This window comes from Heterodontus francisci, chromosome 3 (genome assembly GCF_036365525.1).
Source record: "Heterodontus francisci isolate sHetFra1 chromosome 3, sHetFra1.hap1, whole genome shotgun sequence".
Taxonomy (NCBI): Eukaryota; Metazoa; Chordata; class Chondrichthyes; order Heterodontiformes; family Heterodontidae; genus Heterodontus; species Heterodontus francisci.
Genome location: NC_090373.1, coordinates 56,746,437 through 57,034,794, shown reverse-complemented (window position 1 = coordinate 57,034,794; position 288,358 = coordinate 56,746,437). Strand labels below are relative to the sequence as shown.

Sequence of the window (288,358 nt, the reverse complement as noted above, 5' to 3'; positions counted from 1 at the left end):
TTGTACCCAATTCATGTCTGCTAATCTTTCTCATAGCAATTGTGCTGATTTGTGGAGGAGAGGTATGGATGGGAAATGCTACAGAGGGAGAGCACAGGTCCCTCGAGCAACCAAGGCCTGAACTACCAGGCTCCAACAACAACTTGCATTTGTATTGCATCTTTGGCATGGTAAAACATCGCAACAATTTGTACTTGTTAAAAAACTAAGGAAGCATTTCCATCATCTCCAAATGGTGAGCGGGGAGAGGCAGCTGTGCTTGCCACAGCAGACATGAGCTGGGAAGCAGGCCACCGAAGGCTAGGTAAACAAATTTTGAAACTCAATCATTACCAAACTATAAGCAAAAACTGACCAGACCAGGCTGGGAAAGCCCAAGCCAAACACTGAGATCAGAAGAGTCTACAAGAGACTGGGATGCTCAATGATTTCATCTGCCATCAGGTGCACTGCAATAATAGGTTTAATGTGGGCGGCAAAAACTGAAGTAGAAAGCTTTCTTAACAATAGAATGTATTGCTTACTAGTAGGGAATTAGGGAATGCATCATGACAAACATTCAGACAGTAAGATCCAGACTCCAAATAAAGTAGCCTGTTTATATTGATTCAGGAGAACAGTCTGTAGACAAAGTTTTGATCCGGTAAGCTGTTCTATGGATTTTATGATTTTACAAAATATTGTTTTTTGGAGACACTTAAGCATTGAGAGGGACAGATCCATATACAGTCAGGCTGAAGCTAAAAATAGAACAGTTCCAAGAACCTTCTTAAAATCTGTCTCTTTGGCCAAGCTATTAGTGACGTCAGTACACAAGATCAACACTTTAAAAAGAAAATTCTATACTAATTTCCCCACCGACCTCCCCCCCCCCACCCCCACCCCCCACCCATGGTTTCCCCTCCTCCTTTCGTAAAGGTATTGATTCTGTCCTGAACATGATTCAACAAGTGTTGGCAATCAACCCATGCTGTTTCTAAGTGGTATTCTTGATAATGAGGATGAGACAGAGGGGAACACACTGGAAAATACACAAAGCATGACTGAGTAGCTTAACGTGGTTGTGAGGAGGAGGGCATTGTTGGCCAGAGGGTTAGGTTGCCTAGGACTTGACTAAAGAGCCTGGGGTTCTGAATTTGACAGATCTTGTTTTTTAAAGAATGACCCATACAGAGCATCAACCATTGGTGCTGGCATTGAGGGCCATGTCAAACAGTGTATTGCAAATGGTGAAGAGTCCCCTAATAGCAGGCTGGCTTTTATGGGCCCCCCAAGATGGGGTCAGAGGCCTATAGAATCGCGACGGGTGGTGGGAGACAGAGGGCCTGTCACCACCCCATCGCCAAGCAATTTTGCTGTGCGTGGAATAGGCCAACAAAGGTTTTCCTGCCCAGAGGCCAATTAAGGGCCACTTAAGGTCCTGGCTTTGGGGCGGGGGAAGAGGACACCCGTCAGCAAAACGTACAACTCCATGGACCCCCTCACCCTGGACTTCACGCCTATCATTGCCCCCCCACCTCCCCCCACTCCACGGGGCCTTCCTGACTGGCCTCGGCGACCGCACCTCACTTACCTGAGATCCAGGGTTTCAGTGCTCAGCCTGGGTCGAAGGCCTCTGCAGTACCGGCAGTGACCATCGGTTGGCCGGCAGCTCTTCAAGGCAGAATCCAGTCTTTAAAGGAACAGAGATCCCAGTGTGGGACACTTAGGCTTGAAAACACCAGAGGATCGCTCAGGGGGCACAACAAGGCCACAATGCGGATTCTCCCTGCCTTTTCAGCCTGGCGCCGGGAGCCCCGCCTCCTGCACAAAATTTGTTCTTGAAAGTTGATCTAATCTAATGGTATGAATGGGAGTTTTGTGAGTTGTTGCACATGCGAAAGACAGTGTTATATTACCAGTGGAAAGAAAAAGCTAAGATAGGAGTGTCAATGTATTGGCCAGATCTCAAAATTAAGAAGTCTCTGTAAGAGAATGGCATGAACGTTTCTTGTAGAAAGAAACTGGCTGCCCTTCACATCCTCTTTAGGCTGCTCCTCCTCCAAAGCTTCCGTGTTGAAGTCTGTTTGCAAGGAGAGTTGTCCTGCAGCACACTGCCATGATCATTTAGCCCCTTCCTGTATTATATCGCAGGACATCCTGAGGTTGCTTCAACATGCCAATGGTGTGCTTACTCTGGTGATTACTTTGGTGGACGATCGCAGCCCATTATGCATCTATTCAGCTTGTGTCCTAGATACTGCACAGGTGCCTTGAACCATATCTCCAAAGGATAACCATGATAACCCAGGAGCTAAGCCAGGACTAGACCTTCTGGGTGAGAGTGCTGGCATAGATAGCTGTAACACTACGTTAGGAAAGTGAGTATTGACTTACATAATGCAGTGCTCCTGACTGCACGAGTTGCTCATTATAAGAGTGAAATTCTTTTCTGTTCAAGTAGGTGGTAGCTTTGGCTTAGGGCCACACGGGTTTGGACCTTGGGAATTCTGCCACTCTGTTAAATTGCAGTAACCTCTCATGTTGCTGGCAGTTGTCCACGAAGAAAAAAATGAAATGCTTACTCCAACAAATAAAGCAGCCGTGATTTGCTTAATGCATCTGTGCACACTGATTAGTTAATGTTAGTGATGCCTCCAGTGGCGTTCCATTTTACAAAACTAAGGACAATTGTGACCTTGGCAGCCACCAACAGTGTAATGCCTATGGTGGAGCTGAGCTGCCAGTAAGGTTACAGCATGTTGTTTAATGGCTTCCTTTGTAAAGCAGAGCATCTGCAAGCACTGTTCTCTATGCCCCACATTGATATGGCAATAACAGTGGGTGAGTGCCATGTTTTTCCAGTGAAGCTTGATCAGCCCGGCATCCCTCTGTTGCTTTTCATCTTCTTCTAAAAAGCAAAATGTACAAGGGAGTTCCCAATTGGAAAAAATGTTTCACCAGATGAACTAGTCTGGGTGGTAGATTGGGAGGGTGAATAGCAAATAACATAAAATCAAATAATAAAGTACTTGTTTACAGGGGGAAAAAAATGGGTCAATAAATTACACGTAAACCACTGCTATGAATGCAGGTGTTGAGCTCTTTAAATGCCCTTCTGCCTTCAACAGTTTCATTTGGGCGAGAAGAGAAAACAATGCAAATGAGATAGAAATGACAAAATATGTTGCATGATATGTCATGTTCACTCCATTTGTATGGAATCACCCAAAAGTGAGCAGCCACTGCCTACATCTGCAGGAAATAACCTTGCCAGCGGTCTATTAGACTTGATGTTATCGCGCGCCTTTCACTCCCCCGCACCCCCCCCCCACCACCACTTTTCAATGGGAATAGCCCAATTGACACTCATAGATCAAGTAATACAGATCAGTATATCTAGGCTCAAGTATTCACAGGATCTTCAACCAATTTCTAGGACATTTTGTCTCTCACCCTGTTTTGCCACCAACCCTGCATTTCCTCCCCACCCCCTACCCCCAACCCCTACCCTGTCACCAGCTTTCTCGGCCCTTTTCCTCTCTCCTCAGGTTACTGCACTTTCTGAAGTTTATAGAATACAAAGCAAAAGCTACAACAGGGTGAGTAATCTTGGTCATTTTTTTGTTTAATTCTCTGAGGTACACACTGATACGAGCTCTTTAAAAGGACATTAAAATAAAGCTCAAAGTAAATTTTACCTCAATTTTACAATTTTCAGAATTATTTGGCAGAGTTACTGGGCGGCAAGTGCTAGAAGCTGAAGATAACAATTGGATCAGGACAGCTGACTGGACTGCATTGATTTATCCTGAAAAATTACTGTGCATACTTACTACACAATCCAAATTCAGCCCACAGAGTCACATGTCAGGCAAAGATCAGCTAACTCAACACAGACTTGGAATCTAGACTTTGGACCTTCTGGTGTACATTTACTAAGTGAACCATCAGAGGAGCTTAGAGTTCTATTTTATACCAAAACTGAAAACTGCTGTGAATCTGCAATGGAGACATTCAGTGAAATCAATGTGAATGATGTGGGAACTTTTACTTTAATCACATAAACTCCCATCTGGTGACCTTGGTGCCGATTTGAACTCTGAAGTTAAAAGATTCGCATCAGTTTGTTGCATTGCTAGGGTTGCCATCCATCTGGTTTTGAATGGACTGTCTGGGAATTTCTAAAATGTAAACCACCACAAAAAGCTGTTTTTAAAAACAGAATTCCATTTCTTCCACTTCATTCTGTATCTTATAATGCAAAGACTTTAGTTATTAAGGTTTTCAATGAACTTTCATCACCATCAAAGCAACTCAGATCTCAAGCAAGGATCATTTGTCCTCTCACAAACCTCCTGCCTCACCTGTAATCTACTCCCTATCCAATTTTGCTCTTGGTAAAGGTACCAGCCTTAATAACTGTCGGAGCACATGCCTGGCAGATCATTTATTACCTCTTGCTCTAGAAGTGACTCAGGACCACCACATAATATAAATCCTGATGGATTTAATCCTGATAGAGTCCCATCCATTTTACAACGATGAACAAGGCCAAATTGAGCACTTGCTCTTTACAGTCTGCTGAATTCTGCATTTTAAGACCTGTTATTTTCACCCAATCCGAATGCATGCAGACACATATCCATACAAACAGGGAACAACAGCTGGCACATGCTGCATCCCTACGCCTCTCTCAATCTAGTACCTCCCCCACCTTATAGGCCACAAATTCCCTCCCCGAGTACTTTGCTGACTTTTACCACTATGCTTCTAACAAAAATACAGTATTGTTTTCCAGTGTTGTCTTTGGTAGCACTTTAAAGCTCAGTCATCAAAGCGAATTCAGCAGCTAAAGCTGAATGTACAGCTCAGAAACAGGCCATTCGGCCCACTATTCTTTGTCGGTGTTTGCTCCACATGGGCCTCCTCCCAACCTATTTCATCTAACTTTAACTGGCATAACTTTGTATTCCTTTCTCCCTTAAGTGTTTCGCCAGCTTTCCCTTCAATGTATCTATGCTATTCACTTTAACTGCTCCTTATGGTAGGTAACAAGTTTCACATTCTAGCCGCTCTCAGAGTAAAGAATTTCCTCCTAAATTCCCTATATGGATTTATAGTGACTATCTTTATATTTTTGGCCACTAGCTTTGGACTTTCCCAAAGATGTCTACTCTATCAAACCCTTTCATAATCTTTCAAAGACTTCAATCGGGTCACTTCTCAACCTTCTGTTTTCCAGAGCCCATACCCAATACATTACTGTCTGATTTGTGATTGTGGTGTCCCCAGTAATAAGTTTAAGTGGAAATTTAACACAGTCTTTAACTATATAGAAATGTTCAGTTTTGTATCTAGCTTTAGAGTTCTCTTTTTGAATTCCAGAGATTGCTGTTGTTGTTTTTGTATCTTCGTCCACTTCCCTTGGAGGATAGTGTGAAGTAATGGATATTTTACAGTGGGATTAAATGTCTGACATGAACACTCTTTCCATGAGCGCAACCATTTTTACAGCAGTCAATCAGGTAGTTAGTTATTCTTATACAGCAGGAGGATTTCATGGACTCCCACCATCCCATACAATGAGGAGTGAGTAGGGGGCGCACCCACCGAATGTGAGAATCCTACTGGATGTCAACCCGGAAATCAGAGCCGGATCAGTGCTCGCCACTCACTGGGACTGTCTGGAGTCGGGTTCACATCCTGCACCTTCTGACTCAAGAGGTGGAAATGCTGCTACTAAGCCAGTATCCAGGATCCAGGATGTCTAGGAATCTTTTCCCTGGATAATAAAGAGGTGATTTTATTTGAAACAGTGGGAGAATCACATGGGCGGCTGAGAATCTCCTGAGGAAAGATAGCCTGAAAATCTCAGACGAGCAGCCAGCAAACCATCTGAAAAGAACCAACAAGGATAATCTGAAAGAGAAATGGAGAAATTATGTATATTTAGAGGTTAGTTATACAAGATGTCATTAAGAAAAGATACATTTCAAGTGCTTTCATTTTTTTACACCAGGGAGCAGATTATGTGTGAGACGGGAAGATTGAGGGAGATGAGGTAATCCTGGTTCGGGATCTTAGTTGCTTTGACGATGATGACAGTTCACTGAAAACCGGGGAGACAGACAGAAGAGGGATGACGTGACCAACTCAATTTCATTTTGTTCAAACTAAAAATTCAAAACTAAATGATTGGTCGCCATGAGCAAGAACTACAAATAAAAATGTAGAAACTGAACAATTGAATGGCTCAAAATAGTCCTGAAAGGACAAATCAGAAGTCTGCAACTATGAGTAACCAGGGAAATCTGCCAATAAATAAACAGAAACTGAATCAAACTATTTCTTCAAATATTTTGGCTGTCATTTTTTCTTCAATCAATTGTACATTGACAAACAAAATCTTAAAATAGAGTTTATGACATAATGAAAGCATAAAAGAAAATTCACAATCGCCCAATTAAACTTAACTATAAAATTGTCTGTTTCGACTAGCGTCATTTACATTTCTACTTGAAGGCCTCCACCACTCTCAAGGGATAATTTTAGTTGATATACTTCTCAGGGCTATCATTTTGTCAGCTGCAGGGAGTTACCAACTACAACTAGGCCAGCTATGCCCACCTTGCCACAGTCTGAATGCTTGGAATCTGCTTGAACAAATCAGTACTTTCCAGGTGTAACAACAGAAAACATGTCTTTCCTCCAGTTAGAACAGTACTTAAGCTTATTATTCTTCCAAATTATTATTTTTAAATGCTGGAGCATGAATTTTAAAAACTTTTTTTGAGACAACCTTTCATAGAAAAACAATTTTCATGTGCTTATTTTTCCTTCAGAGAGACAGAAAGAAACAGATAGGAGGGAAAGGTAAAAGTAGTTGCGTTTCATTGTGTTTTGTACCAAGAATTCAAAAACAATGGGCGAACTGTTCACCTTCACCACTTGGATAGTAAACAGGCAGAGCTAACTGCCTGCCCACTATAGAACCCGTCCCATTTTCATTTCCATTGGTTTCAATGAGTATTTACCCAGACTTATTTATTTTTCTCAGTCCAGTAGATGAAATTTAATGCAGATAAGTGCTACACAAAGGAAGGAAAAGTAGAGAACATGCATCCTTCATGAATGACCTACCAGACGAAGCTGAAAGAGACTTGGTAAACTCAACAAGAAGAGCAAAAACAACAACAATCTGCATTTATATAGCACCTTTAAAGTAGCAAAACATCCCACAGTGCCGGAAAAGGAGATATTAGGACAGGTAACCAAAAGCTGTATCAAAGATGTTAAGGAACGTCTCAAAGGAGGAGAGAAAAGTGAAGAGTTTTAGGGAGGGAATTCCAGAGCTTATAACCAATGGTGGGGCGAAGGAAAAGGGGAATGCCCCAGGGGTCAGAATCGGAGGAATTTCATTCGAGCACGGTGGAGCGTTACAGATACAAATATACAGGCATGACCATATTTTAGCATGGCACTCTGTGGGCTGAATTTAGTGCAGCCATTTGGAGTGGGAATGGAGGTGTGGGGGGCTGGAGAATAGCGTCAGTTGAGTACACCTGGAAATCCAACGTTGTGACGTCGGTTCCAGATTTAGGCAGTGGCGGGAAAGCAGTATCATTGTCCTGACGCGACGGGAGTGTAATATAAATTGTAGAACAGTTAGGCCAACAGCGGCGGAGAGCATCAGCACCAGACGGGCTTGACAGGGGGGCGAGGGGTGACAGTCCAGGGCCTGGGGCCTGGGGCGAGGGCCCAGGGTATGAGCCCAGGGCGGGTCGGGGAGGCGAGGGCCAGGGAGCGACTGGGGTTGGGGGAGGCGGGGGGAGACCAGGGCCAGTGGGGATCCAGGGGGTTTAACAGGTAAAGTTTAAAAAACAGAAAATGCTGGAATTACTCAGCAGGTCAGGCAGCATCTGTGGAGAGAGAAACAGTTAATGTTTCAGGTCTGTGACCTTTCATCAGAATTGGGAAAAGTTAGTGATGTAACAGAGGCAGTTCGATAGAATAAATAAGGAGAAACTGTTTCCAGTAGCGGGGGGGTCGGTAACCAGAGGACAGGGATGTAAGATAATTGGCAAAAGAACCAGAGGCGAGATAAAAAGAAATTGTTTTATGCAGTGAGTTGTTATGATCTGGAATGCACAGCCTGAAAGAGCAGTGGAAGCAAATTCAATAATAACTTTCAAAAGGGAATTGGATAAATACTTGAAAAGGAAAAAAAATTCAGGACTATGAGGACAAATCAGGAAAGTGGGACTAATTGAATTGCTCTTGCAAAGGGCCGGCACAGGCACGATGGGCCGAATGGCCTCCTTCTGTGCTCTATGATTCTCTGCATTTGCATGTAATTATAAGAGATTCAATGGGGGGCTTGGAATTAAGTGGCTGATGGGCAGCCCTCAAGTGCCTTCAGAACCCTGGCCATTGAAAGCTGGCAGCACCAAGATGAGGCCTCAGTATTGCGACGGGTAGGTAGCCTTGACAAACACTGCATAAGGGAAGAGGAGAGAGCGGAGGCCATTGTTTGGATTGCAATGCTGTACTTTGCATGGGTTGGCTGGGTCTTGGGTGGCAGTACCGGGTGAGCAGGATCTCGGGTGGCAGTACCGGGTGAGCAGGGTGTCGGGTGTTATGCCAGGGGTTGCTTAGCTTTGGGTAGCAGTATCAGGTGCCCATATGGTTGGCTGGCAGTATCGGGTGTTAATCTGTTAATTGTGTATCAAATGTTTGATTATATGCAGCTGGAGGGTATTAATTTGTATCTTACTTGAGCGCTTATAAGCAGACACTTACTGATACTGGTGGAGGTTTTGAATGAGGAACTACATGTTTGCAATCCTTTTGCTCTGTAAAATAAATGTGAAACTGAGTGAAGATAGACTCAGCATTATCTTTCCGTAATAAGCTTTCTGGAGTTGATCATCGGATTCCATACTGCTGGGTGACAGACTCGACTCAGGATGGGCAGTGAGGGCAATTAGCAAGTCTGCCGGGAGAAGTAGCAAAGGGAAAGCTGCCAAGACAGGTTCCTATCTACAAGGACAGCGCTCTGGAGGCCTGCTAATCACCTGATATGGGTCTCATACACCCTGGCTTTGTGGACCTCCAGTGTGTTGCAGCACCTCCGTCAGAGGGAGGGCCAGGAGGCAGCTGCACCTGCCTGTGAAACTCCATGACAAGAGCAACAGCATACGGCCATGCCAAGAGGGGCCCACCTGTGCCACAGAGCGTACCAGCTCAAATCAGCTACCTCCAAATGCGCAAGCAGCATTGTCAGCGAAGACTGTGGCTCTCCAGGGAGGCCGTCACCGACTTATACGCCCTGCTGCAGAACAAGTTGCGACCTATGGGAATTGGTGATCACCCTATGCCAGTGGCCTTGAAATCACCATGGCGCTTAACTTTTACATGTCTGGATGATTCCAAGGATCCACTGGGGACATGTGTGGGGTCTCCCAGGCAGCAGTCCACTGCTGCATCAATGAGGTGATCAGTGCCCTGTTCAAGAAGGCCGGTGACTATGTGCGCATCATACTGACCTTGACAGTCAGTCCAAGAGGGCCACTGGATTCGGGGCCATCTCTGGATTCCCCCAGGTGCAAGACATGATAATTGCACACATATGGCCATTAAGGCTCCCAGGGACCAGCCAGCCACCTTCATCAACAGGAAGGGCTTCCATTCTATCAACATTCAATGTTTCCTGCAGGTGTGTGCCCACTTCCCGTGAAGCAGCCATGATGCCTACATACTTTGACAGTCCCAGGTGCCGCAGCTTTATAGACACCCCACTCGCCTTCAGGGATGGATTCTCGGGGACGAGGGTTACCCAATGAAGATTTGACTGCTTATGCCTGTGAGGAATCCTCGCAATGCAGTGGAGGAGAGGTACAACAATTGCCATGGCTCTATCCAAGTGACCATCGAGCAGGCCATTGGGCTGCTGAAGATGAGAATCCGGTGCCTAGATCGATCTTGTGGAGCCTGCAGAATGCCCCAGCGAGGGTCTCGCATATCACAGTGGCCTGCTGTGCTCTGCACAATCTAGCACCACAGAGGGGGGAGGCCCTGCATGACGAGAACATGATTAAACGGCACTCCTCCTCTGATGAGGAGGACGTGGAGGAGGGTGATGACCAAACGGCACTGGCTGTTGAAGCCCTTGCACTGGAGGCCAGGCAGATTGAGCGATGGTCCAAGTAGGCAAGAGACAATCTCATACTTGCCTGCTTCCAGACACCCTAGTGGCCTCTCAGAGTAAAATCAATAAAGACTCACCTCAATGCGCATAGTTGGTTGCCTCCTTTCTATTTGTGTTCTGTGCCTAGCGCCCAGCTGTACCATGCGCTGTGGCCCATGGGAGACACTAATCAAATGAGGGCTGTGCCTACATTGACATCCACAATGGGGTAAGGGTGAAGTCAGCAGCTCACAGTTAAGGCATGATAGAATAATCACTTTTACACAATGAAAGTTAATTTCAAAAACAAAAGGACTTTATATGAGAAAACAAATGTCAAATGTCAAACACCCCAAATGTCTCTAGGTGGTTTTCTTTGTACGTTTAGGAGTCTTATATGAGGTGTAACCCTCGCACTAGCAGCTGGGCTGAAGACATGGTTGCTGATCAGGCTGCCCCTTGGCCTATGATGACTTCAGTGGCCATTCACTGGCTGCCTGAAACCTGTAAGGCCCCGGCTGTCTGAGGGTTTCCTGCACTGGGTGCAGAACTCTCCTCAGGCGTTACGGCTACTGGAGCTGAGCTCACTGAGGAGCCAGTGTCCACCCTCACAGCGCCCTGAGGGGAGCCTCCAGCTGTGGAGGTCAGCCTCTCCACCTCCCTTTCAAGGCTCACTTGAACCTCCCTGCTGACCAGAGAAGGACGAGGATCGGGAGAAGGCTCCAGGAGCCTTGTCCTTCTCTTGCCTTGCCACTGCTGCATTGAGTTCATGGCCAAGGCGTGCAGGTCTGCGAGCATCTGTGGGATCTGGCTCTCCATGAGGGTTGCCAACCTCGCGATGGAAAATGCCATATGCTCACATGCCTGAGACATGGCAGCACTCATGGCATGGATGGACTCCTCCATTGTCTGCTCATGGCTGCGCATAGTCTCTGGCAGCTCCGCCAGAGAGCCTTACTTCTCTCTCTATGCCCTGTGCTGTCGACACCAGACTCTGTCATCATCAGCCTGGGGCTCAGCATGGGCCTGGCCACCCACAATTCTCCGACTGTCAGTGGCCTCTGCTGTCACAGCCTCAATCAACTGCTCGGGCACGTGTGCGGTGCTCTCACCAGCTTGTGACCCTGATTCTACAGCCGAGCTGAAACCCACCTAGGTGAAAGTATCTGCACTGGCGGAAGGTGCAGGAGAGTCATGTGACGGTGCATCCTCTGACTGCTGATTCTCCTCAGAGGTGGAATTATGTCCACCTTCTGCTAGAATGTCCGGTCGACGCCAGCCTGCTTGAGAGAGCACAAACATGTGTGGGTTAGGATGTGCAGATTCCGTCTTGCCAACCATGCGTGATGTGGGTCTCCATAAGTGATTTGTATGCCGATGGAAGGCAATCCTCATTTTCTTACAGCCTCACTATCCGCCACTGAGTACCCACCCTGGGTCCCATCAAGTTCAAATGCTTTCTTGTTATGAACGCTGGACTTTGTAACTTGATTACGTTTTACAAAATCGTGATTTTTAAAAGTGTAAGATGGAATCCAGAAGGTCAGGTGACCTCACATCTACTCTGCTAAAGGACAATTCAGAGCAAAAACTTTCTTTGAAAAAAAGAGACTGCAGGGGTAACACCTGAAGAACAATGGGTTTCACCCTCCCAGACTTTTGGGTCGTAAAACAGGGAGTCAGTAATTCTGAAGATGCATATGTACCAGGCAGCTGTTAACACCTGGGAACAATGGAAGGCTCAGGTGGCTCTGTAAAACCAGATTCTGGACTCTGCATATTGGAACAGGCCAGTAAGCCATTGATTTTTGAGTCCAGATAAATCTAACAGATTTTCTGAAGGCAGGCAGGCTGTAAGAGAGGAAACCAGCAGTTGTCACCTCAGAGCAGGTTGTAAGAAGGGAACCTAGCAATTGCAGCCTGAGATTAGACTGTAAGGAGGACAAGAGAGAGGAGACACCTGCTCTCAGAAGCCTGATACAGCAAAGGGCTGCGAAGACTCGAACCTATTTTGAAAGTTGAAGCAGAGTAGAAGACCAGCAGGATCACCAGGAATTGCCTTATTCACGAATGTCTAGTTCGAAAGTGCTCGGAGAAGTGTACAAGGAGGACATTGATTTTTGAACAGGTCTGGGAGATCCAACCCATTGCAACTGCGAGGAGTTTAGGACTTTTAACCACAAAGATTTTGCCATCAAAGAGGACTGTATAATGCATAAGTGTGGTGTGAGGTTTTCAAGTATTTTAATAAGTAAAGAAAATACCTTTCTTTGTAATTTGGGGTATCAGCTACTTACAAAGTACTATTTAGTTAATCGGGATTTCTTTTAGTTTAGTTGTTATAATAAGTCTTAAAACTTGAAATCTTGCCATGTAATTCTTTAAATTGGTCTGGGGTTCATATCACATATTTTTCACACTAACAATCTCACTGAGGTCCTAATACCCCTCCTTGGCCATGGAGAGAGACCTGATGTCTGGGATGTCTCCGCCAGTTGGTGATGTCTCCCTGCTGTTATGGGCACTCATCTCCTGCAAGTGGAAAGAGGGAGACAGTCATATTTCGCAGAGAGATCAACATGACAGTTCTGCTAGTGGCAGCCCCTCATCCCCGATTGGGGCATATTATATAGCTCATCCTCCTGTCAGCTCTCAGGGGAGTTACAGGGGATGAGCTGTGAAAGAAGGTAGCATGTGGCCGAGTTGCAGTCATGCACCTGTCAGGATGAGGTGATGCTTAACCCCCTTTGCCAGTGCCATTATGGTGCCTCCCTCCCCATGTCCCACTTCCTCTTGCATAGCCACTTGCAATCGCTAAAAAGGAGAGAAATATGCAGCAGTCACCTTAGCAGAACGAAGCAGGTCGTTGGCCCTATTGCGGCACTGGATCCATGTGGGTAGTGAGCCCACGGCTGCTGACCTCCTCTGCGATCTCCATCCAGGCTTGCTTGGTCAGGTGGGAGGCCCTCTTCTTGCCATCACTGGGGAAGAGGACCTCCCGCCTTTCCCTTGCAGCCTGGAGGAGAATCTCGAGGGAGGCATCGCTAAACCATGGGGCCACCCGGTGTCTTCCTTCAGCCATGGTCGCTGCAGGCCCACATTCAGTTCCTCGCCTATCAGGCAGCAGAGGCAGAAGAGGTCCTGGGGCAGCAGAAGGAGTCCTGGGGTAGCAGAGGCAGCAGGAGAGGTCCTGGGGCAGCAGAAGGAGTCCTGGGGTAGCAGAGGCAGCAGGAGAGGTCCTGGGGCAGCAGAGGCAGCAGAACGGATCCTGGGGCAGCAGAGGACACACTCAGGAAGGTAGTCTTTTAAACCAGGCAGGAGTGAATGCAGGACTGCCAGGTCTTTAAATATGGCAAAAGCACCTGCTCTGGAGTCATCTGACACCTTATTCGGTGCCTCGAATCCCACCCCCATCACGTAATTGTCTGGGCCCTTGCCTCCATAGTGATAACTGGACGCCTGCCGCTGACTGCAGTGAGCCAGCTGCACACGTGACCAGCGGGGACAGCACCCTCTTTCGGGTCCGTCATTGGGATCCATGACGGGCTCACTAAATCCAGCCCTGTATTCCTGTACACCTTATTCATAGAATTATCTGGCCAGTGTCTTCATCTGCTACTGGTTGTGTCATGTTCAGTAGGCACAGTGGAAGTGATTCTTAGATTTGATGGACCTATTGGTAGCCATATACACAAGGGGTTAAATTTACTGAGCCTGTCGCGTGTCCCGGCAGCAGACCCGGAAATGTGCGCCATTCCCGCTAGTCACGTGGGCGGCTTGCCCACCGCGATCACGCGCCAAGCGACCAATTGTAATTTGCACATTTGCAGTGCTGTCTGGTGAAGCCGTTGCAGCTATGACTCCTCGTTCCCCCCACACCCCAGGGAGACGGACCCTGCAGGATGGCAGAGGCAAGACAAAGGGTGGCCCCCTGCTTTAGTGATGCCTCCTTCGAGAATCTCCTCCAGGCTGCAAGGGAAAGGCTGAAGGTCCTCTTCCCCAGTGATGGTAAGAGGCCCTCCTGACTGACCAAGCAAGCCTGGTTGGAGATCGCTAAGGAGGTCATGCCATGGGGTCACCCACCCTGAACATGGGTGCAGTGCCGCAAGAGGGTCAATGACCTTGTTTGTTCTGCTAACGTGACTGCTGCACACCTCTCTCCTTTTTAGTGATTGCAAGTGGCTATGCAGGAGGAAGGGGGACCTGGGGAGGGAGGCACCACCAAGCAATGGCAGAGGGGGTTAGGCATCACCTCATTGTGACAGATGTATGACTGCATCTCGGCCACCTTTTTTCACAGTTCAACCCCACTAACTCCCCTGACAGCAGACTGGAGAATGAGCTACATAGGCTACCCCAGTAGGGGACAAGGGGCTGCCACTAGCAGAATTGTCATATTGATCACTCTGCGAAATATGACTACCTCCTTTTTTGCACTTGCAGGACAAGAATGCCCATAACAAGAGGGAGACATCCCAGACCTTTGTCCTCTCTTAGCAGCTGCAGAGGAGGCACTTGAATTAACGGGGACCCAGGGCAGCCACTCAGTAGCTGGTGGAGAGGCTGGAAGCTCCATGTAAGAGAGTGAGGATTGTCTTGCATCGACAGGGGGGCCATAGAATCACAACGGGAGGCCAAGCAATTTTGCAGGGAGTGGGATAGGCTAACAACGGCCTTCCTGTCCAGAGGCCACTCGAGGCGCTTAAGTGGAAGGTTGCATCATCGGAACAGATGCAATGGAGACAGTGAAACTGGGAGAATGGAATAGAGTCCTTACAGGATGCAGGGTGTGAGGAAGTGTAGTCGAGGTAACTGTGGAAGCCGGTGGGCTTATAATGAATATCAGTAGACAACCTATCCCCAGAGAAGTCGAGGAAGGGAAGGGAAGTGTTGGAGATGGGCCATGTGAAGGTGAGAGAAGGGTGGAAATTGAAAGCGCAGTTGATGAAGTTTACCAGTCCGGGAAAGGAGCAGTAACAGCACGGATACAGCCATCAATGTACCGGAAAAAGAGCTGAGGGAGCAGGCCTGAGTAGGACTGGAAAAAGGAATGTTCGACACACCCCACGAAAAGACAGACAAAACTATGCGAGTAACCAGAGCAACACCTTATATTTGGAGGAACCTTCCACAACAGTGTTTCTGATATGTCTTCTTTTCTCTTCAACCCACACCACCTCCCCCCCATTGTGATTGACAGGGCTCTTGACCACGTCCAACTAATTTCCTGCACTTCTGTCCTCACCCCATTCCCCTCCCTCCCAGAACCACGACAGGGTTCCCCTTATCCTCGCTATTCACTCCAGCAGCCTGCACATCCAAAGGATCATCATCCTCTGCCATTTCTGTCATCTCCAGCACGATGCCACCACCAAACACATCTTCCCCTCCCCTCCCCTGTCAGCATTCCAAAGGAACCGCACAGCACCCTGGTCCACTCCTCCATCACCCCCGATACCTCGTCCCCTTCCCACGGCACCTTCCCATGCAATCGCAGGAGGTGCACTTTTACCTGCCCTTTTTCCCATTCTCTCCTCACCGTTCAAGGCCCCAAACACTCCTTTCAGGTGAAGCAGCCATTTACTTGTACTTCTTTCAATTTAGTATACTGTATTCACTGCTCACAATGTGGTCATCTATACTGTTATGACCAGGTGAGAAGGGGTCTAGAGGTTCCTTCTCAGCCTTTGTCTGTTTTAACCATAACAGGGTTTAATTTTAAAACACTGTGTTTTTAGTTCCCTCTTAGTGAATCCTTGTTCACTGCTCCAATTGTAAGGCAAAGAAATCAAACAGATTTTCTTAGATTTAAACAAGAAAGGTGGGTTTATTAATCTTAATTTCTAATCCGGTTAACGATTACGAATATGCGACGCGACCACGCTAGCATGCATACGTGATGAACACACACGTGCATATAGAGACAGAAAAAGTAGAAGGAATAAAGGGGAAAAGTTTGAGTAGTTACAGTCTGGTAGTTACAGTCCTTTAAGTTCAATGTGGAGTCTTTGGTTGCCGGTAAGCCTTGCAATTCGTTGGAGCCCAGTTCACGCTTCAAATTGTTCCAGTGTAGGAGTCTTTTCTCTCTTGGGGTTTACATGTCATCCATGGGTCTGGTGGCCTGGGAGAAAGTGAGAGAGAGAGAGAGAGAGGCTTCCAGCTTCAATTGCACACTCCTTCTGTTCCTTTCTCTGTGGCACAATTTAAAAAAAAACCCAGGTTGCCCAGCAGGTTAGTCATGTGACTAGCTCCTTATTTGGGAACAGTCTCTCCTGCGAGATTTGTAAATTTCAAAGCTCTCGGTGAGGGGGGCAGGGGAGGGGGTGCAATGCTATCTCTTACCGACAAGTTGTGGAACCATTGTCAGACCAATCTCTGTTAATTGTTTCAGTGATCAATTCCTTTGTCTCTCCAAGCACTGTCTCTTATATGCAAATGTTCTTCCAGCCAAGTGTGTTGTGATCTTCAAACCAATCATTTCTTCACTCCAGCCACAGTTTAAAATCAATGTTCATATGATGAAATTAATATTCCTCATTCTTGGCAGGTGGGGGTCTGCATGACACTACATTGGGGAGACCAAACGAAGATTGGGTGACCGCTTTGCAGAACACCTCCACTCAGCCTGGAGGTATGGCCCCGAGCTTTCAGTTGCTTGCCATTTTAATTCATCACCCACCCTGCTCTCATGCCCACATTTCTGTTCTCAGCCTGCTGCAGTGTTCCAGTGACGCTCAATGCAATCTCGAAGAACAGCACCTCATCTTCCGATTGGGCACTTTACAGATTTCTGGGCTCAACATTGAGTTCAACAACTTCACTTTGATTGTTCTTTTACCATGTTCCAGTCTTAAACTTGTTTTTCATGTTTTTGCTTTCGGACAGAGCTGTTCATTATTCTGCCATTAACACTCTCTCTGGACAAATGCTTTGTCTTTTACGATGGCTAATACTACTCATTTTGCCATATGTTCCATGACATATTTGTCATGTAATCTCTCCCGTCCTCTGCCCTATCACAGACCTTCCCTTTGTTCTTCTTCCCCCCCTTCCCCTTTCACTTGATCAATGCCTATTACATTTCTAACCTTTGCCAGTTCTGATGAAAGATCACTGACCTGAAATTTTTAACTGTATTTCTCTCTTGACAGATGCTGCCAGACCTGCTGAGTACTTCCAGCCCTTTGTTTTTATTTCTGGAATGCATTACCTGAGAGTGTGGTGGAGGCAGATTCAATTGAGGCCTTCACTGGGGCCTGGTGCACAATTCCAGACTTGTTTCTCTGGTACCAGAATGCTGAAGAGGTGCTTTGTCTGTAGTCTTGAAGTCTAAGCTGCCACCATGGGTTCCCTGGGACTTTGCTGAAGAGAGAGAGACTTTTCTTCTGCCAGTCCAGTTGCAGTCTGTTCCCTTTCTGTGAGGCATAATTCAAAAAACCCCAGTCTGGTCAGCAGGTAGGTCACGTGACCATCTCTTTGTTTGAAACAGCAGCTTCTTGGAGAGTTGTTGGATTTCAAAGCTTTCCAGACACACTCGGTGGGGGGTGGAGTTCTGGCTCTTACAGAGTCAAAGGATGTTGACCACCACTATTGACAAAACGCATCTTGCTAATTGAATCAGTGAGCACTCCTATTGTCTCTCTCTATTCAGCTTCCTCTCTGCTGTTCCTTGTCTTCTCAGAATGCAAATATGCAACCATATTTTCAGCCGCTCTGTTCTGCTTTTTTAAACATGTTTTTTGCAATGTCCAGTAAAAAAGTTTCAAGCAGTGTCCCATATGACGAAATTAATATGTTTCCATTTGGCAGGTGTGATTTCCATCACAAATGTGATTGGCTGGTCTATCATTGGGTGCCCTATCTTCCTCTTCCTCCTTCTCTTCTCCAATGGAATCCTCATCGCATGAGGAATGCTGTGCTGCTTGTTCCTCCTGCACAGTTAGTCCTCACTCCTGTACTATGTTGAGCAGAATGCAGCACACCATGACTATCCTGGACAGCCTTGCTGGTGAGGACTGAAGGACACCTCCAGACCTGTCAAGGCACCTGAAACTCAATTTCAGTATGCTGATGGCTTGCTCCATGATGTATCAGGTTGTCTAATGGCTGGAGTTGTAGCACTCCTGGTGTTCATTGGTTGAGTTCCTCAAAGCTATTATCAGCCAGGTTTGAAGGGGGTATCCTTTGTTGCCTAGCAGACACTCTTTAAGGCTGGTTCCTAGTCTGAACATGTTGGGGATGTTGGGACAGTCGAGGTATTAAAGTATTATGGCCCATCCCCGCAAGAAGAAGACTCCTGCCAGAATACCATCTTTAAACTACCTAGAGGCAGAAACAGAAAGGTGATCTTTGAAACTCCCTACCTGAGAAATTGTAACAGGATTTTCACCATTGAACTGTGACTGAGATTTCAGCAAAGTCTGCAGCAGAGCATCTGTCCACCTGAAACTTTCCAAAGATTGAAGCCAGTGAACCAGAATAAAGGAGAAACAGGCCTGCACTGTTTTTAAATGTTCCGCCCGGGGAAACAAACAAGGCTTCACAACAAACTCATTTCAAAGTCATCAGATCTAAATGCATGCTATCTTTTAATCTCTATCTTTTCTTGTGTGTATGTGTGTGTGTGTGAGTTGGTGAAATGGCAAATATTTTCAGGTATTGTTTAATAAACATTCATCTTTCTTTAAACCTATGAGCAAGCCTGTCATTTGTCTGTTTATTGATCATTAAAATGCTCAAGGGTTAAACATAATTCTAATAAAAAAACACTGTCTTTGGTCAGTTGAAAGGTGAAATAGGAGAAACATCTCTATCATTTCCCACCTGTCTGTAACAAACTGCTCTGGAGAAGGTATTACCGTGAACACCATCCCACTGATGGATTTTCAATTAGTATTTCAAACCAAACGTCCTGAATCTTACACATCATGTCTAGCCAGGCTGTAATCTTGGGCTTCAGACTGCATTTATACTGTCAACCTTTGTGTTAATCTAAGGTGGTTTTGGCTGCCATCAATGCAAAAATGGGAATATAACTCAGCAGATTAAAGTCTGCACAAGACCCCTCCAGAAGGCCATGGTATACTGGCTTAAAATCTCAAAGATCCAAAGAAGGCATGATTTCACTTTTATTATATTATATTATAAAAATGTACAAAACCGTAAAAGACCACCATTTCAATGATTACACCTGACATAAGTCACAGAAATGACTGACTTCCATGCATCCTACATAGTTGATTAACACATCAAATTAGTTCCTGATCTTCCAATGCAAAGAGTTGTCCACGATCAAGTGTTGCAGACTGGCACAGGTCCAGGACTACGTGCTGAGGGATGCACTAAAGCTTGGAGCGCCAGCTGCAAAGGCTCAATGGGGAAAGACCACTTTGTAAGGTCCTCCCGCCATAGTGAACCAAGGGGCTGGTCCCATGGAAAACCCCTCGGGCTGAACACACCAAATATAGTTTTGCTGTAAAATGTACATTGTATGTAAAATGGAATGGAAGGGTTGTGAGACAACTCACTTCTGTATTGAAGAAAACGGAGTTCCTTTGCACTTTCTAGAATGTCAACTTGGTGCTGTTTTGAACTGTTTTGTAATGTATTATTTTTTACAGAATTTTATGAATAAAGTATATTTTTGAGAAAAAAATCAAATTAGTTACTTTAACTGAGCTCTGCAAATCTGCAAACAGAATGTGTTGATATATCTTGTTGAATCAAATAAAATATAGGGCTATTTGCTTAATATATGTATCGAATGAAAAATGAATAAAAACACAGCAATGGCAAGAAGCGTACTTAAACAGTCAACAAATGGAAAAGTGAAAGTACTGCCATCCAACTGGGAAACATTATTGTAACGTCAAATCCGCATCAAACACCAACACCGGACACGATTAAGTCACAGTGGCGATGACGAGCACGAAAAGCATTTTTATCTCCCTGAGTGCAGCTGAAAGAAGTGAGGGGGGGTTTTGGCTCGAGATGCCGAACTGAATTGAGCCACCAACCTAGTTTTGTGGAACTGAAGATTTTGTGCGCGTTATCCTGTGACTATTTTGCGACATTGAAAAGTTTACATTAGGGGGTGAAGTCAGCTGGTGATAAACTCTTCACTGCAAGGGTCATCTATCTCGGTACCTGGTGTGATAGTGACGAGACGGGGGTGGGAGGGGAGAGAGAGAGGGTTTTGGGGGGGGTGGTTGCAGTCTCGCTTTGTGCTGTGACGCTCCCTCCACCCAGCTGATAACAGAGCAAAGCGGCTGTTGCTGCAACTTGTGCAGAACCCCTGGACTGCCCTGTGCCGAGGCCCCGCCCCCGGGGCCGATACTGCTACAAGAGTCGCGCGACAGTGCTCGATCCGGACAGAAGGGCACGCGACAGGCGCGTGGTGGTGGCGCTCGGCTCCTCGCGCTGCAAACTCACTAAGTTGCTGCAGCCGCTCCGCCAGCAAAGCATCTCCCCAAAATGTGACTTGACAGAGCAGCGGGAGGACCAGCTTTATAAGTGAAGGGTAATGTGCACAGCAGCAGGGCTGTTGCTTAGTGGTGATGTCGGGCTGTCTGTTTTATTATTTGGAAATTCATCTTGCAATCATATTCCATCTGTTTCAAAAATGGAAAGCAGTGGAAGTATTCTGGATAAGATCAAAAAGTATTTTACTAAGATTACACCCCCCCCCCCCCCCATCCCTCCAGAGTTGTTGAGTCATCTTTGAGTAATCGTTTGAAACTGTTGCTCCAGCTGCCTTTAGTCACACTGGAAATGATTTTCTCGCAGATGGTCGGCATATAGTGGGGAGCTTGTGATGCGATTTTAGCTTTCACATAGGGCGCTTTATGTGAGAAACGTGTAAAAAAGCACTTTTGAGGAGGTTGCCTGCAGCATTCTTCACGGCTCTTTCTGATGCCTGCTTGTCTGTGCAGCTGGACAAAGGCAGGACAACAGCAAAAGAAAGGCGGGCCAGACTTCCTGACGCCAGCCCAGAGAGCTCCTACCAATTCTGTGGCCGGCCAAGATTGTTTTCAGAACCTTATCTCGCCAACTAATTTTTCCCTTCTCTTCCCCACCCACCCCCCCCCCCCCCCCCCATCTTGTGACCGGAATAAAGTACAGGGAAAGCTTTTGAGGTCGGGTTTGGCAATTATTTGCTAATGGTTTTGATCTAAGACGTTTAGGGAAAAAATATGAATCACAACGTTGTAAGGAGTAAAGAAATAGTGATGTTCCACGTAAATTTTGTTCGATTGTGTTTTGTTCTAAATTGAGATTTACTTCCATCTTATTGTTTGAAGCCAAAATCTGTGCTTATATTTAAATCATAGGAAAAGCATTTATTTTCTCAAAAGTTTGGTTGAACTGATTATTCTAGTGGCTTTTGTAGTCCTGCAGCTGAAATCGGTATGCATCCTATTTGTGAATAGATAACTCTGCCGAGACGACCTACCCCTAAACGTAACTTTAGAAATGCAAATATTGCAGGTGTGCGGACCCTAAAAGCCCGTCTGGGCCAAGGTGGCGAATTCAGTGACAATTTTTCAGCTCGTAATGGGCGGTGAGTAATAGTTCGCAGCCGCTGCCCTTGTGTAGCGTGCTGATTGACAGCGCCCGTTACCATGGCAGCCGCCTGAGCGGCGCCGCGCTGACTGGCTCGAGGGCCGCTGTGAATGGGTGACGTCATCGGGCTGGCGCCAGCGAGTCGGCGCGGGTTGGAGGGAGCTGTTCGCAGCCGCTTGTTCCTGCCAATTAATCAGCTGTCAACGATCAGTCAGGGAGGCAATGGCAGGGCCAATGGACACAGCTGGGACAAGAACACAAAAGGACACAATGCAAGAAAGCCTCCTGCACCAGATGTGGACAAGACCTTGAGAATCTGGAAGTCTTACATTTCTTACATTTGCATCGCATTACTCCAAAAAAAAAACCGGAATAGTACTGCAGACTATAGGAACACAAAGAAAAAAAATCTGCAGCATTGCCTGTTAAATTAAGAAATGAAATAGATGTGACCGCTCTTGCTTTTTTAATTCATCCCGCGGGGCCTTCGGGATCTGGGGACGATGGCTTTTTTATGTATTGTGTCAGATTTTTTTTAAAATGCTGTTGCAGATAAAAGGTAACTGCACTAAATTTTTGTCGTTTTAAAATCGTTATTTGGCAATCCTACGTGAAATAGTGTCAAAATCAAGATTGCATTTTATTCTGTACAAGAGGGGGAAAAAAATACAAATTCCGTTACTTCCAGAGAAAAATCACAACTGCAAAAAAGCTTACCTCTGCAAACAAAAGTGAATTGTTGCAGTATATTAAAAGGCAAATAATTATTTTATAAAACCATCAAATATGGTTACTATGCATCAAATTTTGACCGGCCATGACAATCTCAGACCAATTGCTTTATTATATTACATCACAAATTAAAATGTACTGCAAATGATACAAGCAATGAAGCTGCAACATTTATCACACATCAATACAATGCAGCAAGATGGGTGAAGACCATGAAACATGCAGCAATTGGTAGATTGCAGTGTTTTATATTACTATAGTGCCAAGCCATTACAATGAATGGGGACAATGAACCTACCATGCTTTACATTAAGAGCTAAAACAAATCTATTGCACTAGTTATAATCAGATTTAAGCAAATAGTGTAGTTTGCATCATGCTTTTTATATATAACAAAATAAAGCTGACAACATGTATTTGGGATGGGGGAATTGCTTTAGATTAAAACAATTTCAAATGCAGACATGACCCCCCCCCCCCCAAAAAAAAGCATAGGCGGTGTTTACTGTATTTGTGAATTCTAAAGACAATTCCAGTAATATTTTAGCAAAAATGTATACTGTAACACATTCCAAAACCTGAATCCCTGGATTTATATGCTTACAAAGATTAAACTCACGAAAAATCATAAGACAACATTAAAAAAATAGGCATGTCATACAGATAAGTTTTGCCCCAACAGCAAATACTAATCACTGCATCGCTTTACATGAGAAGCTAATTCTAGACAGCAGATGTGGAAAGCCCTTGGTAATTCTGGAGTGGTTAGTAAAATTACTTAACATCAATAAAACAGTATCGTATTCATTTGGTTAATGGTATTATTACTGTGAAGCAATTTAAACTTCAAATTATAATGTCCAAAACCTCTTAATTTATTGTTAGGCCTGGACAATGTGGATCGGTAGCATTATTTAGAAGAAAACTTAAAATATTGGCAGATTTTTAGATAGCCAGCAAATAGGCTTGTTTTAATTGTTTACCCTTTGTGATCAGTAAACTGCTTCATAAAAATTGATTTAACCTATTGGTAATGTTTTCAATATCAATATTGCAATCTTGAAGAAAACTAAAGAATGATTTTGAAACCACAGAACAGGGTTCATGCCAAGCACTATCTCTAACCATGTGCTGCTGATTGGAACTGGAAAATAGTTCCATTTAACAAGGAGACGCCAACTACTATGCTTGGGGCAAAGGAATTCACAGGAATACTTCTGGTTAATTATCTGAGTGTTTATTAAAAAGTACTTTCTTGTTACATTTCATGCTATTTCCAGAGCAATTGACAAAACCTTTTGCTTCTTGTGAGCAGTGTATTAGTGCTACCATCTCCTGGGAAAATACAAATGATAATCATTCAAACAATACAAAATACACCCCCATATCATTTTATATAAACTTATTGTGTGTGTATTATATATATGTGTGTGTGTGTGTGTGTGTGTTTCCATACCCAGCTGAAAGTTTTACTTACATAAATCACTAATAATAACACTTTAAAATATTCAGTGTTGTCACCAAGAACATGTTAGCTTGATCCTTGGATATTTTACTGAGCATTGAAGAAACACCTGAGAAACTTTCACAATGACACCTGAAAAAGCTGAAATTCTATATTCATTGTATTGAATAAATGCTAATTCTAGATCTTAATTGTTTGTGTATGACACACTGAATTTTCAAAGGAAAATAAAATATACCCACTGTTATTTGCTACCCTTAACCAGATGTGTTGAACATATATATTTGGACACACAAATACTGAATGCAAAAACAGCATTCCAGTTTTGTGAAACACATTGTGCAGACACGTTTTAAAAAAAAAATTACATTAGGTGATTAATGCATATTATTCAGTCAGATTTATGTGAGATATCAAATCTCATTGATATTTTAGGGGCAGAGCCACAAAAAGTAAATTCTTTCCTACACCCCCATGATTTTATTGACTGGGTAGGAGGTCACCTATAAATCATGCGCCTTTTCAAAATCCAGCAATCCAACATAGTCTTCTTTGGCCTCCTTGTCTCGAGAGACAATGGGTAAGCACCTGGAGGTGGTCAGTGGTTCCAACATATGGTATCCAACATAGTAAAGGTAAATTAATTCCTAAAATTGTTTTTTTTAAAGCTCTGGCTCTAAAATAGGATAATGTTTTTTTTAATTTCCAAAATATACTTTATTCATAAAAATCTGTAAAAATTACATTCCCAAACAGTTTAAAACAGCATCAAGTCAAAAAATACAAACAGTGCAAAGGTGATCAGTTTCCTTCTATACAATCATGAGTTGCCTCACAACCCTTCCATTTCATTGTCATGCCATATACATTTTTACATTTACAGCACACAAAATTTCTCCGATACAGTTCGAGGGGTTTCCCATGGATCCAGCCCCTCAGTTCAGCTTGGTGGGGGACCTTACACAGTGGTCTTTCCCCATTGAGCCTTTGCTGCGGCTGCCCCAAGCTCTAGTGCGTCCCTCAGCACGTAGTCCTGGACCTTGGAATGTGCCAGTCTGCAACATTCGGTCGTGGACAACTCTTTTCGCTGGAAGACCAGCAAGTTTCGGGCAGACCAAAGGGCGTCTTTCACCGAATTGATCGTCCTCCAGCAGCAGTTGATGTTTGTCTCGGTATGCGTCCCTGGGAACAGCCCGTAGAGCACAGACTCCTGTGTTACAGAGCTGCTTGGGATGAACCTCGACAAAAACCACTGCATCTCTTTCCACACCTGCTTTGCGAAGACACATTCCAGGAGGAGGTGAGCAACTGTCTCTTCCCCACCACAGTCACCGCGGGGGCATTGTGGCGGAGGGGGCGAGACTTTGGGCGTGCATGAAGGATCTGATGGGGAGGGCCCTTCTCACCACCAGCCAAGCTACGTCTTGGTGCTTGTTTGAAAGTTCTGGTGATGAGGCATGTATTATGGGGTCGCACGTCAGTCCCTTTGAATGTCGCCTGGTTCAGATATTTTTTTAAATATTAGAGCTTCCAGGTTCCTTCCTTGTTGCAAACATTCAGACCCGCCTCTCGTGGAATACAATTGGAACATAAAACATGAACGGGAGGAGCTGTTGAAGGAGGTGGACCACTGACAATGCGGATCTAAGCAACTGATATTACTCATGCAGCCAATGAGTTGCGGTAGGGGTGGAACATATTAAAGCTTGGAGTTCTGGTATAAATAAGCGAACTGGCAACGGACAGAGACACAGAAAACAACGGCTGGACATTAGTAGGTAGAAGCTGGAGTAATAGAGCCAACTCTTTTCAGTTTTTATTTTAAAAAATTTCTGAGGAAAGCTAAGTCTTAACGATTCGAGATGAAAGCTGTCAGCCCGATCCGATCAGCCAGAAAACAAAGCAGCAGCGACGTTGTGCGGGGCCTGTCAGAGCAGAGCCTTGGCATCTCCAGAAGCAAAACGCCGGTCGAGGAGCCCCTCGGCCTCCTCTACAACATGAACGACTGTTACTCGAAATTGAAAGAGCTCGTCCCCAGCATTCCGCAAAACAAGAAAGTGAGCAAAATTGAAATCCTACAGCATGTCATCGATTACATTCTGGATCTGCAGATTGCTTTGGACACACATCCTTCCATCGTTCTGCATCAGGGCCAGAGTTCTCCCTCCAGAACACCTCTGTCAACACTCAACACAGACGTTGCGATCTTATCGTTACAGGTATTGTCTCCTATTCAATCACGTACTCAAAGCATATTAATGCTGAATCAATTGACATGTTTATAATCCTGCGGTCAAACTGCTTTTTAACCCAAAAATCCTCCCTTATCATTAGTTATTTTTCTGCGTGTTTTAAATGTTAATTTGTCCTCCTTTTTGACTACTTTTTTGCCTTTATGATGGGAGATTATAATTTCTTATTTTCAGGCATCTGAATTCCCCAAACAATTATTGACAGACGACAGTAAGGCATTTTGCCGTTGATGAACTGGTAAGTACAAATACCCATTTTGTATGTGCACATTTATTTTTGGTTTTACACCCGCTCTAGCCTTGATTTAGGTCAGCCTGATTATGGAGACACTACCTAAATTATTCAATTATTATGTTAGGAAGCGACACGTGAGACTAGTCTTAGAAATCAAACTGGATGCTGTGGTAAAGAAAGCCTTGATGCTTTACTGAAATTTCTACATATAAGGTTATGAGCGGATCTCTTTAGGCGAATTTTACTATTTCATTCTGTAAACAAAATCTGAAAACGTCTTTTTAAAAAAAAAATCCTTTTATAACTTTCTCAATCTTGTGCTAAACCGAAGTGGTCGTGAAACTTACTCAAAATGGAAGCTTAGTGAGTTTTTAAAAAAATCCAATCAAAGAAACAAATTGACTTGTAGTGCGGGGAGAAATTGAGTTGGATGCACGTGAGTGAGTTTTAAGAGGCGCTTTGTACAGTTACGGAGTGCAGGCTTGGTTGGGAACGGCTAGAGTCTTGCAAAATGCTGTTTTGTGAAGCTTCCTCTGTGGCGCCAGTCTGTCCGAAGGCCCGAGCTGTGTGTTTTACTAACACGCCCCTCTTTCTATTCAATGTTTTGCAGGTGTTCATACATCACGAGGCCTGAGCTGATACAGCCCCTGGAGCGATCACAGCCAAGTGACCCAACAACAATCATTGACTGACTTTCTATACGATCCTCCAGCTCCTTTTCACCCGGACTAATCGGTTATTTATAAACGGAATTAATGCCCTTTCTGCATTTGGAAGGCTTGCAGTTGTTGTCTTTCTAGTTTTATTATTAATATATCCCAGATGTGGGAAGCGCAAAAAATATACACACAAGGAAAATCATGTTGGAGGAAGACTTTACCTTCTGAAGGTGGAGCGTGGCCGAAGAAAGAAATCTGTTTTTTTTAATTGTCAGAAATGTTATCTGGCAAACGCAGGAGTGGCGCGAAGTTTGTGTGATAGACAACCTTGTGAACTCTAAATCAAGAGTATTGTGTATAGTAGCAGAGATGTACATTTCTGCAACGTTGTAATGCTGTACTTAATTATGCTGAAACTTTTTATAAAAGTTAATATTGTAAATCGTACATTTTTATACAAAATAAATCGTCGCTTACTGAATACGGAGTGACTCCATTGCCCTTAGAGGTGGGTGAGACTTTTAACACATAAACAGGCGTACATTATAAACGGTTCAACAGAGCAAAATTCCTGAGTTCTGCTACATATATATAAATGCTTATGACGAGTGTGTAGGCTGTTCCGAGAAACAGTGGAAATGTTACTATCCAAGGCAGCTGCTTCAATACGTGTGAAATGTCTAACCCAGAACATGTTGCAAACTACGTCAGTTCAGAAGGCAAACATCTTTACGACTGGCTCCCTAGTGTGCGTTACTTTTAATGTTGTGACAGAGCAATGGACCTGCATCTTAATCGCTTGCATTGCGTTTACAATTCGTTGTTAAAACATTTGCGCTGATTTTTAAGATACTGATATTTAGTGGCTACAGTTGCAAACATTTCTAAACTTTAATATTGCCTTTTGCTTTTAAACTTGTATCCAGCTTGATACTGCAAACCAGCTCATAAAGTTTTCAAGAGAACATTTTAAAACACTGACTTGTCAAGGTTCCATATACACCACACTTCTCAGAGTAAATGGGAACGAGATAAAGTATCGCGTACAGGCTTTAATCTTGATGCGCAAAAGTTTCAAAAATGCTTCGAAATAAAGGCATTTGTTCATAAATCCAAAATCACCACAGTTGGAAAGTCGTATGAAGGCCTCCAAAAGTATGTTGGCACTGTTACCAGTGACAATCATAACCATATTAACAGCACAACGTTAGTGTTTCGTAACGTTGTGTATAATTTAATTAGTTATTACGCCCTCATAGAATTATAATTGTAAAGGTCGGCCGTGTGTTGAACTAACCCGTGCTAATCTTAACCACATTTCTTTTGCGAGTATACACATATAGAACTGCTATTAACGTATCGCGCAGCTCTCCAGTTAGCTGGGTCACCAGTTGTCAGCTTGTTCCCCCTTCCCCCAGTGCTGGGAGCTCTTGTTCTGAAAGAAGGAATCTTCTTGCGAAATCTCCTCTCACCTGTGTGCAGTAAGACATTAACCTGAGTTTAACAGGTGTTTGGGAGGCGCCAGCGAGTCTGGAACTGTTGCCCTTCCCTGCCCTTGACATAGTGCCACACACATACAGCCTGGGGACCCTCACCATTCATTCCTGAGCATGCTTCGAGAAAGTCAGACCTATTATACTGTACAATACTGCACCAGAATAGAAATCGATTCATTAACTGTTCTTACAGTATATCGACACGAGGAAGTCTGAATCCACGACATCCTGCACTCTTATGCAGACTGGAAAAAGTCCACAATTCTGATCTTCATCTTACGCCGGTTGTGGCAAAGTTCTCTGTCAGCGCCTCCCCCCACTCCTTCTAACACAGTGTATACCCAGTTTGGTGAACCTGTGCCGCACTGTTGATAGTGTGCAAGTGACAGCTGCGAGCACAGTCTTTCACATTAATCCGGTGCTAATCACATAGTAATACACACCGAGAAGAGACTTCACTTTTATATCATTCATACATGTAAAATGCAGAATACTCAACGTGGGATCCGACTTTAACAGGTTGGCCATGCGCAGCACACAAGCCGTATTCGCATAAACATCAGCAAGGGTTATGCTTAATATAACACAGCACCACCCAGCAACATTCATACGGCCTGAGTATATTAAGTTCCATAAGTTCCATAATTTTGCTTTTATATTAAGTTCCATGCTACCCACTTTACATATGTATTACTGCGTCTATCATTGATAAATCAGGGAGGAGCGGAGATTTAGTCAAATACCATCTATGATTTATGTCTGTCATCACACCCAAAGGGCCGTGAATAAGTCTGATTATTTTTACGACAATGTGCGGTCACCAGGATGTATGTCTTTTCGCTTTTACGCATTTATATATTACGGTGGATTGTCCCCGTTTTCGATGCCTTCGGATTAACAAACTAATGTAATAAAGTGCTCTGTAACTAACCTGTGCAAATGGATACTGACAGTTCTGCTCTTCTCATTACAACTATACTGGAACCCCAGGGAAATCACTCTTCGGGGAAAGTTGAAACCTAGGATCATTTCCTTATTCCAATAAATCCTGTCCTTGAGTTTTACGTTCTTGATGAGACTGATGTTCGTGCAATGAAGTTTTTTTTTAATGAGCTTTTTTCTACTCTGGGAGGCAGCCCAGAAATTAATGTAGAACTTGGGGGCTGCTTGCGCCTGATTGGTTTGTGGGAGCACCCCGCCATCTGCCGGCCACGTACCGCAGGGCGCCTGCACACCAACCCATCCAGAGTAACAACAATTTTCATGATAACTTAGAAAAACGTCCTCAGGCACTTCACAGAGGAGAAAAGCAGCACGGGGTTTGGGGGAGGGGCTTTACAGGAGGTTTAAGAGATAAGACCAAACGTTTGCTGGAAGACATGTTTTCAGTAGGGAGGTAGGAAGGTGGAGAGATTGGGAAGAAGTTCCAACGAGTTGTGCCAAGGCCATGAAGGCCCTGATACCAAAGGTGGGTGCGGTGAGGGAGTTGGGGGTAGGAAGGGGAGGCATGTAAGAGAGGCCAGAGCTGGGACGGGGACATTGGGAGAGCGCAGGGGTGTAAGGTTGGAGAAAATTGCAGAAATAGGGTGAGGCAAGACCATGGAGAGATTTGTAGATGAGGATTTCAAATTTGATCCATTGAAGTATATGGAGCTAATGGAGCTCAAGGAGAATGAATGTGATGAGCAAGTGGGACTTGGGCAGTGTGCAGCAGAGTTTTGAATGGTTTGAAGTTTGTAGGGATTGCAGTTTGGGAGATTGGTTTAGGTTGCATATGGTTCAATCTTAGTGAGCAGCCAAAGAGGTGCTGGGAGTCAGGGACAAGAGGACAAAGTTTTTGGCAGGGGCAGAAAGAAAGGCATAAGTATCTGAAATCTCCAATTGTTGAAAATTCTGGACACATCCTTTGACAGGCAGTCTGGCAGCACAGACATGGGGTGGGGTGAAGTGGTGTAAAGTTGAGTGTTGACAACATACACGTTGAAGATGACACAGTGCCTGAATTATGTCACTAAGGGGTAACATTATGCATGAGCCAGCAAGGAAAATTAAGGTTGAGGCCACTAAGCATGAATAATTGGCTTGCTGAATGACCACCAAAGGACTAGAAGGGAGGACATTTTAGCAAGGAAATTGCTAAGGAGGATGATAGATGGGATGACTTTAAATGGATAGTGGAGGAAGGTGAGATGTTTGAATGAGTAAAAGATGCCAAGGAGTTGGGGAGATTCTGAGCTGGGACCTGGTGATCAGAACCATGCCACTGCTATTGCAGTTTGTATGGAGTACATGATGAAACATGCAGCATGTCAGGGAGGCTTCACTGAGAGGAATCACAGGCCATAAGCCATGCTTCTGTCAGTGCCAGGATGTCAATCGAGTCATCCACAAGGATATAAACTTTAATTCATGTTCTTTTACATTTGGAAATTCACTTTTGAAGTAAGTTCCATTTGTTTGGGTAGATTTTGAAATTTAAACTGTCACTACACAGATTTAATAGATTTTATTTTTCCTCTGCATAGCGTATTCTATTTTCATGTGATTATTACCTTTGAAATGTTAAACATAGTGATTCGCGCTGTGCTGTTTGACTTGAATGAATCTGTGGGGTGATGCTGCCCACTGCTGGTCAGAGGTTGAGAGCCAGCTACAACAGCTTGAAAGCAGTCTCTTGCTCATCCATATTCAGGACATTCAGTTAAAATTTAAAGAGCTGTGATTTCTCAAAGGGTAAGTTGTATGTGTGGTGTGAAGCTGAGCCATACATCATAGGAAGCTCCTGGGTTAGGGGAGCTGAGTAGCCACAGTGAAAGATGTTGAATTATAGCCTCCTCTTAACCAGAGAGCATTGTGAAGGGTTAGTTGTACAAGTGTTTCTTTAAGACGAAGAGAGTGCTGATGCCCAGAGTGGGAATGAAGAAATGGGACAATGCCAGTGTGTTACCTTGCCTGTCCTGGTGAGGTTGTTGAACCTTTGTGGCACTGTCAATAGTCCTGTGGATGAGAGAGTTGGCATTCAGTGATATTCCTGACTGGCTTTCTTGCATAGACATCCAGGGGTCTGGGACTTCTTAAATTCAATTTTCTTGTGGAGGGCTTGGAGTACTGTGCCTTAGTGCCATGCTTTACTGCCTTGTTTGTCTACTTGCTCCAGAGAGTCATAGAATCATACAGCACAGAAGATGGCTACTCAGTCCATTGTGTCTGTACCAGTTCTTTGAAAGAGCTATCCAATTAGTCCCACTTCCCTGGTCGTTCCCCATAGCTCTGCAAATTTTTCTTTTTCAAGTATTCATCAATTTCTACATACGTATGTATATATGAACATATGAATTAGGAGCAGGAGTAGGGCATTCAGCCCTTTGAGCCTGCTCTGCCATTTGATAAGATCATGGCTGATTTGATTGTGACCTCATCTCTACTTTCCTGTCTACCCCCTATACCCTTTGACTCCCTTGTTAATCAAGAATCTACCTAACTCAGCCTTTAAAAATATTCAATGACATTGCCTCCACTGCTCTCTGGGGAAGAGAATTCCACAGACTAACAACCCTCATAGAAAAAAATTCTCCTAATCTCCGTCTTAAATGGGAGACCACTAATTTTTAAATTGCGTCCCCTGGTTCTAGTCTCTCCCATAAAGGGAAACATCCTTTCAGCATCCACCCTGTCTAGTCCCTTCAGGATCTTTATATGTTTCAATAAGATCACCTCTCATCCTTCTAAACTCCAATGGATACAGGCCCAACCTGTCCAAGCTTTCATCATAAGGTAACCCCCTCATCCCAGGAATCAGTCAAGTGAACCTTATCTGGACTGCTTCTAATACAATTATATCCTTTCCTAAGTAAGGAGACCAAAACATTCATCCAAGTCATTGATATAAATTGTAAATAGTTGAGGCCCCGGCACTGATCCCTCTGGCACTCCACTAGTTACAGCTTGCCAACCTGAAAATATGCAATTTATCTCTACTCTCTGCTTCCTGTTATCTAACCAATCCTCTATCCATGCTAGTATGTTAACCCCTACACCATGAGCTCATATTTTGTATAGTAACCTTTGATGTGGCACTTTATCAAATGCCTTTTGGAAATCCAAATACACCACATCTACAGGTTTGCCTTTATTCAACTTGCTTGTTACTTCCTCAAAGAACTCAAATTAGTCAAACACAATTTCCCTTTCACAAAACCATGTTGACTCTGCCTGATTGCATTAAGAGTTTCTAAGTGCCCTGCTATAACCTCCTTAATAAAAGATTCTAGTATTTTCCCTATGAAAGATGTTAGGCTAACTGGTCTGTAGTTTCCTGCTTTCTGTCTTTCTCCTTTCTTGAATTATTGAGTTACATTTGCTATTTTCCAATCTGATGGGGCGTAGAAACATAGAAAATAGGAGCAGGAGTAGGCCATTTGGCCCTTTGGGCCTGCTCCGCCATTCAAAAAAGATCATGGCTGATCGTCTAATTCAGTACCCTGTTCCCACTTTATCCCTTGAATCCTTTGTCATTAAGAAATATATCTATCTCCTTCTTGAATATATTTAATGACTTGGCCTCCACTGCCTTCTGCAGTAGAGAATTCCATAGGTTCACCACCCTCTGAGTGAAGAAAGTTCTCCTCATCTCGGTTCTAAATGGCATACTCTGTATCCTGACACTGTGATCCCTTGTTCTGGACTCCCCAGCCATCGGGAACATCCTCCCTGCATCTAGCCTGTCTAGTCCTGTTAGAATTTTATAGGTTTCTGTGAGATCCACTTTCATTCTTCTAAACTCTAGTGAATATAGGCCTAGTCGATCCAATCTCTCCCCATACATCAATCCTGCCATCCCAGGAATCAGCCTAGTAAATCTTCTTTGCACTCCCTCCATGGCAAGAATATCCTTCCTCAGACCTTTCCAAAATCTAGGGAATTTTGGAAAATTACAGCCAATGCATCTACTCTCTCAGCAGCTAATTCTTTTAAGACCCTAGGATGCAGGCCATCAGGTCCTAGGCACTTGTTAGCCTTTAGTTCTAATAGTTTTCTCAGTACCCTTTCCCTGGTAATTGCAATTGTTTTAAGTTCCTCCCTCCCTTTCAGCTCTTGATTTACAAGTATTTCTGGGATGTTTACAAGTATTTCTGGGATGTTATTTGTATCCTCTACAGTGAAGACAGACACAAAATATCTGTTCAACACTTCCATCATTTCCTTATTTCCCATTATTAATTCCCCAGACTCACTCTCCAGAGGACCCACACTCACTTTAGTTACTCTTTTCCTTTTCAAATACTTGTAGAAACTCTTACTATCTGTTTTCATATTTCTAACTAGCTTTCTCTCATATTCAAATTTCTTCCTCCTTATTTTTTTCATCAGTCTTTGTTGGTTTTTATATTCTGTGCAATCTTCTGACCTACCACTAATCTTCGCAGAATTGTACGCTTTTTCTTTCAATTTGATACTATCCTTAATTTCCTTAGTTAGCCACGGATGCTGCATCCTTCTCCTCGAGTCTTTCTCCCTGGAATATATCTTTGCTGAGTGTTATGAAATATCTCCTTAAATGTTGTCACTGCATCTCTACTGTCCTACCCTTTAACCTAATTTCCCAGTTCACTTTAGCCAGCTCTGCCTTCAAAACCTTGTAATTGCCTTTATTTAAGTTTAAATCACTCATGTTATGATCAGGGTACCTCTTTTTGAATGTTACTTTTGAATCTACTTCTACCGTCCTTTCAGTCAGTGCATTCCAGATAATAACCAGGTCCTGCTGTATACATTCTTGAAAAATATCATAAAATAATTGATGAAAACTTGCAGTAAAGTTATACAAGAGTCATATGGCTCAGCTGAGAATTGCTCCTTCCTTAGCTGGTTGTCCTCCCAGACTGCTGCTGGAGTGTACAGGTGGAATTGTATTTAAAGGTTGCACTCTAGTTTCTCTGCAACTTACCCAGAATTTATGCCAATCAATAGTCCAATGGTATGCAAATGAACTTAACTGGGAAATGCTCATGTTAATACCTCTCAGAGCCACCTGCAGGTGCAAATTCCACTGGTTTAACAGCAATATAACAGCGATAAACTGTCTATGCATAAAGTTGATAAAGCACCAGGACCAGATGAGATGCATTCAAGGATACTGAGGGAAGTGAGAGCGGAAATTGCAGAGGCACTGGCCATAATATCCCAGTCTTCCTTTGACTCAGGGGTGGTGCCAGAGGACTGGAGAATTGCAAATGTTACACCCTTGTTCAAAAAAGGATGCAAAGATAAGCCCAACAACTACAGGCCAGTCAATTTAACTTTGGTGGTGGAAACTTCCGGAAATAATAATGCGGGACAAAATTAATAGTCATATGGACAAATGCGGGTTAATTAAGGAAAGCCAGCATGGATCGGTTAAGGGAAAATCGTATTTAACTAACTTGCTGGAGTTTTTTGAAGGGGAAACTGAGAGGGTTGATGAGGGCAATGCAGTTGATGTGGTGTACATGGACTTCTAAAAGGCATTTGATACAGTGCCACACAACAGACTTGTAAGTTATAGCTCATGAAATAAAAGGGACAGAAGCAAAATCGATACGAATTTGCAGAGTGACAGAAAACAGAAAGTAGTGGTTGACGGATGTTTTTCGGGCTGGAGGACGGTTTGTAGTGGAGTTCCCCAGGGCTCAGTGTTGGGATCCTTTCTGGTCCTGATATATAATAATGACCTAGACCTTGGTGTATCGGGCACAATTTCAAAATTTGCAGATGATATGAAACTTCGAAGCATTGTGAACTGTGAGGACGATTGTATAGAACTTCAAAAGGACATAGACAAGTTGGTGGAATGGACAGGTTGAGCGATCGGTTAATAAAGGCTTTATTAATAGGAGCATGGAGTACAACAGCAAGGAGGCTATTTTAAACTTGTATAAGATTCTAGTTCAGCTTCAGCTGGAGTATTGTGCCCAGTTCTGGGCGCTGTATATAAGGAAAGATATGAAGGCATGGGAGAGAGTGCAGAAAAGATTCATGAGAATGGCTCCAGGGATGAGGAACTTCATTTACGAAGATAGATTGGAGAAGTTGGGACTGTTTTCCTTGGAGAAGAGAAGACTGGGAGGAGATTTTGTAGAGGTATTCAAAAGCTTGAGGGGTCTGGACAATTGCGAAAGGATCGAGAACAAGAGGGCACAGATTTAAGGTAATTGGCAAAAGAAGCAATGCTGACATGAGGAAAAACTGTTTCACGCAATATAAATTGATCTTTCCCCTCTCCCAGCCCCCAAAACAAAAGATTTAATTACTTGTCCTCTCTCCCGCCCCAAAACACTTACCTTGTGCAGCTGACCGTCCCCCTGCAAAAGTACATCAACTTTACACTTTACCCCTTCCTACCATCCCCTACATCAATGAGATTACTGTGACCCCACTCCCTCCACCCTGCACAGAGAAACTTACCTGCTCCCCCCTCCCCACCAGTGTTCCATCTCGGATCCCGAATGGACGGGAGTGCCGGCCACCGCAGGAATATCGCACCAGGACAGAGAGCAGGAGCATAAAGTTAATTTATTTGTTTATTTAAATTAATTTACATATTTAAATAGGGCTCCCCTCGCCGAGTGCCGGGGGGTGGTGGGGGGGGGGTGGTGGGGTGGAGCGGGCCGCCATGAGGCCTCGCAACCACCAATATCAGGCTGGGCCTTCCTGGCATCGAGGCCTGTGGCGGGCCTCTCCCGGAGGCATTTTCTGGCCCCCCCCTCCCCCCCCCACCTCTGCTACAACTCCCGACATCAGGGGGTCTGTAAAATTCAGCCCATAGTGTGTTGTAAATTATTATTTCTGCCTCATTGTTTTGTTACTGTGTACAGTGACTGCATTCTTCTACCTCATCTAATTCTTCTTCAAGGGGCTATTTTAATTGGAGAAGGAAGTGAGATGGCCGGATGACGGACATTTCTGAGGGTTTTCTTGGTTATATAATGGCCCTGTAACTGCTGGAACCTTGCATGGAATGTCTGGGCAGCATGGATGCAGATTTTCCCTGAGACACAGCATCCTGATTTATGCCTACTCTTTCCAGGCCTCTGTTCCTGGTCCTCAAAGGCCAGGCTGCAATGACGCTGTTGAAACCCATCACCAGGATACTGTGCAAGAGATGCCCTGCTATGGATTCCTGTGAGAATGTATGAAATGGTGATATGTTAAACTGGTATGGGACCCTGGTCATGCCGCACTTAGAGTACCATGCACTGCCTCCATCCTGTAAAAAGAACATAGAAGCATAAGATAACATGCAAGAAAGATTTACAAGGATGGTACCAGAACTGAGAGATTACAGTAATCATGAAAGATTGAACAGGCTAGGACTCTCCTTTAAGAAAAGAGAGGACTTGATTGAGGTATATAGTCTGGGACTGGCTTCGTACATTGCCAAATCAGGTAGGGATGGTAGATTCACTTCCATAAAAGGTATGAATGAATCTGTTGCATTTTTACAATAATCCAGCAGCTTTTATCATCATTTTTAATGGTCAGATATTCAGATTTATTAAATTCAATTTCACAACTTTGCATAGTACAATTTGAACTCTCAACCTTGACAATACTAGTCAAGTATTCTAACTGCTATACTATCATGCTCAATGACTCAATCCAGGCTGGGAACATTGAATAAATATTTAAATAGGTGAATCTCACACGGTCTGCACTATGTACATCCTACATGAAATGCATTGCACACTTTCGCAATTGGAATGTCAGCAGAAAATCAATCCAGTCTTTGTGGCCTTCCATTTTGAATTTTGTTGAAAGAAAACAGTTGCATTTTAACACCAGCTATTTTCAAACAGACCAAATGAAACCTGGCAGGCATCTTCCTGTTTGTCTTGGAGAAACTTTGCAGGACCTTCCCTCAGGGGATGGAACAAATTGGTTAGAGTCCACCAAGAGTCAAACAGTATGTGATTTATGGTAATAACTGGCTTGATAGGCACAGGAAAAGGTTTTTTGCCTTTTCTTTACAAATTTAGAGTTTAGATATTTAAACTCTTACAACTAATACCGCTGTGACTTAGGGTTGCAATCTCTGTTCGGGTGCATTTCTGTAGGTTTCATCACATGACCTCCGACTCAATCCATCCAGATCCCACACTCCCACCACTGGTCCATCATCCAGACGCACTGCCTTCCCACACCAAGTGGAAAGGGAACAGAATCTTTGGGCAGAATCGTACGAGAACCATTGGCGGCGGGAGGAAATAGGACAGGTCATTGTCGGGTCAGCAGCCCAATCTGTTCCCACCTCGGAGCAGTCTTCCGGAGGCAGATGAGCAACAGAAGAAGCTACCCACCTGGCAGCTCAGTGGAGGCAACCTCCCAGCGGCAGGTCAGGCAGCTATCGGAGTCAAAGGCTGCATGCCCTAATGATGGGGTCGCAGCAGGAATGTCTGCACCCACGGCCCAAATTAATTCACCAGAGGCATTTCCCCTCTACTCTAAGGGGCCGACTGGCTTCAGCCCTCAACATTTTTAATTTTGTTGCATGTCTCCAAGGATGCCTCCATTTTGATTCACTCATGTTCTCCTTGCTGCCTGAGCAATGCCCACCTCTCTCAGTAGGGCTATCCGCTTTTCACCGTCCTTAATTGGCTACCTCTAGGAAGATCTCGCAGACAATCTGGGGCCCACATTTGTCCCCCTTGAAAGAATATTTTCAAAGGCGGGAAGATTCCGCCCTTAGTTCCCCAATTGAATTAATCTTGACTATTAGTGAAACAACTTGTTTTTCCAATCTCCATTATTTTTGTAACTAGTAAATGAAAGTGTTCAAAGAAAAAGAAAAACATGTTCCTATGATTTTTCTGCTGGATTGCTCGCATAGTGTCATGGAGATGACCTCAATCCCTGGCGACTCCAGGACAAACGTGAAAGATTGGCAACCCTGCTCTGACTGTATAATGAAGTTAGATATCTACCCATAACTACACTGCAACAATTTACTTAAATTCATGTATTAGATTTACAGTAGTATTTGAAATGATACTATATATGGAATTGTATTCTAAACATTGATGGAATGCATATCATAATATATATGATTTAAACTTAGTTAAAATAGGGGTATCACAGGGCATACTTATCTCCTGAAATGTTTTGAAAAGGTAGAATTGGGTTCAGTGCTTGGGGAAAGACTGGTTTTCTGTAGAATTTCCAAATGGGAAGATTTTGCTGACTTCATGGCTTTGCACACCACTATTGCGTTTCTTGGCAGTGCTACTTGATGTTGGGATGGCTTGATCAAAAATGGATAGTCAAGAGCTGCATTACGAGACCACATCTTACAACAGTTACATTTGTTCCACTCATGATCTCACCAGATACATGCATATTCCAAACTTTTTTCTTTGATGCTGTTGGTATAATCCTATTGTAGCCTCGTCCACCTGTTAATCATATTGAAAATCAATTGATTATCGAACAACCGTTTCCCAGTGGCTAGAAAACAATAACAAATAGCTCACTCTAAAAGAAAACCAAATTACTTTTATTTGGTGTCAGTCCTGGCTCAGTTAGCAGCACCTTAGTCGCTGATTCAGAAGGTTGTAGATTCAAGTCTCACCCCAGAGATTTAGGCTGACACTCCAGTGCAGTACTGAGGGAGCATTGCACTGTTTCTGATGAGATGTTAAAGTGAGTTCCTGTTTTCCTCCCTCAGATGGATGTAAAAAAAAATCCAATGGCGCTATTACAAAGAGCAGTGGAGTTACCCTTGATGTCCTGGGCAATATTTATTCTTCAATCAACATCACTAAAACAGATTATTTGGTCATTATCACATTTCTTTTGTAGAACTTTGCTGTGCATAATTTAATTCTGCATTTCCTACATTACAACAGTGACTACGCCTCAAAAGTACTTTATTGTTTGTAAAGTTTTTTGTGACATCCTGAGGTTGTGAAAGGTGCTAAATAAATGCAAATCAATCTTTATTTGCTTAATCTCAATATTACAATTATGTCTGCAACATCGAAAATAACTGCAAAATATTTATGTTGGAGTGGTTCACTGTACCAAATACTGGTCTTTCTCATCTGGGCACCTGGATTTCAATCCAGCACAGATAGGTGGATTAGAAGTCCCCTCTGTTATTTCTCAATGTGCCGTACCCGACCCCAGAATGCTTGATACTGCCATTGAATGCATAAAATGGGAAAGTCCTAGCTGTATCATTGCTGATGTTAGTAAAAACTCCCTCAAAAACATTGCAGAAACATAAACTAGGGCACTTGTTCTTAAAAATTAATTACAAAACAGATGCAACCCTGAACTGAGGAGTAGGAATAAATGGGTCATTCTCGCATTGGCAGGCTGTGACTAGTGGGGTGGCGCAATGATCAGTACTTGGGCCCCAGCTGTTCACAATATATATCAATGATTTGGATGTGGGGAGCAAATGTAATATTTCCAAGTTGGCAGATAACACAAAACTAGGTGGGAATGTGTGTTGTGAGGAAACTGCAAAGCGCTTCAAGGGGATTTGGACAGACTTAGTGAGTGGGCAAGAACATGGCAGATGGAATATAATGTGGAAAAATGTGAGGTTATCTATTTTGGTAGGAGGAATAGATGTGCAGAGTATTTCTTAAATGGTAAGAGATTAGAAAGTGTAGATGTACAAAGGGACCTGGGTGTCCTTGTCAATAAGTCACAAAGCGAACATGCAGGTGCAGCAAGCAATTAAGAAGGCTAATGGTACATTGGGCTTTATTGCAAGAGGATTTGAGTACAGGAATAGTGAAGTCTTACTTCAATTGTATAGAATCTTGGTTAGATCGCACCTGGAGTACTGTGTGCAGTTTTGGTCCCCTTACCTTAGGAAGGATTTTTTGCCGTAGAGGGAGTGCAATGAGGGTTCACCAGACTTGTTCCCGGGATGGCGGGCCTGTCCTATGAAGAGAGATTGGGGAAACTGGGCCTGTATTCTCTAGAGTTTCAAACAATGAGAGGTGATCTCATTGAAACCTGTAAAATACTTAAAGGAATAGACAGGGTGGATGCAGCTAAGATGTTTCCCCTGGTTGAGGAGTCTAGAACCAGGGCACACAATTTAAGGGGGAAGCCACTTTGGACTGAGATGAGGAGAAGTTTCTTTACTCAGAGGGTTGTGAATCTTTGGAATTCTCTACCCCAGAGGACTGTGGAAGCTCAGTCATTGAGTATGTTTAAAGCAGAGATTGACAGATTTCTAAATACCAGTGACATAAGGGACATGAGGATAGTGTGGGGGAAAAGGCATTGGAGTGGCTGATCAGCCATGATCGTATTGAATGGTGGAACAGGCTCGATGGGCTGAATGGCCTACTCCTGCTCCTATGTTCCTAATTCAAAATTGGAAAGACTGTGTAATATTAATTGGCCATTAATGACTGTTCTGTATTGTGTACTATATTTTTTTTCAAGAATCATGTTCCCAAATTGTTCTGGAAGATAATCAGCTAAAAGTTCTGATTTAATCAAGTGTTAGATGCCTTACACAGCGAGCAATTACTGCAATGAAACCCTAACTTTATCTCACATTTTATGGCTTTAAAAAACATAAACATTGCAAAACAAATCAAATATGATCATTTTAAATTGCAATCCTTGAAGCTTGAAAGAAAAAAACTAATTTCCTGAACTGTCGTAGCATGCATTGCCCATTAGAGAATAGATGGATTTTTCCACTGTAATGTGCAATGCATCCTCAACTCTAACTCCTTTCGATTATAAGGAATGTCATTCATTAAACTCAGTATGCACACACTTTACCAGATTCAGCACCCAAGGTAATCTATATCTTCCCATTGTAAAAACAGACTTTGATAGAGCAGCCTTTGTGCTTTCAGGCTCCCAAATTATATATGATAAAACGTTAGTGACATTGAAGTAAAGAATTCAAAATGTAGACTGTGCAATGTTAATCAACATTTTACCCATTTCTTTCTTCAACTGTATATCTTGGTCAGATGACATTTGGCAAGAATGCGTTCTGAGCAAGGTTTCGGGCTTAACTGAATAATCTGTATAAATCTTATGGATATAACATGAATGTTAAATTTAATAATTCCTGATCCTCCATATTAGTTTCCCAACTCTGTTTCTCAACTAATTCCACCTGAGCACAGAATGAAGTATTATTTAAAGGGGAGGAAATGTGTAAATGTTACTCAGAAATATTTTGTGCTGTAGGGAAATTCTAAATTGTCTGCAGTATCAAACCTTCAGTAACAGTTAGGGTATATCTCCAACACAGAAGTCCTCGAGGCGGCCAACACCCCCAGCATATACACCCCACTGAGCCAGCAGCGCTTGAGATGGCTTGGCCATGTGAGCTGCATGGAAGATGGCAGGATCCCCAAGGACATTATACAGCGAGCTCGTCACAGGTATCAGACCCACCGGCCGTCCATGTCTCCGCTTTAAAGACGTCTGCAAACGCAACATGAAGTCCTGTGACATTGATCACAAGTCGTGGGAGTCAGTTGCCAGCGATCGCCAGAGCTGGCGGGCAGCCATAAAGCGCTAAAGCGTGGCGAGTCAGAGACTTAGCAGTTGGCAGGAAAAAAGACAGAAGCGCAAGGGGAGAGCCAACTGTGTAACAGCCCTGACAACCAATTTTATCTGTAGCACCTGTGGAAGAGTCTGTCACTCTAGAATTGGCCTTTATAGCCACTCCAGGCGCTGCTTCACAAACCACTCACCACCTTGAGGCGCTTACCCATTGTCTCCTGAGACAAGGAGACCAAAGAAGAAGAAGAGTTATTACGGACCACCCTCCAAACTATAATACTATATAATGCTAGTAATATGAAACTGTTGCATGTATGTTTTAATATTGTTTTTAAGAAAAAAGGTAATTACTTATAGTAGTAATTTGCAGATTATTTCACTGATGTAGATGGTGATGTGACAGACCAGACAAACCAGAGTTAAAGGTTAAGTGTGATTCCACTAACATTCTAGTGCTTGCCAACTGAACTGTTTTTAATGTGGTTAAAGATTGGATATGTATGTCTATAACAGGCAATCAGTTCACAGATCACATCCAATACAAACAGCTATTGGCCAAATCACTCTCACCATATTTAGATGCTTAACAGACTCAAAGCAGGTTGGTATTTTAAATCTAAAAAAAATTCCCACAAACATATGAGTTTCCTTCCCTCCAATTCTATTACAGAGTATACATTGAACATGACATTCTCGGGAATATTTTACAGACCTGTGCAAATACAGCCCATTTTCTCGAGTGTTTATTTAATCATGCAAGGAATTTACATTATTGGAACATAGTGGAAGATTTAAGTCAAACTGACCGCTTTTCCAATGAGTGCAAGAATCAGACCAACAAGAAATTAATATAAACAGAAAATGCTGGAAATACTCTGCAGCATTATAATGGCACTTGCTCACTACATGCGTCCGAATTTGAATGCACCCTAGATTCACAGCTGGCCTCCCAGTGAAAGTAAATGTGAAAGTCACTGCTGAAAACCATGGCAGCCGAGGCACCGATCACCACAAAGAAAGGCGAGTATTCAAGAGTTTCAGGGCAGACATCTTGTCAGCTATTTGTGCGGGACTAACTACGACTACAGTTAATTTTATACAAAGGGAGCTTGCCTTTGTTCCCTATTTCCACTGTTGTGCTTTTCTTTCTCTCGCCCTCAAGAGAGATTATTTCACGGATCCCCCGGAATGTCTGTGGACTTTGAAGAGGTGATGTGCCCATGACATTATTGATCGTGTTCTCTTTGGTAGTAAAGATTGCAATACTGGGAGGTGCTGCCAAAGTAATCTTAGACACAGAGAGAACTTGCAAACTCCACACAGGCAGTACCCGGAATCGAACCCGGGTCCCTGGAGCTGTGAGGCTGCGGTGCTAACCACTGCGCCACTGTGCCGCCCTAGATGCAGTAGATGATAAAGAACACATTCCCAGAAAAATCAATTAATACTGTGTTGATCAGCTCTTTTCAAAGGGATAAATACCTGGTTGGGAATGGGACTGGAAATTTTATGTACATGGGTATAGATTGAGGTGAACAAATATTCCATGGGACAAGATGGATTTTGTGCTGCTAGAGAGTGGAGGCAGTAGGCCAGGATTGATTAACAGGGATGGGTGAATCTTCAGGACCTCGGGCATGAGCGAGTATTTATGCATAACTTAAACATGTCACACCAGCTCAGAGCAACAATCAGAAAAGTCAATAAGACGATGAACAACGTTTTTCGGGGTTCGCTGACCGGACAGTAGGGGTTTTCATCTAGGACTCCTCCCAGACTTCCTTTAACCTGCCCTCAGTCACTTTTTCCCCTTCCCTGTCTCACCTTTTGGCAGCCTTGTGACCGTCTGTCCCCTTTTGTTCTCGGCAGGGGTCCCTTACAGTTCTCGGCCCACTGCTGGAGGGTCCTCCTAACACCGGCACAGGACTTAGGGGATCAGGTTTCACTGTAGGTTGGGGTTTCCCCTCAAACTGGCACTTGTGGTAACTCCTGCAGTACTCCACCACATCTTTATGGAGTTTTGGCCAGTCAAACTGCTGTCTTATGCGGGCTTTGGTCTTTAGTATACCAACATGTACAGCCACTGTAGTCTCATAGGTCCTTCTTAATATTTCTCTCCGGTACCTCTGTGGCATCACTAACTGGTGAACTACTGTCCACTCCTGGCTCTCAGGTCTATGAGGAGAACTGCATTTCCTCATCAGTACCTCATTCTTTAAATAGTAGCAATCAAGGACTCCCTCTGCTTCACTTTCAGACTGGGCAGCCTGTGCTAACTCTTACAATACTGGGTCGGCTCGCTGAGCCTCAGCTAGGGAAAATCCATTTAATTCATTCCCTGGGTCTCCCAACTTTCCAAAGAAAGTCTCAGACAGACTGGCCTGATCATCTGCCTGCAGTGCCAATTCAGTCTCCTCTGGAGGAGCTGGTTTGATCATGGCCTGATCCAGGACACATTCAGGGAAACTGCAGGGGTCCATCTCCTGCCACTGCCCTGTCTCTCTGACCTCCTGCGGTCTTTCTTTCACTACTGGGGGTGCTACCACCTTCACCCCCACCAGATCATTACCTAGGAGCAGGTCAACCCTGTCCACAGGCAAACTAGAGACAATCCCTACAGCCACTGGTCCCGAAACTAGGTCACACTCCAGGTGCACCCGGTGTACAGGTTTAGGCATACACTACCCTCCAATACCATTCACCACAATTCTGGTGTTTACTGCACTCTCTGGGGGAAAGGTCAGGCCTTGTCCCAGTAAAAGGGATCTAGTGGCCCCTGTGTCCCTGAGAATTACTATGGGCTTGCTTGCCCAACTCGAGGAGTATGGGGTTACTTTCCCTTCAGACACAAAACCTTGATAACCCTCAGGAATCGTATTAAATTTTCCTGCACTTGCAGCCGTAAGCTTCCTGGGTCTCACTCTTACTGCAGTTAAAGCCACAGCTTGTTCTGCTGTGCTTTCCATTAGGGTCCCTTCTTCACTGAGCGGGTGTGCCCTGATTAACCCTACAGGTTTTCCCTTTAGTTTCCAGCAATCAGCTTTTAAATGCCCTGCTTTATTACAATGGAAGCACACAGGTCTCTGGGTCTCACTCTTGCTCACAACACCTTCCTTTTTGGCTAAAGGAGGGGTCCCTGTGTCTCCTGCTTTTCTTTCTCTCCCAGGATTGCTTGGGCTCCTATCACCTTCCCACCCTTTATCCCTTTTGGATTTGTGGGGGACTAGGAAAGGTTCTCCCCTGGGAGACCGACTTATGAATTAAAGCAAACTCATCAGCTAGAACAGCCACTTGCCAGGCTCCCTGAACCCGCTGCTCCTCTACATGGGTCTTTATGGAGAGTGGGAGAGAGTGTTTAAATTCCTCTAACAGAATTACTTCTCTGAGATTCTCATAGCTGAGCTGTAATTTAAGAGCCCTCAGCCACTGGTCAAAAGCCAGCTGCTTACTTCTTTCAAACTCCAGCTAAGTTTGATTAGTTTGCTTCTTGAGGGTTCTAAACTTTTGGTGATAGGCTTCGGGTACTAATTCATGTGCCCCGAGGACAGCACTTTTTGTCAGTTCATAATTTGATGAACTCTCGTCTGACAACAGGGAATAGACTTCATGGGTTTTTCCAGTTAGTTTGCTTTGTAGGTCTCAGCTGGCCATTTTGACTGTCTTGCCAATTTGTCAAAGGACACAAAAAAGGCTTCTACATCCTCATCATTGAATCTTGGAATTAGTTGAGCTAGTTTTAACAATTCTGTACCCAGCCTTGAATTGTGCTCCTCCAGATTGGCCATGCTTTCAATGGGGTTACTCTGTCACCTCCTAGTTAACTCTAGCAGCTTCAGCTTTCTTCGCATTCTTTCTGGAATATTCTTTTTCTTTCTCTCTCCTCTCCTTCTTTCTCTTCATGTTCCTTCAGGAAGGCTCTTTCTTTCTCCCTCTCTCTTTCCTCTAATTCAAGTTTCCTCTGTTCCAATTGTATCTTTGCTAACAATACCCTGTTGAAGTCTGCTTCTAACCCTGTTTCTGCTTCTTCAGATTCAAGGGAAAAATGGTTAGCCACTAGCCTTAGGAGTTCAGACTTCCTAGACTTGCCACGTACAGTGATCCCACACTGCTCAGCCATTTTCCTCAACTGCTCCATAGACAGTGCTTTTAACTTATTCCAAGTTACTTCACCCTGGCTTGGGGAGCTACTAGCTTCAGTCACGAACATGTTAGTATTCAATCACACACAACCACAAGAAAACCTGTATTGAAATCTTGCTCTTTTTGTTTGGGAACAATTTGGCTCCCCAATTCCAATTTCTCTCATTTGTCTGTGGGTAAAATCCAGGACGGTAGCCCCCAAATTTCTGACACGACCAGGTGAGAAAGAGGTCTAGGGTTTCCTTTCAGCCTTCACCTGGTCTTACCGTAACAGGGTTTAATTTTAAACACACTGTGTTTTTAGCTCCCCCTTGGTGAATCCTTGTTCACCGCTTTCCAATTATAAGGCAAAGAAACCAGCACAAACAAGTTTTCTTCGGCTGAAGAAAGGTTGAAATTTATTAAACTTAAACTCTAATTTGGTTACCGCCTCCGGATACATGATGCGCCCATGCTAGCATGCATAGGCGATACACACATGCAAATAAAGACCGAAAAGAGCAGAAGAAAAATAAAGTGGAAAAGTTTGAGGCAATATCTGAAGAGTTTTTGTTACAGTTCTTCAAGCTCACTGTAGAAGTCCTTGATTGTAGGTAGATCTTGCTTTTCATTGGGTCCAGTATTCTTCTTAGACCTTGTTCACTGTAGGAGACTTTTCTCTCTTGGAGTTCATGTGACTTCAGTGGATTTAGAGGCTTATGAGAAAGAGATGGGAGCAGACAGAAGAGATCTTCTCAGTCCAGGAGCAAACAGACACTCTCAGTTCAAACTGTTTGTACAATTCAGAAGAACCCAGGTTCCCAGCAGGTTAGTCATGTGACTAACTGGTCTGACCACCTCTTGAATTGTATCACCTTAGCAGTCTCTGGAATGCACCTCTTACACACAATACCTGGTGATCAAGGTCCGTTGTGTGTTGCATGTGTCAGGGAATGGTCCCTTGTCCTTCCAATCACTGTCTGTTAATATTCAAATGTCTTTTCCAGCCACGGCTGATCTGTTTAACAAGTCCTTTCTTCAGTCCAGTAACAGTTTAAAATCAGTGTTCATGACAAAATTAATGTGCCTCATTCTTGGCAGGTGGGGGCCTAACACGACAATAGCCAAAACTGTGGGATACAAGTATGAGGTGATGATACTTGGTAGCTTTGGAGGACATCCGATCTTTTCTAGTAGCCTGAAAAGGCCACGTCTGCTGACGAGGTGAAAGGCTTTGGTGAGATCAATGAAAGCAACGTAGAGGGGCATCTGTTGTTCGCGGCATTTCTCCTGTAGCTGGCGAAGGGAGAACAGCATGTCAATGGTGGATCTCTCTGCTCGAAAGCCACACTGTGCCTCAGGGTAGACACGCTCAGCCAGCTGGTGGAGCCTGTTTAAAGCGACTTGAGCGAAGACTTTCCCCGCTATGCTGAGCAGGGAGATTCCACGGTAGTTGTTGCAGTCACCGCGGTCATCCTTGTTCTTATAGAGGGTGATGATATTGGCATCGCGCATGTCCTGTGGTACTGCTCCCTCGTCCCAGCACAGGCAAAGCAGTTCGTAGAGTGCTGAAAGTATAGGAGGCTTGGCACTCTTGATTATTTCAGGGGTAATGCCGTCCTTCCCAGGGCTTTTCTGCTGGCTTGAGAATCAATGGCATCACTGAGTTCCGATTTTGTTGGCTGTATGTCCAGCTCATCCATGACTGGCAGAGACTGGGCTGCATTGAGGGCGGTCTCAGTGACAACATTTTCCCTGGAGTACAGTTCTAGGTAGTGTTGCACCCAGCGGTCCATTTGCTTGCATTGTTCAGTGATTGTGTCCCCTGATTTAGATTTGAGGGGCAGGAGGCGATCTTCCTGATGTTTGGTCCAAAAGCTCTCTTAATGCCATCATACATTCCTCTGATGTTTCCGGTGTCGGAGGCCAGCTGAAAATGACTGCATAGGTGTTGCCAGCAGTCATTTGCACAGCACCTGGCTATTCTTTGTGCAACGCTTTTGGCTGCTTTAAGTGCTACGGATGTTAACTCACTGGGGGCTTTCTTGTAGTTCAACAGTGCAATGCGCTTAGCGGCTATGACAGGTTCTAGCTCTTCAAAGTGAGATTGAAAGCAGTCTGCATTCTGCTTCACACGTTTGCCATAGGTGGTCATAGCTGAGTCATAGATGGCGTCTCTGATGTGGGCCCACTCCGTAATAACTAATCCATTTGAAAAAGGGTCCTTCAACCAAAAGGCTTTGAGAACCACTGTACTAGAGGATATGGTTATAATTATGTGGTGTTATGACCGACCACTCCAGTCAAAGCCCCCAATCAAAATATACGATTCTGATTGTGGTGGGAGAAACGCACTGTTAATTCAATCCCATCCCTCCACAGATCACCTGACATATCATTTTAAACTTTACAAATTAAAGAAAGACCTAGCCAAATTGTACTATCTATTGACCCCCGAATGAGGCTAACCAAACCAGGTGTCTTTAAATCAACAAATTAACTGTTTAATTTAAAAAACTAAATTATTAAACACTATGAAGATATAAACAACATGTAAAATAGAAAAAATTTAGAGTCCTTGCAAATTTACAGTCCAGTGTTGCTTGAAGTTCTCACAGTCGTCCAATGGGGAAAAAAGGTTCTTCCACAGTAGAACAGTCTGTAGTCTAATTCCAGCAGTAAGTGATGCTTTCCTTCCTTCAGTGAATTTCAACAATTAACAACTTGCAAACACTTTTTAAATGAATCAATTTGACTTTAGAGTTTTTGAGGGATAAAAGATTGTCACAGTCTAACTTCCCTTCTTTCAGTTTAAATTACCAGAGATCTCTGTTTTGGCTTTACCTTTTTTTTAGAATTTTGAGAGATAATAATTAGACAAAATTCTTTTTCTTCAGTTTAAATGGGTGAGAGCTCTTGTTTCAGGTGCTAACACTAGCTGTCTGTCTGTGTTCTCTTTTAGAACAAACTGTCTTCAACTAAAAACCAGTTCAAAATTGAATTGTAACAAATGTATCGCATGATGCTCAATTCAATTGGCTGTATCCATGGTAACGAGAATGCACCCTTTGAATCGCAGTCTCTGAATGGCTGTATCCAAGGCAACGAAAATGCACCTTCTCGGGAACTCCGGAGGCCTGCTGGTTCTTAAAGCAGTACTGATCCTTTGCAAGCCTTAAAGGTACACCGCATATTCCCAAGGAAAAAAAAACTACAGGACCATGACAGTGGCTAATGATAAAGATGGTTTAGGCTAGGCACAGAAAAGATAGGTGCTTACCCCAGGTTCTCTGGGACGTAAAGATGGTTCTTCAGAGTTATTTATTTATATTCTAGGGTCTTAGGTGTATTTGATTAGCTCCCTGATTGTTCAGAAACTTAATTCCTAAATCAAACTGCCTTCCTCGGCAGGGAGGGACAAATCTTGGTTTCACCCCAGAGCAAGAAAAGCTCCATTGTTAATAGGTAGGCACCCCTCTTTAATTCTCTCATCCCTCAAAAAAAGTTGGTGGGGGCGGGGGTTGGTGGTGGTGGTTTGCCACCCTGATTCATTAAGGTATCACATTTCTTTCATTTAGCATGCTTAGGTGGCCACTACATTCTGGTTTCTGCTTATTTGGCTGATGCAAAATTACTTCATTAAATGTTCATGCTCCAAAAATGAGTCTCCTTTTATATTTTTTCTTGTACAGCCCAACACGTGATCTATAATAATTCTAAACAGGAATTTCAGTTGTGTTCTTAACCCTGGCATGAAGAAGTTGATGAGCAATTTGCCTTCCTCTTGCTATCTGGGTCCAGCTTGTGCCAGAAATGTGAGTATCTGCTGCTGTTGAAAGTGTAGTGAAGATGTAACCCGACAGATTTTATCCTGAAGCAAAATACTGTGGATGCAGTTCTGATGAAAGGTCACCGACCTGAAACACTAACTTTGTTTCTCTCTCCACAGATGCTGCCAGACCTGCTGAGTATTTCCAGCATTTTCAGCTTTCATTCTAATCCCTTTAAATCATTTTGAAACTCCCTCCAATAGAAGAAAAAAACCCCTAAATAACCTAATTGCCAAACTTTCTGGCTCTGCCTGGGGAGCAAATGCTTCCACTTTATCCTCATCTACTCTCGCACTCTCGTAGCCATATAAATACCGTGGCTACGAAAGCCGCAGCTAGGAATCCTGTGATGAGTAACTCACTTTCTGACTCTCCAAAGCCTGTCCACCATCTACAAGGCACAAGCCAGGAGTGTGATGGAATACCTTCGACTTGCCTGGATGAGTGCAACACTCAAGAAGCTTGACAAAGCAGCCCACTTGATTCACTCCCTTCACCACCGACGGACAGTGGCAACAGTGTGTACCATCTACAAGATGCACAGCAGCAACGCACCAAGGCTCCTTTGACAGCACCTTCCAAACCCACGACCTCTTCAACCTAGAAAGACAAGGATAGCAGTTGCATGGGAACACCACCACCTGCAAGTTCCCCTCCAAGCCTCACACCATCCTGACTTGGAACTCTATTGCCGTTCATTCACTGTCGCTGGGTCAAAATCCAGCAACTCCCTTCCTAAGAGCACTGTGGGTGTACCTACCCCACATGGACTGCAGCGGTTTAAGAAGGCAGCTCACCACCACCTTCTCAAGGGCAATTAGGGTTGGGCAATAAATGCTGGCTTTGTCAGCGACGCCCACATCCCATGAACAAATAAAAAAACTCTGCCATTCAGTTGCAGAATATTGCACTATTAGGGCTCCCTCATTGCACACTGAGCTGATGGATACTCAGGTGCATACTACTACTTGTCTTACGTCAAGCACATTGTACCCTATTCTCTTCTCATGGTTACCACTCCTCTGCAACATAATTCCTCCACAACTCATTCAGATGCAGCAGCAAAGCTGAATAGACCTTGTGACAAAATCATGTTGCCAATTCACTCTGACTTGTCCTATCCACTCACAGCAAGGCTCTCTTTAAGATCCCAAACTGGTGTCCTTTCCTGATTCCTTTGATATTTCCTTACCAACTTGCTGGCATGAAGAGTGGACAACAGATGCTTCTACAAATCACCATATCGTTTCCAAGCCTACAAACCATCAACTAGGATTAACTGGCTGTGTTATAGTTGGACACTTCTTAACTACTTTTAAACTCAAAAGCAACAGCGTGCCTCAATTTTTCACCTACGGGCCTTTATGTGACAATAGATATTATCGCAGACAAATACAAAACATGTCCTCCGGTTGTTGAATGATGCCCACTATTTTGTGGTCTATATTGCTGGCGATGATGAGGCTTATAGGTGGCTGTAAATAAACACCAATTCTGCATACACTATAAAATAGCTTTTGAGGCAACTGAGGACATCATGCTGAATTGCGCATTTCCTTTACTGAGGCAGATTATAGAGGATGACTGCAGATACTGATAGTAAAACTTAATCCGAGGGGCCTACTAGATTATTCTACACAATCATTCTAATTTAAGGGTGATGACCTTAATGAATTTAACAGTTTGATTGTCCATTTACAATAGCAAATGGATTATTTGACTTTAACTATTAAATCCTAGCAACAAGCAATATTACATCAGTGCCCTGGAAAGACAGATAAACTTCCTGCAACAGAGATGAATCCCAACCTACTTTTTTTTTCATGTTCTCAATCTATAGTCTATATAATTTGTTTGATTTGATCACCCTACCTTGCAACAAGAGTACCACTGGGTGATGAATCTCATACACTCACCTGTATAGACAATTGGCAATGTGTAAGAAAACCTTCCTCAGCAGCTCTGAAGAAATCTGCAGCTAAATGGGTGATATGAATATAGACAAATGATTTTAATTGACTCAAAGCAGTTTTAATAATGTGGTTGTGTGTTTGCTGGATATTTTATACATCTGATTTATCTTAGAGCAATGCAGAGATGACACTATTCTAAATCAACAACTGGTTTATTTACAGTACTTTAAAATATCTCGCACTTACAAGATTTCAGCACATTGTCTCTACAGAACACTGTGTTTTTCAGAACATTCTTGTCTTTAGTTTTAGTTTCAAAACACTTAAGCTCCATCCATAGGTTTAAGCAATTAAGCACAGTGAACACTGAGCAGTGAACAGACTAACATAATCAAACACAGATCAATTAAACCATTGAACACTACAGTGGTAAAGGCCTCAAAATGAAGTTGATAGGCTTGCTGCCCTGATAACAGATACTCCAGCTGTCATTTTGGAAGCGGGTGACTGGAGTGAGAGAGAGCACAAGCGGAGCCTTAAAACAGAGCGAGAGAGGGAGCGCGAGAGAGTGGACCCAGAGCCTAAAAACAGTGTGAGAGGGAGTGAGAGAGAGCAGACTGGGAGCCTTAAAATAGCCCGAGAGGGAGCGATAGAAAGAGAGAGTGGATCCAGAGCCTTAAAACAGCGAGAGAGCGAATGGACCCGGAGCCTTAAAACAGCGCGAGGTGGTGCGAGTGAGAGAGTGGACGCAGAGCCTTAAAACAGTGTGAGAGGGAGTGAGAGAGAGAGAGAGAGTGGACCTGGAGCCAAGTCTGTATGTCGACCTAGCTCGGAGAAAAATCAAAGTGTGACATCACAGGGAAACAGGTAAATGATTGGTTGAAGAGTATTTTGCTCGTTTATCTTACAAAACTCGTGTAATTTGTAATTGAGGGGAGGCGGTGGCATAGTGGTAATGTCAATAGACTAGTAATCCAGAGCCCAGGCTAATGCTCAGGGACATGGGTTCAAATCCTGTCATGGTAGATGGTGAAATTTGAATTCAATTAATAAATCTGGAATTAAAAAGCTAGTCTAATGGTGATCATGAAACCATTGTTGATTGTTCTAAAAACCCATCTGGTTCACTAATGTCCTTCAGGGCAGGAAATCTGCCATCCTTACCTGGTCTGGCCTACATGTGACTCCAGACCCACAGCAATGTGGTTGACTCTTAAAAAATGCCCTCTGAAATGGCCCAACAAGGCACTCAGTTCAAGAGCAATTAGGGGTGGGCAATAAATGCTGGTCTAGCCCAGTGATGCCCACATCCCACACAAATAAAAAAAAGGAAATTGTAAGATTTTATTAGTAGTAGTGTTTACTAGCAGTAGTAAAGCATATCGGGAGTAGTAGGGTTAATTAAGAAAAAAAGTGATAAATTAATTAGCACATAATAAAGATGGCAGGGCAGGTGATGTGTTGCAACTGCAGAATGTGGGAGCTCCTGGATGCCAGTGAGATCCAGAGCAAACACATCTGTAGTATGCACCTGTGGCTTGAGGAATTTTGGCTCAGAGTCATGGAGCTGGAGGCCAAGCTCCAGACACTGTGATGCATCAGGGAGGGGGAATGTTACCTGGACACTTTGTTCCAGGAGGCAGTCACACGCCGTAGGTTATGTAGAACTGAGTTGGTCAATGGGCAGGGATAGGAGGGTGTGACTGCAAGTCAGGTAGGTATGGGGAATCAGCATGTGGTGATGGAGGAGCCTCAGCCCCTGACTTTGTCCAACAAGTACGAGGTGCTTGCTACCTGTCAATGAGAAGGACTGCAAGGTGGATGAGCAGACTGACCATAGCATCATGGTGAAGGATGCCATTCAAGTGGGAGGAGCCAAGAGGAATCTGGTGGTGATAGGAGACAGTATAGTCAGGGGGATAGATACTGTTCACTGCAACCATGACCAGGAGCTCTGAAGGTTGAGTTGCCTGCCTGGTCCCATGGTTAAGGGCATTGCCTAATGGCTGCAGAGCAGCTTGGAGTGGGTGGGGGAGGATTCAGTTGTCGTGGGTCACGCGAGAACCAACAACATAGGTAAACCAGGAATGATGTTCTGCTAAGAGAATTTGAGGAGTTAGGGTCCAAATTAAAACACAGAACATAAAAGGTAATCATCTCTGGATTGTTACCTGAGCAACGTGCCAATTGGCATAGGGTCAAGCAGATTTGAGAATTAAACCTGTGGCTCAAAGAGTAGGGTGGGAAGAAAGGGTTTTGATTCATAGGGTATTAGCATCAGTCCTCAGGGAACAGTGAGTTATTCTGTTGGGATGGGCTCCACTTAAACTGGGACTACTGTCCTGGCCAATCATATAACTAGGGCTGTGGACAGGGCTTTAAACTAATAGAGGGGGGAGGGTTCGGGTGAAGGGAGATTTATAAATCTAAAGAGAAAGGTCAAGGCACTGGAACAGTATAGTGTTGTGGATAAAGATAAACCGAATGGGACAGGAAGGGACAGAGAGTTTAACAAAAATCGTACATCAGTGAATAGGATCATTGCAGGGAATAGAAGTGAAGAAATGAAATTAAAGGTTCTTTATCTGATTGCATGAAGCATCTGCAATAAGATAGATGAACTAGTGGCACAAATAGGGGTAAATGACTTAGATCTAATTACCATCACAGAGACACGGTTACATGGCAATCAAGGTCGGGAAATAAATATTCCAGGGTACACAATATTTTGGAAAGACATACAGAATGGCAAAGGAGGAGGGGCAGCTCTGATAGTAAAGGATGACGTTAGTGAGAAAGGATCTGGCTTCAGAAAATCATGATGTAGAATCAGTATGGGTGGAAATTAGGAATAGCAAGAATCAGAAAACACTGGTGGGAGTAGTTTATAGGCTCTCTAACAGTTATACTGTTGGAGAGCATTAAACAAGAAATTAATGGAGCTTGTAACAAAGGTAATGTAATAATTGTGGAGGACTTTAATCTTCATATAGACTGCGACAATTAAATTGACAAGAGTGGTCTTGAAGATGAGTTTGTAGAATGTTTCTGTGACAGTTTCTTGGAGCAATACGTTGTGGAATCGACTAAGGATAAAGCTATCTTAGATCTAGTATTGTGTAATGAAGCAGGGTTAATTAGTAATGTCATAGTAAAAGAGCCACTGGAAAATAGTGACCATAATACCATTGAATTCCTTGTTATGTTTGAAAGTGACATGCCCCAATCACAAACAAGAGAAGGCTGAGGGAAGTATACAAAATTATGAGGGATATTGATAAATTAGATAGGAAGAAACTTTTTCCCTTAGTGGAGGGGTCAATAACCAGGGGGCATAGATTGTAGGTAAGGGGCAGGAGGTTAAGAGGGGATTTGAGGAAAAACATTTTCACCCAAAGGGTGGTTGGAATCTGGAACGCACTGCCTGAAAAGGTGGTAGAGGCAGGAACCATCACAACGTTTAAGAAGTATTTAGATAAGCACTTGAAACGTCAAAGCATACAAGACTACGGGCCAAGTGCTGGAAAATGGGATTAGAATAGTTAGGTGCCTGATGGCCAGCACAGACACAATGGGCCAAAGGGCCTCTTTCTGTGCTGTACGACTCTATGACTGTAAGAATCTTAAACTTAAACAAAGCCAATTACGTAGGTATGAGGGGAGATCTGGCTAAGGCTAATTGGGTAAATAGACTAAAAGGTATGGCGGTAAATGAACAGTGGGAAACATTTGAAGAAATAATTCAAAATGTTCAACAAAAATACATTCCATTGAGAAACAAAAACTCGGCAAGAAAGACCCATCTGTGGCTTACTCTGCAAGTTAAGGATAGTATTAGATTAAAAGAAAAGGCTTACAATGTTGCAAAAAGGAGTAACAAGTCTGAGGATTGGGAGTGTTTCAGAAAACAGCAAAGAGTCACCAAAAAGTTGATAAAAAGAGGAAAAAATAGAATGAGTAAACTAGCCAGAAATATAAAAAGATTGTAAGAGCTTTTATAAGTATATAAAAAGGAAGAGAGTAGCTAAAGTAAACGTTGGTCCCTTAGAAGCTGAGACAGGAAAAATTGTCATGGTGAATGAGGAAATGGCAGAGGCATTAAACAAATATTTTGTTTCTGTCTTCACAGTAGGAGACACAGTTTCATACCAGAAATAGGCAGTAACCTAGGGTCTAAAAAGAGTGAAGAAATTAAGGGAATTAATATCAGCAGGGAAAAGAATTAGAGAAACATAAGGGACTAAAATCAGACAAATCTCCAGGACCTGATGGCCTACAGCCTATGGTTCTAAAAGAGAGAGCTGCAGAGATAGTGGATGTGCTAGCTATGATTTTCCAAAATTTCTTAGATTCTGGAATGGTCCCATCAGATTAGAAGTTGGTAAATGTTACACCGCTTTTCAAGAAAGGAGTGAGAGAGAAAACGGTGAACTGCAGGCCAGTTAGCCTAACATCAGTTGTTGGAAAATGCTGGAAACTATTATGAAAGAAAAGCTTGGTATGATTAGAACAAGTCAACATGGTTTTGATAAAGGGAAATCCTGTGTGACAAATTTATTGGAGTATTTTTGAGGATGTAACTAGTAGGTTGGATAAAGGGGAACCAGTAGATTTCCAAAAGATATTCGATAAGTGCCACAAAAAAGGTTAATAGGCAAGATAAGGGCTCATAAGGGGGTAATATATTAGCATAATTTGGTTAATGGACAGGAAGCAAAGAGCGGGCACATTTAAGTTGGCAGGCAGTGAATATTGGAGCGCTGCAAGGATCAGTGCTGGGGCCTCAGCTATTTACAAGTTATATCAATGACTTAGATGAGGAGACAGAGAGTAATGTATCTAAGTTTGCTGATGATACAAAGCTAGATGGAAAGAAAAGGGGCTGGATTTTATGTTGCCGCCGCCAAGTATGGCAGCGGCCGTGAAAGATGGTCGCCCGCACATGTGTGTTTTACTCCGCAGAGCCACCGCAATCTTATCCACGGTGGCTCATTAACATGGCCGGGGCAGACCGTTCCCCCTGATGACATGGAGGGGGTGGGCGAGCTGTCCCTGGCAACGGCATCTGGCACCACTGTGCAGGTGCCATTTTTCAAGGGCTTCAAGCCTTTAGAAGAAATTTTAATTTTTAAAGGGACCAAAGTATTAAAATTTAATTTACACATTACATCTGCACTCCAGTCACCCACACCCCCAAAGAATAATTGCGTCATTAATAGGCCATTCCCCCACAAAAAAAACTTTGATTCAGATCACGACCATTCCTCCTTTCCCACCATCCCCCAACAATCCAAAGAGTTTGACCCTGCTCCCCCCTCCCACACTGATAAACGTACCTACTCAGCCCTCCCCCCTCCTCACAGGTGTTGCGGCTCCTTTCGCCAGACAGGGATTCAAAGGCGCAGCAGTGCCGGCCGCCGGGATGAAGATCACGGTGGCACTTCTGGAGGCAACAGGAACGTCATTAAAGCAGTTGAGTTAATTTATTTGAATATTCAAATCTGGGTCGCGTCGCCAAGCGGGGGGCTGCCCCGAGGCCTTGTTGCTGCCGGCGTCGAGGTCGGTGGCAGTCCTCATCTGGGATAATCTTCATGCCCCCCACCTCACCACGGATCCTGATGTTGAGGCCCCTATAAAATCCAGCCCAAGCTGTGGGGAGGACACAGCGAGGCTGCAGAGATATAGACAGGTTAAGTGAGTGGGCAACAAGATGGCAGATGAAGTATAATGTAGTTATTCACTTTGTGAAGTTATTCACTTTGGTCGTAAGAATAGAAAAGCAGAATATTTTTTTTTTTAAAAAGTGTGAAACGTGTAAGTGTTGATGTTCAAAAAGACTTGGGCGTGCTCGTACCAGGAATGCAAAAATTTAGCATGCGGCTATAGCAAGCAATTAGGAAGGCAAATGACATGTTGGCCTTTATTGCAAGGGGATTAGAGTTACAGGATTAAATAAGTCCTGCTACGATTGTACAAGGTTTCAGTGAGACCACATCTGGAATATGGTAAGCAGTTTTGGTCTCCATATTTAAGGAAGGATATACTTGCATTGGAAGCGGTACAGTGAAGTTTCACTAACTTGGTCCCTGGAGGCTTGCAAAAGAATGGAGAGCCAAATAAGGTAAAACAAAAACAAGAGTCAGGGGCTAGAAAGTTAGAGTAGGGGGAGAAGTAAACAGAGGAGGAGACTGTAGCAACCATAGGATGGGTTAGTGTCATAATACGTTATAACCAATAATGTAAACTAAAGGTGTGGACAAATGGATTTGTATTGTATAAACATGAACTGAATATGTTGATGGGTGTGCCTGCTTGTAGGACACCCGATCTTGCAAGAACGTTAAATAAACTTACTTCTTCAGAGTTTGACTTGGTGTAAATTATTATTAAGTGGGCTACGTTTCTCACACATTGAATGGCGGAGCAGGCTCGAAAGGCTATATGGTCTACTCTTGCTCCTATTTCTTGTGTTCTTGTGCAAATGTGTTAACGAGCAGCAATCCTATGTACCTAATTTTGAGATCGTTACCTGTTAATGCCGATTTGAGCTGATTAAAACTGGCCTGTGTATATTCATACTGTCCACTTAGCCACAGATATCCTCGGATCTGTTCTGCCACATGTCCGGTGAAATTACTGCACAGCAGCAAGTTTCCTTACTGTTTCCAAGCATGGACCTCAGATTATGCAGTCTTAAGCCTTGCGCCGCATATGCTCTGTCCCTGTCCTGACGTTAAGCTGCCTGAGCAGCATTACCTAGCTACTCCCAACCTTTAAAATATTTTTACCAAGCCAGTTGCAAGAAAGCTCCTCCTAGCTCCGCAAAAAAAGACTGAGTGGCTGCCACCTCTTTACTCCTCAGGACCTAGATGCCAACCGGCTCTGCGTAAAAGTTGGCTGAAATTTTTTGGGCCTGAAACTGCTCCGCTTTATCAGGTTGCACTTTTGATGTTCTGAAGAAAGGTCACAGACCTGAAATGTTAACTATTTTTCTCTTCACGGATGCTGCCAGACGTGCTAGTGCTTCCAGCATTTCCTGTGGTTTCTGACCTCCAGAGCTCACGGGTTCCAGTTAAATGTAGCCCGGGCCCCAAAACGGTTCCGGCTTTTGCGTCCCTGAAACAGCCTGCTGGTCAAGCCGCCAAGTATATTCTGCCCAATGTTTTACTGGTTTGGAACACTCGACCATGCCCAGATTTAGGTTTCTGAATTATTTTATTCACAAAATAGACAGGACCATAGGATGTATGTAAAGTACATTGCTCCGATTATATAATGATTATATTAGAGAAAGGTCTCAATTTGAAGCTAAAATATCACATCCCATACGCACAACTTTCCGATCTGATAGTCAAGTTTTACGCCACCACCAAAGTCGAAAGTTCTGATCCATATTTTTTTTTTTTAGACGTTTAGAGGGTACAAGACGTTGCCAAAATATTTGAGCTCCATTTGTTGGAGAAAAATGTTATCAACCCAGCTAACGATTCTTTTAAATGTCAAAAAGTTTTAATGCAAGAGATTATTCGTGTGACAAGCCACTGACTATTGCTTTGCTGACAATGCTTACTAATAATACAATACAAGATGGGTGACTATTTGACACTCCCAATAAACAGGCCCTTTTCTCAGAGTGCATACTGGAAATTCAGATGTGCTGTATGCACGATTTCCCAAATCTTAAATTAAATGGTTGCAAACTCGAGCACAGCACATGACTGAACTTCTGATGTGCACTCCTGGCGAAGTCAAAAATTATCCTTTTAGAGTGAGTTTATGCCATAAAAAAGGGAAAAAATTGTTGGACAGTTAAAGACAATTAGCCTTGAAATTATAACAACTGGAGTTGGTCCTTAAAAGGGAAATGCGATTAGAACAGATGAAAAGAACTTGGAAATCAGTAAATGGCACTAAAACTGTACATATTTTTCTTAAAGCTCCTGGAGCTACAGTAGTCAGGAAAAGTTACAACTGGAAGTAGGGAATTTTTCAAAGCTGAGAAGTATTTCAAAGTTGTGGGGACAAGATTTAATATCGCATGGTGCAGTTTCTGCGGCTTTAAGCAAGTGGTCGCATACATAATCATCCAGCATGAATTTAGGATGCAAATTTTTAATGGCTTTCTCAAAACCATTCGGTATCTACCACATTCCTATAGTATCTGTCAGAAAGAATGAACTTGCATTTACACAGCACCTATCATGTCTTTATGAAGTCCCAAAGCACTTACAACCAATGGCTTACAGGAAGGATGCAGAATGAAGATGCGAGTGATTCACCAGTCAGGTAGTATTAAACAGAAAAATTTACTGATGCAGACTCCTTTGTGAGGATAAGGTCCATTTTGGTGGATTACATAACTGGGAAACTTGTATTGTTAATATAGAACTATTTTGATATATGCATTTGTCAGCTGAATTTGCTACATTTGTTACAAGTTGTTGCCACAAAAATGAATTGTGCTTGATGACATTATATACAAATAATCTCTGTAAAAGATTTTAGATTTTAAGTTGGGGTGGATTCGGCTTTAAGTATTAATTATTGTCAAGTATCAGGCTATGCAGGTAAATGTTTGCAGTTGGCTTATTGCCAGGGAGGAATAACGAGACAAAAATATTACCACAACTATTTATTTCAATAGGTAGTTACACAAAAGATACCAGCTTTTCCACCATCACTGATAACAAATACAAATCAATATATTAAGATATTTTGCCATTAACAGCTCAATCTACTACCAACCTCATTGAAAAAAGTCAAAGAATACCAAAATTATTTATTTAACCACACTGATAACAAGTTGATTGCCAAAAACACAAGTCACAGACACTGCTCTACTGTGGCAAACAACTAAAACCAGGATTGACATAAGCAACACTGACGACAAATCAATACATACAACAGTAAAGCTAATATTCATATTTAACAATATTTGAACAAATAGTGCAATACTGACCACATTTACAGTTAGAACTTACATCATGACAAAGACCACCAAAATTACAATCACAAGATATCATGTTAGCTCAGAAACAACAGTATTTTATATAAAAACATTAAACAATCACTGTCATACATTACTAATACATATACCACCTGATAGAATTAACCTAATACTTAAGGTATGTGCTAATGAAACAAACCATGAAAGGTGTGGTGTCAGAAAGATAGCCAAATGCAACATATCTTTGAATTGCCATTTACCAAACAAATCTTCATCAGACGATTTACTTTCCTTTACAGGATGCTCTCCCGTTCTTCCCCATAGGAATCACTGGTACCAACTGCATGTGCCTCGGATGAGGTGCTACTCTTTGCGTGCTTGATAAAATTTGATGAAGATTTAGACGCGAGGCCCCGTTTAATACCCAGACCTCGGAGGTTGTCATTCTTGAATGAAGCTGCATATGTATCATTCTGGACTGGTAATTTGCCCACTGCTGAGCTTGCTGTAAGAGGGACTTGAGGTGCATTCTTTACCAAGTGCTCAGGGTCACCAGCTGTTTCTATGAATTCTTTCCTCTCATCTTTATCTGCATTCTGCAGCCGAGTAGAAGGATTGCTGTTGTTATTCAGAGTCTCTGTGCTTGCTGTCCTGTTAATGTTGGTTACATTAAACATTTTGAGAGAGACAGGCCAATTTTCCTCCGGACTGCTGGCTAACAGACTGCATTCAGAGGTGGAACCAGTAGGGCTCTTCTTATCTTCAGAGCATATAGACATACGGGCAACACTTGGGTCTTGAAGGCCGCTTAAACTGTTAGGTATTCCTCGTTTCTCTCTGGACAGATCATCCTCCAACTCTATCAAATTAGTCTTCCCCAACTGGCTGTCTTCTGTTTCATCATGGAGAGAGTGGTTTGGTGAACTCTCACTGGATCTGACGCCAGAGTCTGATGAATCCTTTTTATCAAGCATGGCATCAGAAAGATATTCCTTCGATTTGATCAGAGATCGGACAGCTTCATTTCCATGTTCAGTAGAATTAGTTTGTTTTTCATTTTTCCCTTCCGTCTTCCCATTTTTAAGAAGTGGGTTATAATCAGCTTCTTCTTGACCTGATTCATCTTCATCGCTGGGTAGTTTCCGATAATGTAAGCCTTTTAGTGTTAAATCTGTTCCTTGGAAGATATGCACTCTGTCTGAAGATTTCTTCCTAGAGAGAAGCTTGGTTGTTGAAGGGTCTGGTTTTTCATCTTCTTCAGTGATGGGATCCAATAGTGATGTATCAGATGTAGAAACAGTGGATGATGTATAATCGCCAAGGTCACTCATAGAAGACTTGCCTCCACGTGGACCAGTCTCTCTCTTTCCTGCAAAGGATTTATCATATTGCTTCTGTTCAGCCTCTTGCTCCAAAGTGGTTTGAAAGGGAGCTCCTGGTACACTTTTCCCCATAAAAAACTGACCAGGAATGAAGGGTGCAGACAGATTAGACTTGTCAGTGCTGACAGTTGTGGAGCTAGATGGATCATCTAACTGAGCCATCTGTGCAATATATTCTTTGTAGGCATCTCTGTATTCAGCTTGCTGCTTGTCTGTGAGCCTGGAAAGGTCATTAGAAGATTCCAGAGAGTTGATACTTGAAGGACTTGGTGTTCTTGGAGGCTGCAGCTAAAAATAATGCAAACCTTTATTAAATACAGTAATTATCCTGTTAATTAGAAATCAACCAAGATGCTTACTCTTGAATTTTATCTAGTCAAATACCAAATGTTTGGATGTACATGAGTCAATCTCAAAAACATGGAACAGTTATGATTCTTTGGATAGAACTGGTTCCACATTATTAAAAGATCTACAATTGAATACCCCAATGATTCTCGAGATATATATACTACCTGGTAGAGTGCTGAGCCACACAGACAGAGGTCCCAGGTTTAATCTCTGGTCTGTGTTGAATTATCTCATTTCAACCAAGGCAGTGGTGGGTCACTAAAACTGGATTTAACACCCTTGGGCTGGGGAGTGCTCCCACTCTTAAATCACTAACCAGTAGGTTTGCTGGAAAGCAAGCATATGTGATTGAAGACAGAATAAGGTTTGTCTACTATGTCCCCATTCTGAATAGCTTGCCAACTGGCTACATGACAAATGGCCCTTGGGTGCAGTTAACAGAATGTTGTTGGGGCATATAAAATAATTTTCCATCATGTGCCAATGCCTTCAGGAGGTAAGAATATGGAGAGGGGAGGAGACCTGCAACTGACAAAATCAGACAGGTGACAGTCACTTCCAAAGTACTCAGCCCAAAGCATCTCACTAATCCTTACTGTATCTAGTTTTTTTCCCCACACAGGCAATATGGCATTGGCAACACCTGGATATTTCTGCCACCTTCAGCATATCAACAGTGTAAAGCAAGGTGTTCAACCTTGTGCCTTAGTGAATGACCTATCTGTGCATTGTGTAGCCTTGCAAGCCCCATATAAGCAAAAGCAACACAAAACAGAATTCAAGGCATACTTTGGCTTATAACATAAACCTTTCAATTATTAAAAATTAATTAAGGTCAAGTATGAAAATTATTTAATGCACTTTTGTCTTTTCTCATCCCACTTTTCAGTAATTTAGAAATGCTTGTTTCGATCAAACTATAATTATATTGCTATTAAGCTATTCCTTTCCATATAACTGCTTTCCTACTTCCATGAAATTGAAATTTTAAATGGGCATTAACATTTTAAAACTTTTTTTAATGTGTTGTTTCATGGAATATATAATGCAATATACTTCTGTGTTGTATTAAATTGAAGACATGAATATAATTGCTGTCTGATATTGTGCAGCAAAAAATGTGCTTTCTATGTACTGGCGTTAAAACCTACAGACATAACCAGCACATTTTAAGTTAAAATATTTTAATGTGAGTACTTTTATGAACTTTGAAATTTATTTAGAAAGTGTCATAAAATTATCTGCTATAATGGTTCCAGTAATTAATGAAAAACAAGGTTTAAGTTCTTTGAGAATATCTTATGAAAACTTTAGTAATATGAAGCTATCTTTACTGACCCGTTATCTTTCCAACAATAATTATAGGAACATAGGGACAGAAGTGTGCTGATCTGTACCTCGAATCCATTTACGCATCTTTTCTCCATATTCCTTTATACCCTTACCTAACAAAAATCTAAGTCTTGAAAGCTTCAATGGGGATAGAATTCCACAACACCTTGTGTAGAAAAAAGTGCTTCTGATTTCATTTTTGAATGGCCCAACTCTAAATTTTAGATTGTGCGCGCTTATTCTGGATTCCCATTCCAGAGGAAATAGCTGCTCGTATCTGCTCTATCAAATCCTTTTATCATTTTATCACAACACCTCAATTAGATCATAATTCAACCGTCTAAACAAGGGAATATAACCTAAGTTTATGTAACCTGTTCTTATAATTTAATCCTTTAAGCACCATTCTGGTGAATCTGCACTGTACCCAAGGCCAATTATATCCTTCTTGAGGTCTGGTGCTCAAAACTGAAAGCTGATGGGGTTGATAAATGTTCTGTGGAGCTGAAACATCACTTCCTACCCTTTGTATTCCATCCCTCAAGATAACGGGAATCATTTCATTAGAATATTTGATTACTTTTTGCACCTGTGCACTAGCTTTTAGCAATTTGTGCACCTGGACACTCAAATCCCATTGTTCCTCCACAATTTCTAGTCTCTCACCATTAAGGAACTATTCCAGGATGTCTTTATTGGATCCAAAGGAGATTACCTCACATTGAACTTCATCAGCCACAGTTTTGCTAAGTCACTTAATCGGTACGTCTTCTTTTAGAAGGAGGTGGCATTTCAGGGACTCAGCTGATTCAATACTAACCTGCCAACTAGAATTGCTGTGCCTTACTGGTTCTTCAAGATCAACAGCTCTCAGTTCCTCAAAGCTGAAAGTTAAACTGAAAGCTTCCTGTGGGGAATGTCCAGGAACTTCAGAGTTTCCTGCATAATCACTATTTGCTACATGAAGACTGGAATGATCATTTTGTGCTGGCACATTTTCACCAACAGTTCGCATTTCTTCTTGAAGTACCTGGGTATCCAAATGGCGCATCTCAAACACCTGGGAAAAAAAATTAAACAAATGGAGTGCAATTGCTTATTTTCTCGATGGAATACAATACGTTCAATTATTATGGGAATCCTATAGTAAAAAGTTAGTTTAATGGAACAATTTCACTGTATTACCTATCAAACAAGATTAAAAAAGGCAAATACAAAACAGAGCTGCCAGTAATATATTTGATTTCTGTCATTTATAAAATACTTTATTTCCTGTCTATTCAAAAGATCTCCTTTAAATATACAGTACAGGAAGAACAGGAATTATTTCATAGTTCTTCAGAGTTGCAAAAATATTATAATGCCATGAACAAATGAACAATTCCTTTAAAATGCTCCTTACCTCAGGTCTCGTTTTTGTTTTCAAGAACGTTACATAAAATATGCACACAAATGCACACACACTACAAACCCAATACTTATGTTTTATTATTGCAGCTTACAAAAGCAAACAAGTACAAAAGCACACTCAGACTATTTTCTTTATTAAAAAAGCTGGTTAATTTTGGCTTGCAATTAAAAACTAGCACAATACCTGAGGGTGATGGATACCTGCAGAGTTTTCCTCCAACAAGGAGTCAACATTCTCAGGAGAGACTGACTGTGGTTAATGGTGCTGAATCCAATGTGGCATAAACCCAAAAACAAGACAGTGGCAAAGGGCAGCATTGTCTGTGGGAAAGTAGGATTCTCAGGCAGTGGAACAATATGGGGCAGATGGGTTTTTTTTTTTGAGTAGAGGAGATCGGTAGCGGAAAGTGATGTAAAGTCGGTGCTGAACAGAGCAACAGAGGAATGAAAGAAAAGTAAAATTGGCTTGTGGAATGACTTCCTGAGCAACGGAAATGTTAGAAGAAATGTTAATAAGAATATTCAACTGGCGATGCCAGTTGTGATGACTAAGGAGGGAGTTGGTTTCTTTGTGAGAATAGGCAAATCTGAAATGACTGTTTAAAAAGAAAAGTTGCAAAAAACCTTTTGAAGTGTTTTAAAGTGTGACAAAGTGACCTGATACCCAGGTGTGACCATGCTGTTGCACGCAACTGTGACAACAGCTTGCATTTATATACTGCTTTTGATAGTAAAACGCTCTTAAGGCGCTTCACAGGAGAGTTAACAAACAATATGACACCGATCCACAAAAGGAGTTATTAGGACAGATGACCCAAAGCTTGGTCAAAGAGGTATTTTTTAGTGTCTTAAAAGGAGGGAAAAAGGTAGACAGGCAGAGAGGTTCAGCAAGGAAATTCCAGAGCTTAGTTCCTCAGCATCTGAAGACACAGGTGCCAATGGTGAAGTGAAAAACAGACTTGCATTTATATAGCACTTTTCATGACCACCAAACCTCTCAAAGCACTTTACAGCGAATAAAGTAGGCTGCGTTTGCTGACAACACAACCACTAGGTGGCGTTGCACAGGCACATGCACAAATGCAGCCTGTGCCACTAAAACGTCACAGTCTGTGACATTCAGGCAGCTGCCAGGACTAAAGATGGCACTGCTCAAATCATCACACAAAGCCAAAGTAAACACATGGTAGCACACAATGGCCGGAGACAGCGGGCGGGGGGTGGAGAGTGAGCAGGCCGGGGGGGGGGGGGGGTGGGGAAAGTAGCAGAGCGCACCCGACACCACCAAGGTCTTCGGCCACTCTCCCACTTCCCCCCACTCTCTCCTGGCTTCCCCGTGTAATACAGGGCAGCACAGTGGCGCAGTGGTTAGCACCGCAGCCTCACAGCTCCAGCGACCCGGGTTCAATTCTGGGTACTGCCTGTGTGGAGTTTGCAAGTTCTCCCTGTGTCTGCATGGGTTTCCTCCGGGTGCTCCGGTTTCCTCCCACATGCCAAAGACTTGCAGGTTGATAGGTAAATTGGCCATTATAAATTGCCCCTAGTATAGGTAGGTGGTAGGGAAATATAGGGACAGGTGGGGATGTGGTAGGAATATGGAATTAGTGTAGGATTAGTATAAATGGGTGGTTGATGGTCGGCACAGACTCGGTGGGCCGAAGGGCTGTATCTCTAAACTAAACTAAACTAATGCGATGATGTCATATGCGCATGTGCCAACCAGTCCTGGCAATCAGGAACGCAGCGCATGCGCAGAGAGCAGGAGCCCGTTGGCGCATGTGCGCAGCTTGGCGCAGTCTGATAACGTCAGCGGCCGGCTGCGTTGTCAAGAATCACTTTGAATAAAGTATTTCTGAAGTGTAGTCTTTGTTGTAATGTAGGAAACGCGGCAGCCAATTTTGTGCACTGCAAGCTCCTATAAACAGCAATGTGATAATGACCAGACAGAGTGTGATGTTGATTGAGGGATAAATATTGTCTAGGATACCAGGGATAACTCCCTTGCTCTTCTTCAAAATAGTGCCATGGGTTCTTTTATGTCCACCTCTCAGGGTCCTTGGTTTTAACCTCTCATCCAAAAGACAGGATCTCTGACAGTGCAGCACCCCTTCAGTACTGCACTGGCATGTCAGCTTTGATTTTCGTGCTAAGGTCCTTGAGTGGAATTTGAACCCGGAACCTTATGAGTGCTACCAACTCAGCCACGGCTGACACTTATGGCCAGATTAAATATGGTCAGAATGGTGAAGCAATTAAAAATAGGCCAGATTTGGAGGAGTACAAATATCTTGGAGGGTTCTAGGGTTGGAGGAGATTAAAGAGATAGGGAGGGGCAATGTCATAGAAGGATTTGAAAACAAAAATGAGAAGTTTAATATTGAGGTATTGTTCAATCGGGAGCCAATGTAGGTTAGCAAGCACAGGGGCGGAATGACCAGGATTTGGTGCAGGTTAGGATACTGGCAGCAGAGTTATGAATGAGGTTAGGTTTATGGAGAGTGAAGATGAGAGTCCAACCAGGAATGCATAGTAATAGTCAGATGTAGAGGTAACAAAGGCATGGATGAGGGCTTTAGCAGCTGATGAGCTGAGGGAGGGCAGAGTTAGGTGATGTTATGGATGTGGAAGCAGGCCATCTTAGTAATGGCACACGTGGTTGGAAGCTCATATTAGGGTCAAATACAACAGTCAGGTTTAGCCTGGGGATGGAGTCGGTGGCTAGAGTACGGAGTCTTAGGTGGGCACTGAAGACAATGACTTTACTTCCAACAAAGTATTGTGAAGACCAATTTCTGCTCATCCAGCACTGGATTTTGGTCAAGCAGTTGGACGATTTACAGGCAGTGGAGGGGTCAAGAGAGGTGTTGGTGAGGTACAGCTAGGTGTCGTCAGTGTACATCTAGAATCAGACAGGTTTTTGGATGATGTTGCCGAGGGGCAGCATATAGATGAGAAATAGGAAGGGACCAAGGATAGATCCTTGGGGTCTCCAGAAGTGACAGTGCGGGAGAGAGAAGAAAAGTAATTGTAAGCGAGAGAATCGCCAAGAGTGGAACCACTGAGTGCAGTCCCATTGAGCTGGGGATGATGAAGGACAACATTGTGACACAGGAAGCAAGGTGGAATATGGTTAGGAAGTACATATGTAAAACATATATGATAAATATCCATACATAGAAAGTATAATCTTGGAAGTAAGTCGAAAGAGAAGAAAATGTTATTTACATATCTACATAAGCACAACTAATTTTCCATTTCTTGCAAATTTGTGCATTTATGAATTCATTTATGCATGAAGGAGGGGGGGAGAAAGGGGGCGAGGGGCAGCGGGAGAGGGGCGGGGAGCGGGAGGGAGGGGGTGAGCTGGAGAGGGAGCGGGGGGGATGGGGAGAAAGAGAGGGAGCGGGAGGAGAGAGCGAGAGGAGGGGAGAGAGCGGGAGGGGGGGAGAGCAGGGGAGAGAGGGAGAGGAGCGGGGGAGAGGAGCTGGAAGGGGAAGAGCGGGGGAGAGGAGCTGGAAGGGGAAGAGCGGGGGAGAGGAGCTGGAAGGGGAAGAGCAGGGGGAAGGGTAAGGGAGCAGGGGGAAGGGTAAGGGAGCAGGGGGAAGGGTAAGGGAGCAGGGGGAAGGGTAAGGGAGCAGGGGGAAGGGTAAGGGAGCAGGGGGAAGGGTAAGGGAGCAGGGGGAAGGGTAAGGGAGCAGGGGGAAGGGTAAGGGAGCAGGGGGAAGGGGAAGGGGGGGGAAGGGGAAGGGAGCAGGGGAAGGGGAAGGGAGCAGGGGGAAGGGGAAGGGAGCAGGGGGGGAAGTGGAAGGGAGCAGGGGGAAGGGGAAGGGAGCAGGGGGAGAGAGCGGAAGGGAGCAGGGGGAGAGAGCGGAAGGGAGCAGGGGGAGAGAGCGGAAGGGAGCAGGGGGAGAGAGCGGAAGGGAGCAGGGGGAGAGAGCGGAAGGGAGCAGGGGGAGAGAGCGGAAGGGAGCAGGGGGAGAGAGCGGAAGGGAGCAGGGGGAGAGAGCGGAAGGGAGCAGGGGGAGAGAGCGGAAGGGAGCAGGGGGAGAGAGCGGAAGGGAGCAGGGGGAGAGAGCGGAAGGGAGCAGGGGGAGAGAGCGGAAGGGAGCAGGGGGAGAGAGCGGAAGGGAGCAGGGGGAGAGAGCGGAAGGGAGCAGGGGGAGAGAGCGGAAGGGAGCAGGGGAAAGAGCGGGGGAGAGGAGCTGGAAGGGGAAGAGCGGGGGAGAGGAGCTGGAAGGGTAAGGGAGCAGGGGGAAAGGGAGCAGGGGGAAAGGGAGCAGGGGGAAAGGGAGCAGGGGGAAAGGGAGCAGGGGGAAAGGGAGCAGGGGGAAAGGGAGCAGGGGGAAAGGGAGCAGGGGGAAAGGGAGCAGGGGGAAAGGGAGCAGGGGGAAAGGGAGCAGGGGGAAAGGGAGCAGGGGGAAAGGGAGCAGGGGGAAAGGGAGCAGGGGGAAAGGGAGCAGGGGGAAAGGGAGCAGGGGGAAAGGGAGCAGGGGGAAAGGGAGCAGGGGGAAAGGGAGCAGGGGGAAAGGGAGCAGGGGGGAAGGGAGCAGGGGGGAAGGGAGCAGGGGGGAAGGGAGCAGGGGGAGAGAGCGGGAAGGGAGCAGGGGGAGAGAGCGGGAAGGGAGCAGGGGGAGAGAGCGGGAAGGGAGCAGGGGGAGAGAGCGGGAAGGGAGCAGGGGGAGAGAGCGGGAAGGGAGCAGGGGGAGAGAGCGGGAAGGGAGCAGGGGGAGAGAGCGGGAAGGGAGCAGGGGGAGAGAGCGGGAAGGGAGCAGGGGGAGAGAGCGGGAAGGGAGCAGGGGGAGAGAGCGGGAAGGGAGCAGGGGGAGAGAGCGGGAAGGGAGCAGGGGGAGAGAGCGGGAAGGGAGCAGGGGGAGAGAGCGGGAAGGGAGCAGGGGGAGAGAGCGGGAAGGGAGCAGGGGGAGAGAGCGGGAAGGGAGCAGGGGGAGAGAGCGGGAAGGGAGCAGGGGGAGAGAGCGGGAAGGGAGCAGGGGGAGAGAGCGGGAAGGGAGCAGGGGGAGAGAGCGGGAAGGGAGCAGGGGGAGAGAGCGGGAAGGGAGCAGGGGGAAGGGAGCAGGGGGAAGGGAGCAGGGGGAAGGGAGCAGGGGGAAGGGAGCAGGGGGAAGGGAGCAGGGGGAAGGGAGCAGGGGGAAGGGGAAGGGAGCAGGGGGAAGGGGAAGGGAGCAGGGGGAAGGGGAAGGGAGCAGGGGGAAGGGGAAGGGAGCAGGGGGAAGGGGAAGGGAGCAGGGGGAAGGGGAAGGGAGCAGGGGAAGAGAGCAGGGGGAAGGGGAAGAGAGCGGGAGAGAAAGACAGATCAACCTAAATTATCTGCCTTGTAATGATCAATAAAAGCAACAGCTCATCCTACCATGTTTCTAAAAAGTTGCCAGTCACCAAAATTCATGTTTAATTCTTTCTTCAGTTCATCGAGATTGCACTGAACTAGTACCCTTCCATTAATGTTTGCCTAAAAAAAAAAAGAACATTGCAACTCAAAATACAAGCACCAAATATTCACTCCATTTAAATGGAATATTGTTTAAAGTTTTATAGGAAAGATATAAAAAGCAACGGAAAAGGTATAACACGGATTCAGTAGGATATTACAAGGAGTGAAGGGTTAGTCATGAAGAGAGACTGGAGAAGTTAGACCTTTTCATTAGAGCCAAGATGATTAAGGGATGACTTCGAATTTACGAAAGGTTATGAGGTAAACATTATGATTGTTTCCTCTTGTCAGCAAAGTTGCTAAGGATTATTTAAGATAACTCCAAAGTAATCATTTACATATAGGATGTTAGAATGCAAAAGTTGTTTGAACAGTTTATAATGTAGAGATTCATAAATTATTTGAAGGGAATTAGTTACTTAATAAAAAGGGATATTAAAGGACATGAGTCACGAGCATGAGGGTATTATTCAAATAGGTAGCTCATGTGAGAAAACACAGGGGCAGATCCAAGGGACCAAATAGTTTAATTCGGTATTTATTAGGATTTCAAGCAATTTTTGCATAACATTAATGGCTAAAACCTATTCTCAACATTCTTTACAGTTTACCTTCAATATAACCCAATCTCAATTAACAATGCAGCAGACTTCACACAAATTGTTGTTTATGTTATATATAACTGCATGAGAAAAGGAAGCTTAATGGAATGAATGACTTTTTTTTAAACAAGAGTGTTATAGCAAAAGCAACAATTCAGAGAGCTGGAGGGATTGTATGAATACTACTGGGAAAGGAGAGAATAAAAAGGAGAAACTTAGAATTAAGTAGAAAGCTAACGGTGTAGTAATAGCCAGGAAATTGAGAAAATAAACAATAAGTAATGTAATAGTTCTAAAAATGATAGTATTAGAACTTGCAAATAAAATGTAGCAGAATTGTGAAAGGTGGAGGCATGCAACAAAGGTGACAAAAATGAAGTATTAATGGTGATTAGATATATTTATATAGAGCTATATGTACCATTCAGGTAAATATCAACCCATTAGACTTCTGACCAATTCTTGTGTTTGCCATTTTACTGGACATTTTGTACAGATAAATCTACGCAAACAATAGAAGGATGCCTCTAGGAGTTATATGTATTTCTAAAATACTTATTTTTTCCTTCTTCAGTAACTTGATGGACTGCATTTTAAAAGCCCGCTGCCTATTTTGGCAGTGTCCAGAAAAATTTGTGACCCACAGACACGAGGTGCATGTCGTGGAGCCGCTCATTAGCATGGCCAGGGCAGCTGCCAACCCCCCCGCCCACTTCTTGATGACGTGGAGGGGGTGGGCGAGTCGTCCCCAGCAATGGCATCCAGCGGCATTTTTAAAGGGCTTACAGCCCTCAGTGACGATTAAAATTTTTTGAGTGCCTGAAAAATTTATAAAAATGAATACAAAAATCTTTCCACCCGCACCCCCACCCCCCCCCCCAATGGCATTACACATCATTTCTGCCCTTTCCCCCACCGGAATACCTCCTCTGAATATTTGATCTCTTCCCCCCGCCCTGCCCACCAAAGTTTGGAACCTTTGTCCTTCACCCCTTCCATCAACCTCTCGACCAATCCGAAGAGTCTGAGCCCCTGCTCCCCACCTCCCGCACTGAGAAAAGTAACTCCTCCCCCCCCCCCCACAGGAGTTGCCTTTTGTTTCGCCGGACGGGGATTCGAAGGCGCAGCATTCCCGGCTGGCTGGCTGGCAGAATGAAGATCGGTGCAGCAAATAAGGATGCGACGGGACCTTCATTAATTCAGGTAGGTTAATTTATTTACATATGGAAATCATGGTCCCATCAGTGCGCGGTGGGGGCCCCGCCACGAGGCCTCTCTGCCTCCATTGAGATTGGCACAGGCCCTGCCAGCGTTGGAGTTGGTTGCGGGCCTCATCTGTTGCGATTTTCAAGGCCCCCTCCTCCCACCTTTAAAATCCAGACCGATGTGTAGGACATAGATCGAGAATCTGCTCAGCGTTATCACTATATCATGGTGTCTGGTGCATTGAAAAAGATCCACAAATAACTTCCTCCTCCCCAATTTTCTCTCCTCTTGACAGCACTGACACACGCATCAGTAACCCTACAGTACATTGCCTGGAAATCCATTTCCCACATCAATCAATGTTGACACGCTATTCATTCACTGCAACAGCACAATTAAATTAAACAGACATGTGCATTAACTCCAGTGAAGTTTGCTGTTTTCACAGCTTCACTCTTCCCATGGAGGACAATGTGAAGTAGCGGAAGGATTTACAGACTGATCAACAGTCTGATGTGCTGCGACTTGAACACTCTTCCCATAGTTGTAACCATGTTTATACCAGTTGATAGGGTGATTAGTCTTACATGGTGGAAGGAATTTATGAGCTCCCAAATGCCATATGATGTGTAGGGGTCACCAACTCCCACTGGATGTCAACCCAGAACTCAAAGCTGCAAAGCTGTACTCTCCACTCGCCGGGACTGACTGGAGCAGGATTTGGACTCTGCACTTTCTGACTCAGAGGTGGGAATGCTGCTACTAAGTCAAAACCTCATTCCCCAATGAAGGTAACTTAGCAGTAATAAGGTATTGTATAGTTCCTACCTTTTTGACAGTGGAAATGTACTGAAACAGCATGGCTTGGTCAATTCCTTCCAATTGTTTAAGTCTTTCACAAATAGCATCCACATTCATTGAACTGAGTGGAGCAGCAGTACAAGCTGCTGCAATGGAATTGGCCACCTATTGGGAAAGAAAGCATTACAATATATCATTTACCCGCAGACAACTATGTTGAAAGTACTCAGATTATCTGGAAGAAAAAGAACTAGAATCTGCAGTAGCAGAATCTACACAGTAGTCATTACAAATTTGATCATACTGCCTTAACTGTACAATAGATTTCGTCACATATACAAATGTGAGACGAACACAAGTCATCAAAACGTAAAGACTACAGGGATGACATAGATTGAACATGGACAAGCAGGCTGAAGGTTTTAAAGTTACAAGCAGTCACATTTGTTACAAAAAAGCCAAACTCCTCGTTAGGCAAGACTGTTTTACAGCTAGAAATACCGAATTGCATTAACCATTTTAATTTTAATTTATTAGCTAAACAGCTTTCATTAAGCTGTAGAATTGCCAAACTAATGCTTGAGCCAAAACTGTTACAAAAGGACACAAAATTAAAATGCGTAACAAACAAAACAGGTTTAAGTCTTAGCCAGTGAATGAGCTGTTTGAGGGATGGTAGATTAAGAGCATTAAAATCAAATGGGAGACTCTACTGCAATGGATTAGCACTGTGTCCTTTCACCTCCAATCCAGTCCAGACTGATCGGCTGAAAGTTTCCCCTGTGAGGACCCTACAGTTCTCAGTACTAATGAGTTATAACAGCTTTGAGACATCACCCAATGGGAATAGGTACTCAACATCAACAGTCAACTGTCCCATTTTAGTTTTAACAGACAGTTTTGTTCAAAGACCTCAAGGCTAGCTGGAGTTGGAAATAGGGAAACGTCATGTTGGTGCATTAGATGATGCATTCCTGAGGATTGGACAAAGTGTAAGAAATTTAAATGTCTGAATGACTGTTCCATATCTGACCTGGGAGTTCTCAATGCTGACGTTAGCTGTACTATTAGAAATGGAAAGGTATTCCATTTCTCAGTGCTGACATTGCTTATCTCAATGAGCAAAAAACAGTAACAGTACATATGGCCAAAGTGAAAGCTACTAACATGCTTTAATAAGATTTAAAGAATGGCAACTGAAAGCATAATAATTATAATTACTGTTTTTCACTTAACAAAAGACTAAAAGCTTATTTAACAGGACTTAGAGTAAAACAATGCTCACATTATTACAGTTTAGTGTTAAGCTTCAAAGCTTTTTGCTACTACACTTACCTGTACCATCCATTTAGATGTCCAGCAATATTTGAGAGAACACTACACAGCTCTAACAATCATCTGCGCCAGACATTCAGAAAAGTTCATATACACCACATATGTACACAAAATACTATAATGGTTATCAAGTTCCAAGCTCACAAGCAAAAAAAAATCAGTACTAGCCAAATTCATTTTAATAGGTCATGCCCAAGCATATATAAGTTACAAGGTAGTGAACAAACTACTTTTTCTAGAGAGTACACAACCTCCAATATCTTTCCTCCCAATCTTTTCTCTCTAGCCATGCACACCTACAGCCAAAAATAAGTGGCTTGCTCTCAGACCTCCATCTATATTGCTTAGGTTACTACATCAAATGTAGTAACAGCATCCAATCAAACCTTCTTCCAATTCCCTGCAGTCTTGTTAAAAAAAAATCACTACCTTGTCTCAGCACCTCCATCCACCAGAGAATGGTTCAAAGGAAACTGAGCCTGCATCCACCACATCGCGTGGTCTTAATTTTTTTTAAAACACAACAAACAACATCAAAGGTCAACTGTTGTCAATGTTTTAAAAATGATTACAGATGACAGTATGGTAATCAGTTTAACAAGTTAAGAGTGCCTTGTTAAAATGTGTAATACAATATGAAATACTTGTTTACGTTTCCATAATATGAAGGTTTTCCAAATTGTTTAAGGTAAATATTTTACCCTCCAGAAACTAGTATGTTACTAGCACAATGAAGCACTCTTTAATCACATAACAACGTGCAAAGGGTTTGTTAATCTAATCAGCAACCAGTTTTGCGGTTAGTAAGGCAGCGTAACACAAACTATTAAGAATCCAGCAGCAAGAACTGCTGATGCATAAATTATTTCACTCCAGGAGCAGACTGCTTATTTTGTACCTGTTTTAATTTAAGCTGCATAAGAGAAAAGAGAAATACAGACATAAAATTTGTCAAAAAGACACAATAGAAAGGAGATTCAGAGGAAGTCATTTAAGAAAAACCTAAAAAGATAATTAGAATGCTTCTCAGTTAACCAATTTCTTTTCAATCCGTTCAAAGTGGAAGTTTCCTCTTAACTGTCATCTCATTCCATTATGGCTGGTGGCATACTGCTTGCTGTTCCACAAAAACACAAGTTCAGAAGGAGATCTTTTAGGAAATCTGTCATATTAACTTTAATTTTAAAAAGATTATCTTTAAACCCACCAAACTCCTGTTTAAATTATAAAAAAACTAGTTAAGTAAGAAGTGTCTGTTTCCAAAAACGTACAAAATATATCCTCAAAACAGTTCAGAATTATTGAAGTAGTTGATTGCGCATTAAATGCAAGCTTGAAACCTAGGATCTTACTTCAATAAACATAAAATGCATTCAGAAACACTTCTAAATTTAGCTATATAATTGTTGTTTCTCATTTTTGTAGTTGTGGAAATTATTTCAAACAGAACCTTTAGAATAATGTTATAATTAATGGCAACCAACCAGCATATAACCATTACTGTATGCTATTTACGGGCTCCAAAATCAGTCTAATTCTTACATATAGCCTATTTGTTATTCATAAAAATTGGATTCCAATTATGTCATTAATTATAGAACACGTTTTACAAAAATTTACAGAAGATTATTTTCTAAAGAATTGTAAAATGCCTGTTGGGTACAAAGATGTTACTGTGGTCTCTAAAGGATTTTATACAGAACCATAAAATTGCATCAAATTCACAGACCACTCATTAAAAAAAAGCTTACACAAGGAAACATGTTTATGCCTTAGCATGGAAATAGTGTACTAGATAGACCTTTAATAATGCAGAACAAAGAATAAGAGCCTTTGCAAAGCTTCTAACTTTGCACCAGGCAATTGGAATAGGAGTGAAGGCCATGTTGCCAAGTATCTATGTTACTAGAAGGAGTCAAAACAGACATTTAATTCATTTCTTATGAAAAGGAATATTCTTTTTTCTTTTGGGCCTCCTTATCTCGAGAGACAATGGATACACGCCTGGAGGTGGTCAGTGGTTTGTGAAGCAGCGCCTGGAGTGGCTATAAAGGCCAATTCTAGAGTGACAGGCTTTTCCACAGGTGCTGCAGAGAAATTTGTTTGTCGGGGCTGTTGCACAGTTGGCTCTCCCCTTGCGCCTCTGTCTTTTTTCCTGCCAACTACTAAGTCTCTTCAACTCGCCACATTTTAGCCCCGTCTTTATGGCTGCCTGCCAGCTCTGGCGAACGCTGGCAACTGACTCCCATGACTTGTGATCAATGTCACAGGACTTCATGTCGCGTTTGCAGACATCTTTATAGCGGAGACATGGACGGCCGGTGGGTCTGATACCAGTGGCGAGCTCGCTGTACAATGTGCCTTTGGGGATCCTGCCATCTTCCATGCGGCTCACATGGCCAAGCCATCTCAAGCGCCGCTGACTCAGTAGTGTGTACAAGCTAGGGATGTTGGCCGCCAAATAACAACGAATAAGAGCCTTTGCAAAGCTTCTAACTTTGCACCAGGCAATTGGAATAGGAGTGAAGGCCATGTTGCCAAGTATCTATGTTACTAGAAGGAGTCAAAACAGACATTTAATTCATTTCTTATGAAAAGGAATATGGAATAAGGAAAAGGTAGGAAAAGGGCAAAATTATTTTGGACAAATTAAATTCTTGTAAAGATTCTAATAAATTAATGTAAAAATTTAAACTTGAACAGTGTGATAATTTACTGAATTATAGATAGCTTGGCAATATATTTCAATATATTTAAATATGCACTTTTAATATCCTTTGAGTTTATCAAATTTTATCTACAAATTTCCTCCTCAGTCAGATTTTCCTAAGCAACTCATACCAGGATACAGTTCCACAGATGTTGGTGTCTCCGTCACATGACTACTCTTATTGTGAGAATCTGGACAATGGTTGTTGGTTGATCATAACAGTTGATCCTGATCTTACCTAAACGTTCACATTTTCTAGCATGGGTTATCAGAGGTAGAAACTAGGATTTATTTTTCTTCGGCCGAGCCCAAGGCCACTGTGGTCAATCATAGCACCACTGTTTTTTTCCCCATCTGTTATCATCGAATTCACCACAAAGCAGGGATCAAACCTGGGGTTTACCCAGTCATAGTACTATACCTTGCAATGCCTTTTTACTCACTGACTTGCATCCGTAGCTTTTTAAAAAAACATAATTTGGTCTGTTGTTGGCCCCAGAAGGGAGTAGAATGCAACATATTGGATATTTTGGCCATACTGGCAATAATTAGATGAACTAAACAATGAAATTTAAAGAAAAGCTTAACTCTGGCCCAGAATACCATTAAATGTCAGAACTTTAAATTAGACAACATCTTGGATATGCTGCCTGGTTGAAATACAATGGTTACAGCAAGAAACCCATTGCATTTTCTCTCCCTTTGCTTCCATAATCTCTGCAGTTCAATTAATTTTTCCATATAATTCCTATTATAAATACATCCATTAAAAAATTTTGAACACCATCGCCACACTGAACACACAGTAAATCTATGTATAAAAATATTGATTGTGTAAAGTGGGAAAACAATTGAAAGCCTATAAAGCAGGCACATAGCAAACAGAGGTCTTCTAACTTGAAAATAAAACCAGCTGATGAAAAAATACAACACATCCGTCAAAAAATTTGTTTGTGGTTATAAATTTTAAAAAGTAATTAAGTTGCAAGGTCCCAGTTAAGAATCTCAGTTTTTGCATTACTTGGATTGAAGTTCCAATAAGTTCTAACACGAGTTCAACTACAAGTGAAGGGATCTGCCCAATGTTTGCCTGCAAACAAGGTAACAATAGGAGAGATGGAACAACATTGACTTTTCAAAAGTAAGAGTCAAACACCTACATTCTTATGTCAAGTTTGAAAAGCACTGGGAGAACAGCAGCAGAGGCTATTGGGAGCATAGCGGCAGATTTAAATAGAGGGAGAGCTGTATGCAGCAGCGGCCTTCGGGAGCAGAGTGACAGACACCAGACACGGGAAAAACCCATAATGGGGACTTCATAATCAGCAGAGTGTGGAGTGCCGAGGGCAAGTTACAGCTAAGCGTATAGTTTATTGGTTAGTGCTTTTGGTGTTTAGTGTAAGTAGTTAGTTTATTTATCAGTATTTATAGTATGCCTGACAGCCCAAGGAAACCAATTCAGAATCAGGGATGGGAATTCACCATAATTACTGTAAGCAAATTAACAGTAATGAATAAAATAATGACACTGAAGAGTGGCAAATCCCCAGAACCAGAGGTTTTTCATCCCAAGGTTTTAAAGGAAGTAGATGTGTACATTACAGATGCCCTATGATCTTCAGAAATTCTCTTAATTCAGGAACCGTTCCTTTAGATTGGAAAATTACATGTCACTCCACTATTTAAACAAGGTGACAGGGAGAAAATCAGGGAATTATAGACCAGTTATTCTAAAATCTGTTGTTGGGAAATTATTGGAGTCTATAATTAAAGATGCATTGACTAAACACCTTGAAAGTTTTCAGCTGATTTGAGAGCCAGCATGAATTTGTAAAGGGCAGGTCATACCTCACAAGCCTAACTGAATTTTTTGATGAGGTGACAGCACCTTCCAAACCACCGATCTCTATCACCTAGAAGGACGCATGGAAATACCACCAGCTGCAAGTTCCCCTTCAAGTCACACACCAACTGACTTGGAACAATATCACCGAGTCATAATCCTGGAAATCCCTCCCTAACAGCAGTGTGTGTGTGTACCTACACCAAATGGACTGCAGTAGTTCAAGAAGATGGCTCACCACCACCTGCTCAAGGGCAATTAGGATGGGTAATAAATGCTGGCCTTGCCATTGACGCTGGCATCCCATGAATGAAAAAAAAACAAAAATCTGTAGCAACCTTTGAGGAAAGTTATATTATCAAAACCAAACACAATTTCAAATTTTGGTAAGGATTTCTCTCCTTAAAAAACATCTCACGCATTTTATAGTGTACTGTTACACCAATGTGTTCTGTTGAATGATAATTTTCTTTAATCCACTGACTGGAGATCTGAATTTATATATATATTTTTAAAATACATTTTTAAACGACAAGCTGCCAGCAAAGTCATCCTTTCAGCTTAAGATGATCACCTAGTTTGCTATACTGTATCCGACATTGCATAGGACAGTGAGGAGAGACAAAGTGTCTGCTCAGTCCCTAGCATGAACCAAGACCCAGGAGGTTTAAAGGAACTACCTGTTCTTTCAGCAAGCAGAGAAATACTGCTAACTGCTAGGCTTTGAATCAGTGACTGTCATGTGACAAGCCCCTCCCCACCTGTGGTTTTATGCTGGTATTTTCTCTGCAGCATAGGAGAAGCAACTAGACTGACATGAGCAGGCACTAAGTGGGTGTCCCTCCTTCTCTCTCGCTACATTCCAGCTTGAAAGCTTTCAAATCTTGCTTGTTGACTGACCATCTTTGCATACATTGGCTACAATTAGAAACCCCGTTGAAACAAATCATTCGCATCGCTATCTCCAAGAGACTCACTGAACCAGTCATCTATCTCTTCAAACTAAAAACCTCAGGACCACTGAAATCAGCTCAAAGCCACCAAACGCCACAGACCGTATACCGTTTTTTATGGACTCTAACTCAACCAATCTACCTTTCCCCACTCTATAACCTATTTGTGTGTGTAAACCTCTAATGTGTGTGAGACAGAGTGAAAGTTGGCGTGTTGTTTATTATTTTATTAGTTCGGTTTAGGTATAATAAAGTTAACCTCTTTCTTTGTTAACTCAAGAAAACCCGTCTGATTGGTTGTTCTTATGATGATAGCAAGTAAGTAATCAAACACCTACTTAGTTGGCAAGTACATCCATTTTAAGAAAGAATTAAATCTGTTGTGGTTTAATAAGGAGAGAGGAAAGAGGGAAGCCCTTCAAATCCTCCTCGCTTGAATGTAACAGTACGTTGTAAGGTTCTGTACTCTGGAAGTTTGCTTAATTCTGAGGAAAGGAAAGAAAACTTTGTAGAACTCTCTCTTGGGAGAATAAAACATTGGAGTAGCTGCAGTATATTAGAATATGGAATGCTTTATCACAATCATGTAAAAGTGAAGTGGATAAGTATTTGAAAAGGAAGAATATGGGAAATAGGATTAGAGTAGTGTTGACACGCTTAATATTTTTCAAGCAGGGTTCCAAAGAAGGGTCACTGACCCAAAACGTTAACTCTGCTTCTCTCTCCACAGATGCTGCCAGACCTGCTGAGTATTTCCAGCATTTCTTGTTTTTATTTTTCAAGCAGGAGTCACTACTTCGCACTCAGGAGCCAGTCTGGTGATTAGCTTGCCACAATGGCCTCAGTGCCCCATGGTTTTCAAATCTGATGACATATTCTGGAAGTGTGCATGTGTGATCAGTTGAACACAGTATCAAGCTAAGCTGTAAGGCCTCTGCACAGCCCAATGGCTTAAAGACATCCAGAGTCAATGCTCTTGTGCAAATGATAGCCACTTCAGCAAGATACTATTGAGCAGGTGTCCAAAGAATCATAACCATATATCAGCAACAAGTCAACCTTTGCCTCATTAGTGAGACATTCCCCGGAACAGCTAAGATGTTAAAATGTATTCATGTTCAACATTGCCTGTAGCTATTGTATACTATGCTCACAAAAGCCTGCTGCTTCATTTAACTTGTCAACAATCCCACAAATATCATAATTTCGTACATCACTAATAATGATCCATATGGACTGAGATTGTGAAACAGCTCTGGCATCAAAGTCCAGTTGTTTCCAGACGATGTGATAATGTAATCAACAGTAGCCTTAATAAGCTGTTATTCAAATATAATAAAATGTATTTCAAGGCTGACAGTCAATGACTGAATTGAAGTCAGAGTCTGAACTTACTGAAAAGATCTGAAGAATTTATTTAAATCTTTACAAAGTAGTGCAAGGAGACTGACTAAATATTTTTCGCTAAAAGGCTGACAACATAATTACCAGGTGTTGAGAAAAAGACTCTATATATGTGTTCAACAGGGTAAGGACATTATCATGTTGGTAACTTTGGAAACCTCAAATTCTTCAGATAATGGGGGATTTTTTGATGCAAGGGTAATTTACATCTGAATGGCTTGAAATGGGTTTTGTACTGACATAAATGGAAGTTTGATATTTGGATTTGTGCAGCAAGGACATTAGTGGCAGGTACAGAAAACTGCATGGTATCGTAACTTAAAGTAATGGGCACAATTAAAGCGGAGTGTCAAAAAAGGGTGACAACATTCTAAAAGCTATTGAAGCTTCAAATGCAACTCTATCCATCATTAGCAGCCTTTGGCAGGGGTGAACAGTAAGGGACTAACAAGAAACAGGTAAATATGAAAGGAAGGGAAACCCAAGGTGTAGCCACGTGTGCAACCAAATGACTGAGCAGTTCAGTACCCAACACTCTGCTTGATGGATGCTAAATTGCAGATGGTGTTGCATGACATAATTGTGAGGAGGACTGCCTTTGTTACCATCCAAGGCACCTTCCCTCAAGGCAAAGGCTGCAGCATGTCTACAAGGAGGCAAAACCAAGTTTCAGGCTGCAGCTCACCATTTCTGTCACTGTTTTACTGTCCTTTTTGCCGCATGGTAGCTCCATGCGTCTGTCCCATTTGCCCATGCAAACTTGGGAAACTGATCAGTAAATCTCAACTCGTGTCTCAGCGCCTGTCTTCTACCCTGATAGCCTACTCATTTGCACATACAGGTTGAATGCAAGATAAACTTCTTGTCCCTCCACACAGTATACACAGCAATCTTTAACTTTAATAATTGCCTTCCCTTTTAATTCATACAGACTTAAGTCTTCAAAACGAATACAGTAGAACCTCAATCCCAATGCTGGAAAATACCAGGAACAGATAACCAAGAGTTCCTAGGATACTATACTTTGCTGTTTTCTTTACCACGTTCCACCAGTTTGCCTCAGTCTCACCACCAGCGCTTTCCTAGATCCCATTTTCTGTAAAGATCAACTACTTGATAACTTCCCTAAGCAATCCAGCTACCAAGCCCACCACCAAACCTATACAGCCATAGAACTATAGATCCTGGTGATGTCAAAAATGGTCTTGCACCTGCGGAGACATGTATTATAGAGGTATTAAAGTGTTCATCCCTCCCATCCCACTGGTAACTTACACAGCATTGATCTCAGCAGATCACTAAAGGCTTACACTAGCTGCAACATTTCCAGAGGTGAAAAGAGGGCATAAAGCTAATGGACCTATATTTGCCAGAGTCAATCTTTTCATTGTTTTAAATAAATGTTGGCACCATATTCACTTACTTTCAGTCCTGCAAAACCTCACTTGGGCCTAATAATGATTTCACTGCAATAATTGGTGTCTGGCATGGCTCCTCCCTAGTCTCCTTCAAAACCCTAGAATGTATGCCATCTGGCCCAGGAATTTTTGTCTCAAATCTCAATTTGTCAAGTAATACATGCCACATTTACCCCTAAAAACCTCTAGGATATTGTGCATACTACAAAATTGGGTACCAAGTTTCTTTTTTTATGTTTCCCTGGTACCTCAAAGCTAGCATTAACTTCATACTTGTAGTGGTGAAGTCACATTAGGTTCTGATGGAGATTCTCAAAAACTTCATGATTACTAAGGTAACAGCACAATTTCAACATTTCTGAATAGCTTTCATTCATATGAAATTGACCCATTCAACATGTAGCATTAGTGCGCTCGTTGGAGGGGTGGGGAGGAGGAGCAAAAAAGAAAAGAGAAGAGAGGTGAACTAATAGTGTACGACAATACTATTTATTATATAGTAACAGTTTCAGGAAGACCACGATCAGGCCATCCAGCCCACCCATCTACAGTATTTTCTTGATATATTTCTAATCATCCTAAATCCCATTTGTTGACAAGACATTTCAAATTTCTTGTTGAAACCCATGAAAGGTTCTTGTTCCACCACCTGTGCCATCAGACCACTTATAATTTTAATTATAGCTTCAGATCTGATGCACTTAACAAGCCTAATGTCAACCACATTATGTATATTAAATTTCAACAAGGACTACAAATAAAAGTTGCTCATATTGTGATTGTCTGCACCAGGTACTGATCAATAAATGATTATTTGTTAAAATGAATTTTCAGTAGAGTAACAAGAATTTGCTTTTACAAGTTACCGATTAAGAAGTATTATGATGCAAGGGTATTTTTTCTAGAAGCTGGTTTTAAAGTTTAGTTCTGTGAACTAACCTGAAGCGATGTACAGACTGTTTAAGATTGCAACATGAGAGGTTTTTGGAATGACTACATTATGGTCAACACCGCAACCACGTAAATCACACTAGACAGACAGTGAGGGAAAAAATGAAAATGTTGTTCAGAATGGCCTTTCTAATTAGTTAGGTATCATCACAGTGGAAGAAGCAATGAGATGCTACAACTCCACACCACGTGACTACTCATTACCAGTGAGGTGTCTATGGGGGAAGGAAGCCCCTCATCAGCAGCCTCCTCGATCACCTCCTGGCAAGAACAAAATCAAAATTTTGGTAACAATATGAATATATCAGAAAGCAAATAACGTACACCTTGAACTACACCTCTCGTTAAAATAACATGCAGAATGGGGGTGAATTAATTTTTTTCTTGTTTTGCAATTGTTTTTAATATAACATTTATTTAACTTCAACTAAATTAAAAAGTACTAATCATTCTGCAATTATTAAATCTTTTGAATACAGACTGCTTATATATCACCATAAATAGAGGAAAAGCCAAAATGCCAAGTCAAAATATGAAGTGGTCAAAGATGACAATGCAGCGGTCATACAGCTAATTTGATTTAGTTGCTATCTTAGTAACTTAAAAGTAAGTTTTGTTGCTGACCATTGAAAATGCAAGATGGCAGTAGCCACTTGACTTTTCCCTTTCAGTTTATATATTCTATGGCAAATTATGTTACTGTTGTTTCATACAGAATAATAGCTGCCCATAATTAATTGCATGAAATGTATGTACTCCAAAATAATGAGTTTACAATTTCTACAGTCAAAGGGGTACACAAAACTCCAAACCAAAAGTTCAACAATTTACCACTGAACAAACAAGCATTCTGAGAAAGCAATCCAAAGTTAAAAAAAAAAGTCAGGCGCTGGGTTAATATGAACAAACATAAAGGTGAACAGTTTGAAATGAAACAAAAAAGGAGGAACAACTATCAGAATGTGAAAATACAAACTTCTGTCAGGATTCAGAAAAAAATAACATTTACTTATAAACATAAAGTGGCCGCGGGGGGACTCCTAAGAAGCCAAACAATATTGTATTGTAAAGATACTATTTTGGTGAAAATATATGGAGAATCTAAGCAGAATTTTAAAAATTGGTACTTCATTAGTATTTAGAGCTAACATTTTATAGATGTGCAGTCTGCTCAGAAGAAAGTTTCACAACTACACTTAAATGTTTTACAAAATACATTCATTTCAGTACCACAAAATTCACCCTTTATTCCTTTTGCAATACTTACAAGATTACTGTTCTGTTCCCTTGACAAACTGGTTTTAAATGATGAACGTGAGATGGGATGCTGCAAACTGCCAAAGTATTGCCTTGGCAGGTAACAAATATGAGGGGCAAAATATGGCTATGGAAAAGGAACAGGTGAAAAAAAAACAAATTTAGGAAAATCAAATGAAGTCATAAAGAAATACATATAACATGTGGAATGACATATCTCATTTTAAATTGCAGAATATCTTTACTTCCCAAATCCTGATTCACGATGAATGAAACTTAAAATATGCTTACAAAACAAAGGTAACATGGTTATAAACAAGATGTGAAGGAATGTCAATATGGGGATGTTGCAGAGACAACTCAGATAATTTTTTTAAAAAAGCCTATAGTCACTTTGCATCTAGTACAACAAAATAATAGATTTTAGTTAACTTACCCGGTTATAAAATGGATGCTGTTGTCCCACCATGCCACTATAATAGCTGCTAGGATGTTGTGGTGACATTACATTACCATTGAATGAAGCTGAGGAGGAGCAGACTGACGGTGCCTGACTGAACACAGACACAGCCCGAGGTGGAGCTTCCTGCAAAGGTAGTGAAGGATAAGGAATTCCTGTGATATTTACAGTGGACATCTGCTCCCTAGCTGCTCGGATATCTGCAGGCATGAAGGAAAAGCTTGAGCAAAGACAGTTTTTTTTTTAAAAACAGCTAATGCTCATAAACATACATATTTTCAGCAAGATAAAACAAATCAAAAAGTTTTGTGGACTCGGGTCTGTACATTAGGTTATCTTCTTAAATTTTAAACTACACATCCTTCTTCTGGAAATTACTCATCCCTTCCATACTACCTGTGATCAGTGGATGAAATGTGCTCTGCTGCAGGTTGAGCTTCCAACAATGATACCAAAAAAAGGCTTGCATTTATATAATGCCTTTCATGATCACCAGATATTGCAAAAGCATTTTTCAGCCAATGAAGTACTTTTGAAATGTAATCATTGTTGTAATATAGGAAAGGTGGCAGCCAATATGTGCACAGCAAGCTCCCACAAACAGCAATGTGATAATGACCAGATAATTTGTTCTTTCTTTTGAGGTGATGTTGGCTGAGGGATAAATATTGGCTGGAAAACCAGGGATAAATTACCTGCTGTTCTTCGAAATAGCACCATGGGATCTTGTACATCCGTCTGAGGGGGCAGACAGGGTTTGGTTTACGTTCTCAACCGAAAGACAGCACCTCTGTCTATGCAGCCCTCCTTCAATATGGCACTGGAGTAACAGCATTGATTTAAAAAAAAATTTAAGTTCTGGAATGGGACTTGAACCCAGTAACTTGTAAGACTGAGAGGTGAGTGTGAGACCAACTGAGCCAAAACTGACACACCACACCTGCAATGTGATGCATTCTGAAAATAGGTGGTTTGCTGACAATGCAACCACTAGGTGGCGCCGTAGTAGCACACGCGCAAATGCAGCCTGTTCCACTGGAAAATCACCATCTGCAACTTTCAGGCAGCTACCGGGATTAAACATGGTGCTGCTCAATTTATTACAGAAAATGTAACTGCTCAATTTATCACAGATTTATCACCCCGCTCTCCGGCTGCTCGCTTCCCGCTCCCCCCTCTAGCTGCTATTCCAGGCCGTGCCACTTACCTCCTCTCAGCCACACTCCCACAATCGATGGTTCTTCGCATGCTGCCTGAAGCAGCAAGACCAGCCGGGAAGGGTGATGGGTCGACGTAGGAGCAGGTGATCGAGAGGGGGGAAGCAGGCCTGGAGCTAGTAGGAGGAGGAAAGCAGGGAGCAAGCAGCCGGACAGCGGGGTTGGGGAGAGTGGTGTGTGGGAAGCGAGGAGCAGGGAACAATCGGAGGCTTTACCGCGCATCCGTGAACACCAAGCGCATGTACGGAGACCGAACTGGTGCATTATGCGATGACATTGGTGCTGCGCGATGACGTTTTCCCGAGCATGCGCCAACCAGTCCTGGCAAGACGTCACGCTGCGCATGCGCAGAGAGCAGGAGCCCGTTTGCGCATGTGCACGGCTTTCAGCAGTCTGATGACGTCAGTGGGCTGCTGCGTTGTCAGTAGTCACTTTGCTGAAAGTAACCTTCAGTGAATACACATAGCAGCTGGGATTTTACAAAGCTCCCGACACTGGGCTCCGTAGCGGGGGGCTGGGCAGGACGCCGTGAGGGCCAGGCCCAATCTTCCTGGCAGTGGCAAGGCTCCATGGCGGCACCACTGCTGCTTGGCAACGTGACTCACATTAAAATATTCAAATTAGCAGAATGCATACATTTAAACAAAACGGATTCCACTTTTACTGTCGGGCTGCGATTTTCTGAGCAGTTGCTGGCACTCGCGCCTTCGCTTTCCCGTCTAGGGAAAGCAGGCACCACAGTGGTGAGGTACTTAAGATTTTAGGTGCGGTGGCGGAGGGGGAAGACGGGGTCAAATTTACATCATTAGTGCAGGGGATGGTGGGAAAGCGTGACCTGTGCAATTGGTTCAGTTTGGGGGGGGGGGGAAGAGGGGGCGAGGGGGGAGGCGGGGGAAGGTCAAGTGTAGAAGCAAAGTGCTTTTGGCAAGGGAGAAAAGGCAAATAAGGAATTTTGTTATTGGGGGGTGGGAAAGGGGCAGCAGATTTTTAATCAGTACAGTGGGGGTGGGGTGGGGACATAACTTAGAAAATGTAAATTAGTCGGCAGGGCTTTAAAAATGGCACCAGCGCACAGGCAACTGATACCATTGCCAGTGTTGGAGAACCTGCCCCCTCCACATGATTGGGTAGGGTGGCCCGACCGGCATATTATTGTTGGCTGCTGGGAGGAAGATCGCAGCGGCATGGTGGCGTGCGGGCCACCATTTCTCTCGCCCACAGCCGCGCATAAAATCCAGCCCAGTATGTGGACAGAATTCAAGAAAGACAAACATATGATGAATGCAACACAATTTTTTTTAAAAGCAGCTTGTATGCACCAGGTAAAAAAATTGTCTAGTTTCAAGATGTTGACATTTGGTTTGATATTTGATTATAGTAATAAAAACCCATTTGCTAGAATTGCAAGAGTATACGAATAGTTTGAATTATTTGAACAGTGCACACCTAGTTCAAACCAAACTGCTCATTTATTTCTTACAAACTTGTATCTATTAAGAAATGGAATGAAGAAAAACATGATTAATTTAATGGGAACAATTCCAAGGCCCGGGACCAGCATGTGTGCAGGAGGTGTCTCCAGATACAGCTCCTGGAAGCCCGGGTTTCAGAGCTGGAGCGGCGGTCACACTGCAGGCTCAGACTCCACAAGGCAGGAAGGGAATGGATGACCACCAGGCAGAGCAAGAGGACTAGGCAGGCAGTGCAGGAATCTCCTGTGACTATTCCCCTGCAAAACAGATATACTGCTTTGGATACTGTTGGGGGGGGGGTGGGGAGTGGGGGAGGAAGGAGCCTCTCAGGGGAAAACAGCAACGGCCCAATTCGTTGCACCACCGTTGGCTCTGCTGCACAGGGAGGAGTAAAAAGTGTGGGAATGCAATAACTATAGGCGATTCAATTGTAAGGGGAATAGACAGGCTTTTCTGTGGCTGCAAACAAGACTCCAGGATGGTATGTTGCCTCCCTGGTTCTAGGGTCAAGGATGTCTCAGAGCCGTTACAGAACATTCTGAAAGGGGAGGGTGAACAGCCAGTGGTCGTGGTACATATTGGTACAAATGACGTAGGTAAAAAAAAAAGGATGAGGTCCTAAAAGCAGAATACAGGGAGTTAGGAAGTAAGTTGATAAGTAGGATCTCAAAGGTAGTGATCTCAGGATTACTAGCAGTGCCATGTGCTAGTCAGAGTAGAAATAGCAGGATATATTGGATGAATACATGGCTAAAGAGATGGCAGGAGGGGAAGGGATTTTGATTCCTGGGACATTGAGACCGGTTCTGTGGGAGGTGGGACCAGTACAAACTGGACGGGTTATACCTGGGCAGGACCAGGACTGATGTCCTAGAGGGAGTATTTGCGGGAGTGGTTGGGGAGGGTTTAAACTAAAATGGCAGGGGGATGGGAACCTTTGCAAGGAGTCAGAGGAGGGGTATCAAAGACAAGAACAAAAGACAGTAAGGGGAATAAGAAAAGTGATAGGCAGAAAAATCAAGGGCCAGAATCAAACAGGGCCACAGTGAAAAATAGTGGGAAGGGGACAAGTAATGTTAAAAAGACAAGCCTTAAGGCTTTGTGCCTTAACGCGCGAGCATTCGCAATAAAGTGGATAAATTAATCGCGCATAGATGTAAACGGCTTTGATATAGTCGGGATTACGGAGACATGGCTGTAGGGTGACCAGGGATGGGAAATGAACATCCAGGGGTATTCAGTATTTAGAAAGGTCAGACAAAAAGTAAAAGGCGGTGGAGATGTATTGCTGGTTCAAGAGGAAATTAACGCAATAGTGAGGAAGGATGTTCACTCTGATGATGTGGAATCTGTATGGGTAGAGCTGAGAAACACTAAGGGGCAAAAAACATTTATGGGGGTTGTATATAGACCCCCAAACTGTAGTGGTGATGTTGGGAATGGCATTAAACAGGAAATTAGAGATGCATGCGATAAAGGAACATCTGTAATTATGGGTGACCTTAATCTGCACATAGATTGGGCAAATCAAATTAGTCACAATACCGTACAGGAGGAATTCTTGGAGTGTATATGGGATGGTTTTCTGGACCAATACATTGAGGAACCAACTCGAGAACAGGCCATCCTAGGTTAGGTATTGTGTAATGAGAGGGGAAGAATTGACAATCTAGTTGTGCGAGACCCCTTGGGGATGAGCGACCATAATATGATTAAATTCTTCATCAAGATGGAGAGTGACGCAGTTGATTCTGAGACTAGGGTCCTGAATCTTAATAAAGGAAACTACGAAGGTATGAGGCACGAGTTGGCTATGATGGATTGGGAAACGTTACTTAAAGGGATGACGGTGGATAGGCAATGGCAAACATTCAAAGAGCGCACAGATGAACTGCAACAATTGTTTATTCCTGTCTGGCGCAAAAGTAAAACGGGAAAGGCAACCAAACCATGGCTTACAAGGGAAATTAGAGATAGCATTAGATCCAAGAGGGATATAAATTTGCCAGGAAAAACAACAGACCTGAGGATTGGGAGCAGTTTAGAATTCAGCAAAGGAGGACCAAGGGATTGATTAAGGAGGGGAAAATAGAGTACGAGAGTAAGCTTGCAGAGAACATAAAAACTGACTGTAAAAGTTTCTATTGGTATGAGAAGAGCAAAAGATTGGTGAAGACAAATGTAGGTCCCTTGCAGTCAGAAACAGGGGAATTTATTATGGGGAATAAAGAAATGGCTGACCAACTAAATGCATACTTTGGTTCTATCTTCACAAAGGAGGACACAAATATCATACCAGAAATGTTGGGGCACACAGGGTTTAGTGAGAGGGAGGAACTGAAGGAAATCAGTATTAGTAGAGAAATGGTGTTGGGGAAATTGATGGGATTGAAGGCTGATAAATCCCCAGGGCCTGATAATCTACATCCCAGAACACTTAAGGAAGTGGCCCTAGAAATAGTGGATGCATCTGTGGTCATCTTCCAAGATTCTATAGACTCTGGAACAGTTCCTACAGATTGAGGGTAGCTAATGTAACCCCACTATTTAAAAAGGGAGGTAGAGAGAAAACAGGGATTTACAGACCAGTCAGCCTGAAGTCGGTAGTGGGGAAAATTCTAGAGTCCATTATCAAAGATTTTATAGCAGAGCAATTGGAGAACAATGGTAGAATCGGACAGAGTCAGCATGGACTTATGAAAGGGAAATCACGCTCGACAAATCTACTAGAATTCTCCGAGGATGTAACCAGTAGAGTTGATGAGGGGGAGCTGTGGATGTGGTTTATTTGGACTTTCAGAAGGCTTTCGACAAAGTCCCACATAAGACATTAGCCTGTAAAATTAAAGCACATGGGATTGGAGGTAGTGTATTGCGATGGATAGAAAATTGGTTGGCAGACAGGAAACAAAGAGTAGGAATAAACGGGTCTTTTTCCAAATGGCAGGCAGTGACTAGTGGGGTACCGCAGAGATCGGTGTTAAGACCCCAGCTATTCACAATATACATTAATGATTCAGATGAGGGAACTAAATGTAATATCTCCAAATTTGCAGATGACACAAAACTGGGTGGGAGGGTGAATTGTGAGGAGGATGCAGAGAGGCTTCAGGGTGATTTGGACAAGTTGAGTGAGTGGACAAATGCATGGCACAGGCAGTATAATGTGGATAAATGTGAGGTTATCCACTTTGGTCGCCAAAACAGGAAGGCAGATTATCTGAACGGCTATAAACTGAGAGAGGGGAATATGCAACGAGACCTGGGTGTTCTCATACACAAGTTGCTGAAGGTAAGCATGCAGGTGCAACCGGCGGTAAAAGAGGCAAATGGTATGTTGGCCTTCATAGCGAGAGGATTCGAGTACAGGAGCAGGGATGTCTTGCTGCAATTATACAGGGCCTTGGTGAAGCCACACCTAGAATATTGTATGCAGTTTTGGTCTTGTTATCTGAGGAAGGATGTTCTTGCTATAGAGGGAGTGCAGCAAAGGTTTACTAGACTGATTCTTGGGATGGCGGGACTGACGTATGAGAAGAGATTGAGTCGGTTAGGACTACATTTGCTGGGGCTCAGAAGAGTGAGGGGGGATCTCATAGAAACCTATAAATTTCTAACAGGATTTGACAGGGTAGATGCAGGAAGGATGTTCCCGATGGTGGGGGAGTCCAGAACCAGGGGTCATAGTCTAAGGATACGGGGTAAACCTTTCAGGACTGAGATGAGGAGAAATTACTTCACCCAAAGAGTGGTGAGCCTGTGGAATTTGCTATCACAGAAAGCAGTTGAGGCCAAAATATTGTATGTTTTCAAGGAGGAGTTAGATATAGCTCTTGGGACAAAAGGGATCAAAGGATATGGGGGGAAAGCGGGAACAGATTACTGAGTTGGACGATCAGCCATGATCATAATGAATGGCGGAGCAGCCTCGAAGGGCCGAATGGCCTACTCCTGCCCCTATTTTCTATGTTAAAAGCATGCAGATTAGAAATCTAAAAACAGATAGTAAGAGTTTCTACAAGCATTTAAAGAGGAAAAAAAAGAGTAGCCGAAGTGAGCTTGGGTCCTTGAGAGAGAGAGTCTGGAGAATTAATAATGGGAAATAGGGAAATGGTGGAAGCATTGAAGAGATATTTTGTGTCTGTCTTCACTGTAGAAAGCACAAGTAACATCCCAAAAATACTTGTAAATTAGGAGGTGAAAGGTGGGAAGAACTTAAAACAATTACAATCACCAGGGAAAGGGTACTGAGAAAACTATTCGAACTAAAGACTGAAAAGTCCCCAGGACCAGATGGACTTCATTCTAGGGCCTTAAAAGAAGGGGCTGCTGAGATAGTTGGTTGTAATTTTCCAAAATTCTCTAGATTTGGAAAGGTCCTATCAGATTGGAAAATAGCAATGTATCTCTCCTATTCAAGAAAGGAGGGAGACAGAAAGCAGAAATCTACAGGCCAGTTAGTCTAACTTCTGTCGTAGGTAAAATGCTAGAATCTATTATTAAGGAGCTTATAGCAGGACGTTTATTAACTCTTAATGTGATCAGGCAGAGTCAACATGGTTTTGTGAAAGGGAAATCATGTTTGACGAAATGTATTAGAGTTCTTTGAGGAAGTAACAGGTAATGTGGATAAAGGGAGACCTGTAGATGTGGTGTACTTTGATTTCCAAACAGCATTTGATAAGGTGCCACATCAAATGTTACTACACAAAATAAGAGCTCATAGTGTAGGGGTAACATATTAACATAGAAATTTATTTCAGATTCCCAGCATCTGCAGTATTTTGCTTTTATATTAGTATGGAAAGAGGATTGGTTAGCTAACAGGAAGCAGACAGTTGGTATAAATGCGTCATTTTCGGGTTGGCAAGCTGTAACTCGTGGAGTGCCACAGGGATCAGTGCTGGGGCCTCAACTATTTACTATCTATTTAAATGACTTAGATTAAAGGCCTGCTACCCAACGGGAGCCGACGGCGTGTTGGGTTCAGGTCGGGTTGCTCTTCTGGGTCCGGCTTTTGGGGTCGGGACGGGCCGAACACACACGGTTTGTGCTCTGCTGGTAAGCATTGAAATTAAAAAACATACCTGAGCTGGGAGTCCGGGTCGAAACTGAGTCTGCGCAGTGAGCGAGTGACGTCACTATGACGTCATCACACATGCGCTGCAGCTTCCTGCAGGTTCGGTGTCAGGAAGGTAAGTAAAGGGATGGTCGGGTCGGGCTCGGGGCAAAATTGGAGGGACTCAGGCCGGGCCGGGCTCAGGTCCGCTGTGGTTCGGGTCGGTTTCTTTTTCCCAACCTGAGCAGGCCTTTAACTTGGATAAAGGGACTGACTGTATGGTTGCTAAATTTGCTGATGAGACAGGTAGGAGATTAAATTGTGAGGAGGATATAAGGAGTCTGCAAAGGGATTTAGATAGGTTAAGTGAGTGGGAAAAAATCTGGCAGAAGGAGTGGGAAAATGTGAACTTGCCCACTTTGGTAGGAAGAATAGAAAAGCAGTATACTATTTAAATGGAGGGAGATTGCAGAACTCTGCACTACGGAGGGATCTGGGTGCCCTGCTACCTAAATCACAAAAAGTTAGTATGCAGGTACAGCAAGTGATTAGGAAGACAAATGGAATGTTGTTGTTTAATGCAAGGGGAATGGAATATAAAAGTAAGGAAGTTTTGCTACAGTTGTACAGGGCATTGGTGATACTACATCTGGAGTACTGTGTACAGTTTGTCACCTTACTTAAGAAAGGATATAATTGCATTAGAAGCAGTTCAGAGAAGGTTCACTTGACTGATTCCTGGGATGAAGGGATTATCTTGAGGAAAGGTTGGGCCTGTATCTTTTGGAGTTTAGAAGAATGAGAAGTGATCTTATTGAAACATATAAGATCTTGAGGGGACTTTATATGGGGACGTATCCTCTCAGCATCCATCCTATGAGAGACACCAGAACCAGGGGACACAGGTTAAAAATATGGTGTCTTCCATGTAAAGATGGAGGTCAGGATTTTTTTTTTCTGAGGATCATTAGGCTGTGAAATTCTCTTCCCCAGAGAGCAATGGAGGCAGGGTCATTGAATATTTTAAGGCTGTTAGATAGATTCTTGATTGACAAGGGAGTCAAAGGGTATAGCGGGTAGACAGGAAAGTAAAGTTGAGGCCACAGGTCAGATCAGCCATGATCTTATCATTATCAAATTACGTAACAAGCACGAATGGCCTACTCCAGCTCCTAATTTGTATGTCTGTAAGCTTGTACTAGGAGAGTTCAGCGTACTGGTGCTATAATGACCGTTGAACATAGTTGCCCTTTTTGTTGAAACAATCCCAAGCTAAATATAATCTGCTGTTAACCACAAGAAAAGTGATCAATGGTGTTGGTGTAGCCAATGTACATTTTCTTGCTGAGACTAATCCAAAATCAGTTCATAGAGCTATAGCTTTGGACAAAAACATCAAGTCCAAGCTTCAGATTTTAGGAGAAGCTAGAAAGACTAACAGAGCCTGGCAAATGGGATCGATGCAAAGAACAGCAAAGGGCGAGATACAAAGAACAGCAAAAGGGTGACAAAACAGATAGTAAGAGCTATAAAAAGGAGTATGAAAAGAAACTTGCAAGGGATATCAAGATCAACACAATAAAGTCTTACCATTAGGAAAAATAGGGTGGTCAGGAGCAATGTGGGCCCTTTGCAAACTGATGTGATGCTGCCCAAGAAAAGAAGGAAATGGTAGACACGTTGAACAATTTCTTTGCATCAGTATTTATAGCTGAGGAAGAGGTCAACATGCCGGGCATCCCAAGGAAACTATTAGTGAATCAGGGACTCACCAAAATTACCAAACAAAACAACAGTAATGAAGAACATGATGGTACTAAAGAGTGACAAACCCCCAGGACCAGGTGGTTTCCATCCCAAGGTGTTAAAGGAAGTGGGTGAGAACATTGCAGATGCCCTAAACTATAATCTTCCGATGTTCTCGTGATTTGGGAGCCGTTCCTTTAGATTGGAAAAATGTGAATGTCACTCTGCCACATAAGAAAGTGAGAGGGGGAAACCAGCGAATTATAAATCAGTTAGCCTAGTGCTATAGACAGGGGGTAAGGAGTGTGGGTGGTTCCCACTTCCAACTAACTGCAATCATGTTTTGTTTAAAATGATGGGTTACCCCACTGAGTGTTTTTAGGGTCAAATAAACAAATGACAGGTTTTCTTATAGATTTAAAACAGATTAACTATTTATTGAATAATATTCACTCCCTGAAATGTTCGCAGCACCACTCACATACACATTCACGCTCATATGGACTCTGAAGAATAGATAGAAGGTAAAAGAAGAGTTCAAGGTGTAGTAAGTGTTCATGGTTTACAGTAGAACTATTGAATCTTCTAAGTAGGACAGTCTCTTATAAAGGTGCAGGCCTGGATTGGTTGTAGTCTTGAACTTGTTGGTGTTGTAGATTTCTGGTGGTTAAGATTTCAGATTGGAGGTGGCAGTCACTTTCAGTTCTCTGCTGCACCAAGTTGAAGTGTAGAATTAGTAGCAGGGGTGCTTCTTCTTGTTTAGGCTGGATCTTTCCATAGCCCCTAGCTGGATGACTTTTGTGATGTTGCTGTGATCTCCCTCTCTCGCTCCCTCTCCAGAGGGTTACCTTTTAAGGTCAAAAATCCATCAATTAGAGTCTCTGTTAGTTGACACATTGCCTTCTTCCCTGGTGTGACCACACATTGGACCAAGATGTGGAATCCATGAGTATCTACTAATGTCTGGATGAGTATCATAGTTAAGTTGTGGCTACTTCATACCTTCTTTGCCTCACAGGAAAACCATTCAATTCAGGAATGCCTTTTGATGGTTTCCAGATGGGCACAGTCGACACCCTTTAGTCTGGAATATATCCTTTTGAGACAGTAAAGCAGTGTTTGAATACATCTGACCTTCGGCGCCCATCTTGCAGCACACTGTCCACTTTTGTTTCAAGGAAAAGTCAAATTCAAAGAGTCTACATTGAATACAGTTCGCATCTTAAAAGTAGGAATATGATATGTCTTTACTGGACATAACACTAGCATCTGTTGTCAGGAAACTGCTCCTGACCACCCTCTTTTTCCTAATAAGTTTGTAAAACATTTTGTTTAGATTTTGATATCTCTTGCATGTTGCTTTTCATACTCCCTTTTTGTCGTTCCTACTATCTGTTTTGTCACCCTTGGCTGTTCTTTGCATCATTCCCATTCACCAGGCTCTGTGTTTTTTTGTATACTTTTTCTTTTAGTTTTAGACAAAACAACATTTGGTATTTTAGGTCACAAATAAAAAGGAGACCCTTATGCCAAGTTCATTACAGAACATTAAAGTTAAAATACTGCATGCTAAATATTACAAAAACTATAATTAATCCTCCCTAAAAAAAAGGATCAGTTAAAAAGAACTATTTTGCAAAGATTTTACCTCAAGTAATTCATGCAACCTTGCTAAAGAGAGCAAGATTTTTTTTACTTCTTTCACGGAATGTGGGCACTGCTGGCAAGGTCAGCATTTGTTGCCCATCCTTAATTCCCCTTGACAACTATGTGCCTTGCTCGGCCATTTCAGAGGGAAGTTAAGAGTCAACCACATTGCTGTGGATCTGGAGACACATGCAAGCCAGACCAGGTAAGGATGGCAGATCTCCTTCCCTGAAGGACATCAGTGAACTACATGCGTTTTTACAACAATCGATGATAGTTTCATGGCACCATTACTCAGACTAGCTTTCAGTTCCAGACTTTTTATTGTTGATAATTGACTTTAAATTCCACCAGCTTGTGTGGTTGGATCTGAACCAGTGTCACTAGTGCATTAGCCTATGCCTCTGGATTACTAGTTCAGTGACATTACCACTATACCACTGCCTCCCCTAATAATAGATAATAGACTTTATAATTAGGGATAGGGTGACTGAACACCTTGAAAATTTTCAGCCGATCAGATAACCAGCATGAATTTGTAAAGGGTAGGTCATGCCTAATAAATTGGATTGATGGTTCCAAGTCGTAGACAAGGGAATGTCCATGGATGTTATTTATATGGACTTCCAGAAGGCATCGATAAAGTCCCTCATAAGAGACATAGCTAGTTGAAACTCGTGGAATTGGAGGCAATTTATTGACCTGGTTAGGAAATTGGCTGAGTGGCAACAGACAGAATGTAGGGACAATGTGAAGGCAGTCTAACTGGTAGCAACAAAGACAGAAAATGCTGGAAATATTCAGCAGGTCAGGCAGCATCTGTGGAGAGAAAAACAGAGTTATTGTTTCAGGTCTGTGGCCTTTCACCAGAACATTAACTGTTTTTCTCTCCACATATGCTGCCCAACCTGCTGAGTATTTCTAGCATTTTCTGTTTTTGTTTCAGATTTCCAGCATCCGCAATATTTTGTTTTTGCATTAGAGTCTAATTGGCAGGACCTAACTAGTGGTGTCCCGCAAGGATCTGTGTTACAGCCTCGACTATCACCGTATTTATTAACTTAGATGATTGGCAGAAAAATAGGTGGCATTATTATAAAACATAAAATTATGAAGAGATATGAATAGATTAAGTGAACGGGTAAAACTGTGGCAAATAGACTTCAATGTAAGCAAATGTAAGGCTATCTACTTTGGACGTAAAAGGGACAGAACATTTATAAATGGTGAAAATCTAGAAACTGGAGGTCCAAAGAGACTTGGGTGGGGCAGTCCAGACACATAGATCATTAAAATTCCACGAACAGGTAGGTACAGAAAATAATTAAAGAGACTAATGGAATGCTGGCCTTTATATCTAGAGGACTAGAATACAAGGGGGTAGAAGTCATGCTTCAGCTATACAAAGTCCTGGTTTGACCACACCCAGACTACTGAGAGCAGTTCTGGGCATCGCACCTCAGGAAGGATATATTGGCTTTGAAACGAGTGCAGCTTAGATTTATCAGAATGATAACTGGACTTTCAAGGGTTAAATTACAAGGAGAGATTACACAAACTAGGGCTGTATTCCCTGGAATTTATCAAGTTAAGGGGCGATTTGATCAAAATTTTCAAGATATTAAGGGGATCAGATAGGGCAGATAGAGAGAAACTATTTCTGCTGGTTGGGAAGTCTAACAACCAGAGCCCCAGACCTCTCAGAAGTGAATTAGGGAAACACTTATACACACAAAGGGTGGTAGAAGTTTGGAACTCTCTTCCTCAAACAGCAACTGATGCTGAACCAATTGTTAATTCAAAATCTGAGATTGATATATTTTTGTCAACCAAAGGTTTAAAGGGATATGGATCAAAGGCAGGTATTTGGAGTTAGGTCACAGGTCAGCCATGACCTCATTGAATGGCAGAACAGGTGGAGGGGCTAAATGGTCTAATCCTGTTCTTATGTTATGTTCTGCCATTGGTAAGTTCCAATCCACGTCATAATAGATGGCAAGATTGATCACAAATAAAAAAAAAAGAGGCTAGTGTAACTAGTGTTACATTAGAAGTAAAGCATTAACTGATCAAATCACATTCTCTCATTCTGCATTTTGTCTTATTATTTTACCAACTAATAGATTAACACAGTGTATGCATGTGTACTTTAATGAGTACTGAAATCACATGCCCGACAGCGCTGTCAATTACTCATTTTTATTTACTAATCAGAAATACATTTCGCACATCTGACTTTCCAATTCGCCACATGTGGCTAGTGGCTAATATATTAGACAACGTTGCACCAGAGGAGACTGTAGGACAGTTGATGGAATTAACTTAGAAAAGGAATTAGTTCTAGAAAAAAAATTAGCACAAATCTTAAACTGTTGAAAGAAGTCAGAGAAGAAACAGCATCATTTTTAAGTCCTCCTTGAATATGCTATTGACCTCCATTGTAACTCATCTTGCTCTAAGTTCACTGCTCTCCTGTTCTCTCTCAACTCTCTCTCCATAAAAACTCTCCTACCCATATGCACAACCAACACCTGAGGTTTAAAGGGATATGGAGCAAAGGCAGGTATTTGGAGTTAGGTCACTTACCAAGTCACATGGCCTCTCTGTCTCGATATTTCCATCATCTCAATCTAAATCAAGGCCATCTCTAAACAATTCCTTCTATGCCTCACCACTCACCAACCAGCCCCTTGCTCCCCCAACTTCTAACCCCAACTCCTCTGCTTCCAACCCTGGAATAAACTGTCCCTAAAGTCACTTACAACAGCACTATCAAACTCTCAGATGTCTAGTCTTTGGCTCTCCATGTACCACAATGCTTCTTATGTTGTCAATCTGCTCAGTCATTCCTTCAGCTCTGCTTTTGTTGCCCTTGTATCTGGTAAAACCCTTTCTCTCCCACCATGGCCATTCCCCCGGTTTGCCTCCATCTCGGTCCTTTTAAGTTCAAGGGCTCCAGACTTGAATGTTTAAGGCACACAACTAGTTTAGCCATTCATTGCCAGATCTGGCTGGACAACACCAATAACTATCAGGCCCAGCTATCCTGCCAAACCTGTTCATTACTCCAGGATCATCCTGGAATGCAAAGATATTCTCTGGCTTCCTTTCTCTACCATCAACCGCCTCCTTAATCCCTACTGCGCTGCGCCCGTCACCCTCACCTCCAACAACAGGTGCAAGGAGCCCAAGGACTTCTTTATCACTAAGATTATTAACCATTCAGCTGCCTCTGCCACATCTGCTTGCCCATCAAGCCATACTTCCACCAAGGTTCCCCCTTCCCTAGCCCTGAATCCACATCTTTCTGTAGTTTCTCTCCTGTCTCCCCTAATGCCATCTCTGAGCTCAAGTTGACCTTAAGACCCACCTCCTGCTCTCAACTCTATTCCTACTAAACAGCTGACCACCCAACTTCCCTTCCTAGATTTGAAAAGGAGGGGGAACCATTTTCAATATCAGTAAACATAGGTGCCAGGAAGACAAGTTAAACTATAATTAAACCTCCCTAAAAAAATCCAGTTAAGAAGAAATATTTTGCAAAGATTTTACCTCACAAGTAATTCATGTATCCTTGCTAAAGATACCTTGGAGATAAAAACTTAGGAAAACTTACTTAATACAAAATTAACATTTTTTGAGTGGTGGGGGAGAAGAGATTTATTAAAAAGCATGTAGCAATTATTACTTAAAAACGCATCATAAAAAGAAAAGCATTATTTTTTTAAAATTAAACCGAAGTTTGGGATGGCTTTCTTTTTTTATTATGCATACAAGGCCGGAACTGGTCCTTATTGTAGATCTACCAGTAAATATCAGGATTAACTTAAAACCAAAAGTGGGCTACAGGAAAGCCACAGGTGGCTCTCAAAGACTGTGGTTGACCACCCTGGTCTACAAAACTACCTCAATTGTCATACATAAAAAACACTAACCTGCAATAATCTCACGCAGTTTAGGATCCAAATTCACTGTGCATGGTAGAAATGTTTTCACATCTCGCGCTGAAAGAATTGGCATTCTTGAAGATAAGAAAACTTCAAAGCTACGAATATCACTGTCAATTTCTAGAAGTGGCTCCACATCTTTGGTAGTTGGTATGTTTTTGGAAATTCTGAAGATAATCAAGGAAATACCATTACATAAATAAAAAAAATCAGTCTTCTAGAACTGTCAGAAATGTTAGCATATTGTGAAAGAAACATTTACCAAGTATGCTGTTTGTACCATCTCAAATGCAAAGGGCATATAAAAACACAGAATTAAAAAAAAAAACGAACTTTTAAATTGCTATTAGTACCATTTCTAAGTGAAATGACAGTATTGCAATATACACTTCTTGCCTATAACCAGAAAACCACCACAATCAGGAAGTGAATGAAGTGAGAATGCAATGGCACTAATGTTTTCACTTAAGTGAGAAATGGCTCTATAGTCTTTAAAGTTGTGTCAATTAAGTGAGTAACTGGTCCCAAGATAGCAGAATAAATTAAGATTTTTAGCAGAATCAGAAATGAGGAGTTGAATATTATTTCTAGGTCGCAGGTCCCGACGTCGGGATTGGAAGCTGGTGCGGCAATCAGCAGCCAGCTGAACGATTAAGGATTGGAAGTCGTGGGGGCCGTCCATTGAGAGGACGGAGGCGGCAGTAGAGGCAGTGAGTGTGGCCTCAGGTGACGCTGTGGAAGCTCCACGTGCCATAAAGGGCTGACAACCCGTGCCTGACTGCTTGTACCCTCAAGTGAGCCTGTGCTTGATTGTTCATACCCTCAAGTGAGCCCCTGCATTCAGGAGTGCCAGGCATTGGTTTGCAAGTCGGCAGGCAGAATGGCAGAAGGAAGAGCCTGAGTGGCTCCATGGTTCAATGATGCCTCCCTCCAGACTCTACTCCAGCCTGCAAGGGAAAGGCGGGAGGTGCTCTTTCCCAGGGATAGGAGAAGATCAGCCTGCCTGACCAAGCAACTCTGGATGGAGATAGTGGAGGTGGTCAACAGCCGTGGGGTCACCCCAAGGACCTGGATTCAGTACCAAAAGAGGGTCAATAACCTCATCTGGTCTGCCAAGCTGTGTCTTCATTCAATTACAACCCTTTGCGCCTAGCTTGTATCAGAGCAAGCAAATTCATTTGGTGGAGAGGGAGGAATCACCCAGCCATGACAATGGGGTCCTGGAGTTGCGCCAATGGGGTCTGAGGCATCGCCGCACCTCAATTAGAGGTGTCAGTCGTCAATGCATTCCCCAGCATAGACCCTCGAGTGTGGCCACATGCAGGAGACATATGTGAGCCCCCATCATGACTCGATGGACTATCAAAGGTCTGGGGTTTTTACCCGCTGGCAAACTAACCTTGTTCCTCACTGCGTCTGCAGGAGAAGACTGCCCACAACAGGAAGGAGTGTGCCAAGACCGGCAACTGAGTTCCTTATCTGCATGTCCTTACGCTGATGGAGGCGGTGGCCATGTAACTGGCAGGGCAACAAGGCGGCCATGCCATAGCTGATGGGGAGAAAGGGGCACCCATCCAAGACAGTGAGCATCTCCTAGGCAAAAGGGTGTCTCTGGTGCCCAAGAGCCATGTTATTCACATGGCATCAATGGAGAGGCACATTTGGGGTGGTATGAATGAAAGGATGGGCAGACACTAATCTTTCTATTTCAATGACTTCTCATGCAGGTAAAGGTAACCAAGAAGAGTGAGGAGCTCAAGAAGCTGGGGAACAGTTGGCTACCTCTGAGGAGGAGGTAACCTCAGAGGGTCCAGTGTCACATCATTACCCTGCACCCTCCACCAGCACAGATACTCTCACATTGATGGCTAGTTGCACTTGTAGATATGGTGAGCACAGCACAGACGCACCTGGGCAGCTGACACAGGCTGTGACAGGCCACTGGAGGACTGTGGGAAGCCAGGTCCATGCTGATGATGTGCCTCAGATATCAGCGGCAACATGGGAAATGTTGCAGCTGTAGCAAAAGGTCAGGCAACATCTGGCAGAAATGCCAGAGGCTTTGCGTACCCAAGCTTGGACGATGGTGGAATCCATCCATGCCTTTGGTGCAGCGTTGTATCTGGTGACTGCGCGTCTGGCTTCTTCCATTGAGAGACTGGCGACTCTCGTAGACAGCCAGATCCAGCAGACCAATCAGTGGCTGCCGGAGATGTGCGCTGACCGGCACAGCATAGCCTTCTCCATTAGCTTGATGTAGCAATGGCAGGTGAGAGGGGGACAAGGCACTTGGAGTCACCACCAGGTTCATGTACCTCTCAGGTCAGCAGGGAGATACAAGAGTGCCTTATAAGAGGGAGGAGAGGCTGCCTGCTGCATCTGGGGGTTCCTCTCGGGGTGCTCCTGGTGCAGACACTGGCTCCAAAGCCCCTCTGCCAGTGACACCAGTACCTCCATCATCTCTGCCAATAGAGGTGGTCACTGCACCTGTGCAGAAGGCCCTCAGTGCTCCGGGCCTTCTAGGCTTCAGGCAGCCAGAAGACGGTCATCCCAAGCCGGAGGAAGCAAGGTCCACAGCCTGCCTACGCTTCAGCTGAAACGCAGGGGGAGTACCACTCAGGAGTGTCCGCAAACAAGTTAAGAAAAGCACATAGATGCACTTAGAGGGTCAAGGGTAATAATGCTATAGAAAAGGGACTTATTGTGATGGTGGTCACACGTAATTAAACTACGCTGTTGTTCTTTGTACATCTCCTTACTGTTCTGGATTCCTTTTAGGAGTTCCTTGCAAACCTTACTCCTAAGAGGCCGGTAGCAAGACAGCAAGACCTGAGCACTCAAATTTTCAGCGTTGCCATTTTGAGAACTACACCTGGGTACCGTAGTACAGAAGAATGGATATGACAACAGGGCTGTTTAATGGTAAGGCTTTATTGTTGTGGCTCCAGAAGGTGGTAAGGCTCAAAGGAAAATTGAATGTATGAAGGCGTCGAGTGCCTCCCTTGAGCGTAGCATGACGCCTTTCCTGCTGCGCCCGAGGCCCTTCATCTGGCACTGCTTGGGCAGCATCCTCAAAGGAGCCATCTTGCGCCACGATATCCTCACTGGTCAAAGCTTTGCTCCTCTGTAGCACCAGGTTGTGTAGAGCACAGCAGACTACATTAGACCCTCACTGGGGCATGCTGAAGGGCTCCACTGGATTGATCTAGGCACCTAAATCTCATCTTGAGTAGACCGATGGCCTGCTCGATGGTCACTCGGATTGAGCCTTGGCAAGTGCTGTACCTCTCCTCTGCATCTATGTGTGGGTTCCTCATAAGTGTTAGTAGACATGTCCTCAGTGGGTATCCCTTGTCTCGAAGGATCCATCCCAAATTGTGCGTGGGGCATGGACAAGATTGGGCACCTGAGACTGCCTTAGTATGTATGCGCCGTGGCTGCTTCCTACGAATCGCGCACACACCTGCAAGATCTGTTTGCAGTGATCGCAGACCAGTTGTACATTGAGTGAGTAGAAGCCCTTCTGGTTGATGAAGGTAGCAGGCTGTTTAGTGGGAACCCTGATGGCCACATGCATGCAGTCAATCACCCCTACACCGGGGGAAATCCAGCGATGCCCTCTCAGCTTGACTCTTTACATTAGTGCAGAAGCGCACATAGTCGCCAGCCTTCCTGAACATGACACTGGTGAACTTCTTGATGCAGCGATGCGCTGCAGACTGGGAGATTCCACACATATCTCCAGTGGATCACTGGAATGATCCGGTGGCTTAGAAATTCAGTGCCACGGTGACTTTTAGTGCTACAGGCATTGGCTGCCCATCAAGTCCCACGGGCCTCAGCTGATCCTGCATCATTGCACAGATTATTGACAGCTTCCTTTGAGAGTCACAGTCTTCGGAGACACTGCCGCTCAGACATCTGCAGGTAGTTGTGACATGACTGGTAAATCCTCTCCGGAGGGTAGCTTCTGCATTCCAGAGGTTATTGTCATGCCCCGCTACAAAATTCTCCAGCCTACTGTGCCCTGATCCGGCCCACCTGTGGGCCCCCAATTTGCAGTGTTCCCCTGCCCATCCATGAAGCACCCTCCCTCTCTGCTCCTTCCCCTCCACAGGGGCCGCCAAGCCAGAGCAAATGAGGCCCACGAGAGGTTGCCTCTCCCTGAGCGCAAGGCCTCCGGACCAAATAGACCTTCCACCCAAACACCCCAGCTTCCCCCACAACTACTTGTGCCTCTCAATGAGGGGCACTGTCCAGATGCCACCCTGGTGTAGGTGTCCCACTGTGCTGGCACCCTGGCCCCCAATCCTGACAGTCTTTCACGATACCTCCCCTCCTCCATCTTTCCTGCCAAGCAACACTGCCTCACGATGGCTTCCCAGCAAAGCCAACACTGAGCTCCTTGTCGCCTCCCTGCACCAAGCAAGATCCTGAAGCCCCATGGTTCCTGTGCGCCATCAGGAAAATACGAAACTGAGAGTAAAATTGCTGGCAATTGGGTTCCTAAATATCTTAAATTGGCTTGCTGTCTTGTGGTCTGCCCTGGTTCAATGAAGAGTGCAGGAGGGCATGCCAAGAGCAGCACCAGACACACCTCAGGATGAGGTGTTAACCTCGTGAAGCTACAACCCAGGACTACCTGCGTACCAAACAGCGGATGTAGCATGCGATAGACAGAGCTAAGCAATCCCACAACCAACAGACAATATATAAGCTCTGCAGTCCTGCCATATCCAGTCGTGAATGGCGGTGGACAATTTTACAACTAACTGGAGGAGGTGGCTCACAAATACCCCCATCCTCAATGACTGGGGAGCCCCAGCACATCAGTGCAAAAGATAAGGCTGAAGCATTTGCAACAATCTTCAGCCAGAAGTGCTGAGTGGATGATTCATCTTGTCCTCTTCCTGAAGTCCCCAGCTTCACAGATGCCAGTCCTCAGCCAATTGGATTCACTCCATCTGATATCATGAAACGACTGAAGGCACTGGATACTGCAAAGGCTTTGGGCCCTGACAATATTCCAGCCATAGTACTGAAGACTTGTGCTCCAGGACTTGCCGCACCCCTAACCAAGCTGTTACAGTAGTTACAACACTGGCATCTACCCGGCAATGTGGAAAATTGCCCAGATATGTCCAGTATACAAAAAGCAGGACACATCCAACACAGTCAATTACCGCCCCATCAGTCTACTCCCGATCATCAGTAAAATAATGAAAGGTGTCATCGACAGTGCTCTCAAGCGGTACTTGCTTAGCAATAACCTGTTCACTGATGCTCAGTTTGAGTTCCGTAAAAAATCCTGACCTCATTACAGCCTTGGTTCAATCATGGACAAAAGAGCTGAACTCCAGATGTGAGGTGAGAGTGACTGCCCATGACATAAAGGCAGCATTTGACCAAGTATGGCATCAAGGAGCCCAAGCAAAACTGGAGTCAATGGGAATCGGGGGAAAACTCTCCACTGGTTGGAGTCATACCAAGCGCAAAGGAAAATGGTTGTGCTTGTTGGAGGTCAATCATCTCAGCTCCAGGACATCACTGCAGGAGTTCCATACGGTAGTGTCCTAGGCCCAACCATCTTCAGCTGCTTCATCAATGACCTTCCTTCCATCATAAGGTCAGAAGTGGGGATGTTTGCACAAAGTTCAGCACCATTCGTGGCTCCTCAGATACTGAAGCAGTTCGTGTAGAAATGCAGCTAGGCACAAACAATATCCAGGCTGGGCTAATAAGTGGCAAGTAACATTCGTGCCACACAAGTGCCAGGCAATTACCATCTCCAATAAGAGAGAATCTAACCGTCTCCCCATGACATTCAATGGCATTACGATCACTGAACCCTGGGGGTGACCACTGACCAGAAACTGAACTGCAGTAGCCATATAAATACCGTGGCTACAACAGCAGGTCATAGGGCAGGAATCCTGCGGCGAGTAACTCACCGCCTGTCTCCCCAAAACCTGTCCACCATCTACAAGGCACAAGTGTGATGGAATACTCTCCACTTGCCTGGATGGGTGCAGCTCCGCCAACACTCAAGAAGCTCGACATCACCCAAGACAAAGCAGCCCACCTGATTGGGACCTCATCCACAAACATTCACTCCCTCCACACCACCGAAGTAGTGGCAGCAGTGTGCACCATCTACAAGATGCACTGCATCAATGCACCAAGGCTCCTTCGACAGCAGATTCCAAACCCACGACCTCTACCACCTAAAGGGACAAGGGCAGCAGTCGCATGGGAACACCACCACCTGCAAGTTCCCCTCCAAGACACACACCATCCTGACTTGGAACTATATCACCGTTCCTTCACTGACGGCTGGGTCAAGGGTAATTAGGGATGGGCAAAAAATGCTGGCTAAGCCAGCGACGCCCACATCCTGTCAACGAATACTAAAAAATAATAGAATGTGCGAAGCGCGCCCTCCATGTCAGCTGCCGACTGGAAAATCCGCAATGGCGTCACGACATCGTACTTCCTGTCCGCCGTCTTCTGTCCCAATTTTATGGCCCCACCACCCGCCTCCGTTGCTATCTCAAACGGCCCCATAAAATTCAGCCTGAGAAAGCAGAAGACAGACAAAATATATGGTTCAAAAACTCAAACAAGATTATTGTTTTCTCTTTATACTAACAAAAATAGCATTTTTCAACAACTGTTCTAGCAAATATCAACTTCATTTTTAAATCATGGGTCACAGAGTAAATAAAATCAAACTGCTTGTAAATAAAGTATTGAAGGCAGCTTTTAAAATATCACATCAATGTACTCCTTTAATACACAAAGGAAATGTATTTAGTTCTAAGAATAATTAGCAATTAAAGCGCTAATAAGGGTACTTTAAAGGATTTAAACTTCATTCTCAGCTAGCATGTCACATGAAGCAGATTAAAATAATTTTGTCAGCTGCACCCCCCAACCCCCAAGCTGCATCTCAATGGTGAGCACAGCATGCAGTCATAAATGTTTTCAGCGCTCGAGGGCTGTGCAGTTCTGCACTGTTTCAATATTTTACATATAACTCAAGCAGGCTATATTTATTACTGGCCTATACTAAAAAAAAAGTTGATTATAAATTTTGTGCAGAACAGGCAAATATTCCAATATCAAATAGTTCATCAAAAAACAAGCACCTGTAACTGATAGAGGTAAACAGCGTTTTATTTTGCTCAGATAATGCAATCTATTACCAGTTAATTTTGTGGAGTATCAGACAATTGCAAATATTTTTAAAACAATTAATTTTCACTATACAAAGCAAAAATATAGCATATTTGTAATTACTATATAATGTAAAATATTTTCAATCTTACCCAGTATCCACATTTTAAATGGCAAAGGTGAAATTTTGCATGGCTCTATTTTTGTTACTACATCACGAGTATTTTAACACTTCAATTTCTCAGAAAACCACCTGTTTACTAATAATTTTCCACAACTTAAGTTCTTCCCGAGCCTCCCCCCACATAGACACCATGCTTTATCCAAGGAATTAAATCTAGAAATCATATATTTAAGTAAATCAGAAATAACAGTGTTGTTCTGATTGTTCAATAATCATGGAAATATTAGCAGTATAAAATGCTGGAGGAAAAATATCAAATTTATCCACTGTAATTTTTTACTATAATGTAGTTAATGGAAAGCCTCAGACTTTCTCCAAAAGTTTGGCAATGAACTTTCCAGATCTGTGATTCTTGTCTGCTGAAGGCAGATTGTGCAGTCTGAGCATGTGCAGTGTCCTGTTTCCCATTATACATCAGCATTGAGTCAGCTCAACTGCTGTAAGAGTTATCCTTCAGCTTCCAGCAATACCTGTTCAATTGTTCAAGATGTGAAGAAAAACAGGAGGACTAATTTCAGTTATTTAAGTTATATATACCAACATAGATATAAGAGAGAATGAACAAATGTAAGAGTGCAAGAGGAAAAAGAGAACCCGATTTCTAACATGACCCTCGATTCATTAAAAATCTGCTGCAGGTTTGATTCATGTGGGAAATATAAACATTCTAGTTTTTAAAAATATATTCTTTCATGGGATGTGAGCGTCGCTGGCAAGGCCAGCATTTGCTGCCCATCCCTAATTGCCCTTGAGAAGGTTGTGGTGAACCACCTTCTTGAACTGCTGCAGTCCATCTGGTGAGAGTTTTCTGCAGTGGTTTGGTATAACTGAGTGGCTTGCTAGGCCATTTCAGAGGGCACTTAAGAGTCAACCACATTGCTGTGGGTCTGGAGTCACATGTAGGCCAAAACAGGTAAGGACAGCAGATCTCCTTCCCTAAAGGACATTACTGAACCAGATGGGTTTTTACGACAATCAATGATAGTTTCATGGCACTATTGCTGAGGCTAGCTTTCAATTACAGAATTTTAATTAATTAAGTGAATTTAAATTCCACTAGCTACCACCAGTCCCCAGAGCATTAGCTTGGGCCTCTGGATTACTCAGTGACACAACATCTATGCCACCATTTCCCCCAACAACTTTTCTCTGTTATGTTTGTCCATAACAGTTTGTGTTATTGGAAAATATTTGAATGTAAATTGGACAAAAAAATTTGAGCATGTTGTCCACAGAATTTTTAAATAAAAGCTTTTTTTTTATTTTAGAAAATGTGAGAGCAAGCAAGCGAGTGCGAGTAAGTGTGAATGTCAGTCAGGCCAATTTGACCCAATTGCAAAATAACGAAATCAAGGTTTACAAAGATCTTACAGAAACTTCAAACAGTGCTCCCAGGCCTGTGCCCGTGCCCTTCCCGCCGATCGCTACCAGGAATTCACTAGTTTGCCAAACACCCACTTTCTACCTCCCAGTTCTGCCAAATCTCAGGCTCTCCTCCAGTTATGTCAAAACTCAATGGCCAATGCTGGACAATTGAGCAGGGGGTAGGTACAACAGGTGGATGATCCACTGCTGCTTGTTTTACTTAGGCTGTAGTTGCAAGCTCCATCCACTGTTTATTAGAAAGTGTGGGTGCAGGTGGGAAAAATATAATTTGGGAAACTCTGATTTGTTAAAACAGTACAGTAGAAATCAAAGGAAGTCATGCTGAAACTATATAGTGCGCTAGTCAGATGACACCTGGAATACTGCATCCAGTTCTGGTCATCTAGACAATAGGGATATATAAGCATAGAAGGCAACTGAGAGAGAAAAACCACAATCAGGTGGAATCAGTTATGATGAAAAGCATTGGAGAAATAAGACTTTTAAGCATTGAATTGAAGCAACTGATAAGAAAGCAAGCAATACATCCGGAATAAATTAGGGAAGAGGACACACTCCAAACTAGCAAAAGAGGAACATTGGACACAATAGGAACATATGAATAGGAGTAGGCCAATCAGCCGCTTGTGCCTGCTCCACCAGCTGATTTGTATCTTAACTGCATCTATCCGCTTTGGTTCCATAACCCTCAAAACCTTTGCCTGGCAAAAATCTATTAATCTCAGTTTAAAACTTTTTCTGATGTTATCTGTCAGATTGTTTTTTTTCCTGATACCAGAAATGCATGGATATACATATCAGGAAAGGATGAATAGGCTGGGTCTCCTCTTGAAAAAAGGCTGAGGGATGACCTAATAGGTCTTTAAAATTATGAGAGGTTTTGATAGTGTGGATAGAGCGAGAATGGTTCCACTGTGGAGAAGAGCATAACTAGAGGCCATCAATATAGGATCATCAGCAAGAGATCCAATAGGGAATTGAAAAGATACTCCTTTACTCAGAGTGGTGAAAATGTGGAACTCGCTACCACAGGGAGTGGTTGAAATGAATAGTATAGATGCATTTAAGAGGAAGCTAGACAAGCATATGAAGGAGAAGGGAATAAAGGGTTACGATGATAGAATTAGGCAAGGAAACATGGGAGGAGCTTGAGTAGAGCATAAACACTGGCATGGACTGGTTGGGCCAAATGGCCAGTTTCTGTGCCCTATATCCTATTCCATTGTTAACAGAATGACATTGGATTGCAAACAATTAACCTATCTCAATACTTAATAAAAATGACTGATTCTTCAACCAAAAACCCAGGTTCTTCAAGAAAGCATCTATAACTTACAAACTGCCATGCTTTAGTAGCTAAGGACTGAGAAGCATATAAGCAAATACTTAAGTACAGTAACAGAACGTATCACTACCTAGAAAAACTGCGCTGTACTGTACTTATATATATTTATAATGAAACTGTGGCATTTGCTGTTATACATCACTTTCACATTTATTTACATTAGTATTCCATCTACTGAAAGTAACGTAACAACAATGCCAAGTGCTGCCAATTACTTCCCAAGTTCCTCAACTCATGAACATTGATTTTAATAGAAGTCTATTGTAATGTGTTAGTGTTCTGTCCTGCTTTTAAAATTAGAGTCTAAATTAAAGTGTCAATGAGCAGATGGAGCATGTGATGACTTTAACTTCCTTTTTCTGAAACCAGAAAACAACCACAATCAGGAAGTGAATGATGTGAGAATGCAATGGTACTAATGTTTTCACTTGAGTGAAATGTTTCAACAGTCTGCAAAGTTGTGCCAATTAAATGAGCAACCAGCTGGTTACTTCCTTTGCTAACTGACAGAGCACAGACACTCAAACACTCATCTGTGCTTCAGTTTTGTTGAAACAAGGGAGGACATTCACTGGAGAATCTTTGGGGGATATTCAGACCCAGATTGGCAAGTAGTCTTCTCATTCAATTCCTACACTCTTGACACTACTGAATCTTTAGGCTAATGATAGAGCCCCAGTCCAGACCATTGACGTGCAAGCAGGAGGAAGCATGGCTTTCACAAATATAATGACATATGAACACAAGGATCGATTAAGAAAAAAATGACAGCCGAAATGACAACTTCCAGGCATTTTGGTTACACAAACACTGCCACCACTACTATAATGGAATGTGAATTCGCCTACGTAGTTCCTCCCAAATCTCAATAGGGGCAGTAAGAAGCCAACTCCTGTCCTTCCACTCCAATTAGAGGAAAAGAATGTGCTAAATGGGGGCATTGAAAAATTGGAGCATTACCCTTGCATACCTGTTAAGAGTCATGTTGAAAACAATTTAGACAAAAAAAGCTGGGATCTGTTTATGACAACACTATATAGAAAAAATAAATATGTCCTAAAACAAGCATGTTTGAAATGGGGAGTTAATTTAAATTAACTATGAAGTGCATTACACACCTTTCATAGATGTTTTTCAGGGTGAGATGATCTGGAATATTGTCAGTCTCTTCCAGGTACAGAATAAGCCAAGAGGTCCTGTACGGCCATTGTTCTGTGAGGTTTATCCAAGAGGCAAGCCGATCCCAGTTGAAACTAATCTGGTTAGCCCTTAGTAAACGCCCTATAATGAAATTTAATTAAATCGGCTTAATTGTTGTGATCAGAATTATTTCCAAGACTAAAACAAATTAGACATGCTATTTTAAAGTAAAAACCTGTGGAATAATTCTTGAAACTGGACAACCACTATAACTTCTAAACCATCAATACATAACAAATAATGCACATTTATATAATTCCATTCTGAATTTTAAATGGATATCAACAATTAAAATTGTACAAACAAACATCTTTCCCTCTATACTGCATCTTTCTCGTTAAACTTTCAAAACAAATACTTAAGTAAACAATGGCAAGTATATTGCCCAGGAAATAATGTTTTAAAATCACGAGTATTAATTTCACAATTTAGTTGATGATTCAAATAAGCAATGAGCCATCAGCACAAAAAAAAAAAAATCAAGAAAATGTTTCAATTATGTATTTTATGCTGGGTAAATATATTTCTTTTTTTTCTTTTGGGCCTCCTTATCTCGAGAGACAATGGATACGCGCCTGGAGGTGGTCAGTGATTTGTGAAGCAGCGCCTGGAGTGGCTATAAAGGCTAATTCTAGAGTGACAGGCTCTTCCACAGGTGCTGCAGAGAAATTTGTTTGTCGGGGCTGTTGCACAGTTGGCTCTCCCCTTGCGCCTCTGTCTTTTTTCCTGCCAACTAAGTCTCTTCGACTCGCCACATTTTAGCCCGGTCTTTATGGTCGCCCACCAGCTCTGGCGAATGCTGGCAACTGACTCCCACGACTTGTGATTAATGTCACAGGATTTCATGTCGCGTTTGCAGACGTCTTTAAAGCGGAGACATGGACGGCCGGTGGGTCTGATACCAGTGGCGAGCTCGCTGTACAATGTGTCTTTGGGGATCCTGCCATCTTCCATGCGGCTCACATGGCCAAGCCATCTCAAGCGCCGCTGACTCAGTAGCGTGTACAAGCTGGGGATGTTGGCCGCCTCGAGGACTTCTGTGTTGGAGATACGGTCCTGCCACCTGATGCCAAGTATTCTCCGGAGGCAGCGAAGATGGAATGAATTGAGACGTCGCTCTTGGCTGACATATGTTGTCCAGGCCTCGCTGCCATAGAGCAAGGTACTGAGGACACAGGCTTGATACACTCGGACTTTTGTGTTCCGTGTCAGTGCGCCATTTTCCCACACTCTCTTGGCCAGTCTGGACATAGCGGTGGAAGCCTTTCCCATGCGCTTGTTGATTTCTGCATCTAGAGACAGGTTACTGGTGATAGTTGAGCCTAGGTAGGTGAACTCTTGAACCACTTCCAGAGCGTGGTCGCCAATATTGATGGATGGAGCATTTCTGAAGCCCTGCCCCATGATGTTCGTTTTCTTGAGGCTGATGGTTAGGCCAAATTCATTGCAGGCAGCCGCAAACCTGTCGATGAGACTCTGCAGGCACTCTTCAGTGTGAGATGTTAAAGCAGCATCGTCAGCAAAGAGGAGTTCCCTGATGAGGACTTTCCGTACTTTGGACTTCGCTCTTAGACGGGCAAGGTTGAACAACCTGCCCCCTGATCTTGTGTGGAGGAAAATTCCTTCTTCAGAGGACTTGAACGCATGTGAAAGCAGCAAGGAGAAGAAAATCGCAAAAAGTGTGGGTGCGAGAACACAGCCCTGTTTCACGCCACTCAGGATAGGAAAGGGCTCTGATGAGGAGCCACCATGTTGAATTGTGCCTTTCATATTGTCATGGAATGAGGTGATGATACTTAGTAGCAAGGTAAATGTATTTAATCAATTGCAAATAACTACAAATTCCTGCTTGACACTTTAACAATCTCCTTATAAATGGCCAGCATAAATTCTTAATTTACCAGCCAAGCACCAGAACTACAATTATATTTTACATGCAACATGCACTTTTATCCATATTTGTAAAGACGTTTGAATATAAATCAAAGATGGGTTTAATAATCATTTTCCAATGTAAGAGCAGCAAGTTATGTGGGAGAAAAATCACTATTAACCTATCATCTTGAGTCTTATGTTTGCATGCATTTTGTCTGCAAAACCTGACTTCCTGTTGTCGCTGTTCCTGTTCGTCACACTTTTATGTTAATATTTTTGTTACAAGTTCCCATGTCCAGATTTATATCGAGATTTACCTATTTAAAGTTACCACAATTTGCAATTGCAAAAATGGACATTATGAGCTGGCTGTGAACTAATTTATAAATTTTTTCTTCTAGTTTGGGCACCATCTTGATTCTTCCTGAACTGTTGCTTGCGTCTCAGGCCAGTATTTATGGGCCACTCGAGCCTCCTCCTATCTTTCCTCATCTAAAGCCATCATCCTGACCCTCTATTCCCTTTTCCTGCATATTGTTTGTCTAACTTCCCCTTAAATGCATCCATACTATTCACTTCAATAGTGGTAGTGAGTTCCACATTCTCACCACTCCTTGGGTAAAGAAGTTGCTTCTGAATATAGATAGATGTGTTAAGTGAGTGGGCAAAAACTTGGCAGATGGAGTTCAATGTGGGAAAATGTGAGGTCATCCACTTTGGTAGGAAGAATAAAAAGGCAGATGATTATTTAGATGGAGAAAGACTACAAAATACTGCAGCACAGAGGGATCTGGATGTTCTTGTACATGAAACACAAAAAGTTAGAGTACAGGTTCCTGGATCATACAGAGTTCAGTTCTGAGTACCAATGGGAAAGAGGGTTCCTCTGTAGAATGCACAGAGAGTCATAACTGGAATATCATGGGTGACTCAGCTGTGCTGGGATGGAGAAAAAGGGGCAAGAGGGCAATAGTGGTAGGGGATTCTATGGTTAGAGGAACAGATAGGCGTTTCTGTGGTCGCTGACATGATTCCAGGATAGTATGTTGCCTCCCTTGTGCAAGTGTCATGAATATCACTGAGCGATTACAGAGTATTCTGGAGGGTGAGGGTGCACAGCCGGGGATAAAAGAGGAGGTGGCATTGCACTGTTGATTAAGGAGCCAATTACTGCAGTAAGGAGGGATGATATCTTAGAAGGTTCCTCTAATGAGGCCATATGGGTCAAACTTAAAAACAAAAAGGGGGCAATCACTTGGCTGGGAGTGTACTACAGGCCTCCAAACAGGCAGGGAGAGATAGAGGAGCAGATAGGCAGGCAAATCTCAGAGTTGCAAAAATAGGGTAATAATAGTAAGCGATTTCAACTTCCCCTATGTTAGAGGGGATAGTATTAGTGCAAAAGGCTTGAAGGGGGCAGAATTTTTCAAGTGCATTCAGGAGAGCTTTTTGACCAGCACGTAGAAAGTTCTACAAGAGATGCGGAGGCACTGGACAAGACGAACAAGTGGTAGAATTGGCAGTGGGGGAGCATTTCAGGGATAGTGACCATAACTCTAAGATTTAAAGTGGCTATGGAAAAGGACATAGAGGGACCGGAAATAAAAGTACTGAAATTGGAGGAAGGCAGATCTCAATATAATAAAACAGGAACAAGAAATGCTGGAAATACTCAACAAGTCTGGCAGCATCTGTGGAGAGAGAAGCAGAGTTAACGTTTCAGGTCAGTGACCCTTCTTCAGAACTGGCAAATATTAGAAACGTGGAAGGTTTTAAGCAAGTAAAGTGGGGGTGGGGCAAGAGATAACAAAGGAGGTGTAGACAGGACCAGGTCACAGAGAATAACCGACCAGAAGGTCATGGAACAAAGGCAAACAATATGTTAATTGTGTGTTGAAAAACAAAGCATTAGTACAGACAAGGTGTTAACGGACTGAAAACTGAACAGCCGCAAGTACAAACATGAAAAAAAAAGTGAGTAAGCAAACTTTTCTTTTCATGTTTGTACTTGCGGCTGTTCAGTTTTGAGTCTATTAACACCCTATCTGTACTAATGCTTTGTCTTTCAACACACCATTAACATATTGTTTGCCTTTGCTTCATGACCTCCTGGTCGGTTAGTCTCTGTGACCTTGTCCTATCTATACCTTCTCCTTTGTTATCTCTTGCCCCACCCCCGCTTTACATGCTTAAAACCTTTCTCATTTCTAATGTTTGCCAGTTCTGAAGAAGGGTCACTGACCTGAAATGTTAACTCTGCTTCTCTCGCCACAGATGCTGCCAGACCTGCTGAGTATTTCCAGCATTTCTTGTTTGTATTTCAGATTTCCAGCATCCCAGTATTTTGCTTTTATGATAAAACAGGATCTGGCCAAAGTGGACTGGGAGCAGCTTCTTGTAGGAAGGTCTACATCAGACCAGTGGGAGTCATTCAGAAAGGAAATAGTGAGGGTTCAGGTCAAACATGTTCCCGTAAAGGTGAAGAGTAGGACCAACAAGTCAAGGGGACCCTGGATGTCAAGGGATATAGAGGATTGGATAAGGAAAAAAATGGAGGCTTATGGCAGAGTCAGAGCACAGAAAACAGCAGAGGCCCTCGAGGAGTATAGAAATTGTAGTGGGGGGGGGGGGGGAGTTAAAGTAATTAGGAGAGCGAAGAGGGGGCATAAAAATGCACTGGCAGGCAAGATAAAGGAAAATCTCAAAGCGTTTTATAAGTATATTAAGGGCAACAGGACAACCAGGGAAAGACTGGGGCCCATCAGGTATCAAAGAGGCAATGTGTGTGTGGAGCCAGAGGACATAGGTGAGGTTTTGAATGATTACTTTGCATCGGTGTTCACTATGGAGAGGGACGTTGTAGGTGTAGTGATCAGGGAGGGGGATTGTGATATACTTGAACATATTAGCATTGAAAAGCAGGAAGTATTAGCTGTATTAGTGGGCTCAAAGGTGGATAAATCCCCAGGTCCAGATGAGATGTATCCCAGGCTGCTACGTGAGGAGATAGCAAGGGCTCTGACACAAATTTTCAAATCCTCTCTGGCCACAGGAGAGGTATCAGAGGACTGAAGGACAGCAAATGTGGTACCATTATTCAAGAAAGGTAGCAGAGATAAACCAGGTAATTATAGGCCTGTGAGTCTAACATCAGTGGTAGGGAAATTATTGGAAAAAATTCTGAGGGACAGGATTAATCTCTACTTGGAGAGGCAGGAATTCATCAGGGATAGTCAGCATAGCTTTGTCAGGGGTAGATCGTGTCTGACAAATTTGATCAAATTTTTCGAGGAGGTGACTAGATGTGTAGATGAGGGTAAAGCAGTTGATGTAGTCTACATGGACTTCAGTAAGGCTTTTGATAAGCTCCCACACAGGAGATTGGTTAAGCTAAGAGTCCATAGGATCCAGGGTAATTTGGCAAACTGGATCCAGAATTGGCTTAGTGGAAAGAGGCAGAGGGTGATGGTTGAGCATTGTTTTCACGAATGGAGGCCTGTGACCAGTGGGGTACCGCACGGATCGGTGCCGGGACCCTTACCGTTTGTAGTGGACATTAATGATTTAGACGTGAATATAGGAGGTATGATCAGTAATTTTGCATAGGACACGAAAATTGGTGGTGTCGTAAATAGTGAGAAGGAAAGCCTTAGATTACAGGACAATATAGTTAGGGTGGTAAAATGGGCAGAGCAGTGGCAAATGGAATTTAATCCTGAGAAGTGTGAGGTGATGCACTTTGGGAGGACGAACAAGGCAAGGGAATATACAATGGATAGTAGGACCCTAGGAAGTACAGAGGGTCAGAGGGACCTTGGGGTACTTGTCCATAGATCACTGAAAGCAGCAGCACAGGTAGATAAGGTGGTTAGGAAGGCACAGAATATAAGAGCAGGGAGGTTATGTTAGAGCTGTATAAAGTGCTAGTTAGGCCACAGCTGGAGTACTGTGCACAGTTCTGGTCACCACACTATAGGAAGGATGTGATTGCCTCGGAGAGGGTGCAGAGGAGATTCACCAGGATGTTGCCTGGACTGCAGCATTTCAGTTAGGAAGAGAGACTAGATAAGCTGGGACTGTTTTCCTTGGAGCGGAGAAGTCTGAGGGGGGACCTGATTGAGGTATACAAATTTATGAGAGGCATTGATAGGATAGACAGGAAGAAACCTTTTCCCTTAGCGGAGGAGTCAATAACTAGGGGGCATAGATTTAAGGTAAGGGGCAGGAGCTTTAGAGGTGAGTTGAAGAAAAATCTTTTCACCCAGAGGGTGGTTGGAATCTGGAACACACTGCCTGAAGGGGTGACAGAGGCAGGAACCCTCACAACATTTAAGAAGTATTTAGATGAGCACTTGAAACGCCATAGCATACAAGGCTACAGGCCAAGTACGGGAAAATGGGATTAGATTGGATGGGTGCTTGATGGTTGGCGCAGGCGCGTTGGGCCTGTTTCTGTGCTGTAAAACTCTATGACTACGACTCTATGACTAGGTGCAGCAAGTAATTAGGAAGGCAAATGGAATTTTGGCTTTAGTGCTAGGGGGTTAGAGTTTAAAAATAGCAAAGTCTTGTTACAACTGTATAGGGTGTTGGTGAGGCCATACCTGGAGTTCTGCGTGCAGTTTTGGTCCCCGTATTTAAGGAAGGATATACTAGCATTGGAGGCAGTTCAGAAAAGGTTTACTCGGCTGATTCCTGGAATGAAGGGTTGCCTTTTCATGAACGGCTAAACAGGTTAGGCCTTTATTCACTGGAGTTTAGAAGAATGAGAGGTGATCTTATTGAAACATATAAGATTCTAAGGGGGCTTGACAGGGTAGATGTTGAGAATATGTTTCCACTTGTGGGGGAATCTCGAACTAGGGGACATAGTTACAAAATAAGGGGTCACACATTTAAAACTGAGATGCGAAAGAATTTCTTCGCTCAGAGGGTGGTGAATCTCTGGAATTCTCTACCTCAGAGAGTTGTGGAGGCTAGGTTACTAAATATATTTGAGGAGGTGGATAAATTTTTTGAGTTGAGGCCTGGGACAGATCAGCCATGATCTTACTGACTGACGGGGCAGGCTTGAGGGGCTGAATGGCCTACTCCTGCTCCCATTTCTTATGTTCTTATGAATTCCTTATTGACTTCTTGCTATCTTATACTGATGGCCTCTAGTTATGCTCTTCTCCACAAGTGGAACCATTCTCTCTCTGTCCACTCTATCAAAATCTTTGAAAATTTTGAAGACCTCTAATTAGGTCCTCCTTCAGCCTTCTCTATCAAGAGAAGAGACCCATACCGCTCATCCTTTCCTGATACGTATATCGATGCATTTCTGGTATCATCCTTGCAAATCTTATATGCACCCTCTTCAGTGTCTCTATACCCTTCTTATAATATGGCGACTAGAACTGCATGCAGTACTCCAAGTGTGTTCTAACCAAGGATCGACACAGGTTTAGCATAACTTCCCTACTTTTCAATTTTATCCTTCTAGAAATAAAGCCTCGTGCTTGGTTTGCTTTTTAAAAAAAATGTCCTTGCTAACCTGCGGGGCAACTTTTAGTGATTGGTGTATTTGTTTCTTTACCGCACCTAGACTCACGCCTTCCAAGTAATAAGTGACCTCCCTATTCTTCCTGCCAAAATGTACTACCTTACATTTATCTGTATTGAACTTCATTTACTAATTATTTGCCCATTCTTCAAGTTTACTAATATCCGCCTATAATCCTCAGTATTGACTACTTCCCAATTTGGTATCACCTGCAAACTTGGAAATTGTGCTTTTGATATCGAAGTCCAAATCCTTAATATAAGTTTTGAACAACAGTGGTACCAGCACTGATCCTTGTGGAACACCACTTCCTACCTTCTGCCACTCTGAATAACTTTTTATCCCACTTGATTTCTGTCTTGAAGCCAGCTAGCAATCCATTCTGCCACTTGTCCCCTAACTCTGCATTCTCTGACCTTATTCGTTCATTAGTCTACTATGGGGCACTTTACTATGAGGCACTTTTGAAAATCCAGAAGAATTACAGCTACTGCTTTACCAGAATCAACTCTATCCGTCACCTCCTCAAAACATTCAATCAGGTTGGTTAAGCAAGATTTTTCCTTTTGAACTCCATGCTGACTATTGATCCTATAGTTTCCTTTTCTAGATGTTCTTCTATTCTCTCTTTTAGTAGGGATTCCAATACATTTCCTAACACCGATGTTAAGCTTACAGGTCTGAGATTCCCTGGGCATATTCTACCCCCCTTCTTAAATGTAGGAATTACGTTAGTTATCCACCAGTTCTCTGGCACTACACATTTTTCGAACAAATATGTGTCATATTGCCTCTGCTATTCTCTTCCCTAGATTCTTTTAAATTGCGTGAATGCAATCCATCCGGACCAGGGACCTTATCTTCTTTGAGCTTGATTAGTTTATTCTATAAATCCCTTTATTTTAAATGCACTTATCTCATTACTCATCTCATCATTCAATGTCATGTTCTATCTCCCTGGTAAATACTCAAGTGAAATAATTATTTAATATTTCTGCCATCTCTCTATTGTCACTTGCGTATTATCCTGTCTAAATGGTCCTATTCCTATCCCAGCCTATTTTTTCTTAATTGATGTGCCTGTAAAATATTTTACTATTTTGCTTTATGTTCCTTGATAATTGAATTTCATAGTTCCTCTTTTCATCCCTAACTTTTTTGGACTGCTCTTCTATCTCTTCATATTCTTTCTCTACATGCACTCCTCTGCTGTCTACGTACTTAATGTATGACTCTTTCCTAACCCTCAGTTGTTCCCCTAGGTCTTTATTCATCCATGGAGTCTCACTCATGTTTCGTTTGTTCTTCCCTTTTAGTTAAATATATTTTTCCTGCACTGTGTTGAACACCATTTTATGTGATTCCCATTGTTGTTCTATATTGTTATTTGCCAATATTATTGCCCATTTTATTATCTTAAGTTCTAGTCCCAGCCCCTCAAAAATCAGTTTTTCTCCAATCTATTCACTTGGTTTTGATCATACTTATTGTCCTTTGCTATTAACTTGAACCAGAAAATAAGATTACTGTATTGAAATCACTCCACAGTAGTGAACTTCACTGTAATTTTATTCATTTTGAATCAGTTTTTTGGCAGCAGTATCTGAGTGCAGATGCCAACAGTGAATACACCTTAGGTTGTTGTTATATGAGGTTTACCATATAGAACATAACTACTGTAAGTTTATCAAGGAAAAAGTAAATTGATTACCAAGAAAGAACAGAAATAAAGTAATTGCACAGAAAACTATACCACAATTGATTACTGAGCAGGTATCCTATAAAAGGGTTTGCAGTGTACCAAATTCTACCATCACTCCACCTTGCCAGGCATCATGTAGTACTCTAGCAGCTGAGGAATAATGGCATCTAGAATGCAGGATTAAATATGGTGTAATGACTGCAGTGGCTGTTGATCAATAATCTATAGTTTATCAGAAAATAAGAACCTATTAAAGGTTTATCAAGCACCAGTGATCTTAAGAGGTTTACTTATTTTAAGTATTAACCATGTAAGGCCTACGTTGCTGATATGTTCTTAATTATTGAAAGTACATTCGCACGGAAACCACTTGAAAGTGTGAATCAAAAGTTATTACGCACCTGTTACCGAAACAATGTTCAGCAATCGCCTCATAGTCTGAGGACTAATGTCACTGAACCAATCTTCAGTAACCAGAAGCTTGGTCAGATCAAAAGACATCTGTCTTGTAACCTGCCGCTGCATCTGTCGGCGACGATATGTATCCTGTTAATACAGAAAAGATCAGAGTGCACAAGAAAATTTGAGGAAGAAAGGCAAACAAAGCAAAAGGAGAGAAAGTCAGAGGGCTGGATTTTATAATCTTGCTGCTGAAATGAAAAGACAGGCTGCACGCCATAGAGCTATCACAGTCTTCCGTGCGGCGGCTCATTTGCATCCCCGGAGTGGGGCTGTCCGTCGCTGGCAATGGCGTAAGCTGCCTGTGCGTAAGCGTTGACACCGTTTTTAAAGGGCTGTCAGCCCTACTGGCTGATTTAAATATTTAAAGGTAAACTGAATTAAAATAAATAAATAAATACATCTCTTTTGACCCTCTCCCACCGCCCCCCCACCAATTAAATTAATTATTTGTCCCTTCCCCCCCCAAAACTGCACAAACTTTCAACTACAACCCTTTCCACCATCCCCTACACCCATGACGTTAATTTGACACCAACCCACTCTCCCAGCACTGATAAACTTACCTCCCCTCCAGCCCTCCCTCCCCCACCACAGTGTTGTGCCTCATTTCCCCGGACGGGGATCCAAAAGCGCAGGAGTCCCAGCCACCGGACCGAAGATTGAAACTGGACATCAGGCGGCGCGTGAGCTTAATTAAATCAATCATGTTAATTTATTTAAATATTCAAATTGGGGTCCCACCATCGCCAGTAATATTGGGCCAGGCCCTCCCGGCGTCAGGGTGCATGGCGGCCCTCTCTTGGAGGCATTTCCACCCCACCCACCACCCGCCCCTTCCCCACCCACACCCTCCAGCCCCCGACCACAAAACCTAATGTTGGAGGTTTAGTAAAATGCAGCCCAGAGAAAGTGAGACAGGAAGAAGAAATTATAGATGGGGAATAAGAGAGGAAGAGAACAACATATTTTTACAGTGTCTTTAACATAATAAAACATCCCAAGAAGTTTCACAGGAACATTACAAAACAAAATAGGACACCAAGCCACAAGGAGACATTAGGTCAGATGACCAAAAGTTTGGTCAAAGAGGTAGGTTTATAAGGAGTGTCTTAAAGGAGGAAAGGGAGGTAGAGAGGGCATTCCAGAGCTTCAAGCCTCGGCAATGGAAGGCGCAGCCACCAATGGTGGAGCGATTAAAATCGAAGATGCTCAAAGAGGCCAGAATTAGAAAAGTGCAGATATCTTGGAATGTTGTGGGGCGAGAGGAGATTACAGAGATAGGGAGGGGCGAGGCCACAGAGGGATTTGAAAATAAGGATGAGAATTTTAAAAATCAAGATGTTGCTTGACTGGGAGCCAATGTCGATCAGCGAGCACAGGGGTGACAGGGAAACAGGACTTGATGCGAGTTAAGACACGGGCAGCAGAGTTTTGGATGACCTCAGGTTTACAGAGGATAGACTGTGGAAGACCAACCAGGAGTGCGTTGGAATAGACAAGTTGAGAGGTAATGAAGGCATGAATGAGGGTTTCAGCTGCAGATGAGCTAAGATAGAGGGCGAAGTCAGGCAATGTTACGGAGGTGGAAATAGGTAGCCTTAGTGATGGCGCGAATATGGTGTTGGAAGCTCATCACAAAATCAAATCTCAGACGAGGCAAGGGAGAGGGATGGAGTTGGTAGTTAGGGAATGGAGTTTGGAACACAGGGACGGAAAACAATGGCTTCCATCTTCCCAATATTTAATTGGAGGATTAAATGAGGGGCACTGATTGATTAGATAGGAAGAAACTTTTTCACTTAGCAGAGGGATCAATAACCAGGGGACATAAATTTAAGGTAAGGGACAGGAGGTTTAGAGGGGATTTGAAGAAAATTTTTTTCACCCAGAGGGTGGTTGGAATCTGGACCACACTACCTGAAGGGGTGGTAGAGACAACGTTTAAGAAGTATTTAGATGTGCACTTGAAACACCATAGCATACAAGGCTACGGGCCAAGTGCTGGAAAATGGGATGAGAATAGATAGGTGCTTGATGGCCGGCACAGACACGATGGGACAAAGCACCTGTTTCTGAGCTGCATAACTCTATGACTATGTGAAAACTAATGCTGTGCATTCGGATGATGTAGATGCGAATTAGGAGAGGGCCAAGAATAGCTCCTTGGGGGACATCAGAGGTAACGGTGCAGCAGCTGGAAGAGAAGCCATTGCAAGTGATACTCTGGCTACAATGAAGAATGGAACCAGGCGACAGCATTCCCACCCAGCTGGATGACAGTGGGAGGAATTGGAGGACGACGTTTGTGGTCAACCCTGTCAAAGGCTGCAGGACAGTTCAGAAGGACGAGGAGGGAGAGTTTACCTTTGTCACAGTCGCATAGAATGACTTCCAATAAGAGCTGTTTCATTACTGCGGCAAGACAGAAACTTGATGGAGGGATTCAAAAATGGAGTTCCAGAAAAGGCGGGAAGAGATTTGGAAGGCGACAACAGAGTCAAGGACTTGAGTGAGGAAAGGTGGCACATCAAAGATTAATCGGCAAGATAAGGGTTCATGATATTGGGGGTAATATATTAGCGCAGATAGAGGATTGGTTAACAGACAGGAAGCAGAGAGTGAGTATAAATGAGGCATTTTCAAACTGGCAGGCAGTGAATAGTGGGGTTCCGCAAGGATCAGTGCTGGAGTCTCAGCTATTTACACTCTATATTAATGACTTGGATGAAGAGACAGAGAATAATGTATCTAAGTTTGCTAATGATACAAAGCTTGATGGAAAGGTAAGCTGTGGGGAAGATGTAGAGGCTGCAAAGAGATATAGACAGGTTAAGTGAGTGGACAACAAGCTGGCAAATGGAGTATAATGTAGGGAAGTGTGAAGTTGTTCACTTTGATCATAAAAATAAAAAAGCAGAATATTTTTTAAAAGGTGTGAAACTGTTAAGTGTTGATCTTCAGAGAGACTTGAGGGTACTCAAACAAGGAACGCACAAAGTTAACATGCAGGTGAGGCAGGCTATTAGGAAGGCGAATGGCATGTTGGCCTTCATTGCAAAGGGATTGGAGTACAGGAATGAAGAAGTCTTTCTAAAATAGTACAGGGCTTTGGTGAGACTGCACGTGGAATATTGTGTACAGTTTTGGTCTCCACATTTACAAAAGGATATACTTGCACTGGAGGCAGTGCAGCGAAGATTTACTAAATTGGTGCCTCGGACGAGGGGGTTGTCCTATGATGAGAGGCTGAGTAAATTGGGCCTATATTCTCTGGAGTTTAGAAGAATGAGAGGCAATCTAATTGAGACATCCAAGATTCTGAAAGGCCTTGATAGGTAGATGCTGAGAGATTGTTCCCACTGGTCAGGGAATCTAGAACACGAGAACACAGTCTCAGGATAAAGGGTCAATCATTCAGGACTGAGATGAGGAGAAATTACTTCACTCAAAGGGTTGTGAATCTTTGGAATTCTCTACCTCCAGAGGGTTGTGGATGCTTCATCATTGAATACATTTAAGGCTGGGATAGATAGATTTTTGGTCTTGCACGGAATCAAGGATTATGGGGAGCGGGCAGGTAAGTGGAACTGAAGCCCAAGATCAGCCATGATCGTACTGAATGCCAGAGCAGGCTCGATGGGTCATATGGTCTACTTCTGCTCATATTTCTTGTGTTCTTGTGAAAGGGAGGTTGGAGATGAGATGGTAGTTTACAAGGACGGTGGTGTCAAGGATTTTTTTTTCCTGAGGAGAGGGGTGATGACAGCAGATTTAAAGGAGAGAGGGACAACACCTGAACAGACAGAACCCTTAAAAATATCGGCTAACATGGGGACCAGGAGGGGAAGCTGGGTGGTCAGCAGTTCAGTGGGAATTGGATTGAAATGAGCTCAGAGGGCATGAGGGGAAATAGGAGAGAAAATAGAGAAAAATGTGAGGTCAGGGCTAAGACAGGGGGGAGCTATAGAGGCATTTTGGCCAGATAGGCTATTGGAAGGGTGGGACGTCGCAGAGGCAGCTGACTGGATGGTCTTGGTCTTAGTGACAAAGTCCATGAGCTCCTCACACTTATTGTTGGAGGCGAGGGTAAAGGAGATGGGGGAGAGGGGTTTAAGGCGGCAGTTTGCAGTAGAGCAAAGAAGCCGGGGATTACCTTTGCATTCCAGGATGATCCTGGAATAGTGAACAATTTTTGCAGATGAGAGGAGGATAGTGTTATACGTAGTCCAGCCAAATTTGGCAGTGGATGGCTATACCAGTTGTCCGCAAATCCTTTCAAGTCTGCATTCCTTCAATTTAAGGGAGCGGAAATGAAGGCTATACCCAGGGTGAGAGAGAATAACGATTTTATTAGGGTGCGGTTGAGCAAATCAGTAGCTGCAGAAATGTTTTGGTGAACAGAGGGTCAAAGGCTAAACAGTTGGGATTTTGAAAGTGCAGTTGTAAATGAATTCAGGGATACAGGAGATAGGAGTGGGGCGTGGAAGGCGGATGTACGTGCTGAGTGATACAAAGAAGTGATCCGAAATGGCCTTATCTGTAATTGATATGATGGAACTAGCACGACCATGTGAGATGGCAAGGTCAAGGGGCTGGCCGTGAATATGGGTTCAGTTGGGGAGTTTAGAGAGAGAGAGAGATTTAGGGAGGATAAGAGGGCAGTTATTTTATTTCAGATTTCCAGTATCTGCAGTATTTTGCTTTTATTATATTATTGCATTTATATAGAGCTTTTCACAACCTCAAGACACCCCAAAGCACTTCATAAGGCAATGAAGTACTTTTAAAGTTTAGTCATTATTATAATGTCAGAAAACCCGGCAGTTAATTTATGCACAGCATTAGTGATGTTAGTTGAGGGACAGGATACTGGGAGAGCTCCCCTGCTCATCTCAAAGAACAAATACATCCTTGTAGGACTCTTACTTAATAGTCTCCAAGCACAAATTACCAATCCCAACTCTATTATTAGGTGGTGGCTAACACCAGTCTATACCAATTTCCAGGATTACTTTTGAATTACACTGAAAATAGTTCAAACAGTAAAACATCATATCATGTAAGCATCAGATGAAAGAGAAACAAAAAAAAACTGAATCTAAAATAGTTTCTTACCCTTCTATTGAGTGCTGTCTTACTGCCAAGTTTGGTCAATTCCCCTAAACTGTGCTGTGAAAGTTTTCGATCATTATCTTCATGCCAACCTGCAGCACAGTAGCAAAGACTGTTGAAACTTACTTATACTCCTAGAGCATCTGCAACACAGCTAGAATGATCAGGAAATATATATTGTAAATTTCAAGTTACTGACTATATTCTTACTTGTACAGTCTGAGTTTCCAACATCTCCATTAGATGGCACTGCTGCAAAGACTTTCTTTGTACTACTAAGCCCACGACTGTTTAGATAAACAGGCAGATGGACTATATTCCTCATATAGTCATGTCCATTTATATTAGAGTCTCTTAAAACACTGTTCAGATTTTGATTGATAGCCTTTATGATGATATGTGGATCACTGGCAAAAATGGCAATAAAGGGACCTTTCGAAAACAGAACACGTACCTAAAAAAGAATTATAATAGTAAAGTTGACATTTAAGACAGAAAACTCAAGGACCCGATATACTATCTTACAAGTACTGATGCATGCCCATCCCTTTATAATTTGAAAGACTATCAAACTCTTCTAACAAAAACTCCAACTTTTCAAAATTTTTTCATATTTGTAGCCCCCATATCAGCGAGCATTCTAGCAAATCTGTTATATATTACTTATTGTTTCAACATCCTTCCTATAATGTGCAACCCAGAACTCCACATGGAGTACTCCAACTGTAGTCTTACTAAGGTTCATCACTATTCGAAGATTTTTCGGCCCTTCCACATCACTCAACTTCCCCCCCCCCTTATTCAAGTATAATCATTACTTTTTCAACTAAAATGTACCTCTCACAGTTACTGACATTGAAACCCATTTGCCACTTTTCTGCCATTCCCACCATCTTATCAATATCTCCTTGCAACATGCAATCAGAAAAGTACAGCACACAAGGTGGTCATTCAGCCCATCGAGTCTGCACGAGCTCTTTCAAAGAACAATCCAGTTCGTTCCACTCCCCGCTTTTCCTCACATCCCTGCAACTTTTTTTTCAATTCTCTTTTGAAAGCTATTATTGAATCTGTTTTCACCACCCTATCAGGCAGTGCATTCTAAATCATAACCCCTCGTTGCGTTAGAAAAGATTTTCCTCATGTCACCTCTGGTTCTTTTGCCAATCGCCTTAAATCTGTGCATTATCCACCCTTCAGCCCCTGGAAGCAGTTTCTTGTCACTTACTCTATCTAGACCCTTCATGCTACTAAACACTTCTATCAAATCTTCTCTCAGCCTTCTCTGTTAACTAATCTCTTCCCTACCATCTCTAAATCCTTCCTAAACTGTGGAGCCCAGAATTGGACACAATACTTCAGCTGGAATAGTTGTACTGTATCCCTCTATTTATAAAGTCCAGGATCCCATATTCTTCAACTGCTTAGTTAACTTGTTCTCAAAGATTTGAGCACAAACACACCCAGGTGCCTCTGCTCATACATCCCCTTTAAAATTGTACCATTTAGCTGGTACTGTCTCTCCTCATTCTCTCCATCAAATTGTATCACCTCACACTTTACTGTGTTGAATTTAACTGTCATGTGTCCATCCGTTCCACCAGCCAGTATGCATTCTCTTGAAGACCATCACAATCATCTTCACTATTTACTGCACTTTCAAGTTTCACATCATCTGCAATCTTCAAAATTGTGCCCTTTACCCTCAAGTCCGAGTTATTAATGCATAACAATAACAGCCGTGGTCCTCGTACTGAATCCTGAGGAGCTCCATTGTACTATACTCTCAAGTCTGAAAAACATCCATTCACCACAACTCTCTGTTTTCTATCTCAACCAATTTGGTATCCATGGTGCTATTGCCCCTTTTATCCCTTGGGCTTCATTTGTGCTAACAAGCCTATTACGCGGTACTTTATCAAACGCCTTTTGAAAGCCTATATATAAATTGCACTGCCCTCATCCACCCTCTGTTACCTGAACAAAAAACTCAAATCCGTTTAGTCAAACACGACTTGCCCTTAACAAATCTGTGCTGGCTCTCCTTTATTAGTCCATGCTTGCCCAAGTATCTATTATATGCCCACTTTTTCTGCTTCAGCCTACTCTAACTCCTTCGTCATCCAGGGAACTCTAACTTTGACTGTCTTCCCTTTCCCACTGTGGAAATATACCTAGACTGTACTCAAAACTGTAAAAAGGACGCTCATTGTTCCATTTTGTTTCTGCCTGTGTGCCAATTTCTTGTTCCACTTTACTTTGACTAGCTCACTCATCTTTCTAAATTAAGTCCCAAGCCCCTTTGATTCCTTTGTTTTTGTACTAACCTTTTTCCTTCGCATCTGCAGCTAAAACCTCATCACTTCTTCAGAAGTGCTAACCTACATTTAGCACATCTAGTTCATTACTCATAACTATATCCCTTGAAGGTATAGAAACATACTTCTTGAGGAAGGAGCCCTACACACATTTTAGGAATTCTATTCCTTTTTCTCGGTTTACTCCCTCCCTATCCCAATTCATGAGTGGGTATTTAAAATCTCAAAATAATTTTGTTATTCTTACTCTTCTTTGCTATGTGTACAGCTTTCCTCTTCAATTTTCATTCCACAATACAACCCCACTAATGTTTAAAAAAAAATCTTTGATCCCTAACTATGCTGACTCTGTCTAAACCTCTATTTTCTGCACATCAGTTCTTCGACAGTATGTATGCATGCTTAGGGAGTTGTGAGCAATATGCATATAATTTGAAATATGTCATGTAATAATTGCAGCATGCTTGGGAAGAACAGGTGACTTTAGACCTTCTGGTTTCCGAAGCTCTCCATTACTGGTGTTTTCCTTGCATCATGTCTGGGTTTGTGGTAAATTAACTGATAAGAGATTGATTGTTATGATTAGTCAGCGAGTCCATTATCATTACAGCATGCAACTACTAGGTAGAAGGCAAACTAGATGGACTATGGTTATTTTTCATCTCGCAAGTCCTTTGTCCTGATACTTCAACAATATTACCATTCTTATTTTATCTATTCTGCCCTCCTAAAATACTATGACCCAATTTTTTTCTATTCCTGGCAAGTCTGGAGCTCAGTTTCCATTAGTCCTATTAAATCTACATCTACTTATGAAAGAACTGCTTCTGATTCTCCCAGTTTATTTCCCACACCAAGCAAAGTAATACATGCACTATTTTTGTTAGTATTTAACCCTACTTTTCCCTCTTTTTTTGACCCAGCTAACATCATGCTCCTTTATCTCAATTTTTTTTCCTGCTTATTAACTCTATTTAATTTTACCCCTTTCCTCCCTTCATCATTTCTGCCTATTACCTTTGTTTATTTCTTTTTTCCCTTCTATATTTACCTCATCTACTTCTACCTGGTCTATTTGCTCTTTCTGATTACTTTCCTTTTTGGGCCCTTCCCTTTCCTGTTAAAAATGTGTCTTTACTTCCCTATTTATTCACTATGCCAGTTCATAACAGGAAGGGAGGCCTTGCTGATCTCAAGTTAGGAGCACAAGTGAGTTTAAAAACCTAACAATTCCATTAATAATTATTGGTATTAAAAATAAAACTGATGGCAAAGATCACTAAATTTTGCAACAAAATGCATTTACTTTATCTAATATTTGGTTTTGTATAAACAATATTGGAAACTTTATTTCATTCTTTTGTTTTCTTTCAGCATTTGTGGTATCTCGTACTCATGCCATTTTGTGTAGAAGAAACTACTCTACATAACTTATAGCTTTCTCAGCTAGGCACTAAAAGTTCCATCTTGCAAACTCCATGACTAAAAACCACCGTTTGGACATCTGGAGCATGCAAAGGTGACTTTTTAAAAAAAAAATTGAAGCTATTTAAAGTACACATTAACACATACACTTTACGAAGACATTATACATTTTGATCAATGGTGCATACGGGAGGAACGCATCAACACATCCAGCTTTCTTGACATAACTGTCTGTGCACTGGGAACATTGTGGGTGCTTGTTTGGTCTTGGTTTCTGGAGTTTAGTGATGGCTCAAGATGGCGATGCAGGCCCTCCACATTTGTGGTCATAGTGGTTGAGCTCACTGCCCTTCAGAGTAATTGAATGAGGTGCCATGCTAGCAGAGGAGTAATCTGAATCAAGAATGTTTCCAAGAATGGGCCCAGACTGCTTGGTATTTCCATATTTCCAGGCAGAGGGCTGCTAGCACTCATCCATGATTAACACGTCCCTCAGTTTCATCTAAAGCTGGCGCAGTAGGGTGGCACAGTTGGGCAGTAGGGCGGCACAGTGGCGCAGTGGTTAGCACCGCAGCCTCACAGCTCCAGCAACCCGGGTTCAATTCTGGGTACTGCCTGTCGGAGTTTGCAAGTTCTCCCTGTGACCGCGTGGGTTTTCGCCGGGTGCTCCGGTTTCCTCCCACAGCCAAAGACTTGCAGGTTGATAGGTAAATTGGCCATTATAAATTGCCCCCAGTATAGGTAGGTGGTAGGGGAATATAGGGAAGGTGGGGACGTGGTAGGAATATGGGATTAGTGTAGGATTAGTATAAATGGGTGGTTGATGGCTGGCACAGACTCGGTGGGCCGAAGGGCCTGTTTCAGTGCTGTATCTCTAAATAAATAAAAATAAAAAAAATAAAAATAAACGTTTGTGAGGACAGCTGCATTTCTTCATGGGTGCCCTCCTCAGCACTAAACTGCATCCCAGCGGACTCCCAGACTGTTCTCCAGATTGGCTAGAAGCAGTGGTAGATAAGCGCCCTTCTGTTCACAAATCCTTAAGTGCAAAACTGTTCTTTAAAAAATTTCCGTTATGGTACAAGCGCAAGAAATGTTGCCAAATATGCAAAAGTAAATTACATTGAATGGGGAATATGGGTAAATCCTTGGTTGCATAAGCAAGCTGCATTGTGAATTTCGAAGTTTGCTCATATCCAGAACTATCACCATTGAAATAAACTTTAGGTCTTAATTACAAATAAAACTGTTATTCAAATTGATTTTCCCTGTGCAGTGTTATTTGGCTTAATACATCAATTAAATGAAGATTAAAACAGCACGTTTTATAACGTTCACTCAAGGATCTCCTGTGGCATTGCTGGCTGGGGAGCAGAGCCAGAGTAATCATGACAGGACAAGGCAGGAAACAAATTGAACATTTTAATGATGAGTTGGAATGGCTAGTGTGGGGTCAGCTGTTTACTGGGCTCTGAGAAAATGCATGCATCAAGTAGGGGACAATGCACTCAGTTTTCCAACTACGAAAATTGGACAGACCTTCCACAAGGGTACTCTAAGTCAGCAGCAGAATATTTTTCTTTAAAAGGACACAAGTATAATTTTCTCCATCACGAGAGTCAGCTACTCTATTCAACTACACAACTGGCTTAAGGCCAGATCAAAATCAGAATATCAGATGGTCAGAATGCCCCACTCAGAAGATACTTTTTTTCAAGAAACCAAAGACAAGAAATGAGCACTTGCTATTTTCAAATTTGTCACACCTTCATGGAAGCTTGGAAAATATTAAGAGGCAAGGCTGAGCTGAACAAAGCAAGTGCCAGCAAAGAAGTAAAACCCAAACCTGTGGCAAGTAGTTTCTGCAGATGTCATTTCCTTTGCTAGATAGGAGACACCTTAGGTGCTCTCTAGTCTCCTTTAAGCAACTTTGATGATTTCTTTTGCTAAAAGCGAAGACTATTAACTTTGGGAAACAGAACACTGTTCCACTCTTTACAATTCTAGCCGAGCAATGACAGAGACCAGACACAAGGTACGGCTTCCTCTATTTGATTGAAATTCCTTGAACAGCACTTCCTATTGTACTAGCATTACATTTCCATTTCCACTTAATTTTCTCTCGGCACAAATCAATTTTAAACAAATTAGTGCAAATTACAAGCAGTATTGTGCTGCAACTTTACAATCATTAAAAACATTAAAACTATCGTATCTAATTCGACATGGTCATTAACAACCTGCAAAATGAGGTACGACTTTTTGTCAATCAGCCTGGATTGGATTCCAATTCAGATCCCAGAGGTGAAGGCCAATGCACTAATTGATTTTGAATACATCTCATTTAAAGTAAAAGATTGAAAGAGGCATCAGAAAAACAAAAAATGCACATAAATATAATTTTTTGCATAAGAGCTTAATAAGAGAATACACATTCTAACTACAAGAGGATATTTGCCTGGAAGGTGAGTAATGTGGTTGGGAAAGTGCTAGGAACAAAAGTTACAGGGTTACTTAGTAATAAAACTTTAGAACAGAACAAGTTCTGTTAGCATATTCGTAATGTCTCAATTTCAGCTGTGGCAGTGTTTTTTCAACTGTGCATTAAGACAACGATTCTTTAAAAACTGATGATAGACAAGACTTTTAATCAGGGTTTGTTATTTCCTCATCTAATTTGCCTCCCTAACCCATTCTTGTCTGAAGACACTAACTTTCATGCTTGCATATAATTCCTCCAGCTGTTTATTCAAGTAGTCATTCTTCATACATCAACATTGAGCATCAGTGGACTATTTAAATAAGGAGGGCATCAGAGCCAAACTTAATCCAATTCTCAACTGGTGTTAACACGCATGCTCCTTCAACAGGAGTTGCTAGATAGAAATCTTGACAAATTTTGTATTTCACTAGACGACAGACAATAAAATCAGGTAGCTTATCACAGACCATGGACTTGAAATGTCCTGATCTCATGGGCTGAATTTTTAAAGCTCAACATCAAGGATGGCGTGGCGCACGCGCAAGATATTTTGCGCGGTGGCTCATGAACATGGAGGAGGCATAAGGACTGCCCTTGATGACAGAGGGGGTAGGCGCTCCATCCCCAGCAATGTCGTCCGGCGCCATGACGCAGGCGCCATTTTTAAAGGGCTTCAAGCCCTTCAGAGATTTAAATCTTTCAAGGTCCCGCTATCCAAAAAATAAAATTAAACTTTTAATTGAACTTTGAATCCCCTCTCCCACCCCCCCAATAAGTAATCAATATGTAAATTGCCCTCACATCAAAAAAAAATATTTTCGACCCCCGAACTTCATAAACTTTGACCCTCAACCCTTTCCCACTATCCCCGCAACCAGTGGGAACAGTTTTCCCTGCTCCCTGCCCCCCCCCCCCCACCCTGAAAACTTCAGTCCTCCCCCAAACCCACCAGTGTTTATGTCTCAGATCTCCGAATGGATATCCAAAGGCGTGGGAGTTCCGGCATCTGGCCAGAATATCAGTGTGGGACAGCTGTTGGGACGAGGCAAGTGATTATTCATTCATTAACATTTATTTGACTATTTAAATTAAAGTTCCATCGTCGAGCGACGGGCGGGCGGCCATGAGGCCTTGCTGCCGCCTGTAAAATGGGGCAGGGCCTTCCCGGTGTCCAAGCCCATGGCTGGCCTCTCCGAGAAGTATTTGCTGGCCCCCCCGTCACAACCCCCAATGTTGGGGGGCTGGTAAAATTCAGCCCCATGTCTCATTATCACACCATGAGATCTCACCCACTGAACAATTAGAAATGAACAAAGAACATGGTGGCCATTTGGGATCACTTTCACGATCAATATATAATGGACTGGATTTTGTGGTCAGGTGCAAATGTACAGTACTCACTGTTCGTTGCATTTACATTTGACTACAGACTTTCTATGGGGACTAGACAGTGATTTTGTGGTAGTTAGAGAGCCGAAACTGTGCATGCCCCTCGAAAGGGTATCTGGGGCCTGTGTGAATAGGGCAAGAAATGGCGTGTTTCCTCAAAAATTCAGACTGAAGAATCCTCAAGCATGTAGAGTCTAAACCAGTGTAAGTTAGAATATTTAATTCAATATAAAATCATGTACTGAAAGTAAAATTAAAAGATGGAGAGAAAAAAGTAAAACACTTCAGTTTTTAAAAAAATCAACAAGAATTAAAACTGGAAGGAATAAGACTTCGCACTTGTACAAGTAAATTTTCAATGCCAAAGAGGTTGTTTGACAGTTATTAAGATTTACTGCACTGTTAAAAATTCACTTACACTTGAATGGACAATCTTTTGCTGGCACGGTTAGTGGGCAACCTCAACTTCATGCCATTGCATATATGTGAATCCCAAGACTCTTGGCAAGGTACTGGTGTAGCGAAACTTGTGGAGGAGCAGGGGAAAAAACTTAAAAGAAAAATCGAATAGTATCTTCCTGATTCCCACGTTTAACTGTACATTTGCAGATGCCAGAAGTTGTTGTCCTATTTACACCATAATAATGGTGAGCATCAATAGCTTCAACATTATTGTTTGCATGCAATCCAGGATAATGTAAACAAGCTTTTAGGTTCAATAGTGTAGCTCTATTGAAATTATTGCTGCGTTCACACTGGAGGCATCATCTAATACAATTATAATAGAACTGAACACAAGCAAAAAGCGCTGATTAATAAAGGACCATTAAATTTAGTTTGTATCAAAGGTTGCCATACAGTTGCATTGTGAAGGGTTTTGTTAATGCATAGGTAGTGGCGATTGAAAAGTTACTTACTGTGTCTAGCATCTGCAGGACTTTATCTTGCTCACATGCATCCAATCCATCAATAACAACCACAAGTCGCGTTTGATTCTGAGTAAAGCCATCAATAGACTTGGCCATCCGGGCCATGAGCTCCACTTCATTCTTTAGAACCTTTTAAAACAAATAGACAGTGTTTTTCCACCAAAAAAAATTCTATCATTATAAATGAACTGCTAGTACTAAGGACATTTTTCCTATATCTAGTTCTGAGTTGGGAAGAACTGAAACAAGTCAAATTAAATGAAAATTATATATCCACTCAAGTTCATCCATACTTTGGTTGCACAAAAATGCTGTAGCCAGAAAAGTATTTTCTTTCTACTACTCTTCCCTCTCAAAGGCACAAAATCAAGTTGAGTTAAGGCTTCACAGGGCCTGCCCTGGTAACCTTCCAGTACATCTCTCAAGTGAGCATTCTTCATGTGCCAGCTTAGACAGTGAGTGCCATTAAACTATTTGCCAAGGAGGGTAATTTAACTGACCCTGATCCAGTTTTCATCTAATATCCATTTACAAACTCTTTCCAACAGGGGGCATTGGATAACAACCAGGAGTGGAGATTGGTTAATTTTCCTAACTTCAGTGCTCCAGAGCCAAGTAAAGTTTTACTACTGTTAATGCGCAACTCTCTCTCCCCCAACCCTTCCAGTGAGATCAAATGGCTCAGCAATGACAAGGATCAAACCAGAGATCTTCTGGCTTGCATGTCATTGCCACCCTAGGCAGTACCTTTGGCCATTAGACCTTGAAGCATGCTCACCTAGATTTGTTTTTAAACCATGAAGTCTGATTTCAAAGAAGGTTTAAAAAGCAGATCCTCGTTTTATTCAATAAAATAGGCTTTTCAACACTGGTCATAGGCCCAATGGCCTCCTTCTGTACTGTCATTCGATAATATCCATAGCATCATTTGTTACCACTTATTCACTATATGTGTAAGCTTGGCTCAGTAGATACAACGGTAGCCTCTAGATTACCAGGTTGCAGCTCAAGTTTGAGCACAAAATATAGACAAACACACCAATGAGTATTGAAGGAGTGCTACTTGCTAGAAGTGCAGTAACTTCAATTGAGACATTCAATAAGAGGTCCTCGCTGTCCATTTCAATGGATGCTAAAGATCCCACGGCATTGTTCAAAAAGAGCTGGAATCATCTCTCAAGCAATACACCTAAAAATAGATCAACTTGTCACTCATTTCATGGCTGTTTGGGCCATTCCTGGAGCAAAATGGTTGCTGCATTTGTATGCTTAATAGCTCAATTTTTGTACAAAGTGCCCGGAGGTATTTGGGCATGAAGGTTGACATTTGACTGCAAGTATTTTTCTTCCAAATTAAATTACTACTGCAAATGCTCCAACAAGGTATCTCTCTACTCAAAATGGACTCCCACACAGATAAAACACATAAGTGACAATCAGGCAGTGAACAAATCTGTTACTGGCATAAATGTTACAATATTCAGAAATAACATTTCTGAAAACATCAATGCTAAGCCAATGTCTAATTTCACTCAATTAAAACAGTTTGCAAGACAGGCACTTTAAAAAAAAAAGTGCAAACAGTGTAACCTGCAAATCATGGTCAAAATGAAATATACAGCGAACTTAAATACTTTAATATGCAGATTTACAGATTGGATTCAAGGACTGAGTCAAGCCTCAAAAGAAACCAACTTTCTTTTTAAAAAAAAAAAGGCCAGCAGCTACAATAATATTCATACTTAAGCTTCCTCAAGAGGATGAAGGAAAGAAACTGGCTAGGGAATGCACACACTGTAACAGGATCAACTATGTGGCAGGTTTTAAGAATATGGATATAGTAGTGGAGGGTTATGTTATTGTGCTAGTAATCCCGAGGCCTGGACTAATGATCCATGGCAATTGAGAACCTAAATTCAGTTTTTCTTTTAAAATCCAGAAATAAAAAGCCAATACCAGTGAAGTGACCATGAAGCTGTAGGATTATCATGAAAACCCAATGGTTCACTAATGCCCTTAACCTGGTCTGGCCTATATGTCTCTAGTCCCACGCCAATGCAGTTGACTCTTAACTGGCCCCTGAAGTAGCCTAGTAACCTACTCATTTGTATTAAAATTGAGCAACTGGGGATGGGCAATAAATACCAGCCTTTCCAGCGACATTCAGAAATTAATTAAAAATAATTCTGAAGACATTGTGCACTATTTATTTGGCGATAGGGATGATTCAGAAAGAAAAGGCAATAATAAATGAAATAACTAAAAAATGTACATGAGGCATTCACAAACTTCAACCCCCTAAATGTTAATTTTTTTTCATATTACACATATAGAATACTTACTTTCATAAAACCTTCAGGCTTTAGCTTGTGAAGTTTTGAAGCTGCTCGTAAAACACGTTTTCGCTGAGAGTGAAGGACAGAATCTAGAACCTGCCACCATGTGTGGCAGTTAAGAACGAGTGCCAGACCAATGATACAAGCAATAGATATCAAAATGGCATTTACAGTCAGGTGTTCCTTATCTGCTTTGAAGATGGCCAGTAGCAAGACGCCAGCAACGAAGCAGCCCAAGATAAAAATAAAGATAACAAACGAAGGGATACAGCAGGTCTTTTTCCATTTCTTCACTCCTTTTTTACCTTTAAAAATACAAACCAATATCACTGTTTTTCATAAATCTTAATTTTTGTAATATTAATGCTTTTCAAGAACTATACACAATGTGTATAGTCCACACAAACAAATAATACATTGTACCCCATTCATTTCATCACAATTTACCTTCAATACTTGAATTTCTCATTGGTAATCCTCTTAATCCAGCTAAGTAAGTACACAGAATTCAATGGTTGGTCAATAATGAATGTATAAAACTGATTTGAAATTCACGACTAGAACAATGGACAAAGAACATGTGAAACACTATGGCTTGGAGTTTCTGCTTGGTTTCGGTCCAGATATCACAGCAGATACAGATGGAAACGACTGAAATAGTGCAAAAGATTGCAGAATTTAAAATGTGAGTTAAGCCCTCAACCACTTATGCTCAAGTTTTTACAGTCACTTACACTGGTTCAAGTTAACTCCTCTGAAGCAAGCCCACCCACAAAACTGGCTATGGCCCCAGACCGACAATTGTGCCCGTTTGGGGTGGTCATCACAAGCACTCGTAGTCACATTAATCCATTGTTAATGAGCTGCAGTGACCAGCAACCAACTAAAGTCTCACTCAGGTCTGTTTCTCATACTAATGTTACAATTACTTTAAATTCAGTTTAAATGAATTCAAATTCAGTCAAGTGTTCTTCCCTTGGTACATAAGACCTGTGACCAGCAGTCAATTAAAACCACTGACTGGCCTGTTTCTTCAGCTGCAGCAATTACTTGGAATATATTTTCAGTTTAAATTAGTTTTAATTCACTAATCTTGAGGCCCTATTGGCCATGTTCCAGTCAATAATCAATTACGCTGCTCGATTGTGCTAATTCATGGGAACTTTTATATTTGGGCATATGAAAATTAGTTTGTGCAGAAACCTGAACATAACTGCGCCTCAGCAAAACCAGAGCATTTGGGCACATTTGCTTGATTGCGTCCCGAGCAGAATTGCCAGGCCTAATTTTGACACTGTGGGTAATCCCCCCGCCCAATCTCCCACCATTTCAGCTGTAGACTGATAACACCGCCCAAGAAACGGTGTAAACAGCTGAAAACGGCCATTTACAACCAATTCTCGGGGAATCCAACTACTCTCCAAGGGATGTTATGGTAGTTTTGAAGAAACCTTGCAAAATTTCTAGGTCAATCTTTTTATTTGGCTCATTTGTCCATGCAAATGTGACAAAGTATATTGCTGCAAGAGTACAAAGTGATTTGAGTCTCACACTGAGTTCAAACAAAAATAACCGTTCAAATTAATTGATCTGGTTTATACTGTATTGGACACAAAGGCAAACTAAATAAGTTTTTTGACATAAAACAAACATACAAAAAAAAAACTGCTGAGTACAGCAACACATCATAATTCGTAAAATATCAATCATTTGAGGAATACATTGATTCACAAGCACATGTAAAACATGACTGCATGATATGCACATTTTAAATTAGTCTTCTGTACCAATTGATCCTGGATCGACTGACACCAACTACAGAACTCAACAATGAAAGAAGAATATGAATGCTGAAGAAAATGGTCAGTTAATACAACATGAATCAGAGAAATCTATTAAAACAACAATTCTTAAACATTTTAAATGTCACTAGTTTTCGAAATATCAGTACTGCATGTAGAGTGTTTCTCATGAAACAAAATAAACTAGCATGAAAATGATGAAATATTACACAAGTTACACTTTAAATAGCTGAATGGATATTGCTTTATCCATTCAATGGCTCTGCTTCCTGGCCTGTACTGTGGACTTCCTGCAAGTAGCACCACATGTGGTTTACAGATTGTGTATACAGCTCGTCTACCCCAGATGTGGACACAACTGATGATCATAAGGGAATGTCAAAAAAGCTATTATCGTCTAGTGCTAGGCACATGGTTGCTTAGATAACTTCCTGCTCGGAAATCTTTTCTGTATTTTTAATTTTTCTTCCCTTTTTTTTTAAGGTCCCTAGGTTTCAAAGTGTATCATTCCCTAAAAAGTTGACCAGAATTACTTGAAATTGAAATAAAAACAGAAAATGCTGGAAATACTTAGGTGGTCGGGCAGCATCTGCAGAAAGAGAAAAAGAGTTAATGTTTTGGGTTGATGACCTTGCATTAGAACTGGAAAAAGTTAGAGACATGTAATGAGTTTTAAGCAGTACAGAGACAGGGAAAAGTTGAGACGGGGTGGGTGGGGGAGAGGAAGAACAAAAGAGAAGGTCTGGGGTATGGTGGAATGCAGGAGAGATTAAATGATAAAAGGGATGATGGTACAAGGCAGAGGGACAAATAAAGAAACAAAACATGGGTCTAGACGAGGTATAAATGCAAAAAGCAGCTGCTATCCAAAAAAAAGAGGGTCGAAACTACGCTCTGAAATTACTGAACTCATTAAGCCCAGAAGTGCTGAATTGAAAGATGAAGTGCTATTCCTCAAGCATGTGGTGAGCTTCACTAAGTGTAGAAGGCTGAGGACAGAGGGGTCAGAGTGTAAGTGGGTGGTGAATGAAAATGACAGGTGACCGGAAGCTCGAGTTCATGCTTGTGGACTGAATTGAGGTGTTTCACAAAGTGATCACTCTGCATTTGGTCATCTCAATATAGAAAAAAAGGAATTGTGAGCAGCAAATATAGTATACTAAATTGAAAGAAGTACAAGTAAATCACTTTCACCTGGAAGGAGTGTTTGGGGCCTTGGACGGGATGGGGTGAAATTTAAGTGGTATACCAGACTTTAAGGTATGGTGCCTTCCAATTATTTTTTTCCATTTTACCTCATCCATTCAAGCCTCCGCTTGGATTGATCAAAGAGGCCAGCTAAATTTTTGAACTGGTTTTGTGAGCAATTCCTACTGCAAAATGTGTGTTAATATATTGATAATGTTCCATTTATGTCAAAAGTACCCAACTTTTGAAGTTCAATGCTGCAGGTAAAAGCCATTTAAGGCCATGACACGAAAATTGGTGGTGTTGTAAATAGTGAGGAGGAAAGCCTTAGATTACAGGATGATATAGATGGGCTGGTAAAATGGGCAGAGCAGTGGCAAAGGGAATTTAATCCTGAGAAGTGTGAGGTGATGCATTTTGGGAGGACTAACAAGGCAAGGGAATATACAATGTATGGTAGGACCCTAGGAAGTACAGAGGGTCAGAGGGACCTTGGTGTACTTGTCCACAGATCACTGAAGGCAGCAGCACAGATAGATAAGGTGGTTAAGGAAGGCATATGGAATACTTGGCTTTATTAGCCAAGGCACAGAATACAAGAGCAGGAAAGTTATGATAGAGCTGTATAAGACGCTAGTTTGGCCACAGCTGGAGTACTATCTACAGTTCTGGTCGCCATACTATAGGAAGGATGTGATTGCACTGGAGAGGGTGCAGAGGAGATTCACCAGGATGCTGCCTGGGCTGGAGCGTTTCAGCTATGAAGAGAGACTGGATAGACTAGGATTGTTTTCCTTCGAGCAGAGAAGACTGAGGGGAGACCTGATAGAGGTATACAAAATTATGAAGGGCATAGATAGGGTAGATAGGAAGAAACTTTTTCCTTAGCAGAGATGTCAATAACCAGGGGGCATAGATTTAAGGTAAGGGACAGGAGGTTTAGAGGGGATTTGAGGAAACATTTTTCACCCAGAGGGTTAGTTGGAATCTGGAACACAATGTCTGAAGAGGTGGTAGAGGCAGGAACCCTCACAACATTTAAGAAGTATTTAGATGAGAACTTGAAAAGCCATAGCATACAAGGCTAGGGGCCAAGTGCTAGAAAATGTGATTAGAATAGATAGGTGCTTGATGGCCGGCACAGACACAATGGGCCTGTTTCTGTGCTGTAAAACTCTACGACTCTATAAGGAATAGAGCTATATATTCAACTTTTCAGTTGGCATTAAGTTTGGAGGCAAAGTAAATTCTGTAGATGGGAGTAAGAAGTTACAAAGGGACAGAGACAGATTAAACGAGTGGGAAAAACTGTGGCAGATGGAACTCAATGTGGGGGACGTGCGAGGTCATCAATCCACTTTGCATCAAAGACAAACAGAATCAAAATAATTTCTTAATGGCAGAAGAGTAGGAACTGTGCAGGAGGAAAGGCATTTGGATATCCAAATACACGAATGCTGAACAGCACCTGGAGGAAGCACTGAAGGTGGCGAGGGCACAGAACGTACTCTGGGCGGGGGACTTCAATGTCCATCACCAAGAGTGGCTCGGTAGCACCACTACTGACCGAGCTGGCCGAGTCCTAAAGGACATATCTGCTAGACTGGGTATGTGGCAGGTGGTGAGGGAACCAACAAGAGGGGTAAACATACTTGACCTCGTCCTCACCAATCTGCCTGCCGTAGATGCATCTGTCCATGACAGTATTTTTAGCAGTGACCACCGCACAGTCCTTGTGGAGACGAAGTCCCGCCTTCACATTGAAGCTACCCTCCATCGTGTTGTGTGGCACTACCACAGTGCTAAATGGGATAGATTTCGAACAGATCTAGCAATGCAAAACTGGACATCCATGAGGCGCTCTGGGCCATCAGCAGCAGCAGAATTGTACTCAACCACAATCTGTAACCTCATGGCCCGGCATATCCCCCACTCTAACATTACCATCAAGCCAGGAGACCAACCCTGTGTAGAAGAGTGCAGGGGGGCATGCCAGGAGCAGCACCAGGCATACCTCAAAATGAGGTGTCAATCTGGTGAAGCTACAACACAGGACTATCTGCATGCCAAACTGCGTAAGCAGCATGCGATAGACAGAGCTAAGCGATCCCATAAGCAACGGATCAGATCTAAGCTCTGCAGTCCTGCCACTCCAGCCGTGAATGGTGGTGGACAATTAAACAACTAACTGGAGGAGGTGGCCCCACAAATATCCCCATCCTCAATGATGGGGGAGCCCAGCACATCAGTGCGAAAGATAAGGCTGAAGCATTTGCAACAATCGTCAGCCAGAAGTGCCGAGTTGATGATCCATCTCGGCCTCCTCCTGAAGTCCCCAGCATCACAGATTCCAGACTTCAGCCAATTCGATTCACTCCGCGTGATATCAAGAAACGACTGAAGGCACTACATACTGCAAAGGCTATGGGCCCTGACAATATTCTGGCAATTGTACTGAAGACCTGTGCTCCAGAACTTGCTGCATCCCTAGCCAAGCTGTTCTAGTACAGCTACAACACTGTCATCTACCCTGCAATGTGGAAAATTGCCCAGGTATGTCCTGTACACAAAAAGCAGGACAAGTCCAACTTGGCCAATTACCGCCCCATCAACCTACTCTCAATCATCAGTAAAGTGATGGAAGGTGTCATCAACAGTGCCATCAAGCAGCAGTTGCTTAGTAACAACCTGCTCAGTGACGCTCAGTTGGGTTCCGCCAGGGCCACTCAGCTCCTGACCTCATTACAGCCTTGGTTCAAACATGGACAAAAGAGCTGAACTCAAGAGGTGAGATGAGACTGACTGCCCTTGACATCAAGGCAGCATTTGACCGAGTGTGGCATCAAGGAGCCCTAGCAAAACTGAGGTCAATGGGAATCAAGGGGAAAACCCTCCGCTGGTTGGAGTCATACCTAGCGCAAAGGAAGATGATTGTGGTTGTTGGAGGTCAATCATCTGAGCTCCAGGACATCACTGCAGGAGTTCCTCAGGGTAGTGTACTAGGCCCAACTATCTTCAGCTGCTTCATCAATGACCTTCCTACAATCATAAGGTCAGAAGTGGGGATGTTCGCTGATGATTGTACCATGTTCAGCACCATTTGTGACTCCTCAGATACTGAAGCAGTCCGTGTAGAAATGCAGCAAGACCTGGACAATATCCAGGCTTGGGCTGATAAATGGCAAGTAACATTCGCACCACACAAGTGCCAAGCAATGACCATCTCCAACAAGAGAGAATCTAACCATCTCCCCTTGACATTTAACAGCATTACCATCGCTGAATCCCCCACTATCAACATCCCAGGGGCTACCAATGACCAGAAACTGAACTGGAGTAGCCATATAAATACCATGGCTATAAGAGGAGGTCAGAGGCTAGGAATCCTGTGGCAAGTAATTCACCTCCTGACTTCCCAAAGCCTGTCCACCATCTACAAGACTTAAGTCAGGAGTGTGATGGAATACACTTCACTTGCCTGGATGGGTGCAGCTCCAACACTCAAGAAGCTCAACACCATCCAGGACAAAGCAGCCCGCTTGATTGGCACTCCATCTACAAACATTCACTCCCCCATCACTGATGCACAATGGCAGCAGTGTGTACCATTTACAAGATGCACTGCAGCAATGCACCAAGGCTCCTTAGACAGCAACTTCCAGACCCGCGACCTCTACCAACTGGAAGGACAAGGGCAGCAAATGCATGGGAACACCACCACCTGCAAGTTCCCCTCCAAGTCACTCACCATCCTGACTTGGAACTATATCGCCGTTCCTTCACTGTCGCTGGGTCAAAATCCTGGAATTCCCTTCCTAACAGCACTGTGGGTGTACCTACCCCAAATGGACTGCAGCGGTTCAAGAAGGCAGCTCACCACCACCTTCTCAAGGGCAATTAGGGATGGGCAATAAATGCTGGCCTGGCCAGCGATGCCCAGATCCCATGAATGAATAAAAAAAAAGATTAAAAGCTAGTGCACAGTTACAAAAAGTAATCAAAAGCTAATGGGATGCTGGCCTTTATCAAAGGGTGTTGGAATACAAAAGGGAGAGGACCTGATGCTTCTGTTGTGCTGAGAATTGGTTGGACTCCACCTGGAGTTCTGCCTTCAGTTTTGGGGCATTGAACTTCAAGGATATATTGGTCTTTGAGGGGGTACAGTGCAGATTCATCAGAATGATATAGCTGAAATTATGAGTACAGGTTGCATAAACTTGGCCTGTATTTCCTCGAGTTTAGAAAATTGTGGGGTGATCTAATCTTTTAAGTGATAAAAAGAATTTGATGGAGTAGATAGAGAATCTATTCCCTCTGGTTGGGGAATCCAAAACAAGGGGCACAATCTTAGAATTAGAGCTAGGCCATTCATGAGTGAAATTAGGAAGCACTTTTACCACAAAAAAGGTAGTGGAAATCCCAAAAGGCTATGGATGGTCAGTCAATTGAAATTTTCAAGACAGAGATTGAAGTTTTTTTTTTTATTTAGGTCAATGTAACAAGGGATAGGGAACAAAGGTAGGCAAATGTAGCTGACGTACAGGTCAGCCATTACTTAATGGCAGAACAGGCTGCAGGAGTTGAATAATCTTTTGTTCCTGGGTTATGTACATAGGATATATACACAGAAACAGGCCATTCGACCCAACCAGTCCGTGCCGGTGTTTTATGCTCCATTCGAGCTTCCTCCCATCTGCCCTCATCTATTATCGTGACCCTCTATTCCCTCTCCTTCATATGCTTGTCTAGCGTCCATCTATACTATTTGCTTCAACCACTCCCTTTGGTAGTGAGTTCCACATTCTCACCACTCTTTGGATAAAGAGTTTCTTCTGAAAGTTCTGTTTCATGAAGCTTAATTGGCGTAAAGATTAGGCATCTATGCAAATTAAAAAAAGTCAGAAAAACATCACAACTATGCATGTTCAAAAACCAAAATTTAAGTAAGGCAAACTTCAAAGGCATGAAAACTAAACTGACCACAGTAAACTGGGCTGAACACTACGGGTAAACATATAGATAGTGGTAAGTATTCAAACAAGTATTTGGTATGATACCCTAGAGAGGTGTTATTCTTACAGGCGATTGGGGCAGTAATTGGACAGATTAGATTTGTCCTATTTTAGTGGGCAGGACATCCAACTGGGTAGATTTCCACAATGTCAGGTATTTTTTTTTGTTATTCATTCCTGGGACGTGGACGTCGCTGGCTAGGCCAGCATCTATTGCCTATCCCTAATTGCCCTTGAGAAGGCGGTGGTGAGCTGCCTTCTTGAACTGCTGCAGTCCATGTAGGGTAGGAAAGGAGTTCCAGGATTTTGACCCAGTGACAATGAAGGAACAACGATATACTTCCAAGTCAGGATGGTGTGTGGCTTGGAGGAGAACTTGCAGGTCCTGTTCCCATCCATCTTCTGCCTTGTCCTTCTAGGTGGCAGAGGTCATGGGTTTGAAAGGTGCTGTCTAAGGAGCCTTGGTGTGTTGTTGCAGTGCATCTTGTAGATGGTACACATTGCTGCCACTGTGCATCAGTGGTGGAGAGTGCCAATCAAGTGGGCACCTTATGATTGAAGGAAGGTCATTGATGAAGCAGCTGAAGATGGTTGGGCCTAGGACATGTACATATACATATATACTAGAACAGGTTGGCTGGAAGCATAGCTAGTTCTGGAACACAGGTCTTCAGCATGACAGCCAGGATACTGTTCGGGCCCATAGCTCTCACTGTGGTCAGCTGTTTCTTGATATCAACTGGATTGAATCAATGGTTGCAAATACTTCACCTTTCTCCTTTGCACTCACGTGCTGGACTTCACCATCACTGAGGATAGGGAAGTTCATCATTTTGATGGAATTCCTTGTGTGCCTATGTCTAAATCAGTTATACAAATGGAAAACAAGAGCGATCCCAACTTGGCTGGTTGTGGAAAACCACTAACCACCTTCCAGTCATGAAAAAAAAAATCACTTATCTTTACCATGTGTCTTAGCTGTTTCTTTATCCATGCAACTACAGCCTGTTTAATAACATGTGCCTAAATTTGTACAAGCTGTTGTGTGGCACATTCGAAAGAACCTCCTGAAAATCCCAAGCATGCAAGTCCTGTGTTGTAGCTTCAGCAGGTTAGTACCTCATTTTCAGGTACGCCTAGTGTTACTTCCAACATACTCTTCTACACTCCTCATTGAATTAGGGCTGGTCACCTGACTTAATGGTAATGGAGGAATAAGGGATATGCTGGGCAATAAGGTTACAGATTGTGACTGAATACAATCCTGCAGCTGTTAACTCCATGTATGCTGTCTATATAAACTTGCAGAAGGCATTTGATAATGTTCCACACAAGAGAATATTAACAAAATTGAGGGTGCACAAATTGGAGGTAACCTTGTGACATGGGTTGATTATTTTTTAAATGATGAGAAACTATTAAAGGTTGGTGTATAAGAATATCCAAATCACTCCAAACAAGAAACACAGCAAGTAAACATGGAGGTGCAGCAAGCAATTAGAAAGGCAAATGGCATATTGGCCTTTATTGTAAGAGGGTTGGAATACAAGAGTAAAGCAGTCTAGCTGCAACTGTACAGGGCTTTTTTTAAGAGCACATCAGGAGTATGGCGTACATTTTTGGTCTCCGTGACTAAGGAATGAAATACTTGTCTTAGAGGGAATGCAACATAGATTCACTTGACTGATTGCTGGTATGACGTCCTATGAGTAAAAATTGAGTAGACCAGGCCTACATTCCCTAGAGTTTAGAAGAATGAAAGATAATCTTATCAAAACATAAGATTCTGAAAAGTTTTGACAGGGTGGATGCCAAGAGGCTGTTTCCCCAAGCTGAACAGTCTAGAACTTGGGGGCATAGTCTCAGGATAAGGGGCTGGATTTTGTTCTCCCCCAGGCGTCAGGTTCTGTGGCAGAGGGGTGGCCTGAAGGTGGCTCCGGATGAGGCCCGCCATGGACCTTGATGCCGGGAGGGCCCGGCCCGATCCTCCAGGCGGCTGCAAGACTCCATGGCGGCCCCCCTGCTGCTGGCAACGGGACCACAATTTAAAGATTCAATTGAATAAAATTAAAACATTTAAATAGACTTACCTACGATCTTGAGGGCCTGCTGGTGATCTGCGGCGTGACGGCTGGCACCTCGTGTCTTCAGATCCCCGTCCAGGGAAATCAGTGCGGGGTGTGGGGGGTGGGGAATGTGGTCAAATACATGTAATGGGTGTAGGGGATGATGGGAAGGGCTGAACCTTAAACTTTGTACACTGGGGGGGGGAGATGAAAAATTTAAGTGTTTGAGGGAGGGCAAATAGTTATTGTAATTGGGGGAGGTGGGAAAGGAGCATTAGAAATAGAAATTTATTTAGTTAATTTTGGGTGGATGCTCGGAGGAGCAGAGATGGCATCCCCTGTCTAGCAGGAGGAAAGGGGGGGAGGAAGGGAGAAGGGGGAGGGGGATGGAAAGAGGGTTTAATTCTTATCAATATATAATCAAGTGATCCAAAACTTTCTGCAAGAAACATGGGTTTTTATATAATTTTCCTTGTACTATGAATTTTAGGTGCTGTACTTTAGAAGTGTTTGCGTGGGCTTTTGGTAAGCAAAGAGATAACTGCTGGTAAGTGAACAGCTGTTTGCATTGATTAGGTTAGGCGAAAATAAAGGACGTTATGCAATGATTAGGGATAATGTTGTATGAAACTAGAAATTTATAGCAACAAAGGGTAAGAAGTTAGAATAATTCAGAATGATTAAATGGAAATGAGAACAGTTTAAAAGAGTGACTCTGTCTGCGAATAGTTGAACAATAAGAGACAGGAAGAAGACAGTCGAAAGGTTTCCTGCTAAAATATCCCAACTGTGAAGGACAATATAAGCCTTTAAGGCGTCTGCATGCTAACCTCGTCCATGATATAACTGTGAATGGGCTAGCTATGGAGTGTGGGTCGCTGTTCATTCCAAGACACATAGGCCTCAAATTCAAGCTTCCAAGCCAAAAAGTTACCTTTGTTTGCTTGCTGCATAGCCTAGGCATAGTTTTATGAGGTGTGTACTTCCCTAGCATCTGTACCCCCTCTCAACCTTGTAGGTTGGTGTCCAGAGGAAAGACAAAAGCCTATACGTCTAGGGCCTATTCGGTTGCAGGAGTTGCCAGAAGGTGCTAACTTGAGGGAAATAAAACCCAAGACCAAAAAAAGGAATGTATGAGACCAGAGACCGAACCACCAGAATATGCGATTAAAAATCTCTGGAGCCTGTCCGAGGTACTCTAGTTACGTCTAGATGGCCAGAAGAGGAGAAACAGAGGGAGAACATCACCTAAAGTCCGACAGTTTCGGGAAAGCAAGGACCCGTGGACAGTTGTTGCTCATTGCCTGTTGTTAAGTATACCTTAATAAATTCTGGTTGGTTGACTATGCTTTGGCTGTTATCCCTGTCTTACCAAATGGCTGTCTTGTCTGAACTAAAGTAAAATAGAGGGATATTTTTCCTTTACTGTAAACCAAATCATGTTTTATCTTTTTAAAATGGTTTGAATATAAAATTATCTGCACGTGAATATTGTTTAAATATAATCTTTATATTTCATTAAGTCTACATGACTTTGAAAACAAAACACTTCTCATAACAGATTCATACCTTGTGTATCTTCAGTCTTGAAGACTCTAAAAAGTCTTGTTGCCAGAAAACCAAACTCTCTTTCACAAGCATCAGATAGAGTTGCAATCATCTCGGCCATAGATGTTTCTCCACCAACACTTGACAGCCTGTTGTAGTCTGTGAAAAGAAATCTTTTAAACAGGAAAAAACAGCTTTAAAAATGAAATCGAATAAATTCATTAAAGCACCGAAGGCAATGTTGACTTAAGAGTTCAATACATAAAGTATTAATGCGCATTTGAATTATTTCAAAAATAAATGGAAATGAGTAAAAAATTGGACAAATAAGTAAAGTGGAAATTCAAAAGATAATTATGAAGGTGATCCTGAAAAATAAAAAAGGATTCCCTGCTTATAGTATGGTGTGTCTGATTCTTTAACTGCAGTTTATTCCCTGCATATCTTGCGACAAGCCCAGCCAGGGAGAGAAAAATCACTGGGACAATGTTCCTCTCAGGAGTATTATACCTTTGAAACCACAAAACCTTCCCTTACTCACATACTGCACAAAATCGTGTCCATAGAGTATCAGCAAAAGTAGCCTGAGTATAAGGCTTTGTTCATGCAACAAGTTAGACAAATCCATCAAAATGAAATAATGTCCAAATCTTTGAAAATTAATTAACAGTGAGATAAGGATGATGGGAGAATGTTAATGGCCTCGTTCTGTATTATAATTTCTATGTATTTATCTGAATGTAGAAGACAAATCATATTCAAAGAAACAAGACCATAGCAGTAGTATGCTACTTTTTTCTCCACTGATTTATCCTTCATGTAGCATAGAAAAGCCAAAGAATAGGAATGACTTAACTATGATCTAATGTAAAGATCTTCCTTCAAAGGCAATTGGTCAAAATAGACATTACCTTAGAAAAATAAACAGAATGTACTAAATGTGCCAGTACATAACTGCACTACACCAAAATAAATGATTCTAAGTTCTTGTTGTGAAGACTGCAAGTTTTCTTCAATCTATTCTCCAAAGAAGATTCTTTCCTCACAAGGAAGCACAAAGCTATATCAAATGGGGAGGTGGTGGCGTAGTGGTAATGTCACTAGACTGGTAATCCAGAGCCCAGGCTAATGCTCTGGGGGCATGTGTTTAAATCCCACCACAGCACATGGTGAAATTTGAATTCAATTAATAAATCTGGAATTAAATGCTAGTCTAATGGTGACCATGAAACCTTTGTCGATTGTTGTAAAAATCCATTTGGTTCACTAATGTCCTTTAAGGAAGGAAACCTGCTGTCCTTACCTGGTCAGGCCTACATGTGATTCCAGACCCACAGCAATGTGGTTGACTCTTAAATGCCCTCTGAAATGGCCTAGTAAGCCACTCAGTTCAAGGGCAATTCGGGATAGGCAATAAATGCTGGCCTAGTCAGCGATGCCCACATCCCACAAACAAATAAAATTAAAAATTTGCTTTTGGGAAATTCGGTAACTCACTGGATAGCATAACACCCTCAAAGCATTACAGCTTTAGCACTGCACGTCCAAAGTAATTTCACAAATTTATCATTCACCAGCAGAAATAACTTTCCTACCCTAACAAAATAACTGTTTGAGCTACTTGCTCGTGGATAAATGCACTCAGTGAATCTGATATACAGCTGCTCGAGAACTACATTCTCCTTTGTACACTCCAAGAGGTACAGGGCTATTGCTGTATTTCATTGGGGAATCTGCAAGTAAATTGTGTTCAGTGATCACTGAAAGACTGAAGCTTCTACCATAAAAACTCTTAAAAATTGAACTTGTGATTCAGGACCACATCGACAAACTCCAACAACCTTCTTGGTTAATTGCGATCATTTGCAGCATAGATGGTGGCCGAGTATCAGTTGGGGAAGCTACAGTCACAAGGTTCCTAAATCTGTATTCTTGTGCTGGAAGGATTTTTTAGGCAGATAGTTCAGCACCACAAGGAATTGGGGCTTCCTCAAAGCAAGTTCAAAAAACTGCCAGTTCCTAGGAAAAAAACCTCTCCCTGGTTATACAAGATAATGTAGCTCAGTGGGATTAATGTCACAAGTACCCGAGTAATACATGTAATGGAGATCTCAGGATCAATTCCATTAGGGAGGAGAAAATGACCAGGGCTCCAAATCCAGATCACTAACGTGCTGGAAGCATGTGTGCATAAATATTAGATGAGAGAAGGGCTGCAATATCCCTGCAGACACCTCCTCATTAGCATGTTCTGGGTATCCTTCCAGCACAGGCTTACCTCTTGCATCTTGCACCAACAACTTGGGGAGGGTGGGGGTGGAAAAGAGGTGAAAGGCACAGGACCAAAAGCAAAAGCTGAGGAAAGTGAGGCAAGAGAAAGTTGCCCTCTTGCTCCATTTGAACACCATTATTTGGACAGCAAAGGCCCAGTTATGACCATTTAAGAAACCCAGACAGCACATTGTGGCAGAGACCTAATATAATGAGTCTCTTAGTTTTCCTCTTGACTGAACATGGGAACCAAGTGCTCGCCAATGCAGTGTAGAGAAAAGTAATTGTAATGTTCCTACTGTACTGTAGGAGGGTACAGCAAGGAAATAGAAAAAAAAGTTTCCCTTTATTGGCGCCCTACAAACGGATTGGTGCCATGAACAACTACGAAGTAATTGTGAGCTGATGAATCTTTAGAAATGTCTATATAACATTAAGATTTGGACTGCAAACCCATTTTAGTTTGAAAATGGATCAATGTGAATATATGCAATAATGCTGCCCAAACATTCAAGAAATGACAGGAAATTTAAACAATTAGCAGCTCTAAAGAATAAACTCAGTACTTAAATTTCCTTGACCTGCTGAGCATTTCCAGTTTTATTTTAAAATACCTTGGTTCAGTGATTTTCCTTCAAACCAGATAATGGCATGCAGAGAGCAATGAACAAAAATGGTGTGCAGGTTTTTGTAAAAGTTGTGAAAAATACAGGACTGAGAAAGGATAGAAAGCATTACTGAATGGCTTTTAAAATTGACCTTTACCTGACGGGCAAGGCTCTGGAAGTCTGTTCTGGTAGTTCTGGTGGGTTTACAAACATCAGTTTAAGCAACAGCTCCAGATAGCTAATTTGTCGAGCAAGCTTTGTACTCAATACCCAGGCCCAATTCCAATTCTCTCCCTCTTGTCGGCCACCGAAGTAAATAATTGCTTTGAAAATTAAAAATAAACAGTTACTGTACTTTATGACGAATCATGTTATAGTTAAGACGATAACTAGCAATGTAGGGTGATCTTTGCCCATTGTAGGGAGCATCATCCAAACAACACTGGATGGAGTAGTTGGACAATTACTGGGGAAAAATTACATACAAAAATAAACAACGTTTTAATACTTTTAGTAGTCACGTACAGTTCTGGTCACCATACTATAGGAAGGATGTGATTGCACGGGAGAGGGTGCAGAGGAGATTCACCAGGATGTTGCCTGGGCTGGAGCATTTCAGTTATGAAGAGAGACTGGATAGGCTATGATTGTTTTCCTTAGAGCAGCGAAGGCTGAGGGGAGACCGGATAGAGGTATACAAAACTACGAGGGGCATAGATAGGGTAGATAGGAAGAAACCTTTTCCCTCAGCAGAGGTGTCAATAACCAGGGAGCACAGATTTAAGGTAAGTGGCAGGAGGTTTAGAGGGGATTTGAGGAAACATTTTTTCACCCAGAGGGTGGCTGCAATCTGGAACACAGACGTATCTAGATGAGCACTTGAAACGCCATTGCATACAAGGCTACGGGCCAAGTGCTGGAAAATGGGTCTACAATAGACAGGTGCTTGATGGCCGGCACAAACATGAGGGGCCGAAGGGCCTGTTTCTGTGCTATATAACTCTATTATGCCAAGATGTCATCATATAACCCTTCCTATTCTCAGGCAGCACACAAGGGCAAACACCATCTGGAATGTAAGTTTATTCTTCAACGAGGCATTTCTGAAAAATACAATCGTTTGGACTCCATACAAGATTGCCACTTGGGAGCACAGGATTGAGAAGGTTAAAAATGAGGAACCTAAAGGTAAGACGTTTTTCTTGCTTCTACAGATTACTTCCTCCAAATAGCTGGAAAGTGACCAAAGACTCAGGACATGAAAGATGAAGTTCGCCGTGAGGGAAAGGAGAGAAATCAGCTGCAAGGATAGACCTGGGAAATGAAATTTCTTTCACAGCTGTTACAGATGTAACATAACTCCCACCTCTTTGTATTCCAGTCCTTTCAAGATAAAGGCCAATATTCAACTAGCCTTATTAATTATTTTTTGTACCTACCCACCAGCTTTTAGTGATTCTTGCACTTGGATCCCTAAATCTCTACAGTTCCGAGCTTCTCGCCATTTAGAAAATACTTACATTTATCATTATTTTTAGGACCAAAGCGGATGACCTCACACTTTGCCAGACTGCGTTCCATCTGTCACAGTTTTTCCCCACTCACTTAATCTATCAATGTCCCTTTGCAACTTTCTACTCCCATCTACACAAAACTTAGTGGCATCTGTAAAGTTCGGTGATCAACTCTGTATTCCTTCCTCCAAGACACTTATAAATATAGTGAAAAGCTGTGGCCCCAGTACAGATTCCTGGGGGGTATCAATAGTCACACGCCTGTCAAGGAATATACAGGCATTATCCCTACTCTCTGTCGCCTACCTCTTAACCAATTCCCTACCCAAATTAATAGGTTCATTCACTCCTTCGGCCCATCATGTCTGTGCTGGCCATCAAGCACCTATCTATTCTAATCTTCATTCCTCCAATTTTTGTTAACCATCTTTTACGTGGAACTATGTCAAAGGCCTTCTGGAAATCGATATAAATTAATATCCACGGAAACTCTCTTATCGACCATATTGAATTACCCCTCAAATAATTCAATGAGATTCATTAGATATGACAGATGCAGAAAATTGTGCAAGCCCCATATAGTTTTTCCTATAATCTTTAATTCACTCTAGACTTCATGTAGCAAGCGGGAATAGCACCACACATATGTACCAAGATCATACGTCAGAGTCATAAGAGTTATACGCACAGAAACAGGCGCTTCGGCCCATCGTGTCTGTGCTGGCCATCAAGCACCTATCTATTCTAATCCCATTTTCCAGCACTTGGCCCAGAACCTTGTATGCTATGGTATTTCAAGTGCTCATCTAAATACTTAAATGTTGTGAGGGTTCCTGCCTCTACCAGCCCTTCAGGCAGTGTGTTCCAGATTCCAACCACCCTCAGTGAAAAAGATTTCCTCAAATCCCCTCTAAACATCCTGTCTCGTCTTAAATCTATGCCCCCTGGTTATTGACACCTCTACCAAAGAAAAAAGTTTCTTCCTATCTACGCCCCTCATAATTTTGTATACCTCAATCAGGTCCCCCCTCAGCTTTCTCTGCTCTAAGGAAAACAACTCTAGCCTATCCAGTCTCTCTTCATAACTGAAACGCTCCAGCCCAGGCAACATCCTGGTGAATCTCCTCTGCACCCTTTCCAATGCAATCACATCCTTCCTAAAGTGTGGTGACCAGAACTGTACACAGTACTCCAGCCGTTGCTGAACTAGTGTTTTATACAGCTCCATCACAACCTCCCTGTTCTTATATTCTATGCCTCGGCTAATAAAGGCAATTATCCCATATACCTTCCTAACCACCTTATCTACCTGTGCTGATGCATTCAGTGATCTATGGACAAGTACACCAAGGTCCCTCTGTACTTCCTAGGGTCCTACCATCCATTGTATATTCCCTTGCTTTGTTAGTCCTCCCAAAATGCATCACCTCACACTTCTCAGGATTAAATTTCATTTGCCACTGCTCCGTCCATATTACCAGCCCATCTATATCGTCTTGTAATCGAAGGCTTTCCTCCTCACTATCTACGACACCACCAATTTTCGTGTCATCTGCGAACTTACTGATCATACCTCCTATATTCACGTCTAAAGCATTAATGTAGACTACAAACAGCAAGGGTCCCAGCACCGATTCCTGCAGTACACCACTGGTCATAGGCTTCCAATCACAGAAACAACCCTCGACCATTACCCTCTGCCTCCTGCCACTAAGCCAATTTTGGATCCAATCTGCCAAATTACCTTGGATCCCATGGGCTCTTACTTTCTTAACCAATCTCCCATGCGGGACCTTATCAAAAGCCTTACAGAAGTTCATGTAGACTAATACAACTGCTTTACCCTCATCTACACACCTAGTCACCTCCTCAAAAAATTCAATCAAATTTGTTAGACATGATCTCCCCCTGACAAAGCCATGCTGACTATCCCTGATTAATCCCTGCCTCTCCAAGTGGAGATTAATCCTGTCCCAGGATTTTTTCCATAGTTCCCTGCCACTGATGTTAGACTCACTGGCCTGTAATTACCTGGTTTGTCCCTGCTATCCTTCTTGAATAATGGTACCACATTCGCTGTCCTCCAGTCCTCTGGCACCTCTCCTATGGCCAGAGAGGATTTGAAAATTTGTGTCAGAGCCCCTGCTATCTCCTCCTTTGCCTCACATAACAGCCTGGGATACATCTCATCTGGGCCTGGGGATTTATCCACTTTTAAGCCCGCTAATACCACCTCCCTTTCAATGCTAATTTGTTTGAGTACATCACAATCCCCCTCCCTGATCTCTACATCTACTACGTCCTTCTCCATAGTGAATGAACACAGATGAAAAGTAATCATTTAAAACCTCACCTACCTCCTCTGGCTCCACTCACAGATTGCAACTTTGGTCCCCAATGGGCCCTACTCTTTCCCTGGTTATCCTCTTGCCATTAATATACTTATAAAACGCCTTGGGATTTTCCTCTATCTTGTCTGCCAATGTCTTTTCATGCCCCCTCTTCGCTCTCCTAATTACTTTTTTAAGTACCTCCCTACACTTTCTATACTCCTCTAGGGCCTCCACTGTGAAGTCTTACAGATTATCCCACTGTGTGAGAAATAAATCGTGACCTTTTAAACTCTTGCATACTGATCCAATCTCTGTTTTCTAAATGTGTGTGCCATCAGTACCTTGTGATTTTCTTCCGTGTAAAGTATTTTACTTCTAAATGAATATTAGTTTTAGGCTGACTGTAATATATGACATTATGGTATTTACTGCCTTTTGGAGTAGACAAGAGAGCATGCTGGGCATCCCACCACCTTGTCTCCTGTGCTTTACACCATAATTGCCCTGTGGCATGTTATCCTACTCAAGGGAAGAATAAATGGACAGGTTGTTGTCTAAACAAGTCTTTTTACTATGAACTTTATGTTTTAAAAAAATGGAAGATAGCTCAAATCATAACAGTTCACATAATTATGTTGAGAAACTAAAATTCTGATACAAACTTGCATCACTGCTAGTAAACTACAATACCAATGTAGCAACATTCAGGCTTATTAGTAAGATTTCTTTTTTTACTTCTGTAACTTCCTTGCACTTGGGGCTGTCTTGTTTCATGTAACAACATTTGTCATCAAATTATCATATTTCAGATTAGGTTACAGCATATCTTAATCCCATTTGATATTATTAACCAAGTCGTACATTACAGAACTTAAATGTTCTCATCTCAAATTAAATATTTCAACCTCACCGCTGCTCACCAAACCCCAGAATATTTATATCCTTGGCACGAGTGAAAGAGGTCAACTTCATTCACAACTCCTCTGGACACTAGGTCCACTCCACTGCACTTCCTTTTGTTATGCATGAGACCAAAGGAAGCAGCAGCAGCTGAAACATGGCATCAGCAATGAAGGAGTTTGAGGTCAATAGGGAGAGGAAAATAAATTGGAAGTAAAGCTGAAAAAGGAAAAAGTAAAACACATTGCTCCGATGTAGTGATATTTCTATTTCTAATTGCTTTGTTCAACAGGACGATAAAATTGGTATTTCATCAACAGCAGCACTAATAAAGTTACGTTTTTATATGGTAAGATATACATACCGAAGATGATGTAAATAAGTGCCAGTAAACTCAGCCCAACTGCTATGCCAAGCTTCAGATCAACTGCGAAGCCAAGAAGTACTCCTATTCCTCCACATATCAAGAGTGTAATAAATACCACCAGCCAAGAGAACTGAAAGAGGGGTTCCACCTGCTGGCCAGCAAATGTCTTCATTTCATCTAAGAGTAAGAGTGAAACATTAGCTCACGCTACAGAAAATTAGTACAAGTTACTCACTATCAAATTTTGATTTCAGGAGAAGTCTTCTCTATCCACATAGAGGTTTATGCCTAATTCCATGCAGCTATGGTTGAAAACAAACTAGCTTAAAAAATATCTATATCCAAGAAAGGCTGACACAGACATTTCTGATCCTTCTTTTAGTGCCTAATATTCTTAAAGCAAACACTAAACAACATAATTCCCAGTATTTTAATTTTCTATCTGCCTAACAGTATATGGGACTAATGTTGACACTGTTCCTGTGCTTGCTCTTGAAGCATTTGGCTCTGGAGTTAATCACTTGCTGGTTTGAAGTCATGGCACCTGCTATTTTCAATGTAGTTAGTCCAGTGCACTTCCAGCAACTGACAACACCACAGTAGCCCAGCAGGAAGGGACACCCTATTATTCGTATTTCTACAACGACAGAGCAGTATTTTTTTTTGTTGAGTCAAACAAATTTCAACTTAGTTTATTCTCACTTTTTTCTGTAGAAAGGGAGAGTACTTTGAATAAGTAGCATTCTTCAACTTTAATAACTCAATTGCAGAAGCAAACAACAAACTGAGTAAATTGAATATTCTGTACTGATGTAATTCCATCTGTGAATAATGGCCAAAATGAGAACTTTCACTGTCAAAGTCTGATTAGTTCATTGAGACAATCTGTCAAATATGATTCAAATAGCTTACAAAATTGTGCCATTTCCAGCAGATCACATCTGCAAGAGTAATCCGCAGAGCAGAGAGGTCTTGTGCCATCTCCTTTGCTGAAATAAAACATTTAATTGTTTGCTCACAGGAAGAATATCTCCCATCATTGCTAAACCTAAGCAAGGAATGAGAAAATGCCATTCAATTCACCAAACCAGTTCCTTCCAAACCACGTACTCTACCCAATTAATTTAATCTCCTAAGGAGATCTAAAGTTTATTTCCTTATCTGACCCATTCCAGTTATCTTCCTTGGAGTGACATTACCAAAATCCCAGCAGCAAAGGAGCAATCAGATCCAACACAATATTCAATCATTTTTTTTACATTCCTCAATGTTGTTCCAAAACAACTCATTCAGCTTTGTTTTTAAAAGTGAAATCAATACATCAGCATTTGTGCCTTAGCTTAAGAAGGGTGGCAAGGATAATCCAGGAAATTATAGGCCGGTGAGCCTTACGTCAGTGGTAGGGAAACTATTAGAGAGGATTATTCGGGACAGGATTTACTCCCATTTGGAAACAAACAAACCTACTAGCGAGAGGCAGCATGGTTTTATGAAGGGGAGGTCGTGTCTCACTAATTTGATTGAGTTTTTTGAGGAAGTGACGAAGATGATTGATAAAGGAAGGGCAGTGGATGTTATCTATATGGACTTCAGTAAAGCCTTTGACAAGGTCCCGCATGGCAGACTGGTACAAAAGGTGAAGTCACACGGGATCAGAGGTGAGCTGGCAAGATGGATACAGAACTGGCTCGGTCATAGAAGACAGAGGGCATCAGTGGATGGGTGTTTTTCTGAATGGAGGAATGCGACTAGTGGTGTTCCGCAGGGATCAGTGCTGGGACCTTTGCTGTTTGTAGTATACATAAATGATTTGGAGGAAAATGTAGCTGGTCTGATTAGTAAGTCTGCGGACGACACAAAGGTTGGTGGAGTTGCGGATAATGATGAGGATTGTCAGAGGATACAGCAGGATATAGATCGGTTGGAGACTTGGGCAGAGAAATGGCAGATGGAGTTTAATCCGGACAAATGTGAGGTAATGCATTTTTGAAGGTCTAATGCAGGTGGGAGGTATACAGTAAATGGCAGAACCCTTAGGAGTATTGACAGGCAGAGTGATCTGGGCGTACAGGTCCACTGGTCACTGAAAGTGGCAACGCAGGTGGATAAGGTAGTCAAGAAGGCATACGGCATGCTTGCTTTCATCGGTCGGGGCATAGAGTATAAAATTTGGCAAGTCATGTTGCAGCTGTACAGAACCTTAGTTAGACCACACTTAGAATATTGCGTGCAATTCTGGTCACCACACTACCAGAAGGACGTGGAGGCTTTGGAGAGGGTACAGAGGAGGTTTACCAGGATGTTGCCTGGTCTGGAGGGCATTAGCTATGAGGAGAGGTTGGAAAAACTCGGATTGTTTTCACTGGAACGACAGAGGTGGAGGGGCAACATGATAGAGGTTTACAAAGTTATGAGCGGCATGGACAGAGTGGATAGTCAGAAGCTTTTTCCCAGGGTGGAAGAGTCAGTTACTAGGGGACATAGGTTTAAGGTGCGAGGGACAAAGTTTAGAGGGGATCTGCGAGGCAAGTTTCTTTACACAGAGGGTGGTGAGTGCCTGGAACTTGCTGCCAGGGGAGGTGGTGGAAGCAGATACGATAACGAAGTTTAAGAGACATCTTGACAAATACATGACTAGGAAAGGAATAGAGGGATATGGGCCCCGGAAGTGCAGAAGGTGTTAGTTTAGGCAGGCATCAAGATCGGCACAGGCTTGGAGGGCCTAATGGCCTGTTCCTGTGCTGTACTGTTCTTTGTTCATTTGCCAGAAGTCTAATCCTGTTCTGTACTGAACCAGAGAACCATAGAAAAATTACAGCACAGGAAACCATTCAGCCCATTGTGTCCGTGCCGGCCGAAAAACTAGCTGCCCAATCTAATTCCACCTTCCAGCACCTGGTCCATAGCCTTGCCGGTTACAGCACTTTAGGTGCATGTCCAGGTACCTTTTAAAAAAATTGAGGATTTCTGCCTCCACCACCATTCCTGGCACTGAATTCCAGACACCCACCACCCTCTGGGTGGAAAAAGTTTTTCCTCATGTCCCATTTCAAACCTTCCGAAAGGAATTGTGTTTTTGGATTGGAAAATTGTAAATGCCTCTCCATTATTTAAGAAGAGAGAGAAACCAGGTAACTACCCATCAGTTATGGGAAACTACTGAAATCTATCAGAGACAAGAGTGACTGAGCATGTGGACAAATCAGCTGATCAAAGCGAGTCAGCATGGGTTAGTGACGGGTAGGTCACATCTGACTAATCTCGCTGCTGGGGAAGCTTCGAGAAACGATCATTTGGAGCAAAATTAATAGCCACTCGAGCAAATGCAGATTAATTAGGGAAAACTGGCACAGATTTCAGGTGCTAATCAGTCATCATCTAAGTGAATAACAAATCAGGTTCGAAGGGCTGAATGGTTTATTCCTGTTCCTAAATTCCCAGGATCAGGCTTGCTTATTTTCATGCCTCTTTATGACTTCCTCCCTGAAGTATCCCTCTGTATACATATTTTTTTGAAAGCAGAATGGGAGCTTCATTTTAAATACCATTTTAATAAATTGCTTTGAAATGAAAAATAACTGAAAGGCAATGGAGGTTCCATTGCAGTTATAGGTACCTTATACAACCTAACTTAGGCAAATTGTTTCCAGACTTAAATTATCTCTTTCAATATTTGTGGTTGACCATCTTGGAGGAAGATGTTAAAATTGAGAATATTTTTAGGCCAGGCATTGGTGGATGAATAGCAGAATAACTAAAGTGCTGGTCACATCCACACATTACTTTTTTTTCTAAGAGGGAAGATTAGCCAACCAATATGTAGACACGAGGACATGAACATCTACAAAGGGATATTGTCTTAATGATTTTGGCCCAATGGATGATAAATTCTAATTTATATGTGGAAATTGAATAAATGAGAGCCTATGCATCACCAAATAATATTTATCAATTATGTAAATTTACAATCATGTTTTACCTTCAAGCTTTTTCAGAAGAAATGATTTTCCACTTCCCCACTGTGCATAAAGTCCGACACAAATAGGTGGCTGCATAGTTGGCTCACTCAGGATATCTGCCAGTGCACTGCTGTACAGATCATAACCAAGCATATCTCCATCCGTCTCCGAAGGCGAGAGATGTCCTGTGATTTTTTTTTTTAAAAGGAGGTTATTTTTAATTCTAGAACATGTAATATATGAAATAAGAACACAAAATGCTGGCAATATTCAGCAGATCTACAGCATCTGTGGAGAGAGAAACAGAGTTAATGTTTCAGGTCGATGGTCTTTGATCAGTTTCAGACTTCCAGTATCTGCAGTATTTTGTTTTAGTATCAAATTAAATTGTTTGACCATGCTAATTTGAAAATCAAATTTAAACCAAGCAGCAAAGGTAAATAAGGATAGTAAGGAATATTGTTTGTTGACTTTATCTACAAGAGACTTTATCTACATGAAAGAGGAAGGAGCGAGTTATGGAAGCAAGATAACTGAAGCAGAAAAAGGAACAGGGAGAAATAAAAGCTGAGCTAAGAAAGAAAGAGTTAACAACAGAGAATGGCATGGATTATTAGTCCCTTAAACCTATTCAAATGGTGTTTTACCCTGTTTTGGCTCCGATACAAACTTATTTACCCAACAGGAAATTTCATGAAAGGGAAGAAATATTTCATTAAATGATGCTTCATTTTATTGAAGCTTACAGTGTGGCTGTAGTTTCCTCTGAACACGTACAATCTTCAGCGTTGGGGCTCCACCAGAGTAGGTCCATGAATGACTTGCTTTTATCATTGAACCATAAACAAACCCATTGCAATTTCAGCAAGATGGAAGCCCTCAGGTCAACGTAGCAAATTTAAAGCAAAGCTAGCAAAACTGCAGCTCAATATACAGTATAAAAATTCATTCGATACAGCAGAAAGTCATAGCCTTGCCTTGATGAAATCAAAAGAGGATTCTCTCCACCAAGGTAATGATTTTGATAACCAGTCCAGGAACAAGTTTAACATTTTTGATGACCGAGAGAAGTCTATGAAAGTAGCTTCAGTGTCAGAGGAAACAAATTTCCTATTACAGGAACCTTTCCTCAGAAGTACTGGACTGCTATCACGAGATTAAGTTCACGAGAAATAGGTTCGATGTGACTTTTAAAAAAAATTGTTTTCAGGATGTGAGCAACAGTAACAAAGCTGCATTTAATGCCTATCCCTCATGTCCTGATAAGACACTGGTAGATGTTTTCCTTGACTTCTGCAGTCCTCGTACTGATAGTGCTTCCAAAATGCTGTGAAGATATTTACCTAGTTATGATTGCTGCTGTTGGTACTTCTTGGTCAGAGAAGTCATGGGGCTGAGACCTATTTTCTTCGAATTCCTTGGTGGCATACTCGGTCGAATGCTGCTATGATGCAGAGGGCAGATACGCCCTTCTCTTCAGATGTTGAAGTATATCCTGCAGCCACAGTGTGGTGTTGGCAAAGGGAATGGTTACTGAGTTCAGTGGCAGGGACGTTGATCAAATGGATTGCTCTATCCTGGATGGTGCCAACCTTCAAAATTCTTCTTGTAGCAATGCCCCGCCATGCAAAAGTACTCTTACACACTCCTAACTTGACCCTTGTAGATAGTGGGAAGGCTTTAAAAGGTCAGGCAATGAGCTATGTGTCAGAGTACCCAACATCTTATCTGCTCTTGTAGCTAGGGTTGATACTATTGTTTGATTGAGCTTCTAGTCTTTGGTGACTGCCAGGTGGTTAATACTTTGGGACGTGGCAATGGTGGTGCTATTGAAGGTCGGGGGAAATGGTTGGGGCTACTCCATCATCAAAGGAGTTGTGAATGGAACTGAACACTGTGCAATCATCAGCAAACAGCTCCACTCCTGACCTTATGTTGGAGAGAAGAGGAGAAGACACTGAAGTTGGTCAGGCCAAGGAATCTGCCTTGAGGAACTCTAGTGGCAATGTCCTGGGCCTGTGGCAATTAGCCTCGAACAAACATGAAAATCTTCCTGTGGTCAAGAATGATCTGAATCACTGGAATTTTTCTGGTCAACCTTTAGTGACCTATTTTCTGAGAGTTCCTTGGTGCCATACTTAGTCAAATGCTGCCATGATGCAGAGGGCAGATACCCGCTTCTCTTCAGGTACTCAGTCTTGATTCAGATATGGATGCAGAGTCTATGATAAAGTCAGGAATCAAGTGGTGCTGGCAAAACCTGAACTGAGCACCAGCATGGTCACTGCTGAGTAGATGTTGCCAGATGGCACTACTGATGATCTCTTCCATCACTTTGATACATTCTCTACATCAAATCTCTTTGTCCTGCTTTTTATCATGAGGTTATGCGGGGAGGAGGTGGCTTACTGGTAATGTCACTAGACTATGAACTCAGAGCCCTAGGATAATGCTCTGGGGATATGGGTTTGAATTCCACCACAGCAGATGGTGGAATTTGAATTCAATTAATAAATCCGGAATTAAAAAGCTAGTCTAGTGGCGATTATGAAACCATTGTCGATTGTCGTAAAAACCCATCTTGCTCACTAATGTCCTTTAGGGAAGAAAATCTGCCATCCTTACCAGACCCTGCAAAGTCCTCCTTACTAACATCTGGGAACTTGTGCCAAAATTGAGAGTCAAGCAACAGCCTGACATAGTCATACTCATGGAATCATACCTTACAGACAATGTCCCAGACACCACCAGCACCATCCCTGGGTATGTTCTGGCCCACCGGCAGGACAGACCCACCAGAGGTGGCAGCACAGTGGTATACAGTCAGGGATGGAGTTGTCCTGGGAGTCCTCAACATCGACTCCAGACCCCATGAAGTCTCATGGCATCAGGTCAAACACAGGCAAGGAAACCTCCTTCTGATTACCACCTACTGTCCACTGCTCAGCTGATGAATCAGTGCTTCTCCATGTTGAACACCAACTGGAAGAAGCACTGAGGGTAGCAAGGACACAAAATGTACTCTGGGTGGGGGATTTCAATGTCCATCACCAAGAACGGCTCGGTAGCACCACTATTGACAAAGCTGGCCGAGTTCTAAAGGACACAGCTGTTAGACTGGGTCTGCGGCAGGTGGTGAGGGAACCAACAAGAGGGGAAAAAACCTACTTGAACTCGTCCTCACCAATCTGTCACAGATGCATCCATCCATGACAGTACTGGCAGGAGTGACCACCGCACAGTCCTTATGGAGACTAAGTCCCGTCTTCACACTGATGGTACCCACCATCGTGTTGTGTGGCACTACCACCGTGCTAAATGGGATAGGTTTCTAACAGATCGAGCAACTCAAAACTGGGCACCTATGAGGCGCTGTAGGCCATCAGCAGCAGCAGAATTGTATTCAACCACAATCTGTAACATCATGGCCCGACATATCCCCCACTCTCCCATCAAGCCGGGGGACAACCCTGGTTCAATGAAGAGTGCATGCCAGGAGCAGTACCAGGCACACTTAAAAATGAGGTGTCAGCCTGGTGAAGTTACAACACAGGACTACTTGCATGCCAAACAGCAGAAGCAGCATGCAATAGACAGGACTAAGCGATCCCACAACCAACGGATCAGATCTAAGCTCTACAGTCCTGCCACATCCAGTCGTGAATGGTGGTGGACAATTAAACAACTAACAGGAGGAGGTGGCTCCACAAACATCCCCATCTTCAAGATGGGGGTGCCCAGCAAATCAGTGCAAAAGACAAGACTGAAGCATTTGCACCTAACTTCAACCAGAAGTGCTGAGTGGATGATCTATCTCAGCCTCCTCCTGAGGTCTCCAGCATCACAGATGCCAGTATTCAGCCAAAACGATTCACTCTGCATGATATCAAGAAATGGCTAAAAGCACCAGATACTGCAAAGGCTATGGGTCCTGACAACATTCTGGCAATACTACTGAAGACTAGTGCTCCAGAACTAGCCGTGCCCTTAGCCAAGCCGTTCCAATACAGCTACAACACTTGCATCTACCCGGCAATGTGGAAAATGGCCCAGGTATGACCTGTACACAAAAAGCAGGACAAATCTGACCTGGCCAATTACTGCCCCCATCAGTCTACCCCCGATCATCAGCAAAGTGATGCAAGGGGTCATCAACAGTGCTATCAAGTGGCACCTGCTTAGCAATAACCTGCTCAGTGATGCTCAGTTTGGGTTCCGCCAGGGTCATTTCAAGCTCCTGACCGCATTATTACCTTTGTCCAAATGTGAACAAAAGAGCTGAACTCCAGAAGTGAGCTGTGAGTGACTGCCTTTGACATCAAGGCAGCAATTGACCGAGTATGGCATCAAGGAGCCATAGCAAAACCGGAGTCAATAGCAATCAGGGGAAAACTCTCCACTGGTTGGAGTCATACCTAACACAAAGGAAGATGGTTGTGGTTATTGGAGGTCAATCATCTCAGTCCCAGGACATTACTGCAAGAGTTCCTCAGGGTAGTGCCCGAGGCTCAACCATCTTCAGCTACTTCATCACTGACCTTCCCTCCATCATAAGGTCAGAAGTGGGGATGTTCACTGATGATTGCACAATGTTCAGCATCATTCGCGACTCCTCAGATACTGAAGCAGTCTGTGTAGAAATGCAGCAAGACCTGGACAATTTCCAGGCTTGGGCTGATAAGTGGCAAGAAACATTCGTGCCACACAAGAGCCAAGCAATGACCATCTCAAATAAGAGAAAATCTAACCATCTCCCCTTGGCATTCAATGGCATTACCATCGCTGAATCCCCCACTATCAACATCCTAGGGGTCACCATTGACCAGAAACTGAACTAGACCAGCCACATAAATGCTGTAGCTACAAGAGGAGGTCAGAGGCTGGGAATTCTGACAAGACACAAGTCAGGAGCGTGATGGAATACTCTCCACTTGCCTGGATGGGTGCAGCTCCAACAACACGCAAGAAGTTCCACATCCACTTGATTGGCACCCCATCCACTACCTGAAACATTCACTCCCTCCGTCACCGATGCACAGTGGCAGCAGTGTGTACCATCTACAAGATGCACTGCAGCAACCCACCAAGACTCCTTCCACAGCACCTTCCAAACCTCCAACACCAAGGAGGACAAGGGCAGCAGATGCATGGGGACACCACCACCTGCAATTTCCCCTCCAAGCCACACACCATCCTGACTTGTAACTATATCGCCATTCCTTCACTGTTGCTGGGTCAAAATCCTGGAACTCCCTTCCTAACAGCACTGTTGGTGTACCAACACCCCAAGGACCGCAGCAGTTCAAGAAGGCAGCTCACCACCACCTTCTCAAAGGCAATTAGGGATGGGCAATAAATGCTGGCATAGCTAGTGATGCCCGCATCCCCTGAACGAATGGGCAATTTTCCCAGAGTGCTAGGTATGTGCCAGTGTCATTGTTGCACTGCAATAGCTTGGCTTGGAGACCAGATTGGTTTCATGTGCAAGTCTTCAACACCTCAGCCAGGTTTCTTTCAGACTAGTCTGCAGCAGTTATGATAATTATAGAAAATATTTTGACAGATGCATTTTACTATGAATTTATTAGACAATAAGTTCTGCTGTATTGAAGGAAGACTGGAGACATGTGAAAAGATTTTTAAACTTACTAGCTGTGCATAAAACTGCTGTTGTGGATCAGCCACCTGTATGATTTTTATTTCTGTTGAAATACTTGGAAACAAAAACTGGGCTGTTTTTAATGACAGGTGGCTGACTCGCAATGCCGGTTTTATCCCTTGGCAGAAAGTACAAAATATACCCCACAAGGTAGATTTCATCAGGACGGTAGATGTATTTTTCATGTACTGAGGAAAGCTCAAGATAGAGAAGAGGAGAAAGATGGTACTGCAGGAAAATCCTCCCCTCCCTCACTATCTTTTTTTTTTACACTCGGGTCGAGTGTGAAGTGGGCAAGGGGAGGTGGGGAAAAGAATAGGTCACACACAGGGTACAAGATTTTACTACTAAGATCCATCTCCTGACTTGCAGAATGACAGCTATATTCAAGAGACGTTGGTACAATTCCTACAGGAAAGTACAGGGGAAAATTCCAAATTTGGTTCCTGCTGAAATGCTCTAATATGGCACTCCTCTTGAGACAACTTTTTTGTGCTTTAGGTTATAGGTGGCATCTATGAAACATAATTTATTTTTAAGTGATGTCAAACAGTGATATACAATCAGACCTGACCTCAAGGATAAGAGAATGCATAAACCTGTCAACTCAGGTCTCCTTGGCTCCAAATTCTGAACTCTAACGTAGCAAATTTGGCCAATTTTCTTGAACTCAACAGATCCCAACTTTTCAATTAAACAGTGCAAGTTTTTAACCTACCTCTGGAAGAAAACTAATACAGTCTAGCATTACAAGAAACCCACACAAGTTGTTTAGTATGCTATATTCTACATTGCTCTAATTGCTCTCCTCTCACTGTTCTAAAAGATAGAAAATGACTTTCCTGTTTATAAAGCTCTCTTGTTGCTCATGGAAAAAGAGCATGACGGTTAAGATCATCGTGTTACTTTTGGGCTTGATGTCAGGGAAATCGACATATTATTTCTCATTTCATTAGTCACACATTTTTCATATTGTTTCATTATCCATCTGTGAAAGTGAACTGAAGAAATTTCAACTGCTTCCTAAACCCCAGAGTAGACAAGTTGTCCTGTAGTGCAGCATTTCATTCAATAGTGATCTAATCTGCCCTCCATCTCAGATTATGGATCTTGCAGATGTCTAAGGAGGTGCAATCCAAGAGCATTCAGTTTTTGTTTTAATCCAACCACATAAAATCAACTATCGAGTTACTTCATCCCCTTTTCAGCAAAAAAAGTTAGTTAACTGCCTTTTTCCATTACCTCAAAAGATCTTATCCAGTAAGTAGTTGGGTTATATAGACTAGGAAATCCCTGGTTAGATCCAAAGTCTGCTATAAGATAGCTGATCTGTGATGACATATCAGCAAGCTGACTACAACAGATTTCATCATCACCGGGCTAGTGTTATTTTGGGGGTGGGGGGGCATGGAAACCAACAAAGAATCTCACTCCTCAATATTTGGTAACCCCTGCTAGAAGTGTGTGTGCGCATGTATGCACAACATAAAATTGGGTTTGACTGTGATGCCCACTCCATTTCCCCTAGTTGACACTCAATGTCAAAATTCACATATGAATAACGGTCATTTGGGCGAGATACTAAAAGCACACAGTGGAAATATATCCCGAAAGAAAAGTCAGGCACACGGTGGAAATATATCCCTGAAGAAAAGTCAACGCCCAGGATGCAATTTCCAGTTGATTATAATATTCAAATGTGAACCTGTCAAAATCTCAATTGAACTAGGGTCTCCCATACGCAAAATGTCCATCTTTAAAATGGGCAGTCGCTTTTATCATCTAGCCATTTCCATCATCAATTCCAAGTTGCCGGCTAGAGTGTTTTAAGTGCTCTGTTTATTTCAGGCAGAAGCAGCTGCATTATATACATTATATCTGACAACTTAATGAACCATCTCTTTTCACACTGATCATCATGGAACTTTATTTCAATTAAACTCAATATTATTTCAAATTAAATTCTGTGGATTCTGTGAATTAAAGATTGAAATCTAACCAGTCTTTTGGTTTGTTCAATAATTTCTTTGTTGAGGAATCTCCACCTCTCAACACTAACCCACAGGCTTTTTTTAAACTAATCATGTTCAATTAAACTTTAGGTCAATGATAAAGAAATTAGAACCTCTCTTTAACAGAGGGACATTACTCACCCATTTGTGGTTAGGGACATGTGCCTTGGGCTAAGATGTAAACAATCGACAGTAAGGCCAAAAAGGAGGCAGTGCCACTGAGCAACAAATGGTTACAAAAATCTGTAATAGCATCAAGCTTGCAGATATAGTCATCAGTCATTCTATATTTACAACCCTAAAGCTACAGGGTGGAGACAATCTACTCCTTGGTATCTAGAGATGATGCACTTTGCTTCTCTGTACAGCTTTGCTCAGATCCCATCTGGAGGACTTTTACACCCATATCACAGCACTGCAATGGTATAGAGGCCAAGGTGTATGATGGACAAATCGCATCTGCAGAAACACATCCACTAGAAGCAGTGAGGTCTGCATAACATAAATGGATTCAAGGGACAATTAGATGTGTTTTTGGAGAACGTGGGAATGAAGCGATACAGTAAGAAGGCAAGTAGATGGGACTGATATCAAAACCAAAAAGAACAGGTTTAAAAACATACAAAAAAAACCAGACAGGGAAAGATCAGATGTGGGACACCAGTCCTGAGAACTTTGCGCTTTGTCCCCTTTTTGTGCTCCTAAAACAGGAGCAATCAATACTAATTTCTTGTTCTTCATACTTTATCTTTCGTGCAATACAACTATTCTATTTGCCTCTTCGATGACCTCTCAGCACTGGTTGTAGGCCTTCACAGAATCACATTATGACTACTGATATGGCAGGCAGGATAGCCTTACTCTGAAGAATTTTTAGCTTCCCCCACTCTAAGCTGGGTTCTCCATTCCTAACTTGCAGAATAATGAAAACTGTTGGAATAGTTCAGACAAGGATAGCAATCTCACTAACAAATGGGATTTCAATGTTTGTACCTGAAAGTCCTCATCAATAGTGTATTTTTGCAACTTCTCTCTCTCTCTATAGGATCTATTTTCTCAGAGTCATGATTCAAGAACTCTGGAGGATTAATTTTCAGCGACATCATGTCAAGCTCCCGGGTGTGCCTAGCTCACAAGGCTTTTCAGAATTTCTTAGATTGGGTTAGGGCATCCAGCACACTTAGTATCTGACAGCCATGGCTCAATTGGTAGCACTCTCACCGGAGTGAAAAGATTGTGGGTTCAAGCCTCATTCCAGAGTCTTGAGCACAAAAATCTAGGCTGATACTCAAGGTGCAATTCTGAGAGAGTACTGCACTGTTGGAGGTACCGTCTTTTGGATGGAGCATGAAACGGAGGTGCTCCTCCTAGGTTGTAGCAGATCCCATAACATTATTTTGAAGAACAGCAGGGGAGTTTTCACTGTGTCCTGTGCCTCAATCAGCATCACCAAGACAGACTATCTGGTCATTAATCAACAATGCTAATTGTAGGAGCTTGCTGTGTGTAAAGTGACTACCATGTTTCCTTCATTACAACAGTGACTGCGCATCAAAAAAGTACTTCATTGGCTGTAAAGCTCTTTGGGACATCCTGAGGTCATGAAAGAGTTATCTAACTGCAAGTCTTTGTTTTTTCTCTGTTTTCTGATGGGATAGGTCAAAACCCTCTCTGTTTATGCCCATTTTAGAAGTAAAGTTGTCAACCTATCATCTCCCTTTCAGAGGTACAGCTTCCACCCTGTCTGCTTTAACTGGAAGTATGACTGGAGGTCTCGCATGTCTTTTAAGACATTTTACATAATATAAATTAAAACTAAGAATGAATCACTCAACTGGGATATTTAATGAACCCTCTTTATTATACATTCAGGACTACACACTTCATTACTCATCCTTTCTTGGAGTTTACAGACATCACATGGTTCTGTTGTTTAGCTATCTCTTGTTCTGACCTGGTTATTGCTCCTGTTGCACTTTATTTATTTGCTGAAAATTATAAAATTAAAGAACTTTTAAAATGCAAACCAGAAAAAATTAAATACAATAAGGTTACAAGAGAAATAAAAGAGGGAGCATGATGTGAATGAATTATTATGTGCAAATCAAGGGGGAAGAATTCTTGCCAACGATATGCAAGAATATTTGCTCCACGTCTAGCTTTCTACTATTTTTGGTACTATATTCCTGAAATGGAGTTGAAATTAAAATAAAGAATCAGCCATGTTAAACAGCATATTCTGTGTGGAACAACAACGTGGTTGATAAGCATCTATTCTGCACAAAGCAAAAATAACAAAACTGTGTCAGAAGCATCTGGAAACTGCAATGTTTATATTCAATATAAAAGAAGCCATTTTGTTCACTTAAAGGTAGGTCTATGAACTACAAGACAACTCTAGGCTTACACCAACTGACAAACACATTCTCCAAGCTTTCTCTACTTTCAGTAACTGCCAGTTAATTTTGAGAAACACTTGTGCTTACACTTTGATCTGTCTCCCGTTATATCACCCAAGAGAAAATGTTAAACCTTGAATTATGACACAGCAATTTCATGAAGATCTTCAGATGTTATCAAATGAAGAGCAAAGCAGCTTATAGCCATTGTTTAAATCTGAGGTGAGATTTCAGACTTGTAATTACTCCCATTATTGTCCTGTTTTAAAATATTTATTATATGTTACAGTTCAAGAAAGTTTTAAACATGGAGGTTTTTTTTAAATTCAGGACTGCCAGTGATAAGAATACCGATTGCCAAGTGAACTGGATAATCAAAGCAAAACATTCAAAGTATCTACGATAGCAGTCTATTCCTCAACCCTAGGAGATCCTCAGGAAGCACCTAAATAACACAAAGAGGTAAAGACCAAAGACAAAGTTTCTGCCCCCTTTTTTTTCTCCTTTCTGCCAGGGATAGCTGCACACATACAAGCATTTCCCGGTCAGTCTCTATTATAAAATTTTATCTTTTAGAATTGTTGCTTAGCAGCAACCTGAAAGTGAAAACATACAGTACCCACTTTAATAAAAATGCAAATAGAAATGAGATGGTCACTAGATAGCAATCAGGAGTAGGAATTGCGATAATTTTTTCCCACCTAAACCCACCCGAGGAGGGGAGGCCAAGGTCTGTTGTCGTACCATAGCTGAGATTAGCTTACTTAGCACTGGTCTTCCTCATCTGTATGGCTCAGCACCATACTAGATACCACCTTGCGCCATTAGAGAAGCACAGTGTATTTTTATTTAAGTAGCCAATTTGATTCTTTTCACAAATCTAAGTATTTAGCGATTAGACACAAACAAGTAAAGCTCTTACTTGCTCCAAATATCTGAGTCAAAATGCTCTTCTGATGGCTGCAATCTATGTTGTATGGAGTTTCATTTGCTTTGTTAGGTCGATATAGTAGACGGCCATCTTTAGGGTTCCTCAACAACAATTCTGCTAATTTTCTGCTTCTCCCACGGATTGCTATGTGAAGTGGAGTGTCTCCCTTCTGAAATCAAATAATGAAAACTTCAGGAAAAATATTTCCCAGTCTAATCATACTGTGCCTTGCAAACTAGGCTTCATTTAAAGACAAGTTTATATAAAGGCAATCAGAACATAATTCTGACTGAAGTATACAAGTTCAACATCCAACTATATAAAATCAGATTTCACAACACATTAGCGACATTAAGTGCACTTAATGGTAACCAGATTCTATGATTTAACTTTAAAAATAGATATACAATATAATTAACTACAAATAACTTCTGGGGAATAAAATATACAAATGCTGAAATGGTCGAGCATGCTATTGACTGACATTTTCCCATTGGAAGCAGTGCGTTGTACTTACTGCAGCAGTACAACTGTTGAACACCCAAATGCTCAGTCAAAAGATATAACTCAAACAAGCAGACTCAAATTGTTAAAAGCAAAACATTAACACAGATGTATGCTTAAGCACTTAAGTGCATAACAAATAAGGGGCAGCACTTTGCAGCTAAACAACATCCAAGCGATTGAAGATATCATTATTTCCACTCGTTTGCTGAAAGTTTGTTCACCAAATAACCAATTACTCAGCGAGACAAATCAAACAATCCACTTCAATATTCACAAGATAGAAAATTGCTTGTAGGGAGTATGGCTGCATATATTTAATCAGTTTGTGTCAGTCTCAAACATGCACTCAAATTTCTGCAGAATAATCCACACATTAAACAAAGTTAACAATCAAACTGTAAAAGGACAAAATCAGAGTTATAGTGAAACATGAAATAGAAGTACAGCCAGACAACAGTGGTGGAGAGAAATTAATGGCAGTTTGTAAAGTGGACAAGTTGTAAAAGTTAGGAAACTATACAAGAAACAAATTCTGATAATGAATTGTAAGATTATTAGGTTATTAAAAAGTTACTAACCAGAGTACTAATTGTTAAAATCCAGCTATTATAAGCAAACAACTAACTTATTATCCTAAACTAACATTTAGCTTTATTAGACCCATTCTTTGTAGTATGGTTAAAGTGGAAAAACTTAGAACCATAGAAGTATAGAAAAATTTCAGCACAGGAGGCCATTCAGCCCATCGTGTTCATGTCGTCCTTAGGAAATAGGGCACAGTATAGTCAAGAGGTCAAGGTAAAGGAATTCTATCAGATTATGTCAAGTGTTAAAATGCTTCCTTGCAGCAAAAGGGTGAGACCTTGAGAAGAGAACATGAAAACTGTTTCTGTGTAGATTTGTCTCGTAGTGAGTTAAGGAACCTCGAAATGTAAAAGCATCGAGATAAAGTAGACAACACAAAGGAATGCTACTTGAACAAATCTGAGAGGTTAGCAACCATCACAAAATGATCCTTGGTTGGTTAAGAAAAGCATCCCTTAATACAAGATTAATCACTGATTGGGAGAGAGGAGGGTTAACTGGAAAGCTGTCGGAATAAAATAAGTCTTGTCTTTGACACTGTACAGCAGAGAATTTTCAAACAAGAGAAACAATGAGAGAGAGAGTGAGAGATCTGCCTGCCTCCATTCCTTCAGCAAATCCCCACATTGAACAACATGGTATTGTTCCAAAAATCCACTTTCACACTCCCACCCAAATAATACTCGTGTGCCCTAAATTGAAGTCAATTCGGAGCCCTGATTTCCATCTATGTCCCATAATTTGTAACCGTTGATAAACAGAATGCACCATGAATTGTCAATCCTGATTGGAAATAAATTAGGAACCAACCTTGCAGTCAAAGTGCTTTCTTCACATTAAAACTCAAAATGATTTACTCTATTCACACTGGTTTACTTCACATGAAGCCACTGTTAAATCAGATTAGACCCAAATATGCTTGTGATAGCATTCTAGTTTTTAAAAAACTGACAACAGAAACAGGATGCGTGTGATCAGAGTTTACCTACACAGTGATACAAAATTAAAATGTGAGGCATCAATGCAATGAAAAACTGAAGTAAATTTAGTATAAACAAAGACTTTTTGTAACTGCTGAAAAGTAGTTACTGATACACCAAGGAAGACAGTGGCATGGTGGTAATGTCACTGGACTAGTAATCCAGAGGCCTGGGTTAATGTCCTTGGGACATGGGTTGAAATCCCACCAGGGCAGCTGGTAAAATTTAAATTTAATAAAAATCCAAATAATTAATTTAAAATTAAAGCTAGTGTCAATAATGATGCCATGAAAATATAATTGATTATCGTAAAAACCCATCTGGTTCACTAACGTCCTTTAGCAAAGGAAATCACCTGTCCTTACCTGGTCTGGCCTACATGTGACTCCAGACCCACAGCAATGTGGCTCTTAAATGCAACTATTCAAACCTAGCAAGCCACTCAGTTCAAGGGCAATTAGGTATGAACATTCTCATTACACAGGAGTCTGGGGATTAGTCGACCACACTGCAGAAAGCAGTGAAAGAGAAGCATGCACTAGTCAACTATTCAGGCATATGGAGCAGCTTCAAATATTTGACTTTCCCTAAATTAGTTTATTTTGTCAGCTCAAGAATATCTCAATAAAAGATCTGAAAAGAATCAAAACTCGAAAAGGATCTACAATCGGCACCTCCAGTCCCAAAACAGCTAATCAGCACTTTCCTCCTTTCAGTGGAATCTCAACTCCACATCAATTTTCATTAACCCTCCATTACTGCAAATGATCAAGGGTCCATTGCATATGAATTTTCAATTTTTTTTGAACTTACTGATTTTGACTTCCACTCAGTAAATTGCACTGTACTCCAGATGACATCAAAATGAAAGTTAAAAAAATCCACAAAATATTTCACTAGTATTAGTTCTCAGTGCATGATTTACAACTTGCCCTGTTATTTTCAATGGTTGACTTGTTGCAGCAATGTTGCTCATCAAATTACATGCAAAGGTTGCTGTTACCTTATCTGCTGCAGAGACTTTAGCACCTTTATCCAGTAGAAGTTCAACTATCTCAATATTTCGCATTTTAGTTGCTTTAATGAGAGAGGTTTCACCATCCTGAAATGCAGACAAGATTTTCATTTTAAAATCAGTGACTAATATATTATATAATCTACATAACACTGCCTTCCCCCAAGATGACAACACTGTCAGAATATGCATTTTGTGGAGTTGTAGCAATTCGCAAAGACTGCTACAAATAAATTCATAGTAACCATCCCAAAAATCAGTAGGGAGAAAAGGTGGTAAGAAATATAACATATCAACCAATTTAATATGTGTTTAATCATTTAATGAACATTTCATTTGCAAATAGTATACCCTCTATAAACTTAAAAGTATAGGTCAACAAGTAATATATAGTGCTTAATGGGGAATGCTTTAAGGATGGTGTTCTGTTTTTCAGTATAACATGAAATATCGCATAATACCGATGTCATAGCAATTCTTTGAAAATTTCAAATAAAATTGTGATGAATTTGGTATCTGTAGAAACAGCAATACCTGGAAATAAAGAAAATATTTCCAGTTAATGCACCCAGAGTCAACATCAAGTACTGCCAGGCTAGATACAGAACAAGCTAAATGCAGGGTAAATCTTCCTTTAAGGCTCCCTTCAACTTCAGAAAAACCTTCCCATAGTGCAGTAGATTAATTATTCCGTTTCCCTACTACTTATTCTTGCGGTCTCTTTGTCATGGAACGGAGATTAGTTTTGTGCAAGAGAATCACTCTCACTAGGGACTAGATCAAAAAAACTTTACAAGCCTAATTCATTTTAGCCCAATTAAAGACAACAGAAAAGGAGAATTCTGCAAGCAAGAAAATTTCACTATGTATGGAATAGGTTAAATTCCTAATGAAACAACGTGCCAGATCTCACAGCATGTACACTTAGTTAGGCTTGTTCATGCAGGTTTAGATTTTAAATATTTTGGCCCATAAAATTGCTGGAAATGCAAACTAATAACAGCATAGTGAGTGAACCAGGGCTTCTGGGAGCTTGGTGAATAGCAGGACAAACAGCACAACTCCTTAACCTATGAATTTTAATGATTAAGAAATAAACAGGGGAAGGACTGAGAAGGATGGTAAATTCGATGTCAAATCAAGTACAAAAGAGAAATAAAAAAAGGACAGATTTTTTACCTTTGGACCCGCTCGCAGCCAGGGAGGTAGACAGTAGACCAAGAAGCCGAAGGTTCATGAAGTGGGCTTTGCCATGGCTTTTTAAATTTAATCATGACATTAGCAACCAATGTCTGGGCTTCCTGACTAATTGGAGCAGTTGGGTGGGATGACAACCCATACCTGACAATTGAAGGTTTTCTATTTAAAAAGGAGGAAAGAAAGAGGAAGCGCAATGATGGAGGTTCAATGTGAGAAGGGTGACCCTGATTCTCAGAGGCATCCCTGGAGGTCATGCTGTGGTCTGTAAGGACCTGCGGATAGACACTGTTCCCAGCAGATGGAAGGAAGAGGCCTGCCTCTGAAACAACGCAAGCATAGCTTGAAGTGGCTGAGCAGGTCAGCAGCAAGACTGTGGTACCTCGCGGTTTGATAGTGTCGAAAGAGGTTCAATGACCTCATCAGGGTAGGAAAGGTGAGCGGCACCCCATATTCAAGTGCCAAACCGCACACAGACTTCCCCTGCATTCTCAGAATACACCTTGCAGCTTCACACATTCCTCTCACCAGGCACCTCCTCACATCCCCATTTGAACTGCCACCACTGACACTCACCCTCACCTTACTGTCATCTCAAACCCATCCCTCACAGTCACCCTCCATAAATGTTGTCATTCCATCCTATCAAATTATTCCATTTCTCACTCATAACTCGCTGCTTTCTCTCCCTGAAGACAGCACAGAACTCCAGGAAGAGGGGCAGAGGACTAGGGGTGGCACTCCAGTCATAGTCATGCTGAATGCTGTAGAGGAGGTAGCCATGGACAACAGCAGAGTGGAGGAGTGCATACCCATTAGAGATGGGGATCTTCCAGATACTTGGTTACATTATCACAACAACTACATGGCGCCCAACACTCAAGCTGAACTAATGTTCAGTAACTGAAATATGATCATCTGCACAATGATGACTTGGAACCTTTTCCCCTTGTCAGTTCTAATTCACGTCATTTCCCACAGGTGTGAAGTGTTATGCAAGAACTGGTGCAGCAGGAATCAGTGCCCTCAGAGGAGGTCACACACACTGAGGAAGCACTGTCACACAACTCGTGTGCCCTCCACTAGTTCAGAAACACACCTCGGTGGGGCCTCCAAGGTATTGTCACATGGCAAACCACACATCACAAGCAGGCAGGAGCAAGTGATGGAGACAGAGACAACAGTAAAGAGTCTCTGTCAGAGGGTGCAGGACACTCCAAGCTCTGCTCAGCAGCACACAGATGCTGAGGGTGCCATCCACCGAGAAGATTATTCTGTACCAGCCGCAGAAAATGTGAGGTTCTATCAGCATTTCCAGAGACACTGCGCACTAAGAGATTGGAGAAGTCCATCTCTTTCATGAATGCCAAGATGTCTCAGGCCTTTGCGCTGATACCGTTAGTAGACACAATAGGCAGCAGAGTGCATGCTGGCCCTCTCCAATGACCTGCACACCCAGTCTGTCAGTTTAACTAAGGTGAAGGAAAGCCTTGCCTTGGCCTTTCAGCACCTCACTGATGTGCAGCAAAGTGCTCTCCGGTTCTGACGAGTGTCCCTGACGACCATGTGTGCAGGAAGTGTATTCAGCTGCAGCTACTGCCTACCCACATTACGGAGCTGGAGCTGCGGGTGGATTCACTGTGGAGCATCCACGATGCTGAGGACGTCATGGATAGCACGTTTAGCGAGGTGGTCACACCGCAGGTAATGGCTGCAAAGGCAGAAATGGTGGGTGACCACCAGGTGTAGTAGTAGGCGCAGGCCATCCCCCTCTCAAAGAGATACACCGCTTTGGATACTGTTGGGGGTGATGGCCTCACAGAGGAAAGCAGCAACAGCCAAGTTCGTGGCGCCAAGGATGGCTCTGTTGCACAGCAGGGGAAAAAAAGGAGTGGAAAACATGCAGTAATAGGGGATTCTATCGTAAAGTGCACAGATAGGCGTTACTGTGGCCACAAACATGACTCTAGGATGGTATGTTGCCTCCCTGGTGCTATATCCAAGGATGTCATGGAGCGGCTGCAGGACATTCTGAAGGGGGAGGGTGAACAGTCAGAGGTCGTGGTACACATTGGTACCAATGACATAGGTAGAAAGAGGGATGAGGTCCTGAAACAAGAATTTAGGGAACAAGGTAGCAGATTAAAAAGCAGGACCTCAAAGGTTGTAATCTCTGGATTACTCCTGGTGCCATGTGCTAGTGAGTATAGGAATAAGAGGATAGAGCAGATGAATGCGTGGCTGAAGAGATGGTGCAAGAGGAGGGGCTTTAGCTTCCTGGATCACTGGGTCTGTTTCTGGCAAAGGTGGGACCTGTACAAGTTGGACGGGTTGCTCCTGAACCGGAATGGAACAAGCATCCTTGCTGGGAGATTTGCTAGTGCTGTTGGGGTTAGTGGGTTTAAACTAATTTGGCAGGGAGATGGGATACAGAGTGGAGGTACAGTAGGGGGTAATGCTCTGTCAAATATAGAAGAGAAACTGAGTCAGTCTAGAAGGCAGAGCAAATATAGATCTGTTAAGGCACAAGTGAAAACTGCAAGGCTGGATTAAAAATATTTAAATGCAAGGAGTCTTACTAGTAAGACAGATGAATTGAGGGCGTTGATTAGCACATGGGATTATGATATTGTTGCTATCACAGAGACATGACTGAGGGAGGGGCAGGATGGGCAGCTCAATATTCCAGGGTATAGAAGGCGTGACAGAGGAGGGGACAAAAGAGGTGGCATTGCACTGTTGATCAAGCAATCAATTACTGCAGTAAGGACGGATGATATCTTAAAAGGTTCTTCAAATGAGGCCATATGGGTAGAACTTAAAAACAAAAAGGGAGCAATCACGTGGCTGGGAGTGTACTACAGGCCTCCAAACAGTCAGGGAGAGATAGAGGAGCAGATATGTAGGCAAATCCCTGAGAGGTGTAAAAATAATAGGGTAATAATAGTAGGGGATTTCAACTTACCTAATATCAACTGGGATAGTCTTAGTGCAAAAGGCTTAAAGGGGGCGGAATTCTTAAAATGCATACAGGAGAGCTGTTTGAGCCAGTACGTAGAAAGTCCTACAAGAGAAGGGGCAGTACTGGACCTAATCCTAGGGAATTAAGTTGGACAAGTGTTAGAAATGTCAGTGGGTGAGCATTTCGGGGATAGTGACCAAAACCCTAAGATTTGAGGTAGTGATGGAAAAGGACAAAGATGGGCCAGAAATAAAGGTACTGAACTGAGGGAAGGCCGTTTTCAATAGGATGAAACAGGATCTGGCCAAAGTGGACTGGGAGCAGCTACTTGTAGGGAAGTCTACATCAGACCAGTGGGAGTCATTCAAAGAAAAAATAATGAGGGTTCAGAGCCAACATGTACCCGTTAAGGTGAAGGGTGGGACCAACAAGCCCAGGGAACCCTGGATGTCAAGGGATATAGAGGGTTGGATCAGGAAAAAAAAGGAGGCTTATGGCAGATTCGGAGCGCCAAAAACAGCGGAGGCACTAGAGGAGTAAAGTGTAGGGGGATATTAAAAAAAGTAATTAGGAGAGCGAAGAGGGGGCATGAAAAAACACTGACAGGCAAAATAAAGGAAAATCCTAAGGCATTTTATAAGTATATTAAGGGCAAGAGGATAACCAGGGAAAGAGTGGGGCCCATTAATGACCAAAGTGGCAATCTGTATGTGGAGCCGGAGGACACAGCTGAGGTTTTAAATGATTATTTTTCATCTGTGTTCACTTTGGAGAAGGATGATGTAAGTGTAGAGATCAGGGAGGGGGATTGTGATATACTTGAACATATTAGCATTGAAAGGAAGTATTAGCTGTTTTAGCTGGCTTAAAAGTGGATAAATCCCCCAGGTCCAGATGAGATGTATCCCAGGCTGTTATGTGAGGCAAAGGAGGAGATAGAAGGAGCTCTGACACAAATGTTCAAATCCTCTCTGGCCATAGGAGAGGCACAAGAGGACTGGAGGACTGCGAATGTGGTGCCATTATTCAAGAAGGGTAGCAGGGATAAACCAGGTAATTACAGGCCGGTGAGTCCAATATCAGTGGTTGGGAAATTATTGGAAAAAAATTCTGAGGGACAGGATTAATCTCCACTTGGAGAGGCAGGGATTAATCAGGGATAGTCAGCATGGCTTTGTCAGGGGGAGATCATGTCTAACTAACTTGAGTGAATTTTTCAAGGAGGTGACTAGATGTGTAGATGAGGGTAAAGCAGTTGATGCAGTCTACACGGACTTCAGTAAGACTTTTGATAAGGTACCACATGGGAGATTGGTTAAGAAGGTAAGAGCCCATGGGATCCAGGGCAATTTGGCAAAGTGGATCCAAAATTGGCTTGGTGGCAGGAAGCATAGGGTGATGGTCGAGGGTTGTTTGTGTGAGTGGAAGGTTGTGACCAGTGATGTACTGCAGGGATCGGTGCTGGGACCCTTGCTGTTTGTGGTTTACATTAATGGTCGTGAATATAGGAGGCATGATAAGTAAGTTCGCAGATGACATGAAAATTGGTGATGCCGTAAATAGTGAAGAGGAAAGCTTTCGATTACAGGACATATAGATGGGCTGGTAAAAGGGGCAGAGCAGTGGCAAATGAAATTTAATCCAGAGAAGTGTGAGGTGATGCATTTTGGGAGGACGAACAAGGCAAGGGAATATACAATGGATGGTAGGACCCTAGGAAGTACAGAGGGTCAGAGGGACCTTGGTGTACTTGTCCATAGATCACTGAAGGCAGCAGCACAGGTAGATAAGGTGGTTCGGAAGGCATATGGGATTCTTGCCTTTATTAGCCGAGGCACAGAATATAAGAGCAGGGAGGTTATGATGGAGCTGTATAAAACGCTAGTTAGGCCACGGCTGGAGTACTGTGTACTGTTCTGGGCACCACACTATAGGAAGGCTGTGATTGCACTGGAGAGGGTGCAGAGGAGATTCACCAGAATGTTGCCTGGGCTGGAGCATTTCAGCTATGAAGAGAGACTGAAAAGGCTAGGGTTGTTTTCCTTGGAGCAGAGAAGGCTGAGGGGGGACATGATTGAGGTATACAAAATTATGAGGGGCACTGATAGATTTGATAGGAAGATACTTTGTCCCTTAGCGGAGGGGTCACTAACCAGGGGGCATAGATTTAAGATAAGGGGCAAGAAGTTTAGAGGGGATTTGAGGAAAACATTTTTCACTCAGAGGGTGGTTGGAATCTCGAACACACTGCCTGAAGAGGTGGTAGAGGCAGGAACCCTCACAACATTTAAGAAGTATTTAGATGAGCACTTGAAAAGCCATAGCATACAAGGCTATGGGCCAAGTGCTGGAAAATGGGATTAGAATAGTTAGGTGCTTGATGGCCGGCACGGACACGATGGGCCGAAGGGCCTGTTTCTGTGCTGTATAACTCTATGACTCTACGTTACCAGACAGGGATGTGTAAGTGGGTCATGTTTGTTTGGGGGGGGGGGGGGGCGGCAGATGGAGAAAGAGCACATGGAAGTGGGGACTCTACTAAAGGCGCTCCTATCCCTTCTCATCTTGCCCCACTACCCTGCTCTCAGTCAGAGACCCACATGCTGCCTCATGTCCTGATGGGTGGGTCTGCCCATGCATAGGTGCAGGGCAGACTTTGGCAGGGCCCACACAGGCCCCAAAACTGAGAAGTGGTCCGTCACAAACATTTCGGCTGTCAGAGCAGGGAATGGAGCAGGCTGCCTCCAGCTCTGCTGGTGCCACCGGGGCAGTGGAGCGGGGTGGGGTGGGGGGGGGGGGGGGGGGGGAGGTGGTGGAACTGTCCATAAGTAATAGCAAAAAGGATGATACTTTGTAGTTTCACCTAAGTGTTTCGAAGTATGTCACTGTCAATGTTATTATAAATATTAATGAACCATAAGCTATAGCTCAAGTCTCCACTGTCGCCCTTTACCTGCCAAACGGCCATCAGCCTTGAAAAAAAGGTATGACCAAAATATCAAACGAGCAATGAGTGTCAATGAGCTGGAAGGATTATTGATATGGAAATCATCTCTGGGAAATATTTGAGCAGCTGCAGCGACCCTGGCCACTTCAGACGACTCCTCTTCCTGTTGCTCCAAGGATGCAGAGTGGTCATCAACTTTTTCACCTTGCAGCTCCAATCCTACCATTCAGGACATCCTTGCTGATGCAGACTAAAGGATGCTCCCAGATCTGTCCAGGTACCGGAATCACATCTTCAGCAACCCAGGCATGCAATCTATGGCACTTTGGACCTGTGGGAATCCAGCCACTGCAGCAAATCCGAGAGCCCCCTCGTTCAGACTTGCCTCACCAGTAGCAAAGGGGATGTAAGTGGCGGCCCTGGCAAACGTGGCTTCCGTCAACCTGAGATGTACACTTATGCACTTCTGCGCAACAGACTGCAAAATCCTGCAGTCATCACCAGCAGATCCCTCGAAGGAGCCAGAGACGAACAAATTCATGACTGTGGTTACCTTGAAGGCTACTGGCAATGCGTGCTCACCTGGCTCACTTGAAAGGAGATCTGTTCCAGGAAGCACAAGAACTTACAGCTTAAGAAATAGGAGCAGCAGTAGGCCATTTGGCCCCTCGAGCCTACTCCACCATTCAATAAGATCATGGCTGATCTGATTGTGGCCTTTCTTCCATTTTCCTGCCTGTCCCCCATAACCCTTTACTCCCTTGTGGATCAAAAATCTGTACAGCATAGGTTTTAATATATTCAATGAACCATGACCACCATTGCTCTATGAGGTAGAGAATTCCAAAGATTAAAGACCCTCAGAAGAAATTCCTCCTCATCTCTGTCTTAAATAGGAGACCCCTCATTTTGAAACTATGCCCCCTAGTTCCAGATTTCCCCAGAAGGCAAAACATCCTCCCAGCATTTACCCTGTCAACCCCCTCAGAATCTTATATGTTTCAATAAGATCAACCCTCAGTCTTTTAAACTCCAATGAGTATAGGCCCAACCTTCTCAAACTTATAAGCCAACCCATTCATCCCAGGAATCAACCTAGTGAACTGCCTCTGATGCAAAACTGGCTCCACAAATATCCCCATCCTCAATGATGGGGGAGCCCAGCACAGCAATGCAAAAGACAAGGCTGAAGCGTGTGCAACAATCTTCAACCAGAAGTGCCGAGTTGATGATCCATCTCTGCCTCCTCCTGAAGTCCTTAGCATCACAGATGCCAGTTTTCAGCCAATTCGATTGACTCCATGCGATATCAAGAAACTACTGAAGGCACTGGATACTGCAAAGGCTATGGGCCTTGACAATATTCTGGCAATAGTACTGAAGACTTGTGCTCCAGATCTTGCCGCGCCCCTAGCCAAGCTGTTCCAGTACAATTACAACACTGGCATCTACCCAGCAATGTGGATAATTGCCCAGGTATGACGTAAGGGGATATGAGGATAGTGTGGGAAAAAGGCATTGAAGTGGATGATCAGCCATGATCATATTGAATGGCGGGACAGGCTCAATGGGCTGAATGGCCTATTCCTGCTCCTATGTTCCTACAAAGGTATGTTCGGTACACAAAAAGCAGGACAAGTCCAACCTGGCCAATTACCACCCCATCAGTCTACTTTCAATCATCAGTAAAGTGATGGAAGGTGTCATCAACAGTGCTATCGAGTGGCACTTGTTTAGCAATAACCTGTTCAGTGATGCTCAGATTGGGTTCCTCCAGGGCCACACTGCTCCAGACCTCATTACAGCCTTGGTTCAAACATGGACAAAAGAGCTGAACTCAAGAGGTGAGGTGAGAGTGACTGCCCTTGACATCAAGGCAGCATTTGACCGAGTATGGCATCAAGGAGCCCTAGCAAAATTGAGGTCAATGGGAATCAGGGGGAAAACTCTTCGCTGGTTGGAGTCATACCCAGCACAAAGGAAGATGGTTGTGGTTGTTGGAGGTTAATCATATCAGCTCCAGGACATCACTGCAGGAGTACCTCAGGGTACCGCCCGAGGCCCAACCGTTTTCAGCTGCTTCATCAATGACCTTCCTTCAATCATAAACTCAGCAGTGGGGATTTTCGCTGATGATTGCACAATGTTCAGCACCTTTAACGACTCCTCAGATACTGAAGCAGTCCATGTAGAAATGCAGCAAGACCTGGACAATATCCAGGCTTGGACTGCTAAGTGGCAAGTAACGTTTGCACCACAGAAGTGCCAGGCAATGGCCATCTCCAACAAGAGAGAATCTAATCATCTCCCCTTGACATTCAATGGCATTATGATCACTGAATCCCCCACTATCAATATCCTGGGGGATTACCATTGACCAGAAACTGAACTGGAGTAGCCATATAAATACCGTGGCTACAAGAGCAGGTCAGAGACTAGGAATCCTGCAGCGAGTAACTCACCTCCTGACTCCCCAAATCCTGTCCACCATCTACAAGGCACAAGTCAGGAGTGTGATGGAATACTCTCCACTTGCCTGGATGGGTTCAGCTCCAACAATACTCTAGAAGCTCGACAACATCCAGGACAAATCGGCCCGCTTGATTGGCACTCCATCTACAAACATTCACTCCCTCCACCAACGGCACACAGTGGCAGCAGTGCGTATCATCTACAAGATGCACTTCAACAACGCACCAAGGCTCCTTAAACAGCACCTTCCAAACTCGTGACCCCTACCACCTAGAAGGACGAGGGCAGCAGACACATGGGAACACCACCACCAGCAAGTTCCCCTCCAAGCCACACATCATCCTGACTTGGAACTATATCAGCGTTCCTTCACTGTCACTGAGTCAAAATCCTGAACTCCCTTCCTAACAGCACTGTGGGTGTACCTGTCCCACATAGACTGCAGCGGTTCAATAAGGCAGCTCACCACCCCACCTTCTAAAGGACAATTAGGGATGGGAATTCGGGATGGGCAATAAATGCTGGCCTCGCCAGTGACATCCACATCCCAGGAACGAATAAAAAAAAAAATTCCACCTCCTTAAATAAAGAGACCAAAACTGTACGCAGTACTCTGGGTGTGATCTCACCCACACCCTGTACATTTGTAGCAAGGCTTCCCTACTTTTATACTCCATCCCCCTTGCAATAAAGGCGAATATTCCATTTGCCTTCTTAATTACTTGCTATACCTGCATGCTAACTTTTTGTGATTCATGTACGAGGAAACCTAGATCCCTCTGTACTCCAGCAGTCTGTAGTCTCCATTTAAATAACAAAGTTGACAACTTCACATTTTCCCACATCATATGCCATCTGTCAAATTTTTGCCCACTCACTTAACCTATCTATATTTGCAGACTGGCAGCAAGGTATACCATTTACACGATGCACTGCAGCAGCTCACCACGCCTCCTTCGACAGCACAGTGGCGCAGTGGTTAGCACCGCAGCCTCACAGCTCCAGGGACCCGGGTTCGATTCCGGGTACTGCCTGTGTGGAGTTTGCAAGTTCTCCCTGTGTCTGCGTGGGTTTTCTCCGGGTGCTCCGGTTTCCTCCCACAAGCCAAAAGACTTGCAGGTTGATAGGTAAATTGGCCATTATAAATTGTCACTAGTATAGGTAGGTGGTAGGGAAATATAGGGACAGGTGGGGATGTTTGGTAGGAATATGGGATTAGTGTAGGATTAGTATAAATGGGTGGTTGATGTTCGGCACAGACTCGGTGGGCCGAAGGGCCTGTTTCAGTGCTGTATCTCTAATCTAATCTAAACCCGTGACTTCTTCCACCTAGAAGGACAAGGACAGCAGATGCATTGGACCACGACTACCTGCAAGTTTCCCTCCAAGTCACACACTATCCTGGCTTGGAAATATAATCGCTGATTCTTTACTGTCGCTGCAACAAAATCCTGGAACTCCCTCCCTAACAGCAATGTGGGTGCACCTGCACCAGATGGACTGTAGCACTTCGAGAAGGCAGCTCACCACCTTCCCAAGGGCAATTAGGGATGGGCAAGAAATGCTGGTCCTGCCAGTGATGCCACATCCATGAAATATAAAAAAACTGTCCTTCTCATAACTTGCTTTCCCACCTATCTTTGTATCGTCAGCAAATTTGGCTACAATACACTTGGTCTCTTCACCGAAGTCATTAATATAGATTGTAAATAGTTGAGGACCCAGCACTGATCCCTGTGGCACCCCACTAGTTAGTTTGCCAACCTGAAAATAACCCATTTATCCGGACTGTTTCCTGTTAGTTAGCCAATCCTCTATCCATACTAATATATTACCCCAAAACCATGAGCTCCTGTACCTCGTGCAATACCTTTTTATGTGGCACCTTATCGAATGCTTTTTTGGAAATCCAAATACACTACATCTACTGATTCCCCTTTATCCACTCTGCTTGTTACATCCTCAAAGAACTCTAATAAATTTGTCAAACACAATTTTTCTTTCACAAAACCATGTTGACTCTGCTTGATTGTACTGTGATTTTTTTAAAATGTCCTGCTACTACTTCCCTAATAATGAATTCCAGCATTTTCCCAATGACGGATGTTAGGCTAACTGGTCTGCTGTCTCCCTTTCTTAATAGAGGTGTTACATTTGCGGTTTTCCAATCCACTGGGACCTTTCCAGAATCTAGGGAATTTTGGACTATTACAACATAGAAAATAGGAGCAGGAGCTGGCCATTCGGCCCTTCGAGCCTATTCCGCCATTCATTATGATCATGGCTGATCATCCAACTCAGTAACCTGTTCCCACTTTCGCCCCATACCCTTTGATCCCATTAGACCCAAGAGCTATATCTAACTCCTCCTTGAAAACATACAATGTTTTGGCCTCAACTGCTTTCTGTGGTAGTGAATTCCACAGGCTCACCACTCTCTGGGTGAAGAAATTTCTCCTCATCTCAGTCCTGAAAGGTTTACCCCGTATCCTTAGACTATGACCCCTAGTTCTGGACTCCCCCACCATCGGGAACATCCTTCCTGCATCTACCCTGTCAAGTCCTGTTAGAATTTTATAAGTTTCTGTAAGATCCCTCAGATAAGGAGACCAAAACTGCACACAATACTCCATTTGTGGCTTCACCAAGGCCCTGTATAATTGCAGCAAGATATCCCTGCTCCTATACTCGAATCCTCTCGCTATGAAAGCCAGCATACAACCAATGCATCCACTTCTTTTAAGACTGTAGGATGTAGGCCATCAGGTTCAGGGTACCTGTCAGCCTTTAGAGTCATAGTCATAGAATTATACAGCACAGAAACAGGCCCTTCGGCCCATCGTGTCTGTGCTGGCCATCAAGCACCCAACTATGCTGATCCCATATTCCTGCACTTGGCCCGTAGCCTTGGTGTTTCAAGTGCTCATGCAAATACTTTTTAAATGTTGTGAGGGTTCCCGCCACCACCACCTCTTCAGGCAGTGCGTTCCAGATTCCAACCACCCTCTTGGTGAAAAAATTGTTCCTCAAATCCCCCAAACCTCCTGCCCCTTACCATAAATCTTTGCCCCCTGGTTACTGACCCCTCTGCTAAGGGAAAAAGTTTCTTCCTATCTAACCTATCAATGCCCCTCATAATCTTGTACAACTCAATCATGTCCCCCCTCAGCCTTCTCCACTCCAAGGAAAACAACCCTAGCCTTTTCAGTCCCTCTTCATAGCTGAAATGCTCCAGCCCAGGCAACATCCTGGTGAATCTCCTATGCACCCTCTCTAGTACAATCACATCCTTCCTACAGTGTAGTGACCAGAACTACACACAGTACTCCAGCTGTGGCTTAACTAGAGTTTTATATAGCTCCATCATAACCTCCCTGCTCTTATATTCTATGCCTCGGCTAAAGGTAAGAATCCCATATGCCTTCCTAACCACCTTACCCTACCTATGCTGCTGCCTTCAGTGATCAATGGACAAGTACACCAAGGTCCTTCCGACCTTCTGTACTTCCTAGGGTCCTACCATCCATTGTATATTCCCTTGCCTTGTTAGTCTTCCCAAAATGCATTACCTCATACTCTTCAGGATTAAATTTCATTTGCCACTGCTCTGCCCATCTATATCTCCCTGTAATTTAAGGCTTTCCTCCGCACAACACCACCAATTTTCGTGTCATCTATGAACTTACTGATCATACCTCCTATATTCACGTCTAAATCATTAATTTACACTACAAACAGCAAGGGTCCCAGCACTGATCCCTGTGGTACACCACTGGTCACAGGCTTCCAATCGCAAAAGCAGCCTCGACCATTACTCTTTGCCTCCTGCCCTGGATCACATGGACTCTTACCTTCTTAACTAATCTCCCATGCGGGACCTTATCAAAAGCCTTACTGAAGTCCATGTATACTACATCTACTGCTTTACCCTCATTAACACATCTAGTCACCTCTTTGAAAAATTCAAACCAAGTTAGTTAGACACGATCTCCCCCTGACAAAGTCATGCTGATTATCCCTGCCTCTCCAAGTGGAGATTAATCTTGTCCCTCAGAAATTTTCCAATATTTTCCCTACCACTGATAGACTCACTGGCCTGTAATTACCTGGTTTATCCCTACTACCCTTCTTGAATAATGGTACCAAATTCGACGTCCTCCAGTCCTCTGGTACCTCTCCTGTGGCCAGAGAGGATTTGAAAATTTGTGTCAGAGTTCCTATCCCCTCCCTTGCCTCACATAACAGCCTGAGGATTTATCAACTTTTAAGCCTGCTAAAACATCTAATATTTCCTCCCTTTCAAAGCTAATATGTTCAAGTATATCACAATCCCCCTCTCTGATCTCTAGACCTACATCATCCTTCTCCATAGTGAACACCGATGAAAAGTAATCATTTAAAACCTCTCCTATGTCCTCCAGCTCCACACAAAGATTGCCACGTTGGTCCCTAATGGGCCCTACTCTTTTCCTGGTTATCCTCTTACCCTTAATATACTTATAAAACGCCTTGGGATTTTCCTTTATCTTGCCCACCAGGGTTTTTCCATGTCCCCTCTTCGCTCTCCTAATTACTTTTTTTAAGTGCCACCCTACACTTTCTATAATCCTCTAGTGCCTCTGCTATTTTTAGCACTTGGGATCAGCCAGAAGCCTCCTTTTTTTTCCTGATCCAACCCTCTAAACCCCTTGACATCCAGGGTTCCCTGGGTCTGTTAGTCCTACCCTTCACCTTAACGGGTACAGGTTGGCTCTGATCTCTCACAATTTTTTCTTTGAATGATTCCCACTGATGTGATGTAGACTTTCCTACAAGTAGCTGCTCCCAGTCCACTTTGGCCAGATTCTGTTTTATCATATTGAAATCGGTCTTCCCCCAATTCAGTACCTTTATTTCTGATCCATCTTGGTCCTTGCAACCCCATTAGTTTTCCTCATACTTTTTCCTCTAGTGATAGTTTCAAGTACCTCCCTCCTTTTTGCCGCTTGATTTGTTACTATTCTTGGGATTTTTTTTGTGTCTTCTTCCATGGAAGAAGATACAAAATACTTGTTCAAAGTCTCTGCCATTTCTTTGTTTCCCATTAATTCCCCAGTCTCATCCTCTAAGGGTCCAATGCTTACTTTAGCTACTCTCTGCCTTTTTATATACTTGTAGAAGCTCTTACTGTCAGTTTTTATATTTCTTGCTGGTTTACTCTCATATTCTAATTTCACCCTCTATTATTTTTGAAGTCATCCTTTCTAAAATTTTCCCAATCCTCTGGCTACCACTAATCTTCGCAGCATTGTACACCTTTTCTTTCCATTTGATACCATCCTTAACTTCCTTAGTCAGCCATGAATGGTGCAGCCTTCTTGTACCCCATGGTGGCGGTATCGCCTCCTTCGAGCTGAAGTTTCTTTGTTCATCCTCTCTGCCCCGTGGAGCGGCAGCTGAGGCGCCGGTAGCTATTGCTGCTGCTGGTGGTGTTGCTGGTACTGTTCTTTTTGTTCCTCATCAAAGCTCCAAAGTTGAGCTGCATAAGCTGCGCCACACTGCAGTGAAGGCTGACAGCAGGAAAGTGCAGACGAAAGTCAAAAAATTCCAAGGTAGCAGAAATGGTCTTCAAAATGCTGGAAATCACCTCTAAAGCAGTGAAAACACATTCTCAGAACAAATCCTGCCAGCAAAAGCCTTTCAGTTAGACAAGGAAACAACTGTCCTGCTTCATAGAGGCCTGCTCGGGTCGGGAAAAAAGAAACTGACCCGAACCCGACTGAACCACTGCGGACCCGAGCCCGACCCCCTCTGATTTTGCCCTGAGCCCGATCCGAACCCGCCCCGACCATCTCTTTACTTACCTTCGGACTCGGAACCTCCAGGAAGCTGCAGCGCATGCGTGATGACATCATAGTGATGTCACTCACTCACTGCACAGACTCAGCTGAGCCGGGAGTCTGGGACAAAACTAAGTTTTTTAATTTCAATACTTATCAGCAGAGCTTACCACACTTACCGTGTGTCCAGCCCGACCCGAGCCCGAAAATCAGACCCTGAAGATGGGCCCAACCCGAACCACATCGTCGGGTCCAGTCGGGTTTGGGTCGGGTAGCAGGCCTGTACTGCTTCAGTATTTAAAGGCTTTCCAGCCTGTCAATTTCACAGCTGCATCAATCCCTGCTGTGCTCTCACCTTGCTGACCCTGGCAAGTTTCAGACAGATCAGGAAACCAGTTAAAGCCCAGAAAAATCTTCATTCAATTGCATTTCTCAGACCCACCATCCCCACGGGGGTTTCCTGCGTGCCTCCAAACGCACACCAGTTAAATGCAGAAGGGAGTGGGATCATTTTGTGCTTCCGTCACCCCAGAATTTAAAAATGTTTCAACTCCCTGCACACACTGAAACCCGTCCCCACACCAACCACCCCGGCCACTCCAACTTTGACGTTAAAATTCCCCACAAAGAGTGGGAAAGAATAGTTGGATTGAAAGAAAGAGAGAAAAGAGACAGAAAGGAACAGCAAGAAAAAAAATTAAATTTGACATTTTTAAAAGAGACAATTCACAAACTGAAAGAATGAAACTCCATGCCTATAACTGTTTTACTTTCCGGGCAAGAGAAAGGTTGATTGGTAATCATCAACAATTATCACATCGTTAAAATGATACTTCTATTAATTACTGGGCTTAATTTACTGTGATGAGTTTCATGGGCAATAAGTATGCAAATGGAACAACTTTATGAAAATCACAAGGAGATTATACAAGCCTTTCTGGGAAACCAAATGGCTTCCAGCTCAATAAACAACAGAGAGCTTTGGACACCTGGAAAAATTGTTTACGAAGAAGTCACAGGTCAAGATCGATGGTGGTCAAAAGGTTGACCTTCTGTTGTCCGTTTCGCTGTTGAATTGTTTTGAGTTAGGGTTGAACTGCATAAAAAGAGAGAACTTCCAAGGGGAGAAGAGAATTCCCAAGGAAGGAAAGAAGACCACAACCCAGCTCAGCTTTTCAGCACCTCTCTAAAAGACCCTGAGATGTCCACTGTGTCAACTCATCTCGTCTCCTGTCTTCAAAGAAAAGCTTGCTAAATTAATTCTCAATGCCGTTTTAAAAGATCCCAGTGACCCGTCTAAGTGTACTCTCAGGCCAGACTGTATGCCAGTTTTGGAACACAAATTCTCATTTGCTGTTTCTTCCAGACTGAGCAAGTATTCAGCCCAAATGTTTTTTTGTCTGTAATAGAGCTCTAAAAACAAAAATCCCTTTATTTTTCTGGTTAACCGGGGTGTGTGTGTGTGAGGGGCTAAGGTAAAAAGGGAACTTTAATATTTCAATCTGTGTGTTTATGTTTTATTTGATTACTGGTTAGGGTTTGTTTTATAATAAACTGATTAGTAAACAACAAAATTAAGAAACCTGGTTGGTGTGTTTTATTCTGGGATAAAAACAGAGTCCACGATTGACCATATTGGTAAGTGGGAAAAAATTTAAATATATGTTGTGATCCATGGAGAAGTGGAACTAGAATAAACAGTGCACTCCTCCCGCCTCGGTCATAACAGCATATGCCATTCAGACATCGTTATTTTTTTCAGTCATATCCGGCGTATAAATATTCTAATGAACTACAGCATTGACCGATACCAAAAGTGATATAACCCAGCAGATACAATAATATGGGTCTCAATGTCAAACACGCACGGATCCTCCAGGGTTCCAATTGAGGAAGAGAAGAAAAACTGGTTGTGGAGACCTTTTACATAATAATCAAAGTTAATTCATCAGATCTGGCAAGGTGTCTCCAAATTTTACCTTCCCTTCCTGGGACGGTGTGTGTGTGGGGGGACACAGCATGGCGGGCAGGAGACAAAAAACAAAAAAAAGTGACAAGATACCAAAGTAAAACCACCGTGTTATTTTGTATACTATTGATTCCAGCTACCTATCCAATCATACCTTAATGCAAATTTCTGTATCAGGATTGCACTGAAGAATATCCCTCACTATGGTTGCGTTTCCTTTCTCCACTGCCCAGTATAGAGCAGTTTTATTATCCTAAAATCAATGTTAGAAAAAATTACAACATTAAATAACATCTAATTCACTTAAAATTTTACTTTGCCAAATGGGGAGAAAACCTTTTTCTTGGGACTAAACAACAACATTCAATTTTAAATGTCAGCCTTGGCTCAGCAGTATGTGTATTGCCTCTGAGTTACAAGGTTATGGGTTCAAGCCTCACTCCAGAGACTGGAGAACATAATTTAGGCTGTCACTATAGTTCAGTGCTAAGGAACTGCTGCACTGTCAGAGATGTCTTATTTTGGATGAGACTTAAACGAAGGTCCCACCTGCCTTCTTAGGTGGACACAAAAGATTGCGTAGTAGCTATTTTGAAAGACTAGCAGAAAAGCTCTCCTAATCCAAGAGAACAGTTACCCTTCAATCAACAATACTAAGAGAATATTTGGTAATTTCTCTCTTGCGATTTGTGGCACCTTGCTATATGGAAACTGGCTACCACATTTCTTTACAACAGTGAATACACTTCAAAGTACTTTATTAAGGTATGAAGCACTTTGGGACATCCTAAGTTTGTGAAAGGTCATATAAATGCAGGTCCTTTCTTCCCTTTCAAAACACTGTCACAACAAATGATCTAGTGAAGTGTAAAAGATCTACTCATTTTCCCCATCAGCAAGCACCCTGCAACATTTTAAAATACCGAAGTGCTCTATATATCATGATTGCATTCATCACAGTACATAGGGTAGGAACTGAAAAATTAGGAAATAATAAAACTGTTTAAGTTGGGGTTTCATCTCAAATACTGAGATAGCAGGATGTCCCAGAAAGTAGTCAATCATCTCAGTCTGCATTTATAATTTCCAATTTTGTGGATTATTTTAAAAACCATGTCTGCTTAAGTGTTCACTATTGAAATTAATCATCTCTGTATCAATACCTTTACTTGTCTAGCAATAATTTATGTTTAGACTTACCGTTCCCTTGATATCTATGTCAGCATATTTTTGCAATAGAGCTCTCACAATCTCCACATGACCACCTTTAACAGCACCAATTAGGACAGTGTCACCACTCTGGAAAAAAAAATGCACACACAACACGATGGAAATTTCTCCCATGAATTTAATTCCACAACAATCGGGAATTAAAAGATAAAGATAAGATTGAACATAGCATCAAAATCCCAGTGTGAATGTACAAACTAAAGTCAGATTAAGCAAAGTTTAAACCTACTTTTGGAAAAACTTTGTTACATGCACTCAATCCAAGCCATTCATTCAGTTGTTGCTTTTTTTTAAGCACCTCATCTCAACTATATTATTGTGAGGCAGTGCTTCCCTCTGCCAAGACCAGGGGATGGGAGTGGGGGGGGGGGTGAGAAATCAAAGAGCCAGTCATCTCTACCTAATGATGAAGATTTTCTTGCAGCAGGCTATGCAAAAGCATAAGCAGATGCCCAGCCAGTCTGCTTGGTAATGGACAGTGTCGCACAGGGACAAAATGATGAACAAGAAATCAAGACATTCCAAAATTACATTAAGATTACAATATCCCTTTGTATACAGCTTCATTAACAATTATATTAAGAATTCAAGTTTCTAAATGACTGTCAAAACCATGAAGGGAACTTTAATAACTAGAAGCCTATGTATAATAAAATACTGGTTACAAACTTCTGGGAAATACAGTAGCAAAATGCACACTTTTTCCATGGTTTAAGATTGCAAGTTTTCATTTGTGAAAATTTAAATAGACATTGTGAACTCTAGTTGAGGTTAATAAATAATATACTACTAGAAAAAAAACAAACCCTGTCAGGGATGTTGACGTAAGTGCCAGCGTCCAACAGATCCTGAACAATTTCGATGTGTCCTTCCTTGGCAGCAATCATCAAAGCTGTATTTCCATCTTTGTCAGTCAGATTAACATTTGGATTACGATTTAGCAATTCCTTCACTCCCTCTGTGTAGCCACCTTTAACTGCCACTATTAAAGCTGTCATAGAGTTCTACAAGATGATGCGAAAAATTAGTGTTCATTTTTAAATAAAGCTTAAAACAAATAATACTTTTCTAACAGATGATATAGTGTAATATCTTCCTTGCGAGTTATTTACCATATCTGCATATTAGTCTTTTTCCTGTGGCAGTGTACGCACAGAGAGAAGATCAAGCATAGTCTTCGGGTTAATCAGGGTTAGGAGGCAAGGGATAATTGAACTAGGGCATGCTCTCGGCTCATCTTGACAGCATTCTCATCTGTGTCAGAAGACTATGAATTTAAACTCCACCTCAGGATTTGAGCACATCATCTAGGTCAACAAACAATTCAGTGGAGTACTGAGGCAGTTCTGCGTTATACAAGTGCCATCTCTCAATTGAGATGTTAAAACAAGGCCCAAGCTGCCTGCTTGGTTGTATACAAAATCTCTCGGCATTATTTGAAGAGTAAGAAGTTCTCCCAGCATGCTAACCAATCTCCCTGCGTCAAGCAAGGCCACCAAGAACAGATTAACCAGCCCTTCATGTTCCCACAAGTATGCTGACGGCACTCAGCTCCAACTCACCACCACTTCTCTCGACCCCTCCACTAACTCTAAATCGTCATGCTTGTCTGACATCCAATATTGGATGAGCAGAAATTTCCTCCAATTACACATTGGAAAGAACGGGAAGAATGAAGCCAATGTCTTCGGTCCACGCCACAAACTTCATTCTCTAGCCATGACTTCATCCCTCTCCCTGGCAACAGAGAGAGGCTAAACCAGACTGTTCGCAACCGTGGCGTCATATTTGACCTCCAGATGAGCTTCCAGCCACATATCCGTGCCATCAATAAGGCCGCCTATTTCCAACTCCATAACATCGTCTCACTCCAATCCTGCCTCAGCTCATCTGCCGCTGTAATCCTCACCCATACTGCTGTTACCTCTAGACTTGACTCTTCCAATGCACTCCTAGCCAGCTTCCCATGTTCTACCCTCTGTAAAATTGAGGTCATCCAAAACTCTGCTGCCCGTGTCCTAATCCACACTAAATCCCATTCACCCATCACCCCTGTGCTCACTGATCTATGTTGGTTCCTGGTGATGCCATGCCTCAATTTTAAAATTCTCATCTTTGTTTTGCAATCCCTCTATAGCTTCTACCCCTCCCTATCTCTCAAAGGTGCTATATAAATTTAATTTGTTGCTGTATCTCTAATCTCCACTGCTCAGTTATCGGCGCCTCTCCAATTCTGGCCTCTTGTGCAATCCCTGATTTTAAATCGCTCGATCACTGCTGGTTGTGCCTTCAGCCGCTGAGACCCTAAGCTCTGAATTCCCTCCCTAAACCCTGGCTCCTCTCTACCATTATTTCCTCCATTAAGATGTACCTTAAAACCTACCACCTTGACCAAGCTATTGGTCACCCGCGCTAAGATCTCATTTGGTTTGGCGTCAAATTTTGTTTGACGACATTTCTGTGAAGCATCTCGGGATGTTTTACTATGCTAAAGGAACTAGATAGATACAAGTTGTTGTCACTGTTCTTATCTGCTGTTTGTGGGACATTGTTTCATGCAAAATTGGCTGCCTCATTTGCCTAGTATTGCAAAGCAAAATTCACTGGTTGTGAAGCACTTTGGAATATCCTGAGGATTTGATAATATGCTATTTCACTCCCATTCTTCTGGTTAGCTATGTTACAGTGATCCCTATGTGTCACCATGGCCACAAATTTTTACACTTTATTTTGTATGCTTGTTTTAAGTACAGATACAGATTGTGATGGATACAGCTCAAAAGCTTTGAAATAAAGCTCATTTTTAAAGACACTATTTTTTAAATTGAAACTAACATATACTGGAACCTCTTCCATAAAGACTGTGGGCATGGTAGAGAAAGCCAGAGTTAAGAAATGATTTATACCATTAGACAGACCTTCTCTCCTCTGTTTGCAGCAATCTGTTGGTTTTGTACTTTTGCTAGTAGTTTGACAATTGATGATTGTTCATAGGTAATTTTGGTATCTTTCTGCTAATACTGTAGACTGAATCAGCATCATTCAATTAAGGTGATGTGTTGCTTTATTTATTTTAGACAAATCTGATTTTTTTGCCTCACACCCTTTGCATGGGCGATGCAGCATGACATCCGAGTGCGACAAACGTGTGCTAGATGCAAAATTTTTTAATTGTACTCGCAGATTTTCATTGCGCTGCTCATAGACACCAACTTTAAATCTTTGGTCCCAGTCTTTTTTTTTTTATTAGAGATACAGCACTGAAACAGGCCCTTCGGCCCATCAAGTCTGTGCCGACCATCAACACCCATTTGTACTAATCCTACACTAATCCCATATTCCTATCACATCCCCACCTGTCCCTATATTTCCCTACCACCTACCTATACTAGGGGCAATTCATAATGGCCAATTTACCTACCAACCTGCAAGTCTTTTGGCTTGCTTGTGTCACATTCAAATTCTTTCCACATCACAAAGATCTCGGCAAGTTACCTGTCAGCTTTAGCATGAAGAAAATAAAGCAACTTAAAAGCCTGCAAGTAACTAGTGCTCAGATTCCTCCACCTTGCAATTATTGTGGTTTCTTGGGCAACTTTCTTGAAGCATTGGATCTTTTTTATAATAATACCTTTTCCCTGCTCACTGACTAATTCCTAGTCTTTAACAAAAGATGCACACTTTCCTATAGTAGAATAACATTCCTCCACTTAAAGCTCATTATTTTGTTGAATTAAATGCTAATTGGAGAGGAGGGTAGTCCATTTATAAACTCAATCTGCTAACATTCCCCCTTCAACTGGCTGAAGCTTTCCTCACCAAATTGGAATGAAGATCTTAAAGTTAAAAATGTAAGAATCAGGCATCATTAACAAGTATATGCAAATTTCTGTAGACAAATGTTTTTTAAAAAGTCAGTAAAAATTTCAATTGGGTACTCTGATTTTTATCCCCTGTAAATTATTTACAAATTCTTCACTAAAACGTCTTACAGACTGGACTAGGCAGATAATTGCAAAACTCAATTCTTATGTAACCCAATTAAGATTATTTAATTTGTACTCAATAGAAAGCCATGTTACCAGAGATGAAAAGGATAACTAAGACTATTGCTGCAGTCAGTTTATGTTTGATTTTTCTTGTATATTAAGTGCCATTTTAATGAACAGAGGCAGTAGTAACTCATTGAGTCAGAGTTATACAGCACAGAAACAGGCCCTTTGGCCCATCGTGTCTGTGCTGGCCATCAAGCACCTATCTGCTCTAATCCCATTTTCCAGCATCTGGCCCGTAGCCTTGTATGCTATGGCGTTTCAAGTGCACATCTAAATACTTCTTAACTGTTGAGGGTTCCTGCCTCTACCACCCCTTTAGGTACTGTGTTCCAGATTCTAACCACCCTCTGGGTGAAAAAAATTTTCCTCAAATCCCCACTAAACCTCCTGCCCCTTACCTTAAATCTATGCCCCCTGGTCATTGATCCCTCCGCTAAGGGAAAAAGTTTCTTCCTATCTACCCTATCTATGCCCCTCATAATTTTGTATACCTCAATCAGGTCCCGAAAACAACCCTAGCCTGTTCAGTCTCTCTTCATAGCTGAAATGCTCCAGCCCAGGCAACATCCTGGTGAATCTCCCCTGCACCTTCTCCAATGCAATCACATCATTCCTAAAGTGCGGCGACCAGGACTGTACACAGTACTCCAGCTGTGGCCTAACTAGCATTTTACACAGCTCCAATTCGGACAAATTCTCAAAACAAACTCCACTGGACTCAAGAAATATATGTAGAAAATTATACCAGAGTAGCAGCAGGCAGGTCACAGTCCCACAATTTGATGCATGTTGCAACAAATTAATTCAGCAGGAATGGTTAACTTCAAATTTGAACAAAAGACAGTGCTCTAGGAGGCACTGTCTATAAAAGGGTTCTACAGGCAATAGACAGGGTGTGTAAAGCTTTGCTATCACTATTCTGCAGACTGTTTCGATCAATGCTTAGGTGGTGCTACAGCAGCTTCACCTAACTGGCCCAGAAAATAGCTTGCAAGAATAATTATATTTACTGTTAAATATTATTTACATGTCCTTAAACTATATGCTACAGAGTAAATGCCAATTAAAGCCAGGTTAGGTGTTTCTCATGCAAAGAAAAGTCACTCTGTACTACATTAATGCAACTCCTACTGACCAATTTATCACCAATGGAAGAGGGTTGAGACAGGCAGCCCCTCTCTGATAAACCAAGGAGAGAAGGGAAAGGGAGTGAAAGTCAAGTGACAAGGGAAAACAAAATTAACAAGGGAATGAGCCCCAAACATTTGAAAAAAGAGAGATTAACACTTCACTTGGTTAGATGATTCATAACCACAGGCACCAAAAGATAATAAACTTACAATAGATCAATTTACTTTGCCTCCATAACAGACTAATTTCCAAGCCACAAAACCACTCAACAGTAGGAAATAAGTAACTTTAAGAGTTAACAAAGAACAGTCTATCTGATAGATCCAATAATATTCATTATAAAATGAAGTACTCGCTATTATCGCTGGGTCTGCCAGGTTGAATATTGCAATGTTTGCATTTTATCACTTGCTAAAGTTAATTTACAATGATGACATCAGAGCATCATATTGCAAGGCCTGTGGCACTGATAGCATTAAGTCCTGAATATCAAATCATTCAAGCAATACTACGCCAAGTAATCTTTAATTTGGAAAAATCATTAGCACCAATCAATTCAAATGTGTTCAGGGGCTATTCCAAAACATACTTACACACTGAAGATTCTTTATTTCTATGCAAAGCTCAGGTGCACTTCACTATATTTCATCATAAATGTTATAACTTACAAAAACATTTTTGTTTAAATCTCTGCACATTTCAAATTGCTGAAAATACATACAGCCCCTTCTTGATCGACATCAGCACCCATTTCCAACAAATGCTTCACACACTCAAGGTGACCTTTTCTGGCAGCCCATATCAATGGAGTTGTTCCATACTGAAAAAAGCAACATTAGAAAAAGAAAAGCTTTTTACAAATATACCGTAGCTTCTCAAAATGTATTGCTTCTATAATTTACAGATGGGACCACAGAGACATGGTTTTTGAAGATTCGTTCAACATTTGACAAGTTATATTCTTGACCATCCTCAATCCCAATTGTACTGCCTTCCTGAAGTCACAAGTAGAATCCTTTCATACACAAATAAATGGAAATAGCAGGTAAACACGAGATTTGAATTTTTTTTTTATAATACCCCCATATGAAAAATGGTATGGGCTATTTTCAGACATTTACACAGTCATAGCCAATTACTTTATAAAAAAATTAAATCTCATTCCCACAATATTTCACCCAGTTCTGGCAGAAGTTACATTAAAAGCAATACTTTGCAAAAATTATTGCAGTAGAACTCTGGCTACATATCCAATAATACTTTGAACTTAATGGAAGTGAAAAAAATTACTTAAACATATTCAATATAAAACTGGTTATCCAGTATTTTTCCACTCAACTTTCAAACCTTGGCACTAGCTTTGAGATTCAAATCATTTTTAAACTAGTTCATCCTCCATTTAAAAATAATCAATTATATTTCAGAATGACAGAATCACATTGAAAATAGAAAAATAGCTAACCCTTTCTCATTCTGTAAGTTTATCCCATCAATACACAAACGTTAGTAGGAAAGATACTCCATTTTCCTTACAAGATGTTGTGCATTCGTCCAACTAAAGCCTCCTCCACATACTGCAGCATTATGCCAGATTGGGGAGCAAGACCTCGAGGGACTTCACCCCTTGAAGATGCGGATATTGTTATGACTAATCACATGACTTTCCTTTGCATGCATTATAAATGGACATCCCCAATCCAACTAGCCAATTTTTTCCCCAGAGGAGGCAGAACACAGATACATTTTAAATATTTAATAATTGGATAAATACTTGAAAAGGAAAAAATTATAGAGCTGTGAGGAAAGAGGGAAATGGGACAAATTGGTAGCTCTTTCAGAAAGCAGGCATCAGCATGAAGGGATGAACGGCTTCCTTTTAAGGTGTATTACCCTATGCAATCTATATCATGAGACAGAGTATGCAGGCACAGTTTGTCTTCACCTTGGTATCATAAGATCATTAGAAGTAGGAGCAGGAGTCGGCCATCCGGCCCCTCGAGCCTGCTCCGCCATTCAATAAGATCATGGCTGATCTTTTCGTGGACTCAGATCCACTTCCCGCGCTCTCACCGTATCCCTTAATTCCTTTATTGTTCAAAAAGATATCTACCTTAGCTTTAAAAACGTTTACTGAAGAAGCGTCAACTACTTCACTGGGCAAGGAATTCCATAGATTAACAACCCTCTGGGTGAAGAAGTTCCTTCTTAATTCAGTCCTAAATCTGCTCCCTCTAATCTGGAGGCTATGCCCTCTTGTCCTAGCTTCACCTGCCAGTGGAAACATCCTCTCTACTTGTATCTTATCTATTCCCTTCATAATTTTATATGTTTCTATAAGATCCCCCCTCATTCTTCTGAATTCCAATGAATATAATCCCAATCTACTCAGTCTCTCCTCATAAGCCAACCCCCTCAACTCCGGAATCAACCTAGTGAACCTCCTCTGCACCCTCTCCAGTGCCAGTACATTCTTTCTCAAGTAAGGAGACCAAAACTGCACACAGTACTCCAGGTGCGGCCTCACCAGTACCTTATACAGCTGCAACATAACCTCTCTGCTTTTAAACTCAATCCCTTTAGCAATGAAGGACAAAATTCCATTTGCCTTCCTAATTACTTGCTGTACCTGCAGACCAACCTTCTGCGATTCATGCACAAGGACACCCAGGTCCCTCTGCATAGCAGCATGCTGCAACTTTTTACCATTCAAGTAATAACCCTTTTTACTGTTACTCCTACCGAAATGAATGACTTCACATTTATTAACATTGTATTCCATCTGCCAGACCTTCGCCCACTCACTCAATGTATCTATGTTCCTCTGCAAAGTTTCACAGTCATCTGCACACTTTGCTCTGCCACTCATCTTAGTGTCATCTGCAAACTTTGACACCCTACACGTGGTCCCTAACTTCAAATCATCTATATAAATTGTAAATAATTGCGGTCCCAACACCGATCCCTGAGGCACACCACTGGTGACTGATTGCCAACCAGAGTAGCACTCATTTATCCACACTCTGCTTCCTGTTAATCAACCAATCCTCTATCCATGCTAATACTTTACCCCTAACGCCATGCATCCTTATCTTATGCAGCAGCCTCTTGTGTGGCACCTTGTCGAAGGCCTTTTCGAAATCTAGGTACACCACATCCACTGGGTCCTCATTGTCCACCTTGCTCGTAATGTCATCATAGAATTCCAAAAGATTTGTCAAGCATGACCTGCCCTTCATGAACCCACGCTGCGTCTGCCCAACGGGACAATTTCTATCGAGATGCCCTGCTATTTCTTCATTGATAATAGACTCAAGCATCTTCCCCACTACAGAGGTTAAGCTAACCGGTCTATAATTCCCCATCTTTTGTCTACCTCCCTTTTTAAACAGTGGCGTCACATCTGCTGTTTTCCAATCTGCTGGGACCACCCCAGAGTCCAGCGAATTTTGGAAAATTACCGCCAGTGCACCTGCGATTTCTCCCGCCATCTCTTTTAGTACCCTGGGATGCATTCCATCAGGGCCAGGAGACTTATCAATCCTTAGCTCCATTAGCTTGCCCAACACTACCTCTTCCGTAATAATGATTGTTTCCAGGTCCTCACCTACATTCGTCTCTTTGTCAATTACTGGCATGTTATTAATGTCCTCCATTGTGAAGACCGATACAAAATACCTGTTCAATGCCTCGGCCATTTTATCATATCCCATAACTAAATTCCCCTTCTCATCCTCTAAAGGACCAACGTTTACTTGAGCCACTCTTTTTCGTTTTATATATTTATAGAAACTTTTGCTATCTGTCTTTATATTCTGTGCTAGTTTTTTCTCATGTTCTATCTTACTTTTCTTTATAGCTCTTTTTGTGGCTTTCTGTTGACCTTTAAAGTTTTCCCAATCTTCTAGTTTCATGCTGTTTTTGGCCACTTTGTATGCCTTCTCTTTCAATTTGATAGCCTCCCTTATTTCCTTAGACACCCATGGCAGATTACCCCTTTTCTTCCAGTCCTTCCTTTTCACTGGAATATACTTTTGCTGAGCACTTTGAAAAATTGCTTTGAAAGTCCTCCACTGCTCATCAACTGTCCCATCATAAAATCTTTGTTTCCAGTCTACTTTAGCCAAGTCCTCCCTCATTCTATTGTAGTCCCCCTTGTTCAAGTGCAGGACCCTGGTATTGGATTTTATCTTCACTCTCCATTTGTATTCTAAATTCAACCATACTGTGATCACTCCTTCCAAGAGGATCCCTAACAATGAGGTCATTAATTATTCCTGTCTCATTACACAGGACTAGATCCAGGATAGCTTGCTCCCTCGTCGGTTCCATTACATACTGTTCAAGAAAACTATCACGGATACACTCAACGAACTCCTCCTCAAGGCTACCCTGACTGAGCTGGTTCGACCAATCTACATGTAGATTAAAATCCCCCATGATAATTGCCGTACCATTTTTACAGGCATTAGTTATTTCTTTGTTTATTGCCCGCCCCAATGTGATGTTATTATTTGGTGGCCTATAGACTACTTTTTCTTCTTAAGAGTTTCTAATTTCCACCCAAATGGATTCAACCTCATTCTCCATACAACCTATATCATCTCTCAGCACCACCCTGATGTCGTCCTTGAATATCAGAGCTACACCACCTCCCTTACCTTCCTGTCTGTCCTTCCGAATAGTCTGGTATCCCTGGATATTTAACTCCCAGTCGTGACCAACCTGTAACCATGTCTCCGTAATGGCTACCAAATCATATTCATTTGCAATGATTTGTGCCGTTAACTCATCAACCTTGTTACGAATGCTATGAGCATTCAGGTAAAGTGCCTTTTTGCTAGCTTTCTTACCCTCATGATTTCCAACATCTCTAATAACAACTCCCGAGTTATCCTTCCTTTCTGCTTCTTTCATAGTCTGCCTTAAACTTAAACCCTCCTGCACACACGTTAACCTGCTGCTTACCTTTTTATTTACCATCATACTCCCTGTCGTTTTCCCTTTCCCTTCCCCCCCGACTCACTAGTTTAAAGTCCTAGAGACCACCCTATTTATTCGTTTCGCTAGAACACTGGTTCCAGATTGGTTCAGGTGGAGACCGTCCCATCGGTACAGATCCCCCCGGTTCCAAAACTGATGCCAATGCCCCATGAAATGGAACCCCTCTTTCCCACACCACTCCCTTAGCCACGTGTTTACTTCCCTAATATTCTTATCCCTAAGCCAATATGATGTGGGGAGAGGGGCAGGAAGGTTAGAGAGTGGGATAGGACAAAAAAGTGCAGAAGGGGGTGGTGGAGGGCAACAGTAGAGTAGAGAGAATTTCTTTGGAAAATTACCTTAAGAGTTAGAGGGGATTCTGTGCATGAAAAATATAATTTTGGCAAGATGGGGTGGGGAGGAGCAGCAAACAAGAATTGGATCAAATGTACTGTTCTCACAAAAGATTGGTCAGTGATGCCAATGTGAGACCATCTAAAATCAATAGTCTATAAACCATTATGTGATCTGAGTTAAGATGGTCATGATGGAACATTCTTGATGCAAATACTGTCATATCTGGTGAGCAAGAACAGTCAGATTTAGGAACAGTGGGGTGGTGGAGAAGCAGCACATCAAGTTAGGAGACAGCGCTGCTAATGGAGAAAACAGTGAAGGAATAAAGATACTGAAAGAGCTGCACTGTACACCTCTTCAACTGTAGTAGGGGTGGAGGGCTGAACTCCAACGATGTTACTGCAAAGGGGGTTGGGCTCACCCCCCACACAAAACCACATCAAATCAAACTGGTAGCATCAGGACAGTAGGTGAGAATATACTGTGAATACAATGACTGCGGATGGAATGGATGGAATTTTCACTAAGCTGTTTGATAGCTGGCTGGGTTAGTTTAAGAATTTTTAGTAGAATTGAGGATTCATTTCAAGTCCAATGAATGAATAGGTTCAAGAGGAAAGTAAATAGGTTTATGAAGTTCCAACGTCAATTACAATGATGATTTGTATGGAGCTCAGAAGCCTAATCTGGTTACCGTTTGTCAAGAGAAGCATTCATTGGTTATGAAAATTAAAAGTAAGTGAATCTTGAATTTGAATTTAAATCTTAGTATAGGACTGGTATGAAGAAGTCACCAGTGAGAGAGGAAGCCTCATGGACAGGGAGCAACAAAAGTTGTACATCAAGCAACTCAGTTGTCATTCCAGCATCACCACCATCTTTTCAAGGGGAATTAGGGATGGGCAACAAATGCTGGCCTTGCCAGTGACGCACGCTCACATCCCAGGAACAAATTAACAAAAAAACATCCAGAGAACAAATCATTTTTAAAAATCTGTGTGGAATATCTGACTCAATAATTGACAAGAGTGCATCCTTCTCAGGAGTTAGTTATAGTGCCTTATTTCTGCTTTAATATTACAATCTCAAACAGAGGCTTCCAAATCCATCATGAAGACATCACAATGACTGATACCTTCTCCACCTACTCGGTAGCCTCTGGGAATCAGACATGGTAGTAACAACTGATGAGACAGCCATGTTTCTGAAGTAGTATTATGGAAGTCTGCAATTGCAGACGATGCCCAACACTTTAAATACAAATAACAAAGATCGTTTATATTGCCTCACTTGTGTAAATGATTTATTCTCCATATCAACAAGTTAGTACTGTTTTGAGGCAAGACATTACAAAATCATATGGTACTACTTCCCAACATAAGCTGCACAAATGAATTTCATTCTACTAAAACAAGCTATTTTGACTAACACTGGTGTTTTACTCCACATTTTTATTTTATTATTCATTCATGGGATGTGGGTACCACTAGCAAGGCCAGCATCTGGTGCCATCCCTAACTGCCCTTGAGAAGGAGGTAATAACATGTCTTCTTCAACCACTGCGGTGGAGGGACCTCCACTGTGCTGTTTTGTAGGGAATTCCAGGTTTTTGATCCAGTAACGCTGGAAGAATGGCAATATATTCCAAGTTAGGATGGTATGTGGCTGTGAGGGAAATTTGCAGATGGTGGTGTTCCCATGCACCTGCTGCCTTTGACGTTTAAGCAGCAGAGGTCGTGGGTTTGTCGAAGAAAACTTGGCAAGTTGCTGCAGTGCATCTGGTAGATGGTATACACTACAGCCATGGTACGCCAGTATTGGAGGGAGTGGACATACAAGGTGGTGGAAGGGGTGCTCATCAAGCTAACTGCTGCATCCTGGATGTTGTCAAGATTCTGCAATTTTGTGTTATTCCATCAGACTCCTGACTTGCGTCTTTTAGAAGGGCTTTGGGGTGTCAAACGAGCCATACGCCACAGAGTACGCAAACTCTGACTTAGTGTCAGTCATTTACGGCATAGGAGGCCGCCATTTGGCCCATCAAGTCCGCGGAGCAATCCATTCCGTCCCACTCCCCCACATGATCCTCATAGCCCAGCAAGTTTATTTCCTTCAAATGCTCATCCAATTTCCTTTTGAAATCACTGAGATCGTCTCTGCTTCCACCACCCTCGTGGGCAGCAAGTTCTAAGTCATTACCACTCGTTCTGTAAAAAAAGTTCTTCCTCACATTCCACCTGCATCTCTTGCCCAAAACCTTCAATCTGTGTCACATAGTCCTGGTACCATCAGTCAACAGGAACAGTTTTTCTTTGTCCAACTCATCTAAAAGCTTATCATAATCTTGTACACCTGTCAAATCTCCCCTTAATCTCCTTTGCTCCAGGGAGAACCACCCCAGCTTTTCCAACCTAACCTTGTAACTAAAATCCCCTATCACTGGAACCATTCTCTTAAATCGCCTTTGCACCCACTCAAGGGCACTCACATCCTTCCTAAAAGGTGTGGTGACCAGAACTGAACACAATACCCTAGCTGGGGCCTAACCAGAGCTTTATAAAAATTTTCAACATAACTTCCCTGCTTTTGTACTCAATGCCTCTATTTATGAAGCCCAGGATCCCATTATTCCTTACTAACTCTCTCAATATGTCCTGCCACCTTCAAAGATCAATGCGCATGCACCTCCAGGTCCCACTGTTCCTGCAGACTCTTTAGAACTGCATCATTAAGTGTATATTGCCTCACCCTATCCCTTCTGCCAAAATGCTAGTCATATTCATACTTGTTTGTATTAAATTTCGTCTGCCACTTGTCTGTCCATTCTGCTAGCCTATGTCCTGTTGCTGACTTGTTATAGTGGCCACAGCATCCAAGTCCTGTTCAGCTTCTGACCAGCTCCCAGGATGCTGATGCTGGGGATTCAGTGATGGTAATGCCACTGAATGTGATGGGGAGGTGGTTGGACTCTCTTGTTGGAGATCGTCACTGCTTGGCGCTTGTGTGGCACAAATGTTACTCGCCACTTATTAACCCAAGCCTGAATGTTGCCCAGGTCTTTCTGCATATGGGCACGGACGGTTTCATTATCTGAGGACTTGCAAATGGAACTGAATACTAGACAATCAGCAGCGAACAGTCCCACTTTTGATTGTATGATGGAGGGAAGTTGTGGTCCCTATGGGTGCCAATGACATAGGCAGAAAGAGGGATGAGGTCCTGCAGGCAGACTATATGGAAATAGGAAGGAGATTAGCAAGGAGGACCTCAAAAGGTAGTAATCTCCAGATTACTCCAATTCCACATGCTAGTGAGTTTAAAAATAGGAGGATAGAGCAGATGGTGCAGCAGGAAGGGTTTTAGATTCCTGGGACAATGGGAATGGTTCTGAGGAAATGGGACCTGTACAGGCTGGACAGGTTGCACCTGAACAGAGCCAGGACCAATGTCCTTGCAGTGCAGCTTGCTAGTGCTGTTGGGGAGAGTTAACTAATGGCAGGAGAATGAGAACCAGCAGGTAATATTCGAGAGCAAAAACAAGGTGCACAAAAAATTGGGAGAGACTTACAGCAACAGAAATATTAAGGCATTAAATGGGGGTCAGAATAAGAGGGAATGCAATAAGGTCTAAATTAGGTTTACTGTGCATTTATGTGAGTGCACTGAGTGTGGTTTGGTAAGTAAGGTTGGTGAGCTGCAGGCGCAGCTAGCCAATTGGGAATATGATGCATCAATAACCGAGACCTGGCTCAAAAAAGGGCAGGCCTGGGTACTAAATATTCCTGGATTCAAGGTGTTCAGAAAGACGGAAGGAAAGAAAGGGAGAGGGGTGACAGCCTTGATTAAGGAGAATATTACAGTGCTGGAGAGACAGCATGTCCTAGAGGGGTCAAGAACAGGGTATATTCTTATAGGACAACAACTAACAGGGAAGATACAAAGCAACAAATGTCCAAGGAAGTTAGAGGTGCAAAAACTATACAGAGTAGTTCTAATGGAGGACTTTAATTATCCTAATATAGACTGGGATAGTAATAGTGCAAGGGGCAAAAAGGACGAAGAGTTTCTAGAGTGCGTTCAGGTGAATTTGCTAGTCCTGTAGGTTTCTGGTCCAACGAGGAAGGAGGCATTGCTGGATCGGGTTCAAGGAAACGAGGCAGGTCAAGTGGGCCAGTGTCAGTAGAGGAGCATTTAGGAGACAGTGATCATAGTACCATAAGCTTCAGATTGGCTATGGAAAAGGTGAAGTAGCAATGCAGGGTAAAAATAACTAAATGGAGAGACAATTTCAATGGGGTGAGAACTGATCTAGCCCAAGTTAATTTGAACCAATGCTTTTTCCATTATAGTTTTGCCTGCCAATGGGCTGCTTTTGAAGAGGAGCTAGTTTGGGTGCAGTCGAGGTAGATTCCCACAAGGGGGAAAAGGTAGGACAAACAAAGCCAGAGTCCCCTGGATGACGCTAGATATATAGAGTAAGATGAAGTAGAAAATGGTGCATATGACAGATGTCAGGTTGATAACAAGTGAGAATCAGAATGAATATAGAAAGTTCAGAGGGGAAGTGAAAAAAAGAAATGAGAAGCAAAGAGTACAAAAAGAGACTGGCAGCTAACATAAAAGGGAATCCAAAAATCTTCTATAGACGAATAACGCAGTAAAAGGGTGTAAAAAGGAGTGGTACCATAAAAGGAGATTTATGCTTGGAGGCAGAGGAACTAAATGAGCACTTGGCATCTGTCTTTACCAAGGAACATAGGAACAGGAATTGGTCATTCAGCCCATCAAGCCTGCTCTGCCATTCAATTAGATCATGGCTGATCATCTACCTCAATGCCACTTTCCCAGCTATCTCCATATCCCTTGCTGCCATTAGTCTCCAGATATCTGCCTTGAACATGCTCAATGATTGAGCTTCCACAGCCCTCTGGGATAGAGAATTCCCAAGATTCACCACCTTCTGAATGAAGAAAGTCCTCCTCATCTGAGTCTTAATGGCCTACCTCTTATTCTGAGACTAAGTCCCCGGTTCTAGACTCATCAGCCAGGGGAAACATCCCACCTATATCCACCCTGTCATGTCCTGTAAGAATTTTCTAAGTTTCAATGAGATCACCTCTTATTCTTTGAAACTCTAGAGAATATAGGCCCAGTTTCCTCAATCTCTTCTCATAAGACAATCCTGCCATCCCAGGGATTAGTCTGGTGAACCTCCGTTGCATTCCCTCTATAGCAAGTTTATCCTTCCTTAGATAAGGAGATCAAAACTGTACACAATACTCAAGGTGCGGTCTCACCAAGGCTCTATACAATTGCAGCAAAACATCTTTACTTCTGTACTCAAATTCCCTTGCGATAAAGGCCAACATACCTTTTGCCTTCCTAATTGCTTGCTGCGCCTGCATGCTAGCCTTTAGTGACGCATGAACAAGGACACCCAGGTCCTTTTGGACACCAACACTTCCAACCTCGCAACATTTTAAAATACTGTCTGTTTTTTCTATCGAAATGGATCACTTCACACTTATTCACATTATATTCCATCTGCCATGTTTTCGCCCATTCACTTAGCCTGTCCAAATCCCCTTGAAACCTCCTTGCATCTTCCTCACAACTTACATTCCAACCTAGTTTTGTGTCATCAGCAAATCTGGAAATATCTGGGCAAGGGATTGGCAAATGGAATTTAACACAGACAAGTGCGAAGTGATGCATTTTGGGAAGTTAAACCAGGGCAGGACATATACAGTGAATGGCAGGGTCCTGGGGAGTGCTGTTGTGCAGAGAGACCTTGGGGTGCAAGTACATAGTTCCCTGAAAGTGGCAACACAGGTAGACAGGGTGGTGAACAAGGCGTATGGCATGCTTGCCTTCATCGGCCGAGGCATTGAGTACAAGAGTTGGGACATCACGTTACAGTTGTCCATAATGTTGGTTAGGCCGCATTTGGAGTAGTGTGTGAAGTTCTGGTCGCCGCAGTACAGGAAAGACATGATTAAGTTAGACAGGGTGCAGAAAAGATTCACAAGGATGTTGCCTGGTTTGGAGGGCTTGAGTTATAAAGAGAGATTGGATAGGCTGGGTCTGTTTTCCCTGGAGCGAAGGAGGCCAAGAGGGGACATGAGAGAGGTATATAAAATTATGAGAGGCATAGATAGAGTAGATAGCCAGAGTCGGTTTCCCATGATAGGAGTGACTAAAACTAGAGGGCATCGATTTAAAGTGAGAGGGAGGAGGTTTAAAGGGGATCAAAGGGGTAAATTTTTCACACAAAGAATAGTGGGCATCTGGAATGAGCTGCCAGAGGGGGTGGTGGAGGCAGGAACAGTAGCAACATTTAAGAGGCATCTGGACAGGTACTTGAATGAGCAATGCACAGAGGGATATGGAATTAATGCAGGCAGGTGGGATTAGTATAGATAGGCATTATGGTCGGCATGGACGCCGAGGGTCGAAGGGCCTAATTCTATGCTGTACGACTCTATGACTCCAGGTGTACAATGTCCAATTTTGGGCACCACACTTTGAGAAGAATGCAAAGGCATTAGAGAGGGTGCTGAAAAGATTTATAAGAATGGTTGCAGGGATGAGGAACTTCAGTTACATAGATAGATTGGAGAAGCTGTGCTGTTCTCCTTAGAGGAAAAGAGGTTGAGGGGAGATTTGATAGAGGTGTTTAATATCATGAGGAGTCTTGACAAAGTAGATAGGGAGAAATGGTTCCCATTGGAGGATAGGTCGAGAACCAGAGGACACTGATTTAAGGTAAATGGCAAAAGTACCAAAGATGACATGATGAAAAACTTTTTGTAACCTCCCCAAACACTGAGTGGTTAGGATCTGGAAGGCACTGCCCAAGAATATTGTGGAGGCAGATTCAATCGTGGCTTTCAAAAGGATATTGGAGAAATTTGAAGGGCTACCAGAAAAAGGTGGAGGAGTGGGACTAACTCAGTTGCTCTTGCAGAATGCCAGCATGGACACAACAGGCTGAATGGCCTCTTTCATTGCTGTAACTATTCTATGCATACATATAAGACTAAGACTTAAAACAACAGGATCTTTACGAAGAGTAAACTGGAAGCAAAAAAATTGTTGTAAGCACATTCTCTTTGGCCTCCTTATCTCGAGAGACAATGGGTAAGCTCCTGGAGGTGGTCAGTGGTGTGTGGAGCAGCGCCTGGAGTGGCTGTAAAGGCCAATTCTAGAGTGACAGGCTCTTCCACAGGTGCCGCAGAAAAATTTGATTGTCGGGGCTGTTACACAGTTGGCTCTTCCCTTGCGCCTCTGTCTTTTTTCCTGCCAACTGCTAAGTCTCTTCGACTCACCACACTTTAGCCCCGCCTTTATGGCTGTCCGCCAGCTCTGGCGAACGCTGGCAACTGACTCCCACGACTTGTGATCAATGTCACAGGATTTCATGTCGCGTTTGCAGACGTCTTTAAAGCGGAGACATAGACGGCCGATGGGTTTGATACCAGTGGCGAGCTCGCTGTACAATGTGTCTTTGGAGATCCTGCCATCCTCCATGCGGCTCACATGGCCAAGCCATCTCAAGCGCCGCTGACTCAGTAGTGTGTATAAGCTGGGGATGTTGGCCGCCTCGAGGACTTCTGTGTTGGAGATACGGTCCTGCCACCTGATGCCAAGTATTCTCCGGAGGCAACGAAGATGGAATGAATTGAGACGTCGCTCTTGGCTGACATACGTTGTACAGGCCTCGCTGCCATAGAGCAAGGTACTGAGGACACAGGTTTGATACACTCGGACTTTTGTGTTCATACACATTTTGTAAGCACATACACTTGTGGAATCAATATACCGCCTGAATTCAGATCTCAGGTATATCCCCAATATGACATTTATTAGAGATAGGAAATAATTCCTCCAGTCCTTTACTACAGAAAGTAAACTGCTTTCATTTCCTATTGCATTATAACAGTAGCCCCTTCATTACAGGACTACCATGCAATTATCCAGGAAATCCACTGTGCAAGATTCAAAAATTTCCTTCCCAGAATGTAGCACATTGCACTGCTATCAATAGGAAAGAAAAAATATTTATATCAAGAATTACACTGACTAGAAGAGGCAACTATAATAATTTAAGGTTGCAATTTTCGGTAGTTACCTTTCCATTCATCCTCAACAGACTCCTTGAATCAGGTAGCTAAGAAATCCTAACATAAATCTAGCATACTGGATTTTCTGCATTTACCAAATGAAGGTTACATTTTTGTTACACTTTTATGCAAAAGCTAATGTAAAGCATTTTATTTTGTTTATATTTTATGCACTTACTTTGTCAGAACAGTTGACTTTGGCTCCATGCTGCAGTAGAAGTTCAACGATTTCATGATGCCCTCGTCCAGCTGCCCAAATAATAGGGTAAACACTATACTGCTGATGAAAATGTAAAGCCTTCATTAACTGATTACTGGAACATATTAAGGCATTGAGAAAATCTAAAAATACAAAACTGAATTTCATAAAGCATGCATTTACAGTATACTGAAGTAAAACAGATTTGCCAAATTTTGTGGTTGTAATGATGGCAAAACCGCTAGCGTCACCATCATTACTCTGTGAAACTGACAGCAACTTCTGGTATCCACACCTGCATAGTCAAAATGTGGAAATCCACAAGTTACCATTAGCAATTCCCTGCTCCTCCACAGGGTGCACTGTTGAAGTCATAGCAGATAGAAGTCAATTAGACATCAATGAATTGACGTGAACTTCCACTTTTTAAAGCTATCATCCTTGCTGTGAAAAGCCTTGAAAAAACCTTGTGGAAAGAGATGCAAGTGGGTTTTTAAACGTAACTGGGTTTTTAAACGCGTACTAAGTCATACTTTCTGCTGAGAAATCTCTCTAACCCTGAAAAACTGGTTTTATACATGTGGGATATCAGATTTCTCCATTGAGAAATTCCATTGATTTTTAAAGTTTTTAGAAATGTTTATGATATTTCAGCTTCTACCTTCATCCCATGTTTATGTCCCAATATTTATTTTGCTTTCTGTAAAATTATAAATAGCGAATGATCAAATCCTCTTCTTACTCCTCAGTTTATGAGAATTCTTCAAGCTGATTGGCTGCTTAGCCTGCTTGATGGCAGCTTGTGGCTAGACCCCAGAAATTCCCTATGGCTGGCACCAGAATGAAATTACTGCCAGGAAGGATGTAATCCATGCCACAGAGCTTGCTAGATCATTGTATGTAGTTTCCTTCAAGGTCAGCTGTGAGAGCTTGTCACTGTGGTGGCGGATTCAGGAAAAGGTGAATTCAAATGCAGCAAAGGAAATGTCAAGGCTCTAGAGCAGAGCAGCATTTTGGATAAAAATAAGCAGTGGATCAGAAAGGAACAGCGAGAGTAACAAATGTTATGAAAGTGCTTCTGTTTTTGTTAGAAATATTTTTTGAGGAATTCATAGTCAAACTGAAAAAATGTTGGACCAGTTCTTTTTCAAGAGGGTCAAGAGGACACAGAGAACTTGGTTGGCAACATGTACTGGTTGTCACATGACTCAAGTTAAAAATCGAACAGAAACCCTGGTAAGTGGGGAAGATGTGCGCAGAGAAGTGACAGGTCAGAAGGTGGACTTTCTGTTTCTGGCTTCACTTTTGAATTATTTGGAGTTGGGAATGAACTGTTTAAAAGGGATTGGAGTAAAAAAAATAAAACCCCAGCTCAGCCCAGCCTGTTCCATCTCTTTAAAAAGCCTGCAGAAAAAGGAAGAGAACTTCCAAGCAGAGAAGAGAATTCCCAAGGAAGGACAGAAGACCACAACCCAGCCCAACTTTCCAGCACCTCTCTAAGACAGTCTGAGAAGTCCACTGTATCAACTCCTCTCGTCTCCTGTCTTTGAAGAAAGCAAGCTAAATTAATTCTCAACGCCGCCTGAAAAGAACTATTCTCAAAGATCCCAGTGACCCATCTATCTATACTTGAAGGCTAGACTGTATGCCAGTTTTGGAACAACATCTCATCTGCTGTTTTCTTCAGGAATGAGCAAGTATCCAGCCCAACTGCTTTTGTGTGTGTAACAGAGCTCTGAACAAAAATTCCTTTTATTTTTCCGGTTAACTGATGTATGTGTACGTGCGTGTGTGTGTGTGTGTGTGTGTGTGTGTGTGTGAGTGCAAGGGGCCATGGTAAAAAGGGAACTTTAAAATTTCAATCTGTGTGTTTATGCTTTACTTCATTACTGGTTAAGTCTTGTTTTATAATAAACTGAATTTTGTTGTTCATTAAAGAAACCTGGTTAGTGTGTTTTATTCTGGAAAAAAATAAAGTATATGATTGACCGTATCAGTAAGTGGGAAAACTTAAATATATGTTGTGGCCAGTGGAGAAGTGGGACTAGAATGAACAATGCATTCCTCCCGCCATAACACAAAGGTAATAGGGCGTTACTAAGGTGACGTCAGGGAAAAAATTAGAAAAATGTCAAAGCTGAAGGCACTATATCAATGTATGAAGCATTCACAACAAATTAGATGAATTAATAGCACATAGAAATTAATAGATTAGATGTGATAGCCATTACGGAGACAGGGTTGCAAAGTAACCAAAGTTGGGAACTCAAGCTATAATTAAGTATCAGGGAATAAGAGACAGACAAAAGAGAAGAGGAGGAGGGACAGTGGACAGAAAGAATCTTAGTTCAGAAAATCAAGTAGTAGAATCAGTTTAGGTGGAGCTAAGAAACACCAAGGGGCAGAAAACATTGGAGGAAGCTGTTTCTAGGACTCCTAACAGTAGTTGTAGTGTAGGTCAGAGTATGAATCAGCAAATTGGAGACATGTAATAAGGGTAATACAGTAATCATGCGGGAATTTAATCTTCATAGACTGGGCAAACCAAATTTGCAGCAATAGTGTGGAGGACAAGTTCACGGAATGTATACAGGAGAGTTTTCTAGATCAGATGTCATAAACCAACTAGGGAACAGACCAGATCTAGTGTTGTGCAATGCAAAAGGGTTAATTAATAACCTTGTAGTAAAGGGAAGAGTGGCCATGACAGAATTTTATATTGAGTTTGAAAGTGATTTAGTGAACCGAAACGATGGTCTTAAATCTAAAAGCAAATTACATAGGTAATCATGTTTGACGAACCTGTTGGGAGTTTTTTGAGGATGTTACTAACAGAATTGATAAAGGGGAGTCGGTGGACGTGGTATATACTTGTATTTTCAGAAGGCTTTTGATAAAGTCCCCCACAGGAGATTGGCGAGCAAAATTAAAGCACGTGGCATGGGTTAAGGATTGGTTAACAGGCAGAAAGCAGAGAGTAGGAATAAACGGGTCATTCTCACGTTGGCAAGCTGTGACTAGTGGGGTAGAGCAGGGATCAGTACTTGTGCCCAAGCTATTATATATATATATATATATACATACACATATAATGATTTGGATGTGGGGACCAAATGTAGTATTTCCGAGTTCGCGGATTACACAAAACTAGGTGGGAATGTGTGTTGTGAGGAAGATGCAAAGCGGCTCCAAGGGGATTTGGACAGACTTAATGTGTGAGCAAGAACATGGCAGATGGAATATAATGTGGAAAAATGACAGGTTATCCACTTTGGTAGGAGGAACAGATGTGCAGACTATTTCTTAAATGGTGAGAGATTAGAAAAAGTGTAGATGTACAAAGGGACCTGGGTACCCTTGTCAATAAGTCACAGAAAGCTAACATGCAGGTGCAGCAAGCAATTAGGAAGGCTAATAGTATGTTAGCCTTTATCGCAAGAAGATTTGAGTACAAGAGTCGTGAAGTCTTGCTTCAATCGTATAGAACCTTGGTTAGACCGCACTTGGAGTACTGTGTGCAGTTTTGGTCCTCTTACCTTAGGAAAGATATTATTGCCATAGAGGGAGTGCAATGAAGGTTCACCAGATTTGTTCCCAGGATGGCGGGACTGTCCTATGGAGAGAGATTGGGGAAACTGGACCTGTATTCTCTAGAGTTGCTAAGAATGAGAGGTGATCTCATTGAAACCTACAAATATTTAAAAGGGATAGACAGGGCAGATGCAGCTACGATGTTTCCCCTGGTTGGGGAGTCTAGAACCAGGGAACACAATTTCAAAATAAGGGGGAAGCCACTTAGGGCCGAGATGAGGAAAAATTTCTTTACTTAGAGGGTTGTGAATATTTGGAATTCTCTACCCCAGAGGGCTGTGGAAGCTGAGTCATTGAGTATGTTTAAAGCAGAGATTGACAGATTTCTAAATACAAATGACATAAAGCGATATGAGGATAGTGTGGGAAAAAGGCATTGAAGTGGATGATCAGCCATGATCATACTGAATGGAGGGGCAGGCTCGATGGGCTGAATGGCCTACTCCTGCTCCTATGCTCCGATGTATGTGGGGCGAGTTGGCTAAGGTAGATTGGGAAACTACATTAAAAGATGTGTTGGTAGACAGCAATGGCTAGCATTTAAAGAATTAATACATAATTTGCCAACAAATATATATTTCTTTAAGGCACAAAAATCTCACAGAAAACTTGGACCAACCATGGCTAACAAAGGGAATTAAAGATAATGGCCGGAATTTTACCGGCATTAAACGTGTCTCTTCGGAGGCGTCCGGATGGTAAAATGAAGCGCGATGACGTCGGGCCGTGTCCCCGGCGTCATTACGTGCAGCCATCATTTTATCAATGTCGGAAGTCGGGCGTGAGCGAGTCTGCGCTCTCCGCCCGTATACAAGTAATTGAAAGGTAATTGAGGTCGTTTACAAAGCAATTGTATACAATTTTACGTATGAGGTCTGATTTAACGTCCGTAAATCGGCTCGTGGGGCGTGTCGGCCAGCCGGCAGGTTCATAAGGGCGGCAGGCATTGATTCAGGAGGGAGTTGGAAGTACAATTTTCAGTTTTACTCTGAAATAATTCTAATGCTATTTGTATATCCTGACAAGGTGTGTGACTTGCAACTAGTGCTAAAGGATTCATCTGAGTGTTCTGCACTGCTGATGGGGACCCATCAACTTTGATTTATGTGGTGAAAGGAAGGGGATCTCGTGAGCCAGTCCTAACTGCTGTAAGCTAATACCTGTGGTCAGAGCATCTGGTGAGTAGTACAGCAATGGGAATTGTTCAATGTGGAGGTGGATCATCAGATGAGGAGGGACCTTGCCCCTATGAGGGACAGAAGGACAAATGTGCAGGGGAACGTGCAACAAGCTGACCCAGTGCACCATCGTGATGTGGGAGGGAGAGCAGGTGGCAGAGTCGCCAGTTAGCAAATACGTCAGGATACGTGCCTACCCACCAGGAGGGGCATACCGGCTGCGTCTGAGCTACCTGCAGCTGTCAGATCGCCAGTGCAAAAGACGTCTGCGACTGTCATGGGAGACAGTCACATCTCTTTGTGAGATGTTGGCAGTGGATGTTTCCTCAAACTGTATAGGAGGCCATCCAATGCCTGTCGCTCTGAAGGTTACAATATCTCTTAACTTCTATGCATCTGGCCTCAGCAGCAGACTTGTGTGGAGTCTCACAAGCAGCAGCGCACTACTACATCAAGGTTGTGACTGATGCATTGTTCCAATGTGGTAACCAATTCATCACGTTCAAGGCAGACAACACTTGTGAGGCTGAGAGAGCCAGAGGCTTCAGCACTATATCTGGGTTTCCAATGGAACAGGGCGTGATTGACTGTACTCATGTGGCCTTCAGAGCCCCAGCAGGTCAGTTGGGGGCATTGATTAACCGCAAGAGATACCATTCAATGAATGTTCAGCTCGTCTGTGATCATTGTCAGAGAATCATGCAGGTGTGTGCACGTTACCCTGGGATTTGTCATGATGTCTTCATTCTCCGAAACTCCCACGTACTGCACTTTTCAGGCCTCCAGACAGAATGGAGGGATGGATACTTGGCAACAGGGGGTTATCCTCTGAAGGCATGGCTCATGACACCAGTGAGGAATCCAAGGGGTCATGCGGAGGAACGATACAATGAGAGCCATGCGGCCACCACAGTGACCATCAAACAAACTATAGGCCTGCTTAAGATGAGGTTCAGGTGCAGCACTGCAGTACGCACCTTCAAGGGTTGTAAGAATAATTGTCGTCTGCTGTGCCTTGTATAACCTGGTGACTCAAAATGGAGAGGCACTGGAGAAGGATCAGTGTCATCGCGATGTGTCATCAGATGACGATGATGTTTCTGATGATGAAGCTGGACACCACTGATTTGATGGTCATGGAGAGGAAGCTGAATTTAATTTGGATCTAAGTGCTCGATAGATAAGGGTGTCTTTAAGAGGCAGACGTTTCCATTGAGAGTCTGTAAATTTTCGCACAATTGGGATTACCATATGACAAGACTAATTGTGAGGGTCTGAAAAGGCAAATTCACACCTTCACGGGGAGAGAGAATGCAACGATGCAATCCTTCACATCATGAGGAACGCCACCCAGGTGTGAGACCTCACATGTCAAACTACTTTTGTTGAGCAACGATGTTGGAATTGACTTCAGGAAAGCCATGATAAAATCTCAGAGAACCCGATTTTATTACAATATTTTATAACACATTCAAATAAAAAACCTTTCAATTCACCCTGTGAACCATTAGTGATGTTAAAATGATTTCTTAAATCTTTTCCGAGTGCTCTTTAGGGTGCATGATCCCTCGCTACCAGACACACCAGAGGCAGGAGGCTGAACTGTTTGCTGCCCTGCTTGTGATGACTTTGGCGGATGTCCTCTGCTTGCTTGCGACCGTGAGGGTCCCGGCATCTCAGGGTTCTCCTGAGAAATCTCATGAGTACCCTGTAACACCCTGGGATTTCGCTGATCACATGTCCCTGGCAGAGGGAGCAAGGAGCTGGAGGATGCATCAGAGGCGCCCTGAGAGGAGCTCCCATATGCGATCTGCTGTCCCTGTGCCCTCGTGAGGCTCTGACGATCCTCAATGGTGACATCAGAGGGATGAGCGGCCTCGACCTGGCGCCAGCGCATCAGATTCTGCTCTCTGATGCTCTGGTCCAGGGAGGCCACAATCGATCTGACGTCACGAAGTGCATCCAGAACTGGCCCTTCCACTGCAGCCGCCAATCTGTCAATGGGGGAAGCCAGATGTTCAATTGCCTGAGAGTGAGCAGAAATCATACTCTGGATGGATGTAGCCAGAATTTAATTAATTCTGCGCATTGTCTCAGGCAGCTCCGCCAGACTTTCAAGGACCGCTTCCTGCACCTGCAACATCTCCCGCCGAATGGATGTTCTCAAAGGCATGTCATCAGCTTGCTGCTCTGCACTGGCCTGGCCTCCCACACTCCTCCGACTGTGTGAGGCATTGGCCGATTCTGCCTCCGGTGGCTGGCCTGGCACCTGGATGTGAAATCGAATTCACGGACACGCAAATCCCATCCGAGGTGTCTGTATCTGCGCTGGTGCTTGGTGTGTAGCGAGGATGTGACGGTGCGCCCTCTGAGGCGCCCTCCTCAATCTCAGAGGTGGATGGTGGTACAACTGAGACGCTTCCTGTTCCATGCAGTCGGTCACCTGCTGGGAAAATCATATTGATCAGTTTGATCAGAAAGCCAGAGTGGAGAACATGTATTTGAGTCCATTATAGTCACATCAGTATGATGGGACTATTGAGGGCTTAATTATGTTCATTAGTAACTCATAACAACACTGGCCCATCAACCTCCCCCACCCTGCCCCCTCCCCCCCGAAATGCACTAATACACCACTTTCTGGATCACTCATGATCATGGCCATGTCCACTGGCCTCGCCATCTGCTACGGCTCATCCTCCTTCCTGCCCTGCTATCATCAATGCGTCCTCCTCCATTCTACTGAGGAATGCTGGACAGGCCACGCCACCACCTGTCCGGGACCTCTCTCGGGCGTTGTGTGCCCTCTTTTCCTAATGAAAGAAAAAAATTAGGTCAAACATTTGTGCGCATTTCACGCAATCACCCAAATGGGTTGATGTGGCTTTTAACTGCTGTGCCATTGCTGAGCATTGCAATCCCTCCTTAACGTTCATCTCACATATACCCATCTTGCATCCCAATGCAAGGAGGCAGCCAGGCAATGATCATACAGGGGCTCCACATTGCATCATGAATACAAATACACCCTTCCCTTGACAAAATAACGATTAGATGAATGAGGAATGCCCCTTACCCGGGCAGAGCGAAGCAGGTCATTGAGGCGCTTGCAGCACTGTATCCATGTGCGCCGAACAACGCCACGGCTGCTGACCTCCTCTGCGACCTCCAGCCAGGCCCTCTTTGTCACTGTCGACGGTCGCCTTCTACCATCTGGGTTGAAGAGGATATCACGCCTCTCCTCAACCGCCTGAAGGTGGGCCTGTAGTGAATCATCTGAAAAACGGGAGGCTGAGCGAGTGCTTCTCCCCTCCATGACTTCCTCCACCTGTGTTTAAATCTCTAACTCCTTCTGCACTAACAGAACTGTAGCCTCTCAGTGAACCACAACTACTACTGTTGATTTTTAAACAATGAATGAGTACCTGGTCAATTTCATTGAGGTAAACATTTTTCAAGGGTTTACGTCAGACATTCCCGGATGTAGCTCCGCCCCCAATGATGTATATCTTCCCGCCCGCACCAGCCGATTCAGGTCTCAGTTACGCCGCGGGGTAGCTAATTGGCTGTGATGCCGGTGGATAGGAGATGCAGCGCAGGAACGGAGGCCGCATCCGTTTGAGTTCCACCCATGCCGGAGCCAGCAATTACGGTAAAATTCCGGCCAATAGATCAAAGGAGGAGGCTTATAATGTTGCCAAAAAAGTAGTAAGCCTGAGGAGCAGGAGGATTTTAGAATTCAGCAAAGGAGGGCCAAGAAATTGATAGGGGAAGAGAAAAGAGAATTTGAGAGCAGACTAGCAAGAGATATAAAAACAGGTAGTAAACGTTTCTACAGGTATGTATATAGGAAGAGATTAGATTAGTGGAAGTAAACATGGGTCCATTAGAGGCAGATGCAGGCGAAATTATAATGGGGAATAAGGAAATGGCAGAGACATTAAAAAATGTTTTGTATCTGCCTTCACCGTGTAAGATACAAAACAACATTCCTGAAATAATCGGGAACCAAGGGTCTAGCAAGAATAAGCAAAAAGAAAACACAATATAAGTAAATAGTACTAGAGAAATTAATGGGACTAAGTGGGGACAAATCCCCAGGACCCAACGACTTGCATTCGTGTTTTAAAAGGAGGTAGCTGCAGAGATAGAGGATGCATTGGTTCTGATCTTCCAGGATTCCTTAGATTCTAGAACATCTCCCAAGGATTGAAGGTAGCAAACGCAACCCTGCTATTTTTTTTTTTAAAAAAGGAGGGAGAGAAAACGGGGAACTATAGACCAGTTAGGCTAAATAGGCAAAATACTAGAACCTATTAAGGACGTGTTAACAGGGCACTTAAAAAAAATCATAAAATGGTAAGCAGCAGCAATGCAGATTTATGAAAGGGAAATTCCTGTTTGACAAATTTGTTAGGTTTTTTTGATCATTTACGTAGTAAGATGGACAAGGAGGAATCAGTGGATGTAGTGTATTTGGAAAGCATTCGATAAGGTGTCACACATGAGGCTATTACACAACATTCAGATTGAGGATGGTTAATGGACAGAAAACAGTAAGAATAGCTGGGATATTTTCAGGTTGGAAGGCAGTAACTAGTGGAATACCGCAAAGATCAGTACTTGGGCCTCAGGTATTTAAAGTCTATATTAATGACTTAGATGAGGATACAGAGTGTAATATATTCAAGTTTGCTGATGATATAAAATTAAATGGGAAAAGGGCATTAAGAGGCTGCAAAGGGATATAGACAAGTTGGGTGAATGGGCAAGAATATGGCAGATGAAATACAATGTGTCAAAGTATGAAGTTATCCACTTTGGTTGGAAAAACAAAAGCAGAATATTTTTTGAATGGTGAGAGACTGGGAAATGTTTGCATTCGGAAAGGCCTGGGTGTCCTTGTACATGAATCACTGAAAGTTAACATGCAGGTACAGCAAGCAATTAGGTAGCCAAATGATACATTAGCTTTTGTTACAAATGAATTGGAGTATAAGAGTAAAGAAGTCTTTGTATAATTATACACTTCATTGGTGAAACTGCACCTGGAGTACCGTGTGCAGTTTTGGTCTCCTTATCGAACAAAGGTCATACTTGGCCGAGAGGGAGTGCAACAAAGGTTCACTAGACTGGTTCCTGGGATTAGGGGATTGACCCGAGGAGAAATTAAGTAGACTAGGCCGATATCCCCTGGATTTGAGAAAAATGAGAGGTGATCTCATTGAAACTTATAAAAAATTTTAAGGGGCTTAACAGGGTAGATGCTGAGAGGTTTCCCATGGCTAGGGAATCTAGAACATAGGGTCACAGTCTCAGAATAAGGGGTCAGTCATTTAGGACTGAGACGAGAACCATCTTCAAACAGTTGTGAATCTTTGGAATTCGCTATCCCAGAGAGTTGTGAACGTTCAGCCGTTCAGTATATTCAAAAAAGAGCTTGATAGATTTTTGGGTACGAAGGGAATTAAGGAATATGGGGATTTTTTTTATTCATTCATGGGATGTGGGCGTCCCTGGCTAGGCCAACATTTATCGCCCATTCCCAATTGCCCTCGAGAAGGTGGTGGTGAGCTACCTCCTTGAACTGCTGCAGTCCATGTGGGGTAGGTACACCCACAGTGCTGTTAGAAAGGGAGCTCCAGGATTTTGACCCAGCATCAGTGAAGGAACGGTGATATAGTTCTAAGTCAGGATGGTGTGTGGCTTGGAGGGGAACCTGCAGGTGATGGTGTTCCCATGCATCTGCTGCCCTTGCCCTTCTAGGTGGTAGAGATCACAGGTTTGGAAGGTGCTATCTAAGGAGCCTTGCAGCAGTGCATCTTGTAGATGGTACACATTGTTGCCACTGTGCGCCTGTGATGGAGGGAGTGAGTGTTTTTTGTGGATGGGGTGCCAATCAAGCGGCTGCTTGTAGTGTTGAGGTAGAAGATCAGGCATGAACTTGTTGAGTGGCAGAGCAGGCTCAGAAGAGCCAAATAGCCTACTCCAGCTCCTATTTATGTTCATCGCTGAGCACAAAATCCAGGTCATAAGCAAAAGTTTTTTTAAATAGGTAACGAATGGCTGGGATAGCAAATCAGGCAGGACAGCAGCTGCAAAAACCATTAAGGGCAACCAAAATGCATTTAGATGCTAAGCTAGAAGGGAAGTCTGATTCTATAATGATGAGCGTCAGTAGGCTAAGTGCCTGTTTACAATTCAGGTCTGCTGTGGATACCCTCCTGCATTCACTAGTTAGCTGCACCTTCAAGTAGTCTGAATATGTTGCTTTTACAAAGTGATTCCTGCCAATGCAGTGGCTCGCTGATGTCATCAGAGTGCGCCAAGTGTGCACATGCACAGCTACATCTTGCCAGGACTAACTGGCCCGTGCGCCGGATGAAGTCATTGTGCAGCGCCGACATCACGCGTATCCACGCCTGGTCCATCTTCGCATATGCGCAATAAAGCGACATCGGGTATCCAGCCCCCCACTCGGCTGGAGGAAGGGTTGAATGGGAGTGTTTGAGGCTGGAGCTCTCGCCCCTCGGCAACTCGCTCCAGGCTTCGACGCTTTCTCCCCCAGCCTCTTGCTCCAGACCTCGCTGCTCCCAACTTCCCTGGCCAATTGTTCCTCGCTTCGCGCCGCCTCGCTCTCCGGCCGCTCGCTCCCCCCTTCCGCCCCACCCCCATTCCCCGTCTCCAGCTGCAGTGAGGAGGATGGGGAGAAAGCGAGTTGCCAAGGGGGGAAAGCAGCCAGTGGGGCGGGAGCTAATAGCTGCGTTCAGGTGAAATAAGTCCTGGTCAGTCATGTAAATGAATAACAACAAATTGGCAGCATATTTTATACTCTGCCTGATTTTCGATCGGGGTGACAATTTACTATCTTCCAATGGCAAGTCAATCATAAAATTCTTTTTGTATTTCATAGGATTATTGGAATATTAAATGGATCTGAGGATTACAGTTAGTAATCTAACTAGATAGTAGCATATTACTGGGCTTCCATCCAACTTAATGTAAAGTTAGTTTGCTGGAACGATCTAGCCATAAGAATTTCCTGTGATAAATTGAGCAGCGCCATCTTTAATCCTGGCAGCTGCCTGAACGTCACAGACACTGACATTCCAGTTGAAGAGCCTGCATTTGCGCATGTGCAAGTACTGCGCCATCTTGTGGTTGCCTTGTCAGCAAACACAATCTTGCTTTTATGAGAGTTGACTCACTATTTACTCATATGATACTATAGTGCAGGGGAGTAAACAGCATCCCCTTCGATTTGAGTCAATTACATGTCTCTTTTGCATATGTATTTCTCTAATATCTTCAAGGTAGACTGAGCAAATACATTGCAAGATAAAACTCTGTACATTTAAAAAAAAGATTATTTTATTCCATCAGGTGAACATACAGAAATTAGCTATGATCAGATACACTTATTTTTATCAATACAACTAGTTTGTGTAATATAAAAATAGTGAAGATGCTACACTATCCCACATCAGTGGATCATCTTGTTCTGCTTGAAGTTAATTTTCTAACTCCCTTTCTCCTATATTCAATCCTTTCCACAGCCATTTGCTGTTTGACTGCCTTTAGTTTTTGCAGTTCCCATCTCAACAGGTTAAATTTTAGTCAAACGGAGTATGCACTCCACAAGTGAAGAATCTACCAACCTAATGTGGCAACTATCCCTGGTAGTTTCACATGGAGAGTTGTCATAACAGCAATGAGTTCTAACAGTAGCTGGAACATCCAGTAGTTTTCATTGTCACCAGGACAGTAGTCCATGAAAGCAAAATTCAGCTCAACAGTAGTATTTTTGACATGTCACAACAATGGTTTGCTCGTCACGACATGGTCTGATAACTCCAAGTATGGCATTTGCTTTCGCTTGTTGTACTCTTCTCTTCCAATGCAATTTACTACAATTATGGTTTAAAAATTAACAGGCTAAAAAGAAAAACAAGTTACAAAATTCAAGATCTAAGTAATGTTTTTGCTCCGGTGTCAAATTTCAATTAATAAGCAAGATTAGTATACTCCCTCCCTCCACTACCCCCAACAAAAACAGCCATACTTTCTTTTCTCAAAAGATTAAAGGTATTCTAGATGAGGCAATGGTTTTGCTTCTATTAATTCTTATTTGACACCACGATAAATTTCAAATCAATACAGGAGTTGAAATACAAAGTCCTCCTCAAAAACAGAGCCCATCCCTTTTCTCAGAAGAACAAAAGAAATTCTTTTTTTCCCCCCTCAGCCTTTGGCAAAAATCTAAAAAAATCACCAAGATTACTGAGATCCAAGACAGGACAATGAGATGGGGAAAAATAGACAATTCATGTAGTATTATAACTGATCATGCACAATTAGCTACAAATTTCAGACAGATCTTTTCTAGATTGCATGTAGAATGTATGCCTGATTTAGCTGAGTGTCACATATCACGTACAAACCTAAATCAAATCTAATGAAAAGCATGTATATCCAAAGAAAAATATAATATCCCTGCATGCAATAAATTGTTGGTACCAGCACAATTCAGAGACAAGTTGCTCACCTGTCCAGTAATATTTGGGTTTGCACCTTTCTGAAGAAGTAATCTTGAAATTTCTGTATGGCCTTTGTATGCTGCCCACATAAGGGCAGTCCAGCCACCCTGCAACATCCGAAATAAAAAAGTTAGCAGCTTTAAAAAAAAAATAATTAAGTTCTTTTTTCCTCCTTCATATAAAAATGACACCAGTTAGAAGCAGCAGTTGCAGACAGATCTGGATCATTAAATAATTCTAACCAGTATATGCAAAGATTAGGAAAAACACCAAAAAAAGGTATGGTTCATTAATAAAGAATAAATTCAACGTCAGACTTTCCATGCACCTATTACCTTACCTGTAGACTAACTCCAACTTTTATAACAATGATGCAAAGCATTTACTCAAATCAACTTTTTATCTGCATGGACCTCATCGGAAAAATATACAGCAGCATTCTCCTTAAAAATGGTTCTGTTCTATTCTTCCCACTTTTATATATTTTTTAAAACTAAAGTCATTCTATTATTAGAAGGAACCCTAGACACCATATTGCATAAATATTTTGCTGGTTTAATTAGCAACATATCCTGGACTTATAGGATACAACTTGCCAGTACAAACTGAAAACATGATTAAGCTTTGTATTTAGGCTAACAGAAGACAATTTTGTGGCTACAATATAAACATCTTAGTAAGTAATGTTCTTTTGGAACATGACATTTTTCTCTTCCTAACACTATTCTTGACGTATAAAGACAGACAGGCAAACCACTGGTTCAGAAGCACCCATCAAGACAGATAATCACAACTTTATATGGAACATCAGCCAGAGGCAGACTGTCCTCCTTCTGAGAAGGAATCTAGCCTCAACATGCTATCACTCACGCTGGATTGACTGAGATCAGAATTCTAAGTGTAGGAACCACAAGAAGAATTCATATCCCACTCACACTATGATGCAGTTTACTGTCCAACCAACATGTTACACAATGGCGCAGTTTAAATACCACACACAAAAATTGGCACTATAAATCAATTATATTAAAAGCAATCTCTATAAAAGCATTGGTCTCTATTTTCTTTATCATACATCACATGCAAACAATGAGGGTCTTTTTTTAAAATTACTGACACGCGTAGGCACTTCCAAATACATGCAACACAAATCCCTTTGTTAATCTTAACAGCCAATTAGGTTTATTAAGATAAATACTGCTTGCTTTGATTAAGTGTGACAAATTCAGTCTTTATTAACCCCAACTACGAAAAAGTTATCCTCTTCATTTAAACAGCCCAGAACAGCCATCTCACAGTCAACTCCAAAGATTGTTCTTCACAAAGGAACAACACTCTTTGCTTTAAACCCACCATATCTCTGTGTTCCAGGTTAGCATTGAAGTTTATCAGCCCGCTCACAATTTCTAAGTGTCCTTCCTTTGCAGCTGAAATAAGAGCTGTCCAGTTATCCTGCCAAGAAAAGAATCTCAAGTAAGAGCGATTTTTAAAATGTGGTTTTAAACAAAGCACAAACAATCTTATAGTTATTCAGTTATTAGAATTACAGTAAAATACTTACAGCATCTTCCAGGTTGCAGTTAGCTCCTCTCTTGAGCAATTCTTGTACAATCTCCAAATTCCCTTGCTCTGCTGCCAGCATTAATGGAGTCTGCCCACTCTGCAATGTAAAGTTCTTAATCAGTACCACAAAGATCCAACGTTCAAATTCAATACTGTCAAATTCATATACAGAGGATATTTAAGTATCTTATTAGAACAAACCCCTACCTTATATCCTTTAAGCATTTTACACTTAAGAGCATGTAGCAAAGCAAACTAATAGACTGATCAACTAACACGCCTCTCCAACAGGTTAAGATATTAAATGAAGATCAGCTGTCTCAACTTAAACTTATTTCTAAGCATGCCTGAACATGTTCTTTATTAAGAATGATTAATGTACTATTTGAAAATGCAAAATATTTTTAACAGACTGAAGTTGTAATGCCTCACTCTAAAAAAAAAACAGAACTTTGCCCAACATAACGCTAACTTTTGAGGGAGAAAAAGAGGGGTCATTATCCCAAAATTTTACTTAATTGCCAAGACTGTAAAGTTTGTTGCATTTGTTTACTTTAAGAGTGGTCAGTCAACAATGTGGGTGCGACAGACCTCAGGCTCCAGTCTGACAACAGCCTATAATTGTGGTCACACCCATATGACTAGATAAACAAATACACCAAGCTTTACACCACTAAGAAAACTGGAGAAAGACTCCTGCTCCCAATACTAAATACTTACTCAACGTTAAAGAAAATAGTAGAGTATTGAAACTTTGAATTTGGGTTGCCCGTTTATATTTACTCCACTAGAAGCCAATACAGCACACAGAGAACTAAGATCACAATGCTAATGTTTCAAAGAGAAGGGGGGAAAATAAATCAGAGAAAGACTTGCCCTATACAAGTCACACACACTTTCTACCAGCCAGTTACAGAACTGCACAGACAAAGTCTTTGAGGCAGTTCATTTGCCTATCCTCTTGGCTAGACTGTGTAGCACTGGGGAATTAAGCATTTCTAAACGCAATTTAATAGCTTCATTATCTTTCAGTTTTATTTCATTTGTAGTTGCATTGTGAATACAGTACCTTTACTTTTTAATTAAAAATGAAAAGTAAAGGTGCATGTAGCTACTTTAGTTAACAGAAACTTGCATTTTTAAGTATCTCCAGCATATTTCAGCACCATGAAATAAAAAAAATTGGGAAAAAACTCATTTAGTGTAAATTACTTCCTACCTCATTTCTTTCATCCACATCCTTGTACTTCTCCAGCAATGCCTTAAAGGCAGTGATATTCTCCTCTTCAACATAGGTTAACAAGCTATGGGACGTGACAGCGGCCATTTGTCCTGCAATCACACCATAAATGTAGCCTTCAACTATATCTGCAATATTAAACAAGTATTTGCACCACTTTCAAAATAATGGACAGAGGTGGTCAGGGATGTTAAATGCTAGAAAAATGGGACACATTTAATTTCAAACATTCAATATGAGCGTCCAGAGCTCCTACATTGGATAGAGTGCAGTTGCACGCAGAGTAGTTTTCTCTAGTTTCCCAACAATGCATTTTACCCAACTTCAAAAAAGTACTCACGCCAACACTATTCATTTTCTGAAATCGCCAATTTAGTATCACACTAAGGTCGATTTGAACTCAAATCCCAAGTGTCAGGACACTCCTCCATAGTGCTTAAACTCTTATAATGGCTTCTTCAATTTTCAAATGTATCTGCCATACCTCGCTGCAAATTAGTTGGCAGAGCATTTTCTGGGAAGCCACTAAATGCAGCTCTCTTGTTTTTTAGATATTGAACATATGCATGCAGCAGTATACAAGACGTGGGTGCATGAAATGTTACTTCATTTTGATGAACACCACAGTGAAACAGGATTAAACTGTACAATACAGACTTCACCCCACCATCTCCATGCATGAAGGGAATGATGCATGGAGAATGTTCCTTTTGAGGAGCAAAGGTCACCCTAAAACGCAAGTAGTCTTTTTTCATCATTAAGCATATATTACAACATGCATTTGATAGCTTCCTTCATGAGAAGGTCTCTGAGCACTTTAAGCGGTTAAGACATATAAACATAGAAAATAGGAGCAGGAGTAGGCCATTCGGCTCTTCGGACCTGCTCCACCATTCAAAAAAGATCATGGCTGATCATCTAATTTAGTCTCCTGTTCCCGCTTTCTCCCCATACCACTTTGGCATTAATATATCTATCGCCATCTTGAATATATTTAATGACTAGGCCTCCACTGCCTTCTGCAGCAGAGAGTTCCACAGATTCACCAACGAGTGAAGAAATTTCTCCTCATCTCGGTTCTAAATAGCATACCCCGTATCCAGAGACTGTGACCCCTGGTTCTGGACTCCCCAGCAATCAGGAACATCCTCCCTACAGCTAGCCTGTCTAGTCCTATTAGAATTTTGCAGGTTTCTATGAGATCCCCTCTTTTTTTTTATTCATTCATGGGATGTGGGCATCGCTGGCTAGGCCAGCATTTACTGCCCATCCCCAAGAGGTCACTTAAGAGTCAACCACATTGCTGTGGGTCCGGAGTCACATGTAGGCCAGACCAGGTAAGGACAGCAGATTTCCTTCCCTAAAGGACATTAGTGAACGAGATGGGTTTTTACAATTGACAATGGTTTCATGGCCATAATTAGACTAGCTTTTAATTCCATGTCTATTAATTGAATTCAAATTCCACCTTCTGCTGTGGTCGGATTTGAACCCATGCCCCCAGAGCAATACCATGGCTCTCTGGGTTACTAGTCCAGTGACAATACCTCCTCATTCTTCTAAACTCTAGTGAATATAGGCCGAGTCGACCCAATCTCTCCTCATACATCAATCTTGCTATCCCAGGAATCAGCCTAGTAAATCTTCTTTGCATTCCCTCCATGGAAAGAACATCCTTCCTCAGATAAGGAGACCAAAACTGCACACAATACTCCAGATGTGGTCTCACCAAGGCCCTGTATAACTGCAGTAAGACATCCTTGCTCCTGTACTCAAATCAGCTTGCAATGAAGGCCAACACACCATTCGCCTTCCTAACTGCTTGCTGCATCTGAATACTTGCTTTCAGCGACTGGTGTACAAGGACAGCCAGGTCTCGTTGCACCTCCTCCTTTCCCAATCTATCACCATTCAGTTAATAATTTGCCTTTCTGTTTTTACAACCAAAGTGGATAACCTCACATTTATCCACATTATACTGCATCTGCCATGCATTTGCCCACTCACCCAACTTGTCCAAATCACATTGGAGCCTCTTTGCAGCCTCCTCACAGCTCACATTCTCCCCCAGCTCTGTGTCGTCTGCAAACTTGGAAATGTTACATTTAGTTCCCTCACCCAAATCATTAATATATATTGTGAATAGCTAGGGCCCAAGCACTGATCACCGCAGTACCCCACTAGCCACAGCCTGCCACCTGGAAAAAGACCCGTTTATTCATACTTTCTGTTTCCTGTATGTCAACCAATTCTCAATCCATGCCAGTATATTACCCCCAATCCCATGTGCTTTAATTTTGCACACTAACCTCTTATGTGGGACCTTATCAAAAGCCTTCTGAAAATCCAAATACACCACATCCACTGGTTCTCCCTTATCTATTCGACTAGTTACGTCCTCAAAAAACTCCAGTTGATTTGTTAAGCATGATTTCCCTTTCGTAAACCCATGCTGACTTTGTCCAATCCTGTTTATGCTTTCCAGGTGTTCTGCTATCACATCCTTTATAATAGACTCTAGCATTTTCCCCACTAGTGATGTAAGGCTAACTGGTCTGCAACTCCCTGTTTTTTCTCTCCCTCTTCTTTTAAATAGTGGGGTTACATTCGCCACCCTCCAATCTGTAGGAACTGCTCCAGAGTCTATAAAATTTTGGAAGATGACCATCTATGCATCCACTATTTCCAGGGCCACTTCCTTTAATACTCTGGGATGTAGATTATCAGGCTCTGGGGATTTGTCAGTCTTTCACCCCATTAATATCCCAGCACTATTTTTAACTAATACTGATTTCCTTCAGTTCATCCCTCTCATTAGACCCGTGGTTCCCTAACATTTCTGAGAGGTTATTTGCGTCCTCCTTTGTGAGGACAGACCAAAGTACGTGTTTAATTGTTCTGCCATTTCTTTGTTCCCCATTATAGTTTCCCCCGTTTCTGGCTGTAAGGGACCTGCATTTGTGTTCACTAATCTTTTTCTCTTCACATATTTATAGAAGCTTTTACAGTCAGTTTTTATGTTCCCTGCAAGTTTACTCTCATACTCTATTTCCCCCGCTTAATCAACCTCTTTGTCCTCCTTTGCTGAATTCTAAACTGCTCTCAATCCTCAGACTTGCTGCTTTTTCTGGAAATTTTATATGCCTCCTCTTTGGATCTAATATCATACCTAATTTCTTTTGTAAGCCATGGATGAGCCACCTTTCCGGTTTTATTTTTATGCCAGACAGGAATGAATAATTGTTGTAATTCATGCACACGTTCTTTAAATATTATGCAATGCCCATCTACCATCAACCCTTTTAGTAAAGTTCCCCAATCTACCATAACCAAATTGTGCCTCATACCTTCGTAGTTTCCTTTATTTAGATTTAGGACCCTAGTTTCGGATTCAACTACTTCACTCTCCATTTTAATGAAGAATTCTTTCATGTTATGGTCGCTCCTCCTCAAGGGACCCCGCACAAGACTGTTAATTAATCCTTCCACATTGCACAATACCCAGTCTAGGATAGTCTGTTCTTTAGTTGGTTCCTCAACGTATTGGTCTAAAAAACCATCACGTACACACTTCAGGAAATCCTCCTCCACAGTATTATTGCTAATTTGGTTTGACCAATCTTTATGTAGATTAAAGTCACCCATGATTACAGTTGTACCCTTATTGCAAGCATCTCTAATTTCCTGTTAAATGCCATCCCTTACATCTCCACTATTGTTTGGGGGCCTCCACCAACATTATCTGCCTCTTGACGTTTCTGAGCTCCACCCATACAGATTCCACATCACGACTTTCTGAGCCAATATTCTTCCTCACTATTGCATTGATTTCCTCCTTTACTAACAACGCTACCCCACCTCATAGAAACATAGAAAATAGGAGTAGGAGTAGGCCATTTGGCCCTATGAGCCTGCTCCGCCATTCATTATGATCATGGCTAATCATCCAACTCAGTAGCCTGTTCCGGCTTTCGCCCCATACCCTTTGATCCCTTTAGACCCAAGAGCTATATCTAACTCCTTTTTGAAAACATTCAATGTTTTGGCCTCAACTGCTTTCTGTGGTAGCGAATTCCACAGGCTCACCAGTCTCTGGGTGAAGAAATTTCTCCTCATCTCAGTCCTGAAAGGTGTACCCCACATCCTTAGATTATGACCACTGGTTCTGGAGTCCCCCACCATCGGGAACATCCTTCCTGCATCTAGCCTGTCAAGTCCTGTTAGAATTTTATAGGTTTCTATGAGATCCCCCCTCACTCTTCTGAACTCCAGCCAATATAATCCTAACCGACTCAATCTCTCCTCATACGTCAGTCCCGCCATCCCAGGAATCAGTCTGGTAAACCTTCGCTGCACTCCCTCTATAGTAAGAACATCCTTCCTCAGATAAGGAGGCCAAAACTGCATACAATATTCCAGGTGCGGCCTCACCAAGGCCCTGTATAATTGCAGCAAGACATCCCTGCTTCTGTACTCGAATCCTCTCGTTATGGAAGTCAACATACCATTTGCCTTTTTTACCGCCTGTTGCGCCTACATGCTTACCTTCAGTGACTGATGTACAAGAACACCCAGGTCTCGCTGCATATTCCCCCCTCTCAGTTTATAGCCATTCAGATAATAATCTGCCATCCTGTTTTTGCTACCAAAGTTGATAACCTCACATTTATCCACATTATACTGCATCTGCCATGCATTAGCCCACTCACTCAACTTGTCCAAATCACCCTGAAGCCTCTCTGCTTCCTCCTCACAACTTACCCTCCCACCCAGTTTTGTGTCATCTGCAAATTTGGAGATATTACATTTAGTTCCCTCATCTAAATCACTAATGAATATTGTGTATAGCTGGGGTCCTGGCACCGATCCCTGCAGTATCCACTAGTCACTGCCTCCTTTCCCTTTTTGCCTGTCCTTCCTAAATATTGAATGCCCCTGGATGTTCAGTTCCCATCCTTGGTGACCCTGCAGCCATGTCTCCGTAACTATATCATAACTGCAACTATATCATAACTGTTTATATCTATCTGCGTTGTTAATTCATCTACCTTATTGTGAATGCTCTGCGCATTAAGACACAATGCCTTTAGACTTGTCTTTTTAACATGGTTTGTCATCTTGGCTTTATTTTGCACTATGGCCCCATTTGTTTTTCGCCCTTGTTTTCTATGCCTTCCACTTTTGCTTCTTACCTTTCTGTCTTTCATTCTATCCTGATTTCCCCTACCTCTGTCTCCCTGCTCAGATTCCCATCCCCCTGCCATTCTAGTTTAAACCCTCCCCAACAGCACTAGCAAACACCACCCGCTCTCCCCGCCACCCCCACCCCCCCAGAGGAAATTGGTCCCGGTCCTGCCCAGATGTAACCCGTCCAGCTTGTACTGGTCCCACCTTCTCCAGAACATGTCCCAATGTCCCAGGAATCTGAATCCCTCCCCCTTACACCATTTCACCAGCCACATATTGATCTGATGTATCCTGCTATTTCTGCTCTTGCTAGCACATGGCACCGGTAGTAATCCAGAGAGTACTACCTTTGAGGTCCTACTTTTTAATTTACGTCCTAACTCCCTATATTCAGCTTGTAGGACCTCATCTTTTTTCTTTTACCCATGTCGTTGGTACCAATATGCACCACAACTGGTTGCTCGCCCTCCCCCCCCCCCTCAGAATGCCCTGCAGCCACTCCATGACATCCTTGACCCTCGCACAAGGGAGGCAACATACCATCCTGGAGTCTCTTCTGTGGCTGCAGAAATGCCTGTCTGTTCCCCTTACAATTGAATCCCCTATCACTATAGCCCTGCCACTCTTCTTCCTACCCTCCTGTGCAGCAGAGCCACCCATGGTGCCATGAACTTAGCTCTTGCTGCTTCTGCTTTCCCCTGAGCCATCTCCCCCAACAGTATCCAAAGCAGTATATCTGTTAAAGAGGGGGATGGCCACAGGGGATTCCTGCACAACCTGCCTTCCTCTACTCTGCCTGGTGGTCACCCATTCCCTTTCTGCCTTTGCAGCATTTGCCTGCGGTGACACCACCTCGCTAAATGTGCTATCCACGATGCTCTCAGCATCGCGGATGCTCCACAGTGAATCCACCCGCAGCTCCAGCTCCGTAATGCGGGTAGCCAGTAGCTGCAGATGGCTACGCTTCCTGCACACATGGTCGTCAGGGACACTGGAAGCGTCCCTGATTTCCCACATAGCGCAGGAGGAGCATATCACGGGTGCGAGCTCTCCTGCCATGACTTACCTTTAGATTAATTAGTTACTCCCTTTAATTAAAAAAATACTAATTACGCTAGGGGCCTTGTTCTACTCCAAACACTACCCACTACAATCTAATGTCCCTACCTTTACTTTTGAAGCTAATGGACTGCAGTAGTATAAATAGCAGAAAAATCAGAAAAACTCACCAAAACCTACGTAGCAATCAGCTGCTTCCCTGTGCCCTGCTTCCCCAGTCAGTAAAACCCCTCACACTCACAGCCTCACTGTGTCCAAACAGCAGTATTCTAATAAGTCATTGTTAATAAATTACACTAATTAAAACAAAAGCATAGTAGTACTAACCTTATCACTTACGAGGTAGCTATTTGAGACACTTGACAGGACAAAGGCAAAATTAGAGAGAAGACCCAAAAGCATAGACAAAGATGATAAGGATAGGTTGCAAGGCCAAGTGGTTGAACAGAACAGGGAAGAGTCACCAAAGGAAGGGAAGCTCTTATGGGGGCAGTAATACAGCAGCGGATGAGCACTGAGATTAACTGATCTTGTCCAGCTTTTTATTTTGCACCCCCTGAAAATGAGGAAAGGGACCGTGAAATCAATGAGGTGGGGGTCGGGGGCGGAGAAGGCGGCGGGTGTGAAAAGGAGGAGAGGGAGAGAGAATTAAAAAATCAATTGTTTGGCAAGAACTGTTGTAATGAGCGTGAAGGACTCTTTGAATGAGAACTCAAGATAAACAAGTTTTTGAAAGGTAGTGGCATCAAGACAAAAGTTACAGAAATTGATTCTGAGGGTAATGGGGGCTAATGTAGCATAGGAGAGGTGTAACGCACCAGCGTGGAAAGTGCTGGAGGTGGAAAAGTGCAATCACAGATACAGACTAGATGGGAGATAGTAAAGGACAGCTCAGGGTTAAACATAATGCTATGATGGAGTGATATTCACCAGGTCGAGCCTAAATAAATAAATAAGCGCATAAATAAGTGTGCGTGTGTACATATCTCAATTCCGGTAAATGTCACTTACTTCCTGTAACACCTTCGCCTATTTTGGTCACATAAAGAATTCCTCTTACGCAGTTTCAATCTACTTTAACTTATCTCTGATGGGCTGATTCTTCCAAAGTGGCAGACCCTTAGCCTGGTCCTCTCAATTGCAGCTCCAAGCTTTCCACTTGATGCAGCTCTGGGGCTAAGGAAAAAAAATGAAATACGATAAATAGAGTATGTGATAGAAACAAAACATTTCTATTTATGCTTTAACATGCGAATGGTTGGTTTATGTAATTTGGCAATTGGTACATATGCTGCTACAGGTCATCTCCTGTCAGAGAAATCATATCCCACCTTAGTTCGGTCAGCCTATCTGAGATAGGGGAGTGAGGGAGGGGTCAGGTCATTTAATTCAAATACAAACATCTTTTGGAATTTGTTCAAATATGTGCTCGACTGTTCTTTTTTGAATTGAATTTAGTTAAATTCACTTGGCCAACCTCACTTTTTATTTTGAAGATATTTTAATTCTGTCTCTTTCAAATCTGTTTGCAGCCTTCAAAAAAGATAATCAAGCCAGATACCATCCATAAATGGAAAGAGGAAAAGAACCACTGTGCAATATTACATGTATATAGTTTAGCAGAGATGCACTTCATAGGAGTGTTAAGCAAAATTTGACACCAAGCCACATAAGACGATATTAGGACAGATGGCCAAAACCTTGGTCGCAGGTAGGTTTTAAGGAGTGTCTTAAAGAATGAAAGAAAGGCAGAGAGAGAGAGGGAGGGAATTCCAGAGCTTAGGGCCCAAGCAGCTGAAGGCACGGCCACCAGTGGTGAAGCAATTATAATCGGGGATGCTCAAGAGGCCAGAACTGGAGGACTGCAGAAATCTGAGGGTTGCGGAGTTGGAGATTACACAGATAGGGAGGGGCAAGGCCATGAAGGCCTTTGAAAACAAGGATAGGAATTTTAAAATTGAAGCATTGCTTAACCCGGAGCTAATATGGATTAATGTGCACAGGGCTGATGGGTGAACAGGACTTGGTGCAAGTGAAGACATGGGCAGCAGAGTTTTCAGAGGGTAGAATATAGGAGGCAATCAGGAGTACACTGAAATAGTCAAGTCTAGAGGCAACAAAGGCATGGATGAGAGTTTCAGCGGTAGATGAGCTAAGGCAGGGTGGAATCAGGGAAGGTTGGAGGTGGAAATAGGCACCTAGGCACAGATACGTGGCTGGAAGCTTATGAAAGCTGGACTTCGTGGTATGATTATGTTTTTAAAAACTGATATATATAATGAAGTGCAAGGAGGATTCAGAGGAGACAAGTGACCTCACACCAAATGTGCACAGAAACAAGTTCTTGAACACAAGAAACCAGATCATAGACCCTTTTGAGAGCAGAGTGCCGGGTTGTAACATCTGAAGGACAATGGGTTTCATTCTCCCAGACTCTCAATTGTAAACAGAGAGCCAGGGGCTCTAAAAATGCAAAAGTGAGTTGCAATTGCTAACTCCTGGAAACAAAGCAAAACCACCTGTGCCTTCCTATGGCCAGATTTATGGACTCAATTGTAAAAGGAAAGGACTATTGACTTTTGATTCTGGATAAATTCAACAGGCTTTCCTTGGTCTGAAGGAAGACAGAAAGAAAGAGGAGCCGCACAACAGGGAGGAGGAAAGCAGGGAAGAAACAGGATATCATGTAACTTTGATAAAGGCCTTTTCAGTACTGTGGCAGGGCAGACACCTGATTGGGTAATTCAAACGTGGAGTTCCAGTAAACATGGGCAGATTTTGGAAGTGACAACATGCTCATGAACCTGAGAGAAAGGAGACATTGGAGCTGGGGCGGTAGTTTGCTAGGACTGTGGAGCAAAGGTTGGTTTTTTGAGGGGGTGATGACTGCAGAAAGGGGGACAGTACTTGGACAGAGAACACAGTTAACATCAGCTAACATGGAGACCAGGAAGAGAAGTTAAGCGGTCAGCAGTTAAATGGGAAGAGTCGAGGGAGCAGGTGATGGGTCCCATGGTCAACATGAGCTCAGAGGAGACATGAGGGGAGATAGGAGAGAAACTAGAGGAAGATGTAGTTTCAGGGTTAGGGCAGGAAGAATTTTCAAGGATGTGTGGCCTGACGGACTAGTGGAACGAAAGGAAGCAGCTGATGAGATGGGCTTAATCTTAGTGAAAAGAAGTCCATAAGCTCCTCACACCTATACACCTATTGTTGAAGGTGAGGGTATAGGACACAAAGACACCATGCAAGAAGTTGGCTAAGCTTAAATATAGTTAAATAATGTGCACTGTTACTGCCAATATTCATTTATTCTTTTACTGTTTATTAAATATATGTCTGTTCAAGTATAAATTATGGGCTTATTCTACCACCTTCTGGCTATAAGGAGAATCACATGGAAGCATGCGATTAAACCAGCGATAAGACCCGAAGAGGGCTGTCTGTATTTCATGGCAACACCATAAATTCACCTTGACATCTGGCCAAACTAATATACTCAGATATAGGCAGCGAGGGTTCACTTAAAAGAAACAGAAAAACCAAGAAAGCCTCGCGTGAAAACAAGTGAAGAAACCTCAAAAGTAGGTTATATACATAATCCTTGTGGCAATTTCAGTAAATAAATTGTCAATAGGAAGCCAACCAATAAATAATTAAGCCTTCGAATGTTTTGAATGCCACTTATTGGTGACTTACTACTAGAACATTCCAACAATATTTGAATTTTACATTACTGAAAATTTCAAGGACTGTAATAGCAAATGAAATTTTAAGCATTTAAATACACCAGAGATGGTCATTTTAGTTTAAATGGAAGTGCAGTAGAGAATGGATTCTCCGCAAAATCTGACCAGGTGAATGGTTACCTCACCAAAGCAGACCAATCCTCAATCACATCTCATTGAAATTTCTCCCAATTAAATAACATCCATGCTGAATGGAAACTTGAAATAAAAACAGAAAGTGCTGGAAATACTCAATAGGTCTAGCAGCATCTGTGGAGACAGAAACAATTAGCATTTCAAGTTTGTGACTTTTCATCAGAACCAGACCTGCTGGGTATTTCCAGCACTTCGTTTTTATTTCAGATTTCCAGCATCCACAGCATTTTGCTTTTATTCTACATAGAAACAGGATGTATGAATCTGTTCCCTGGAGCAGTACTCAAGTACAAAGTCTTCTCATCCAAAGACACCACCACCAGATGACATTTTTTTTTTTTTAACAATCTGGTGCAATTAATTCTCAAACTCATTTTCTGTACATAACTAAATAACCATTCTATGAATAGCATGCATTTTGAATTTTACTTTGTTTCTAGTGACTACAGTAGTAGCACATCAAGCAAGAGGGACAAACGTAAGATTACACAAATAGGTAAATTAAAACATTTTCACAAATGGTTACTAGAACATGGAAAACTTTACCACAAGTTATCAAGGCAAAGACCAGAACATAATTTTAAAAAGGGAACTATTCAAATATCCTTTGAAAAGGATCATGTTACGATCAGGTGAGGATGTGTCCCAAGGCTCCCCTCTTGTCCTTCTTATTTGACTGCAACGGGGTTTATTCCTTTTTTTTTTTAAGAACAGTGGATGTGCTTATCACTTCAATAAGTGTTGTACCTTTTATCTTTGTTGTGATCGTAAAAGAACCTATCAGACAGGTTTTCTTAAGTTTAAACAAGAAAGAGGTGAGTTATTATACTTAACAATCTAAGACCGATCTAAAAAGAAATTATGCAACACATTCACGCACACACACAAATAGATTACAGAGTGACGAGGGGTAGATTTGTGGTTAGATTCGAGTCCAGGACAAATAAAAATTAATCCACAGTCCGTGGGGTTGGATGATTTCATTGTCTTCCGGATGAAGTTGTGTTCTTGAAGTCTCTGGCTGGTAAATGTGCAGTTTGTAGCTGGCCCACCTGGTTCAGGCTATTCTTGTAGGCAGAATTGTAGGTGGCTTTCTTCCACTGGTGTCTTTGGCTTGGGGATATGAGGACAGTGTGGGAAAAAGGCATTGAAGTGGATGATCAGCCATGATCGTATTAAATAGCGGAGCAGGCTTGATGGGCCGAATGGCCTACTCCTGCGCCTATGTTCCTATGATCCAGCAAAAAGCAGCTAGACTTCTCACGCCTCCACCAGGCCTGCTGGAGACAGAGATCTTCTGGTTTCTGCCCAGAATCAGTCACTGACTTGTCTGCTTTGTCCAAGGGAAAACTCCCAGCTTTCACAGAGATGGACAGATGGTCACATGATTGCTTCAGCGTATTGTCTGGAACCTGCTAATGAGATTCAAGTTTAGGAATTTAGGCCTTTAGGATGTTAACGTTTACAACTGGAAGGGTTGGCCCTTTCAAGCTTAATATGCCACGATAGTTTTGAATGTCCTGCAAATGAACGCAATCTCCTGTAGTTCACTCAATAGAACAAGCCATTATCTTGGGAACAGGTTCATCAGACATGTGTCTCCTCTTTGAGGCCTTGGAATGTGTACGGTGTTCAAATGCAAACTGCAGTACCCATCCTGGCTGCCAGCTTTTGTCTAAAACAAAAGTTAACTGCAGAATTCCAGCTCCTTCTGTTTCATTAAAAGTTTAATAGATTTCCAGTCGATGAATTTAAAAAATCCCCATTAGGCATAGCAAGTTTTCTTGACACTTCCACACACGGGAAAGAAATGTGACCATGGGAACATTTCCTTACAAAGTTGCAGATCAAAAAATCAGATTCATTCTCAAAAATTCACTTTTCAAGGTCACACATTAATCTTAGAATTGCTGCAGCTGGCATGGTCTGCAACAGCTCCTCTAGTCTAATTTTTGTCTGGGATGGTTCTGTATTGGGTTATTAGTTGTCAAATGAGATTAAAGTTTCTCTAGACTCAATTGGTGCTGCCCTGGGAATGGGCATCTCATTAAACATGCGGCTGTGGTGAAACACGGGGTATGCAGATTTATTTTACTGCTCGTGGTGAGTATGTACAAGCTTTAGCCCTTCAATTGCTATTTCTGCAACATGTGACTGTAACCATTCAGGTTCCAGCACCTTGATAATTTTCCTCTCTATAGTGACAGTGGGTAATTAATTGTTTTTTTCGGTAAAAGCAAAATACTGCTGATGCTGGAAATCTGAAATAAAAACAAAGTACTGGAAATACTCAACAGGTCAGGCAGCATCTGTGGAGAGAGAAGCAGAGTTAATGTTTCAGGTCTGTGACCTTTCAACTGTTCTGATGGAAGGTCACAGACCTAGAAACATAGAAAATAGGAGCAGGAGTTGGCCATTTGGCCCTTCGAGCCGGCTCCGCCATTCATTATGATCATGGCTGATCATCCAACTCAGTAGCCTGTTCCGCTTTCGCCCCATACCCTTTGATCCCTTTAGACCCAAGAGCTATATCTAACTCCTTCTTGAAAACATTCAATGTTTTGGCCTCAACTGCTTTTTGTGGTAGTGAATTCCACAGGCTCGCCACTCTCTGGGTGAAGAAATTTCTCCTCATCTCAATCCTGAAAGGTTTGCCCCGTATCCTTAGACTATGACCCCTGGTTCTGGACTCCCCCTCCATCGGGAACATCCTTCCTGCATCTACCCTGTCAAGTCCTGTTAGAATTTTATAGGTTTCTATGAGATCCCCCCTCACTCTTCTGAACTCCAGCCAATATAATCCTAACCGACTCAATCTCTCCTCACACGTCAGTCCCGCCATCCCAGGAATCAGTCCGGCAAAACGTTCGCTGCACTCCCTCTATAGCAAGAACATCCTTCCTCAGATAAGGAGACCAAAACTGCACACAATATTCCATGTGTGGCCTCACCAAGGCCCTGTATAATTGCAGCAAGGCATCCCTGCTTCTGTACTCGAATCCTCTCGGTATGAAGGCCAACATACCATTTGCCTTTTTTACCGCCTGTTGCACCTGCATGCTTACCTTCAGCGACTGGTGTACGAGAACACCCAGGTCTCGCTGCATCATCCCCTCTCTCAGTTTATAGCCATTCAGATAATAATCTGCCTTCCTGTTTTTGCTACCAAAGAGGATAACCTCACATTTATCCTCATTATACTGCATCTGCCATGCATTAGCTCACTCACTCAACTTGTCCAAATCACCCTGAAGCCTCGCTGCATCCTCCTCACAACTCACCCTCCCACCTAGTTTTGTGTCATCTGCAAATTTGGAGATACTACATTTAGTTCCCTCATTTAAATCGTTAATGTATATTGTGAATAACTGGGATGCTAGCACCGATTCCTGCGGTACCCCACTAGTCACTGCCTGCCATTCGGAAAAAGACCCATTTATCCCTACTCTGTTTCCTGTCCGCCAACCAATTTTCTGTCCATCGCAATACACTACCCCCAATCCCATGCGCTTTAATTTTACATGCTAATCTCTTATGTGAAACCTGAAACGTTAACTCTGCTCCTCTCTCCACAAATTGTTTCTTTTAAGCCCCTGTGAGGTGTCTGAGATTGCCTCCAGGCCTTTGCTCTTGCTGAGTTCTGAATTGAAATTGTTTGGTTTGATTAGCTTTGGATTTGGGAGCTTTGGGTTCTTCAGTGGGTAGCTCCACACTGACCTCATATTTAGTTTTCGGGTGAGTTACACAAGTGCTGTTTACTTTTAAGGCTTTCTCCCTTCCCTTCTCCCTTTACTGTGGAGAGGGTTTTTTTTCCCCAATCCGCCCTATGTCCTCTGGGACAATACTGGTTGCGGGTGTCTGTCCAACTCTCACTGCACTCCCCTGCGGCACTTGAACAAGGTGATGCATCTCCCTCACTGTTGCTTTGCCTTTTTGGGAACTTCCCTTGTCCATGCAGATTTCTGTAAATGTTGTTTGCAGTCTTGCTGGGGCTTCTCTTTGTCTGCCTTTAAATAGGGAAGTGTGGGGTCAAACTTGGCTAACATTTCAAGGTTGGCTACCTGGACAGCAGGGGGTTCAATTGTGGAATCCTCCAGGCCCTCCTCTAACATGTGCTCACTGTCCTTTTTGTCCCCTTCCTTCCTGACTGTCTGACAGAGCTGTGCTTGTCTATCGCCCTTCCTGACTGTGATATTGTTTTAACTTGTTAATGTGGCACAGCCTCAGTTTTTCCTTCAGTCTGGGGTGTCAAATAATTTACTTGGCCAATCATTTTGCCACTAAGTATGGGCCACTGTATCAGGCTTTCAGGGGTTCACCCTGAATTGGGAGTAGTACCAACATGGTCTCCGGCCCGAAATGTTCTGGCCTTGGCATGTCTGTCTGTCTGCCTTTTCATAGCTGTCTGGGAGGTTTTTATTTTTTAGGTGCTCGAGCCAATGCACAGGCTTACACGAGCCGCTCCCGGAACGTGGAAATGTAGTCTAACATAGAAGGCTCATCCCTGGTTCGCAAAAACCTCTCCTTGATTAGTTTAAGTAGACCTCTCCCCTCACGCCCATAAACTAATTCAAAGGAACTGAAGCCAGGCTAGCCCCGAGTGGCAAACAGAAGAAATCCCAGCCCTTTGTCCCAGGCATGGGGGTACCCATAGAAGTATGCCCTGACCATTGTCTTTAGGGTCTGGTGGTACCATTCCAAAGCCCATTGTGACGGTGGGTGGTAGGCTGAGGACTTTAACTGGGTTATGCCCAGATTATGCATGACTTTTTGAAAGATCCCACACATGAAGTTCATGCCCTGATCCGACTGCATCTCAGCAGGCAGCCCATATCGGGTAATGAATTGGTTTAGCCCCTCCACCACTACCTTGGCAGAGATAGTCCTTAGGGTAATGGCCTCTGGGAATCGGGTAGCCACATCCATAATGGTGAGAAGATACTGGTAGCTCCCTTTTTATTCAGCAGGGCTCCCACACAATCCACTAGCACTCTGCTGAAGTGTTCCCAAAAACCTATACGGGAATTAGGGGTGCAGGTTTCATTGCAGGTTGGGGCATCCCTACAACTTGGCACATGTGGCAAGATTTACAGAACTCCACCGCATCTTTGTGGAGTTTTGGCCAGTCAAAATGCTGTTCTTATGCTGGCTTGGGTTTTTCATACACTGACATGTCTAGCCATTGGAATTTCATGGGCTATTCTTAGTATTTTCTTACAGTACCTCAGTGGTACCACTATCTAGTGAACCACTGTCCACTCTTGGTCCGCAGGTCTGTGAGGAGGTCTCCACTTCCTCACCAGCACCTCATTCTTTAAATAGTCGCACTCTGGGCCTCCCTCTGCTTCAGCTTAGGTTTGGGCAGTCTGTGCTAACTTTTTAAATATTGGGTCGGCTTGCTGAGCCTCAACCAAGGAAGTTCTGTTGAACCAATCCTTTGGGTCCGCCAACTTTCCAAAAAAGGTTGCAGATAACCGGACAGGAGGGTCATCTGTCTGTAGTGCCAGTTCAGCTTCCTCTGACAGAGCTTGTTTGGCCATGGACCGAGTCACCACACAGCCAGGGAAAATGCTGGGGACTTTCTCCTACAACTGCGGTTTCCCTGACCTCTTTCGGTTTCTCCAAAACCACTGGGGAAGCTACCACCTTTGCCCCCTCCAGATCATTGCCCAGGAGCAGGTCGACCCCATCCACCAATAGACTAGGGACAATCCCCACGATTACCGGTCCCAAAACAAAGTCACACTCCAGGTGCATCCAATATAAAGGTATGGGCATATACTGCCCTCCGATACCATTCACGAACACCCTAACATTCAATGCACTCTCTGGGGGAAAGGTCATGCCCCTTGTGTCCAGCTTTCCCTTCTCACCCATAGCTCCTATTGTCCTCCCACCATTTATCCTTTTTGGGTTTTTGGGGTGATTAGGGAAGGGTTTCCCTTGGTCTAAGGGCTAGTGTACAAACACAAATTCATCAGCCAGGATTGCAGCCTGCCTGGCTCTTGCAGCCTTTTGTTCCTCTAAGTGGGTTTTAATGGCAAGGGGGGAGCAAGTTTTTGAACTGCTTGAGAAGGATCACCTCTGATGTTTTCATAGGTGGGCTGTATCTTGAGTGCCTGTATCCACTGGTCAAAAGCAAGCTGCTATACTCTTTCAAAATCGGAAGGTTCGGAATTTTTGGCGGTACACCTCCAGTACTAGCTCATATGCGCCCGGGATAGCATTTTTAGTCATCTCATAATCTGATGAACTTTCATCTGGCAACAGTGAATAAAACTCATGGGCTTTTCCTGTTAGGTTGCTTTGCAATAACAGAGTCCAGCTGTCTGACGACCATTTCAACAGTCCTGCAAGTTTTTCAAAAGAGATGAAAAATGCTTCTACATCCCCCTCATTGAACTTTGGCATCAACTGGGAGAATTTTAAGAACTCAGCACTCGGCCCTGAGCTAAGGGTAGCTCCATCATTAGCCGTGGTTTCACTGGGCGTATTGGGGCTCCCCCTAGTTAGTTTGAGCCACCTTAACTCCCTTTCCTCCTTCTGGAAAGCTCTTTCTTTTTCCCTTTTTTGACACTCTCTGCTCTTTCTTTTTCTGAGGATTCTACTTCCAGTCTCCTCTGTAGTAGTTATATCTTAGTGAACAGTACATTGTCTGTTTCTGATTCTAAACCTGTCTCCTGTTCTTCAGTTTCAAATGCAAAATGGTTGGCCGTAAGTTTTAGGATTTCGAGTTTCCTAACCTTTGGACGGATAGTAATCCCTAACGGCCCAGCATTTAGCCTGTCCCAAGTTACCCCACTCTGGCTTAGGAAGGTACTGGCCTCAAATATGGACATGTTAGTACTCTAGCAATGAAAACTACAAGAAAACCTGTACTATAGTCTTTAAATTTTTTCTCGGTGTCAATTTGGTTTCCCACTTCCAATTTCTCATTGTCTTGGGTTACGATCCTGGATGAGCCCCCAAATCTCTGTTACGAACAGGTGAGGAGGGGTCACAAGGCTTCTCTCTGGTCCTTCCTCTTATTTTACCCCAACAGGGTTTATTCCTTTTTTTGTAAATAGTGTACGTTTTAGCTTTTACCTTTGTTGTGATTGTAAAAGAACCAATCGAACTTTCTTAAGTTTAATTAAGAAAGAGGTGAGTTTATTATACTTAACAATCTAAACCTGATCTAAAATAAATTATGCAACACATTCACACACGCACACACTCATGAGAATCACACACACAAATGGATAACAGTGATGAGGGGTAGGTTTGGATGATTCCATTGTCTTCTGGATGAAGTTGTGTTCTTGAAGTCTTTGGCTGGTAAATGTGCAGTTTGTGGCTGGCCCATCTGCTTCAGGCTTTTCTTGTAGGCAGAACTGTAGGCGGCTTTCTTCCCCTGGTGTCTTTGACTTGGATCTAGCATCCAGCAGCAAGGCTTCGCATGCCCCCACACCGCCCACTAGGCCTTCTGGAGCGAGAGTACGAGCGCGCGAGACAGAGAACGAGGGCGTGAGCGAGCGAGAGAGAGAACGAGTGAGAGATATCTTTTGGCTTCTACCCAGAATCAGTCACTGGCTTGTCTGCTTTGTCCAAGGGAAAACTCCCAGCTTTCAGAGATAAACAGACAGTCACATGACTGCCTCAGCATATTGTCTGGAGCCTTCTAATGAGATTCGAGTTCAGGCATTTCAGTCCCTTAGGCCTCAGGATGTTAACATTTACAACTGGAAGGGTTGGCCCTTTCAAAGTTAATGTGCCACAATGGCTTTGAATGTCCTGCTAATGAGCGCAATCTCCTGTAGTTCACTCAATAGAATAAGCCATTGTCTTGGGTACAGGCTCAAACCATGTGTCTTCTCTTTGAGGCCTTGGAATGTGTAAGGTGTTCAAATGCAAATTGCGGTGTTCATCTTGGCCGCCAGCATTTAAAAAAAAAGTTAACTGCAGAATTCCAGCTCCTTCTGTTTCATTAAAAGTTTAAAGAATTAATTCAATAATTAAAAAATCCCCCTTTGTCATAGCAAGTTTTGACAATCATAAAATGATAAAAGGGCTAAGTGCAAAGAAATAGGATTAGTACAGCTAGCTCCAGTTGAAGAGCTAGCTAGCAAGGCTTCCTTCACTGCTGTATTTTTTATATGAACAATATCACCACCTGTAGGTCCATACAATAGGCATTTGTGGAGTTGAAAGTAAAACCATCATTCCAATGATAAAGGCTAGAATCCTAATCACTGACAGAATATAGTAAACACACATTTAAAGAGGAGGAAAAACAGAACTACTGGTTGAATCCTAAAATTCACTTAGATATGGTGAGTTAAAAAGAAATTACAATGAACAAAAAAAGGAACCAAAAATAGATGTGTACAAAGTAAACAGCGCAACTTCACCCTAATTTCAAGTTTACAGCCATTGCAGCAACATGCCACTTAGAACGTTTAAAAAAAATTAAATAGCTTGAAATAATTTGTTTTAAAAGAAAACAGTTAGATTTCTTTTCAAAACCAGCTTCTTCATCTTTAATGACTCAGTACCATACCACATGGTACAATTATTCACCAAAAAAGTTAGAAACAGAAAGGAGTCCCTAGTTTCAAAGACTCAGAAATCACATGCACTGTCTGTGCAATTTGGAATGTCATATTAACCTTGTTCAAACTGCAGCCTTTTAAAATCTTCATTATTTTACATATCCAATGCCTGGAAAAATATACTAGGGACATTTTCCCACAATTCAACTTGTGCCATGGACAAAGTTATTTTCAAGCACTTTCATCAAAAAGGATAAATCAATTTTGCTATCCAATTTCTGTCATACACCCAGTGTCTTAGAGATGTTTCAAGTCAATCATGACAGAGGTTCCAGATATGTTAGAGGGATATAGACTAACAAACCACAGGGAGTATATTGGTTCAAATTAGGACCTGGGAAATTAAAAATATTCAACTTGGTAGTGTAACAGTACGTGTTGTAATAAGAGTATAAACACAGAGCAGGCCTAGAGGTATTAATTAAAATTGATAGTATAAACAGGTTACTAATAAAGATTGTTAAAAAAGGGAGTGTTTGTGACTTGAACAAAGTGCTGGGAGGTCGGTGAGTTGAGGAAGGAGATGCTCCTTTGCTTTTTCTAACTTTGTCACCCTGTAGGATTTGGTTCTTACGCGACGACAGGGGAAGCAAGCTAGCTGTTTGGTGACTGGTTAAGGTCTATTCTATTCCTACGGTTTAAAATAGTCCAGGAACTGGTAGTAAGGTTATTACTAACCTAAAAAAGGAAAATAAATAATTGAATAAAATAATTAAGTTGTTAATTATAACACATTAAGAATAACAGGACAGGTGATGTGCCACAGCTGCAGTAGGTAGGAGCTCCAGGATGCCAGTGTGATCCAGGGCAAACAATTAGTAAGTAAGTGTTTGCAGCTCAAGGAGCTTCAGCTCAAAGCCAAAGAGCTGGAAGCCAAGCTACAGACACTGCGATGCATCAGGGAGGGGAGAAGTTACCTGGACACTCCGTACCAGGAGGCAGTCACCCCCGAGGATAGGGTCTTCTGATTTGGTCAGTGGTCAGGGACAGGAGTGTGTGGCTGCAGCTGAGGCAGGTAAGTGGACCCAGAGTGCAGAAGCATCAGCCTTTGCGACTGTCCAACAGGTTTGAGGTTCTTTCAGCTTGTTTGGATGAGAGTGGGGGCTGCAGGGTGGATAAGCTAACTGACCATGGCACTGATATAGGAAGCCATTCAAGTGGGGGGAGGAAAAAGGAATGTAGTAGGGGACAGTATATTGAGGGGAATTGACACCATTCTCTGCAGCAAAGAGCGAGAGTCCAGAAGGCTGTGTTGCCTGCCCGGTGCCAGGATTCGGGACATCTGTTCAGGGCTGCAGAGGAACTTATAGTGGGAGGGGGAGGATCCAGTCGTCGTGGTCCATGTAGGTACCAAGTAGGTATAGGCAAGACAAGGAAGGAGGTTTTGCATTGTCAGTATGAGGGGCTAGGCACCAAATTAAGAAGCAGAACCTCAAAGGTAATAATCTCTGCATTATTACCTGAGCCAGCTGCAAATTGGCATAGGGCAAATAAGATTAGAGAAGTAAATGCGTGGCTCAAAGTCAAAGACTGGTGTGGTAGAAGTGGGTTCTGGTTCGTGGGGCACTGGCACCAGTACTGGGGAAAGTGGAGGCTGTACTGTTGGGATGGTCTACACCTGAACCGTGCTGGGGCTGGTGTTTTAGTGAGCTGCCTAACTAGGGAAGTAGAGAGCATTTTAAACTAAATAGCAGAGGCAAGGGATTTGGGAAGATGTGGCAAATCAAAGATTAGAGCCAAGACACGAGGGAAAGGTATTAATATGGGAAATGATAAACAGACAGTGACAGGAAGGGATAGTGTATACAAATCTAAAAGTAAATCAGCAGTCAAGGCTAGATATTACAAAAATAAAAGGTCAAAACTACAGGCTCTGCATTCAAAACAAAACAGATGAACTGTTAGAGCAAATAGAAATAGATAAATACGATCTGATAGCCATTACAGAGACAGAGCTGCAGGATGACACAGATTGGGACCTGAAGAGTGAAGGATACATGACATTTAGGAAGGACAGAAACCTAGGAAAAAGTGGAGGGGTGGCTCTGTTAATTAATGATGGTATTAGCACAATAGACAGGGATGACCCAAGTTCAGGAAACCAGGATGTAGAAGCAGTTTGGGTAGAGATAAGAAATGATAAAGGTAAGAAGTCACTCGTGGGAGTGGTGTACAGACCCCCTAAGAGTAATCACATGGTAGGACAGAGTATAAAGGAAGAAATAATGGGTGCTTGTCAGAAAGGTATGGCAATAATCATGGAGGATTTTAATCTACATATAGACTGGAAGAATCAGATGGACAAAGGTAGCCTACCTGCAGGATGAGTTCATAGAATGTTTTCGGGATAGCTTCATAGAACAGCACGTTCTGGAGCCAACCAGAGAGAAGACTATATTAGACCTGGTATTGTGCAACGAGATAGGATTAATTAATGACCTCATAGTGAAGGCGCCCCTAGGTAGCAGTGATCATAATATGATTAAATTTTGCATTCAGTTTGAGGGAGAGAAGAATGGGTCCAAGACTAGTATTTTAAACTTAAACAAGGGCAATTATGAGGGCATGAAAGCAGAGATAGCTAAAGTGAACTGGCAAACTAGATTAAGGGACAGGTCAAGAGAGATGCAATGGCAGACATTTAAGGGAATATTTTAGAATCCACAGAATAGATACATTCCAATGAGAAAGAAAAATTCCAAGGGGTGGACCCACCATCCGTGGTTAATTAAAAAAATTAAAGATAGTATCAAATTTAAAGAAAAAGCATGTAATTGCACAAAGATGGGTGGCAGGTCAGAACATTGGACAGAATATAAAAAATTGCAAAGAATGACTAAAAGATTAATAAGGAGGGAAAAATTAGAGTACAAGAGAAAGCTAGCTAGAAATATAAAAACAGATAGTAAGAGTTTCTATAGCTATTTAAAAAAGAAAAGTTAACAAAATGAGTGTTGGTCCTGTAGAAGGTGAGTCCGGGGAATTAATAAGGGAAAATATGGAGATGGCAGATGAACTGAACAGGTATTTTGCATCAGTCTTCACTATAGAGGATACAAGTAGCACCCTAGAATCAGGAAATGGAAGGGAGGGAGGAACTCAAGAAAATTACTATCACCAGGGAAGTGGTACTAGGTAAATTGTTGAAGCTGCGGGCTGACAAGTCCCCGGGTCCTGATGGACTTCATCCTAGGGTTTTAAAAAGAAGTGGCTAGTGAGATAGTTGATGCGTCGGTTTTGATTTTCTAAAATTCCCTAGATTCGGGGAAGGTTCCATTAGATTGGAAAATAGTGAATGTAACTCCTTTATTCAAAAAGGGAGGGATACAGAAGGCAGGAAACTGCAGGCCAGTTAGCTTAATAGCTTCTAACATTTTCCCTAAAACAAATATTATTAAAGACATTATAGCAGGACATTTAAGAAAATTTCAAGGTAATCAGGCAGAATCAACATGGTTTTGTGAAAGGGAAATCATGTTTAACCAATTTATTGGAGCTGTTTGAGGGAGTTACATGTGCTGTGGACAAAGGTGAACCGGTGAATGTATTGTATTTCGATTTCCAGAAGGCATTTGATAAGGTGCCACATCAAAGGTTATTGCAAAAAATAAAAGCTCATGGTATAGGGGGTAACATATTGGCATGGATAGAAGATTGGCTAGCTAACAGGATTCAGAGATGTGGTGTTGCGCTGATAATAAGGGATGGAATCAGAACATTTGTACGGGAGGATCTCAGGTCGGAAGAACAAAATGTGGAATCTGTTTGGGTGCAGCTAAGAAACAGCAAGGGGCAGCAAACATTGTTAAGAGTTGTTTATAGTCCACCAAACACTAGTAGTAGTGTGGGGCATGGTATTAAATCAGATTAGAGAAGCATGCAGCATGGGTAATACAGTAATTATGGGTGACTTCAATCTGCATATAGATGGATAAATCTAAAGAGCACTAATGCTGTGGAGGACGAGTTTCTGGAGTGTTAGAGATGGTTTTCTATAGCAGTATGTTGAGGAACCGATGAGAGAACAGGCTATTTCGGAGCAAGTATTATGTAATGAGAACGGACTAATTAATAATCTTGTTGCAAAAGAACCTTTAGGGATGAGTAACCATAATATGATAGAATTTTACATTATGTTTGAAAGTGAGGTAGTTCAATCTGAAGCCAGGTGTTAAACTTGAACAAAGGAAATTATGAAGGTATGAGGGACAAATTGGCTGAGGTGGATTGGGAAAATATATTAAAAGGTATGACAGTACAGAGGCAATGGACAGTCTTTAAAGTAATATAACATAGTGTACAGCAACTATACATTCCTTCAAGGCACAAAAACGCCAAAAGTAAAAGCAGTCAACTGTGGAAAACAAAGGAAGTTAAGGATTGTATAAGATTAAAAGAAAAGACCTATAAAGTTGCCAGAAATAGTAAACCTGAGGATTGGGAGAATTTTTAGAATACAGCAAAGGAGGACAAAGAAACTGATAAAGAAAGGGAGAATAGAATAAGAATATAAGCGAGCAAAACATATAAAGACTGTAAAAGCTTCTACAGGTACATAAAAAGGAAACGTATGGCTAAGACAAATATAGGTCCATTACAGGCAGAGTCAGGAGAATTTATAATGAGGAATAGAGAAATGGCAGAGAAGCTAAATAATTACTTTGAGTCCGTCTTCACTGAGGAAGATACAAGAAATCTCCCAGGATTAGAGTTCCAAGGGATTAGATAGAATGAGGAATTGAAGGAAATCAATATTAGTAAGGTGGTATTATTGGAGAAATTAATGGGGCTGAAGGTCGTTAAGTCCCCGGGACCTGATATTCTACATCCCAGAGTGTTGAAAGAGGTAGCTATGGAGCTAGTGGAGACATTGGTGATCATCTTCCAAAATTCTATAGATTCAGGAGTGGTTCCTGCAGATTGGAAGGTAGCAAATGTCACTCCACTATTTAAGAAGGGAGGGAGAGAGAAAACAGGGAATTACAAACTTGTTAGCTTATATCAGTTGTTGGGAAAATGCTAAAAATCTATTCTAAAGGATGTAATAAATAGACACTTGGATAATAATGATCTGATTGGGCAGAGTCAACATGGATTTATGAATGGAGTTTTTTTGAGGATGTTACCAACAGAATTGATAAAAGGGAGTCGGTGGACATGTATACTTGGATTTTCAGAAGGCTTTTGATAAAGTCCCCACAGGAGGTTGGCAAGCAAAATTAAAGCACATGGGATAGGAAGTAATATACTGGCATGGGTTAAGGATTGGTTAACAGAAAGCAGAGAGTAGGAATAAAGGCGTCATTCTCGTGTTGGCAGGCTGTGACTAGTGGAGTATCGCAGGGATCAGAGCTTGGGCCCCAGCTGTTCACAATATACAATGATTTGGATGTGGGGACCAAATGTAGTATTTAAAAGTTTGCAGATGACACAAAACTAGGTGGGAATGTGTGTTGTGAGAAAGATGCAAAGCGGCTTCAAGGGGATTTGGACAGATTTAGTGTGTGAGCAAGAACGTGGCAGATGGAATATAATGTGGAAACATGTGGTAGGAGGAACAGATGTGCAGAGTATTTCTTAAATGGTAAGAGATTAGAAAGTGTAGATGTAGGCGTCCTCGTCAACAAGTCACTGAAAGCTAACATACAGCAAGCAATTAAGAAGGCTAATGGTATGTTAGCCTTTATCGCAAGAGGATTTGAGTATAAGAGTAGTGAAGTCTTGCTTCAATTGTATAGAACCTTGGTTAGACTGCACCTGGAGTAGTGTGTGCAGTTTTAGTCCCCTTACCTTCAGAAGGATATTATTGCCGTAGAGAGAGAGTGTAATGACGGTTCACCAGATTTGTTCCCAGGATGGCGGGACTGTCCTATGAAGAGAGATTGGGGAAACTGGGCCTGTATTCTCCAGAGTTTCAAAGAATGAGAGGTGATCTAATTGAAACCATTGAAACAAAATACTTAAAGGGATAGACAGGGTAGATGCAGCTAAGATGTTTCCCCTGGTTGGGGAATCTAGAACCAGGGGACACAATTTCAAAATAACGGGGAAGCCACTCAGGACCGAGATGAAGAGAAATTTCTTTACTCAGAGGGTTGTGAATCTTTGGAATTCTCTACCCCAGAGGGCTGTGGAAGCTCAGTCATCAAGTATGTTTAAAGCAGAGATTGACAGATTTCTAAATACAAATGACATAAGGGGATATGAGGATAGTGTGGAAAAAAAAGCAGAAGTAGAAGATCAGCCGTGATCATACTGAATGACGGGGCAGGCTCGATGGGCTAAATAATCTACTCCTGTTCCTATGTTCCTAATAGGCCTAAATGGGTCATTTCTAGTTGGCAAGATGTAATGAGTGGTATGCCGCAGGAATCTGTGCTGGAGCCTCAACTTTTTACAATTTATATCAATGACTTGGATGAAGGAACCGAAGGTATGATTTCTAAATTTGCTGATGAGACAAAGATAAGTAGGAAAGTAAGTTGTGAAGAGGACATAAGGAGGCTACAAAGGGATATAGATAGGTTAAGTGAGTGGACAAAGATCTGGCAAATGGAGTATAATGTGGGAAAATGTGAAATTGTTTATTTTGGCAGGAAGAGTTAAAAAGAAGCATATTATCCAAATGGTGAGAGATTGCAGAGCTCTAAAATGCAGAGGGATCTGGGTGTTCTAGTGCATGAATCTCAAAAGGTTAGTATGCAGGTACAGCATTAGGAAAGCTAATAGAATGTTATCCTTTATTGCAAGGGGAATTGAATACAAAAGTAGGGAGGTTATGCTTCAGTTATACAGGGCATTGGTGAGATCACATCTGGAATACTGTGGACAGTATTGATCTCCTTATTTAAGGAAGAATGTAAATGCATTGGAAGCAGTTCAGAGGTGGTTTATGAGACAATACCTGGAATGAGCGGGTTGTCTTACGAGGAAAGGCTGGACAGGCACGGTTTGTATCCGCAGGAGTTTAGAACAGTAAGAGGCAACTTGATTGATAGATATAAGATCCTGAGGGGTTTTGACAGGGTGGATGTGGAAAAGATGTTTCCCCTTGAGAGAGAATCTAGAACTACGGGTCACTATTTAAAAATAAGGGGTCGCCCATCTAAGACAGAGATGAGGAGAAATATTTTCTCTGAGGGTCGAAACGTTTTGGAACTCTCTTCCTCAAAAGGCAGAGGAAGCAGAGTCTTTAAATATTTTTTAAGGCAGAAGTGGATAGATTCTTGATAAGCCAGGGGGTGAAGAGTTATCAGGGGTAGGCAGGAATGTGGAGTCGAGGTTACAATCAGATCAGCCATGATCTTATTAAATGGCAGAGCAGGCTCGAGGGGCCGAGTGGCCTACTCCTGCTCCTAATTCATATGTTTGCAAATCAGTGAACCCATATGTTATGAATTCCAGATTCCCAAAGGTGACTAAAATCAGGACACAAATCACAAATGTGGCAGTTCTGTCAAAGGCAGAGCTCCCAAGCGTGTTGGTACTAATCAACCAGAGGCGCCTTCAGTGGATCGGACACGTCCACAGGATGGAAGATGGTCGCAAACCAAAGGGTCTTCTGTATGGTGAGGTAGCCAGGCAGAGTCAACATGTCAGACGACCAGTGGGGCGCCCAAAGTTCTGTTTCAAGGATGCTTGCAAGCGTGACATGGAGACTCTAAATGTCGACTATCGCACTAGGGAGTCACTAGCTGGCAAAAGAGAGAAATGGCAACACATCCTGTGAACTGGCGTGTGCACTACCACAATGACCAGTTGCTACAGCAGTTTGGCAACAGGCGCCAATGTCAAAAACATAACTCACAGCATCACTTGACAGCATCACGTGCAGCAGAATCTCTCTCTCAAGGATTGGCCTTCATAGCCATCAACAAAAGGTACACCAAGAAGACACCCCACTTAAATGGATTGTTTGCTGCATGACCATCATCTTTCGTAAATGGAAGGATGCCAACCTCCTCCAAAGATGACTAAGAGTTTTGTGGGGCAATAATTATAATTATGGGAAAGTCGCTAAGCACTGGTAAAGGAGCTAGCCAGGGTGCTTGCTATTCTAGAGGTCTCAGATCTTCAAAATTAATCAATTGACATCCATACACAGACAGTAATTATAATATCCAGGAGTATTTGACAGACATCAGCAAGAAATTTTAGCAGGATTGGTGGCAAGGCAGCAAAATACCTCAGTGCACTTCATTCCATAAGGCTTCGGGAGCAGTGTGCAAATACAGGATTCAGCTAAACAAAGGAGAGTAATTAAAAAAAAACGACGACAGCACAGCCAGTAATAAATCTTGGAGACAGCAACTGAAAAATAAATTGATGTTAATAGGAGGTTCTAATATTCAAGAAACCACCTGTATATAATAGCTAATAAAGGACGCCACTGAGTCAATATTAAAAAGGATACTGTAAGAAAGTGAGACTGAAAAGGGAACACTAAGCAGTAAAATCAAAAAAAGAGAACACGAGAGATAAAGTAAAGCAAAAAGAGGGTAAACATTAGCCACAAGCCTGCAACAGTAGCATCTGACATAAGAAAAATTCAGGTGGAGGTTATGAAGTATCTTTGTCATACAATGTTCACAAATGAGAAAGCAAGGTACATTAAAAGAATAAGATAGCCATCTTTTGACTAGAAATCTTAAAGAAAGCATTACTTTCTTAAAAACCAGGTATAGGAGCTTACAAAAATTATTTTTTTTTTTAAGAGCAAATGGAATCAAAAAGGAGACAGGTCAGAGCTACAGAATGAGCTTAACAAAATGTGGGTGAACTGAACAATGGAGGATGAAATTTAATACAGACAATTGCACACTAGAAAGAAAAATAGGTAACAATGAATATTGTTCAAGTAGCAACTGATAAAAGTTGTGAGGAATGCTGGAAAACGCATCTTCAACATGTTCTAGCTCATGTAGAGCAGCAATTAACAAAGTCAATTGAATCATAGAACGATACACAGAAGGAAGCGGCCGTTCGGCCCATCTTCAATGTTGAATGGCATTGCCAAAACAGAATACAAGTTCAAATGTGATCAAACGGCACAGCACTCTGCTAAGACCGCACCTCGAATAGTGCATCCAATTCTGATGGCCAAGAAACAAGGAGGTAGTGGCACGAGGTGAATTGCTTCTTCAGAGAGCCAGCAAAGACATGACGGGATGGGCCGAATAGCCTCCTTCTGTGCTGTAACCATTCTATGGTTCTAAGGGCGACATTCAAATACCTTAAATCAGTGCAGCGAAGAGAGCATCAGGGGTTTCAGATAAGACAGACGAGAGAGACTTGGGCTTTTCAGCTAGAAAGGTGCAGCTGAGAGGCAGTTTTGCATCGAGGTATATGAGATAGTAAATGGTCTGAAAAAGGTCAACCCAAAATACTACTTTAGTTAAACTGTGGAAGCAAGACAAAAGCACACCGGTTCAAACTAGTAAGCGGCAACTTTCGGACTGATAACAGGAGGTTCTTTTCCACAGAGTGATGAACACTTGGAATCTTCTCCCAAGCCAAGTGGTGGAGGCAAAATCCCTGGACTCATTTAAAGAAACGAGATATGGGGGGGGTGAAAAGCTCAGGTTGTTCCGGATGGGCCAAGTGACCTTCCTTATTCTCATTTTGTGATCATGTGAGAAGATATAGGCAAAAACTGAACTTAAAAATGGTGAAAAAGTGAAGTGAAACATCCACCTAGAAAGTTCTTACAGTTTCACCAGCCCAATCCCCATGCATCATTAGCTACTATGTTAGTTTGAACCTGTGTTTTTTTTCCCCCAGTATTTTGAGGGTACCATGGCATTTGGTACCTTGGGTAAGAGAGGACCCAACATCTATTTCTTTAACCAATGAGATTTAAAGATTGGGAAAGAAACAGAGGCACGATGGAGAAGGAAAATGAATTACAGTATATGAGTTAGAGTCCAATCAGGCACAGAACAAGAAATAAAATGAGAAGGAAAGGTAAATAACAAAAAAAAATAAAACAACAACAGACTACATGCAGGAATGAGACCAAACAGTTTAAACTGCTCCCCTTCTGGGCCAGAGAGGCTAATTGGCATTGTATTAACAATTATCACATTATTAAAAAGGTATTTACGGCACTAAGTCCCAGCCCTAACATTCTGCAATGAGTTTAATGGACAAATAATGTGCAAATCCAGCAAGCTCTTAAAAATAACAGGGAGGCTAAGGACAAGATGCTGTTTGTGCAAAGCAGAATGGTGGAACAGTGTAAATCAACCAGCAAGTTCGGAAGATTCACAAAACAGCATACTCCCTTAATCCTCCCGGACTTGCTGACCGATTTGAGAACTAATAAACACATGCATCATTAACACACCGTTATTTTTTCAGCGAGATCTGGCCCAATGTTTTGAGATTCCCTCGAAGCAATAGTAAGCACTGACTGGCCCTTCCGCTCTTCATATCAATATGCGCCTATACTACATCAATGCAAAGTGATAATATAACTGCATCTGAGGACTGAGCATTCCTACATAAAAGGATGTTGAGTAACTTTAAAGGACTAATTGAGAAACAAAGCTCTGCTGTACAATCCCTATAAAACTTCTGTAAATATATATATTTGAAGTGGCGTAACTTTGACAAATTCACCAAGGCCCTTAAGAGAAGGCGTACTTTTAAGTATTTTTATTTTAAATATATGCTAATCCTTCTATCTTTTGCTTCCAAGTTATTCATCCAGTCTTTCACCACCTCTATTTTTATGGTGCCATACAACACAAATGATAAATCAACAATTATTTTTAGTTCCAAGAAAAAGAAACCACTTTAAAAAAAAATCACATATGCAACTCAAAAAGCATCTGTAGCTAAATTAACTACATCTCTCTTTTTCAGACTATGATATATTCTATACCATAAGTTGATCTTTCAACAAAAATCATTTATGACAAGCAAATAGAATAGCCTGAAGCAATCTACATGTTTAATGTGTATGATGGTAATTGTTAACCTGGAACAGAATAAATGTTTCCTCTGGCTTAAATTAACTAATTCATGGTTATTGCAGATTTGTGTTCGATCAAACAAATGAACAGAATTCTAATAGTCAGGTTGCTTAAATAGCATAAAATAAAAGCAAAATACTGCAGATACTGGAAATCTGAATGTGCTTAAATAGCACATTATCTATTCCTCATACGAGTGAAGCAATCATTTTTTGTGCAGCCATGTTTATTGCATGTCAGGGCAGCTTATGACAATGTCTGTCTTACGAAAAGCATTTCAATATACTTTGAAAAAAGCACACCATAAACAGAACTCAGATCAAAATTGCCCAGAAGCTAATTAAAAATGAGACTTGCAATGCAAATTATTTTGCTTCTCAAGCAAAATCTAAATTACACAAAATGCTATTTTAAGAAATCAGTGTTCACTGCATCCATTCAAGATCGTTCCTGAAATTCTCTGTAAAGAAAACACAATGTCAAAAAAATCAGAGGTTAAAATATTAACATTAAATGAAACAAACAAGTGGCATCAACATTATACAGCAGCTGTGATACAAAATACAAACCTAGAATAAATAATGCATGAGTAAGGATGAATGCTATACCCTGTCCAATTATTTCAACTCTCCTCGGCAGCTTATTTGGCTTCCTTTGTGACAGCAAGAAAACAAACCAGAATCAAGGATTTTTTTCTTAAATCCACCCCACTAGCAAACTGCATAAATATAAAATGGCAAATCATAGAATTCTATTAAGTGCTTGCCATTGTTTCCAAATTTTAACATTAGAAATTGAATCTGGTCACAATCTGCAGTCACTTCTTCCAGTGAAACCTTGACAAATACATCGCACAAATTATCCTGAAAGCAAAGAACTAATCAACTAGATGATGTTGTCAAAGACGTCAAGTAAAAGCTATTTTTACAAAGATGCAAAGCTAAAATGACATCTCAAAACACAAATTATATAATCCTGAAGACCTTTTTGTTCATCTTAATAAGTGCTTTTTCATTTTTAATGCCAAAATTCAAAAATGTAGCATATTAGACAGAAAATAAAGGTAAATCGATAGATGCTGAAAATCTGAAACATCAGATTAGTAGCTAGCAAGGATAACATGTCACAAAATTAAAATACAAAATATAAAATACTTGGATGAGTTTTTTTTTATAATTCTGCTCAAACAAAATCATAGCATGCATAAACAGGATTCGTACAAGTGAAGTCATTAAACTTGTTATCTGCAACATTTAAATGAAAATGCAATGCAAAAACCTGAATGCTTAAATGTGCAATGAAGAGATCTGACTCAATACGAGCTTTGCGCCCTGCTATAGCATTTCAGTGCCTCAGAATTATAGTTTCAATTTTATGTGCACACCATCATGAATTAGTGAACACATTGGGTTAGCCTTCTAATTCTACTGTCTAATAGTTTTTTTGGGGAACAGAGCCATCACCAGAATTTTCCAAACAGACAGTGGTAATAGTGTATGGAATAGATTTTTAATCTGCCATTTAGCAAATTCCAATTGCTTTTGTTAATAGTCAGCATCATCAATATATGTATTTTTCTTTCAGTAACTTCATAGCCACTACTGGCCATAATGAACATAAACGGACAGCACTGTGAACAGAGTGAAAAAGTTGGAATTAAGTGCTGAGGGGGAAGGAGATGCTGCTTTTTGTCTCCAATACTTGTAGTGGTTAGTATTGCAGGCGATTATTTAATTTACCTATAACAAACTAGATCAAGTAATTAGTTCAAAAATGAAAAACTATAGTCCAAGAAAACACGACTATATAGGGTTGGCAGTGCAGGTGGCATGCCACATCTGCTGCATGTGGGAGTTTGTAGAGAGCACTGCGATCTTGGACATCTGAAGTGTCTGTAGCTTGAGAAACTTCCGAGTGGGGCATCAGGGAGGGGGAAAGTTACCTGGACCTTTAATCCAGGAAGCAGTCACACCCCCTTAGGTTAGGAATTGGTACAAGGAGGATACGAGGGCAAGTCAGGCAGGCAAGGGGATCCCAAGTGAAATGCTAGAAGAGCCTTGGCCTTTGCCCTTAACCAACAGGTATGAGATTCATGCTGTCTATGTGGACGAGTGCAAAGTGTGCAGGGTGGATAAGCAAACTGACCACGGCACCACGGTACAGGAGGGGGAATGAAAAGAAATGTAGTAGTGATACAAGATAGTATAGTCAGGAAGACAGATACTGTTTTTTGTAGCCACGACGAGGAGTTTAAGGTTGTGTTGCCTGCCCAGTACCAGGATTAAAGACATCTCATTTTTTTATATTCATTCATGGGATGTGGGCATCGTTGGGTAGGCCAGCATTTATTGCCCATCCCTAATTGCCCTTGAGAAGGTGGTGGTCAGCTGCCTTCTTGAACCACTGCAGTCCATGTTAGGTAGGTACACCCACAGTGTAGTTAGGAAGGCAGTTCCAGGACTTTGACCCAGCGAGAGTGAAGGAACGGCAATATAGTTCCAAGTCAGGATGGTGTGTGACTTGGAGGGGAACTTGCAGGTGATGGTGTTCCCATGCATTTGCTGCCCTTGTCCTTCTAGTTGGTAGAGGTCGTGGGTTTGGAAGGTGCTGTCTAAGCAGCCTTGGTGCGTTGCTGCAGTGTATCTTGTAGATGGTACACACTGCTGCCACTGTGCATCGGTGGTGGAGGGAGAGAATGTTTGTGGATGGGGTGCCAATCAAGCGGGCTGCTTTGTCCTGTATGGTGTCGTTGGAGCTGCACCCATCCAGGCAAGTGGAGAGTGTTCCATCACACTCCTGACTTGTGCATTGTAGTTGGCAGACAGGCTTTGGGGAGTCAGGTGGTGAGTTACTTGCTGCGGGATTCCTAGCCGCTGACATGCTCTAGTAGCCACGGTATCTATGTCTACTTCTGTTCAGTTTCTGGTCAATGGTAGCCCCTAGGATTGTGGGGGATTCAGTGATGGTAATGCCATTGAATGTCAAGGGGAGATAGTTAGATTCGCTCTTGTTGGCGATGGTCATTGCCCACCACTTGTGTGGTGCAAATGTTACTTGCCACTTATCAGCCCAAGCCTAGATATTGTCCAGGCCTTGCTGCATTTCTACACGGACTGTTTCATTATCTGAGTCGTCGTGAATGGTGTTGAACATTGTGCAATCAGCTAACATCCCCACTTCCGACCTTATGATTGAAGGAAGGTCATTGATGAAGCAGCTGAAGATGGCTGGGCCTAGGACACTACCCTGAGGAACTCCTGCAGTGGTGTCACGGAGCTCAGCTGATTGACCTCCAACATCCATTTTCCTTTGCGCTAGGTAGGACTCCAACAAGCTCAGAGTTTGCCCCCTGATTCCCATTGACTTCAGTTTTGCTAGAGCTCCTTGATGCCATATTCAGTCAAATGTTGCTTGGAAAGATGCATGGAGACTAAAGAACTTGGCAGTGGGAAGGAAAGGATCTAGTTGCCATGGTCCACATAGGAACCAACAGAACAGGAAGAATAAGGTTCTACTGAGAGAATATGAACAGTTAGGATCCAAATTAATAAGCAGAACCTCAAAAGGCAATTATCTCTGTCACTACCTGATCTACGTGCAAGTTGGCATAGGGTCTAACAGAGAGTTGAATGTGTGGCTCAGTGGTGTGGAGGCAGGGGCTTCGATTTAGGGGCACTAGCACCAGTTCTGAGGAAAGAGGGAGCTGTTCCATTGGGAGGAGCGTCACTTAAACTGGGCTGGGACCAATATCCTGGTGAATTGAATAACTAGGGCTGTAGGCTAAGCTTTAAACTAAAATGAGGAAGGACGGTCAAGTGAGGGGAAACTTATAAATCTAAAAAGAAAAGTAAAGGCTACAGACCAGTGTAGCAATTTGAGTTAAGATAAGCAGAGTGTGACAGGAAGAAACGGGAAGTTTAACTAATAGTGCAGTGAATGTCAAATCAGAGAATAATGACAAAAGAAGTTATTAAAAGGTGCTTTATCTGAATGCACAAAGCATTTGTAGCAAGTTAGAAGAATTAATGGCACAAAGAGAGATATAAATGGGTTTGATCAAATAGCCAATACAGAGACATGGTTGCATGACACCAAGATTAGGAATTAAACACCCCAGGGAACATGACATTTTGAAAAGACAGACAAAATGGAAAAGGAGCAGGGGTAGCCCTGATAATAAATATAAGGACAAGAGTGAGGAAGGTTCTTGGCTTAGAAGATCAGAAAGTAGAATCAGGAGGGACTGTTAGTGTCTAATAAGTTCTGTTGATGGATGTTAAATACCCAGTAGTTGAAGGTAATGGGGCGAACAGGTGTTGAGTGTCAATTAGTTAACTGTACTCATGGATATATACAGAGACAGCCAGCACTGGCTGGAGATTGTTAGTAAGCTCTGTGGCAATCAATAAACAGTCTCCAGCAAAGCATCCTAATCTGTGTATTCTTCAAACAGGCTTGGAGGTTTCTCTAACAGGGTGGAGTTAAGAAATTAATAAATGGTTGTGTTAGTAGTTTATAGGCCCGGGTAGCTATATTGTTAGCCAGTGTATTAATCAAGAAATAAGTGGAGCTTGTAACAAAAGCATGTCAATAATCCTGGAGGACTTTAATCTCCACATAGGCTGGACAAATCAAATTGGCAAAAGTAGTTTGGAGGATGAGTTCATGGAATGCATTTAAGACAGTTTCCAAGAACAATACGTCATGGAATCAAACAGGGAAGAGGTTATTTTAGATCTTGTCTTGTGTAATAAGGCAGGATTAATTAGTAATCACATAGTAAGGGATCCTCTGAGAGAGTGATCATATTATGATGAATTTCACTTTGAGTTTGAGACACATGTACATAAGTCTGAAAATATTGAACTTAAACAAAGCAATTACATAGGTATGAGGGGTGGGCAAGTTGGCTCAGGTAGATTAGAAATTAGATTAAAAGGTATGACATTAGATGAGAAATTGAGAACATGTAAAGAAATATTTCATAATTTTCAATGAATCTGTACTTCATTGTGAAATAAACACCCCACAGGAAAAGTGATGCATCTGTGGCTAACTAAGAGGACAGCATTACATTAAAAGCAGCTTATATTATTGCCAAGAATACAGTAAGGGAGTGTTTTAGATGCCAGCAAAGGATGACCCAAAAATGAAGAAAATAGAAATGAGAAACTAGCAAATATAAAAACAGATTGTAAGAGTTTCTACAAGTATGCAAAAAAGGAAGAGTAGCGAAAGTAAATGTGGGTCCCTTTAAGGCCGAGACAGGAGAAATTATATTCGGGAATACGGAAATGGTAGAAATGCCAAATAAATATTTTATATGTCTTCACAGTAAAAGACACAAAACACAAACAGTGCGGAAACCAAGGGTCTAATGAGAGTGAGGGACTTTAAAGTAATTACTAGTAAAGAAAAAGTACTAGAGAAACTAATGGGATTGAAAGCTGACAAATCCTCTAGACCCGGTGACTGCAGATAGTGGATGCACTGCTTGTGATCTTTCAAAATTCCCTATTTTCTGCAACAGTCCCAGAAAATTGGAAGGTAGCAAATGTAATATCACTATTTAAGGAAGGGGGCGTGGTGGGGAGGGAACGACAGGCCAGTTAGCATGACATCAGTCGTTGGGAAAATGCTGGAATCCACTAAGGACATGGTAACAGGGCACTTGGAAAATCATATTAGGCAGAGTCAACATGGTTTTATAAAAGGGTAATCATGTTTGACAAATCTAAAGTTTTTTGAGGATGTAACTAGCAGGGTAGACGAAGGGGAACCTTTGTTAAAATAACCAGGTTTTACTAATTTTATTGGAATGAAACATCCATATCATACGTCTTGACATTTCTATGCTAAAGAATGTATGAAACTAAAAAGGGACCCTGCTTCACTACCCCCTATTTTGGCACTGCTTCATCCTGTCATCACACAATGCTAAGTGGCCTTGTGTATCTTGAAAATCCACAACAGAAGGAAGACAGGAGGAGATCCTGCCACTCTTCAAACACCATTACCTAAAGGAAGACGCCACCATCGACATTGGTAGACAAGGGCAAGCAGAGATGAGGAGGCTGGAGGCCACTTAAAATGGGGTATTTGACCATTTTTCCAGCCTTTCCTATTTCTAAAAAACTTTCATACACTTAGCATGGCAACAGCTGATGCAATATGCTGCCATTCACATGTCAATCTTTAAGTATAGAAATCAGTGATGTGGCCTTTTTTTTCTCCATTCGCTCACGAGATGTGGTCGTCGCTAGCTAGGCCAGCATTTATTGCCCATCCCGGACTGCCCTTGAGAAGGTGGTGGTCAGCTGCCTTCTTGAACCGCAGCAATCCTTGGGGTGTAGGTATACCAACAGTGCTGTTAGGAAGGGAGTTCCAGGATTTTGACCCAGCAACAGTAAAGGAACGGCAATATAGTTCCAAGTCAGGATGGTGTGTGGCTTGGAGGAGAACTTGCAGGTGGTGGTGTTCCGGTTCATCTGCTGTCCTTGTCCTTCCAGGTGGTAGAGGTCACGGGTTTTGAAGATGCTGTCGAAGGAGCCTTGGTGAGTTGCTGCAGTGCATCTTGTAGATGGGACACGCTGCTGCCACTGTGCTTTTGTGGTGAAGGTAGTGAATGTTGAAGGTGGTGGATGGGGTGCCAATCAAGCAGGCTGCTTTGTCCTGGATGGTGTCGAGCTTCTTGAGCGTTGTTGGAGCTGTACTCATCCAGGTAAATGAAGAGTATTCAATCACACTCCTGACATGTGCCTTGTAGATGGAGGACAGGCATTAGGGAATCAGGAGGTCAGTTCCTCACTGCAGAATTCCCAGCCTCTGACCTGCTTTTGTAGACACAGTATTTATATGGCTGGTCCAGTTCAGTTTCTGGTCAATGATAACCCCCAGGATGTTTTTAGTGGGGCAATGATGGTAATGCCATTGAACATCAAGGTTAGATTCTCTCTTGTTTCAGACTGTCATTGCCTGGCACTCGTGTGGCACAAATGTTACTTGCCACTTATCAACTCAAGCCTGGATGTTGTCCAGGTCTTGCTGTATCTGGATACTGGCTGCTTCAATATCTGAGGAGTCGTGAATGGTGCTGAACATTGTGCAATCATCAGCGAATATCCATACTCTGACCTTATGATGGAGGCAAGGTCATTGATGAAGCAGCTGAAAATGATTGGGCCTAGGACGCTACCCTGAAAAACTCCTGCAGTGATGTCCTGGAACTGAGACGATTGACCTCCAACAACCAAAACCATCACCTTTTGTGCTAGGTATGACTCCAAGCAGCGGAGAGTCCTCCCCCACCCACCTGACCCCCACCAATTCCTATTGACTCCAGTTTTGCTAGGGCTCCTTGATGTCATACTTGGTCAAATGCTGCCTTGATGTCAAGGGCAGTCACTCTCACCTCACCTGTGGCGTTCAGCTCTTTTGTCCACATTTGGTCAAAGGCTGTAATTGAGGTCAAGAGCTGAGTGGCCCTGGCAGAACCCAAACTGAACTTCAGTGAGTAGGTTATTGCTGAGCAAGTGCCGCTTGGTAGCACTGTTGATGACCCCTTCCATCATTTTGCTGATGATCGTGGGTAGACGGATAGGGCAGCAATTGGTCGGGTTGGATTTGTACTGCTTTTTGTGGACATACCTGGGCAATTTTCCACATTATCGGGTAGATGCCAGAGTTGCAGCCATACTGTAACAGCTTGGCTAGGGGCGTGGCTAGTTCTGGAGCACGAGCATAAGTCTTAAGTACTTCAGGCAGAATGCTGTCAGGGTCATAGCCTTTGCAGTATCCAGTGCCTTCAGCCGTTTCTTGATATCACGTGGAGTGAATTGGATTGGCTTAAGTCTGGCATCTGTGATGCTGGGTACCTCAGGATGAGGATGAGATAGATCATCCACACAGCAATTCTGGCTGAAGATGAATGCAAATGCTTCAGCCTTGTCTTTTGCAAAGACTTTCAAAAACTTGCCAGGGGTCAGAGACCCAATAAAGGCAACAAGAAAGAAATCTGGGCCAAAAAAAAAGTACTCTAGCTTCCTTTAAACTATTTAAAACTCTGAGACTGCTACTGTGAATGGGGAGCCCTTTTATTTGGAGCATCAATGGATTTGCAATGAGGCAGCCCACATTCAAACATCTTCAAATGCATTTTCACAAAATTTGTTCCTTGTTGAATTCTGCTGGACTTTATTTGCACAAAAGCCTTTTATTTCAAAATCAATTTAAGATAGTCAATGCTTTAAATTGATGCCACAAAGCAAACTGAAATTGTTCAACCAATTTAAATTATAATTTTACATCAGCAATGGAATTACACAAGAAGTGAATGACCACTGGTGTGCAGGTAACATTACAAACCCAGAGCAGCTCCTGTGCCAGAAATAAAAAAAGGATTGACCCCACCAGTTTCTCCAATCTTAGTGAATGCCGAGCATCAGCTAATGCCAGCTCTCAGACATGCACAGAACCTCTGCTGACAGTTCTCCATCTGGAAATTAGCCTGATAACTTGCTGATGCATTATGCTGCCATTTACAGAGATGTCAACCTTTAAGTATTGAAATCAGAGAAATGAACTCTCCAAAATTGCTAATGGGCAGCTCTGTATCTGAACTTGGCAGCTGCTCAACAATTACATCACTTTGCCCTGGCAACCCCCACTTCAGTTACACAGTGCAATGCTTCCGGGTCATTTGCACCATATGCCCTGCAGCCAGGAACAGATACTAGGATGCGATGCATATCAAATTCATGTGACTCATGGAGAATTCATCAATTGATATGTCTCATTCATCTTCTGCTGCTTACCCTTCCCACTACTTCCTAACCCACGTGCTTCTTTTCTCAGCCCATCAGAAAACACAGGTGCTACAATCACAGCATTAGGAGAACCCCCTCAGAAGCACAGAAATCACATTTATTGTATTGTAATGTGGGTGCTTATTTCTTAACTCTGCTCAAGAGTTGCAAACTTTGGGGGACCAATCTTTAAAAGAAAGTTTCTTCCTGTAAACCACAATTGCTGCCTTGGACTATCTGCCAGGAAGCTTCCACAAAATGGGAGTGTGAAGGAGTCCACTACTAACATGAGAGACTCCAGTGCATGGCATCAACACTGCAGTCAATTGTTGAGTATGGGGTGACCTTCAGGAGTCTATGGCACCATTAACATCTCTCAGTATGCTCATACTGGAGCTTTGTGGGCTATGGGCTCAAACATATCTTTGCCCTTGGACAAGCTGGGAGACAATTGATTTCTATGACTGATGTCCTAGCGTCTGTATTCCCACAGATAGCTCTGAGGGATTGCAAACGATTAGTATATATGAGGCCTCAGATCAGCTACAGCAGTCTGCCACAAGCCATGTTGCAGCCACTGGAAAAGGACTAGGGTAGTTAATAGAGCACTTGAAACAGACATTTGAGACTCACACCGGGGTGATTACACGTAAGTAGGCATTTCTATCAGTAAAGTTATAATGCTTTGATATCTGTATGTATGCATCATAGGTGGTGACCTTGCAATCTTCGTTGGCAATTATTTATGTAGTGTGAAAGCACTGGGAGAGATGAACTGCTGATAAAGAAGTCTGGTTGCAAGCAACTTTTGGACCTCTCTCGCATCCAGTGATCCCTCAATGCCTACTCAATGATCATGCCTACAGTCTCCTTCCAATGGTAGCTCTATGTGTCATCTGTTGCAGAACAATGTTACACAGGATACAGCAAGCCATGATCATACAGGATACTCTTTGGAGGTTGCTCTGCAGGATGCCACCAGATCTGTCCAGGCAGCAAACCGTCTGTCACTCAAGTTCAATGGTCTGCTTCGTGAGGCTTTAGTTGCCCCATAGATCAGACCATACTGATATTCAGCCACAAAGCACAAGTTCCAGAGAAGAAACATTATCCAAGTGTGAAATGGATAGTCCTTGGTTCAATGAAGCCAGCTTCTCACTTGCACTGTGGGGCTCAACGGAGAATTGCCATAATATAAAAAGCGCCATGGCAACTGCCAGGAGAGTGAGCATGGACTTGCATCATGCAGTGCTAGTGACCACACACAGTTGTACATTAACTGAGTGGAAGTCCTTCTGATTCATAAAGGTAATGGGTTCATGTAGAGGTGTACACAAAACAATTTGCATGCAATGATGCACTGAAATTGTGGGAAGGTTTCAATCTGTGCGAAACCCAGAGCCGCTTACTGTTGCTTCTAGATACCCATGGGAAGCGATGAAAATATTTGATCTAGCAAACAAGGAATCAGCCACTGACTTAACACAGACCACACTCTGCATTGATTTTCATGTCAACGTTTAGCACTCTGAAAAATTTAGAATTGAAAAATCCTATATGAAGATGTAAACATTTGCTATGTAAACAGTAGACATGTTGAAGGATACCAACATTTTGTGACAGTATAGAACAGACTCCCAAATCTCTTTCTCCCCTCCACCCCCCTTTCTCCCCCCCACAACCAGATAACCATGTCTGCTGTTAATTTGATGTGCCAGTTTTATATTAATTTAAATTTCTGTCACCATTTAAAAAAAACATTTAGAATACATTTTTCAATTGCAAGCCTTTTTGCAAAGTTGTCCCTCTTCTGGCACCCTGGCGGGCTCTCAAGCTTTGGTTCTGGTCACCCCCTCCACCTTCTCTTTCTCCCATCATTGGCCTACTGATACAGCCACTGAGCTCACTGCCCCTCCCAGTCTCAGACCCAATTCAAACTGCCCTGATCATGAAATTCTGCTACCTCCTCACCCTTCCACCAGCCTGTGTTCGGCTCTTCTGGTGTCTAGTTGTCTTTCTCCCTGTCAGGCACCCTTGAAAAACCTTTCCTAGTCTTCACTAGGAATTGGCTTTTGAACCAAGTTTGCAGAATATCCTGAAGGGCTTCCCTACAACATAGCGGGGTAATCTGAGAGCACAACTGGGTTGAGGGAGAAGGCAGAAAAGTGTGAATAGGGTTGTATCAGAGGCAATGTTCCCTCTTAGCTGTGTGGCCATGGAGCAACCCAGAAGTTCTCGCACAGACTGAGCATAAGTTGGCCCCTTTAAGTTACCGCATCTGTACAGCCAGGCAAAAAAATTTAGAAAGGCCCCATTCACTTAAGTGAATATGCCACGCACAACAAAAAAGAAAATTAGATGGGACATTGGTCATGGAGGTGGGGAGTTTGAAAGGGACCAAAAAGTAGTTTGAGTCCCATTCTCCTGAGCCTTCTTCCCCCAAGGCTGCTTTGTACCCTGCTCACCCCCACCGCCACCAAAACGGTCAGTTCTGCCCCTTCGTGCAACAAAAGCCCCTCCCCAGGTCTGTTATAACCATAACTTTCCTTCCCAGCCTTCATCCATCTGCCACTCCAGCTCTCAGGACACCCCTTTAGTGGTCTCAAACCATCAGATTGCACATCCAGCACAGCCAGATCCTAAAATCACCCCGACCGAGGTTTAAATATGATTTTCCTCATTAAAGTTGCATTCCTATTATAAAATCTCAGACTCAATATGAGCAGTGCTGCAAAAGATCTGTTTTTAATAATGAATTCTGAAGAATTGTTTTTGATCTTTGTTAGACTACAAACACTTTCTACAATGCAAGAGTAAGACACTAAGTTGGTTATGTCAGTTGTTTCACAGCCCTAGCTGAACAGCATAGTAAAAAATATTCCAGAGCATTTAAAAAGCTTACCAATCAGGAAACTTTTAAAAAAACACACTAGAGATATATTATTCAGATTCTTAGTGAATAATGTGACTGGGTTGTCAGCCCTCTTTTCTTCTCTCAATGTAATTTTACCAATTATGATAAGAGTTTGATCAACAAACAAGTTTCTCTGCAGCACCTGTGGAAGAGCCTGTCACTCCGGAATTGGCCTTTGTGGCCACTCCAGGCGCTGCTTCACAAACCACTGACCACCTCCAGGCGCGTATCCATTGTCTCTCGAGATAAGGAGGCCCAAAAGAAGAAGAAAGAAAGAAACTCACAGCCATTTTTCAATGCTCTGATTGGAACTGGTTAAAAAGAATTCTGAAGGTCCCTCTCTCCCTTCTCTTCCCACAAAAGAAGTTTCATCCCTTATCCATCTCCAAAGCAACAAGTTCCACTGCAACTTTTCTAAAACCTACACTCTAAATTACTAAGTCTCTCATGATTCACTTCCTTCTCTGGACTTTCCAAATTGGCCTCATCATGCCCAACTTCCCAAACCCAGCTTTTGTTTTTTTGCTGGATCAGCCACAAATGAACATATTATTTATCAAACTTTCTTAAGGGATCATTTATTAATTGAACCTTTTTCCATTAACACCATCCAAAAGTTCAATGCTAATTGAAACATATATGAAATACACATGCATCATAAACACTCAATCTTCCCAGAAATAAATGTTTCATATGCATGCAAGTGACAATTAATAGTCAATTAAAGATTCCAAATAACAATTGCTCTTTTAAATTAAACATGGTCCAATTTCAATGTTTTGTTAAAGTCAACTTCTTTTTCAGTTTCTTGATCCACATGTTGCCTGAGCATCTCTTACACTACATAGAAACATAGAAAATAGGAGTAGGCATTCGGCACTTCGAGCCTGCTCCGCCATTCTATGATCATGGCTGATCCCTTTAGACCCAAGAGCTTTATCTAACTCCTTTTTGAAAACATTCAATGTTTTGGCCTCAACTGCTTGCTGTGGTAGCGAATTCCATAGGCTCACCACTGTCTGGATGAAGAAATTTCTCATCTCAGTCCTGAAAGGTTTACCCTGTATCCTTAGACTATGACCCCTGGTTCTGGACTCCCCCACCATCAGGAACGTCCTTCCTGCATCTACCCTGTCCAGTCCTGTTAGAATTTTATAGGTTTCTATGAGATCCCCCCTCACTCTACATACTAAACCCTGCCCAAGAAAAAACAGACCAGTAAACAACTCCTGGCTTCCAGATCGAACAGATTTTGCTGGTGAAAGTGTGAAGGGATCAGTTACCTATATTGTAAAATTACAACTGTTCACTCTAATAGTCCAGTTTCACTCTGGTATTACTCACTTTCTCAAACAGTGAGAGGGTTAGAATAGGGTAAAGAAACAGCCCATATTAATTCCTGAGTTTCAGGGCAATAACTCAAAATCCATCTTTGACTATCACTGTGATACATTTTATTCCTGATTCAGCCAATTTTCCCACCTCCAAGTAATGCCTACCTGGTGTGAAAAACCTCACCCCCATGAACACAGACACAGTAATCAAAGCTCTCCAGGGTGCCAGCAGTTGCTGCTATTCATCTCAGTCTCACACTGTTCAGGTCCTCACACAGAGCAAGTTTAGGATGGATGCTGTTAGGATTGAGAGTTAAAACCATAGCTGACTAGGGAAAGTTCTGAAGATTTTAATTATTAAACTGCAGCACATAGCTCTTGCAATATTAAACAATGTCAGTTTGTCAAGGTCACAAGTCAAATTTTTGCAGTTACAATGTGCAGAACTTAAGATATACCAACAAACTGAAAGTGTGACAAGACAGCCCATGTTCTAAGTATCCAATCTCAATTGCTCTGTGTGTGCAGGAGATAGCAAGGGAAAAAAAAAATCAGAAAAGTATTGTTGTTCATGCCTCATACTGAACAGTTAAAATATCAATGACAGAAAATACAAGAGCAAGTTTCCTGCCTGTCTTTTTGGCCAGAGGTTCACTTAACGTGGGGCAAACAAAAAAATAATTCAGATTTTTCTTCAAAGATCATCTAAGTGTTTATTTTTTTTTAAAACAACTGCAGTAATGGGTGATGGAGATGGCTCCCCTAATGTCCCTTTAATTCCAGTGCCTGGGTTTGAATCTAGCCCAGACCAGAAGGATAAAAACATATCGTAGATGAATCTTCTGCGGCTGCAGTTAAAAGTAACTATTAAACAGTGTCTTTGTAACTGATAAAGTCTAATATTGCACTGGCACTGACATGTTCAATTCTGATCCTTACAACTGCAGCATTAGTATGAAGCAAAACATTTGCTTCATACTAAAGTGTAAACTTCAGTATAGATCTAGAATCAAAAGCCAAAATGATTCAAACAAAGCCGAGAGATTCTCCAGTTCACTCTAATTCTGGATTTACGTATCTTCTTGGCATTGGTGTAAAGTGTGGTATAAATGCAGCCTGGGTGGCAGAAGTGAAAAAAGTGCACCATTCCCAAACATGGGCATCCCTCAATTTGGTTAACACAAAATTTACCAAAAATATCCATGATACATTTGTAAATTAGAGTTCCACAATTAGACACTATTGCCAATGGCAAACAAGGCTCAGCTGCCTTGGACAATGTGGGGGTAAAGTATACCAGGAGAGTGAACAAAGTAATTAAGGTACAGTCAGCAGAGGAATGTAGAATTAGATGTTTAATGGATGACTGGCATAGATTTTTAGTGCCAACTACTCACTGGTTATGCCAAGTACATCTGAGACACCTTTTTCAAAATATGAGCATGCTGGCTGTGAACTACTGATTTCTTTTTTAAAAATTAATGGATTAGGAGAATCAACAAATTAGTTTTCAGGGAAAAATACGAATAATCACTATTTATCATAGCTCTAGTTCTTCAAGTTGTTATAAAAACTGTAGTTTTAAACCTATAATGTATTCAATTTGCTATGTAGGGCATGAATTCTTTATTTGGCCAGCACACCTGCAGCTTAAACCACTAGATACAGCTTCATTAGATGCTGCTTTAACATCTCACACTGAAGAATGCCTGCAGAGTCTCATCGACAGGTTTGCGTCTGCCTGCAATGAATTTGGCCTAACCATCAGCCTCAAGAAAACGAACATCATGGGGCAGGATGTCAGAAATGCTCCATCCATCAATATTGGCGACCACGCTCTGGAAGTGGTTCAAGAGTTCACCTACCTAGGCTCAACTATCACCAGTAACCTGTCTCTAGATGCAGAAATCAACAAGCGCATGGGTAAGGCTTCCACTGCTATGTCCAGACTGGCCAAGAGAGTGTGGGAAAATGGCGCACTGACACGGAACACAAAAGTCCGAGTGTATCAGGCCTGTGTCCTCAGTACCTTGCTCTACGGCAGCGAGGCCTGGACAACGTATGCCAGCCAAGAGCGACGTCTCAATTCATTCCATCTTCGCTGCCTTCGGAGAATACTTGGCATCAGGTGGCAGGACTATATCTCCAACACAGAAGTCCTTGAAGCGGCCAACACCCCCAGCTTATACACACTACTGAGTCAGCGGCGCTTGAGATGGCTTGGCCATGTGAGCCGCATGGAAGATGGCAGGATCCCCAAAGACACATTGTACAGCGAGCTCGCCACTGGTATCAGACCCACCGGCCGTCCATGTCTCCGTTATAAAGACGTCTGCAAACGCGACATGAAATCGTGTGACATTGATCACAAGTCGTGGGAGTCAGTTGCCAGCATTCGCCAGAGCTGGCGGGCAGCCATAAAGACAGGGCTAAATTGTGGCGAGTCGAAGAGACTTAGTAGTTGGCAGGAAAAAAGACAGAGGCGCAAGGGGAGAGCCAACTGTGCAACAGCCCCAACAAACAAATTTCTCTGCAGCACCTGTGGAAGAGCCTGTCACTCCAGAATTGGCCTTTATAGCCACTCCAGGCGCTGCTTCACAAACCACTGACCACCTCCAGGCGCGTATCCATTGTCTCTCGAGATAAGGAGGCCCAAAAGAATTCAGATAGGGCAGATTCCCATACCTACAGCAGTATTAATGCACAGAGGAAAACTCACTTTATTCTGGCCAGAACATATAAAACAGCATTTGCTAATACTTAGTGTACAACAGTGCTTTTTATAGAGTAGAAGAAACATTTACATTTGTAAGCCCACACAATAGGTATTGATATGAACGTTGGACTTTGTAACATGAGTATGTTTTTTAAAAAAAAACATGCTATGCCAAACAAGGATTTTTACTTCATCGGTTGGAAACTTACATTAAACTAAAAAAAAAGCTGGAATACAGACAACTTTACAAAGACTTTACCACAGCTAAAAATGGCCACCACCATCTGCATTTGAAAACCTTGCACATTCTGAGGCATCAAAGCAGAGACACATGTCTGATTAGCCTGTACCCAGAACAATGGCTTGCACTCTTGATTGAACTACCTGAGACTGCTTTCATTAGCAAGACATTCAAAGTCATCCTGGGACATTAACACTGAAAAGGCAAACCCCTCCAAGGGTGAACACTGACACCATGAGGCTTGAGATTTTGAAAGTCCTAAACTTGAATCTCATTGGAAGGTACCAGAGAATACAGACAGTCATGTGACCCTCTGTCCATCTCTGTGAAAGCTAGGAGTTTCCCTTGGACAAGCAGGCAAGCCAGAGACTCAATCTGTGCAGAGGCTCGAAGGGCTGTTTCTCTCGCTCTTTCTCTCTAGAAGGCCTGGTGGGGCGTGCGAAGCCTAGCTGCCAGCTGCTAGATCCAAGACAAAGGCAAAGAAGGAAGCTCTCTGCTCAACTGTCTCCAAGAACTATCAACCCAAAACTTCAGGACCACGGATTCAACAGGAAGACCACTAAAGCTACCAGTCACCACAGACTGTGTATTATTTTTATTTGTTCTGGACTCTAATCCAACACAAATCTATTCCTCATTACACTGTAATCTATTTGTGTGCATGAGATTCTCGTGTGTGCGCGTGCGCACAGGGGAAAGTGTGGAGTAATTTCATTATTTTTATTTAGATCGGGTTTAGATTTTTAAGTGTAATAAACTCACCTCTTTCTTGTTTAAACTCAAGAAAACCTGTCCTATTGGTTCTTTTATGATCACAACAAAGGTAAAAGGTAAAACACTGACTGAAGTGGTAAGCACATCCACAGTTTAAAAAGTAATAAATCCTGTTGTGGTCAAATAAGAGGAAAGACAAGAGGGGAGCCTTGTGACCCCTCCTCACCTGATCGTAACACAGTGATGTTTAAAAGTTTAAGATGGAGTATGGAAAGTCAGGTGATCTCACATCCACTCTGCTAAAGGACAAGGCAGAAATATTTGTTTCCAGTACAACAGAACACAGACCTTTTTTGGGGGGAAAAACAGAGATTGCAGGGGTAACACCTGAAGAACAATGGGCTTCGCCCTCTCAGACTTTCAGGTCACAAACAAGGGGGTCAGTGATTTTGAAGATGCAAATATATCAAGCAGCCGTTAACACCTGGGAACAATGTAAGGCTCTGTGAAATCAGACTTCTGGACGCTGCATATTGGAGCAGGACAATAAGCTACTGAATTTTGATCTAGATAAATTTAACAGATTTTCTGAAGGCAGCCAGGCTGTTAGAAGGGAACCCAAATGGCTACAGTTCAGAGGAGTTGGTGGCGTAGGGTAATGTCACCAGACTAGTAATCCAGAGGGCCAGGTTAATGTCCTGGGGACTTGGGTTAAAATCCCATCAAGGCAGCTGGTGGAATTTACATTTAATTAATAAATGCAATTAATAAAAATCTGGAATTGAAAGCTAGTCTCTGTAATGGTGCCATGAAACTACTGATTGACGTAAAAATGCATCTGGTTCACTAATGTCCTTTAAGGAAGGGAATCTTCTGTCCTTACCTACTCTGACCTACATGTGACTCCAGACCCACAGCAATGTGGTTGACTCTTACCTGCCCTCTGAAATGGCCTGGCAAAGTTATTCAGTTGTCAAGGGCGATTAGGCACGAATGCCTCATCACCAGAACTTTCAAACAAGCACCAAGACGTAGCTTGGCTGGTGGTGAGAAGGGCCCTCCCCGTCAGATCCTTCATGCACACCCGAAGTCTCGCCCCCTCCGCACAGTGCCCCCGCGTTGGCTGTGGTGGGGAAGAGACGGTCGCCCACCTCCTCCTGGAATGTGCCTTTGCAAAGCAGGTGTGGAAAGAGATGCAGTGGTTTTTGTCAAGGTTCATCCCAAGCAGCTCTGTAACACAGGAGTCTGTGCTCTATGGGCTGTTCCCAGGGACGCACACCGAGACAAACATCAACTGCTGCTGGAGGACTATCAATTCGGTGAAAGACGCCCTTTGGTCTGCCCGAAACATGCTGGTCTTCCAGCGCAAAGAGTTGTCCACCACCGAATGTTGCAGACTGGCACATTCCAAGGTCCAGGACTACGTGCTGAGGGACGCACTAAAGCTTGGGGCAGCCGCAGCAAAGGCTCAATGGGGAAAGACCACAGTGTAAGGTTCCCCCACCAAGCTGGACTGAGGCGCTGGATCAATGGGAAACCCCTCGAACTGTATCGTTAATATTCTCAATTGCTGTAAATGTAAAACTGTAATTGACATGACAATTGTGAAACGGAAGGGTTGGGAAGAAACTCATGACAGCATTGAAGGAAACTGATCTCTTTTGCAATGTTTGTATTTTTTCGTGCTGTTTGGAAACTGTTTGGCAATGTAATTTTTACAGATTTTTATGAATAAAGTATATTTTGGAAATAAAAAAAAAAGATTAGGCACGGGCAACAAATGCTGGCCTTGCCAGTGATGCTCACATCCCATGAAAGAACAAAAAAAGAGCAGGCTGTAAGCAAGACAATCAACGGTAGCAGGCGCGAGGACACCTGCTCTCTGAAGCCTGCGAAGACTTGAACCTGTTTTAAAAGTTGAGGCTTGGAGAAGTAGACGTCCAGGAATTGCCTCATTCACAATTGTCCAGGTCAGAAGTGCTCGAAGTGAGCAAAGAGGACAATGATTTTTGAAAAGGTCTGGCAGATTAAACCCATTGCTACTGGGAGGAGTTTGGGACTTTTAAAAGCAAAGGATTGCACCATCAAAAAGGACTGTGTAATGTACATGTGGTGTGAGGTTTTAAGTATTTTAATAAGAACAAAGAACAGTACGGAACAGGAACAGGCCATTCGGCCCTCCAAGCCTGCGCCGATCTTGATGCCTGCCTAAACTAACACCTTCTGCACTTCCGGGGACCGTATCCCTCTATTCCCATCCTATTCATGTATTTGTCAAGATACCTCTTAAATGTCATTATCGTACCTGCCTCCACCACCTCCCCCGGCAGCAAGTTCCAGGCACTCACCACCCTCTGTGTAAAGAACTTGCCTCGCACATCCCCTCTAAACTTTGCCCCTCTCACCTTAAACCTATGCCCCCAAGTAACTGACTTCCACCCTGGGAAAAAGCTTCTGACTATCCACTCTGTCCATGCCGCTCATAACTTTGTAAACCTCTATCATGTCACCCCTCCACCTCCGTCGTTCCAGTGAAACAATCCGAGTTTATCCAACCTCTCCTCATAGCTAATGCCCTCCAGACTAGGCAACATCCTAGTAAACCTCTTCTGTACCCTCTCCAAAGCCTCCACGTCCTTCTGGTAGTGTGGCGACCAGAATTGTACGCAATATTCTAAGTGTGGCCTGACTAAAGTTCTGTACAGCTGCAGCATGACTTGGCAAATTTTATACTCTATGCCCCGACCGATGAAGGCAAGCATGCCATATGCCTTCTTGACTACCTTATCCACCTGCATTGCCACTTTCAGTGACCTGTGGACCTGTACGCCCAGATCTCTCTGCCTGTCAATACTCCGAAGGGTTCTGCCATTTACTGTATACTTCCCACCTGCATTAGATCTTCCAAAATGCATTACCTCACATTTGTCCGGATTAAACTCCATCTGCCATTTCTCCGCCCAAGTCTCCAACCGATCTATATCCTGCTGTATCCTCTGACAATCCTCATCATTATCTGCAACTCCACCAACCTTTGTGTCGTCCGCAAACTTACTAATCAGACCAGCTACATTTTCCTCCAAATCATTTATATATACTACAAACAGCAAAGGTCCCAGCACTGATCCCTGCGGAACACCACTCGTCACATCCCTCCATTCAGAAAAGCACCCTTCCACTGCTACCCTCTGTCTTCTATGATTGAGCCAGTTCCGTATCCATCTTGCCAGCTCACCTCTGATCCCATGTGACTTCACCTTTTGTACCAGTCTGCCATGAGGGACCTTGTCAAAGGCTTTACTGAAGTCCATATAGATAACATCCACTGCCCTTCCTTCATCAATCATCTTCGTCACTTCCTAAAAAACTCAATCAAATTAGTGAGACACGACCTCCCCTTCACAAAACCATGCTGCCTCTCGCTAATAGGTTTGTTTGTTTCCAAATGGGAGTAAATCCTGTCCCGAAGAATCCTCTCTAATAATTTCCCTACCACTGACGTAAGGCTCACCGGCCTATAATTTCCTGGATTATCCTTGCTACCCTTCTTATACAAAGGAACAACATTGGCTATTCTCCAGTCCTCTGGGACCTCACCTGTAGCCAATGAGGATGCAAAGATTTCTGTCAAGGCCCCAGCAATTTCTTCCCTTGCCTTGCTCAGTATTCTGGGGTAGATCCCATCAGGCCCTGGGGACTTATCTACCTTAATGCTTTTCAAGACACCCAACACCTCCTCCTTTTTGATAATGAGATGACTGAGACTATCTACACTCCCTTCCCTAGGCTCATCATCCACCAAGTCCTTCTCTTTGGTGAATACTGATGCAAAGTACACATTTAGTACCTCGCCCATTTCCTCTGGCTCCACACATAGATTCCCTTCTCTGTCCTTGAGCGGGCCAACCCTTTCCCTAATTACCCTCTTGCTCTTTATATATTTATAAAAAGCCTTGGGATTATCCTTAATCCTGTTTGCCAATGACTTTTCATGACCCCTTTTAGCCCTCCTGACTCCTTGCTTAAGTTCCTTCCTACTGTCTTTATATTCCTCAAGGGATTCATCTGTTCCTAGCCTTCCAGCTTTTACAAATGCTTTCTTTGTAATCTCAGATATCAGCTGCTTACAAAGTTCTATTTAGTTAATGGGGATTTCTTTTAGTTTAATTGTTATAATAAAAGTCCTAAAATGTGAAATTTTGTCATTTATTTCTTTAAGTTGGTCTGGAGGTTCAGATCCCCTGTTTTAACATTAACGGTTTCACTGAGATTGTAATAGTATCAAGTTAAAATAATAGTTTCTGAAAAATCACATGGAGAATCGCTGAAATATTTACCTTCATAGAAATAGAATACAGAGTTAAGACTAGATTCCAATTTATAAAGAAACACATTCTCTTAAGCACATGTCCCTGGTCAAAATTGGGGTAGAAAAGCAGGTACAATATACAACAACTGACATTTAAGTAGCACCTTTAATGTAGAAGAAATATCCTATGGCACTTCACAGGAGCATAATCAGACAGAATCTGACACCGATCCATAGAGGAGACATTAGGACACGTGTCTAAAAACCTGGTTGAGTTAGATTTTTAAAGACTATCTTAACGGAGGAGGGATAGAGCAGTTTAGGGAGGGAATTCCAAAACAGCTGCATTTGTCAACTTTCTTTTGTGATATAGATTTTTGTTCCCAATAGAATATTGCTCGATGGTCGCAATATTTCTTTGGGTAGTCTTTCAGAGACTAGAAGAGGAGCTCACTCACCTTTGTCAACATTTGCAAAGGAGCATCTGGAGGAAGCTTTTAAAAATTATTGGTGTAAATCACTGTAAAAATTCTTAACTATATTCAATGTTAAATCATTAATGAAGCAACTACTGAATCAACTCAACTCGGGCCCGACCTGACAACAGCCAACCCAAACCGGGCCCAAGTCCTTTAATTTTTTCTCATGCCCGACTCAATCCGAAAATATCAATCATATTATTGAAACATAAAATAAATCATAGATTAACAAGAAAACAATACAAAACAAAACAGTACAGTCCAGCCCAACCCAAGCCAAGCCCAAATGCTGGACAGAAAATGTAGACCCACCCGAACCTGACCATGTAGTCGGATTTGGTCGGGTAGCCAGGCTTTAGTGTCATAGGCCCAACCATCTTCCCTCCATCATAAAAGGTCAGAAGTGAGGGCATTCAATGATGATTGCACAATGTTCAGCACCATTCGCAACTCCTCAGATACTGAAGCAGCCAGTTTCCAGATGCTGCAAGACTTTGACAACAACCAGGTTTGTGCTGATAAGTGGCAAGTACCATTCGCGCCACACAAGTGCCGGGCAACAACCATCTCAAACAAGAGAGAATCTCAAAATCTCCCCTTGACGTTCAATGGCATTAACATCACTGAATCCCCCACTAACATCCTAGGGGTTGCCACTGACCAGAAACCGAACTGGACCAGATACATAAATACTGCGGGTACAAGACCAGTTCAGAGGCTAAAAACTCTGCGGCGAGTAACTTACCTCCTGACTCCCCAATGCCTGTCCACCATCTACAAGGCATAAGTCAGGAGTGTGATGGCATACTCTCCACTTGCCTGGATGAGTGAAGCTCCAATAAACACTCAAGAAGCTCGACACCATACAGGACAAAGCAGTCCACCTGATTGGCACCCATCCAACACCGATGCACAGTGCCAGCAGTGTGTACCATCTACAAGATGCACTGCAGCAACTCACCAAGGCTCCTTCGACAGCACATTCCAAACCCGTGACCTCTACCACCTAGAAGGACAAGGGCAGCAGATGCATGGCAACACCACCACCTGCAAGTTCCCCTCCAAGTCACACACCATCCTGACTTGGAACTATGTTGTCGTTCCTTCACGGTTGCTGGGTCAAAATCCTGGAATTTCCTTCCTAACAGCACAGTTGGTGTACTTACATCCCAACAACTGCAGCGGTTCAAGAAGGCAGCTCGCCACCTTCTCAAGGGCAATTAGGGATGGACAATAAATGCTGGCCTAGCTAGTGACATCCATAATCCCGTGAAAGAATAAAAAAAGGCTGTTTTTGAAAATGCAACATGCAAAGGAATTTAGGAAACAAATTCTATAGATGTTTGATGGCTGATGGTTCTGGTACAGCAGGACCAGGAGGAAACCTCACCATAGATCAGAGTTGGAAGGGCAGAGGGTGCAAACTGGTACAAAAAATGGATCAGTGTGTGGCAAAACCATGCAGGTATTTGCAAAAAACAAAAAAGCTTTCTGCCTACTAAGGCAATGCTAGCAAGAACCAGTATGTACAACACTAGAATTCCAAAACACTCTGGCTCCCCACTAATAGAAGACACTGGAAATCTCAAATAAAAATAGAAAATGCTGGAAATACTCAGCAGATGCTGCCAGGCTTGCTGAGTATTTCCAGCATTTTCTGTTTTATTTGAATTCCCCATGTTCATTTGGAACGTCCATTCTGCAGCCTTTGCTACAATTTGTAGCCCACTCGTCTTTCTTACTAGATTCCCCTTCTTCATCACCTGACCCCCTCCCTCCCCCGCCCCCAACAACCGTGACCATTCAATAATCCATCAATCTTCATCTAAACACTCCACAGACTAGGAATAAACTATAATAAAAGTTTTGAATAAAAACAAGAAATGCTGGAAATACTCAGCAGGTCTGACATCTGTGGCGAGAGAAACAGAATTAACATTTCAGATCACAGACCTGAAACGTTAACTCTGCTTCTCTCTCTATAGATGCTCAGACCCTCTGAGTATTTCCAGCATTTCTTGTTTTTATTTCAGATTTCCAGCATCTGCAGTATTTTGCTTTTATAATAAACGTTTTGTTGCTCTTCATGCACATACAGACTATCTCCATGCAAAATCTAATTTTACTAGTTTATCAAAAAATAAAACTGACACAAACACAAAACATATCTGATGTTATCTTGCAAAAAATAGATCCACCGTAACAGATAATTTAGTCCAGTCTGCCCATTGGATAAATATATCTTTGATGTGCATTCTACACTAGTCGTCCTCGATGAAAGAAGAATTGACAGCTTCACAATCATAGCTGCCTACAGTTTGAAAAGATTGCGCAGCTTACCCGGACACAAAGACGCAATTACATTTATGTTTATCACCACGGTTGGAGGGACCAGTTGGATTTTTCGCTTTGTTTTGTTTTCTCTCAGGAAAGATGGATTCTGCTAAATTTATTTATTTATTTTGTGACACTCCTTCAAAAAAGGATCCGCTGCTCTATAATCATTTGCTCCAAAGAGGTAATTACACCAAGAAGCAGTAAAAGCAAACAGAGCAAATCATTTTCCAAACATGTAATAAGCAGAGGAATTGGCAGGTACATCATTAGGTTGGTGCACCTGCTACCGATTGCTGACCCGATGGAAGAAGCTGCACCGCATCCTCAGATCAATCTGCAAAACAGTGACCAAAGCAGCTGATTCGGCCTTTCTGCAGCTGCCCGCCGGCCACGAGCCGAACCCCGGGGTTCACGTCACAATGCGCCATATTCCCATTCCAAAATCAGCAAAGAACCGGTTAACGGCACGAGCCGACGGTTCGTTTCAAAATACCGACAGAGGGGAAACGGCACGCGATCGACCGAGCGAGGAGCCTTGCTGCGCCCCGCGGTTCACCGACTACCCTACCCCTCTTCGCCAAAAAAAAAACGTACAGCCTTATACCGTTTTCAAAAGGCTCCGGTATACTCACCCACTTTTAACGGGCGCGCTTCAAGACGAACCCCGCTGTGGTTGATACTTTTATCTATTATTATTCTCCTCGCAGCGACGCCTCTCATCGAACAGCCATTTCCACTGTGACCCAGACACTGGTCACGTGCCCCAACTCCATTACATCACCGAACGCTGGATCTCGCCCAGCAGCGCGAGGTGCCCGAGACCCGGATCAGCCCGAGACTGGGATCACAGCCCGAGTCCAGGATCAGAGCCCTCTCTTGTATAGGCGGTCCCTAAGGCTCGAGGAGGACTTGCTTCCTCTCCAGTTCAGTGCGTTCCAAGATGACTCTGGAGTCCGATGTGCAATACTGCATGCAGGTGATGATTGAAGGATAAAGTAGATGAGTTACTGGGGGGGTGGAAAGAGAGGAGCTGTGCGCTCCCTCCACTGCCTGGACTTGGCCTCCGCACGCTCGATTCAAAGTCTCTGGAGGTGTCCGGTGCCTTCCTTCCTTCCGTATTTTGGACAGCCACGGGCCAGGAATTCCCATCAATCGATGGTATGTTGGATCTCTTAAGGGATCTTTTGAGAACGTCCCTAAAGTGCTTCCTCTGCCCTCCTGGGAGTCTCTTGCCACTACGAAGTTCGGAGTAGAGTAGTTGTTTCGGAATCTTGGTTTCAGGCATGTGAATGACATGTCCCGCCCAGTGAAGCTGGTTTTGGGTGAATAGTATCTTGATGTTGGCTTGGGAAGAGAGGATGCTGACATTAGACTGCCTGAAGGATTTTGCAGAGACAGCATTGGTAGTATTTCTTCAGTGCCTTGAGGTGCCTGCTATAGATTTTCTAAGTCTCCTAAGCATATAGAAGTGCGGGGATCACTACCTACACCATGACCTTCGACCCAAGTTTGAGGTCCTGGTCCTCGAATACTCTTTTTCTCAGTTGGCCAAAGGCTGAACTGGCATATTTGAGATGGTGGTGGATTTAATCATCTATGTCTTCCTTTGTTGAGAGGAGACTTCTGAGATATGGAAAGTGGTCCACATTTTCCAGGGTCTCACCATGGATCCTGATCAACAGAGATGATGTTGTGCTGTGGGAGCAAGTTAAAAGAGGATCTTAGTTTTCTGGATATTTAAAGTAAGGCCCATCTTCTCGTATACTTTGACGAAGGAGTCAATGATGACTTGGAGATCGGGGAGCTGCATTACGCGGCGGGATTGCCGGACCCAGTCTTCCTGGTGACTGAGAAGCTCCACGGCAGCCCATCTGCTGCCCTGCAACGGGACCCTGGTTTAAATACATTACCAAGTCATCCGCTGTGATATTCCCAACCATTCCCGATCCGATCTTTAGCATGACATGTGGCATTCACGCACATTCGCTTTCCTGTCCAGGAGAAGCTGGCACCACCGAGGAGGGGAAGGGGTCTCAGATACATTCGGAGTATAGATTGGTGGGGGGGGGGGTCAACTCTGCATTGTATGTAAGGCTAAGGGGGGGGGGGGAGAAGGGAGGGGCAACCTTGCAATATTTTTTGGATAATGGAGAGATCAACTCTGCATTATTTTGAACTTTTTGCAGGGCTGGCAGCCTTTTAAAAATGGCAGCAGCACCTGCTCCAGCATCAGGTGATTGGGGGGCCGTCTGCCATCAATATGTTAAGTGGCCACCAGCCGCGTAATGCAGCTCCCTTGCGGGGTGACTACTATTTTCTGCACATGCCGCCGCTCCCAGTGGTAAGACAATAAAACCCAGTCCAATGTCTCCACCTCGCTGCATTGGAATGTAGGATATTTTGATGCAAATTGTGGTGGCCATTTTAGCTGCTAGCTGGCACCTTTTATCTGTCCTTTTTAAAAACTTAATTCCAGTTTCAAGCCTGTGGAATAAAATATCATAATTTGGCATAGCACTTGTTCGTGACAATATGCAAAGGGAGGGTGTTATTTTGGGGTTTTGCTTGAGCACTTATAAGGAGACTCTTACTACGACTTTGAGGTTTTGTGTGGAGCTACTTGTTTGTAATCCTTTTTACTCTGTACAATAAAGGTGAAACTGAGTAAAGACATGCTCCTGCATCATCCTTCCACAAGCTTTCCGGAACTTAACATGTCAACAGAGGATGGTTGCTTGAAACTAAGAATTTTTTTTTTTTTAAATAGAAAAATAAAATCTAATTGGCTATTGTGGAAAATATGACAAAGTAAGTGTAAATTGCTAGGGTATGATTACCCTCCAATGTTCCCTGAGTCTGAACCATATGCCCAGTGGAAGGATGAAATGGATATGTGGACATGTTTTACATTTCTACCAAAGAGGAAACAAGGTATGGCCCTGGCATTGCCACTTCCTACCAAAAGTAAAATCAGAAGTAAAGTGTTTTCTGAACTGGATGCTTGTCAGTTGGATACTGATAAAGGGTTGGATCTTCTGTTAGAATTGTTGGATGAAATTTATAAGAAAGATGACCTATTGAATCCATAAGAGGCATGGTCAGACTTTGATAGATTTCAGAACAGATGGTTATTCAATGGAGAAATATATCATGCACTTTAACAGACTATATAGAAGATTGAGGAAATTCAATTTGGAGATCCCTGGATCAGTTCTTTCTTTCTTTTCTTTCTTTTGGGCCTCCTTATCTCGAGAGACAATGGATACGCGCCTGGAGGTGGTCAGTGGTTTGTGAAGCAGCGCCTGGAGTGGCTATAAAGGCCAATTCTGGAGTGACAGGCTCTTCCACAGGTGCTGCAGAGAAATTTGTTTGTTGGGGCTGTTGCACAGTTGGCTCTCCCCTTGCGCCTCTGTCTTTTTTCCTGCCAACTACTAAGTCTCTTCGACTCGCCACAATTTAGCCCTGTCTTTATGGCTGCCCGCCAGCTCTGGCGAATGCTGGCAACTGCCTCCCACGACTTGTGATCAATGTCACAGGATTTCATGTCGCGTTTGCAGACGTCTTTATAGCGGAGACATGGACGGCCGGTGGGTCTGATACCAGTGGCGAGCTCGCTGTACAATGTGTCTTTGGGGATCCTGCCATCTTCCATGCGGCTCACATGGCCAAGCCATCTCAAGCGCCGCTGACTCAGTAGTGTGTATAAGCTGGGGGTGTTGGCCGCTTCAAGAACTTCTGTGTTGGAGATATAGTCCTGCCACCTGATGCCAAGTATTCTCCGAAGGCAGCGAAGATGGAATGAATTGAGACGTCACTCTTGGCTGGCATACGTTGTCCAGGCCTCGCTGCTGTAGAGCAAGGTACTGAGGACACAGGCCTGATACACTCGGACTTTTGTGTTCCGTGTCAGTGCGCCATTTTCCCACACTCTCTTGGCCAGTCTGGACATAGCAGTGGAAGCCTTACCCATGCGCTTGTTGATTTCTGCATCTAGAGACAGGTTACTGGTGATAGTTGAGCCTAGGTAGGTGAACTCTTGAACCACTTCCAGAGCGTGGTCGCCAATATTGATGGATGGAGCATTTCTGACATCTTGCCCCATGATGTTCGTTTTCTTGAGGCTGATGGTTAGGCCAAATTCATTGCAGGCAGCCGCAAACCTGTCGATGAGACTCTGCAGGCACTCTTCAGTGTGAGATGTTAAAGCAGCATCGTCAGCAAAGAGGAGTTCTCTGATGAGGACTTTCCGTACTTTGGACTTTGCTCTTAGACGGGCAAGGTTGAACAACCTGCCCCCTGATCTTGTGTGGAGGAAAATTCCTTCTTTAGAGGATTTGAACGCATGTGAAAGCAGCAGGGAGAAGAAAATCCCAAAATGTGTGGGTGCAAGAACACAGCCCTGTTTCACACCACTCAGGATAGGAAAGGGCTCTGATGAGGAGCCACCATGTTGAATTGTGCCTTTCATATTGTCAGTGTTAGCATTAAATTTGCTAGATTGTGTTGGGTGTCGCATATAGACAGGCTTCTAGTTCTAACTGGGGTTTGGTTCTTGGAAAAAAGAATCCGTTAGATTAGATGTTTGCTGCCTCAAAGAAATTGCTGGGGAAATAATCATTTCCTGCAGCCCTGGTAGAACTAACAGGGCATAACAGGTGACACAAAGATTTAGTTTAGTTTAGAGATACAGCACTGAAACAGGCCCTTCGGCCCACCGAGTCTGTGCCGACCATCAACCACCCGTTTATACTAATCCTACACTAATCCCATACTCCTACCACATCCCCACCTTCCCTATATTTCCCTACCACCTACCTATACTAGGGGCAATTTATAATGGCCAATTTACCTACCAACCTGCAAGTCTTTGGCATGTGGGAGGAAACTGGAGCACCCGGAGAAAACCCACGCAGACACAGGGAGAACTTGCAAACTCCACACAGGCAGTACCCAGAATTGAACCCGGGTCGCTGGAGCTGTGAGGCTGCGGTGCAAACCACTGCGCCACTGTGCCGCCCTTGGACTTGATGTTAATTGGATTTTGAAATGGTCCAGACAATGGAAGAGTTAAATACAGGAGGAATGAGGATGAAAGCACGTTTCGCAGGTCTGACTATTACAGCGGAAGACAGAGTTGGAACAGAAATCATAGACGACGAATCCCAGGAATGCCCTAGGAATAGTTAATACGTGCTTTGCGTGTGGCTCAAAGTATCATTATGCAATGAACTTCTCAAAGTGAGGGGCAGAGTCCTCAAAATAACACATGACAGAGAAATCTGAGGCACAAGAGGAAGATACTGAAGAATCTGAACAAATTGTACCAGTCACAAGGAGTTTTAGTCCTGTGATGAATGTGTTAGTTGCAGATTTGTTCAACTGTGCTGTATTAGATAGTGCTTGCAAATCAACAGTACGTGGAACTGATTGGTTACAATGTTATCTGGATTCACACAATAGTGAGGATCGATGCAAGGATAAAGAGCATTAGAGTACTACCAACTTTAGGTTTGGTGATGACAACACATTGAAGTCACTGAAGAGAGTAGTAATTCCATGTAAAAAAGCTGTAATTAGTATTGATGTAGTCTCTAGTGAGATACCTTTATAGTTGCGTAAACCTTCAATAAAAAAAATACACAGATGAAACTTGATTTGGAGCATAATAAGGCAGTTGTTTTTAGAAAGTCTGTGAATTTGCAGTTTACCCAGTCAGGGCATTATTGTATCACCTTAATAAAACCTGATGTTTCTCATCAGAGTGTTAAGAGAAGTATTAATGGCATCAGGTGATAAGAATGAGAGAGATAAAAAGCAAATTGTCTGAAAGTTACACAGACAATTTTCTCACCCTTCTCGTCAGAGATTAAAAACCCTGCTA

The 288,358-nt window shown here is 42.7% G+C and overlaps 2 protein-coding genes across 6 annotated transcripts; one reads left to right on the top strand and one right to left on the bottom strand.

Annotated features, from left to right (window-relative positions):
- Nucleotides 1-25,650: 25,650 nt before the first annotated feature.
- On the top strand, nt 25,651-27,578 carry id2a (inhibitor of DNA binding 2a). Its single transcript, XM_068022407.1, has 3 exons — nt 25,651-26,146; nt 26,354-26,417; nt 27,025-27,578. Exons 1-2 carry the CDS (start codon nt 25,790-25,792, stop codon nt 26,408-26,410), a joined length of 414 nt encoding a protein of 137 aa, XP_067878508.1. The 5' UTR covers nt 25,651-25,789; the 3' UTR covers nt 26,411-26,417; nt 27,025-27,578.
- A 33,003-nt stretch (nt 27,579-60,581) lies between these two features.
- On the bottom strand, nt 60,582-283,392 carry LOC137356506 (kinase D-interacting substrate of 220 kDa-like). 5 transcript variants are annotated; one of them, XM_068022401.1, is made up of 30 exons: nt 283,110-283,390; nt 236,190-236,354; nt 228,912-229,060; nt 227,691-227,789; nt 227,483-227,581; nt 226,138-226,236; nt 212,803-212,904; nt 199,886-199,984; nt 194,785-194,982; nt 193,949-194,047; nt 192,903-193,001; nt 175,371-175,469; nt 172,287-172,464; nt 161,315-161,479; nt 157,333-157,512; nt 152,379-152,544; nt 149,364-149,515; nt 137,733-138,031; nt 135,379-135,519; nt 127,058-127,301; nt 126,851-126,939; nt 121,675-121,819; nt 112,070-112,232; nt 100,849-101,027; nt 85,749-85,972; nt 85,323-85,439; nt 73,469-73,606; nt 70,752-70,850; nt 64,797-65,036; nt 60,582-62,581 (listed from the first exon to the last, which is right to left on the bottom strand). In XM_068022401.1, the coding sequence occupies exons 3-30, from the start codon at nt 229,017-229,019 to the stop codon at nt 61,205-61,207; spliced, it is 5,397 nt and encodes a 1,798-aa protein (XP_067878502.1). In that variant the 5' UTR covers nt 229,020-229,060; nt 236,190-236,354; nt 283,110-283,390; the 3' UTR covers nt 60,582-61,204. The 5 variants fall into 5 exon arrangements, with proteins under 5 accessions (XP_067878502.1, XP_067878496.1, XP_067878506.1 ...); XM_068022395.1 differs by having other exon boundaries at nt 228,912-229,024; XM_068022405.1 differs by having other exon boundaries at nt 212,803-212,901; nt 228,912-229,024.
- Nucleotides 283,393-288,358: the final 4,966 nt, after the last annotated feature.

Coding starts and splice junctions, on each gene's coding strand:
- id2a (XM_068022407.1), top strand. CDS start 25,790: ATGAAAGCTGTCAGCCCGATCCGATCAGCCAGAAAACAAAGCAGCAGC. Junction 26,147..26,353: donor TTGCGATCTTATCGTTACAG/GTATTGTCTCCT, acceptor TCTTATTTTCAG/GCATCTGAATTCCCCAAACA.
- LOC137356506 (XM_068022401.1), bottom strand. CDS start 229,019: ATGGCCGCTGTCACGTCCCATAGCTTGTTAACCTATGTTGAAGAGGAG. Junction 152,545..157,332: donor ACTTATTTACATCATCTTCG/GTATGTATATCT, acceptor TAATTTTCAAAG/CAATTATTTACTTCGGTGGC. Junction 138,032..149,363: donor CAAGACTGAAGATACACAAG/GTATGAATCTGT, acceptor GTATTTTTAAAG/GTAAAAAAGGAGTGAAGAAA.